Genomic DNA, 288,358 nt, shown 5'->3' on the forward strand with positions numbered 1-288,358 from the left:
GATTTAACTGAATGCGTGCTTAAAGGCTACAGCGTACTTACCTTTTTCTTTTCAGAATCACTTGCTTGGGTTTGATTCAATCACTTTCGGCCAAACGAAAAGAAATACCGGTTACTGTCCCGACCTGTATCTGATACTTTCCGAATGAGGTAAAAATGTGAGCAAAATCCTTGCCCATTCCTTTCATTGGAAGTATTTGTTGATTTGACATTATGAGAGTAAGAACTGGTTAAAGCTGCATTTTGTTGTAGAACTATACCGCCAGCACTTTCAACATTTTAAATCCACTAGCTTCGTGAGAATATGAAGGTATGTTGTCCTGACAAATGAGAAGTACATAAGATAACCTTGAATAGGTAGAGGTAGCTTTCTAAATAAAATCCTGCATGTTTTGTTTTTTGTCATGAACGGTGTTTTAAGGAAAAGACCAATACAGCCCTGATGAGAGTCCGGTGATTTTGAACCAGAACTCGAAACGCGTCGGCAACGGCATTCATTCCATGAATAATCAGATAATAGGATTCATATTCCAAAAATTCCTTGATGAATTAGAGACAATTAACAGGTTTCTTATAACAAGGTTATGAATAGGAATTTCCAGTTTCCAGAAAGTTGTGGTTATTAGGCAACTGTTTAGGAAAGATTTCATACTTTCTAAAACACATGTCCATAAGAAATGTTCGTGACATTTTGTTTGTTTTCTAAATGTATTTAACACTTGTATGATTTATGTATAGGATTGTTAATGCACAATTTACTGTTGTTGTTTGTAAATAAGTTGTAATAATGTGGTATCCTGTGGAAAGGATGATGTGTCTTTCTTGATGAATTTAAAAATTCACAAGTACAAATAAATATCAAAATAAAAGGCATAAATAATTGCCAAGATAAACGTATAAAGTTTGTTTATCTTTTTGTATAGGAAAAGACTGTTTAAGTAAGTTTGAGGGTTAGGTACTTTTTCGAATGTATAATTATTTGGCCCAACCTACCCTCTAATCCTTAGGGCCTAACCCCCCCTTTTGCATGATCTTCCAAAAATGGCACCTGTGCGTGTCAATATGGGGAATAGGACACAGCACACCTATTTGCCGCAGGTCGGAGCCGGATTTCTCTTGCCAGATAGGGAAATGTTAAAATATCGAGTGGTTTTATAAATAAGGAACAATATAAACAATTTTAAAAGTGTATGTCACCTGCACCCTGCAACATGCAGCAGTGCAGGAGAACACAATCACAAAATTAGCAGTAAGTACAATCAAAGCCTAACAAGGCTAACGTTACCCATGGTAACCCCCGGGAGTCCAATAAATGGGGACAGTGTCCTATTTGGGCTTTCTCTGGTCATGTTTGCTGTGCCGGTTTCACCACACATCTTCAATCACTCCTTTCATAATCTCACCTCAACATACTGTTGTGGCAAATGACTCTGCTCAATTAGTATGGACGGATTGTAACTATTATGAGTGATATGCATTGTCCATTGTGGGTTAAAATACTTGTGCAAAGAGTTGCATACATTGCCACTGCATACTGACAGAATGCTAGAATAGATTTTAAAGCTAAGGGAACACCTATATCTGCCAAATATCCAAACACTGGAAAGTTGTACCAATTGAACTTTGCTTTAATGAATGCATGTTGGGCCATTGCTCATGTGAAGCACAAAATCATTTTTAGATGAAAATTCAGATTTTTCCAGATTCTCTGGTAACTACTGATTATTTACTCTCTCTAAATTGTGGCTATGAACTGCCTACAGTACCAGCTCTATCATCAGAATTGGTTGAGCAGACCAAGATCCCTGTAGTTAAACAGCAGTCCTTTACAGTCAAACCTGAGCATTTCCATCATGACGGATTTGCCAGTTTGTGCAGTACCACAAAATCATGCTAAAAAATATTAAGGCAAAAATAATGACTGAAAATATAGTATCTCTACATAAGTATTGGTTTACTAGAGTTAACTCCGTATCTATGTACCATGACAATACATATACCTGTAGACTAGAGTATATAGATGTGGAGTTAAGAATAGTAAATCTATATTTATCTGTAAATAGTTACTATAACAATTTTTTTACTACGTTATTTGCGTACCACAATATTTATGCCGATGATATTCCCAAGTACTACAGTAGTGTACTCATTTCAGCCAGGCTTCTTTCTAGGTCCAAATTTCCTCAGAATTTTACAATAAAATGATCCATGCCAAGAAGCCACAAGGAGGTGTAACGTACTAACTCCAACCATGTTTTTTCAAGGTCCAAGTTTCCTCCAAATTCTACACTAAAATAAACCATACAAACCATGCACCGCCTTTAGCAACCTCCTTGCAAACTTCATCACTTCCTTCATCATCAGTTCCAGCCACGTCTTACTGCTCAGTCCAACGGACCTCAACTCCATCACCCTTCTTGAGAGTCTCAACAACATCGGACCCACCCAGCTCAACCAATGCCTGAATCACAATGCAAAACACTCCCTCAGGTGTCAGGTGACAGCTGGACACTAGCAGGAAAGACTTTTAGTTTTAGGTAGGAAAGTAAAAGCTTTCTAAAAGTGTCCTTTCCAAAATAGTAATATAAATCCAAATTGGTCAAGTTGGAATTTAAGTTACTACTACAATGAGTCTTTGAAATATTTTTCTCGCTATTCCCACACTGAATTTAGCACTTAATAAATGTAATAGTGTAAACCAGTGTTAACCTATGGGATAGCAGCCTTGCTTCAGTGAAAAACAACATTGGTGTTTTTCTACTGCCAGGAAATGTAAAACATTACATATGTATGCTGTACTTCTAAATACCATGCACCCTGCCCTATGGACCTGCAATGTCTAAATTGGGAGTGACTTATAAGTGTTAAAAAAGAATGTATAGGTCTGGAAAAAGGTTGTCTTTGGCAGGTCGAAATGGCAGTTCAAAACATCACACCCAGATTGCATTGACCTACTGTAGTAGATGGCACAATGAGTGCTGCAGCCCACTAGTAGCATTTAATTTACAGGCCCTGGGTGCTGGTGGTACCATGTGCTAGGGACTTATAAGTAAAATGTGTTATTTACCCATTAAAGTAGCACTGTAAAACATGTCTCAGGCCTGCCACTACAACTGCCATTTCTACCTTGCAAAGTAAACCTTTTGTCAGGTCTAAGCTTCCTCTTAAAGCCATTTAAAAAGTAAATAAATTAAAAACAAGTTGAACACACTACACTAACTACAATCCTGCAAACACTAGGAAAAATACATACATTCGCATTACTAGTACCCTGGTACAGGGAATGTTAATTTCGCACGGACAAAGTTAATGCCAGGGAGTACACAATTTACAAGAACTACAGGTTTAACCTTGGGATCCAAATTCTACACTAATTCCTAATTTTCCCCGCAGTTTCCCCAGATGTTACAGCTCTTTCCAGAAAACTATGAAGGGAAAATACCAGGTCTTTGGTCTTTCTGTGCACTTTGTAATTCCTCTGGAGCAGTTAACTCTGCTACTAGCATCATCTGGAATTCTGAGACACTTCTAACAAGCCCTTAGCAGCGGTGTATCTCTTCATCAAGTAATCCTGCATAATAGAGATAAAGACACTAATTATATTAGAGTTATTTACAAGACTCGTCCTGCTAGAGAGAATGAGCAACTAGCTAACCTATAGAACAAAAGGACAAAGCAGATATGTTTTGAAAGTCCAGCAGATCAGACATAGTTTGTAGGTGTTCTGTAATATTTATCACTGGATTTAGGTGCTCCTTACTCGTGTCAGAATCTTTTATGTTGTACGTATAGAACATCAGACAAAAAAAATCAGAGTAGGTTTGGAACTTGGTCAAATTTGCTGGAACTGTACAATGGCAAATGAGAATATATGAAATGTTATGGGACTATGATTTTGTGAGTCATATTTAGGAAATCTTATATGAAATATGTCTAATTGCTTCAAATGCAGATACACAAATCTGATAATTAGATATTGAAAAACATAGCTCTTCTAAAATGATCACATTACCTAAAAAAAGAAATTTGGGGTTGAGAAGTAAGACAAACCCTTTGTAAATTAACATTATTTAGGACTGAATATACTGAAATAGACAAAGAACAATTGAAAGAATTGCTTTAACAGTTCAAGATGCTATTGACAGAGCTGATGAAATCTGGTGATGATTTTTGGACGTATGCTGCATTTAATGGATAACATTAGATTAGAGCAAAAGACCCTGGTAATATGTTTTTTTGTGGAAGGAGTCACATAGAAATGTAGATAATTTCAACTTTGTCTGTTCAACATTAAATTTGATTTAAAAAATAACAATTGATCTAAGCCAAGGAACTATTCACAGTATGTTACTGAGATATAACAAAACAAAGGATTCTACAATATGCATCTACACAAAGGTAGCTGGCAGCTCTGAGAACAACGTTCAAACTCTTTTATCCGATTAGATACTTTAATTTGTGCCTATTTTACATGAAATAGTTTTACATATTGAGATCAAATGAGCGTATTCACAAAGATATGGCTGCTCATTTCTGAGAAGCAAGTTGTCCCTTGCACAAGGTGGGTTGTACATTTTGAAACCAGAGATTCAAAATCACTATTAGGATCTGGAGATGTTGGCCAGGCTCTGAGCATAGCTCTTTTGCTTGCATTTCTTGGTGTACCATCCTTATAAACTATAGCAGCATACATTACTTCTGTCCTAGTGTGAGTTGGCCCCTAAGAACATCTTTGACAAAAACAGGACTTAATGTAACGTTAATGTGCAACTTATATTGAACTGACACAACATTACAATGTGTAAAAACGCAGTATGCAGTCATACCTATTAGTAAGAGGCCTCAGAAATGTCTAAGCATGCTGTATTTTACAAGCAACTAAACCAACTGTGCTGAGATGTGCTCTAAATGCTAAAAAGTTGACCTTACCCTGACATGCCTTTAAGGAAAGTTTCAAGTAGTACTGCAGAATGTTCCTGATTAGCAATAAGGTTGTGATATGTTTTACTAAAAACACTTCATCATTAAATAAAATTATTTTTTATTTCACACACTAACTACAGTGCATGAATAGAAAATGTTGATAGTTTAACACTGTTTTCTAATTTTACAGAAAAGAAATGTCATGCTGAATAATATTTGTTGCAACGTATGTTTCTATTTCACATTGCAGATTGTTAGCTTAATAAGGTTTAGAATGTGCTCATGCCCATGTGAAAGGATTTCTAAGAATCCAAAGACCTGATGCATAGAAATAGGTTTAAAAATGTTTTATACTTTATAATATTTCTTTGAAAGTTCTTTGTATGGAATTGTGAGAGAGGAAAAGAAGAGTTTGTTCTCGGACGAACACCGAAATCTGATTGGATGAGAGTAGATGAAGATACAAGTGAAACATTTCTTTTTTAATGTTTATATAAGTGTGTGTTCCTAGAGTAGGTTAATGTTTTTCCCTTTGGGCTCTTACCATATGTCATATCCATTCTGAATTTGAAAGCTAATGGCTTTATGCTGAAGGCTGAACATTAATATTCAATCCCTTTTCCGACCTGATTGCTGGCTGCAGTTGCAACTGCTACTGCATTTGTTCTGCTCTATTGCTGAGACTCTACTGAGTTTAGTGAGCCTCTCTTTATGGGAAATTCGGTGTCATTGACTGATTGAATCTTGATTTTTATGCTCACTGAAACTTGGGCTCTTTAAGAGTTCTTGATAACACCAGTTTCGCCCCATTCTTCAGAAAAAGGAATTCTTTCCTTTATGGAACACGCTTGGTGCATTATTTATAACAATTTGTTTTAACCATTCTTTTATTAGCAACTCTATAATTTGACTGAAACTTTATAAAAAGAAAATGTACTAAATAGTTTAATGAACATAAAACCCTTAAAAGTAATCAAAACTCTAATTACTGACCGAACTTAGAAGTAGTATTGCAATATGATTTTTATAATGTTTAGCTTCTGATCTTCTCATAAACGATGACAAAGGTGTCTTGCAGAGTAGTGACTACCAATAATGAGAGCAGGGATCAACCCTGTTTGTGTGAGATGTTAAACCATTTTATTTTAATTAATTCCCACTCCAGCATACTTTAGCAGTGGTATACATGGTGCTTGCAAAGCTGTTAGGGACCTTGTTTCCAATGGCAGCATTGGTCACTCCAGCACACGGACCCTTTGTCTAATCCCGAACATTATAGGAGAATTAGGTGAACAAAGATGTGGATGACATCCATTTCTGCGTGCGGCAAGAATGCAGAAGATGAGCGCCTGCCTGATACCTGGTATAATGCCTAGTCACACCTCCAAAGCACGAATTTTGTTTTGGGCACTTGGGGGAAGATGCACATTCAAGATATGCAGCACATTTTGAACATGCTGATTTGCTTGTGAATCTGTGCATGCACAAAATGTGCTTCCCACCACATGTGTGCTAGGACATTTAGGGATACATTCTTTGTGACTCTCATCCACTCAGTTGCTGATGATTTTTCATTCTCCTGCGTTAATGATGTAATGATCCAAGTTGGACTTAAACAGCAGTATAATAGAAACATGTGAACAAATATGTAGTAGTAGTTTTAATTTTTATTTTTTGTTTATTTAACATTTACTATTTGACAATAATAATTGTTTTATTGTTTCTTGTTTATTGCATGCACATATTGTTTATTCATTGTTTTTATCATTTCCTGTGTGTCTTTATCATGTTAGGAACAGTATAAGGAAGGACTGACAAAGCCTATAGGTCCCTGCTCTAAAAGAGCAACTGATTTTGCCAAGTTTTTATGTGTCGCCTACACAGAGAATGCGCTGTGCTGTGACACGTATTGTTTATCAGTAGGCTTGAAACCCGTCTACAGCATATCATTAGTTGTTTTATTGTCACTCTCATCTGTAATCTTTTGATTGCTTGGCTCCCATAATCTTCCCTTCCTTTCTTGTGTTAAGGTATCCCTTGAGCATAGACCAAGTGCACATGTTCTACCGCATCTTTTGGAAATGCACTATTTTCTTAATTTTATAAGCATTTCCCTATTAGTCCTGGATTTTTAATGTGCTTTTTTACTTTTAACACAGGCATACAGTTGTTTTTACCCTATCTGCCAATTTATTAATGTTTTAGTTACTTATACCCACAACAAACATACTTTATGCCACTCTACCCTATGCTGCTCCACTGTAAGCCACTCCACTCCACTCTACATCACTCTACACCACTCCAGTCTAAAGCCACTCCACTCTACTCTACGTCACTCTATGCCACCCCATTCTATACCACTCTACCCTACATCACCCCACTCTACACCACTCTACTCTGCGCCTCTCCACTCTACTCTGTGTCACTCCACTCTATGCCACTCCACTCTGCACCATTACACCCTGTGCTACTTTACTCTACACCACTTTACTCTACTGTTCACCACTCTACTCTATAAAACTCCACCATACCCTATGCCACTCCACATTTCTCTATGCCACTCAAATCTATTCAACTCTATGCCACTCCATTCTACATCACTTTACTCCATGGCACTCTGGTCCATGCCACTCTACTCTAGGCCACTCTATTCTACTCTACCCCGCACCACTCCACTCTGTTCTAAGCCAATCCACACAATGCCATTCTACAGTACTCTAAGCCTCACCACTCCATGGCACTCTACTTCTTAGCTCTCTTTGCCACTCTACTCTACGTCACTCTACTCTACTCCAATCCTCTCAATGTTTGTCTACTCTACGCCACTCCATGCTACTCTTTGCTGGTGCACTCTACACCACTCTGCAGTGCTCCACTCTATGCCATTCTACTCAACTCAGCTCCATGACATCCCATCTATGCCACTCAACACTACACCCCTCTATTGTTTGCCACTCTACTCTATGCCACTTTACGGCACTCCACTATATGCACCTCCACACCACTCCACCCCATGCAACTCTACTCACCACTCTACTCCACTGTACATCAATCTACACCAGGTTATGCCCCTGTAAGCCACTCTACTTCACTCAAATCTACACCACACAATGCCACTCTATGCCGCTCTAGGTCACTCCGATCTATGCCACTCTACTCTAGGCCTAACTATGCCACTCTGCTCCACACCCCTCTACTCAATAGCACTCCACTCTATTCTTTGCCACTCTATGCCACTCCACTCTACTGTACACCACTCTACTCTATGCTGCTCACTCCACACTACGTCACTGCTGTCTGCGCCACTCCATGTAGGCCACTCCACTCTATGCCACTCTACTCTATATCACTCAATTTGACGCCACTGCCACTCTATAGCACTCTATGCCATGCCACTCTGTGCTACTCTACAACACTCTATGGGACTTCACTCTATGCCACGCCACTCTATGCCATTCTTCTCTGCTCTACCCTACTCTACTCTATGCCTCTCCACTCTACTCCACGCAACACTACTCCACTTCACCCCACTCTATGCCACTCTACTTTACACCAATTAACACTACTCTACTCTATTCTATGCCACTTCAATCTATGCTCTCACTCTAAAGAATTTTCTGATACTCTCCGTTCTCTTAATTTCAACTCCTATGTTCACTCTCCCACTCATAATCTGGGTCACACTCTTGACCAGATCTGGTCTCTTAACTGCCCTATAGCGTCTCTTTCTACTTCCCCTTGTTCCTGGTCTGATCACTTTCTGATTTCTTTTTCTTTACCTCTTGACCCAATGTCTAAGCCCCCTCTTCCCAAAAATATCTGGGCACGTTCTTGGGGTCGGATTGATGCATCCTTAGTGGCTTCCACACTCCTCCCTCTCTACCCCGACCTATCAGGACTATCGCTCTCAATTCAAACTGATGCCATTAACACCTGGCTTCAGTCAGGCTGTGACTCGATCGCTCCTTTCCGACGAGTCTCCTCCAGACGTCCCAATGACTCCAATCGCTGGTTCAGTGAGGAACTTAAGATGCTGAAACTTTCTGTTCAACACGCCCAACGCGCTTGGAGACACCACTACTGCCCCAACCTAAAAACCCAGTACACCTCACTCCTGTCGCAGTATAAGAAAACCATTATATCTACTAAAACAGACTACTTCTCTTCTAAAATCTTAGCAGCTGAGAACCAGTCTAAAGAAATCTTTTCCATAGTTCACAATCTTGCCTATGCTGATAGAACCACCCTTAAACCCCCCCCTTCTCAGTCTCTTTGTGACTCTTTGAATTCCTACTTCCTTGAGAAAATTGATAAAATCAAAACCAATATCCCCCCCCTCCTCTTCCTTTTGTTGCCCCCCCAGTCCCTCTGCACAGGTCCGCTTTGACTCATTTCCTCCTTTAACGGAAGAATCTTTTCTTGCTCTACTTCCCTTGGTCAAATCAGGTTCCCCGCTGGACCTGTGCCCCGCTCACATCCTTAGACTTATCTTCACTACCTGTTGGTCACCCCCACTTTCCTTTCTTAACTGTTCCTTATCTCAGGGCATTGTTCCTCCTTTATTGAAAGCAGCTAATATTCTTCCTATATTAAAAAAACCTGGTGCTGACCCCTCTGCTCCTATCAACTTTCGTCCCATTTCTTTACTCCCCTTCTTAGGGAAGGTACTTGAACGGCATGTGACCCGAGCTCTCACCATCTTCGTGGAAGATAACCAGGTCTTGGCCCCTCGTCAAGCCGGATTCCGCCCCGCTCATTCCACTGAGTCTGTGGCGCTATCCGTTCTTGACAACCTTAGAGAAGGTATGGACACCAACCTTCCCCAGGCCCTGGTCCTCCTCGACCTGTCCGCCGCCTTCGAAACGGTGGACCACTCCATCCTACTTTCCCGTGTCGGGGCGGCTGGGGTCGGCGGGGTAGCCCTGGTATGGTTATCCTCCTTCCTGAGGGACCGCACTCAAGCGGTCCGGTTGGGCGATTTCTCGGCTGAGCCCTGCAAAGTGCCTTGTGGAGTCCCCCAGGGTTCTTCTCTTTCCCCATTACTTTTTAATCTTTACATTGCCCCTCTTATCTTTGCCCTCCAACAAATGGAGGTCTCCGTATTTAATTATGCGGATGACCTCCAGCTGATTTTCAACCTTTCTTCATCCCCCGACTCTATTTCCAATTTTCACACTATTATGACATTCACCCGGGACTGGATGAGCCACATCCACCTGAAACTAAACCCGGATAAAACCGAGTTGGTCTTGACAGGTGGCTCTTCCAGTCCCTGGTCCTCTCTCTTTTGGCCCCCTTCCTTAGGCCCCTCTCCCTCCCTGTCTCCCTCTGTCAAAGCGCTTGGTTTCAAGATTAATGATCAACTCACTCTGCACTCCCAGGTGGGTTCCGTGGTGTCCTCTTCTTTCCTCTCCCTCCGTACTATTCGTAAGGTTTCCCGCTTCTTCTCTTTCCCTGCTCTAAAACTTATTGCACTGGCTATGGTTGTCTCCAGATTAGATTACGGCAACGCCTTATATTGTGGTATGCCAGCCTATAATGTTCGACGGCTGCAGCTGGTGCAGAACCAGGCCGCTCGTCTAGTCTATAAACTGTCCAAGTCACATCACGTCACCCCGCTTCTAAAATCCCTTCACTGGCTCCCTATTCGTGAGCGCTCACTGTTCAAGATGGGCTGTATTACCTTTCAGGCCCAGGCAGGATCCGCTCCCTCCTTCATATCTTCCGAAATTAAAGCGTATACACCTGCGAGGGAATTGAGATCGTCTTCCCAATATCTGCTGATTGTCCCCCGATTTCGTCGAAAAAAATGGGGAGGCTCCAAATTCTCCACCATTGCCCCTAGCTTTTGGAATTTACTCCCGCTCCACCTTAGGTCTCTCACCGAATATTCTCAGTTTCGAAAAGCGTTAAAAACCTTTCTCTTTTCTCAGGCCTTTTCCCTTTAATCTTCATCTGTTCCCGATCCACCCCCCGCTAATTGAGGCTCAGTGTACCACAGCGCCATGAAACCGCAAGGTGAACGTGCGCTCTATAAGTGATTTAAACTTAAACTTAAACTTAAACTTATGCCACTCCACACTATGCCACTCACTCCACTCTACGCTACTCTATGCCACTCCACTCTGCACCATTTTACTCTGGATCACTCCCGTCTATGCCACTCAGGAGAGTACTCCTCTACCCCATTGTCTGCCCGTCTACTCCATGCCACTCTACTCCACTCCATGCCACTCTATGCCACTCTATTCTACGCAATGCTACTCCATGCGATTCCACTCTATTCCACTCTATGTCACTTTACACCACCCAACTTTGTGCCACTCAACTCTTCACCAATCCACTCTACACACCTCTGCTCTATGACACTCTACTCTACGTCACTCCTCTCTATGCCACTCCACATCACTCCACCCTATCCTACGCTGCTACACTCCACACCACACAATGCAACTATATGATCCACTACTCCACTCCACTCTACGCCACTCTACTCTATGCCACTTTATGCCACTCCACTGTAGGCCTGTGCAGAGTGACAAAAAAAAACTCTGCTCACTCCACAAGTGGTGGAGTGCAGCGTGAACTCCTGTATGCGCTGATCTTCCTGCCACTTGAGTAGAAATTCTACCCTTGCGGCATCTCGCTCTCGCCAACTTACCTATTAGCGAGCGCGGGCGAGGAAAATCTCCGCTGCACTACATGGAGCAGAGTTTTTTGCACTCTGTGAGCCTTGCTGAGTGCAGAATGCAGAAAACTCTGCAAACTATGAGAATGAAGTGGAGTTCACTGCCCAGGCTTCCTCCGCAGTACGCCTCTCTACTTTATGTCACTGTACTCTATACCACTCTATGCCACTCCACTCCACACAATGCCACTTTACACCACTCTCTGCCACTCTACTCTACTCCACTCTACTTTACGCCACTCTACTCTGTGCTCCACTAAGCCACTCCAGTCTACACTGCTGTACTCTACCCCACTACACTCTACCCCACTCCATTCTAATCCATGCACTCTACTCCAACTGACTCTACTTCACTCCACTCCACTCTATGTCACTCTACTTTTTATCACCCTACGCCATTCTACTCTTCACCACTTTAATCTATGCAACTCTACTCTACATTAATCTAATCAATGCCACTCCATTTTACACCACTCTATGCCACTACTCTCCACACCACTCCATTTCAGTTTATGCCACTCTATGGAACTCCACACCACTCCAATCCACTCCACACAGTGAAACTCTACATCTCTCTACTTCCCACTTGACTCGAAGTCAGTCTACTGTACACCACTCTACTCTACGCCACTCTATACCTCTCCACTCTACACCACTCTACTCTATGCCTGTCTACTCTATGCCACTCTACTCTACACCCCTCTATTCTTGTCGCTGTACTGTACACCACTTTACGGCACACCACTCCACTCTACTCTACGCACTCAACTTTACACTACTCCACTCTATGCCACTCCACTCTACATCACTCCAATCTGTGAAACTCTACTCAAACTAAAACTATTCCACTCTATGCCACTCCACAGCTCTCTACTCCACCCCACTCTACTCCACTTCACTCCACGACCCTCTACTCTATGCCACTCTGCTCTACCCCACTACATGCCACCCTCCACCACTCAACTCTCTTCCACTCTACTCTACACCACTCCACTCTACTCCACTCTATCCCACTCCCCTCTTTTCTACACCACTCTATTCCACAACACTCACTACACCATGCACCACTCTACACCACTCCACTCTGTGCCACTTAACTCTGCACCACTACACTCTAGTCTAAGCCACTGTACTCTATTCCACTGTTTTCTATGCCTCTTTACACTATGCCGCTCTACTCTAAACCACTCCACTCTACTCTATGCCACTCTATCCCACTCCACCCAATTCTACACTGCTCTACTCTACAACACTCTCTCCACCCTGCGCCACTCTACAACACTCCACTCTGTGCAACTTAACTCTGCATCACTACACTCTACATCACTACACTCCATGCAACTCTATTCTACGCCAATCCACTCTTTGCCACTCCACACCACACAATTCTACTCTGCACCACTCCACACAATTTCACTATACAGCACTCTATGCCACTTCACTATATGTCACTCTATGCCACTCCACTCTGTGCCACTTAACTCTGCACCACTCCACTCTACATCACTCCACTCTATGCAACTCTGCTCTACACCAATCCACTCTTTGCCACTACACACCACTCCACTCTTCTCTATTCCACTCTACTCTACACCGCTCCACACTAGTCCAAGCCACTGCTTTCTCGGCCACTGTACCCTATGTTTCTTTACTCTATGTCGCTCTACTCTACACCACTCCACTCTACTCTATCACACTCTGTCCCACGCCATTCTTTTCTACACCACTCTACTCTACAACACTCACTACACTGTGCACCACTCTGCAACACTCCAGTCTGTGTCACTTACCTCTGCACCACTACACTATGCAGCACCCCACTCTGTGCAAGTCTACTCTACGCCACTGTACTCAATTCCCTTGTACTCTATGCCTCTTTACTCTATGCTGCTCTACTCTATGCCACGCTATCCCACTCCACTCAATTCTACACCACTCTACTGTACAACACTCACTCCACCCTGCGCCACTCTACACCACTCCACTCTGCATCACTCAACTTTGCACCACTATACTATGCAGCACCCCACTCTATGCAAGTCTACTCTACGCCAATTCACTCTATGCCACTCCACACCACTCCTTTCTTCTCTGCACCACTCCACACAATTCCACTATACAGCACTCTATGCCACTCCACTGTATGTCACTCTATGCCACTCCACTGTATGCTTCTCTAATTCACGCCAGTCTATGCCACTCTACTCTACACCAATCTATGCCACCCAATTCTGCACAATGCCACTCTACACCATTCTACATCACTCTACTCAATGCCGTTCTACTCTAAGCCACTCTACCCTGCACTGCTGTAGGCCACTCCACTCCACTCTACTCTACACTACTCCACTCTACCTCACTCCATTCCACTTTATGCCACTCTACTCCACCCTACACTACTTTTCTCCACTACACCCCACTCTATGGCACTCTATTATGTCATTAAACACCATTTTACTCTGCGTCACTTTACTCTATGCCACTCTACTCTATATGAATCTAATCTATGCCACTCTGCTCAGTGCCACTCTATGCCACTCCACTCATGTCTACGCCACTCTGTGGCACTCCATTCCATTCCTCACAGTGCCACTCTATGGCATTGTATGCCACTCCACTCTAAGCCACACTACAGTACACCCCTCTACTGTAAACCCCTCTACTATTCGCCACTCCACTCTACTCTATGCCACTCAACGCCACTCAACAGAATGACAGTTTACTCTATAGCTATCCATCCCACACTACAGCACTCAGTGCCACTCTACACTACGTCACTGTACTCTACGCAACTTTAGCCTATGCCACTCTGCTCTACGCCAGTCTACTCTATGCTACTCTACTCCATGTCACTCTCTTCTATGCCACTGCACTGTACACCACTTTATTATACACCAGTCCACTCTATGCACTCCACTCTACACCACTCCACTCTCCCCCACTCCACTCTATGACTTTCCACTCTATGCCACTCTACTCAATGCTGTTTACGCCACTCCACTCTGCAGCACTCTACTCTATACCACTCTTCTCCAATATCCTCTACTCCATGCTACTTACTTTAAGCCATGCTAAACAGCAGCCATGTTGCTGTACACCATGGCTAAAAGACGTTGGCTAAAACAATAGCTCTCAAAGAAGTGAGACTGATTGGCTTTGCCAATGCTTGTTTACATTGCCAATAGCCTTTGAATGCATACATCATGATGGACATGCATGCATGGCCAGAAATCTTGCTGAGGGTTGTCAATTTAAGAATGTGTTTCACAAAATAGCTGTTTATATGTGCATGCTACACAACGCACACATGCCCCTGCATCACAACACATGCACAAGAGTACCTTATGACTTAAAAGTAGACATAAAGTGAATTACAGCACCTAAAAATCAAGCAAGCATCCCTATAGCAGTTTGCCACTAGCAGGGATTATTAAAATAAATATTTAAAACAGGTAGCAGGACGGGGGTATGTGGGAGTGAGGTAGAGAAAGGAGAGTACAAAGAGAGCATGCAGGGGCAAAGGAACAAGCAGGGAACAAGCAAGCACAAGAGGTGCTAAAATGATAAAGAAAAAATTAGTCCCCTGAAGTTACCAGTGGAAGGGTGCACCTCATCCACTCTGAACCCTGTAATACTGAAATGCTGGTGTCCTGAGTGGCACAAAATCAAGAAGAGGGAGGAAAGCCATTGACTCAAGTCCTGAAATAGATGAGAAAGTAATGTAATCATGGGGACAGGGCAGACACAACGTCCACTCTAAGTATATGTTTTGCACCAGAAACAGCAGGTCTTGCGGGGCTTTAGGTAGGTCATGTGCAGCCAGGTCTCAGACCCAGCGGTACTTAAAACCAACTCCGAAAATTGTCCCTGCCACGCTCTATATTCATGTCTTTAACTATACTGTCAAAACACTGATCAATAATTCTAGTTCTCAGCAATGACTGCAAAAGCCCTTGAGGTATTCCTTGCCAGTGATTCAAAAATCCCTTTTCACATTTCGCACGCATTCTCCAAGACTATTTGCTTTTTTTCAAGGTGATGTATTTTCTGTAGCTTTTTCATGCAAAATGTGACTCCTGTATAGTGCATACTAAGAAATGAAGTGCTTAGGGTGCCTGGATAAGTTATGGTTGCGGGTGGATATTCATAACCGGGCACAGTTGAGATATTTGATGCTGAGGTTGAAGGCAGTGTGTTTCTCACACTGGTTGGCAGTGGCTCATAAAGGTGTGCAGACAGCATGCACATCCACTTCTTGGCCTCTACGTAGCGCGGTGAGTTCAACGGCTGCATTTTTGCTCTTTGGAATTTTGGGAAAGTGTGTAACAGAGGTGCACAGATGTCAGCGAAACATGTTAGGACTGCCGGAAAAGTGAGAGGATCCAAAATAAAGACACAAAGTCTCTGCTGTTGGTGTGCGGCTTACTTTCTTTCGTTGAGGAAGATGTCGGGGTAAGATGTCAAAATATGGACAGAGCCAAAGGAAATGACAAGGCCCCGCTTTCAGGTGAGAGAGTGAGTTGTTAGCATGGGTGATAAATGGTGATGTGCAAGAGATGAAATAATGTATAAGCACTTGCAAAGCCAATAGGTCTAGGTTGTTTTAAGTATATGTGTCTATTCTGCTATATGTCGGGATGAATGGGTCAAGTGGCACGCTATGAGAAGCACAGGATAAAGTATACATGCTTTGATCGACACCCACCCTTAAATATATGGGCTATGCCTCCTTGAAATATTTCATGGGGATGTTTCTATGACCACGTCCTTTTTAGAGACCCCACGCCTTTGTCATCCCACTTAAAGCACTAAAGTCTCGCTACATATAGATTTAGCTCTCTCTCGAGATCTAAAAAAAAGATGGCTCCACATTCAGCTAAATACATTTGGCGCACTGTTCGTTAGATCAAAATACGTTTTTTGAGCAAAAATGTAAACAAAAATGTAATATTTTTCATGTCTTTTTGCTTCCAATAGTACAGCAGAACTACCTTTCTGCCCATGTCTACATTTTCTCGTTTTGCTTCACGTTTTGTATGCTTTAAGCATTTTCAGTTCCTCGTCGGTCCCATCTACCCTCCACTTCCCTCGCTGTAATTCTTATACTTATAATACGAAATCTCCCCATCTCAACAAAAAACAAACTGGTGGTCAAGTAAATCGTTCCAATACCTTCTAGTCCAGTTCGCGCTGAATAAAACTGCAAAAAAAAAGAGAAAACAGAAAGCGACGTCTTAGCCCAGGGCAGAAGGACCGTCGGGCGCACATTCTTGCAGAACACAGCTCGTTCCACTCAAATGTAATATCCGCCCAGTAGGTGGCGATGAATTAGTGTAAGTGGCTTACATTATTGCTAGACTGCAAAAAAAGATGAAAAAAGTACCGAATGAAGTTTCTGGGGAGGTCCTTTGAGGGAGGGAGCGCGCAGAGAGGCCGCATGGGGTGGAATGAAGAGGGAATGAGGAAGCAGAGAGAGAGTGTGAGAGAGAGAACGAGAGAGACGGGGGTAATTTGACAGCTCCCTCTGAAAGGGGAGGAGACGAGACTCCGAGACACTCGACGGGCAGGCTCTGCCGCTCGTTGCCGCCCCCTTCTGAGCGAGGACATAGAGAGCGAGGCTTCCCCTGAGTGGGTTCATGTCAGTCAGCAGACAGCGAGGGAAGCTGCTATGTCAGGCTGAGGGGATGCGCCGGCGGGCGGCCGAGTGACAAGCACAGTCAGACGGACTTACGACAAGAGCCGAACTCTTTGCATCGGGCCTGACACTTCGAAGGTCAGTGAACGGAAGGAGTCCAAAGTTTGCCTAGCTCGCTGCCTTATTTTATGATGTATAAGCTTTGCACAGGCTCAGAAAATCAAATTAATCCTTATGTGGCGAGGAACCCTACCTACTCATACTATGTTATCCATATGCGTATGTCCCATCATACATGCCACTCATTGGCTGCGCTCCCGACAGTATTGATCTGTATAGTTGGCAGCCGTGCGCGAGACTGTGCCCTTTGAACCATGACACCAGCGGCGGCAGTGCTTGACTTATGCCTACCTCGGTGTTTACCTGGGTATTTTGTCATCCCGGTCATTGAGGAGGTATTTACTGCGTTACCTATTCATTCTGGAGCTGTCCCAGTTTACGGTGTCGTAACTTTAAATTCATGTTTGCCGGTTTTAAAGTGAGTTCCTGGCGGACTTAGATTTTTCTTGATTTTAATAATCTCCTAATGAAAAACCCATCCCTGTTATTTCTTGACGTTATGATAACTGCTATTCACAAATGCATTAATGTTTCCTACAAATAATGTGCTTGTTTGCAAAATTCCTTTAATGTATGTGCGTTCCTGCCCTAAAAGTACCTGTGAGGTAGGCATCTACTGTGCTGGATTCTAGAAGGTCTGTGACATCCTCGTCATGCTGCCTTCTGCATAGAACTGGGCTGAATTGACTAAATCATGGTTATGTTTCCAAGTAATGGTGGGTTTTCAGGGAAGGCCCGCTTAGTCTTTGATCAGCAGGTGCGCATGCTGAAAGGCTCCGTCAGGCATGGGCCTTGACAACTGATTGAATAGATGCAAAGTGATGAAATTGTCTTCAGTGCGAAGTGCTTTCATTTCTATGGTTGTTGGACCGTACTTTATTCATTTGGGGAAATGAGAACCATTTTGAGCAGCAGTCAGACATTGACCCAGTGTGAGAGACAGAAATACAGAATAAGGAGCAAAAAGGAGGAAGATAAGCCCAGGAAGGGATACAAAAGAACCTGCAAGTGGGCTATAAGGAGACAGGAAGTGTCAAGTGCTGGAAAAAGAGGCAAACATGTGAATGAAGGCTAGCTATCATTGGTTTCGATAACCCAGTCATTTGGTAGCCCGGGTGGTTAGCTCTTTAGAATGTCTGTGGGTCCCTGCACTTATTTTGGTACAAGTTAAGCACTATCACTTTCGCTTGCCCTCATGTCACTTTCTACAGAGGGTTTATGCGGCTTCCAGTATCACCTGTGACATCAATGGTACATAGTTTATGTGTTTTTACTACGACATTATACATACATTATTGTTTATTGACTACCTGAGCACAGTCATGCAGTGTCCTACACAGGTGGCTGCTCCATCACAGAGGTTGAAGTGTAACAAAAAACATATTGGCACTCTGAGGGTGGTACACAGGTGGTGCCTGAGAGGATGATGGGAGGGAGTGCTGTTTAATTGAAACAGATCACAGTTTATAGCGCGTCAAAAGCACATGTAAAATAATTAGCATCATCAGCGGCGTAGCATCAGTGGGGAGTGTTTGGGGTGTTACACTCCGCTAATTAATGTACTTTCAGGTAGGTAGTTGGGTACAGGTGCTTTCAGTAGAGTATAGTGAGGTGTCTTTCGGACTTCACAAGGACTTTTTACAATAATCTAGACAAAAAGGCACAAACACTCTCTCTCTCTTTGCTTAGAAAGTGTTAAAAAATGTTGGTTATTTCGCAAAATATTGTGTTTTCTCTCGCTTTCAATCCACATTCGTCTCACTTTCCACTGCCCCTTTATCCTCTCTCAGGTGCCCTGCTTGTCCTATTATGTATTTTGACATTATATGCCGGCGTGATTGTCGGAAAATCTGAAGCTCAGGCATTGTAAGTTTTCCTGTTTCTACACATTGGCGAGAAACAATGGCAAACAGAGCTTTGTTCAGACACATTTTGCAATAGGGTTCCTTTAAGATTGATTTTAGAATTCCTTATGTTGCCTGCAGAAAGTCAGGGTTCATAAAATGCATACATTAAGAAAAAATATACCTCAATAATAGCAAGTGACAAGCTCTGTAATGGCATCATTATAAATTAAGGACTTTTGATTGTGAAGATTGCAAAATTTAGGATGGGAGATTCCTTCTCTTGGGGCTTAGAGATCAATATCATATCTTAGAGATTCATAGGGCTATGCACTGGATATTACCGACCTAAAATGACCATTGACATGACACAACTTCAGTCACTAAATACAAAAGTGGCATTTCGTTTTTTTTAATAACTGTGGAAGTTTGGGGAAGTTTTCCCAATTTGAAATCAGATATGTCCCCATAGTTAGACAGACTATTACATTGTATTCTTAGATTTTAAAAAATAGACATAGTTTTAAGAGATTTTTTTTATTTAGTTTTCAAAAATTAATTTTCCAAACATAACCATGCATTTTAAACTGTCGGGAGACGGGTGGCTCAGTGTCTCGACACATGGCTGAAGCCCTTGTGTCACTGGTTGTAGTGCAGTCTGTTTTGGTGATAATGAAATGTACTGCGTCTACAGCGCGCACCTAATACCTTTAATTAATAAGGTGGGGGCAGCAGTCCAATCTGTCTAATTCACTAACATTTACCACAGTAGTAATCTTTTGTAGCCTCACTGTAGAGACAGAAGATTGAATGATATGGAATTTGAGCTCCAATAGGTAGATTTTCACTCCCTGAGGAGTCCATTCCATTGGACAGTTAAGATACCTTGCCTGAGCAGCATAAAGAGGTTTGCACGATAATACTATCACTCTGTGTGGATATATGCAGAACATATCTTCCAGGTGCTGTCTGTCTGTTATGAATTCCGTTCAGTTTTAGAATAAAGTATTAACTTGAAAATTATCTATCAGTTTTTCAATGGACTTAAACTTTGGAAGAAAGATCTGCAAAAGAAAATACCTGTCTAGCCAAGTGATTGAAAAGGAGATGGCAACTTATTTGGCATGTTACTTGAAAATAACTCATTTCACCCTTCTCCTTTGCTAAGCACAATGCTCCCCTATGAAAAAAGCGACCTACTACACATGTTACTTACATGTTGACATTTAACTCAGTACAATGGTATCTTGAATTCAGAAGTTCACACCACTGATTTCTTGATTCATGGTAAGGCTCATTAGAGAATCCACATGTTCAGGAAGTGGAGGGGGCTTTGACACTATTCTGCTTTCATAGGTTTCCTTTTACATGGCTATGGACGTATAAAAAACTCATATCAAGGAAATATCTAAGGTACAAGAATACCACGAGGAAGATTGCTATACCTTTCACTGTCACTCACGTGGGCATCGAGTTGCACTCAAGGAAGTGTGTTAAATTCAACGTGTGGCAAAAAGGAGGGCTATTTCCTGAAGAAAAGGACTAAATGACTGATTTTGAAGTTTGTTAGCGGTGATTGAAGTTAATCGTGAGTGGCCAAGACATGTAGTGAAATATCTTTATATAAATATAGAAAGGGTTAATCTCTAAGGGCACTTTGACCAATAATATAGCACAGTAAACTGTAATATAGAATGGTAAACTGATTATGTTAGCATTGTAGTACCTTATGCACATTCTTCAACATTGTCAGCACACATGTATTTATTTATTTATTTATTTGCTTATTACGTTTATATATGTAGCCCTCATGCTACTTTATAGCATCTACCAAGCATTAGAGTGAAGGGGTAAAAAGGAGGAGATGGTGGTTGCAAACCATTGTCAGTCTTTTTTCTAAGATGGATCATTGCCATGAGCAGAGTTGAAATGATGAATGTCTGTTCTTTGTCAGAATCTTCCACAGTCTTCTTCCAGCCTGCAATGAAAGAGAAGGAATATTCCAGAAAAATTGAGCCTCCCCGCCTCACCGCTTGTATATGCCTGGATGAAATGTCAAAAGATAGTGGAGGTCAGCCTTAGATTTGTGGAAGCGCCTCACTAATTTAGGGGCCCCATTAGGAAGGCGGGCGGATCGTCCCGCCGGGCCGGCGGTAGTCACCGCTGGCCGGGGGGGGCGACCCGCCGGCCATCCCTTCAGAAATGATCCCCCGCCATATTACAATGGCTGGGGGGTCCGCGATGGACGGAAAGACCGTCCACAGCCTTTCCCCCCGGTCGACATGTCGACCGGGCGGAAAAGGGTTCAATATGTTGACGCGTCTGAAAGACACCACCAGCCATATTAGAATGTGGCCCTGGAAATGCCTTCCGTGGCGGCATTGCCGCCACAGAAAGGCATGCGGAGTCTGCTTGGGGGGCCCGTTGCGGGCTCTCAGGTACTCCGGGGGTGTAGGGTTGCACATGGGGGGTACCCTTTCAATGAGCAACGTTGCAGTCACCACTCGGTGCCTGTCACGTTGTGCATTGAAACGCACAACCTGCCTCTGTGGCATTACGGCGGGCGGTGCTGTCTGCACCGCCCGCTGCAATGTTGCAGATGATCTATGCGCCCGCCAGTGTGGCGGGCGCAATGTAATCGAGAGTGCAGGACCCCCGCACCCTCAGCGGGCAATCCCGGTTTCCAAGGGTATGGCGGGCAGACAAAGTTCGCCCGCCATACAAATGGGGTCCTTAGTGTGAATTCCGACGGTACAGGTCTTTCTGAATAATACAGCTAGCCTTAAAACTGGATCTAAGAATTTGCTGGCCACATAGAGCCGGGCATTTTTAGAGGTTAACTGGGGACTTTGCTTGTAGCCTTGTTTACAGCTTTCTTTAGAATTGGTGACTACCGCACATTTGAGCTATTTGGACATGATTCAACTGGCAAAGTAAGAACATTTGAAGATGGTGATGAGAGGAGATACAGGAGGCTCTTCTTGAGGAATTTTCAATGATCACAGCTGGAGAAGTGGTTAGTAGAAAATTAAGGATGAGTTCTGGAACATCCAGCTCAATAATGGGGTGTAACTACCAGCCAGCAGCAGGAAAATGGAATTCTTGTTGGGTATGGTGTAGCTGTTTCTAGTATGGTTTGTCTAATCAGTGAAATTACTCTCATAATTTGGGGTGGGTGATGGTGTGCACCCTGAATATCGAACCCAGAATATCAATGAAACAGAATATCAAGGACAAAATATTGAAAAAAATATCGGCAAGTAAGTCTAGATTTTTATACCTATCTCCACATAGTGTTACATATGTCTACAAGTTGCGTACATGGGGAGGTAGGAATTCTATATGTATACTTTGCGATACACACTTACCTTTCACAATTTTGCCCTAGATATTCTGTCATAGATATTCTTATACCACAATATTCTGGGGGGCAATATTCAGTAATACAATTGTCAGTGGCAATGTGAAGCAACCACCTCTAATACTGTTGGCATCTGTGGGAGCTTGAAAAGGTGAAGCATGAACTAGATTACATAAACTGCCCTGGTGATTCTAATTTGTACATAGATACTATTTAGACCCATTCTACAAAATACAGAAAAGTGTTACTTAATTTCTATTGGTTAATACTGTTTGCGGAAAACTCAATATATTCACTACAGCTAAACAAAATGTGAACATTTATTTTTGCTGCCTCAGTCAAGCAGTGGCTATTGCAAAAGGAAATGGAGCAAAATATTACACAATTTCAATATGCATTATGTTGTAAGATAATACTTCACTGCAAATTAGAAACATACATTACGTTTATGTAATCAAGAGCATGTCCGCTTTGCCTTAGTTCTCCTTTTAAGTGCCCTAGTTCTCCTTTTAAGTGCCCTAGTGCAGGGGTTATTAATTCCACACAGTGGCGTAGCTAGCCCTTTGGCTGTCCGTGGTGGTCCCTGTGTTTACCGCTCTGCGGCAGCCACATTGAAGAGTGGGAGAGTAGGATGGGAGGGTGCTGGTGACATTGGGGGGGGTGCTAGTAATTGCTGGGGAGGGAGGCCGCCACCCTCCCCCCTTGCTACGCCAGTGATTCCACAACTCCTGAGTTAATGATACTGTGGGCCCATTAACTACAGGGGGGCAGCAGTAATGGGGAATATGGCTCGAACCATAAGAAGCCCATGAAAAATGCGGAATAACATTATTCTTGGTCTGATTCCCCAAGCAATTCCTCATTCTCTCCCATAGTTCTCTTGAGATTTTGGCTGCTGAAAACAGATCCATTTTCCGATGTTATTTTGACAGGTCAGGTGTGTTTCCACAGATCTTACATTTCTCAATATGGCCGGTTATAAATGGATGTTGCAAGGCACTTCTTATGAGACTCCTAGCAAGGTGGAATTAGAGTTCGTAGAGGCTGGCACTGAAAATATGCCGGATTCAGGGATAAAGCACAGTGGAACACGGTCTCAGACTCCAAATAACCCTAAGAGCAGCAGCTACGGTTATCTGCATACTATAAAGAACAGTGCTTCAAACTGGTTTGCTATGAGGCCCTGTGATCTCGAGTTAGTAGGTATTTTTCCCGGCTTGCATTCATGACAATTCCTCTCTCATAACCCTGTCCCAAAGCAAATAGATCTAACAGGACATATACTGTCCATTATGTTTGGAGTTAGCCAAGAACTCTTGACTTCACTAGAACTAATTGCATAGTGTACTTACTTATTAGGGGGCATATTACCAACAAGTAGCGATAATTATCGCTAAATAGGCTTAGCGATGATTTTTTTATCGCTGCCTATCGCTGGATATGTTAGCGGAGAAAACATGCAATTAGCAACGTTTTTCTCCATTGTGCTAAAATATCCAGCGATAGCGGCGAAATGCGTGAATATCGCTGAGAATACAGCAATATTCACGCATTAGCGACGAAATGCTCTTAGCCATGTTATCCATCTCCCATTGGATAACATAGCTAAGAACTGGTCTGGGCAGGTGTTAGTATTTGGAGATATTCGCGCTTAGCGCAAATATTTCCATCGCTACACCTGCCTTGCTAATAGGCGATAGCGATGTTAGCGACTGCTTTCAGTCGCTAACTGGTTGGGTATGCCCACTTTGCATGTCACTAGCGATAAACATCGCTGACATGCAAAGCGGGCCTCAAATCACTCGCTATCACCTAAAAGCTGTCGCTAACATCAGTTAGCGACAGCTTGCTAATAGGGCGATAGAATTATCACCGCTTAGCGTCCGAAAACAGCCACTAAAGCGACGATAATTGCCTATCGCCCTGCTTGATAATATGCCCCACAGTCTTTCAGCCAGCCCTCTCAATCCATTGGTCTGTTCTTGTAACATTTTTCTCGAATACAGCATATCGCTTGGAGCAGTGTGTCAGCCCACTTGTGCCATGGACTAACTTCAAAGTGAGAGCCAGCATCTTGTCATTTCACAAGTATCACATCAACACAAATAGTATTTCCTTCAGGCGCAAGGAACATTACTGTTACAACAATGTGTGCTTTTTGTGACCAGAAATATTTTTGCTCATAGCCAAAGCTTTTTTTTAGATTGAAGAGAGCCTAACGGGTTCCCAAACAATAAAGTTGTGCAAAATATCATGACAAAACAAAACAGACACTGGCAAAGCCAAAAGCCTGGCAGCCAACTCCAGACCTCTTGGCTTTACCAATGCATGCGTTTTCAGTTGAAATCGATTTACTGAATGTTCGGTTATGTCATTAACTGTTCCTCTATCTGCTTCAGTAAAGGACGTCTGTATTACAGAGCTCTGCAGACAATGCATTACCAAGAGGAAGGAAGCAAGGTTAAATATTTGTCTATATATCACAAAGTGCACAGTTGTCAGTGAAGAAAGGTGCTGTTGTGAACATAGATCTGTGGGGTGAATGATACCTGTGATAGAATAAAGCTGCACCTATGGTCACTTGTAATGAACTAATTGTGGCAACAGAAAGCTCCGACTCATAGGGAATGGTTCATATGGAATAGATGTACTTCTGTTTAAGAACCACAGGGCATATTACCAACAACTAGCGATAATTATCGCTATATTGGCATAGCGGCAATAATTTTATCGCCGTGTTGCAGCGATTTATATCGCTTAGGAGCCTTGATATTATCAAGGTTTATCTCCTAAGCGATAAAAATCGGCCGAAATGCATGAATATCGCTGTAAAGTCAGCGATATTCATGCATTACCGAGCTAATGCTCTTAGCCATGTTATCCACCTCCCATTGGATAACATGGCTAAGAACTGCTCAGGGCAGGTGTTAGCTTTTGGAGATTTACACGCTGAGCGTGAATATCTCCAAAAGTTGGTAATAGGAGATAGCAATGTAAGCGACTGTTTCCAGTCGCTAACATCTTGGCACGCCCACTTTGCATGTCATTAGAGATAAATATCTCTGACATGCAAAGCGGGGCCCAAGATGGTCGCTATCTCCTACTAGCTGTCGCTAACTGGTGTTAACGACAGCTAGGTAATAGGGAGATAATTTTATCTCCGCTTTCTTGTCTTTTAAAGCCAAAAAAGCGGAGATAAATCCCTTGATAATATGCCCCCACATGCTCTATAGAGTGGTACTACAGACAAAGTGAATGTACCCGTTATTTAAACACACATACCTACAAAATACGAGGTAGCTCATCCTTAACCACTTGCATGCTAATGACAAGGTGAACTCGTCATGAGGCACACTGGATCTGTGCTCATGACAAGGTCAACTCGTCATGTATAATGGGAAACATAAATCTCCAGCACAGGAGGGGAAAACCCCTTAGCAGCCAAGTGGTTAAGATAACATGCCACTATGATGCATACATGTTCATCTGTAACACATTAAGAAACACATACACAAAGTGAGATAAGGAAACTTGCCTTGGTGTGAAACCCATGACAGAGAAGAGACACATACTAAAGATTCAACAGACAAGAATGTATTTCATTTTTTTTGCTAGCCTCACAGGATAGATGTACATTGTGGTCACATGATACACATACTTGAGACTCTCTTTGACCCTGCTGGCTTATATTCATTGCGAGTGGGGTGAGTGCTAATCATGAGGGTGTTCTCTGTGGACAATCACACTTTGCATTCATCATTTGCCATTAGCTATATTTGACTATTTGGCCCCACCTCAAAGCTGATTAAAGAATGTAATTGATACTTATATCAACTTTACATCCAAATTATGGGTACACCACTGAAACCTGGAATTACAGTTGTGGGATGGCCTTGCTTTTGTATCTTGAGAAGTTCTTTATACTGCAATTACATTTAATCCCATTAAACATCTTCATTCTATTCTTTTACTGATGTATTCTTCCATCGTTATTGAGGTATTTGTGTTGAGAAAGTAATGCACAACCTTATTCTCTTTGTCCAAAAGTTTCTAAAAAAATTACATTTAGTTCTGTAGATTTACTCCTAAATTTGGAGAAAATCTGGGCTTCCTATCGACACTCCGAGACATTAAGGAGTAGGAGTCCTGGGAAGCTAAGACAGTCAGAGGTTACCAAGAATATTTTGTGGAAGTTGTTTGCAAATTTTAACGTACTCCTCTTTAAATTAATTTCGTCCTCATCAATAATGTAAAGGGTGTTTATTTATGCACATTCATACATTCTTTGCAATAGTGTATCTTTGTTTTAAATTTCATGTTTCTTTCTGCTTGGAACTATTGTTCCCACCGAGCAATCCTTATTTTCCAGCATACTCTATTTCGGAGTTGTCACTCCCATTCCCACCTTAGATACAGATAAATACCTTCCCTTGTCAGGAGTTTGCATCTGACTACATCCATAGTGGAAAAGTGCATTGCAAATATTTGTGGTTATAAACACTTGTAACTTTGTAGATGCACATCTTCTTAGACAACCATCCCTACTACTGAATATCCACTCATCGACCCAGAGGGCAGATATACTCACACACAATTTTACATCACAGTGGTGCAATATTATAGATGTGAATAAACCACTTTGTGAGTATAAATCTATACATTTTTGTTTTATTAAAGTATGAATTTACACTCATAAACAAAAAGTTTGTCCACCCAAGGCCCATTTAGGCGAGAATACTGCTCTAGGAATTGAATAATAGTGGCATATCCTTATGGAAATTCCAAATGACAGCTTATAAAACAAAATCATGTAGGAAAAGTAAACTTTTTTTCCACTCATTGCATGTTTCTTTCACATTCCATTCAGAAGGATCTGCAAAGTTATTTGCCCCTTCTTATAAAATAATTTTATGTGAGAGACTTTGTATAGATATACATTTAGTAAAGATCACCATAGTTATTTATTGCGATGTGTCACTACTGCTTTAACTAGACAGGGACCTACCTTTCTAACAGCATTCTTTTCAGAATTTGGAAAAGGGCAGAATACCTTAAGCAGCATCTAACAGATGATAGCAATTGCCCGATTAAAGCAAAGCAAGGCACATGAATTTTTGGATCAATATCCTCAACGGGCAATGCAAGCAAATGACAGCTAGATAGTTATGTAGATGATAGTATAAATCCTTCACTGCTGGAGTACCTTTTCAGTCCTTAGGGAAACACCACATTTTAAATAGTTTGAGCTAAAGGTGTACAAACTTGGATGGGGTGCTTCTGTTCGCATACTTTTGTTAACTTCCCACAAAACTCCAACCCCCCGGCTGCGCACAACCTTTTGCCGTGAGCAGCAAAGGTTGGCTACAGTGCCTGGTCTCTGGCCAGGCCCTGCGTCCAACTTGATTGCAGGTCACCAGCCCCTCCTTAGAAGCGTCCAACCCTGCAGAAGATTGGCTGGAAGGCTTGGTATCTGGAAAGGCCCTGTGCCCAACCCCCCTGCATACAGCGTACCCCCTGCTGTGTGCACAGCCTACAGCTATGCGCACAGCCTACAGCTATGCGCAGTGGTGGGTTGGCCACAAAGCCTTGCCTCTGCCCTTGGTCATGGTCCTTGGTGCTAGCGAAACAAGATGGCTGCCATTTCCATAGGTGTGATGAATCTGTATAATGTCCAGTCCCAAAAAATGTGCCAATGCTATGTTGTCTGGTAGTCACCAAAGAATAGAAGACATATATGCGGCTAATCCGCCGCAGTCCAGTGGCGTAACAAAACTTGAGGGGGCCCTCCTGCAAAGTACATGGAGGGGGCCCCCTCCTACCACCCTCAGTAGCTCCCAGGCCAGGGTACTGTGCTGAGAGGATCGCCTGGAGCTCAGACCTCCGACCGCGCCGCTGGGGTGTTTGTTACGCCACTGCTGCAGTCACCAAAAGGGGAGTGAAGGTGCACTTATACCATGTTGAACGTGGTGGCTTTGCACTGAGCACATACTCATGTATCACAATAGCAAACTCTCACTTATCAAAGGATGATTGTGCACTGACATTTTGCAGGCACATTGACTCCGTGTATATTGCTTGTTAATCGGACCAAAAAATCTGTTTCTATTGCTGCTTAAATGAGCCTTGAAGACAAATATTTGGACAAGCAGATCTAAACGTTCTGTAGCAGAGCAATGATCCGTACAATATCACATGCTCATTGTGAATACGAAAACATGGAGAAAAAAACCTAAGAAATACAGTGAATTTGGTGTTATTTCTAGTAGTAATTCATCTCCGATATCCTGCTTGACTCAATCTTCGGGCCAGGCTGGTTTGTTGGTTCTTGCCTTAGGCCATCACCACCCACACACAAAAGAGACTTGTTATATAGTAATCCAGAAAAAATATTCTATAAACCTATGTATACCGACTTTGCAGGTGACGCATTGTGATTCTAACACAGGTAGCTCATTTTTGTATGAATTTACACGTGGGCATTGGAGGTGCAAACTTTGCACCCAAAACCTAACATAGGTACCATGCACTTTTCACAATAATGTGTAATGTGCACTATTTTTTTCATCTACGGCTCATCAATTTTGAAAATCAGCAGTTGGCTATTGATTCGCAATTCCCTTTTGAGGCACAAAAATATCTTTTTCTGAAAAAGTTAGAAGATGCCCCTCGGCATTTCAGAATTACATAAGCTTTCATATCATGTTCATAAAAATGTATAGAAGCAATCCTATCCCCTACTCTAGATATGTTTCAAAGGTCTATCAGATCCCTCCCTCCCTGGCAGTAGCGGCTGGTGGTGGGGCAGAAGGTGGTTTGGGGTTAGAAAAAAATCACTTATCTGGTTACTGCCGCCACCTCTCCTCCATCCTCTTCTCTCCCTCCTGCTTCCCAAGAGCAGGAAGCGCCCAGGCTTCCCTAAGCCAATCATGACGCTGCTGTCACAAGCATGACAGCAGCGTCATGATTGGTCTGAGTGGCCTGTTGGGCCGCTCAGGCAGTGCCTGGGAGCCTTGGGAAAGTTCTCCACCCTGCTGTGCAACACAGAGAAATAGAAGAGAAATGCAAAGGGTGCATGACGGCTGATCAAACCATCATGCGCACTTAGTAGTGACCTTAACACTCATCCTCCTGTGCACCAGCCCAGCCCTGCCCCAACCTGGCTCAGTGAAGACAAATACAACTATAATAACAATATGTTAATATAATTTTTTTCCCTTGGTGCACTGCTTTGAGAGTAGTGAGGAGATGCTTTAACAGAGGAGCTGCTGCTGTGTAAAAGAAGCTAAGAAGCTTTGCATAGGCCCTGAGGAAAATACAGAACAGAAGCAAATGTTATATATATAAATGTATATATATATAACCATTTTTGCACTGCCTCCCTTTGAGGGCCTAGTGCGAATTTCACTTGCTAACACTTTACACCTGCAGTTAGCTGGTGCGGACTGCTAGCACTGATTGAAATAATGTGGAACGAATATTAACAAATAAGGCAGAAAAATCTTTGGTACATGTAATTCCCCATTTTTTCACAGAGGTGTACGCTGCAGTACTTCCTGTACATTCGCTGCAATGTAATTCGAGGTGGTGAGTTTTTAGGGTCTGATTTCGTGATTGACTCTAAATTGTCTTTTAAAAGCGAAGTTAACTGGCAAAGCGATTGCAGAATCGAACTGAGCAGTCCGAGTCCTCTTTTGGTGAAGATGTGTTCTAATGCAGGCAAGTCAATTAAAAAAAGAAAAAATGCAATGACTGAATGCTTGAATTAATCTCTAGCCGGGTCTGGTGGTTCAGTGGACTAATGCGTCCATTGCAGGGGCCTGTGTTCAACCTCATGGTCACAGGTTCAAATCCCGGCGGGTCCACTCAGCCTTTCATCCATCTGAGGTCGATAAAATGAGTACCATTGAGTTATGTAACAATAAACATCTGTTATTCAGCGCCAAGACACCTACGGGTAATCATGCGCTTTACAAATACACCTGTTATGTTATGTTACTAGTGCTGCATTCTAGTCCATCTGTTGTTGTCCATCAATCCACTGCAGATGGAGACCAGCCATATGCAAGTGAGGCTTGGTCTTGTGCCCATAAGAACTGCGAGGTCAGCTACTCCACATGGGGATGGAAGCATCCCCAGAACGGTTTCAGCCTTTAGGGGTCTCATGAATGAGGTGCACCCGAGCCCCACAGTGAGCATAGAACCCATTTCTTGGCATACCCATCACACATAGCGTCTCACGTTGAAAATCAAAAGTGAAGAAAGACTGCTAGAATTACTCTCAGACACTGGTCCTTTTTCACTCAAGGATACATTTCACTTCCTCCCTCTGCTGACTATGTCATTCCAGGAAAAGACTAACTACATGAAAATCAGACACGATACTGCTCCAATAGGAACAGATGAGCCTGAACTGCTAGGACATGCCCTCCAGAAACACAACACAAGCAACCTCAGAACAGAGGGGGGCGATTCACAGAACTGATCAGAGATAACATCCTAAACTTCCTAATTTTGGTATTCACAGAAGGCATTTAGTAGTAGTAAATTTAGGACACCTAACTTTACTATGACTAAACTGAGATAAAATCCTAAATTAACTACTTTTAGTATTCACAGAAGGCATTTAGTAGTAGTAAAGTTAAGAGTCCTAACTTTACTACTACTAAATGCCTTCTGTAAATACCAAAAGTAGTACGTTTAGCATTTTATCTCAGATCAGTTCTGTGAATCAGCTCCTTTCAGACTAACTGCGAAGGTGGGTGGAGGGTGGCACATTAGTATTGAAATATGCATTAAAAAATTATACATTTTAATTTGGTTAACCTTTATTCAAGAGGTAACTTGGTATTTTGCTTTGTTCCCACTGAAAAGCGCACCAAAGTGGAATCAACCTTTAGAGTGAAAATAATACATATATTAAAATAGGCAATGTTCACTGCTGACATGTCATTTAAACTGTCCACATTTGAAAGAGGGTCCCTTCTTTCTGTCCATTAATATGTTTTAGGTCTTCAGAGTGTGAGGACAATTCTACCGTGTCTCTCAAGCCGGTCAGCAATTAGAGGCTCTCTAAATGTTGTTTCCCTAACAGGCAGGTGTTGGGGGAATGTAACAGAATTCGGAACCTGCAGGACAAGGGCTGGTTGAGCCTGTTCTTCGTGACACTATGTCATCTGGTAACCATTAATTATCAAAGACAAGCCACCTCTGAAAGTACAGTTTGCGGTGGAAATACAACATACCTGTATTCCATTGTTGAAGAAAGCCTTTAAAAGGCCCCCGAGCTAACATTAACATTCACAAATCTGGATGGCTTGAAACGTATTGATCACAGTGCAGAAGGGGACAGAATCCTAAGTCTGCTTCATGGATAAGCTGGGAAAACGTGTCTGTTTCGCACATCAAAACCTTAGGTCAGTGATTTAAAAAAATTAAGACATCTATGCAAGTCATAGGTTTACATTAAGCCTGGGCAGAATTTTAATTATGCTGGAGTAATTAGAGTAATTCTTATAACTCTGCACTACTCTTCGATGCGGAATTACCAATAACTATACAAGACACCTCTTCGCGTAATTAAGATAAATTTGAGAGAACAAATCCTTACATGAGGGCACATTTAACCCCTTCCCTGCAGGGGTAATTCCCCCACGGTGCGGGGGGGCTCGGGGTGAGCGCAGCGCTGCAGTGCTTATGACGTGACCAGCTCGTCATGAGTCACGATGGAGCTGTGCTCATAATGAGCTGGTCTCGTCATGACACCGCCCACTGAATACTTTGCCCGCACAGGTGGGAAATCAATCGCACGTGGGCGGCGCGGAGCCGTTATGACGAGACCAGCTCGTCATGAGCACAGCTCCATTGTGACTCATGACGAGCTGGTCTCGTCATGAGCACCGGAGAGGTTAATGAGAGACTGTTGTTGCCTCCTATTTTTGCTATGGTGCATTTAGTACTGTTTCTTAGCGCAAAAAGCATCTTTGAGGACATTTTTGACACAAAGATGCATTTTGCGCAAAGAAAATAGTGCTAAATGGCGGTAGTAAGTTGGGGTCGGTAGTAAGTTGGGTAAAAAGTCACATCACAAGAGCCCATTTAGTGAGCACGAGCGGCTACTTGCACTCGCTGTTCGCGGTTTGTAACATTTAGCATTATTTCTTAACTCAAAATACATCCTCACATACATTTTGGCCTTGAGGGGGCATTTTTGCGATATGAAATGAATTTTAGGTAATTACACATGATTACACTGCACTCCATTAGGAGAGCTACACGCACTCATAGTCTACATCTAAGCAAGGAGTACTTGCCACATCTTTCACTGATCAACCCCAAAGATCCTTATTTGTCACACTTTCAGCATCAAAGGGGTGGTTACTTTGAAGCCTCCTGGAACCATCACAGTGCACATTTTGTAGGTAAAACATGTGCTGTTCTGAAGTTAAATGGTCTACTATCACCAAATTATTTCTCATATCTCAGTTCACTTAACTTTTTTGCTAGTCTTTGATCCTCATTATGGGTGGCCCAGAGTTATCTGGCACTAATGCTGAACCCAGTGTTAGTGATATAACTAAGGGCTTCATTACGATGTTGGTCTTAAAACCTCCGACCGATAGCCGGATTCCCCTAGACTGTGTTGGAACCCATCCACTTGACACTGTCGGAAACAATTCCGAACAACTGATTACAATGTTGGATTCTGACATCCTCTCTGACTCAGGCTGTCCGACACGAAAAAGCTATCGGAAACTGACTTTGGGGTCCTCCTAGTAGGACCCCCTTCATCCTGAGTCCTCCAGTTTGTGGTTTTGGGGGTACCCAAGAGACCCCCTGTAAAACCACGCACAGTGTGGCAGGCAACCTGGGGTACCTGCCACAGGGTGCAAGGTTTTCCACAGACACCCATTTTCCCCATAGGAGCCTGCGTTGTCTGTCGGAACATAGGCTCCCATAGAAGTCAATGGAAGTTCTTCTGAAAGCTGTTCGGAAGTATCACAATCTGTCGGGCGGAACCGCTGATCACGAGTCAGTCGGAACCGAATCCGACAAGGAGTCGGGAGGTTTGGTTTCCGACAGACATTGTAATGAGGCCCCATATGTGTCCGGTTATTACTTTAGGATGGGTAGTTGATCTCCCATATCCTCTTTTGGAATGGGGAATAACATGTGAGAATCAGTGTATCCACATGGATGTGTCCACATAAATCTGTACTTCCAGTCAGTTTTTTAACAAAGATAATTTGATCATTAGATAATGGTGATGTGCTACTATGTATGCTGCAGAACGCAGCACACATAGAAGTAGCAAACCATCATTATTGATTGTTTATGTGCAGGAAGGGACACCTTCCTAATCTCCGGCATACGGCCAAACGGAGGTAAGTACATAAATATATAAATAAAACGAATTACATTGCGCACGCTGCACCACACTACCCCCCGCCCAGCAGCACTCCCTCCAGGAGCCGCTACTGATGCTATTGTGTATCATGTCGCCACATGACTCGTATTCTTGCCCATAAAGCAATCACACATTGCACTACAGCTTAACCCCTTGGCTGCAGCGGCAATTCGGCCGCAGCGCTAGGGGGGGAGGAGGGAGCGTGCGGCGCTCGCATGCTCGTGATGGAACCGCTCCGTCACGAGCCTCGGGTGAGCTGTGCTTGTGACGGAACCGCTCCGTCACCAGCACAGCCCACCCGAGGCTCGTGACGGAGCGGTTCCGTCACAAGCATGGGAGGGGTTAAAGATAGATGTACGTGTTATACTTTGAATTTCAAATTGTTTCGCCCTAGGGTTTAATTAACGTTGCAATGAACAAAATACATGTACCCCAGCGCAAGTCGTCACTGGTTCCGTTGGTGCTGAAGTGTGTTCCCTGGATTGCGAGCACTGTTGTGTGAAAAGGCTTATCCGTTTGTAGCCAAAGGTGTCAGATAACAGGCAACTGCTGTGACGTAGAAGGCTGTGATCCTGCAGACATGTGTTTGCCCTAACACAGACCTCAGCTGCTGTAAACTGTTCTAATGCTGCGTGGGAGGGCAGTACAAAACTTGTAGGAACAGAATCCCGTGTATATTAATCCTCTGTTCTTAGAATGAATAAGTCCGTTAGTTCTCGAACTGCTGGAACAATTGATGTGAAACCCGAGACCTGCGCACAACATGGTGCCTTTTCACTATTCAAAAGGCCTCACTATCAAGAGCGTGCGTGTTTTCTGCAATAATCCATCGTGCGTTCATTGAACAGACTTCTTAGAGGCTACAGGCAACGGGGTTTCCGATTTCTTTTTTTGGAAGCGAGTTTTATCCTGATGGATGTTAAATGTGCATGTAAAAACTTCATACATATTTCCTGCTTTGCTTCTAGAAGACCACAGATTGGAGACTTCAATTATAATCTGTCGCTCTAAAAAGCAGAACAGGCTGAGGGAAATTAACATGTGCACGTTTTTTAAAGACATAAATACATTTTCCCCACTCCTGAGCTTCACATGATTAGTGGCTATATATTGGACACTTCCTGGATCAAAATAGCGGCGCCTTGCTGGTCACTCGATACAAAGCTACTGCCTTGATGAAGCCCAGGGTTTGGAAGGTTTCTAAATTGGCAATGTACCATTAGGGCTTCTCCCTCAAACGTTCACATCCATTTCCCATATCCCCTGAGGTGTACGTAGAGAGTGTCTATGGGTATGCAAGACCCACCAGTATCTACAACGCCTCATGGCCTTCCATGCCCAACCAGAGTGAACAAGTGTCTTAAACACAGTATGAATCACATTTTAATTAATAAAAAGGGCAGGATGAGAAATTTCTGCCACTTGGATTATGCTTAATTTTGGAGTAGATTTTTGATGTAATCAATAAGAAGCTGGAACTTCCATGTAGATTAAGCAAGTTACTTTATTTAAGTTAAGATGTTAAGTAATAAGTTATAACGATAACCCCATCAGGAGCAGCTGTCCTGCTGCTCAGCCCTCACCCAACTGACATTCACAAACCTCCAACATTCCATTCATCCAACATTCCACATCACATGCATTCTAGCTGAGCAGCAGGAAGACATAAAATACAACAATTTTCAAATTTTATGGGATTCTCAAAGAATGCTATGAGTACTTCTGGAAATGCTTGACATTATGAGATGCTCATACCTTAATCATGCAGATTGTCAAGTAAATGAAACATCGGCATTAAATAAAATCATGAAAAATGTCACATTTGCAGTATTTTCTTTTTAAACATTGTTCTCCACACTTACATCAAGCAAATTCCCAAGCTAAAGAATGTATTGAGTAAACAAAACATTTTTGGGAATATCATTGACATCCATATTGTTTCATCTACCAGATCAGCAAACTTGCTTATTAACTTTAAACTATGTGCAGTCACATGCGGTGAAGAATACCCAAGCACACCAGCTTTTAACTGCATGTACTTTGGAAACTTACGCCCTCCGCTTGATCACTGCAGCAGGAGACAGGGAGATCAAGAGTGGTACTGAGCTACTGGTTGCTGCTTCTACTTCTGAACCAGGGTCTGAATGATGGTGCATGTGGGCACTTTCTACTATTTGGGACGGTAATGCTTATGGTTTTAGGATAAGTTCTTCGGTTGATCCCTACAGGGTGGTGTGGGGGGAGGAGGGACAGGGGAAGATTTTGAGGGAAATAATTCACCAACGGAAAGTTACGCTGTTGTCCCGTCTCTGCAGGATACCTCCGCTCCCCGTGGGATGGGGTACTGTCTTTTGTAGGTGGAAGTTCTGTGTTGTTCCTTTCCAGTGCTGGAGCAGCAGTATCAGTCATATACCGAAGACTTGCTAAGAGGGTATGCAACATGGTTATATCCTGCTCCGGTGATGCACTTTAGCTGTTCTAAAAACTCAATAAAGATATCTTGCCAAATAGAAGGGAAATCAAGCCATCTATACTGCCTGTACATTTTCACAAGTGGGTCCTGCACCAGTCCAGTTATAGCTGGAAGGGCCCAATGATCTGACAGACATTTTGAGCAAGGGCAGTCTAGGACTCTGCTAAGGGGTTCTTCATTCAGTAGGTCATATAATTCCACATGCAACGCACACGACCATATTCATGACAATTGACAATCAATGGCTACTTGTAGAAGCTGGAATAAACAGCAAAGCCCAAAGCATATTTTGCAATATGATTTATCCCAACCAGCCACCGTGCCTTATGAAGATAGTCTGTCTAGACATTCAGACACAAAGCACGTTTTAGATACAAGTGGAAATAAATGTTCTTTCCTCACAGACAAAATTAGCATGCGACTGGTATGGAGTAATGTCCATACAATACAGGGCTTAGTATCTTTTATCGATATTTTTAAAGCTTTTAGGAGCCAGCAGGCTTGTTTCACAATTGAAGCAGAATGGAGGAGCCCCTTCAAAGGGAGAATGAACATTTATTTCATAGACTTAGGGCCATATGTATCAAGCAAATTAGCATTCGCAAAGGCAGAAATTCGCAGAATTTCGGCCTTTGCGAATGCTAATTTGCTAAATGGTATGTATGAAACATTTTTGCAGCAAAATAAGGAATTGCAAAATTTGCCATTCCTTATTTTGCGATTGCACTTTAGGAATCGCAAATTTTGCGATTCCTTAAATGCAATGTATCAAAGAAAAATGAATGCAAAAATGCCCATAAGGATTCGCAAATTACCACCAACTTCTAGTTGGTGGTAAGTTGCGAATTCTGTTAAAAAAGCAATTTATTTAAAATCCAAAGGTGCCATATGAAGCTCATACATGCCCTTAGGGCATGTATGTGCGCCATATGCCCACACATGTCATTTTCAGGGGTGCAGCAGGGTGTTCTTGTGACACCCCTGCACCCTTGAAAATATTCCTAAATTGCGATTAGCAAATTGCTAATCACAAATTTCCCCTTCATTCCTATGGGCCTCCTGGCCCATAGAAATGAATGGGAAATTTGCGATTAGCAATTTGCTAATCGCAATTTAGGAATGTTAAGGAATCGCTAAAAAGTAGCGATTTCCTACATACATACCATTTTGCGATTTCTAAATAATGATTCCTTAAAAATCGCTATTTAGAAATCGCAAATGGTGATGATGATACATATGGCCCTTAAACCCAAACTCCCAGTCCATAAGCCCTGTGCAAAACAGATGCAGTCAGGTGTTGCACAAGCAAGTTAATAGGTGGGGTATGGTGCCAGTTGGTTGAGGAGTAACTCTTGAAGTGTAGAGGGGTAGCTGTTGCACATGTGAGATGGTCCTGTACTATCACTCCCACCAACTGGGTGACCGCAGTACAGCTCCTGTCACATATGTTTTTTATTTAATTTGGAGTAGGCATTGTCTGTTGAACGTTGAGAGACGATGCATGGAGATTATTGGTTAGATTAGAGTGCCAACAGAATAACAATCTAGGTATAAAATTAAAACACATGCATATATTGTTTGCAAGGGTATAAATGATTTACCTTCTACTGTATTGCTTTTGGCAAAATTGTTACTAGAATCACACTGTTCTTGGATTTAATCGGAAGCAGGGCCTTGGATTCATTTTATGAGTTAAGGATTCGGGTGTCTAAAATTCACATAGCTTTCTTTCTCTTAAGCATGCAAAAGATTAGGAAAAGGACTCCAAATTAAGCAAAATTCGAATCTATCATTAGCAGTAGATTTTTAGTACAAAATGCATTCTCAAGTCAATTTCTGATGCAAAGACACATATTACGCTAAAAAATAGTGTGGAAAACACTATTGCGGTGAACAGCAGCTGCTTACATTCTGGTTGCTCCCGAGGTTGTTGTGCTCCCATGCTATAATTTTGCCACTAGCGGCAGCATAATGACATGTTATGGAATAATGGCGTACATTTTGGATGACATTTAGCATAACTAGAATAACGCAAAATTATGTGAACTACGCTGGCGTATTTCAAATTTCACTCGGACTTTGTAAGAATATGATCTTGATGTTTTTCTCCCTTCTATCCTAGCCAGTATGGACTTTAAGGATAGGTGACTAGGTATGGTCTTTGTTAGAAATGGGGGTCTCTAGTTGGCAATGGTTTGCACATTTGTCCAAATAGGGACCCTTGCTTCTAGTCAGGATAAGAGGGGCACACTCCTAGATAACCACTGCTCACCCCCTTGGTAGCCTGGCACAAGCAGACAGACTTAACTCAGAGGCAGTGTGTAAAGCATTTGTGAACACATACAGTAATACAGTGAAAACACTGCAAATGGACACCACACCAGTTTAGAAAAATAATCTTTACTAGCCTTAACACAAGACCAAACGACAAAAATCCACAATACAGTAATCGAAAATAAGACTTTAAAATGGAAGAAATAGCTTAGTTCAATGTAGATGGTAAATGCAACACTTTACTTTCAAAGTACCTTGGATGCGTCATGCAATATAAACAAAAGGGTCGCAGGGAAGGTGATGCATCTGTTCCTTGCTTCGGGTGAGGTGATGCGTCGATTCCTTACTGCAGCGCAGGGGAGGTGATGCGTCGGTTCCTTACTGTGATCCGGTGCAATGCGACAAGTTGATGCCTTGATGATATGCGACGATCCTGTGCGATGCAACAAAATGGCGTATTTGATGCGATGCGGCAATGTGAATGCGATGCGTGCACGCCCGACGGCCGTGCGGCAAAATCAATGAACTTTGGAGCCACGACAAGCCCTGCGACATGCTTCTCCAGTGATGCGATGGCGACCTTTGCGGCGGCATGCTTCTCCAGTGATGCGGCATGCTTCGTCTGTGATGCGATGGCGAACTGCTGCGGCGGCGGCACGCTTCTTCGGTGATGCGACAGCAACTGCTGCGGCGGCAACACGCTTCTCATTGCATTACGCTTCCAGCTCCTAGTGACACGCAGTCTCTCAGAGTGCCCAAAGAACAGCAGGCACCTCACTGCAAGTAGAATTCCCAACAAGGGGTGAAGTCTTTGTGTCCCTGAGACTTCAGAACAGGAGGCAAGCTTAGCTTCAAACCCTTGGAGATCTTCCTCAAGATGATTAAAGTACACACAAAGTTCCTTTTCTCCTTTCCTTGGCAAAAAGTAACCACTGCAGGCCAACCCCAAATAGCAAACAGCACAGGGGCAGTCTCCTCCTCCAGATTCCTGGGTTTCTTGCCTTGGCAAAGGGTTCATCTTGATTCCCAGAAATGATCTAAAGTTCTGGGGTCTGGACCCCAATATGTATACTGCAAAATCCTTTGATCTCTGAAAGCAGAGTGTCTGTGTCTAGTAAAAACAATTCTGTCCTCCTGGGTGCAGCTTCCTGGCAGGAGGTGGAGACAGCCTTGTTTGAGAGCAGACCTGGCCCAGGTAGCTGGAAGGAAATCTCCTCCCCCTACTCTTTATTCTATGAGGGCTCAGGCCAATGAAAGGAAATCGACGCCCCTTACTCTCTATTCTATGAGGGCTCAGGGCAGTGAAAGGAAATCTCCTCCCCCTACTCTTTATTCAATGCTGGTCCTATTCAGCCCAGCCCTGACCCATCAGACTGCTGGAGCCAAGGCCCTGTTCAGCCTCCTGTCACTCACAAACCAGATATGGAATACACAAACCCGGCAGAGACAACTGGATGGTTAGGCAAGAAAATACCTCCTTTCTAAAAGTGGTATTTTCAAACACAGAATGTAAAAATCACCCTCACTAAAAGATGTATTTTAACATTCTGAGTTCAGGCATTCTAAACTCAAACGTCTATCTAGTTCCCTGGGTTGGTTAGGATTATAAGATGTTATAATCAAACTGCCTATCCTGGCCTATGGGAACAGGTAGCCTTGCTATAGTGAAAAACACAATTGGCTGTAATTCACTATCAGGACATGCCACACACACCAGGGCATGTCCTACCTTTTACATACAATGCACCCTGCCCATGGGGGTACTTTGGGCCTACCTTAGAGGTGGCTAGCATGTAGAAAAGAGAAGGTTTAGGGACTGGCAAGTGGGTGCACTTGCCAAGTCGACAAGGCAGTCCCAGACTGCACACATGCTCTGCAATGGCAATGGCAGGCCTGAGACATATTTTTTAAGCTGCTTCTGTGGGTGGCACAACGAGTGCTGCAAACCCACCAGCACCCCACCAGCAGCATTTGATTTACAGGCCCTGGGCACACATGGTGCACTGTACTAGGGACTGACAAGGAAATCAAATAGCCAATCATGGAGTCACTAATTCCTTACAACAATTTACAACAGAGATCATATGCACTTTAGCACTGATCAGCAGTGGTAAAGTACCCAGAGTCATTAAACAACCAACATCAGGTCAGAATAAAATACAGGAGGAAGGCAAAAAGTTCAGTCTTTAATATTTTGTCGAAAATTTAGCAGTTCTGATCTTAAAGGCCATGTGGTGGTATAAGTCTAGTTTAAGAAGAAAAGAAACAAAATTATTACCAATGAGCTAATCTGGAAAATGTTGTTACCTTTAGGTGCCACCCCAGAAGGTGATATGGCATATACAAATGACTCTTTATATGAGGGTTAAGGCTCCTTTGAGAATCAAGCGTGCAAGTGCACGTCTGAAGACTTTTTGGTTTGGATTGAACGAGCTTACCATATCCCATCTCATTTTCAGTCTACAATTATTTCCTTGTGAAGCACACACATGGAGGCCTCATCCACTTCACCAGTTGCGGAATCAGTCCCGCAATCCACTTACAAGAGAGCAAAATCTCAATGTGATAAAATGTAGAATTTCAGCCAATCTGCATTTTTACAACTGCATTTGTTAACTTTGAATCTATCCATGAAAATTCCTAGCTCTATACTGAGCATGGTGTTGACTTTAAATGTTATGTTACATTTTTCATTGACAGTGTATTTGAGACAGTTCCACAGAGGGCAATTGTTCTAATAATAGACACTTGAAATGACACCAAGCGCACTACAGTGCTAAATGCATTTGCTTTCTGTTCTGTTGAGGTGTGAACCATTCGTGTACATTCTCTGAACACAGAATCTCATGTTTGGGACTAACTAAAAACTACACGGCTATTTCCGAAGTTTGGACACTGAAAGCATTAGAAGCTGCTGAAAGTGCTAAAGACACACCTTTTCAAAGAACACTACATTATGACACACTAAATGGCCCTTTGACCGAAAAGGACATTGAACTGGCTATTAAGGGTTTGCGCTCCTCCGGAGCAATGGGTCCGGATGAACTTCCGATCTCAGTTATAAAACAAAATAGTGAGATGTGGAGTAAAATCCTTTTCCAGTTTTTAATTTCTGTTTTTCTCGAAAAACTGTTCTTCCCTTGTGGAGGGGGAGCATATTGATTCCCTTATATAAGAAGGGAGTCCGCGATGCTCTACATAATTATCGTCAAATTGCCCTTTTGGATGCCATAGGCAAAGTTTTTACAAAATGTCTTCTTAAGTCAATTAATGACTGGGTGTTTGAAGAAAAATCTTGCCTCTTGAGCAGACTGGTTTTAGGCAAAAGCAAGGCACCATGGACAATTTGACGGCATTGCAAATCATAACAGAAAAATATATCAAGCTCCGAGGAGGGAGAGTCTATGGGGCTTTCATAGACTTCTCCACAGCATTTGATAAAGTAGACCGATCTTTGCTGTGGAGGAAATTATCAAATGTAGGCATGCCATCTACTCTCTTGGAGTTGATCCGAGCATTGCATACTAATACCTGGTGTAGAGTTTTGTTAGGTGGGGAAAGGGGACTCTCACGAATAATACCTACAGCCAATGAGTTAAAACAAGGCTGTTTATTGGCCCCTATATTATTTTCCCTCTATATAGCTGATCTCCCTCATGCTTTGTCCCTAAGTGAAGGAATTGCTCCTGTCTTGGGGGGTAAACCGATTGTCTGTTTGATGTATGCAGACGATATATTAATTCTGGATCTAACACCTAAAGGATTAAATAACCGTCTGCAGGCACTTCATGACTATGCGGAGGAACATTACTTGAAGATAAATATCTCAAAAAGTAAAGTTATGTGCATGATGGGAAGGAAAAAGTCGAAATTTGCCAGCTTCAGCTGGACTGTAGGTGGTCAGAGATTGGAAGTAGTAAAATCCTATGTCTTCCTTGGGAAAATTATAGATGGTAATTTAAGTGAAAAGGCCCATATGGCAAACAATACCCAGAAAGCAATCGTCCAGGGTAAAAGTCTCTTCTCTCTTTACAAAGCTACAGGTAGAAGACATTTTGCTATTTTACTAGAGGTTTTTCGTGCCAAAATCCCAACTTCATTGCTCTATGGCATTGAACTACTCGATATAAAAAATTGGGGCTTTTTAGACTCTACGGAAGGCAACATTTTGCGCTGTCTAACCACGGTTAATACAGCATGTTCAACAGCCGCTATTAGGCTGGAATTTGGCCTGCGTAGTAGTTGGGTTCAGGGCCTAGCTGGGATTGTGCGTTGGGTCTCTAGACTTGCTAGGGGGGAACCGGGTACATTAAGACACCTTATTCAAATTGAATTGTTAGGAACTTTTAAAGAACACTCGCTAATTGTAAAAAAAATTAGAACTGCGGTTGATCTTTTGCAACTTGATGAATCGACCCTCTTTTCCCTATCTGCATATCAGCTGAAGTCCATCTTGAAGGTGGCTTCTTGGAATCTAAGCTTTATAACGGATAGGAAAGCTTGTATTCTGAAGAAGGGTGCCTCTCCGATCATTGATGCTTGCCTAATGAAAAAAGCTCAAGCATATGTATCCTGGAATCTCCCTCATGGTGTACGGCGATTTCAGTTTTTATTGAGGCAGGATCTACTCCCCTTAAATAATCTATTGTCTAGATGGTATGGCTCCCCAGCGATGTGCAATCTCTGTAATAGTCCAATTCAGGATGTTACCCATGTGTTGTTTGTGTGCCCGGCCCTTCTTTCACATAGGCGTAAGTGGCTGAGACCAATCTGTTTTCAATTAAGTATCCTCTCCGCCACTTCTTTTCGAGAGGCTATTTACAACCCTCCTAATGAAATATTTTGTTATAAACTGTTTAACTTTTTTTAAAGTTTCTTAGCAATATATTAGTCGGTCTGATATGTATATCTTTTTTGTATTTTATCGATGATTGTATGTAAATATATTTGTTTCGTTAATCTTTTATGTGGATCTCGTCAGAGTTCCAAAATCATAAATAAATAAACTTGAAAACTTGACACACTAAATAGTCTACCTCCCTTCTCAAAACCGAGGAATCCTTTATAGATTCATTCTCTTTTTGTATCTCTGTCTCAGTCAACGCAAACAACTTGTTAGTCTTTCAGCTAGGTTCAATCTATACAAACACAGCATACATACATATATGTAGCTATATTTCTTCTTTCCTGCCCAGCTTGCTTACATCTGTTGCACCCTATTGCTACAGCGATAGTCACAGTTATTAAAGTATATAAAAAGGGACACATTTCCCGTTCCCTGATTGTATTCCCCATATTGCTGAGAGATTTGGGAGAAATTTGCTTTGACACATTTGAAGTCTGATGTGGTTTCTTTCAAAGACCATACTGATATAAATAAAATCCCTTCACCTTGCACTATATTGCATCATAAAACATTTAACAGATCCTCTTGCAGACCATGACGCAATGTGACATTTAGTCACAATCAAAAAATATACTAGAAGTGGGAAGTGAATGCTGCTAATATTGCGGTAGTAGAAAACAGAAAGACAAAAATAGTTTTAGCAATGATCCTTTCTCTCGTCATGAAACAATTACTTTTACTTGTCTTCTGTACCTTGAAAAACGGTACCTCAAACAGCAGCCGCAAAACCTCCTTCCACAAAGTAAATGAGACTTTTATTTCATCAACGGCATAGATTTTTTTCGCACCTATGGCAACGGTGTCTAAAAAATACAACCCATGTTTTCGTTAGCAGACTGGCATCGTGTTTGTGTTTCCAGCATATGGGTTCTGTAAAAAGGGCCTGTTAGGACTGCAATTTCCAAGATCTGTGGGCATCTCTCATTCAGGGGCGTAACACAGGCCCCCGCAGCCCCCGCAGTGCGGGGAAGCCCCCGAGCTCAGGTGGCCCCCTCAGCACCGTACTCAAGCCTGAGAGCTCCATATTAAATATGGAGTGGGGGCCCCTTCACGTACCATGAAGGGGGGCCCCCTCAACTTTCGTTACGGGAGTGCTCTCATTGTGACATCACCAGTGGCGGCTCGCCGAGATAGTGCTGCGGAGCAGTGGGGCGGGCGAGGGGCAGGAAGGGGGGGTTGTGGACTCGGACATACAATGGCATGGCGTAAAGTAAGTAAATAAATAAATAAAACTATTTACCTTGCGTTCACTGCATCACCGAGTTGGCAATACAGTGAGCGCAAGGGAAATACTTTTATTTATTTATTTACTTACCTTACTCCATGCCGTCCTATGTCCGAGTCCACTACCCCAACACCCTGCCTCTCCCCCGCCCCGCCTCACTGCCCGCAGCACTCCCTCGGCGAGCCACCACTGGACTTCACATGCCAAACTAACATGGAGTCGTAAAGATTGCGAAATGAACGAAAGGCCTACCTGTTCTTCTCTGTTTTCGACCAGGTGAAGAGTTCACCCAAAGTACACAGCCCCATTAAAAACGTTAGTGTATGCAACTCATCGAGACTGGATCCTTGCTCAACACTCTCCCTTTCTGGGTAATCACATGCCTAAGAGCGTGTAAAATCTCTAGAGACATGCATCAACTTCACTGGCAATCAAAATGTTCACACATGTTTGCATGCAGCGCTCACAGGTCATGAACATCTTGGGTGTTTGTACCAGTACAAGAGCTTTATCCACTTCCTCTTCAAGCAGCGTGTAGGGACTAAGCAGCAATATGCAGCACGTAATGAAAACCTACTTATGATACCGAGGCAACAATGCTGAGTAAAAAAGGCTACATGCAGTATAAGACATCAGAGGTGTGCCGATTAGGTCCAAGTTGTGCCTTGGAGTGCAGCCATAGGGCATTATTTATGAGGCCTTACGCCACCGTTACGTCACTTTTTTGTGATGTTGCAGCGGCGTAAAAAATGCGTCACACTGCGCCCTTTTTACAAAGTGATGCTTCTAGGTAGATACGTCACTTTGTAAACCCTCCGCTACATTATACCGGTGTCAGGTCTAATGTATGCTGGGTGGGCGTTCCCACGCAAAAAAAGGCACGCAGAAGTGGCGCAGTGAAATTATGAGATTTCACTGCGCCACTTCTATGACTTTACTGCCTCAAATCCTTATGCCTGATACACAGCAGGCGTGAGGAGTGATGCAGGCCTTTTACATGTGACTCGCCCATGTGTAATGACACATTGCTGTAGTTGCTTCTGTTTTGTGACACACTCCAGCAACGTGTCATTACTGTGCCAACGGATATGTCAGGATTCTTGACGTATCTGTTTAATCCTTGTGACATGGAGTATCGTAGTTTAAATAAGGCGCATCCATGGTGTCGCATGGAGGGCACACTGAAATGTGTTGCATTGCTGTTTTTGTCCAGCGATGTGACACTTTTCATAAATGAGGCCCTCAGTCTTGGCCATGTTTAGTGGCTTTGTTGACGTTAATGGAGTTTCAATCACTCAAAAACATATTTTATGTAAAAAAAATAAAAAATTCTCCAAGTGCTACAATCTCTTTGGCATGGACTCTTGTAATCGGAGGTCTGTCTGTTGGCAAATGGATTTGATGACGTCAGTTTTAAACTGTATAATTCAATGTTATACAAACACAGAGTCCAAGCTTATCTGTCAGCTTGAAGAAGGGAGTTGTCCACACATTAGCAAACATTACCTTGCCCATTCTGCATAGATTTCCTGCATTCAGGGCGCCGCCACGCACATGCGTGGGAGATATCCACATGTAAACACAACGTCCAGTTGGACAAGCAGCAGAAATATAAACAGAGTGTTTGTGTGTGTAATTTATTAGCTTGGAGTGTTTGAAAGCAGGATAAATATCTGAAAGTGGATATGCATAAAATTCTGACTTTCCATATAATGTGTGTTAGTCATACATGTGTGATAGAGTGGCGATGTGCAACCAACGTTATCGGTGGCCACCAAACAATCTAATCAGTCCAAACAGATTCTGTGATGCAAGGGTAGTCTCCGATAATAGAGGGGACGCACAGTGCACAAGCAACTAAATGCATGTTTTTTTTTAAATGGGTCTAGAGGTTGTAAGCTGGCAGTCACTACTAAGATGGTATCCTGCACTCTAGTCACTGGCGAGGGCCTATAATGAGGGAGAGGGCCTTTAGCAACCAGTATAGCCAGAGGCAGAAGGGCTATAAGGGTGTTAAAACATTCCACCCAATAAGGATAGAATGTTCTAAAATTAAAAGGGGAGAAACATGAAGACAAACATTGGAATGCTGGAGCTCTAGGTTTATACCAGCCATGCTAAGCCTGGAGCTACTCCATTGTCTTAAATGGAGCTCTCAACATTCCTGTGTTCTAATTCTGCAGTATTCCCAATGACAAATTCCAACAGGTTTTGGCTGCCAAAATGTGTCTGATGAAAAACACAGTATTATTGCACTGCTTGGTATCCTATTGGGGCAGAAACTCTCATTTGTACCCAAATCCAGATTACAGGGGCATTTTTAGTGAGGCCAAAGAGCAGTATGAAAATATAACCTTCGTCTAATCCAGCTCTCCCTGATGCAGAATTCTGTCAGCAGCTAACACCATACTACTGATCATACTTTACTTGGAATCGAAGACTCAGGGGCTTATTTTCAAGCCCCTTGCGTTGGAGGTGCATCACTTTTAATATGGGAAAAAGTGATATACCGGTGGCGCAAGAGGCTTGTAAATAAACCCATCAGTGCCTGATTCTCAAAGGTAAACTTACATTCTGCACATAAAAAGATAAGACAGACCTATTTTTTAAGTGCAAAGAATCTGCAGGTGTAAAGATACTACTAGTGCAATAAGTTTGTGAATAGCAAATAATCTTACACTTACACAAGTGTACGTCTACCTTTGTGAATCAGGCCCTCAGTGTAAAGCCTGCGCATTGTCACAGGCAGGATTTGAGTATGCTAATCTGAATACTCTTCAGCTCCTGGTATTGCTGTCTGGACTTTCACTTCCTGTCCCTTGTGCATTTACTTTAATAGTAGTAGATCATGATCCAGTTCGTGCTTAAATTCACAGCATTATTCTAACTTGTATAGTACATCTAGCTTTGATAAAACTCACTTCAAACTGATGACCCATTAAAGTTTCTTGCCTGACCTTAAGTGACGAAAATCATAACTGTAAATTTAAAATGGTTTGTGTCTCTTCCTCAAACGTTTCAACTTTAAATGGTGAATTTGCATTTGACTCAGCAATTAACTTTTTGTTTTCTGAAAAAGGGCTGATATTCATATAATAAAGGCTTTATAAAACGAGGACTCAACTTAGATGTCCATGTGATATTCTTGCCATGCGATATTGCATATTTATTTTAGTCGTGGAACTTTGCACCGAGCGAACTAGTAGCAGTTGTGGACATTTTGTATGTGTACTTCTGTGGGCAAGGGGACAGATAATTTAAGCATGGATAGGCATGTTTATTAAACCACTGCACATAATAGGATGTACTCTTAACTAATGTAATGATGCTAATTGTACCAACCTTGAAGGGATGGGTGGCTGAGTTGGCTTTGCAAGGATTCAAACTCAAGATCAGTGGTTCACAGGATAACAATGCCTATTGAACAAAATATCTCACTCAATTTTATTGGACTAGTACCTTTTAGGTTTGGCTTAAAAAAGGGAGATATCTTTTTGACTGTGATCGTGTAATGAATACAAAAAAGATAATGCAGAGGTCTGGAATGTAGATCAATACCATTCAAAGTTTTCTCATACCCTTTCTTATGTTACCCGATAATTAACTTGAATTAACATATTTTTGTGAAGCGTTGGTATTTTCTGCCTTATTTGTGTTGTGTATAAAATATGAACATGGCATCAAAGGTGCAAAGAGCCACAGGGATCTGACAGTGACTGTGCTCTGGGCTCAGTGCTAAAAAAAATGCCAGCACTGCCCTTTGCCTTATGGTCTATTTCTATGTTGAAAATTGTAAAGAATTCAGATTCCAGCTCAGCAGCACGCGCTATATGTTAGTATTTGGTTTGAACGAAACAAGGTAATGATCTTTTAAAATGTAGTAATGATTACTAATGATCACTCTTCTTGCACTTCCCTAAACACCCCTGTGAAACGTAATCATTCACATGTTCGATGGTTTCCTGATTTTGCTCTTTGTGCCACCCCAGCAGTGTGGGATCTTGCATCACTGACTTGAGCTCTCTTGATGACGTATTGCTGTGGTGGAGAGGGCCATGTGCCTTAGTGATTAATATGGAGGAAAGGTTATCAAATGGTTTGCTAATACTCCCGGGGATCATTGCTATTAAGCTTCCGCTTGCATCAGAGTTCTTGTGGGCATCACAACACTTCCTGGTTCTATTTATACAAAGGAGTGGGTAAGTGAGAAAGGGCCAGGGCTCATATGTTGTGAATGTATTTCCTAGTTCAGCCACTTGACACTATGCATGACATAATTCTCACAACTGTGAAGCATCATTATCAACTTTGGAACTGCTCTTCTTGTCCATTACTTTGTTATTAAAACATTTACCTTTAATATAAACGCATTCCGCGCAGTATCCAGGATCTATGAGTTAGCTAATGTTTGTCTGTTATTTCTTTTTATCTTTAAAAGGATGTGGCCATTATTGGGGCGAACGACTGAAATTCAGCCTTGCACAATTCATTGTGTTATGTTAGGTTCACAATGTTATGCTAAAAAACTATAAAATGCGTCTGTTAGCCCATTGCCTACGTTGACCAAGAAAGCAACCTACTCTGATTTCAATGAGCATGCATAAAATATTTATAAATAAAGAGGATAGTTTTGCGTTTCACTCTAAAATGTGGATAAAAAAATATGCTTCCATGGGGTTCTTCAGCAAGGAAACATGCTATGGAAAATGTCGTGCTACTTTCCCACTTTTGGTGCAATTTCCACCTCAAAGTCAAACATTGTAATTAAAGTTTAAAAAAAGTTTATCATCTGTTATAGAAATCCTGTATAACTTTTATATCTTAAACCGCTATTTTAGTGTATTTAATAGAAATAACTTGCACATCTTCTTACCAACCAACCCAACGAAAAATTCAAGTTTGCATTGATGCCTTTAGAAATATTTGGCGTGGCTCTTTAAAGATACACACACCATTTGTATCTCAAACAAGCATAATTTCCTTTAAAGTTGAAAGTGTTTTAGAAAAAATAATAAATTTCAAACCCAAAATCTCATTTGCTACAGTTACATCAAAAAGTAAACATTTTCTTTTTTTAACTTTGAGCCTAGGGATTTCCCCAGGACCCCTTTTATATACCATACATGGTATTACATTATTAAACAAAATATAAATGTTTTTCTACAGTAAATATACTTGTTTTACCAATTACATCCACTGTGTATAATAAGGTTTTATGGGTCTGGTGGAATTCGATAGAGAGTGAGATCTTGACTCTAATATTTGCTAGTCACTCCTACACTTCTCACATATCTATGCAGTTTCCCTTTATTTTCCGGAGCCCATAATCCCTTCCACTAGCGTTACTATCTCTAATGCAGTAAATGTTGCCATCTCCTCTATCCAGGTTTCAGGTTTAAATTACCTGTTTGAGTTCCAGTTTCTTAGCACTGTAAGCCTAGCAACAGTCCAGCATTTGTTATTCCACAGTTCTGTTGATAAAAACCAATGGGGTTGCAAAGAGAGTTGATTTAATGTAATGGCCTGATGTTTTTCTTGAGTGTAAATATTATGTTAAGCAGATAAGATCAGGAATTACATATTTGTAGCAATTTTCTTGTGTATAAAGCTGATAGTTAAAAATACCTATTCACATAAAGTCCCATTGTCTTCCAGGCTATGCGTCTGAAATTAGTTTTAGGAAAGATACATTAACTATTAATTGTTCAATAGAGTAACAGAAAAGAAAGGAAACCTATTATACATTTTAATTGTATTCCATTTATTAAATAACATAGTAGCCAGAGCAAAGTACGAAAATTAAAAGAAACATCTCCATCAAGAAACATTTCATGTGTAAAACTAAGCAAACAATATAAACTGGAAAGAAACAGACATACCTAAACACAAGAGTTTGCTTGTATCTCAGAACCAAGTCAGACAACCAATAGGAGGGGATATCAAGAAATGTTTTATAATCTTGAACTTGAGTTTATTTGACCTCCATTTTGGAAAATACTTCATAAAAATATTATTAAAGTAGTACCAAATCTCACAATGTCAGTACCTAAACTCCACCAGAGAGCCTACATCTTGGTGAAATTTAGGGGGCCTTTCCTACAAAACCTATCGTGCTGTAGAACAAATGTGCTTTAAAATTAAACATTTGCCCTTTGTTTCTCCAAAGTTTTAATGGGGTGAGCTTCCCACACAGTATCTTGGAGGCTATCATGTTCACTGTCCATGTTCAGTTATAGCAGTGGTACTGGTTGTGATTATTTTTTACTAGTTATAACTTGGGCAGTAGTAGATCAAGCTTCCCAAACTCAAGGAAATCCTATGGAATGGGTGGCAGCTGCGTAAGCTTCATCGCAGACAGTTCTACAGCAGAGACATCTTTTCTGTGTGTGAGAGAATAGCAATGATTGCTGTTAGCCATGTACTACCTCTTCTAAATATTAATTCAATTTGCAAACATCATTTCAGCACAGAAAAAGAAAACGATTGCCATTGCAGAGTCTTGTTGGGAATTCCAACTTTCAGCTATATCAACATAACTGTTTATGTGAAAGGGATCCCTGTCAGTAGATTGCACACAAGTCAGCTGTCCGTATACATTCAGAATGATGTGAAGTATTAAAAAATACTGAAAACCACATGTTGTGGAACCATCTCTTTGGGAGGCCAATCTTTTACTTAAGTTCAAAAACATCTTGAAGTAATGTTTACACATTTTAAGAACAATGCTGTGGCATGACGGTGGTATAGACAGAGCCACTGGAGTTTTGTGGCTGGGTTGACGAAATTAAGCAGAAAAAAAGGCAATTAAATGGTATGATGCAGAAAGCACATTTTGTGATAGTATTACTTTATTATTTTGATATTTTTACACAAGGCACTACTGCCTGGGAAAATATTGCATCTTATTAGTACAAGTTTAGCACCCAAATATAGCAATAAGCAATTGAAAGATGACCAGTCAACCGTTGCAAAGGGTCCACCACAAAGCAGGAACATGTTGCCACATGTTTAGTAACTTTTGATCGGTTTGAACCAGAAACAATATTTTTTGCAGATAATGGATTCTGTGTGAAATGCAGCAAATTCATAATTATGTGCACAATGCTGTGGCCACAGAATCATATAATTCCAGTGTCCCTGAGTGTAGGTACACAATAAAGCATGACAATATATGTTATCCGAATTTTTAGCTAAGATTGTTTTCTTTGACTATTGCTTGCACATTTTATATTCCTGGTTTATCAACATAATATAACACATACAGATTAATCAATGTAAAATGTTTTTGTTAGAAATGGGGGTCTTTAGTTGTCAGTGGCTTGCATTCTGTCCAATTAGGGACCCTTATTCTAGTCATGGTAAGGGAGTTACACACCCAAGATAACCCCATTGGTAGCTTGACACGAGCAGTCCGGCTTATCTCAGAGGCAATGTGTAAAGCATTCATACATAAACACACAATAACACAGTTAAAACACTACAAATGGATCCCACACCAGTTCAGAAAAAAATAACCAATCTCTATCTGAACAAAACAAGACCAAAACAACAAAAATCCAGCTTACACAAGCAAAGATATCACTTTTAAAAGGTTCAAAATAGTTCAGCTTCTAGAAAACTACAGATTTGTTACTTTTATCACAAAGTACTTGGGATGCGTTAAAAGCAGAGCAGAAAATCTGGCGTTGGGGGGGGTGAGGCGCTGCAAACCAAAAGCAATGTGTCAATTCCTTATTCCCAGTGAAACAGAGGCGTCAGTTCCATCTGCCTGGCAGGAGAAGTGTAGCGTCAATTCCTTACTGCAGGGGTGGTAAAGCATCAATTTCCAGACACACAACCTTGGGTCCGTACTGTGAGGAAACATCTAGGGAGAACTTGGCATACAGGTGTGATGCATTGAAAATCCGGACGCACTGGGTCAATGCCGTAGTGGTGAGATAGGCACTGCGTCAATTTTCCAGTTGTGTGGCATGTGAAGCGTCTATTTCTTCAGCCCCACGGCAGGGCCTGCATAGGAGTCGGAGAAGTTGCAGACACAGTGCTCAGGACTCGGACTGCAGTGTTCTTTCAGCTGCATGGCAAGCGCAGCGTGGATTCTTCTGCTTCACCGCGGTGATGTGTTGGTTTTTCAACCGCACAACAAAGCTGAGGTGGGAAAAACAGGCGCTGAAGGTCGTTGAATGGACTTTCGAGCTTCTTTGCAGCAAAATCACCTCCAAGGGCCCAGGCCTGAAATTGGCACCACTTGGTAGATCAAAACTCCCAGCAGAGGAGTTCAGGGAGTGCAGGTGAAGTCTTTGATGCTGCTGAGACTTCTTAACAGAAGGCAATCACACTCAAGCGGGCAAGCAGGATATAGAAAGCAATGTCCTGTCCTTTCACTGTTTAAAACAGAAGCAGCAAGCAGGAGGCCAGAACAACAAAGCAACAAGCAGAGTGGCAATACCCCTCCTACAGCTTCTCTGGTTCTTCATGGAACAAACGTCTCTTACTCCAGAAGTGTTCTGAAGTTATGGTGTCACAGCTCCAGTACTTATACCAGTTTCTCCCTTTGAAGTAGGCAAACTTCAAAGGAAAGTCTTTGTAGTGCACAATACGCTGACCTTGCTCTAGACACACCACGCGGGGTGGAGATGGCTTTGTGTGAGGACAGGCACAGCCCTATTCAGGTGTCAGTGACAACTCCTCCCAGGTTTACATGTAGCCTGCCAAGTGAGTGCTCTTGCCAGGTTGACATGGCAGTTTAAAACGGCACTCACAGACACTGCAGTGGCATGCCTGAGACATGTTTGCAGGGCTACTCATGTCGGTGGCACAATCAATGCTACAGGCACACTAGCATCATTTGATTTACAGGCCCTCGGCCCACATTGTGCTCTTTACTAGAGACCTACCACTAAATAACATTTGCCAATCATGTATAACCAATCATAATCACATTTACACAGGGAGCACTTGCACTTTAGCACTGATCAGCAGTGAATAAGGGCACACAGTTCTAAAACCAACAAAAAAAGGAAATGTAACACAGAAACAGTAGGTCTGAAGCAAAAAAAGAAAGGGAAAACACGCCAAAGATGCCAGTTATAACAGGTTTACAATCTTTTTCCCCTTTTTATAGGAAAGCCCTCCATACTCTATAATTGTTTACTAAAATGAATTAAGATAATGAACTTAGATTTTCATATATTCTTTGACAGATAGTGGCCCACAAAAACCGTTTAAGCAGTTTAATAAAACAGTATTGTGAAAAAAAAGTCTTTCAACCTCATGCGCACAACCTTAACTGAAACAGTGGATGTGCGCCAAAAATCAGTATATATGGTCCTGCTGATGGGCAGTCTAGCAGTCTGGTCCTGCTGATGGGCCAGCTTGAAAGGGTCAGTGTTTGAGCGTTTCTTTCTCTGCGGTCCTGTGAACCATGGCAGGACCAAAAAACAGTCCACACACTAGCCATTTTAAGTTAGCACATATGGCAGTGCCAGACTGTCCGACAGGCCAGTTCTCCACTGCAGCAAGTGCTGAACTCTCAGAGGTGGAGCTATCTCCTGGGTGTGCCTCAGTGTTCAAAACATAGATAAGTGCTCTACAAAATTAACACCCAATAACCTCCTTAAAAGAATGTATATTAATATGTGTCTCTCCATGCCATAACGTCCTCATCACACGGTCGCAGCGGCACAAATATAAAGGAGATAAGAAGAGCTAAAATTGTGCAAAACAAAATGTACAAAACTCACAATATGTGTGTGTGTCTGTGTTTGTGTGTATGTATGTGTATATGTATGATTTTTGTATATTTTGTGCACCCTTATGTGAATTGTGCAGAGATTTAGTAATGATGAACATAAATGAATGCATTACATATTCCCAAAGGGAGAATAACAGGCAAGTATGATGTTAATTTGTATTTAGCTGCATAGGTCCACGCATAATGTTTTCATGCAACTTAAACATGCCTAAACTACAATGAATAGAGTAAGTGTATTGTGTGCAATGTTTGCTTTCCCTACAAATAGTACTAACAAAAATGGGCTGAGCCTATTAAACAGTCTAACAAAGAAGTATGCCAATACTGATATATTCATTTAGCACTAGCACACCTCATGGCAACCAAAGAAGAAAAGAAATTAAAAAATGGGAATTGCTATTTAATAGCTGTTTATTCTTAATTGATTTAAGGGATTCCAAAAGTGACACTTAATACATATTACATTGGAGAATTGCAAGCGCAAAATTGAAGAATAGGACACAAGAAAGGGGGTAAAGTCTCATTCACCACTTCAAATATCATACATATCACAGTCATCCCACTCACATTCACATTCAAACATTTCAGACACAGCACAATTTCCACAATAAAGGTGGAACAATGAACACAAATGGATGAAAAATAAGCAGTCTGCTCAGGTTATAGAATTTACACAAATGATTTCAATCAATAACCAACTGAAATGTTTTTTTTTTAAAATGGTCAGTTGTATTCAAAACACAATTTCAGATCAAAAAGTGGTATACAGAAAATTCAAGTGCAAAATACATTAGCACAAGAACAAAGCAAAGCAGACTGAAGGGAAAAAGGCCTACGCGTTTCGAATCCCTACAACTCAATAAGGGATTCTCCTCAGGGCCAGGGAGCTTTCCTCAGTAGAGAATACAATGCTGAAGGTTCCTCAGAGCAAATGCAGTGGCACCAGCTGGAAAGGTGTAGTCTGATAGTCGACGAGTAATCGGATATTCTTAAAGTGGAGGCATGGCCACAACCAGGGCTAGGGAGTATGCTACGATCAAAACCGGCATACACAGTTCACTCGGTATCCTATGTCCACTCGGAGTTTAGTTTTATTCGTCCGATGAGTGCAAACGGCGTTCTCAGGGCACTAGTCTCTGGCGCATGCACGGTCACAGTGAAACAATCGGGCGAATGAGTTACTGCTTTAAGCTCACTGCTTGGTCATGGGACTTCCCGCGGAGGGGGCAACAAACAGAAAAATGATTTTGTGTAACAGGCACCGTTCAACGTAGCATACGGGATTCGAAACGCGTAGGGATTCGAAACGCGTAGGCCTTTAAAAAAACCTTTAAAGCCTTTAAAAAAACATTTCAGTTGGTTATTGATTGAAATCATTTGTGTAAATTCTATAACCTGAGCAGACTGCTTATTTTTCATCCATTTGTGTTCATTGTTCCACCTTTATTGTGGAAATTGTGCTGTGTCTGAAATGTTTGAATGTGAATGTGAGTGGGATGACTGTGATATGTATGATATTTGAAGTGGTGAATGAGATTTTACCCCCTTTCTTGTGTGCTATTCTTCAATTTTGCGCTTGCAATTCTCCAATGTAATATGTATTAAGTGTCACTTTTGGAATCCCTTAAATCAATTAAGAATAAACAGCTATTAAATAGCGATTCCCATTTTTGAATTTCTTTTCTTCTTTGGTTGCCATGAGGTGTGCTAAATGAATATATCAGTATTGGCATACTTCTTTGTTAGACTGTTCCCTACAAATAAGCTGATTGCAAAATGTATCCTGCTGGATTCCTTGTTCGAGCAGAAAATGTCTTCAGGAAACTGCAAAACTAGCTGCACGTTGTGGGTGCATGTGCTGCTTTAACTGTGTTTAATTCACAACTTTAGAACTGTATTATCAATACAGTGAGCTTGTATCTTGCATGGTTTCTGTGGGAGGAGTGTGGCTCAATGGTTAGAGCGGCAGACCCTGATGCAGAGTTCTAGCAAGGAACCAGGGTTCGATTCCCGCCTCGGTGGGGTCTCGGGCTCAATTTCCTCGGACCTGTTAATTCTCGCCTCGGTACCTATTCTAATCACGGGCCCCACGCTGCAACTCTGGGCAATAACTTGCTTAGCCTCCACACCGGCCCCAACAGCGCTAAGGATGCCTGGCTTCACCCTGGGGGTGCCCAGGAGTGGACACTTCACAGGGAAAGCCAGGAGGGGTTCCACAGCAGTATGAGTATCAGCGCCAGGAACCCGAATAGGTGACACCGCAAGGTGAGCGTCTGGTGACAGTGCGCTCTATAAGTACCAAGACATTTACATTTTATTTACATTTGTATGCTGGAACATAAATTACAGACAATTTTCAAACGAGTGACTTCCCAGGTGTGAAATATATAATTCTCCAAAGAATGGCATGCATTAAGCGTTGGAAAACGTGCACAATTTCCACCACCCTCTAGCAGTGAAGGGGATTTTTCACCAAAAACCACCTCGTTTGCTTTTTGGTGAAATAAAATTGATCAGCCCTACTTAGAAGCAATCAATCGGCCCTGCTTTTTAATGATTAAGATGGTATTTGTGTCTGGGAGACGAGTATAAAATACAATGGGCACACAGAGAAATAACTCCATTTATCATTCAGAATTGACTTCATTCATGTGAACGGATTTAATGATGTTGAGAGGTTAAACAAGTGAAGTTCAACATCAAGAAGCACAAAGTGCTTGATAAAATATCAAGAGCGGGTGCCAGAGGTGGTTAGGAGAATTGACAGCAGTCCCATTTAGACCCTTTCTTCCTCCTCCGCCTTTCCTTTTTCATGCTTTGAAGCATCTTTCTCTTGACTTTCTTAGCACCTTAAAAGTGAACAATAAGTAAATAAATAAATCATACAGGTACAAATCAATAAAGCACAATCAAGATCATTCCCGTGGTTGGTGTGTGTTTACACGCAACGCTCAGCCCAACCTTTTGTCAATACGGTCTTCAACAACTGGCACGGCAGCTCCCCGCCACACACCCAATCAGAACATACTGAGGGCACGGCTGATAACCAGGGCTTGACGCCTTCTTTGAGCTGGAGATTGATATGTTTGGAGTATGCAGATATGAATACATACTGCTTTACATTTGAAGGTTTCTTCCAGCGTCAGGGTTGTGGTAGTATCTGGCAACCCTAAAAATACACATTGCCTTCTTGGACTCCAACTGAATAATATGTTACCTAAGATTGTTATGGGAATACAGCTCCTGCCTGCAGGCCCTATCTGTAAATAATCTGTATAAATATGGTCATGCCTAGGGTAATCAAGCATTTCTTCACACAGGTGCAGAACTTGTTAGAGTTTGCTGAAAGTGCTGCCCATGGTCCATTACTGGCCATCAAGAGTAGAGTAGCATAATGTTCAGAGTAGACACCAAATTGACAAAGTTGAATTTACAACAAACACCCCTTTAGAGCTTATTGGCCTCTATTAAATGTTCAATACCAGACTGATGGGCATTACTGACCATTATATAAAAGATATGAGTTGGAACTGTAACACACCGATGCTCAGGCAAGGACCCACTGACATTATCGAGGGAGCGAGGGCAAATAATCAGGAGAACAATGAGACAAAGCGGCAAAGAAACATTGACTTTAGTCCAGGGGCAAGCTGCCAAAGCCACACACTCACTGATACAGGGACAAGAAGAAACACACATCTGTACTGGGACAAGGATACAAAGACATACACAGCAGACATGTACATGGATACTGCAACACAAGCATACAAGAGTATTTAGAGATGGACATCGATACTGGGACAGATGATCATGCACAGAGGCAGTGAGACACATGAATACCCATTCAGGGACAAACCAACCTGCAAACTAATAAAACACAGAGTCCTCATCACCAGGGGACTATGACATTGGCAAAGTCCAACTTTACTAAAACACTTAATATAAAATAACATAGCATGATATACTGCATTACACAGTATTTATAGGTTTGGGAAATTCCTATTCTTTACATTATGCATGTGTTTCTGTTTGACGGGAGCAACATGCCTTCGCTATTTTGTTGTGCGCATGTGCTCTTGATGGACACTAGTAATTATTCGTATCATGGCAAAGTATCCTGCTTTATCAATGATCCTTCCCAGAAAGCTGTCAGACTAGACTGTAATTACTGTACTGCCATGTTGATGTCGTAAGAGTGTCTGGTTGTTATACAGTCCATGATTTGTGTACTGTCTACTCCATTTCCTAAATCATTTAGAGTTTCCACACCCTGTCGTTATTTTGCAACTTCAATTACTGTAGGAGGGAAGGCCTGGTTAACTGTAAAGGAGGGACTTTCTCCTGCAGACGTCGTTTCTTGAAGCTTCTCTGGCTTGAGCAACTCTCTCCAGCTGTCAGCCCATGTTGCTTCAACTAGACTTCTCCTGGTCAGCAGGAAGGGCTTCTGTTTTCAAAAAGGATGGTCAGCGTCAACCTGGACATTGCACATGGGAATCCTGGAGGCTGTGAAGTATGTTTTCAGTGACCATCAATGCTGATTTTCTAGGCATTGTCTCACATCTTTTACTCTGGTATTCGCTATAATTTGACTGTTAAATAAAAGAAATGATAATTACGCACTTGTATAGCGCACGACTACCCGGAGGCATCTCGGCGCTTGTACGAATACTGATGAGGAACCCTTCCTGGCTTTTCCCTGTGAGGTGCCCACTCCTGGGCACCCCCAAGGTCAAGTCAAGTCAAAAGGTATGTTTATTATGACCTTAGTCATTTAAACAAGTGCAAGCGAGTATCAAAAAGTTAAAACAATGAGCTCAAATCATTTAAAACATTGTCCCAATAAAATCCATCACATATTAGTTAAAACTCTTACACACGCTTCATCCTTTATCGACGCCCTTAAAATTGCATTTTAGTTAACATTCCACAGTTGTGAATAAAAGAGAGAAAGAAAAAAAATAAAATAAAAAACCCATGCTACTTCCTTCAGCTAGGCTAGTTTCATTGATTTAAAGTGCTTTAGAATGTACCTGTTATTCCCGATTCCTTAGCTCACTTAATGCTGCTTTTATATATTTCCCAAGAGCAATCGCAATGTCGATAGTGGGTATTTCAGTTAACAGGTTGGCTGCCTGCGCTCTAGAGCTTATATCATATTTTAGGAACACGGGACGTAACCACAGTTTCCGCTGTTCCAGTAAAAACAGACAATCAAGTAGGATGTGTACCAGGTCTCCTTTGCACCCCAGATTACATTTACAGCATCCATTTTTGTCTAACAATTTATTTTTCAGATCTTTATTTGTTAACAATGGGTTTAGACCAACCCTCAGCCTTAAGATCTCCTGCCTAAGTCCGCGGTTGGGTAGGATGTCTAGGTAGGGGAACCAGTTTTCATTTAGCCATGCGCCCATCATATATGTTATTGATTTCTTTTTCGCTAGATATTCCATATCGGACAATCCCGATATTTCCTTCCCCTTTGATTTCAACTCACTCCTAGTACAAAGGAGTTGATGAGTTTCCTGGTTTACCTCTACCTTTAGTTTTTTACAGATTTGCGTAACTCTTTCCCTGCACATTTTTGCCCATTTTAGGTTACTCGTTTGGATTTCCTTCTTGCACCATTGTGCTACTTTTTGTCCCTCGGGGTCTTCCAGACGTTTCCAAAGTCTAAGTATTGCCATTTGAGTTAATGTCTCCCAGGACTTTGTGCCTATTTCCCTTCTTATGGCTTGCACCATCGCAGATTGTGGGAGAGAGAGGAGACCTTTGAGGCATTTACCCTCCACCAAGTCCCAGGCTCCTTTACCGCTCAAATAAAGGATTTCTGCCCCATACAGCACCTGGGGAGGTATCATTGCCTCAAAGGCCCTTAGCATTGGTCTGTGCGACATCTCACCGTAATCCCTGTTGAACATTTTTAGACCACATATCGATGTGTGTGCTTTGGCTTTTTGTGTATCCCAATGCATATCCCATTTTAGGCTTTTGTCGAACCAAATACCTAGGTAGCGATACTCATTCACCGTCTCCAGTTTGAGCTCCCCTAGGTACCAATTGAATCTGGTTAATTTTTTCCCAAAGCAAAGTACTTTAGTTTTATCCAGGTTGACAATAAGAAATTTATTAGCACAGTATGCGTTGAAGGCATTGAGCTTACGCTGGAGGCCTATTTCTGTCTGATCTACAATAACAAGGTCGTCTGCATACAGTAGGCAGGCCACCTTGTTTCCGTTCATTCTGGGACTTGCACTACCTTCGACCTCTAGATGGGCTGGGAGGTCTGACAGGAATAAGGAGAATAACTGCGGCGCTAACACACACCCCTGTCTTAGGCCGTTTCTGATGGGTATTTTTTGCGTTAAGGAGCCCTCCGTATCCTTGATGACTTGCGCCCAGTTCTCATTATGTAGTTCCTTTATTATTGTCAGGAGGTCACTCGGGATGTTTACTTTAAGTAATGCTTCCCATAGGCACGCGCGATCAACCGAGTCAAATGCGGCTCGGAAGTCGACGAAACAACAGCACAACTTGCCATTTTGTTCCGTTGACTTCTTCGCCAATGCCCACAGTGCAAACCCATGGTCTATAGTCGAGTGCCCTTCCCTGAAACCTCCTTGCTCTGTAGGGACAATCTGGCGCTCTTTTACCCATATGTTGAGTTGCTTCAATACAATTTTAGAGAAAACTTTCTCTCCTATATCAAGGAGGTTAATCAGGCGGTAGTTTTGAGGTGCCTCCATGCTACCTTTTTTATGGATGGGCCTAATTATAGCCCCCTTCCAGTTGGCTGGCATTTTGCCTTCTGTTAGTATTGTACCAAACATCTGAGCAAAGAATCTTGCCCACCAGTTTATGTCTGACTTTAAAATTATTGCTGGGAGGTTGTCCGGACCTGCTGCTCTGGATAAATTCAGCTCTCTTATTGTATCTTCTACTTGTTTTACGCTAAATTTAGCTTTTAGGTCTGCTGATATTTCCTGCCATTTATTTGTCACTACCTGGTTTGTGGTGGGTCTTGCCCCATACAATTCCCTAATATACTTTTCCCAATCGGCCTCACTAACTACACATTTTAGTTCCCCTTCTGGGGGGCTAAATGCTGCCTTTACCAATTTCCAAAATTGTCTTAGGTTTTTATCCTCAATCGCTTCCAGCAGGTTTGACCAGCATTTCTCTTTAAATGCCCTTTTAGCGTCATTTACCATCTTTTTATACTCTCTTTTTAAACGGGTTACCTGATCTTGTCTCTCCTGGCTAAAGTTCTTTTTTTGTTTTCTTTGTGCTGCCCGGATCTCTCGTTTTTTGGCTTGACACTCTACTGAAAACCATTTTACTCTACCGGGTGGTTTACGACTTGTATTATTGACCCTTTTCAATTCAATTCTTAAACAACAGACAACTTCCTCTAGTTTACCTATGAACCAGTTCATGGTTTTGTTCTCAAGATTTTCCGGCTTTATTTTAATTTGCATAGCTAGCAGTTTTGCCTGATATTCCTCCGTGAGTCGTGTCGTCACACGTCTAGGGTACTCCACCTCCTGGGTGATCACTTTATCTCTGGGTGGGCTTCTTCCCCCTTGTATTTTTAGATATAGAAGGATGTGGTCGCTAATCTCTTTTTGTTCCAACCTAAATTCCTGTACTTGGGGGAAGTTCCAGGCATGTAAAAACATATAATCAATTGGGCAGTTCTGGGAGCCTACTTTAAAAGTTTTCCCTGCTGGGCAGTCGTTCTTCATTCTTCCATTCAGGCATTGGAAACCCCTGCCTCCTAGGAAGTATACCAGAGCTGCTTCATGTTTTGATATCTCCCCTACTGGGAACCTTGCTGGGTTTATACCAAACACCTCTAGCATTTCTCTGTTCCAGATATCCGCCTTTTTTGGGTTAAGTTTATGATTGAAATCCCCCATTATTATCACGGTATCCAATACATATTTTTCTGCAACAGAATCTACATCTTCTTTAAACAGCTTCATCTCCTTCTCATACTCTGCCCCATTCTCCCACTGCATGTATACATTCATTATAGTCAGCATTTTATACTTCTTGTCCACTGACAATAATTCTATTCTGCTAGTCTGAACCCATTTACATTTCATTTTTATCAGTTTTACTTCTCTGAGCACTTTCGTTGAAATCAAAGTCATTAAACCACCCGACGGACGACCAAAGTTCTTTTTCTTGGCCGGGCAGTTTAGTTGTAGGTATCCTTCATTAAACGGGGTTTCGTCACATGACCAGGTCTCTTGTAAGCAGGCAATGTCCACTTTATTTACTATCTCCTCTATAGTTTCTCTCTTTTTCTCATTGCCTAGCCCGTTTACATTCCATGACAGGAGACCTAGACTTTGCGACACCCCCTCATCCTAATCTATCTCACTCATACCTCCCTCATCTCCCTCGGCCTCCGTATGACTCCTGTTAAGATCGAACCTTGGGCTGCTGCAGTGTGACCAATTACCCCATGGGACTTCGTTTCCTGTATTGTCTATTTCTATATTCAGACAGCTTTGGTTCCCTTCCTCGTCTTTATATAATCTCACCTGTCTTCTCCCTAAACCTGCATGATGTTTTAGGAAGGTATTGTCATTGGGGGCTTTTACTTCCCTCTCCGGGATTATTCTTATTCCCAGGTGGTTTATCTCGCTAGTTGCTTTGAGAATTGCCATTTTTACCATGACTGAATGTAATGATACTTTTGTTATTTCTTTACCATTTCTGGTCTCTACAAAGCCAACTTGCCGGAGATCGCTTGTACTGATCCCACTAAGGCTACTACATTCTGCAAAGACTTTCAGGATCTGTGCTCTGTTCAGGGGGTTCCTTTTCCTGTTCGTACTCCCATTCGTACTACCCCTTTCCCCCGACTGTATATGGTCCAAATACACCCATTTACTTTTATCTTTCTCTTGAACTTTTTTAGGGGTGTCATATTGGGGCTGTCTTGCCTTTGGACCCTCTGATCGCCGCCCGATATTTCCCGTTCTTGGAATTACCTGGACTAGAGGGCTTATAGCTCTATTACCCCTATTAGGATGTCCTAAGGCTACTCTTACTTTCTGTTTCGTAACACAGGGTGTTAATGGCTTCTCTTTTATGACCTTTGTTCTCCCATTTTTTCTTGGGTTTATCGGGGTCGTTCTTGGGTTATACTCCTTTTGCCTTGGTCTATTTGGTGCATCTATCTGGGCTGTTGATTTTAGGTCTGCCTGTGCCTGTGCTTCCCTCCCTGCTGTCCTCCCATTTTTCTTTACTTTTAAGGCTTGTTCTCTCTTCTTTCTACCCCTACACTTATGGGGGGCCCCTGTAAACACCCCGCGCCTTTTTATCAACATTGGGCGTCTGGAGATGTATACATTTTCAGATGCTTCCATAGAGTCGTTTGATGTCTTTTGGTTTGTTGGATGTGGGGATCCTACTGGACTTCCCGCGGATACCTCCACCAGTTCCATCTCTACCCTTTCATCAATCGAATGTTCAGTGACAGAAGTGCTTTGCATCCTCGGCATTTGGTTCTTTATCCCCACTAGTTCCACTTCGATCCTTTTTAGGTTCGATTTCTGGGCTTTCAATACTCCATTATTTGATAGGGTTACTTCAAGGATTCCTTGTAACGTCTTTTGTAGTATCAATATCAGGTCCACCAATGAAGGAGTGGATGTTGCGGAACACTCCGGGTCCTGTGAGTGGTCTCTACCTGGGTTTGTATGATGTCCTGTTCTTGTAGATTCTTGTTGTTGGATTAAATTTTTGGTACCATATTGTTGAGGGGAATGGGCTGGCTCCCCGCCCCAGATTAGGCTCTGGCTCTGTGTTCCATTACCCCTTGGTTCCTCGTTTCCCAGTGACTGTAATGAAAAAAGTTTTGGTGACGATGAGAGCCGGGGAGCTGGGATGTGGGTATTTTGGCTCTGGAGCGTCAGGTTTATTAATACGGAATCCTCCGTTCCTACTTCCATCTCGGGATTCCCCACTCCTGCTTCTAACCTTCCTACTCCTTCCGCACCAAGTTCTTCCGTATCTTCCTCAGGGTCCGGTCTTATTACTGGCTCTAAAGGTTTGTAGTGTTTCCCTACAAAATCCTTTATAGCTTTGGAGGTTAGCGTATTGTCTTTCTGTTTAGAATTTGTTTGGTCCCCATCCTTTTTAGCCTGTTTGGCGTTTTTATTTACCCTTTTGACTTTCCTTTTCTTGCGCCGCCCTTTATTATTCTCTATATGTGAGGCCTGGCTTTCTTGGCTCTCTTCCACAGATAATGAGGCCTCTGTTATTTTGCTCTTCTCTGGGCTATCTTCTTTGCGCATGGTTTGCCCTTTTTTCGGTCTCATTTCTCGATTAGGTTGCCTAATATGTAATGCAGCTATTTCTCGTTTCGTGCGGTCGTTTCTCAGATTTAAAAGTTTAAAAAAAGGAGTAGCTGTAACTTTACACTTACCTCTGTTGTGCCTTATGCCCACCGGTTAGCCTGCCTGCCGCCTCTGTTATCCTCTCTTGCGGTGTCTTTTAGCTTTTTCCTCGCCTGGTTCTCCACTCACGTTTTAATTTTCAAAGTTCACAGTTTTTACGTTTCCTCTGATGCTCCCTCTCTTCTTCCCCCCTTACAGCAGTATCTCTGGTGGTTTCTGGGCCTCCTATTCACCAGACTGTCCGCTTGTGGTTCCGTGGGGTTTGGAAGCTGCCTAATACCAGATAGGTGCTCACGGGTGCCTGGTATTGTACTTTCCAATGCAGCCAGGGGTGACTAGGGTGCTCTCCCAAACTGCGCCCCACGCTGCCCCTGCACTGCCCCGCACTCCGCTCCGGTTGTCCGGGGTGCAGGATGCTAATGTTCTCGCCCCCTTGAGGCTCCCAGTTCGCTCCTGGGTGGCTACACGTCGTTTGCTGCGACGCACCGTCGGTCCCCAGGCAATCCCCAGACCTACTCCGCCCCCTCACTATACTACGCGTATGTCACGCGCTGCGTGTCCGGGGGGGCTAGAGTGGCTTGAGGGGAATCCGGGCTCACCGGTGTATTTCTGATAGGCGTCCTCCTCCAAACGGACCGGCGCTCTCCTCCTCCGCTGGGTCCGTGGTGTGTGAGGCTGCTCGGCGCTCCGCGATCGGCTGGTCGGGTCTGTCAGGCAAGGCAAGGCTAGGCAGGGCTAGACGACAACAGAGATCAAAAACCCCCAAGGTGAAACCAGGCATCCTAGCGTTGTTGGGGCCATTGTGGAGATTAAGCAAGCTATTGTTCAGAGTTGCAGAGTGGGACTCATGATTAGAATAGGCACGAGGCGAGAATTATCCGGTCCAAGGAAATTGAGCCGAGACCCGCCGAGGCGGGAATTGAACCCTGGTCCCGGGCCAGACTTCTGCATCAGGGTTTGCCACTCTAACCATTGACCCACACTTCTCCACTGTGGCTTTGTCTCGACTGTGGTGCATTGGTGGAATGAGGGACGGGGAGAGGTAATGAGGAGGCATAACAGGAGCTTTCCACCACATTAGTGGTCTTATCCCACTCCATCGCACTGGCACCAAGATGAAAAAGTCAGCCAATGTGCAATCTGTAACCGAGAACAGTTGACTGAGTCTGGGGACCGAAAGCAGGAAAGGAGTGTTAAACACATCATCCTCTAGCTTGTGGGGAAGAAGGCCCACTCAGCAAGCCTCCCCACACAGTGTCCTTTCATAATGTCAGTGTCAACTGTCCTAAAAGAAACCAAACATCAAAGCGGGGGTGCTCATGTGGAGATTGAGCCTCGCAATACAAATGTGCAAGGAATGAAATGTGAAATATTTAATGTGCCTATAAACACTTTCACTTCATAGGACTATAATTAATATCACATTTACTTCATAGGGCTGTAACTACCTGCCTGCCGAATTCTAAGGTATATTATTCACTGTGGGTCCAGGACTGAACTACGATGAAAATAATATGTTTATTTGACACTTCCTCCCTTGATGCACTCCAATGTTCTGTAAATGATGCTTTTTTATCTAACTCAAATGGTACCAATTATATCAGCACTTGGAGATAAAAGGTCAAGTCTGTGAGGCACTGGTTTGACAATGATTTATTCAGCAAATGCACTAATCCAGTTGATATGTTGCCCAATGAAGGGCCTCCACTTCTGTTCCTTCATATGTTGACAGCAATGGAGGTTCTACTTCTTGTAATGAGTGAGTGAGCAAGGGAGTGAGTGAGTATGTTTATGTGAGTGAGCAGGTGTGTGTGGAAATGTATACAGTTAATAAATCAATGAGTGAGTGACTGTATGAATAAGGAGTCAGTGAGCAACTAAATGTGTTACTAAGTAGTGTACGTGTCAATGTGTAAGTGAGTTAGCAAGTTCAGTAAGTAAATATCTTGTTGAGCACAATATTCTTTAGCACGACTTTAAAGACACTTGCAAGATGTTAACCGATATCACTTAGTAGAACACACTAGCCCTGATATATAACCGGAGATGGGAACTAGAGGCAGCCAGTCTCCAACACGAAATGTTAAGCACAAATGGGGCTGCTCCTAGTGAGGTGATCTACAGGTGCTTAGAGATGCGTGATTGGTGGGGGCATCTTACAAAAAGTGAAGGACTGGCCTCACACATCACCTAGTGTCATGCTTCATCATAGGCCGTCCTCATTCTCTAAAAACTCAGTTTGATAGAGGGCGGGCATACACCTGATGACAGGGATGCACTTCTAAACTAAGTGGGGACCCGTGGGTAGTGCAGCCGTCTTGGAAGGGCTTATTATGGGTGGTAATTGCCCATGTAAAATGTTAAAAAACAGACATAAAACATGCTTGGGTACCATTTGCATGTGTTTCCCTCAATTGTTTTACCCTTGTGAATCAGCACAAAGACACCCAATACCAGATACAAATGCAAGCCTCGGTGCGTTACACTGTGTCATGAGTGCTGTCACAAAGTACTTTAAAATCTTTCACAAAATTCAGGTCGCATCTGAATAATACAGATACCTGCCCTAAACATGTGAGGTATGGCTACTTTTATTTTTACTGTAAAATGATAGCACTTTCCGCACATACTAAGGGGCTTTGCCTTAAAAAATTCACATCAATATATGAATACATCTAACACATAAATTTTGTATTAGCATATTTCATCTTCAATCTTTTAGTAACAGTGGTGATTAGATACTGGTCTGATGCCTTATTTACTTTTGGGTAGTAATGGAAGATTCACCGATTTCTGCTGGAAGTACTCATTCTGGAGTAAAATCCACCGGCAGAATTTCGCCCTTCCATCACTACCTACTGTGGAGGAAATTCCACTGGACTGTCCTACTCTGGGTTTTGTTTTTCCTCTGGAATTGAGAGGGATTTTCATTATTCCCGATATCAAATCTGCCTTCCCTATCTTCTAACAAAGTTTTACCTTGGCAGTTTTGTGATCAGAGAACCGAAAGCGGGGCTGGGAAAGTGAATAATGAGACACAATGCTAGACTAGTAATATTAAGTAACACAAATATGTTTCATTTAGACAATGTGGAGCCCAATTAGAGCACTTAGATTCATTGGGACCGATTATGATGTCGGGTGAACCGCCAACGTCAGGCCGAAGGTATCGGTCCGTTCGACAACTAGGGCTGGGGTCCGACCGCTGCATTATGATACGGTCGGTAGGAGGCAGCAGGCGGAGGGACTGACCGGCCTTCGACAGGCTCAAGGAGTCCATTGGAGCATCAGTCGGAGCGTAATACCCTAATTGGGGGTGGTGCCTAAGGAGGCACTGCCGTAGGGATTACGATGTCCCTTTTCCCTCTGCCTTTACATGGCGGTCGGACAGCTATGTAAAGGCAGACAGAATGGGACTTTGGGGGCCTGTAGCAGGGTCCCCACCACCCGTGAGCCTCCGCAATGGGCCCAGGGTGGCACATGTGTGCCCCCACAAACATCCAAGCACCGTGTGCCAGGCACAACATGGTGCCTGCCACACGGTGCATAGATGTTTGAAAACATACCCTTTACTATTGCAGCTTGTGCTGCAGCCCGCTAACAGCCAGCAGCACAAGCGGCAATAGTAAAGACTATGTTTCCGACCGCCATGCTGGCAGTCGCATTGTAATTCAGTGGGTAGCACATCCGATTCCTTGTTGGGCAGTCCCATTCCCATTTTGGTCGGACGACATCGTAATGAGGGCCATTGTGTTTTTCTTGCGTTTTAGGTCTCGCCCCAACATCTAAGCTATGGAAAATGTTAATTCAACATTGTACTGTTGAGGGTTTGTGTGGGAATATATGCTCTATCAAGCTTGAAACATCAGAAAGTGCTAAGAAAAGGGTTCATGACCTTTATATTCATATTTCGAGCATGTCAAACTTGAGTTTAAAAATATTAAATGTACTTTGCTGTTGTCTCTTTTTGTTCTGCTCCCAGGATGGCGTTTATGTAAACGTTCTTGGAAATAACCCAACAATCTCTTGAAGATGACAAATGAAGTCTTCGAGAGGTTACATGCTTTTATATGATTCAAACTCCAATGTGGAAATCCCCTTAATCACCAGTAGTGTAGAGTATATTAATGCCTTAGCTATCATACACGGGGTTATAAGGCCTGTGCCACTCTGAACGGCAAACAAGCCTCTGAAATATTTCAACATAAGAATTATACAACAGGCAGGGCCAAAAACGGTGCATTAAAACCCAGAAAAACTATTGCAGCGTTTTCTCTTTTAGTAAAATATCACAGACCTGTGCACCATCCAGCTTGAAGAAGAATGTACAATATTAAAATCGTGTTTTCATTAGTCAGGGGTACTTTCAGAAATAAAAGATTGACATCTGTCCCCTGCTTTTTCGCTTCTAAAATAATGTACAGTTTTCTGTCCCTCTCTCCTTCAGTCTGTTACGGCACATCTGTGACCCAACTTCTACGCCATCTCCAATATTACAGTTTCCATTAGATAACACGGTTATATTATCCCACAGTTTGTTAGAAATATTCCCCAGAGGGAGGGCAGGCCAGCATCAGCATTAGGCATTCATAAAAGAATCCTTTTTAAAATTATTTTAATCACTTATAGAGCAATGCTTAAAGCAGGACCAAAGTATCTCTCAGCACGGTTCTCCCCCTATATCACTACTAGGACGCTTAGGGGCCACATGCATCATACTGTTTTGCATTCGCAAACGGTGCGAATCGCAAAATTCGGCCGTTTGCGAATGCAAAAACCTTTTTGGGGATGCATCATTTTTTTTCATTTTTCGCAATTTAAGAAATCGCAATTTTTTGCGATTTCTCAAATTGCGATAGCATTCAAGAAATCGCAAATTTTGTGATTTCTTAAATGCTATGCATGATTTTTTTAATTTGCGAATTCGCAATTTGGAAGGGTAAAATTACCATGAAGTAAACCTTCATGGTAATTTGCGAAAAGTTTCAAAAATGCAAAAAAATGCATTTTTGAAACTTATATTTTACACACACACATGCCCTTGGGACATGTGTGTGAGTAAAATGTACTTACGTGACATTTCAGGGGTGCAGGGGGGGTCCTTTGGACCCCCCCTGCACCCTTGAAATTGCATTCTCATTTTGCGATTCCTTAATTGCGAATTTGCAAAATGAGAATGCCTTCCCATTGATTCCTATGGGCCTCTAGGCCCATAGGAATCAATGTAAAGCGATTCCTTATTTGTGATTCGCAATTAAGGAATCGCAAATAAGGAAAATTAAGAAATCGCAAAAACTTTTGTGAATTCTTAATGCATAGGAATTTGCGATTCCTAAATTGCGATTCCTTAATGTTCGCAATTTAGGAATCGCAAATTCCTACAATGATGCATGTGGCTGTTAGATCCTCTACAGCCAATCTTCTCAAACCGCCCACTTTTAAACGGATAACAAAAGGAGGAAAAACTGTCGCCTTTTTAGGGACTAAAGCCTGGAATGCACTCCCAATCGATTTAAGACTACCGAAAACTGAAATGCAATTTAGGAAGGCCCTGAAGACATGGATATATAACATCTCCAATGCCTGCTGTCTTGCGCTGATCTAACAGGGTACGAGCTAGTATGTATAGGACCCCTCTCCTCGCCAACTCCTTCAGCGCCAGGATACTCCTTACGGAGTGACAGCTTGCCCTTTATAAATGCCAATTTACATTACATATAAGGGACTATACTCTGAAGGCCCATCCCACAAACCTTTCGCCCGTGAGTATATGTCGGTTACCCCATGAAATTCACTCGTAAGTCAAGAGCAAGTCACATCTATTCACAAAAATAATAAAATGTGAGCAAAATGCAATTTTCCCAAAAATGTGTATAATGCTGCACATTGTGCTGCTTGGCTTTTTACTATGACCTGCTCGAGGGCAGGGAAGGAGTGCCTAGCCCAATGCTGTGGGGCCTGACTGTTTGGTTGGCCCTCTGGAACTGACCAAACCAGCCATGCGCACTCTCAATTTTCTCCCTGTAGGCTGTATGCAGCCTACAGGGAGAACATGGCCTCCCCTTAGATGCCTGTGCGGTCGGCGTCCCTGCCAATCACAACACTGCCATTGCAGAGTTGTAATTGGTTTAGTGGAGGGAAGGGAAGCAGCCTGCTTCCTGTTGCAGAGGACAAAGCGGGACCGACGACACTGGACCGGGCCGGTAAAGGTACAGTTTTTATTTTAAATTAAACCCTCCCCCCGCACGACCCCCTCCCCGCGCTACCCCTGCACCTCCACCGGCGAATCATGCTGGCCGCGACTGCAACTGCTTCGCTGTAGCCCTCCATCTCTTGGGTAGATCTTCATGTGTGACATTTGGCTCGATGTCCCCAAATGTGAATTTAAAAAAAAAAAATCATATTTACAATTCTCAGGACAGATGGGAATGTTCATTGCTTGTGGGTCTATTCTATTGAAGCTGTTTTTTTTAACAATAATGTAAGTCTTTATGAGGAAGGCTTCATCGGTGATGTACAAACTTTAGGACAGATGGGAAGGTTCATTGCATGTGGGTCTATAGTATGGAACAACAATTAGCTCTCAATAATGGCTCTCAACACTGAATCAAGGGTCTTGCTGCTGAAGTGTCTGGTGCAAGTAGGCTAGAGGTGATGATGATGATCTTGGACAGAGTATCCATAGTAGTTGTGATGTGATCAACAACCAGATCTCTTCATAAAAAATGTTTTATGCACTGCAGCAGAGCAAACCAACCTGTGGAAGAGGTGTGGCGCAGCGGCCAGGGTGCCATACTCCAGACCACGGGGTTCACGGTTCGATCCCCGCGCCGGCGGCAGGTCAGCCAAGCACCATGGGACTCTAGGCAATAGCTCGCTTAATCTTCCCGAGGGCCCCCAGCGCTGGGAATCCACTTCGGAGGCAGCTGTGTGCTTTACAAATTAAAGGTTATTATTATTATGGGCTAGTTTGAGGGTGAGCATGCCTGTTTCAAGCAACAGGAAGACTTACCAACCTTGTCTCTTACTGCGATCATTGTATTGATTTTGATTTAAACTGGAGTCATCCCAGAAGTGAACAAATACACAGTCCACGCCTCTGGTCATCTCTTTACCATTTGGGAAAGGGATGTGCTTAAGGAGGAACCAAGTGTGTATAGGGATTCCTGAAAGACTTAACTGTACTGGAAGGCAGGCTCTGAACTAGAGGGCACAATTAACCCCTTCCCTGCTTATGATGGAACCAGGCCGTCATGAGCCACTTGCGGCGTGCTCTCATGACGGATTGGTTCTGTCATGCTGCAGCTGCTCCACACACGCGACACTGATTCCCCACCTGTGCAGGCGAATTAGTGAGTGGGCGGAGTGTTGACGGAACCACGCCGTCATGAGCACAGCTCGCCCGCGACTTATGACGGCGTAGTTCCATCACAAGCATGGCAGCGCCGCGCTCACCCCCCACGCCTCCAGCGCCGCGGCGGAAATGCCGCCGCGGCCAAGGAGTTAAAAGACTCCAAGCAAGGCAAGGGTCATGTGAGAGTTAATAAAGTTAGGAGGGATGTTCTTTGAGACCCAAAACCCAATAAAGTGACCAATGCACACCCAGGCCTTTTCACAGATATGTCATATAATACAAACATAAGTCACATCTATAAAATCTTCAACTGTTCTCAAAAGAAAACTGGACTTGAGGACTGTACCACACCAACGTCATGACTACTCTTGAAAAAATGAAGCACTGTCAGGAACATAGGGGCCCATTAGGATGTCGGGCGGATTGCCCCCGCCAGGCTGGCGGTAGCCCCCGCCAGCCTGCCGGGGGCAATCCGCCCGACATCCTCACTCATTTCCCCCCACCCGCCATATTAGTATGGCGGGGGGGACCTCGGCGGACGGAAAGACGGTCCTCTGCTTTTCCGCCCCGGTCACCTTGCGGCCGGGGCGGAAAAGGAATAATATGGTGGCGGTGTCTATCAGACACCGCCAGCCATATTACAATGGGCATTTTACAATGCCTTTCCGTGGCGGCAATGCCGCCACTGAAAGGCATGCGGTCTTCACTCTGGGGGCCCCCTGCGGGCCCCCAGAGTGAAGCAAGGGTGGGAGCTGCACACGGGGGGTTACCTGTAGTACCCCCCAACATTTGCATAAACAAAGCGGCAGGCACCACGCGGTGCCTGCCGCTTTGTTTATGCAAATGCTGAAATGCATTTCAAGCATTGTGGCGGGCGGTGCTGAGAGCACCGCCCGCCACAATGCTACAAATGCAGGATGTGCCCGCCACTGTGTCGGGCACATCCTAATACCCCCCTCGGGACCCCGCCCAATCCCCGTCAGGATGGCGGGCGGGCAAAGTCCGCCTGCCATCCTAATGACCCCCATAGTTAGTCCTAATTTTTTTACGACAAATAGGGGATATGGGCTTTGGTTTCCTCCAGCCCCAAGAGTATTCCACAAATGTGGTGTCTACAATATTTGCACATCCCTTGTTGATAAATGTAAAACTGTCAAAATATGCAAGTTAGAAGGGGTCATCTGGAAAATGATGTCACAATAGAACTCAAAACCAAAGCTGACATTAACAAGCAAAGCAACATTCTAGAATGTCTAATATTGGGATTGGTAGCAATACAATGCTGGGCTAAAAGAACTGGCCCCTGTACGGAAGTTATTAATTACAACAACAAGTTTGTAATACTCATATTCAAACGCACCTGCCACATAACATATGTGAGTAGCAGCACATAACAGAGCTGAAGATTAGAATATAAAAACATGCCAGAGCAATACACAGTGGTGATATTAGATATCCCACACCTGCCCATCATAGGAAATAGCATAAAACAGAGAGGAACCTGGAGATTAAATTCTAAGGGATACACCACATCAGGAGTGACATTGAGGGGGAGAAGCTAGGCTGATGCTCAGACAATCTGAGCTAAATAGATTCGCTGTTTAAGGGTCATGGGGACAGTGTTTGCATAGCTAGTTTATCACACTGGTGGTGGTTAATCCAATAAATATTATACCAGGAATGTGAAATCCACAAAAAGAAAGACTGCTATTATGGAAAAGTGATATTTTCTGTTAATAAACATACAGAACATTGGTCCATGATGTGAAAGAAAGAAAAATGCATATATCCTGTACAAGACTGGAGTATAGAAAGAAAATTATAAACAAATAACTTGATACATAAATTGTATATTAAGAGGGTAAACAATCAGTTTTCCTCTAGCAAGGTTGTAACTATTGTTTTAATATTAGTTATATTGTACAATAAAGACTACTATTGCTCTATCTTGTAAAAATGTAAGAAGGGAAGTTAATATATCTGACTATGTATTAGGCCTGGTTGGAGTTTACAAAGCTCCGTTACATGGAACTCCATCAAGTGACAAAAAAACACCACCACTCTGCGCGCAGTTCCGCAAGCGGTGGAGTGCATTACCTTGTGCCATTCGCGCTGATTTTTTGCGACGGGTGTTTGTCCAGTGCTGTAAAATCAGCACAAACAGCATTGGCTGCAGTAGAAGTTCTCCTCAAGCGGCAGCTTCCTCAACATGAACAAAAGGTTTCTCAACGCGAGCGGAAGCGACAACCCGCAACTGCCCGCAATGAGAAATCTCGCTGGGAAATGGTCTAGCATTGGATTTTCCTCGCTCACACTCGTTAATTTAAGTCCGCCCAGTCCAACTATTTATCTATCATAAAATGAACCTTTAAAGAGATGATGTCATGTTTGGGTTACATATGGTAATACTCATTATGCCTCTTCCTGGTTTCATTTATTATAAAGAATGACATCTCACTTCATAGACGGATCTTTGAAGCCCTTGGCTTAGGACACTAAAGTCTTTTTTCTATCTTTTTGCATCCTTTGTCTGGTGTGACTGTGTAAACCCCCATACAAATAACATGTCATCGTTATTATATAATTATTATTTTTATTGTCATCATCACCATCTTCATTCTTGATTTTGTAAACTAACGTGGTTCAGTAACCTTTTCACTATAAACACGGGCCACAGTGACATTGGTGGAGAGTTGGTGTCTATTTATGGATATTTTGAAAACAAATTGTAGTAAACCTATCTTTCTGAAAGAGGGAGACCTAAATGGATAGATTTTAGAAAATCAAAGCTTCACTAGAATTACATTGACTAAGGCCAAACCCCAAATTTGCTAGGAACCAACAGAGAAATGCATTCTCTAGAAACCACCTAGAATACATCAGTGTTCACTATTTGCTTTTGCAGCTTGTAGCAGGAAATGCTAGTGCTGTGGAGTAGCATGCAGCAGCATGAACTCTTACATTACAGCGTGATATTTGAATATGAGCTTGGGATGAAACAGCTGCTAGGGTTCTTCTTCCCGACCAGCAAACTCTCCATGAGGCAACAGGTCAACACAGGCTTTTCTGCCTGTTTCCAGACCCTCCACCTGCTCTGAAGAACCTTCAAATGGCTCCCCACAATCACCAGAAAAACAGTCATACAAGGCCTAATCACCAGCCGTCTGGATTACAGCAACGCACTGAACGCAGGAACTGTTGCCGAACTCATGAGGTGGCTCCAGGCAATATAGAATTCAGCTGCTAGTTTGATCCTGAACCTGCCCAAACAGACCTACATCCCCCAGCACATGAGGAACGTCCACTGGCTCCCTGTCCAGAAAACATGTCACTTTGAACTACTAACACATGCCTACAAAGCCCTCGACAACCAAGGACCAGCATACATAAACCACCGTCTGAACTTCCAAAAACCATCCAGACACCTTCGCTCAGCCTCCTTCACCCTCGCACAGACACTGCACATCTGCCTTAGCTAAAGTGGAGGCTGCTCCTTCTCTCACCTGGGAGGTGCGAACCCGTGCACAGGTAAAATACCCTAAAACATTTTTTAACTTACCTAACATGACATCGTCGCTCCGGACCTCTTCTTCATCCAGAAACTATAACCGGATGCTTGAACTCTCTTGCCCAGTCCTTGGTCTGCTCACATGCAGCATATGAGCAGTGCCCTGATTGGAGGGAACGGCCACACTCAGCACTCCACAGCGCACTGGAGGCCTGCACTGACTCTCAACCCAGCTGTTTTAATACAGCTGGGTTGAGAGTTTAATGTTCACTTGTGTGACTGACCATCACTAGACGGCCGGCGAAAAAGACATGCGCACATTAACCAGTGCATTAGGCAGCCCTCCCTCCCTGCTGCTGTCAGTCAGCAATGGCCCACCCCCATTCTGATGCTCGACTCGGGACAGAGGATGAAAAATAAAATTTCATTTTTCACCTCCGGAGGTGCTAATTTTAAGTTGGGCGGCTCTCCTCCACTCCAACGGAGGAACCGCCCCTGGAAGAGACTCAAAACCTGTTTTTCCAATAAGCCCAGCAACCCAGCGCCTGGATACACTCACGGGAGACAAGTCTCGCTCTACAAGTGCTGATGTATTGATTCTTTAACTAGTGTAATTTTCAGGGGTGGGCATAACTCGCATAATTCCATGTAGCAAAATTACCCAAAAATGCCATGTGAAATATGCAAGAAGAGTAATTCAATAATTATTTATAGAATTTATTTTCGTACCTCAAAAATGCTTCTCTCATCCAAAATGGATGCAAGGACGCATTTTGCGTTAAGAAATAGTGCTAAATGCAACAGACCATGAATAACAGACCAAGCAGCCCCTCTCGCTTGCTAAATGTGCTCTTGAGGTAGGATTGTCCCCCAACTTACTCTCGACATTTAGCACTAGTTTCTGAATTACTGAAAATACTCCAAAGACTCTGCCATAATTAAAATTATCCCTAAGCCTAGATTTTTTGTACTTTTATTCTGCTTTTACCTTACCGGGCAGTGGTAGCTAGAAATAGGTGTCAAGTTCTTTGTACAGTAGTTCATTGGCATGCCATGTGTTTTAAACATGCTCTACTAACACCGGGGCTACTAACTCTTGTAGACACTGTGTTGTGTTTGTAAAGCATGAGGTCGCCTGAGTAAGTCTCTGCCAATGCTGTTTGCCTCCAGTATTCTTGAGGACATAGCTTACTCTTATTATTGGTGGGGTGGGCTGCTGTAAGGTCTAAGGGCCAGATGTAGGTCGCCAAATACCGGTCAGTAACGGCCGATTTCGGCCGTTACCGACCGGTATTTGGGATTTGACATGTAGGTGGCCTTAATGTTACAGAATCGGTATATTTACTGATTCGGTAAATTTACAGAATCGGTAAAATACCGAATCGGTAAATTTACCGATTCTGTAAATCAATATGTAGGTGGCACTGTAATCAGTGCCACAGGCCCTTACCGAATCGTTATTTACCATGGAATACTATTCCATGGTAAATAACGAATTCCAGTGTACATGCACATCTGTGCATGTACACCTGTGCCATGTGGCACACAGACATGCCCTAAGGGCATGTATGTGTGTCACATGGCACACAAGCCAGAAACAGGGGTGCAACAGGGTGTCAAAGTGACACCCTGTCCCCCTTGTAAAATCGGTAATTTTACCGATTCGGTAATTACCGAATCGGTATTTGCTATTGAATCCTATGGGCTTCAAGGCCCATAGGAATTAATGGCAAATACTGATTCGGTAATTACCGATTCGGTAATTACCGAATCATACCGATTCGGTATTTTTACCGAATTTTTTACCTACATAGCAATTACCGAATAGTAAATACCGAATCAGTAAAATTCGGTATTTACCATTCGGTAATTTGCTATTACCTACATCTAGGCCTAAGTACCTTGATCGTGTAAATGTGCTACACATGAAACTTGATAATAAACTATGCCTTCTGTGGCTTCTGCTGTGAGTTTCTCTTTACTGTCAATTGGGCATCGTAACCAAAGGGCAGGCCGTAGGGGAGGTAATCAGTATGTGGTCAGATACCATCCTAGGAGTGAGTCCAAGTCTGTTTACATTGTACAAATATGCTCCCTTGTATTTTAGTTAATATTTAACTCTTCGTTGGTCTGAAGCAGCTATTTGTAACAACACTGTTCTTAGGCCCTTATTCTAAGTGTGCCAAAAGGAAGGTGCTGAGGTATTTACTTCATATGGTAAATATCGGGAGCGGTTGCTACCACTTATTCTGAGTTTCCCTATGCAGTGGAGGAAGCCCATGCGGAATCATCTGCATTTATTTACCCAGAACACTTCAGCTGGTTTGAACTGCAGAAATTCACTACAGTAAATTACAGGAGTTAGTACATGCATCAGAATGTAGTGGTCGACTTGGAATCAGGGCCTGACTAGTCAATCTAAAACTGAGCGCCATGTCACTCTTGTACTGTAACTTGTAATATGTGAATAACTGCATGTTAGAGTGGGGTTTTAGAGTGGAGTAGTGACATTTTCAAACAAGCAAGGGTTATTTTTCTGAAGCATGATACTTTATGGGTTCCGGAGTATCGTGCTACTAGCCAAAAAAGCGCTTCAACAGCCCATCAGGGGTAGCAAGCGCTATATAAATGCAACCCTTTTTTCCCTCTTATATCCCTCCACTGTCTTTCTCAATACAAATAAGTGACACCATTCAAATTACTTTCAATATTACATTGGACTAAGTCACCACTAATCCTTTATGGGTTCCGGAGTAGCATGCTACTTGCCAAAAATGTGCTGTGACGCCTCGTCAGGGGTAGTAAGCGCTAAATAAATGCAATTGCAATAAAATTACAATACTTATTGACTAAAGGTTTTAAAAAAGATTAAACAAAATGAGCTTTCTTAATATTCAATTGCAGGGCTTTAAGTGGTGTTCAAGTGTAAGTGTTAATCATAAAAAGGATGTGGGGGCACCAACATAATAACTTGGTATATAGTTCTTCAAACCACCTTCCCAAGCAGGGCCGCACTGGGAACAGAAACCGGCTCTGTCAAACTGCTCAGCTTGCACCCCCTGGGTAGAGGGGGAGTGCAGCTGAGCAGTTTGCGAAGGTAGGTTTTGGCCGATTTTGTTACAGGGGGGCAATATTGTTGAACCCCAGTAACAAAAATGGCCCTCCAGGGGCCCAAAACAGGCGCCCACCCTAGCCGCCTACCAGGGAAACGCCTGGTGCCTGCTATGGCCAGTCCGGCCCTGTTCCCTAGTTTTTAGGCACTGTACATAACAAGTACTATTAGTACTCCAATTAATGATTCTCAATTTATCTGTGACTGAAATCTGAGTTGGAAATGTGGTGATTCAAACTCACGACTCAGATACCAAAGCAGATATTGATGGTGAACTTTTACTCTCAGATCCTTCTTCCCAGTGTCTTTGGCTGTATTTGGTCAGTCATTGTCTCCAAGTATTAAAAAGAGTTTGAAAATATGGATTCTAAGCTAGTGTCTGTTCTGAGGAGGTGGGGTAGGTAGGTTCAAATGACGCTAACAGGTGGCTAAGACAGGTCACTTTTTGAAGTTAATTGTCTGAGCTTGAGGGAGCTTTTTTTAACACAGGGGACCCTATTTAAATATGAAGAAGTTGAAATGATTGTTCAAAGAAGATGGGTAGAAATAGGTGGTAAAACATTACAATATTCCCACGCCAGACTGGATTTTATTTGCAAACGAAAAAACTGATTGAGTGCTTGGGGTGAAAGAGAAACTTATGCACACCTGCTATACATGTACTGGGGTGACAGAGCCCAAGCCAAGGCCTGTGGATGGAAAAACATAAAACATGGTGGGAGGGGGGGACGGGAAACATCCTTTACAACGACACTTTTACAACGCAGTGCTATTACAACGCAGGTTTTACAACAAAAACCATTACAACGCATTGCACTGGGGGGCGCTCTAGGATAGGGAATAGATTTAATTTACTATCCAACACCTTCCCTACTATCCACGGGGACTGGAGTTGGAATAGTAAATTAAACTATTCACTATCCAGCACCCCAAAGCGCTAGGCGTTGTAACAGCATGCGTTGTAAAAACTGCGTTGTAACAGCATGCGTGGTAAAAGCATGGGTTGTAGTGTCATACATCCGGGGGGGACTGTAAACAGTAACGAGAGCTCTTTCCTGTATGTAGTGATCATTGCTTGACAGGGGAACAGGCGTAGGGAATCCTAAGCTAATGTGGGTTGCACATGGATGTGAGCCCTAGTGTATGTTAATTGCGCCACAAGCTGTTATATTAATGAGAAAAACGATTGGGAGTGTCCCAGATCTGGCCAGTGTTAGATCAGTTACTCCCTAGCTCCTTGCGATGCCACAGCTGTATTGAGGAGACAGATGTGTCACGAGGATCCCTGTCACCCAATGGCTTATGTGTGTGGGGGATGAAAGGTTTTTCAAGGTACATCACATTTAACAGGCATGACCGAGGGCAAGGTGATGGCAGGAAAGAATGTTTAGAATATGCCTTCAAAGTGGCTTCAGTGTGGAAGGTATACTGAGCATAGGCCACAAGCAGATAATGGGCAGATAAACCCTTCCGTTAGAGGAGCACAGCTCAGGCACTACATGGACCATGATATCTGGCTCAAGCAGGTGGCTTAAGACCAAGTGCAGTCCTTCGCTGTAGTTGCGATTATGTTCAAATGTATGATTTATATAGTGCTGCATAAATTATGCAAAAAAGAAGCTCTGGGCAGTTTCCAAGTTAGGTGGAGAGCAGCTCCTCTATAGAGCACCCTACGACACCAGTGACACTCTGAAATTGCTCACCTCAAAAATCTGTTATTCTATCAAAGTTGTTAAGCATAGGATTAGCACATTGTCATCCACACCAAGATATAAAGAGACACAGGGCATATGTAAGAAGCCGCTTGAGATACGCAAATGCCGGAATTCGCAGAATTGCGGCGTTTGCGAATCGCAAACGGCGTTTTGGTATGTATGGGCCACATAGCAAAATAAGGAATCGCAAAAATTGTGATTCCTTATTTTGCTCAAGCATTCAGGGAATCGCAATTTTACGATTCCTTATCGCAAAATACCGCCTACTCCAAGTAGATGGTATTTTGCGATTTCCTGTTAAAATGCATTTTAAAAAAAATTAAAAGTGCCATGTGGCGCACAGACATGCACTTAGGGCACGTATGTGCGCCACATGTACTTACATGCACATTCCAGTGGTGCAACAGTTGTCCTATGGACACCCTGGCACACTTGGAATTGCGATTCTCAAATTGCGATTTTCTCATAGAAAATCGCAATTTGAGAATGTATCCCCATTCATTCCTATGGGCCTCTTGGCCATAGGAATGAATGGGACACTCATTCCTTAATTGCGATTCGCAATTTGCTAATCGCAATTAAGGAATTTTAGAGATTCGCAAAAAAATCGCGATTTATTACATACATTCCATTTTACAATTCTCAAATAGCGATTCCTTAAAAATCGCTATTTGAGATTTGCAAAATATAAATTACATACATATGCCCCACAGTCTTTTGCCATTTCTACAGCAAAGTGTTTAAGCATAGGATTAGCACAGTGCCATCCATTTCGAGCTATAAAATCGCAAAAGCCTTTTGTAATTCCAGGCACAGTATTACAGCTTTGAACTGGTAAAATACCATCCAAACCAACCTGGAATGAATAAAAGCAACCCTGATGTGTTTTGCTATCATTATAGCTTCAGAGAGGTTTAGCTTTGTCCAGAAACAAGGGAACACCCAGTATAAATCAAAACAATCCCTTTCAGTAATAGAGTGCCACATAAATTATGCAAAAAAGAATGTTGCTTGTGTTTTAGGGTGCCATATTCAGGAGCTGCTCTCCACCTAAACTTGGGAACTTCCCAGAGTTCTTTGCTTCCTTTTCGCATATCTATATATATAAAAACTCAAGGTATGTTGATGTGGATTTAAGAATAGTAAATCTATACTTATCTGTATGCACTTACTGTCTCGACATGCAGGTCCTAGATATTATGCGCATTATTCATGGTAACACATTATTTTTGAAACAATTGTTTCAAATACAACTGTCAATGCAGAAAGGCAGTCAGTATTGAGTGGGTTTCTAATGTGATGATGGCAACACTCAGTGATTTGAGGTTCAGCTGGGCCGTCGGAGTTAGTGAGAGGCCTTCAGACTTAGTAGAGGATGGGGACAGGATGAAACTCATTAGAAGCAGAGGCAGCAGAAAGGGCCATATGATGGCCTTGTTTCAAGTTGACATGTCAATCAATCAATCAATCAATCAATCAGAGCATTTGTATAGCGCACCACTCACCCGGAGGGTCTCAAGGCACTGGGGGGGGGGGGGGGGGGTTCGCTACTGCTCGAATAGCCAGGTCTTGAGCTGCTTCCTGAAGGCGAGGTGGTCCTGGGTCAGGCGGAGGTGGGTCGGAAGGGAGTTCCAAGTCTTGGCGGCCAGGTAGGAGAAGGACCTTCCTCCTGTGGTGGCTCTTCGGATGCGGGGGACGGCGGCGAGGGCGTGGCTGGTCGATCGAAGCTGGCGCGTGGGAGCGTAGAAGTTGAGGCGGCTGTTGAGGTATCCTGGTCCTTGGTTGTGTAAGGCTTTGTGTGCGTGGGTGAGGAGCCGGAAGGTGATTCTCTTGTTGACCGGGAGCCAGTGCAGGTCTCTCAGGTGTCCGGAGATGTGGCTGCGGCGGGGGATGTCCAGGATGAGTCGTGCTGAGGTGTTCTGGATCCGCTGGAGTCTCTTCTGGAGTTTGGCGGTGGTTCCGGCGTAGAGGGAGTTGCCGTAGTCCAGACGGCTGGTGACGAGGGCCTGGGTGACCGTCTTCCTGGTCTCGGTGGGGATCCATCGGAAGATCTTGCGTAGCATTCGCAGGATGTGGAAGCACGACGAGGAGACGGCGTTGACTTGTCTGGTCATGGAGAGGGAGGAGTCCAGGATGAAGCCCAGGTTGCGTGCGTGGTCAGTTGGTTTGGGTGCGCTGCCCAGGGCGGGGGGCCACCAGGAGTCGTCCCAGGCGGAGGGTGAGGATCCCAGGATGAGGACTTCCGTCTTGTCTGAGTTCAGTTTCAGGCGGCTGAGTGGATTGCTAAGTCCTCTGGCAGGATTGGTGATCTGTCAGGAGTACGTTCTCAACATGCCTTCCTAGGAGTATTTAAGCTAGAAAGGGTGGCTCCGTTGCACTCGTGTTATATCCAGTTGTTTAAACAAATTTGTATTGACGACAGTGAGTCCTAATTGTTGTTGACAATTTATTCAAGGTTTGGGCCTACAGGTTATTCGCCTCCTGTCCTTGGACGAAATTTGTGAAAACGACTAACTTTGTTGCCCTTCCCTCGGAAAAGGGTCTACCCCGTAGACCAGAGCTTTCCAAACTGTGTGTCGCGACACAGTACTGTGTCGTCTGCCATGTGTGGGTGTGTTGCATGAAAATGAATGGACACAGTCTATTCACTGGTTTTGCAGGACGGTACTGCTCATGTCAGTGACACAGTACAACTAATCCGTAGCTCCTCTGACAACTCCAAAAGCAGGGACTGCGCTTTTCCAGGTGGGTGAATGAAATGGCCTGCCTTCCTTCCTCTTGTTGTTTCCTGCCTGGGGAGTGTGCAGGGTGGGGGCGGTAAAGGGTCCTGGTGACTGACAAAGGGTTCTGCATTGTTTGCTGCGTTGGACATTTCCTCCTCTGGTTGTTAGAGGGCACCCCTGCGGCACCTGAGCACCAGGGTAGAGCAGGGATACGGACAGGGTCAGCAACAGGTATGAGAGAAATAAACCCCAAACCTGTCATACTTCATTTACGAAAGAGTGCAAGGCACGTCCATTAGGCTTGAGAGGGCACAGCCACCCAATGTCATACACGGGCACAAGAGAAGGTCAGAGATGGCCGCTTTCAGACCACAGGCATGAGAGCGTGCAAAGTTCAGCTACTGCCAGACACCGGACACAGCCTTTGTCAGACTTCGGGCACGAGAGTGTGCAGGGTTCAGCTACTGCCACACACTAGACATGACCTCTGTCAGACTGGGGGCACAAGAGCATACAGGGCACAGCTACTGTCAGACACCGGACATGACCTCTGTAAGACTCGCCCACTGTTAGACAACAGGCATGACGGGAAGGAGGGTGTGCAGAGGGGTACAACTCCGTGGCCCAGAGAGCGCGCACACCATGACAAGTAGTCCTGAGATGGTGCGGGTCACACATGAGCACAAGAGAGCTCGATGGTCAGCCGGTGTCAGACACCGGGTACAAGAGAGCACGGGGTTCTGCCACTGTTATACACTGGGGATGAGAGAGCATGGAGCACAGACACTGTCAGACGCTAGGCACAAGAGCGTACAGAGCTCATCAGCTGGCAGACACCAGCATGAGACAGCATGGGCACATCACCTGAAAGAAAGCAGGTGCGAGAAGCCAGGGGCATGATCACTGTCAGACACTGCGCACCAGAGCATGGGACTCAATTTTCCAAGGACACAAGAAAAAGCTAGACTTGGAGACTGCCAGACATCAGCAGAAGTCTACAAGATACAGCCTATGTCAGACATCGAGCAGGACATAGCAGGGCGCAAGGCCACTGTCAGACACCGGGCACGTCTCACGAGCTAGAACTGTGCACACCCACCATCAGGCACAGTGCACAGTTAGGAATGACACTCAATCAGGGTCAAACACCAGGCACACAAACCCTGTCACTCATCAAGCATCTGAGAGAACTAGGGACAGCTCTATGCGACACCTTTCACAAGGAAACAGGGATGCAGGTTCTATCAGACATGAATTTGCAATTCCAAAATTACACCACACCGCACTGTGTACTATTCGAGCCCACTTGCATGTCAATAATTGTCCACTCTACAGACCCAGGTGTCAGCAAAGGCTGGTTCACTTTTAATGGGACTGCAACAGAACTTCTCAATAGGACTACATACTTTTAATGGTGCAGGCAGCACATTCAAAGCAGGCGGGCTATTTTAATCTTAAAGCACCCGCACAATCATTTCTCAGCAAGGCTGGTTCACTTTAATGTGAGAGTGACAGAACGTCCGCATTTAGCACTATATGTTGTTGAGACATTCACAAGAGATCGTGGCCAGGATTCTGTACTTTCAATAGCAGAGTACAGCACTTTTCAAGCAAGTGGGTCTGCATTTAATGTGCTACCACAGCCATTTCCCATCAAGGCTAGTTCACTTTTAAGGGAGGGTGGTAGAACTTCTAAGATGAGCGTGTATACTCTTTACTGGAGAATTCCCAGAAGCTAGCAGCAGTTTGGAAATATATGTGTGCTATCTTACAAATCAGATTAAAAAATAATAAAGGTTTTCGTGAGATATATTGTGTCCCCTTATATTTTGTTATTTACAATTTCTATGACAAATGTATTGGTCCTTATCTCTAATATACAGTTAATGTAACCTTTAGTTTGCTAGTAAAACTGAATTACTGTGTTGCAAAATGATGCACGTCTAAAAATGCAGTTAATTTGACCTCTGGTTTGCTAGTAAAACTGCATTACTGTGTCGCGAAAGGATGCATGTCTAGAAAGTGTGTCACAAACATGAAAAGTATGGAAAGCTCTGCCGTAGACTCTCTCAAGCGATGGATACACTGTGTTTCAAAAAATTATTTTTATTTCATTGATAAAGATGTATCTTTTTCAAATAAAGTTCTCAATGACTCTTTCATTGATTCTTCAATATTTCAAACATATACTGCATTTGTTCAATTCAACGTCGTATTTCTCACAGGGTGGTGACAAATAACCCTGTGAGAAATACGACATTAAATTAAACAAATGCAGTATATGTTTGAAATATTACATATGAATTACTTGTGAAACATTGAAGAATCAATGGAAGAGACATTGAGAACTTTATTTGAAAAAGATACATCTTTATCAATGAAAAAAAAAAATTTTTTTGAAACACACTGTGCAAAAGCGTATCCATCGCTTGAGAGAGTCTACGGGGTAGACCCTTTCCCCAGGGAAGGGCAACAACGTTCCTAGTAGTATTAACCATGACAGTTCACTTCAAAATATGCCTGGTTGCTCTTCCTCTGATTGATAATGATCTGATTCACTACAAAGAAGAAAACCTTGTCACAGGATGGAAACTCCAACTGATTAAGCCATTACATGTCTTTGCAGGTTCAAAAGCTAATAAGTGCGTAAAGAACCTAACAGAAAGCTACACCCAACATGTGGTTACTTTGCTTCTTTAGCTAGAATTGCAAATTATGTTTTTCTTTATGGGGGTTATTTTTGGCATCAATGGCTGTCATGGCTTTACTTCCCATTCCAGTTAAATGTATGCATGTTTCTGATTTATACTACTGCAGAAGTGTGACCTGGAGCAATAAAGGTCGACCAGATCAAGGACATTTCCGGGAGGCATGTTTGCCTGTTTATCATTCTTGGATTTTGCTCAAATTAAATAATTTTAAAAAAATACTTTATTTCTAAAATATGAATTCTATCAGAAATATTGCACATCCAAGTGTTCAACATCCAGAAACTGCAGCTGTAATTTTGTGGATGGGGGATTCTTGCAAAAAGTGCAAACTCTGAAGTACATCTAATAAGAAATTAACTCGGACCCCAGTGCTTAATTTGTAAGAAACAACAAAATAAGTGCAAGGACCAAATGTTTTTTTCAGAAGCCCCCATTTGGGCTGTCACATGCTGGGATTGCCGAATTCCAAGACCAACTAGTCGTGACTCCACCTCATGCCTCTTTCTTCCTCCACCCTACACTTTCTGCCTTTTTCTCTCCCTCTTACGGGGTTTCCCCTATTCCATCTCCTTTTGCCACTGTTTTTCTATGTTTCTCTTCCTCCTGCTTCCTCTCTATTGTGACTTTTTCTGTCTTGCTCTGGGCCAAATTCAAATGATTACAAAGAAGTCCTGGTCCTCAAAAAGCTTTGCCTGTTCTTAATCCTTACGAAAACCTTGACAAATCGTGTGGCCCTGTCAAGTCATGTGGCCCCTCCATCTCTCACCAGGTTATCGCTCTTTCTGACAGCTTTGTCTCACTTTAAAGCAGCTTCAATTTGAAGCTACAGTGCATGACACAGAAAACCTCAGACAGGAAGCTGGAGGTTAATATTTGAAAGACAGTGTAAACTCCTGACCTTGATAGGAAGCAGCAGACAGCACTACCTAGTCTTATGAATCTTGTGGTACACCAGACCCGCTCCATGTGCAAACTGCTGCACAAGAAGAAATCACACTCGCTTTGAGTCAATTTCCTTTTGCCTTCTGTCACGACTTCCTCTCCAACTATCTCAATTTGTACCAACAACATTTATATTTTGTTATGTGTAAGCGCCGGAGAAGCCTCAGGGTTATTAGCACTATAAATGTTCAAAAGAACACGGCAAATGTGGATGCGTGATGAGCTGCGAAATTCGGACCTCAATTTGTTCATTTGGTTGCAAGTCGTGGGCACCTTCGCCCGGCTTTTGTAGACCAGCACTTCCTTTTCTTCATCAGATGTTTTAATTCAGAACAACACAGAGAAAGGCAAGCATGGTCCGAAAAAAAGGATAAAGAGAAAGATAGGAATACAGTGACAAAGGGAGGAACCAGAGATGAAGAGAACCTGTAAGATGGAGATAAAGAGACAAGAAGTGGATTGTGGTTGGAGAAAGTGTAATGCAGCGGAATTAAGAATAGGCAGACCTATTCTTAATTTCACTGCATGTCACTTTCTCCAACCACATTTCACTTCTTGTCTCTTCATCTCAATCATTCAGGTGTTTTCAAATTAAGCACTGAAACTCCTATAATACCACCTCTGCAGTAACTATAAAAACAGGCAGAGGGGTTACTTCATAAAAATACTGTGCTGTGCTTGGGCATAATACAAGGGAAACTATTCAGAAAAGGCTCATTTTTTAAAAGATCAAACTAAATGAATGCAGGATTCTGCTACTGAAATGGAGATGGGAATGAGAGTGTGATGGACAATAAAACCCAACCCGCTGTACACTATTGAGGGCTTTATTAGTTGTTGTTTACATTTCACATGTTCAACTTAATCATTCACCAAAATACCACTAGGTTGTACACTATAGGGATCAGAAAATGTAGTGTCTGTGTTTATACCATGCCATGCCTTAATTCCATAGTTCAACCACTTTTCTTTTAGAAACCCCTCACTTTTTTAATCCCACTGAAAGCCCTAATAATATGTATAAGGTGTTTTTATATCTTCCATGATGTTGCAATTTTGCAGTGCTGTACATAACCAGTGTTCTATCACCCAATTTAATTGTACTGAATTTATCGATCACAATCAGATGAAAGGCAGAGTCATCCCTTCAAGTATTTTTACTTGAAAGCTGCAGTGAAACAAAGAAGTTAGCCGAGAGCCCATAAAATACTGAGCTGTCTACCCAGGGTAAGGAATGATGATAGTGCTATTAAAGGTAAGGGTGAACAAAGTTGTTTCTAGGGATCAGGAATTTATTGTACAAACTCTCAAAATACACACAGCCAAATGGCATCAAGGTCATTACAAGCTGGGCCTTCAGGTTCAAATCACGACTTTTGTGGTAATTTGAAAGTAAGCACATTTTATGTTGAATCATTTGCGAAAAAGCTAATCAAAATCCTCGTAAATTGCGGCATGGTATGGTTTGAAAATCCTCATGAGGAGAAGCTGAGTAAGTATGTACTCACATACAAATTCCTTAAAAGTTACCACGACCATTTCACACTCATTATAAAGAACAACGCAAGCTCCTAGGGATGGGAGAAGTGTGAAACTCCACAACCCAGTGGTTAGCTATTAATCTAAAACTCTGTGAGACAACACTTGTATAATCAAAACACTATTCCTATAGTGGCCCAGACTGAGTCCTATACCAGGCCATGGCAGCACATTTTCACTCAATTCTTAAACTTCTGTGATCCACTGAATCCTACTTTGGTTCTTCTGTGCCTATCCAGACCAGCATGTTACAGATGTAGATCAATCTTTTCAGTGGGCCATTCAGAAAGACGAAAACCCTGAGTTAGGAGGCAACAAGTCATAGACTTCCAACTGTTGTATGATTTTTTAAATGATGAGTTTCTGATTTGGAATTTCTGAAGTGTTTTTAAACTGCAATACATCAAATTTTGCCAAATAATGAATGCTGCTGCCCACAGCCTGCAGCCAGTGCCACACATGTAGCATTGCTGTGTCCCTCCCTCCACTACCTGAACCAAATCTGAGCACATAAAATTCCCATTGGCTGCTTAGCCTCCCATTTTGCTTTCAGAATTAAAAATATAGATCCAGAAGATTGTGCCTGACACCTCATCTTTACTACTGACTTCCTTTAGTTATGAAAAATTTGACCTCCCACAAAACCGATAAGGGTGAGCTGAGGAGTGAGGCAGGGATGTATTCTGGCTCCTTTTTTGATTTTATTCTTTATTATTCTTTATTAACTACCTTGATACTTTTTAGGGACTTGTAGAAAAGGCATCCCGAGAACCGGCTAACATCTTGTCCCGGCTCTTTTATATTCAGATGACGCCGTTCTCCTGGGGCTAACTGCAAATGGTCTACAAAGCTCATTAAAGGGTTTTAATCAGAGCCGGACTGGCTACTGGGCGTTTTGGAACGCTGCTGAGCTGGGGGCTGATTTCGTTGATGGGGACCTGCATCTACCGAACGTAATTCGTTTTGCATTAGTTATTTCGAAGTACACGCAGGTCTCCATGAACAAAATCAGCCCCCACCGCAGTGAAATCAGCCCCCAGGTCAGCAGCATTCCAAAACACCCGGTAGCCAGTCCGGCCCTGGTTTTAGTGATTGAATGAATAGCCTAAATCTTAAGGTAAATAACCAGATACCTTTTATAATTATGTGGTCCCAAAAGTACGACGACTAAACATTTTACCATAGGATGGACCCCAGTAGAAAAGGTATCTACTTTTAATTACTTAATTGATACCAATGGGTCCTTGGAAAGTCTAAAGGTGAAGTGATCCTGAGGTTTGCTAAAAGATTGTGACACAAACCGATTAGGGAGATGATTCAACTATACCAAAGTAAATGTCTATTTCTTGGTATGTGACAGGAGTGTGGGGTTATACAGTCCCAAGAAAGCTACAGATAGCAGAACATAGGTTTGTATGCAGACTTTTAGCATTACCTAAATCCACCCCAATTTTTATCACACATACATAATTAGGAATGGGACTCCTGGAAGATCTTACTGGCGTAGCCCCTTTATTATTATGGATAAAACTATGGAGCACCGACTGGGACAGTTTCTGTAGGGAAGTTTTGAGGGACTGTTTAAATCTAGATAACATGATTGCTATTCCATGGATGAGATACGTAAAAAAGGTTTTTTACACTTTAGGTCTGAGAGTCCTCTTTGACTCCCCAGAAGGCATAGGCCCTAAAACAAAAGGAAGGGTTAAAGAGAATTGTGTGTCTTTCAGAGAAGAAAATAGAATTGAAAAGTCTCTCACCTCAAGTGCTGTTATTAATGTTATGCACATTTTTAATGTCCCCGGAATTGATTCTTATTTAACTTGAATAGGAGACCTCCAGCACAGATTTTAATTGACAAGGTTAAGACTAAATCTCATTATTTAGTTGGCTTTCCTTTGACCGGTTCTTTGATAGTCCTGGGTCCGAAGTGTCCGTGTGATGCTGTTTCCTCCCAGTCCACTGCGCACTTTATGTTGTTTTGCACATTGTCCGGCTCGATAAGACCTCGGTCTTTATGCCCCCAGCACTTATGCACTGCCATTTCACCTCAGAAAAAGAGGGTTTAAGATTCTTAAAATCCTTGGCCTCCCCAGAAATCTACCATGCAGCACTTAGCTTAATAATTGCTGATATAAAACCCAGCAAATCCTATACAATGTACACTTTTCTGTTTCAATTGTAACACTCCTGTTGTGATTTTAAAATATTAATGATTGTATTTGTTAAAATTGATCATGAACTTTGTATTTATCCTATGGCTTTTATGACCAGTTTATGGTCGAATAAAGATCTTTTGACTGGCTGACCGCCCACATTTTTAGACGTCAGACTATTGAGACTTTCCAAAAAGTTGAATGAATGCCAAGATTTTAGGAATGGAATTTTAGGGAGCCCTTTTTAAAAAACAAAAAAAAACAGTTAAAGTTCTGCTTTTACTGACCGTGTCTATGAATTCCTCTGCCCTCTCTGCTGAGACTGGCACTGTGAAACAGCTGCTAGGCTCCGTGAAAATGAATTTGAAGCATCAGAAATTAAACATTTGGCCCTGAAAAAAAATGAATTTTGAAATTGTATCTTAATGACAAATATTGAACCTACGTAGCCATAGTGTTGGCATATTTTTTCCTTTTTTTAATAGCCTCTCTAATGCCCTGGAAGCATCCCAGTGTGGGAGTCTATTGGGAGATGCATGTGCCACTCAGCAGACTTGATTAACTAATTGGGTAGAAGTCCCTTGACAAATGCTATCCTCTAAGTCAAAACAGGGAGTGCCAGGCCATTGAGTTCTTTCTATGGAAATGGGCACGTTGCACTTTTAGCATTTGTTGAGTAACTTGGACATATGAGCATATTTCAATTAAAATATGGGTGCAGCAGTGTCGTGCTTTCATGCCAGCAGCCTTGAACAGCTGTCTGATAGGAGCAGGAAAAGACCGGTCACTTGAAAGTCATTCCAGTTCAGGAATGCTGGCTTGTAAGTGCTTGTTTGTTTATTTGTACTTGTACAGGCCAGAGGCTGCCAAGTATTCTTCAAGGTGCTCCCTGAGGAGTGCATCATCAGAGGCCTATAGTTCCTGCAGGGGCAGATAATCCTGTTACTGGCCTCATTGGGCATTATCAAATGACCACAGACCGGTCCTGTTTTCCCAGATCTTCCTACAAAAATCCTACAGCAGGAGCACAGGAACAATGACCTTAGTGAACGCAAGCAGCTGCAGTAATTCATGTTCTGTTGCATATAGTGCTATAGTCATAGCACAAAATGCACCCTCAAGTCAATTTGTGGTGCAAGAGTGCATTTTGCTCAAAGAATATATAGCTAAATGCTGGGTTAAGCTCCTCACATACTTTTTGTAAACTTATGTCATTTTGCTGTCATTATGCTACAGAAATGTATGCAAATTATGCAAATTACCCACACTACCAGTTAGTACTGGCAGAAACTAACCTGGAATTACCAACTCTTTTGTAATTCTCCAGCGATATCATAAAATGAAATGATGGACACCACAAGCTCCAATATCCTTCCATTGGTGAAGACATAACTTTCCAGCTCCTGACTATTGTATTACAGTTCGTAATCAGCCTCTTGCTTCTGCTTTTCATCTTGCGTGATTCTCCTGTCAGCAGATGCTGCTAATCAGGTTTCCCTTTCCTCCTTGTGCTCCCCAATATGATCACCCTTGCCACACATCCTAACTTTGTGATATAATTAAGGTCACTTGATGTTTACTTAGCCCTGTCCTCCCATTTTAAACACTCATCTGCGTGCACATTCCATCCAACAAATCTCACAGACCAAATATTCTAGGATGAAAGGATAAATCAATATTTTTTAGAATGGTGTTCTGTGTATTACTAGTATGATTTATGTATTGTTTTGTAAGGAGGGTATCTCTCCAAGACTTAGGGCTCGATTCCCATCTAACTAGTAAAGCCCTCCGTACGACTTGGATCCGTAGGGCTTTACGAGCGAATCATGCACCTGGTGTCCGAATGAGTGAGTACGATGCATCCGCATGCTTACATACTTGGTTCCCTTAGACCCCCATTGAACTCTATGAGGGCCTGTATACTGGACGCGTACACAGGCTCCCATAGCAAAAATGGGTGGGTGGGGAAAAGCGTATACCCTGTGGTGGGCACCCGATGGTGCCCGCCACCCTGTGCATGTTTGGATTGGGGGACCTTTGGGCACCCCTGTGACAGATTCGGAGGGCCCAGGGTGTAGGGGGACCTGATACGGCTCCCCCAAAGTACGATTCCGAAAGCTGTTTTGTCTCTCTGAGACCGAGCCGATGCAGCAGTCCGAATCGTGCATCGTACTTACTCCCTCGGAATCCGACTCCATTGCGTGGCACGACTCGGCTACGAACGAGTAGTACAGCCAGGATCGGGTTGGGAAACGATTCAGTCAAAGCGTAAGCGATCTTCGAATCGTACTTGGTCGTTCAGACCTGTGTACTCTTCAGTTGGAAAAAAGGGGTATAAATCGGATCCGGAAAAGCCAAATTCGATTCGGAGGCCTTCATGACAAGATCGGAATCGGGCCCAAAATGACCATCACTTTTTTTTAATAACTACAATGGTAATATTGAAGCATATTACAGAGTCTGGTTTGTCGCAGTAAAGTAGTGTAATACACGTAGCACATGATATGTCCCTTTCAATCCAATGCATATTTATAGATATGTCTTTAGCATGTATTTTAATTTCGAGCTGTCTTTTCTGACTGCTCCAGTGTGGCTATGATCGGTGTTACAGGTGAACCTAAACAATCTAGGAGATGTTAAAGTTTTCTGAAAGTTTGATACCATCAGGTAACTGCTTCAATGATACTGTTATGGATGGGTGCCATTTTTTCTTGCATGAGGGAACCACCATTTCAGCTTCCTGAAAACATTTTAATCTTGCACACTCCCTTCGTGGGAAACAAATCATCAGGACCTCCACAAATGACAAGCAAATGTCTTCCCAATCATTCTATACAGTTGGCAGCTGTAACCATATTCAACAATGCAAACATTGAAGTTATGTTCAGTCTCCACTAATATATGTTTGCCAATATGTTATGGGCAGTCTGGTCTCTCTAAAGTGGATAGGTATCCACAGCGTGATCCTTTATCAGAAGTGGGGTGAGGGATTTTGAAGGTTATTTGGACCCCCCCCCCCTTGATAACTTTCATCAGCCAGGACTCACGTGACAAAGCACAATAACAACATCCCTTTACAGAGTGTCTCACTGCCATTCTGTTTTTTCACTAAAAACACACTACTGTTTTCAGGATGATGATTCTCTTGGCCAGTGGTTGGCGTCCCCCCTGAGGTCAATTCAACACACCCCCTCGCCCCCCCCAGCTGGAAGAGCTCTGTTTTAGGAAGAACCCATTACTCTTCTTCACTTTGCATGTGCCTTGGATTACTGTTAAGCTATATATGCTTATCGGCTTTTCTATATCGAACACAGTGGGTCCATACCCACAAGTAGAGAAATGAAAGAAGTAAACAGCAAGGAAATAGCAAAGCAAAAAAGACTGAGTGTGAGTCGATCTTTCTCCAGAAATGCTTCATGAATAATCTATGCAACAAAGCAATGTCCCTTTATTGACTTATTGCATGTAGTTGCACGCTTGTAACCTTCAAAGATCAGGATTACAGGGCTCTGGTAGTATGATGTTTTCTAGGTTTAGTAATCTGATAGAAGTAATGTGCTTCCACTGATGAGATAATGTCCTGTCTATCATCTGAAATCTGAGTGCTCATCCTCAACACTCGGTGGACATGACCGTCTCTACTTTCAAACACAGCAAGCCTTTCTGGTCTCTTGATGGACTTCTGCATTCCTGGGTTCAATGCAAATGATTGCCTCCACTAGCGTCCAACAATTGTTTTAATTCCTCAACATTGCGCTTTCGGTGAACTCGTTTTCAACTCACTCTAAGAGAACGACCATTTTTTTCAAGCACGCTCTGGTTATGCTTTAACCTGGCATGACCTTTTGGAAAATATGTTTTTCTTTTTTTCAGAGCCTCGTCACAAAATATAGATGTTTAATTAATAGATTTATTTGTGTAACGTTCTGAAATCTTATTCCCATGCAATAAATAGCATTGCAAGAGTAGTGAACCTCAAAATGTGTTCTTTTTTATTTCCCCTTAACGCATGTAACTAAAGTAAAACAGATGTTCCCTTCTTATATTGAATTTCTGTTCTTTATGATATTTCCAATAAACAACACAAAATATTTTATTCTGCCAATTTATAATATTTGCAAGGATCATTGTATACCAATTAATGCAGAGAGAAGTTTTAATTCATGGGCAAAGTGAGCAATTGCCTAGGGTCCCCACCTTCCAAGGGGCCCCTGAGAAAGTAAACTTTCTATGAAACTACTACACACTCTATCTATTTCTATATCTCAACCTCTCTGCTCTCTGCCTACCTCTACTTCTCAGTATGTCTTTCTTTGCCCAGTGGCATCTTAAGGATTTTTTGGGGCCCTGAAAAGACATATTTCAACTGTTTCGGTGTAAACCCTGTTTTTGAAAGTTTATTTAGCATCATGAGGGATTCAAGTAGCAGACAATTGGTAAGGGGCCCCGAAATATGTCTTCCTCAGGGCCCCAAAAATCCTTAAAACGACACCGTTAGTGTATGGGCAGCGCTAACTGCAAAATTAACTCATCATTATGTATTTATTCATAATCAACCTGTTTCCTTCGGCACTGAACATAAGTACTGTCTTTCTGAATTTGGGATTCCTCCAGGTCTCACTGAAAAACCCCTTTTAGAGTATAATCTGCTAGGAGTCGCTGCTTCTGGGGCAGTTTGAGATAATTTATGGTTACATTTGTGGAACCACAAGGGTGCAGAAAGCAGCTCTTTGCTAGATAGGTGTAGTGCAGAGAGTGGCTGTATAACTTAATTTTGTTGCTGCCTGTAATTATTCTTTTGGGATGGTTCCTTTATTATTGCCCTATATTCAACACATGAATTATCAAAGATTTTATCTGAGTTATCCAACAAAAGAGAGAATCCTTAAATTCCACTGGACAAAATGGTTGCCGAAAGAGTATATCAAAACCTGGAAGAACTACATTTTTTTGAGTGGTGACAGTTAACTGCTAAATGTTCAACTCCATTTTGATAATAAAAACGTATTTGATTTAAATAAAAATATTAAAAAGAGAGGATCCCAAACTGAATTGAATATGAAAGTGCTCCTACTGTGAATACTTTGCCACAGTGTAACATAGATAACATCAGATTTTTGGGTTACCTATGAACACACATGGACAGTGTGAAGGGAGTGCATTCATTAAAGAACCACAGAAAAACGTTTTGAACAATAAAGCATCGGTGTTCACATCTTTTTACAAACATCAGTCTTTCGTAGCCTGAAAAATCAAATACAATATAGCATTTCAACTTGTGTCATGTCACTTTCACTGCAGTTGTAGTTGAAGGAACGTCACAGGGAGTGATATTACACAACCTTTGATCCATATAATAGGCCATTATAAGCATTCTTAAAATGGATCAGGAACATAAACATACATCTTGTTAATTAAACCATCATTAATAACAGCCTTCTTTATCTAATAATATCACCCTGCCCGTCTGTCTATGCTTGAGGCATAGTTAATGTATTCATACTTTAAAACGATCCAGCGGAAGTAGCAGTAATTGTCTCAAAGGGAGTGGTCCAACCTCAAAGTACTGCATCTCTCTGAATCCTAAGGTTATTGGCCAAGGTCAGCGAACCCCAGAAGGATGATGAGCTCAATTTTCTATAAGGAGGGAATATATGTTTGCGAAGCAACACGTGCAATGATTTGCTGGTTTGATTTTTGCATTGTAGATACTGTTCTGCAGGTAACCGTTCACATCACATGCATTTTCTGAATTATATAATTACATTTTCTGAAACAGATTATCCAGGGTACTGACATCTTCAGAAATATTTGCAATTGTCTTCACATTCCCACACACAGCTTTTCAGGAATATTTTTGGTGGGGCTGCTGCTTTTCCAATTACAGGCCCGCTCCCGCCCCTCCACTATACAGCCTGCCACAGACACACTGTGTAATACTGTGCAAAGGCCTGTGTTGGCTAGAGTGTTTGTTGCAGCACGGTATGTTTCTGTAAAAGACATTTAGTGGCCAAAGCAAAAGACAAGGATATGATAATGCACTGATAGACAAAACACTTGCTTGTCTACTGCTGAAGCATTTTCAGATAAGTGATGCACAGATGTGTGTATATTTTGAGGGGAGTTAATATCGACTTCAGCATAAAGATTATGCTTCAAGTCTATATGCAGTTTACTATTTCAGAAGGTGCCACCAGTTTTTTCCTCTCACTAGTTTGCAAAAATCAAAATTATTTTTGTGGATGTACTTATCTTTTAACTTGAAAAGTATTCAGACTGACTCTATGTGAAGGAACAAACTATCTTGCTCTCAAAGTTTGTTTCTATATGAGATGATATACTCATAATATGTCACACTGAGACCCTGATTATGAGTCACAAGCGATTTTGCTTTTCTGTGCAGTAAAATCAGGCCTGTGGCATGCAAGTATGAGTAAAACCCCATGGAATGAGGGATTCCAGTGCGGGATGATTTTCTGCCCATAAAAACACACTGTCCCCTTTTCTAAGCAGCTTTAGCACATGCTCCAAGAGTTGGTATAAGTATGCCAGGGCTAGAGCATGAGGTGGGTGGTGAGGGAGGGTGAATGGGGAGTAAGGGAGGGAAGGGGACGTTGTATTTGAGTTTACAGCATTGCATGTTTAGCCATTATATAACAAAAAAAATGGTATGTGACTTGAATGCTGCTGCAGTCAAAGTTAGCAGTTGTTTTTTTCTCTACATAAACCTGGTAAATCTGGGTGTGGAAAAACTCAACCACTAGTTCACGTGTAATCAGGCCTTGAGTGTTGTTTGCAGCAGAATCAACACAGTTCGTCCCATAAACCCATCATCTAGGCAATATCATGCACATAGTGTCAATATAGACAAAAACATCCACTTTAGCAGCACTTTGTCTTGATGACACCATATTGGATGAAGGTTGTTTAGCACTGATAACCAAGGACACACTATCCACAATACAATCCAACTGTTATTCTCTTCATAGTGATATATACACCTATGTCACCAGCTAATCACCATCTGCCAGAAACAAAATGTCATATTTATGTCAAACAAAAATGACTATAGGTCTGAGTGAGTCCATTTGTATAGATTTCTTAAGTACGTCGATCAAAATATCTATCCAGGTATATACCCAGTGTGCTTCTAAATGCAGAGTTATGTACACCAACTATCCAAGTCTTAGTAATGGAAAGATCAATACTGTTATGGGTTATGTTTTTATGAATGTCCCACATATACCTTTTCAACTTTGGAATTTATTAAATAATTTCCCTCTCTCACCTGAACTAGTTTAAAGCCGAGGGTCCATTACGCTAAAAGATTGCTACAACTTAGTGGGTTTAGTACTATGCCATATTCCAATTCACCTGGTGGCAAATACATTTAATAAAGAGTATTTCGATTTGTGGGTGCAAAACATAATGCAAACAGTAGTTCTAATTAAAACATTTAAAATACATTTGCTGTAATCAATTTCTGCCAAGTTGTGTACAGACATTATTCTGCATATTGACATAAGAAAAATATTCACAATGTTATGTTTATATCAGTATCGTCTGGTAAAAGCAGAATATCGAAGGATCATAATATTGTAACCAGAATATCTAGGGACAAAGAAGTTTTATAGAGGCAAGTGAACAGAGGGAGGTATTCATTTACTATTCTTAACTCTACAGCTACATAACTTGAAGATATATATATATATCAACAAGTAAGGTATAAAAAATTCCTAAAAGTCTTTCTTTAAATATTTGTCTCTCGACATTCTGGGTATGGTCATAATCTGTCTTCGATATTTCCGATCCACACCACTACTCTCTACTCGTTAGAACTGTTTGTTGCAAGAGTATTGAACAAAGGAAATGTAAATATGTTGGAAGGCACCAAATGTTGACATATAATCCATTTTCAGATACTTTCAAATACCTTTCGCGTTATTATCTGTCCATCTGTTTGTTTATTGAGGCATGTTTTTTAACAAATTCTTTTTATTGCATACAATATAAGAGTAGCATTGTGACGGTTTAGGACCAATGTTGACATTGTGCGGGCTTATTGAGGCATGTTTAATGCCATTTCTTTAAATGTTGTTTTTAAAAACAAGAATACAATAAATATTTAGGGACAAATGGGAGACTAGAACACTGCTGTAACGTTTGGAACATTTGGGCTAATGTATGACTAGCATTTCTACATGAATTACATCTACTGTACCAGCATTATAAATCTGATTAACAAAATGAATGCTATGTGAATACGTTGAAGTAAACAGCGATATGGGATCTGTACAAAGAACACAGTATGTTTCTTTTTGTATATATCGACGTATTTTGCATCTATTATAAATAAACATAATAAAATAAGTTATTTTCAATAATTGGTTCCGAACTTGTAAAACACTGGCATAGGCAAATATAATGGTGATTAGCACAAGTTCAGCAGCCAAACACTTTTATTTTCATTCCCATCTGAAATTCTTCTCATTTGAGTCTACTTTCCTATCTGTGTTCTTTATTGTATTTTATATTCAAAAAATGTACAACACTCAAATATTTATTTTTTTATAAATTCCTAAACAGATAGATGTAGTAATGTACTGTAATGTAGCTTTTTGAAACAGAGCCAACTTTTGTACTAAATGTAATGTATTTGGGCTCACAATGCCATAAGTATCTTTGTGATGCCGCCCAGGCTTGGAGCAATAAGGACCCAATAAAAAGTAGTGAACTTAATAATTTGTCTAGCTCAGGCAATGCAAGGATATAGTCAGAATGCTTCGGATCGGGTTTGTTGCCACGAAGGGAGGACAGTTGTTATTCAGTAATCACTACAACGTCTTTGGACAGGTTGGATGCTTTTAAGAATGTACTTGTTCACGAAGGAGGTGGAAACAATGCTTATTTTCTTCAGAGAGGAGTGCGGAAGTACTGCAAAAACAATTACTGACAATTATAAGTTAAATTGATTCTCAAATGTGTATTCCTGTATTGAAAAATAATGTTGGCCCTGATTATAAGTACGGTGGGGAAACATCCTTTACAACGCAACTTTTACCACGCAGTGCCTTTACGACGCAACTTTTACAATGCAAACCATTACAACGCATTGCGCTGGGGGCGCTCTAGGATAGGGAATAAGTTTAATTTACAGTCCAACACCTTCCTTAGTGTCCACGGGGACTGGAGTTGGAATAGTAAATCAAACTATTCACTATCCAGCACCCCAAAGCACTATGCGTTGTAAAGGTATGCGATGTAAAAACCGTGCTGTAAAGGCATGCGATGTAAAAGTATGCGTTGTAACGTCATACATCCGTACGGTGTTAAATTCCAAATCCTGTCCAACCAAAAGTTTACAAGTTGTGCCATATTTACCACACACTGGCAGTTTGCTCCAGATAGATTGTAGCAGGTCAAACTTTCCCAAATATATCAAGGGAAAGGGCCTGGAAAAAAGCAACACGTTTGGAACTCAGTGTGTTGATGCAGCATTGTGTCTTATTTCCTGTTTGAAAACACCAAGGCCTAGTCACGATGTCTGTCAGAGTTGCCTCCAACCGACATCGCTGCAGATGAGGAACCGACCGACCCGAGGTCAGGGGTATCTGACACCGCAATTAGGATGCTACTACACATGGTGCGGTCGAAATCTTCAATTTTTCAATGGGAGCTTGTGTGAGGGCTGAAACCGCCCATAGCACAAGCTCCCATTGACAAAATTGAAGTTTTTAAACATTCCTGCGCCGTGTAGCAGGCACCCCCCCCCCCCCCCAGGGACACATTGGAGGGCCAGGGGTACGGGGGCCCTGCCAGGGGCCGCTAAAGACACTTTCCGACAGCAGTTCCTCGTTGGAAATGCCAATATGGAACTGCTGTTGGAAACTGCCATCATAATCCTGATGGCGGAAATGCGTCCTTACGGGATTGTGAGGCCTTTCTTACTGGCCAACGTGCTTCTTGAGCCCATCGGAGCCCAGTCGGATTCCCTGGCCGGTTTAAACTCCTACTGCCTTCATTATAATACGGCAGTCGGAGTTTAAACCTACATTGACGGTTGGAAAGCCCCCGACCAGCGGTCGGAGGTTTCCCGACTGACATTGTAATTAGGCCCATAATAGGGGGCACTTACCACACCATGTAAGTACCTCACCAAAGGGTGATGGTATTAACAAGAGGTGATAAACTTGTAACCAGGGCTTTAGGCTGCTGCACAGGAAATGAACAAAATGTAATGACTGTCAAATCCATCTCAATAACTCACACCGGGCTTTGTCTTCCTGTGTAAGGCAGTGGCCTTGTGCCACTGCATCTTCACTGAACACCTTGGTGCATTGCTCTATTATTATGTAGGGTTTGAAAGGCATTTTTTCCATTTAGTAATACAGATCACCCTACAGACTTGAAGAAAATCTTGCTCCAATATTGCTCCACCATTGGCTTTAGACCTCACTTCCCAGATGCTCCCCCCGTAGCTGAATGGACAATGACCAAAGTGCTCACGGTTTGTAATAAATATTCTCTGCTCTCCATCTCACTCACATGATGATTTTTGTTAGCACCTGTAGACAAGTATTAATTTTGTACAGTTTGTGTATCCTACTCCGCAAATCTATTCCTGGTAGAAATTCAGTAAATCAATTACACAAATTGTGCCAGCTTTCTCCAGTTGTTGGCAAATGGTTTTTGAGACATTTCCTGAACTTTTCTAGAGAAAATTCCAGATGAACCTTGGAACTAGTTATTGGTATGTATTCTTACTTGTTGGTTTCAATTGGAATTTTTTTATTTAATCATAACAATTCCCCTTGTTTTTTGCCTAGCTGGATGTACTTAGTCTAATGTCCAAAAATGCATACTCCATAACTGTGTCAAGAAGAAACCATTTATAACTGAGCACCAAAATTTACTCTGTGGCTGTGTCGACGTTTTTGGGCGAAGTACTTAAGAAATCAATGCATACAAACACCTTTTGCTATGTTTGTTAGAAACAAATATGACATTTAACAGATGGTGTTTCTAAAATAAGACTCTCTGTTACTTCCTAAAGAACTATTGGTGCTTTTTAAGAGCGAGACTTCCTAACAAAGTGTACGACTTACTCTTAGGCGTTCGTTACATTGCAGAGATTTTCACCCATTATTTCCCCCACACACCTCCAACCACAAATTACCAATACCTGCGGCATCCAGGGCTCACCATTGCCCAGAGTGTCTCCAGGAAGAAACCAAAATAAGTTACTCTGTCTGCCCTCTTTCATACAGTGCTCTTATTCTCATCTCCTACGCCATCTTGCCTAAATCAATCTTAGCTGAGGTCCTGCCACGGTGCCTAACCCGAGGTGACGAAACTGGAGTGGAATGATGGTGGGATGGGAGAATGAGGAGAACCTCTGTAAATTGTAGAAAATTACAAAAAAATCCACATTCTACACAAAAAGATGCTCTTGTAGAAGTTATAAAAGATGACAACGCATTGTAGGGCAAAGTGTCACAACAAAAGCATATTATTTTAATGACAAACTGTAGATGAATCTGTTGCCTTCAAGAGCTATGAATGTGTAAGTTTTCTTCTTAACACATCCAATTGTATTCCTTTAATCACGCACTATTAGGGTAACAATACACTGGCCTTAAAGTAGATACCCTTGCGTCAGACACAGCAGAATGCCTGGCTTGGATTTGTTTGCACCCTTTTGTCTTCCAATTAACTGTTTTGTGATGCAAGCCAGCACGCTTTTGGTCCCTCCCAAACACTAGGTAAAGTGATTTAAAACAAGCAATGGCATAGCCATTAGGTCTCGCTTTTGGGACCTTATAAGTGTTTAGCCATGTAGTATATTACCCTGGATGCTACGCTATAAGGGATTGAAGAGCTATACATTATTAAATCTTTGTCATCACAAAGCTGAGAGTGATTCGACCAATTAAAGTCAGTACAGGCTCTTCCTTTACATGTGCAGATTACCCTAAATATTTGCAGATATACTCGTTGCGCACATTTGTATTTCTTTCAGGCTGCGATGTAGCAAAACCCAGGGTTTTCAAAAACGGAAGTGAAAATGGTAACTGTTTACGTAAATTATTTGCTTACTCTGCTGTGTTCTGCAAAACCCGATGAAAATGCAACTGTGGTTGTGTTTTATACTGTTTTGTGACGAACGTAATGGGAAATCAGTGTAGGGTATACAAGGTAAGAGCGGGAGAAACATTAACTAGATATCTAGCTGTCACGAGACTCACCTCGTTGTTTCCTTCCACATATATCATCTACCTGTATGCCACATTAGGAGCATGAATTGTGAGCATAGGAGACAGTATGTGAAGCTCCTTAAGGCTCAAGCAACCAACCTCTTTTTGATAAAATACCTACATATTTTCTGACTGTTAGCAACAAGGTAATCAAGTAGTCCTTCATCATGAGAACATCTCAAACACACATCACTCTCCCCACTGTAATAAAAAAGCCCAATACCCATTGATGCACTGGATTCCTCAGTACACTTTACAAACATCAACACATGGTTTGTTCGCACTAGAAATAACAACCACCTGTCACTAGATTGTCAGAACCTGCAGCAACGTCAGGCTAGGATGAAGTACACTACAAAACTGACATTAATAAATGCAATAACAGCTCCCCTCGCCACCCTCACCATTTCCCGCGGACTGTGTTAGTCGCCCGGGCCCTAGCCCGCTTCACCTTTAACATGTCACTTCTGTTGGAAATCAGAGATCATGATAATTGGACATGTCCATCAAAGCCTCAACTTGCATCTCTCCTCATGCATGAGGTTTATTTCTAAACATCTGATAGTGATGCAAACATATCCCCAGTATTGAAACCAATTTCCCAGGACACAGTCCCTCTCACCTGTCCATAAGCCTCCCACTTGCTCCTCCTTGCTGCCTCCCAATGCCCTTCTGATGGGGCGGGGGTCCTGGGGATGTGCATTGAGGCTTCATATTCCCGGCGTTTGCATCCTATCACTGGCAGCTACTCTGAGATAGTTAGTGAAGGAAGGGGAAAAAGGTTTACTGGCACAGCTAGGAAAATAGCGGGTAAAACCCCAGAGGTTGCACTGCGACAAGAACCACTGAAATGGACAGCGACATTGTCACAGAAGAGAAAGTGGTACAGAAAGAGAGTGCTATGCAAACTGGGGGAGAGGCGACACTGGGGCACCTTTGCCATAAGTAGAAGCCAGGCTCTCAGAGCCTGATGGTAGTTGTAGTCATTCCTGGAGGACAGCTCCACCAATTCGTGAGCAGCGTTGTGGGTGTGTCACGCTTTGAATGCTGGGAAGACTGGTCCGTGATGAATGGTTATGCTACGAATTCCTATTTTTTAGTCCTCGCACAACGGCTGATGTTAGCTGTAAACAGACCACACTGGGACCTGTTACCCTGCATATGTATTCTGTATTTCTAGTTGTGGTTCTTCCTTCGATGTTATACATCTCTCAGCTAAAAGCTAAAATGCCAGATTTTGAAAAACAAATACAGAGTGAGAACGGGCATAGAAGTAGGACTACATGTAGACAATTAATTTAAGGTTTTACGTGTGCTTAACTATAATCAGAGCTTCATATTGGATGATAAAAGTAGAGGCAGGAACAGGGGATCTCTAAATGTAATTAAGGTTGTGGCTTAAATACGTGAATGCATGCTTAATCTTTCAGTGCCTAAAAAGCTCTGAGTAATGCGAAATGACACATTTTCATCAGTCCACAGGCTAAACAAACTGCATTAAGAAAACTGCAGTACTCTGCAGCATCTCCCATTAGGTGAACGTGTTGCAGAGAGATGCAAAAAAAATGTTACTGGCTAGGACCCACCAGTCACTCAAAACACAAGCGCTGGTGTTCAGGCCAGACAAAGACTTTTGCATGAAGTGCAGAGCTATCAGAGAAAAGTCTGTGTCTGCTGAAGCAGCTGCCGCCGTGCGCGCCGCTGCTCACTCCCGCGGCAATACTCCATGGGAGTTAACTTGTGACAAATGTGGGGCATGAACCAACCATTAGCCATTTGGAGGCTACGATTTTTGAATGACACAATTAAAAGCTAACCCAAAGAGGTGGGAGGAGTCAAACCCCACAGAGTCCATACAACAGGTCATCCTGCAGCGCAAGCGCTGTAAGCTCAACCTAAAAATGTTGAGGGAAGCAAGAATAAACAGATTAGGAATCAGGTGGTGACCAAGGTCATTAGTGCCCTGCAGAAACAGAGATTACATTTTCTTTGGAGCCAGGTCGGAAGGAGATTGCTACATGGCCTGAATATAGACAGGTCTATTCACCTCATCGTAGGGTTGCCACATTTTCTAGAATAAATTACTAGCCAGCCATTCAAGTTACTACAAAGGTCTGGATCTGATTCCTAATTAGAACTTGATATGAAATCGACCGTTTTCATCTTTAACACGTCCTTTCTGTCTTTCTTTACTTTAATTAGAAATAAGGGGTCATTAAGGCAGCAGTAGAACCCATTTTAAAGTGTTTTCTTCTAACATTTACTATTTAAAGTATATACTGACAAGGGGAAGAATGCAGGTTTTATGTGATTTTTCTAATTTTTGCACACAAGGCTATTAAAATATCAATCTGGCCGAAATAAAACAGGCCAGGTGACAACCCTAACCTCCCTGAATGTCTGCATCCAAGACATTGGCCCTAATTGCCCATGCCAAAAGCTGCCCCTGACAGCATCAGTCACTGGGTCAGCACAGTGGCTTGTAATACTGCTGATTGTGGGATTGTGACACTGACTGGTGAGAATGGAGAATGGTAATACTCCATCCTCCAGTCCGAAAAAGGTCGGGTGCTCCTGTTACCAGTCCCATCAGAATTACCATAACACTCAGAAAGAGGGTTCTACGGCCTGTGACTTGACCTCAGAAAGTCTGCTCCCACTTATAAATGCTGCCATTAGCCACATTTCATGCAGTCCCTGGTCAATAGTGTGGTTTTAGACTACATCCCCACACAAGAGCCCCTGTCTTTGGGAAATATACAATAAAATGAAGCACTTGCTGATGTTTACGACATGCGCAAGGCACATAAACAGGAAGTGGTGTAACAGCTATAAAGGAAGCTTAATCAATGTCATTTGCCTGTGGGAGTCAGTGCAGCCGAAAGCGGCCGAGGCCATGGCCAGGACGCTCCTGCGTTTAGCAGACAGCTTTATCCTCCCGGAATACGCACTGCTTTGGCTCAGATCCTGGAGAAGACACTCAAAATGTGCTTCCTGTCGCTGGGAGGGAGTTCTGCTCTGCACCATCCTGCTTCCCATTACAGAAAACAGGCACACTTCTCTGTACAGAACTGATGATGATATGGCATGGCGCCATTTTCTAATTTATTATATAGTCACAACTTTTATGCATAGCAGTCCGCGTGCATCTTTTTGTTACTGGGTAAATGAAAAAAATAATTGGTGATGAAACAAACTTGCCATTTTTAACAGAAGACATATAAACACTTATTATTAAATGATGAAATTGTGTAGTACCAGTGCCTTCACAAGCTTTGGTGGGGCCCTGGGCATAACATTTTGGTGGGGCCACGAAGATAAAATGTTGAGTGGACTTGTTAGGATTCAATTCTGAGATTTATAGGCTGCACACAGATACATGCTGCAACAAATACCAGTTGAACGCACGAAGGAATGTTGTGCTTAGAAACATGTGTAATTATCTTCTTCTTTAAATTTTTGCATCTTGAAAGTGGCCAGTGGCAATTGTCTAGCACGTTACAAATAAACAACGGAAGATATTTACAAGGAAATGACGGAATGTGGTGCTGTGGCAAATTTTGCAGTGCCACGGTCCACCATTTCCAAAACGCAGTGATGCACCGTATTTACAACACTACGGTGCATCCCTGTGTTTTCCCTAGAGCTGGCGCTAAAAAAAGCTGCCTAGCTCCAAACCAGATACCCTTGTGCCATAGTGGAAGGATGCCTTTGTTGCAGGCAATGATTGTTTAGTTGCAGGAAGGTGTCCCTTCGTGCACATAAACAATCAATAATGGCATTTTGATCTTTCTATGTGTGATTTAGAATGCAGCACACAAGGAAAAAGCAAAAACAAAGATAAATAAAATTATTTCTCCTGTTTGCGCCATTCTAACACCTGCTATTGCATTGTGTTAGTTTTTGGTGCTGCCTCCGATGTACACCGCCTTGTAAATCTGGGGCAACATAAAAAAGCAATGGGTGTTGCAGTGGAATGCCCACAGCAACACCCATTGCGCGGCCCTTTCACGCAGAGACCTGCGTGAAAGGGTACCATAGTAACAAAATGGTATAAGGCCATACAAAGTGGCTTAACGTCACTTTGTAAATATGATGCAGGGCAATGCGCTATCGAAATGTAAAAAGAAGTGACGTTCTAGGAGCAATCCCCTTCTACATATGCCCCAATGTGTGGTGCAGTGGCATTGACCTGTTCCTCCCGTAAAAGCTCTGCCTCCTACCTGTCCTGTCTTTACCAATTACACACCCACTTAATTTGTGCCAGTGTCTGTGGAGTGCTAACACTGAAATATATTTTGCAACACAAAACGATTGGCTTAGTTAATATTTATTGAAGTGGAGGATGAAAACTCATATTCTAGTAGAGCTCATAACCAAGTGTGCACAAACTGTACTGCTCATGACATCCTCCATTACCTTACAAATAAGACTGTCCTGTGTCCTGCAAAGAACCTCTATTCTAGTGGCTGATATGACAAAGTCATGTTTAGACCTTGTTATCTTCATTTTAGTATGAACTATTGAGGCTGATTACGAATCTGGCAGTCTTTAACCACCAGACTTGCGTTGCGCAGTGGTGGTTGGTGGTCCTGCACCCGCCGTATTCTGATGTGGCCATTTGGACTATCGACCACTGCGCTGGCTGCTCCAGGGAAACGCTGTTCAATATTCAAGGCGGGACTGCTGCAGTTCGCCAATCATATTTCAAGTTTCCCCACCGACAGCCTTTTTATGGCGGGGAGCCCACCAGGAAAAGGCTGGCACGTGTGGTTAGGGTATTTCAGGTGTGAACTAACTGCAGATTTTAATGGTATTTTAAAAGACCCTCCGGTCTCTCTTCAGTAAATGCTGATTAGGCATTTTTCAACAGAATAGTCACAGTTATGCGAAAATTATGCAAAATTAGGTAAATGCTATAAATGTAGTTCGCCAGTAACCTGTGTGAAATTTTCACATGAGGGCATATCTCATATTAAAAATAATAATGTAACAAATCTAGGGGTGTAGCTTGGGCAGTAAAATTAAGCGGGTGTAAGCTTCAGATTTCCCAGCAATCACGCTGGCATAAAATGTTGAAAATACATTATATGAGAAGTAGGACACAAGGGGTGCTTAAGAGGCAGTGGAAAGACAAAGGAATGCAAATTGCTAGGGTTACTTAAAACACAGTCATTTGCAAACTACCAAGTTTAAAGCAGAGAAGGGAGAGACCGAGAGAGAGTTTTTGTCAGCGTGAGCATGTAAAAATCCAGGGAGAAATCTGACAGACACCTCCCCATACCCGACTGAAAGCACCTGTACCCAACTATTTACTAAAGAATACATTTTTAGGGTGGTGGGTATAACACCCCAAACATGCCCCCTGGAGCTACGCCCCTGAACATTTCACCAAGACTAGTTGAATCAGAAAATGTCTCTTGGTCAAACGTTTTAAGCTCAAACTAGTTTCCCGCATAAAAATAATGATGCAGAAATATATAAAGCAAGGTTTTGAAATGTTTATGAGTTTGCTGATCCAAGATTGTACAATTGCACAAATTAACAAATAAAAGCCTAGCGTTGTTGAGATATAGAGGTAAAAAAGTAGCAGATGAGGGGAGTAAAGGGAAAAGCAGCACATGAAGGGCAGAGGGAAGACATACAAGAAGAAGAGAACACCACAGAGCACTCGAGTGAGAGAGAGCAACATAGAGTGGAAGAGAAGACCACAAGCAAAACAGCAAGAAAACATATAAACTCTCACAGAGTGCCTAAGCAGAATGGCAAAAAGTAGTTCCCTAAATGTGAAGAGTGTAAGGGCACAAGTAAAGAGAGTTATGCTCCTGGCTAGGAACAAATGCAAGATGGACTAGGCAAGTCATTGAATAAGAAGCTAGCCAATGAGAGCGACAATAAAACAAACCAATAGTAATTCAAAGGACGGGCTTCAAGCCTACTGCAAGACATTAGTAGGGTAGCAATCGTTTTTGGGAACGAGATAGCTTGTCTGGTAGTCTCGACCTAAAAAGGATTTCACTAATGTGACAAAAGCCGTGTGAGTACTAGATTAAGATAATTTGATTTTTGGCTACGTCTCATCAATGATGACGTCAGATCTAAACAGATGTAATAAGCATAGCTTTTCTCGTCTACGTATAGTTTGAGCAGGTAATTCAAAACTGCACAGTTTTTAATTGTATAAAAAATAAATTAATGTTCGATTTGGCTTCCTTTCAAAGTGATTATACAGAACACCAAATCTGAAGCCATATGATTCCTTACTCTGCAGTCAGAACAGTGAAAAATGAGTTCAGTTTTTTACTGCTCAAACATCAGAGCAGAGAAAAGACGTTTTTAACTTGGTGCTTGGAACGCCAACGATCTAATGCCTCCCCTTGGTGTCCAGAAACCCAAAGGATTAGCACATCATGGTTGCCTCTCTCCTTGACCTCTCTTGAGTCTCCTCAAACCACAAGGAGTTGGAGATGGGGGGGATTTTTCAGTCTGCCAACCACTGTCTCCATTGCCTGCCATAGACTTGTGCAGATCTACAGCAGAAAGGGCATTGGCAGGAAAACATATCACTAATGTGAGGAATCAGGACTGAGGTTACACTTTAAGATAATGTACAAGGTATGGATGTGACAAGGGTTTCTAAAGACAAAAGGTGAATTTGGGGAGAGGTTCTTGTAATAGGTAGATGCACCACTAACTAGACCTGGCTACAAGCATCTAAAGCATGCTCAATAATGTTGAAGAACATTCTTGAGAAAATGTCTCATTACTACATGCTTTAAGAAACAGAGAAGAAAGGCATAGAAAATATAGTATGGCTTTTAAAGTTTTAATGAATGGGCACACTAAATAGTTAAAAAAAACAAGCGAATTAGGCTAAATCATAGACAACCAAGGACAGTTAGAGATGGGTTACGGGCACAGTGTGGTCCAGTAATCATAGGTGCTTTATATGAGCCTTATTAACGCATAGAGGGAGGGGCTTTTAAGCACTGTGTGTGTGGAGAAAAGGTAGTGAGAGATGATTTTGGGTACAGGTGTCAGCTGGGCGTTTTGCATTAATTCGGGTAAATAGTTGTTTTTAGAATATGGATCACTGAGAGGTGTTTCGTACATAGCCCACGACTGCCTAATTCTTTAGTGTTTATTCTTTGGACACTTAAAAAGAAAGAATATTAACTTTTGCACATCAGGGGCCGTGTTACGCATTGGCATTGTTTGTGCCTAGCACACCTTTCAAAAGGTGCGCGGGGCGCAAACAATGGCAATGTACCCTATTACGAAATATGCGCTGCCCCCAGGGCAGCCGTGAACTCACGCTGCCCCCAGGGCAGTGCATTCATGGGAAAACACGGAGCCGCCGCTCTGTGTTTTCACAGTGTAGGCGGCACCCGCCTGCACTTTCAAAGGGGGTTAGAGGTCCCCTTGCAGCGGAGATGTCTGGGGTGTCCATGGGACCCCGTTTACCATCTGCAGAGGGCTGCTGTCAGGAGGCGCACTAACAGTGCGCCACCTTTTAAGTAGTACACTGTCAGTGCACCTCCTGAGGCCTTCTTTGACTCTGTGCCCGTGTCTGTAATATGGCGGGGATGCAGAGTCAAAGGAATCCCCTCATTTGCATAGGGCACGCCCATATGCAAATGAGGGAACACCCTTTGAAGGTAGCGCTGGCGAATGCCTTATAGAAGGGGGCGCACAAGCGCCTGTGCTCCCTTCTATAATGCCAAGGGGCCCCGGGGGCGTGCAAAGCAGAGCGCGATCGCCCATTGCGCCCCTGGGGCACCTTCTGTAATACAGCCTCAGATGTGTCCAGGCTCATAGGCCAGCAAAAGCAGCTTTGGAATTGATTTAAAATTAGACATGCTTTTCCATTTAAACCATGTTACCCATTATACCCTTGCCTTAAAAATAACAGATGAGTACAAGAAAGTAAGAAATATAACCGTTTTAATATTTGATTTTTTTGTTTTTTGGATGAATTCTCAATGTTTTAATTGCCAAAACAAACATTCATTTTCAAATACATTCAATCAAGCACATTGCTTTTCTTACTTCTGCCTTAAAGTTGTTCATCTAGGGCCAACCCATAAAGCCTTTGCTTGTGTGGATCTCGAATTCATGAGTTGATCTGCAAGACTTTAGGCCAGCCAATTAAGTAAAATACTTCACAAAAAATTGACATCTTTGTTGTTAACAACTTAACGCTTTCTGTGTCAAAGGTCCTGCGTTGGCAATTACCCACTAACCCTTTTCATCCCCTCTCACATAAAATTTAATAGTAAATATAGTAATTATTGTTAAGAAGTTGGCACAAAAATTGGTTCATTGGTTCCTTCCTTTAAAAATTGGCATCCACAGGAGCGGGCTGGGTGAGAGTTCATGAACAGGACACACAAGGCCGTTCACTGCGGAAGTCCTTGACCTCCAGTGTGGAATGTTTTTGCCATCTGATGAATGAGAGCATATTTTTACATGGGTAATTCACTGGTATCCTATTAGACCACGTCTCTGACAAGAGCAGTCCAGCTCCCACATTAGGAGTTGGCAGCCCTGGTGGTGTCTCTGTTCCAAGCAGGACAAGGGTCACAAGCAAGCAGTCCCTGATCACATAGCTGACCATGATTCATTCCCAGAAGAGATTTTGGGCTAAACATAGACACCACTACTGCGGCAACAAAAAAGTATTTTATTGTAAGAATATAAGGGCCAGAATTAGAGTTTGGCGGATGGGTTACTCCGTCACAAAAGTAATGGAAATCCCATCCGCTGTTCCATCGGGTATAATGGAATTATAATATGGTGGACGGGAAATCCATCACATTTGTGATGGAGAACCTTGTTCACCAAACTGTAAATCAGGCCCAAAGTTATCCTTTATCTCAGCTATCTCAGGAGTTTTGGTTTGTCAAACACATTGCTCCTGTTCACTTCATCATATCGATTTCCTAATTAAAAGGATCCCGGTCTTTCCAGAGAGTACTTGCTCACTCAGTTTGTACTTTCCAAGTCAGCGACACTGCACTTTTCACATTAAACTTTTTGTATTACAGACCTGTGGCATTTGTTTGTATGTGAATCAAAAGTAGGATGGCAAGTGACCCTTGATTATAGTTTTTCATTTGTATCTGTTGCATAGTACCAACACAAGAGTTTATAAAAGCTTCCATGCCATCCACCTAAAAAAGGGGAAAATACTGCAATGGAAGCAGTGATGAGAAGAAGCAGGCAGCATAAATTTGTTATAAAAGTATGCCTAGCAGAAGTGAAGAAAAGACGTTGGAAGCTCAAATTAAAAAAAAAGAAAATTGGCCCCAATGTCAATCAGGAAATACTGGTGGTAGCTGAAATAACATACAAACTGTCTTTGTTATTTCTACGTGACTCCAAGATGGACACTTTGAGCTGAAAAAGGGTGGCATTCTGGGGTCAAGTTTGCACAGGAGTCCTGACACAGAAAAAACTGTGACAATATAAAAGTATTGATTTATCGAAAATATTAAATAAATCAGTTGTCTCTATCTATATAATCCATTTAAAATATAAATAATTGATTGTGTAAAGACTGAGTGTACTTTTTACAAGCACTTCATTGTAAGAGATGGGGTTGCTGGTTGAAAGGAGTGAAACCCTTCTCAAGCAGCAACCACAATTCTCAGGGTGAAGTCACAAGCAAACCCTAAATTAACCTGGGCTCAATTCTCGGGTAGTTTTGAACAAAGCAGTCAGGCTTAACTCAGAGGTAATGTGTAAAGTAGTTGTGCAACACTTCAAACAGTAACACAGGGAAAAAAACACCACATAAGCATCCCATACCAGATTAGAAATATAGAGTAATTTTTTATAAATAAAACAAATCAGTAGAACCGGAGATAGTAAGTTTTAAATGTTTTATTAAAAGTAGCGCCGAAAAGCGCAGTGCCAACTGTGGATATCTGGTCGTGCCGGACCAGGACAAAATCAATTCAGACCAACCACAACGAAATGAGGGCTAGCTACATGTACCTAGTTAGGTCTGCTGAACAGAGTACCTTAAATCCTGGTTTGTGATGCATTTGTTCCAAGATGTGGTGAGACTGCGATGTAAGGTCCTGCGTCGTCTTCGAGGATCCCTTTAACAAGGGCTTGCGATGCAGTCTGGCCTCGAAAATTCGTTGCACAGTTGAGGCGATGCGATGGTTCTGAGGAGCTGCGAGGTTGCGATGCAGGTCTGACTGCTGTTGACGAGGGATGGAAGGGTCTGAGCCGAGGATACATCACACAGCAGCGGTTCTGATGGAGCAACGGGCTTTGCAATGGTTTTGATCCATGCAGCAGCGGTGATGCATTGGTTATGCTTGGGGTTGCGCCATGCAGCAGAGTAATTCTACTGGATCCACAGAAGCTGGAAGAAAACCTTAGGCCCATTTCCAAGGCTCCAGACCTAAGGAGGCACCACTTGGCAAGGTAGACTCACAGAGGGCAGAGTCTAGTTGCTGGGTTCAAGGTTGTTAGAGCCTTCTATCCTTGAGGCTCAAGGCAGGATGTCCCAAAGCCAGCCAACTAGCACTTGGTGTCACTTTGGGGTCCTTTGTTCAGCAGATGCAGGTCCGGACCTTCTGACCCAGACAAGAAGGCAGCAGGCAGGAGGTCAGTAAACCAGAGCAACACTCCTTCAGAAGCAGTCAGCAGAGTAGCAATCCTTGCAGCAGCACAGCAGTCATTCTTCCTGGTAGAGTATTCACAGGTCCAGAAGTGTACTGACGAGTTGGTGTCTGAGGTCTACTATTTCCTCTGGACAGTGGGAGGAGCTTCTAGTGGTTTCCCTTTGAAGTCCCCAGGCATACTGCCTTCCCTGCCATGGCCCCAGACTAACTACGAGGGGTATGTAGCTCTTTGTGTAGAGGCAGGACACAGGCCTATTCAAGGGTAAGGGGGCTGTGGCCAGCTCCGCCCTCCCATCGTGCCAGCAATGGCCCATCCAAGCACACCTAGGCCCTCTACTGTGTGTGTCTGTCTAGGAGTAATACACAAAGCCCAAGTGTCAGCTACACACAGTCATGTGACCCAGAGACAGGCTAGAGGTTCTAAATGGCTAAGGCATGGAAACTGTAATTTAAAATCCAACTTCATCATAAGTTACATTTTTCATTACTATTCCAAAGACACCAAACATGAAAGAGTTACCTGTTCCCATCTAAAGTGTACAGCTTATTAAATGTAGTAATGGTAACTCCAATGTTATCCTATGTGAGAAGTAGGCTTTGCATTAGTAAAAAACGAATATTGAGTTTTTCACTACCAAGATATATTAAGTTTACAAGTATATGTTCTACTTTTTAAATACACTGCAACCTGCACTCTGGGCTGTCATGAGACTACCGTAGGGGTGACTTATATGTATTAAAAAGGAAGGTTTGGGCCTGGCAAGGTTTATTTTGCCAAGCTGAAATGACAGTTTAAAAACTGCACACACAGGCAGAAATGGCAGGCCTGAGGAATGCTTAAGGTCTACTTAGGTGGGTGGCACAACCGGTGCTGCAGGGCCACTAGTAGCATTTTATTTACAGACCTTTGATACATGTAGTGCCACTTTACTAGGGACTTATAAGTAAAAAAAAATGCCAACTGGGGATATACCAATTCCATCATGTATTAATGTGTGAGCACATGCACTTTAGCACTGGTTAGCAGAGTTAAAATGTGCAGAGTCCTAAGGCCATCAGAAACGAGATCAGCAAATATGAAAGAGGAAGGCAAATATTTTTGGGGAAGACCACCCTAAGGCTGATAGGTCTAACATTCATGCAATGCATTGAAAGATAGAAGGATACATCAAAACAGGCTATAGCATTAGGTGAGTGAGAAATATAGAATTATACATCTGTAGTGGATCGAAAGCTTGCTCCTTGTAAATATTTTAAGTGCTGGTAGCAATTGGTCTTACAGGCAGTTCTGCTATTAAGCCAGACCTAAAAATGTATATTGAATCATGTTTACATATATTTGTGTGTATCAGCTTGGATATCCGCAATTTCCCTAGCAGAGTCTTTCTCATTTTTACCTGCCTCTGAATTGCATTTTGTCATATTGTCTTTGCTCTCTCCCTCAATCATTTGAGATGGATGTAAGCAACCTAGTGGAAAGGCTTCACTTGCAAACCGGGAACATGGTCCTAGATTGCACATTGGTGTACAAAAATACAATGTGCCACATGCAAACCAGTTTATTGTGCTGCTTTGACAATAAAAAAATCTAGTGTGGCAACACTGTCAACATTTGCACATGTGCAGATAAGTGTCCGGCAGATAGGCATGGGAAACCACAGAGGTTTCCCAAATTCTAATTTCCCAGTGTGCGGCTGCAAGGGGTTCTCAATTGTGTACTTCCATAGGGCCCTGACACCCAATTAAAAGGGTGATACTAGAGTGTATGTAAAGAGATGTGCCTGAGTTACTAAAGGGCACTATGTTCCACCTTATGTGCTGTTTTCTATTCATCTCTGGGGCTTTGGGGGGCACTTAAGTGGGGCAACTCTCCTTCCCTCCAATAGAGGAGCCGCCACTCATATGACATGACAGTTTTTGGAATGTCTGTTGATAAGCAACTGGAAGCACTCTTTAGTACTCCATTTACAAGATGTACAGATGAGATATGCAATGTTTTTGCTTACCATAGACTTGAAATAATGTGGCTATCATTATATGAAATACAGGAAGTCGAATCATGGACATTTAAGTCATATTTCACTTGCATTAAAAAAAATGGGCATGCCTAAGTGTTCCACCTGTCAGTTTCGTTTAAAATTTGGTGCTAGAGAGACATCCTCAGGTTTTCATGGAAATGCTAAATCCAATAGTGACTTCAGTAGGGGAATTTCCCTCACCATAGTTACAGTATAGGGGAGGGAATTCTCCCAGTGAATTTTCACCAGTACTTCCTTCTGAAATACGAGGAGTATCCGTTTTCACTTATCTCTAAATCTGGCCGTATGTCAGGTATTGTTTTACATACTTTCTTCAGATCCATAGCTAAGCATGCTTTGGAAACATTAGCCTTTCTCGTGCGCTATTTTAAGTGTTTAGTGTCAACTTTTGTGTTTTTCAGTTCGGTAATTGTTCCTATAACATAAATTCTCCCTTTTATCACTGACACTCCTCAGTCCCCCAGGAGGTGCCTTATGGAGGACGTCTGTGCCAAAGTGTAAGTCAAAGCTTTGACTAGACACAAGAAGCCATGAAAACTATTAGCATTATCACTTTCAAACATGCTAATTCTAAAGCAAAAGATAATGTCATACTATAAATGTAATTTCCATCTTTGGCAGTTTCATTTAATGTTATACTAGAATTTGGCAGCCATCTCACAAAGAGGTTCAACAATCATAAACACGATTAACGCTGCATTGGGCTAGCAAGGGGAATTGTTCGTTTTCTCCGGCTATTTCACATCATTTTCACCTGCAGGAACCTTGTGCGACCAGAAATTATCTCACTGGTATTTAAAAATGTCTGATTGCCTCTGCACCAGGAGTTATGCTAGAAATATTCACTGCATGGCTTTATGAAATGTGTGGAAAATATCAGGAACAGCGGCTACCAGATTGGGATGATGAGGCGGGTGAAAATGAAGGACTTACCTGGAACGGTTGGCTGCCCCCTCTCTTCCGTCCTCTTCCATCTTCTTTCTTCCTGTCTCCAGGCCCGGCCGGCAGTAGGAGGCACCCGGGTACACATCTTCCCCCTGAGCCAATCACAATGCTGCAATGGAGCATTGTGATTGGTCTGAGCGGCGACGGACAGGGAGCCTTTGCATATTCCTCACCAAGAGGGCCGTCCAAACAGTCATACGCACTTAGAGAGTGCAAATCACTCCTCCCCCTCCTCTGGCCAGCCCCGCCACTGATTGCAATAGGAATAATATAATGATAACAACATGTTATTGTCATTATATTTTTAATTTTGCACAGTGGGCAACACTCCTCCACCTTAGCGGAGGAGACGCCACTGGAAAATATATTGACCAGGGCTCTTTCATGACTTTTATAGGACATACCTCACACCCAGTTTTCAAACAAATGACTATCCAAACCTATTTCACTTATTTTGTAGATTTTTTTGTGAAATATACACGTGGGAAATTTTTTAATTTTGCCTATTCCTATGAACTATCTCAAGTAAATGAGTCTTTAACAAACCTGTTTTTCAAAGGATGCAGGACATTTAGCCAGTAAGAAATTTCTGACAATGATACATAATCTTTCACCCTGCCATCTTTGGTGGCGATTAAAGGTGTCCTTACAAAGTCAGCTTCTCAGGAGTGACAGTATTAATTCAGCTCTGAAAAATAAGTCTGAGAATTATTTTTGGTCCATTCATGAACTCACAACGCAACAGAGGACAAGCCATGGTTCCCTCTGATGCTAATCCCAGACCAGTTGCCTGTACTTACCACCTCGCCTAAAATTTACACAGACCCTATGTTCTCGGTGCAAACCTTTGCTATTCCTGGAGATTCATCTCACAAATCATGTTGAGGTGTTTTTATTCCAAAGGATTCAAATGAACGGATGTACATCACCTTGAATGCAATCGGGTTAGGCTAATGTCAAGGACTGGTACTAGGTCACAGATTTACTATAGTTTTGTATGGGTGCTCAGACCACACAATATGACAGTATGTAATGCTAAGGCACTCAGACCATAACAGGTGCAAATAATCTTTTGTGTCGGAAGTGGATGCTATATATGGCGGCCGTGTATATATATATATATATATATATATATATATATATATATATATATATATAAGCTCTCCTGTCTCGCAACTGAGTTGCTGCAGGAATTGAATCTACGTGTGTTATGGGAGAAATTAAATGATGGGCGCTGATTTGCCAGGCGCACCTCCCCTTGAGACACACGCATAACTTAATTATACAAGCATCGATTATTCTTGGGTTTGTCTTTGTGTGATTAGAAATTGTCAGGTGGGACGCTCAGTTATTTACTTGTCCTGAAGATGACTTTGTACTAATGACAAAGGTCGAAACGTCGTCGACGCAAGTGTAGCCGTAATTTTTGGAGGACACATTGTTTTGTTTGTTGTAGTTCCAGGATTGTTGTGGAACTCCTTCTTTCATGTAACCTCGTTTTGTATGCCACTGGTCTGGTCGTGTATGTTCACCAATTGTTATATGTACCAGCATATATGTCTGAGCCTCACGATATTTTTATATTGAATACATTTTGTAGGTTTTTCTAGATATCTTTGTATAGGGGCCAAATTTTCATTTTTGTGTGCTTTGCTGTTTGATTTAATTATTTACTGTGGAAATATGTCTCTGTTATGTTTTGTTTTTCAAAAAATGTTTTGATGTATACTGTGAACCGTTGTTAGGATAAAATATGTAGCAATAAGGGGCACCTCATCATGTAGTATAAACCAGGTAATGCATACAATGCAGGCATAATGAGTCAGCAACAGTGTAAAGACCCCAAGTGCTGCACACAAAGCCAGATCAGTTAATGTCACACCACTTGGCTTTGCATGGAATACAACCGCCAATGAAGGCACGCTACTGGGTGATACTTCCATGCAAAATGCAAGTAATGTTTGGACTTAACGCCACTTGTATGTCTTTGCCCAGTGCTAAACCCCATTTAGTGTCACACACAGCGGACCTGATTCACAAATGGCTGCTGCACCCATGGCGGAGGCCCGCAGTAGTGGGGGAGTCTCCTTGTTCGGGGTGGAATCTCCGCCCTGACTGCACAGATTCCCCCAAGACTGTGCGAAGGTCCTTTGTGAATCAGGCCCAGTATATTTAAGTGGCTAATGAGATCCTATACATGTGGGACATTGTAAAAACCATGCATCTTAAATGTTGGTAGTTCATGATATGTAGGGTTGGATTGGCCTAACAGGCAACTAGGCAGTGCCCGACAAGTTGGTCTGACAGGTCGGTGTGTTGGGTGGCTTTTTGGCTGTTTGTTGGCTTGATTTATGGCCTGCCATTTTCACTGTTAATTTCTCAAATAATAAAACAACATTGCCTGCAGCAAGCTCAAACCCATGCACACTTCCATACCTCGCCAATCCCTTAAACAGCGTGTCTTTACGAGTTAAAAACTGGCACAATTGCAAGCATGGGCCACTTTTTACCTATCTATTCACTAGTGGGGGGGTCTCTTTTATTTTGTTGTCCGTTCCTATTTTTTGTGTCCCAGCCCGCCACTATTAATTGCTTTGCACGCTTCTTAAAATTGCTGCAATGTTTTTTTAATTAAATTGACTGTTTTTGTAACCCTAATTTGCACAGCCTGAATTACCATGTGGTTTGGACATAACTGCTTGATATAATTGTACTTAAGCAATGGCCAGCTCTTCAGTTTTGTGTTTTGTTTCGCCTCAGGACAAAAAATGGTGGACATGGAGATGCCATTTTGGCCTACAAACTACGGAGTCAGCTCGGTGGACCTGGCGGCCATGAACGACCTCTCCCAGGGCTATGACATTAAGCCCTTCAACACGGTGGACTTCACCAGCATTTCGGGTGGACACTTTGAAGAGATTCCCTTATCGAGAATCGAGCAGGAAGAGTTTGACTTTAAATATGACTTGAAAATGCAAGAATGTCAAAGTATGTACATGTTTTTATCTCTCTATATCCATCCGCTATAGATAACCTGCTCCAGCACTGACCAATTCATTATTCAGTTTAGTGTGTAAGAGAAAACGCCCTGCTGGCAAATAAGCAGGTGCATTTTTTTGTTCTCAGAGTTAAATAACATGTATTTACTTACAGAGATTCTGGTCACTAAGCGTATGTGTGTTCCTCTATATCCAATCAGATTACTGCATGGGATTCTGAAGGAACGCATAAAGCTTTTCTGCACTAACCTGCAGTGGCGGCTGGCATGTTAGGAGCGTGGTGGGCGGTGGAGTTAAAAATAAAAGTTAAAAAAGTAAGAAAGAAAAAATATTTCAACTTACCTTCTTGGTGCGACGTCCTCCTCCTTCTCGCTTGGTTCTTGTCCAGGCAGGCTACAGGAAACTGCAGTAACCAATCCTGGTGCTGCTCTCATTCTGCATGAGAGCAGAGCCAGGATTGGAGGGAGCAGACTCTCTCACCTCTCTCGAGGGCATTGGAACCCTATGCTTCTCGCATGTCTAGCTGGCGGTAGCAAGACGGCCAGCCAAAAAGATATGTCCACCAAAATGCCCTTCCTATCACTGCTTCCTGATGCTGCCTGACTAGCGGCAGCAGAAATCAGAAAGCCCCCCCCCCCCCATCCTGACGCTCGGCTCCGCACTAGGTTTTGAAGACTAAAATGGTAATGAATTGACTTTATTACCATTTTATTTTTTCTATCTCTGGGGGCTTATTTTAGTGGGCAGATGCTCATCCGCCTTAGCCCTTTCGCTGCGGGGGGGAGGGGCCGCACGCATCGCCCCCATGCTGGTGACGAGCTGAGCTCGTCATGAGGCAAAGCGGAGCTGCCCTCATGTCGAGCTGGGCTCGTCACTGCCGCACCCGTTTTTAGAACGTTCAGCACAGCGGGGAAATTAGCCCCGCATGCAAACGTTCCAACGGCTGTGACGAGCTCAGCTCGTCATGAGTGGAGCTCAACTGTACTCCTTGACGAGCTGAGCTCATCACCAGCATGGATGAGGTTCACGACGGAGCCGCCACTGTTAACCTAAACAGTTGACAGGAAAAAGTAGAAAGTAATTGGAGGCATTATGGCAACACCGAGATTAAATGAATCCATTCCATCTCTATCGAGAAAATAAAGCATCATACACGAGCTATAAGGCCAGTGAGCTCTCATAATGCATCTGAAACATAAAAACAGAGCACTGAAGACCATCTCATCACTGTTCAGAGCCCTTTCCTCTGGCCTACCGTTCTGTCAGTGCTCAAGGAGCAGGGACCTGGCAGCACTCTGGCAAAACTTTAAAGCCCCATTGGATCAGACCTATGTGTACTTCAGTTTCTAAGCAACGTGTTGGAGCTCAGCTCAATACCTTCATCAGTATTTAACAGCACACAAATTCCATTTGCTTTTTTCTGTGCTGAACTCTGTGCCTGGTGCCTGCAGTTGTTGCATCTCACGTAACGAAGACTCAAAAACTGTAGTATAATCAACAGTTAGATCAGGTTTTATTAATCATTTTTGTGATATGTTCGATTCCATTTCTTTAGTATTACCCTCATCCATTTGATCAAGGTCACTACTATAATGTAACATTTTAATATTCAATAAAACGAATTCTTCTGACATCGTCCACGTTTATAACAAGTAGACATGCACATCTGTTCACATTGACAGGCTAGCTTGACAGCAATTCGAAGTGTGTCAGTTAATAATGACTGCACCAAATGATACCCCGGCCTGCATCCTTGTTCCCGCCCTACCAGCAGAGCTCCAGCTCCGAATGCATTGACTGACACCAAAACCTAGGAGAACATATACTGAAAGTCATTGCCTTTTGTTAGTAATTGGGCCTGCAAAGCACCACATCTGCCACCACAACATATGGGCAGCGGTGGCCGGCTCAGGTAAGCGCGGTGGGGCGGTTGGACAGGGCAGGGGAGGGGAAGTCAAAGGCCATGGAATAGATATTATTTATTTAATTATACCTATTCCGTTTTCTGTCAACTTCACCCCTCTCCCACCCTGCCCCGGCTCACCGCACTAACCTGTACCGGCCGCCACTGCAATATGAGACAGATACATATGGTAAAGTACTCTCATCGTGGTTTCTCCATGAGATACCTATGAATAGTGGTTGCATGGGCAGGGATACAGATGTTGGTGCCTGGGTAGTATTTATCTTCTTTCAGATGTTTTGAAAGCAAATTAATAAAAATGGAAGCAGTTTCAGCAGTCGTTTTTGACAGCACGACACTGTTCCCCCATCTGAAGGTGCTGCAGGTAGACTGTTCCTGATCTGCAGCGGTACCCCATCAGAGCTCCACCCCTGGAAAGTCCTTTGTCATACTCCTGCCATATTGACTATCAACCTCCCAACCAAGTTTCTCCTGGGCCAGCCCATGTTCCAATCCCCAATGGTAAGGTCAGGGGATCCAGACCACACCCAAGCCCCAGCCCTGGCCCCTGCCTGCCAAGTGACATTCCTTGGAGGTTGCCACTGTTTTTCAGTCACAGGCGGTCATCTCCTTCAGGAACAAAACATTCTGCAGTTGGAATACATCCCAGTTGTGTCAGCGGACTATCTTTTTGGTAACAAAGCCGGGCAAGGTTGGAAAACTTTGAATAGCTTCGCTGTTCTAAAGTTCTCAAATTTGTCAGATTTAATGGATGAAAGTAGAACTTTTGCCTTTCATTTAATTAACTACTTGTAGTGAAGATGTTCAGGTTTCTGGATTTTGGCATCGAAACACTTTAAGTAAAATAAATATTTTCTTATACAAAGTATTTTAAGCAAGCAATCTATGTTTTTTTGTAATTATATTTACAAAAGCCAATAAATCTATGCTCTGTTTCCTCTGTGTTATATTTCACAATGAAATAAATCTAACTATCCTGCAGCAGTAGGGATAGTCCACCACAGGACTTTTCTCACAACTAAATGTATGTCACCTGCAAAAAAAAACATATGTAAGATATACACCATAGTTAGGAGAAAGGTCTAGAAATGTAAATTTAAGGTTTAGGGAAATTGAATCGCCATTCCTGACAACTTCACAGCACAAAATTGCTTTTCTCCAGTGGTCCTGCCTGCATATTATATATATGCAGATATGCTGAGTGTAATATTATGTTTTTTTGCCATTTCTGAGTGTGTAGAGGGGCTTAACTCATAAGTGATAGCCTTGAGTGAAGTGATAGCCTTGAGTGGATCATAATTCCCCGCTGCTTTGATTCCCTAAAAAATCGTAATGAAGGGCATCATTACGATGTCGGTCGGAAAGCATTACGACCAACTCCTTGTTGGAATCGGTTCCTACCGACTCTGGTTCGGCAAGTCCGACCGACCGATCACGATGTTGCAAAACACTGTTAGGTCACGCTCCCATTTACTTCAATGGGAGCCTGTGTTCCAACTGACAACACAGGCTCCCATCGAAAAAACAGGTGGTTGCAGAAAACCTTGCACCCTGTCGCAGGCACCCCGTGGTGTAAGCTTTTAAAGAGGGATCCCATGGGTACCCCCACGGACTCCAGCCGGAGGCCTCTGGGTGAAGTGGGGCCTGCTGGAGGCCCCCAAAGTGACTTTCTGGCTGCCGTTCCATGGCGGACACACCTATTCGACAAGGCTGTCCGAATCCGACATCGTAATACGTCGGTCGGAAACGCGGTCCGTAGAGCTGTATGATTCAGCCACAACTGACTCATAGTTTCCGAATGACAGTCGGAACTGAGTCGGAAAGACCGAATGGTTACCTTCCATCATAATCGGTCAGTCAGAAATGTTTCTGAGTCGGTCATGGGTTCCGACTCAGGTTAGGAAAATATGAATACCGTTCGGAGCCTTTCCAACTGGCATTGTAATGAGACACAAATTGCGTCTTTCACTCTCAGAAGATCTGTGTGTATGGTTTAAACAATGCTGTCTTTTAAATTTCGAACTTATTAACAAAAATATTTAATCATAGCCAAAGCACAAGAGGTTAAAGTATCCCAGGGAAACAACATGTCTTCAACTGTGAGTGTGAGCCTAGTTGGTTTCTTCTATGACAAGTATTTGCAACATTGATCTGTGAAGCAAGAAATAGTAATTTTTAAAATACTTAGGCTATAAAAGGATATGGTGTGTAAATATATATACATATTTTACACAGTAGTGGTCATCACTGTGTAGTGATAGCGTTTCCATTGGAAATAGTTTTTATTTGCTAAAAACTTTAGCGCTGCTTGACGAATTTGCACGAAACGTTCCTAAACAAAGTACACACATCCAGCTCCTTCCTGTAAAGCTTCAGGGTGATCCATCGAGGAAAGGGGACAAGCAAAGGAGGATCCTAGAATGCTGATTTCCAATGTTTATTCCGAAAGCAAACTTCTATAACAGATACAGTAAAAAAGCTGAACACCAAATTGGGCAAAAGGTTAGAACACTACTCAGAAAATGTGCTTTTTGTGACTTGGTGTAAATCTGTTCAGCAGTTTTTTCGAAATTTATGTTTAAAGAAGTACTCAGGATTGGTCATGATTGGTTTAAAAAATACTTATATCAAGACTGCTGGTGTCCAGATATGCTCTGATTGGCCACTTTATAGGGAGTAAGTCAAAACTGTGTTTTCCTTGTATGGATCTGTTTTTCTAAAGTAACAGTAATCAACAGAAAGGAGATGCTTATTTTTTCCATGCTACACATCATTACATGAAATGTAGAATTTCTGCATGTTTCTACACATTCTGAGCTGCAGCATTTTTTATCTGGCTCATATTAAACTGATACTAATGTCTATGTGCCACAAATTACTTAAAAGTGTTTTTGTTGTGTGTTTAAGATTTTCCACTACACATTCTAATTTTATTTTTCATGTCTACAAATGTTCTATCTCTTTCATATGAAAGAGCAAGACACCAATGATGTAGTTGTTTGTAGGAAGGGTCATGGTGTGACCATGTTTTATAAGAAATAATAAACTCCTGTAATATCTTAAGAGAATCTTGCAAGTCATCAGAGTTGTGTCACTCTATAAAGAGACGTTGCCTTCCTGTCAATGGTCACAGATCTCAGTGACTTTAAATATCCTTATGTGTTGCAGTGGGTACTTTGGTCATGAAGTCAAGATATAATATATATTCATAGGTTTTATATATATATATATATATATATATATATATATATATATATATATATATATATATATATATATATATATATTTTAGAATCCTGAAAGGACTAGCGTATACGCCCTAATCGCGCATTAACCAGAAAGCAGGACACGGACCCAAATTCCTTCTTTACATTGTTTATTCGCCCAAAGTCAGAGACGCGTTTCGCGGCTCCCGCCGCTTGTTCATAAATATACATGTATATTGGATTAAACCTATGAAAACAATAGCAGATATTTAAGATATTTATGCATCATCAGACAATTCTATAGTCTTCCTAGCTAACATGTTTAACACATGAATACTGTGACAAGGAGATGCACCATTCTCACATTCTAATCTCTTTTTCAATAAACAGATTCAATCAAATTGGAACCCCCATCTCCTCCTTACTATTCGGAACAAAATCATTCTTACAGTAAACTTCCTGAAGATGCCTCCAACTCCCTTATGGCGATAGAGTGCAGAGTGTGTGGAGACAAGGCGTCGGGGTTCCATTATGGAGTGCACGCATGTGAAGGATGTAAGGTAAGCAACATATAGAGATATTGTTTGCTTGAAGTTGGATTAATTAGCATTCACAAAGATTTTAATGAGGCTATGTCCCAAACACGGAATAATTGTTTCAGGATTTGGGACAATGTACAGAAGAGTCAGTGCCCTTCCTGGTACTTAAAGACCTCCCTCATTATGGAATATTTTTCCTCCAGGGTAGAAATGTCCTGGCAGAAAGTTATGATTTGAAATTACACAGAAAACCTTCCTAGTCAAGCGGATAGTATAAAATTCTGAGCGAACCAATTTCCCAACCAACTCTCATATGCCACTTTGTATTAGTGTTGGCCAGAAATCTCTTACCTAGACAGAGGGGAATGTATGGTGATACCCGAATCGGGGAGTCACTGTGTGTCCCTGTCTGACACTGGATGATGTTCTATGAAATGCCACACATGCTGATGGGTGTCAGCAGACCATTTTGTGAACCCCCCCATACCCAACCACATTTATACCAGGAATAGACAGGTTGTATGTTAGTGGGGGGGGATGTTACTTATGTCTTGTTCTCATCTGTGTCTCCCTGTTACAGTGCGTTTGGCTCTGGCTCTCAATGTCTGTGTCTTACTGCCCTAGACTATGAGATAGACTTACCAATGGTTTTTGTTGTTATTTATGTAAGACAACGTTACTCAGAACATGGCAGTGATTTGCAATCTATCATAAAAGGCTAGAAGCCAGCATAGATGTTCACTACATTGGATTTGTATCTCTGCAAACCTTAGTATATATACATAATGGCCAAACTGTGAACTGTAAGTAGCCATGCAAAAAGGATTACACCACCCCCACTCCCTTCCTCCTCGCTTTCTGTATTGCTCTTTTCGTACATCAATTCATTTTCAATTTTTCTCTCTCTCTCTTCTCCCTCTGCCTGCCCTCTGTCCGTCCTTGCTTTTTCCTCTTCCGCTCTCTTTCCACTTTCTCTCTTTTTCTTTCTCTCTCTCTGTGCTTATGCCCCTGCAGAGCTGAATAGAGTGGAAGAGATGCCAAAGGCAGCCCTAAGCCTTGAAAAACTGGCTTCTAATGGCGTACCCTCCGCGAAAGAGTCTGATGAGATAAATGGCTAGTTCAGCCCTGGTAATATATCCCTAAGTGTCTTTCTGTACTGTTGCCTGTATCCCACATTTACTGTGTTTGTGTCTCCTTGCATCAGCATTCATGTTTTCCTGTCCCAGTCTTCATGTCACTATATCCTTTTGCTAGTGTCTCCCCACGTGGAGTGGTGTGGCTCACTGGTTAGAGGCGGCAGACCCGGGAGCAGAGGACGGTCCGGGACCAGGGTTCAATTCCCGACGCGGCAGGGTCTTGGACCAGGGTCAACGGACTCGATAATTCTCGCCTCGGTGCCTACTCTAACTAGGGATCACACTCGGCAACTCTGGGCATTAGCTTGCCTCATCTCCACAGCGGCCCCCCACATACGCTGGGGATGCCTGGTTTCACCTTGGAGATACCCAGTAGGGACCATCTCACAGGGAAAGCCAGGACGGGTTCCCCAGCGGTCTACAGCGCAGAGATACTCCTTCGGAAGTCGATTCTAGCGCTTTAGAAACCCACAATCAATCAAACAATCAATCTTCCTCTGTCATTGTCTCCTTCTCAGATGAAGATGGCATGTCAAGGTAACTAAGTCTTGTATTCATGGTTTTCTGTCATCATTTCCATCTCTCCTTGTCAAAGTGACTCAATTTCTCTAGCCTGGTAACAGGCCACCCTGTTGTCAATTTCCACTGTCCCAAACTCCGGTTCCCCTTGTGCCAGTATCTGTGTATATCTGCTCCAGTTTCCATCACCTTGTCGCACTGCTCTTGCATAGCAGTCACAGAGTGACCATGTCTCTTCATCCCAGGGTCCATTTTAAATACCTGAGTAGCCATGCCTTTTTTGTTCCAATACCCAGATCTCCACCATCAAGAGTCTGGGTCTTCCTGTTCCAGTATCCTTGTCTTCCTTTCCCAATGTCTGTGTCTCTGTGTCCAAGTCTTTGTCCAGGTTCATAGCTCCTTATCCCAGTGACGGTGTCTCCATGTCCAGGAAATAACAGAAGGGGGGAGAGAGAGTCTTACGAGTGGATTCGTACTCCCTTAGTAGGCATTTATAAACAAAAGGAATCCACCTGGGGTGGCTGGAAGTGTTCTCTATTGTGATAGGGAGCACTTAGTGTTTTTAAAATACCCCTCACACACCAAAAGGACCCTTGGTGTCATGCTTCATCATTGGGGTCTTCGCACCCCTCTACGGGATGCGGCGTGCTGCGACCTACGACTACGCGGGAACACTTTAATCAATGACTATGTGTGGTGCATGTGAGGGTTTTACTGAGTGAGTGGTGGGGTGAGTGAGATTAAAAAAGTGCCTGTCACCGGTGAAGGTAACGCGACTCTGGTATGCCCATGCACAGCGCTCCGTACACTAATTCTAGGCGCATTCGTGTAATTGATGGTGGGTTAAATATACGCGCTGAAGCACCAGACATTTGTTAGCGCTTTTGTTCATGGCACATCGTATGTGGAAAAATATCCCGTAATGTGGAGGGCTACTTGCGGAGATCTTGTCATTGCCGTGCAGTGAACTACTGGCGCATGCGCCTCCATCGTATCGTGTGCTGCGCATGTGCAGCACTCTGTCCTCTATCGCGCGCATGAGCGTGTTTTGAGGCGGATTGATTATACGCAGATGCATGTGATACCAATTGATGTTACAGGCGCTTATGGCTAAGATATATCTACATAGTGTGGTATGCTAATAACAACCACCCAATTCAAACCAACTGCCAGGAACTGCTTACTACGGTTTGACAGTTTTCATCCCAGACACCTAAGGGAAAACCTCCCTTACGGCCATTTTTTGCGCCTAAGGCGCAACTGCACAGACGTGGCACAGTACAAAACGCAGGCAAATGAACTAAAAACAAAACTCCAATTAAGAGAATAACCTAACAGAATAATTGACTCTGCCATGAAAAGGGCCAGAAACAACAACAGGGACCGTCTCTTGGAAGATAAGGTACCACCTGAATCTGAAAAAAGACAACAGATATGTGTCACAACGTACAACACGCACTCAAATGATGTCTCAAAGATAATCAACAGATATTGGAGAACACTCACAAGTGGCACACTGGACTTTGAGAAACCCATGTTTGCACACAAACGGGGCAGGAACCTGAAGGACATACTTGTCCACACACGCCCCCAACCTTCTAAGCAATCTCCGGCATCCCAACATGGAATACAGGGCCACTTCCCATGTGGCAATTGTAGCAGTTGCCACCTGACGAAAAAGAGTAAGAAACTCACATTTAGCAACGGAACCAGTTGGGAAAAAGAAGATTGACAAACTGCAATAGCAGAAATGTAATATACATGATTACATGTCCATGTGGCCTGGAGTATATAGGCATGACAACGAGGGCAGTAAAAACCCGCATGAATGAACATAAAAGCAACGTGAGGTGCAAAAAAGCACAACCAAGATGGCAACTCACTACCTATATTATAATATATTATATTATATTATATTATTATAAGCACAACCTGCATGACGTTTTTTCTTGGTGATTGCACCTGCTAGAATGTCGCCGAGGGCATTATTGATGTTCTTCCGCTTTTTGTCTTTCTTTTTTTCTTGCTTTTTCCTTAGGTAAAGCAAATAGCCAATTACTAATATTATCGCTGTAGGCACATTGTAGCCTATTAATATTTTTCACTTTTTTGTAAATATCTACACAAATTTTATACAGTGAAACGTGAGTAAGGTGGGGAATTTGTGCATCCCGTCCTGAAGAAGGAGTTGATCTCCGAAACATGTCGACGCACACAAGAGGTGATGTACATTAACACAACATCAACACCTCGCACTTCACCATTTTAATAGTACCAGCCCGGGGGCCTAATAAAAGTTTTTTAGTTTCACCCCACGAGCCAGGCACTTTTTTAATCTCACTCACCCCACCACTCACTCAGTAAAACCCTCAGATGCACCACACATAGTCATTGATTAAAGTGCTCCCGCGTAGTCGTAGGTCGCAGCACGCCGCATCCCGTAGAGGGGTTCGAAGACCCCAATGATGAAGCATGACACCAAGGGTCCTTTTGGTGTGTGAGGGGTATTTTAAAAACACTAAGTGCTCCATGTCCAGGAGCCATAACTGTCCTGGTGTCAATGACCCACTGTTTTGATCTTGACCTATTCTAGTGTCTGTGTCTCTCTTTCCCAGTGTCTCTGTCTTCCACTCATGGTGCCCATGACTTTAAGAGGCAGCGTCTAAGCCCCCATCCCAAAAACAATGCCGCTTTGGCTTTAGGATGTCGTAGACCTTGAAGAAGGCTGCATGCAGAGCGAAAACCACACGACCAAGAGAGCCTAGATTATTACATTTTATTTGAGCTATTGGCATGTGAAACAATGTAGTCTCAGCAAGGCCAATCAAGGCATCCCTAATGCCTCGTCACAATAATCACTGGATTTATTTTATCTTACAGTCACATACCTGCTAAAGGATTCAACATATTTGTTTAGTCAAAGATATGATCATGTTACTTCTCTGTGTGCCAGTATCAATCCAGGTCATTGACTGGTTACCACTCTCATCATCGAACAAGCTGCACAATACTTGAAGTGAGCGCAGTTCTGGTGCATAAGACCGTGAGCCCCTTTTTTCCCTATTTTGTTACTTGCTCACAGTACACAGTCTAATATCACTAGCACTGTCATAGATGGTGTCATCAAAAATGTCAAGAGTGAAGTCAATGATTGAATTAACATGTCATAATTAATGTGATATGTAAGGTCGTAGGCAGTACATAATAAGGGTGCATATTATGATTAGTTTATCTAATCAAAACTAGTCAATCTCAGTGTTTTTTAGGTGTTGTTTTGTCACTATAATTGATTTAGTGAATGTATCTGTATATGTGTGCATGCGTGCATGTGTGTGTGTAACATACAAAAAGAAAGCTTAGCTATGCATTTAGAATGGGTGTTGCCGTTTAAGTACACACCAAACGTCAAAATGTTTGGTTTTAGTCATTCTTGTATTTTTACTACTAATATGTTAGGTAAACTACAGATGGTATAGAGAATATTTGACAGACCATGGCATTTCATGCTGCCTGGAGCTTGTTTAGCAACAATTTAGAAATGCCAGAGGCTGTGATTTAGCATAGTTCGCCCTGGAGTTGAATACCGCCTCAAAATCTTTCGCTTTCAATGCAGGCAGTGTATGTTTTTGTTGTATCCAGTCTACTGTGTTTTCATGGTCCACTGCACTGTGCTATATGTGCCTATCTAGATGAACACCTAGGCCGGAATTTACAAAGATTTGACACAACGCAGTGCAACACAGCGAGTGCAGTTTCTGATCTGTGTTGCGTGAAAGGAAGAGTGCAAAAATGTATCACTTTTTCAAAGCACTGGCAAAATTCTGCTCTTTCGCTTCACTCGAACACTTAGGGCTGCCTAACACCCATACATGCATCCTTGCCATAGTGCAAGAATGCCTGAATTATGGTCAGGATAGTATTTTTTGCTGGAAAGGACACATTCCTGCAAAAAAATATATATATCTTTGATTGGCTTTTTACACTTTGGATGTGTACTGCAGAAAGCAGCACTAATGCAACGAGGAAATTATGATGGAAAATAAAGAAATATCTCCTCCTTATGCCTTCATTAGTCAGGTGCACCATTTTGATGCAAAACCATGCCTACAACTCTTTGTAAATATGGATGGGTTTGTGTTAAATTCCATGGATGAACGCAAGGCAACACCCATGTACCACCCCTGGGATGCCTACCTACCACAAAGTAACCCTATGTGCTGTGATGCGTTTGATTCTACTTTTTTATATAGCTACTCATATTGACATTTGCATAGCTTTGTAAACACCAAAATGGATTTTGTGTTGGGTCTGCATCAAAAAAGTGCTGCAATACCGATGCAAAACCTCTGTAAATCTGAGCTCTAGATTATTATTGATTTTTATGAGCCGGGGGCATGAGTCCTTCAGACATCAATCCTTTAACTTAGCTTTGGTCTCCAAAGAACATGTCCCATTCAGTAGATATTTGTTAGCAGCACAAGCCAGTAACTGAATTCCACTTCATCCCATAATGTGGAGTAGAGGTTGCATACAGACATAACTCAGTATGAAGAGAGTTGAGAAGAGAGTAGCCTTCCAGCTACTCACTCACGCCTACAAATCACTCCACAACACCAAACCCCAATACCTCAACAAAAGGTTCTCCTTCCATGCACCCCAAAGAAACCTCCGCTCCGCCGACCTCACCCTCTCCGAAACCCCAAGCATATGCAGAGTCAGAACTGATGGAAGAGCCTACGCTTACATCGCAGCAAAGACCTGGAACAAACTCCCGCTCAATATCAGACGTTCCCCCACTCTTCCCTAAAACAAATTATTCTAAACATCTTTCATGCAGAGCTGGAATCTTTACCTCTGTATAACCCCAAAATGTCCCTTTACTTCCAACGACTGGAAACTTTTTGTGTTTAAGTGAAATTATTTCATCCTTTGGCCCTTTACATGCTTAATAATTCCCATACTCACTCACTGTTCCCCATTTCCGGTAAGGGGCTGCAATAAAAGAAAACACATAAATAACGACCACTTCCTTTTTGTACAACAGAACATTTGGACATACCGTGCCATGTCCAAGGGCTGTAAAGAAAAGATGATACTATTATAAAATGTTATGATATTCACTTCGGCAACATGCCAGGCTGGATCTTCACTTCCCGGTTTCGAACGTGTAGCCTTCAGATCCCAGCAGGTGTCAGTAGTGAGTGTTAAATCAGACCACCATTTTGCTTGTATACTGTACCACCTTTCAAGCTAAAAGACCATACTTTCATTTAACACCAAGAAGCTCCTCCTTGTTCCCATGAAAGGGCACTAGCTGCACATTATTGTTTAAAAACTCATGATACCAAGAACAGATGCATCAAATAGGGGCATTTAGGAAAAGATTCTACTAAAGAACATCGACCCCCAGAATATTATGATTCAAAAAATATTGAGGACAGAATATCGAGGGACAAAATATCAAGAGGTAGGTGCATATAAAGAAGCGTAGACTTACTATTTCTAACTCCACCTCTACGTACCTTGAATGTATATGTATGGTGTAGGTACATATATATGTGGAGTTAGATACAGAATTTCTAGACTTATTTGTTAATATTTCTTTTTCCAATATTTTGTCTGCGATGTTGTGTCCCATCCATATTCTGAGTTTGATAATCGGGGTGTAATTACCAAAAATATGTCACTTGTTGCAACTCCATGCAACTTAAACTAAATTAACTAGGGTGACTAACAAGCAAAAGTGGCTTAGCTTTTGCTAGTTTGGTTAGTTTAGTAGGTGTTGGTTTGTGCTTATCTGGAGTCACTGTGGAACAGCACATTTTCTATATATATTATATATATTTGGCTAAAGGTTAAGTTCTAGTATACACTGGTCGCCGCTCTGTGTTGCATGACTTCTTTGTAAATTTGGAGGGCTTGGGGTACTACCTTCGAAGATTTATATATTGTGGCTTATCACCTGTGAGGATATCCGGGGACTGTCCATGGGCACGGGAAGATTACGTGATTTTCCCAAAATCACAGGATGTTGACCCGATGCTGAGACTCAAACCTGAATCCCCAGCTCCCGAGTTGGCAGCTCTGACACCTGCACCACATCTGCTCCCAGAGCTACAGTGACACCTATGATTTGTTGCAATGGGCTGGAACTTGTTCATGAAAAACTCCATTAAATAAAATAAAAAAGTACAAACCTCTCCCGTTCCTGCGCACACCACTGCTGTGCAGGTTTGAACAACAGAAACAACCCAGTTTCTTGTTTTGAGTTTTCAATCCAACACCGAGTGCAGTTTATTGGTCTCAAGGCATGGGAAAAGTTTCCCACCTACTCCTTCTCAAGTCTGAAAACCTTAAGGGGACTCAGTAAAACAATTAAATATTGAAATAATGTCCTTTCTTTCTGATTGATTTTCTGAATTTCTTTTTTTATCTTTTACTCAAGAGATGGTGCGCCATTTCAAGGTCAGCTTTAGGTTTGAGAACACTGTCCAATTTCTGTCTGATATTTCCTGTTACTCTTTATTGTTCTATTTTATAAGGTGATGTTAAAAACCCACACATTGATATCGCATTGTGAAATGTACCTCACTCCATAAAAACTATAGAAAACCTCTGATCAAAGAAATAAGATGCAGAAAATGATGAATTGTTTCCAGAAACAACGCAAGTTCAAACAGGAACACTGTTAATGATCCAGGAACAGGATTGCAATGAAAGAAAGATTAAGCGTTTTTACTTAAAAACTACCTTTAAAAAAGATATCAACCAAGAGAAGTGTAATCACATATCCTGTGACTTGGACCTCTGCGTTATTTATATCCTATAAACTTGATAAAAGTTAGATGTGAAAGTATGTTTTCAATGTTCACTTTTGAATTGCAGTGTAGGCCCACATTTCTTAACACTTGTATTGTTGTAATGGGATTTACTTGGAAAGTAGCCCTAAAGTAACACAAAGTGTTTGCTACTTTGTATTAATGGGCTTTCCATTGGTGGTACGCACATTCTTATGCAGCCATCCAGGCATTTGACACAAATCTCAATTTACTAATATTGATAGGGATTTGCACAAAAAAAGCATGCCTCCTCAAGGCAGGCTTAAGGTTGGCAAAATGTTCTCTTTTCTCCAAATGTTTCCCGAGTTGCATGTTTACTGTACTGTTAGACACACATACAAACATCCAACTGTGACTAGGAATAGTATTTTGCACTGCATGGTAAAAAACCTATGCTAGACATCACGCACACACCCTTGCAAGGATGTGTCTGGAAGCAAGGTAGCCAAAACTGTGGCAGTACAGGAGGAAAGAGGAACAGTGTCAGACCTACTAGATAAGCAGCTGTACTGCTCCCTCCCTATGATGAAATGCAAAGCATTGGTGCTTCAGTGTGTTATGTGACTTATTTGTAAATTTGCCTCTTAGGGTCAAATTCAAATTCAAATTTCAAATGCTTTATTCGGTATATAAGATATAACCATATAGCATACAAAAAAGAATATACAGATAAAAAGATCGATTACCATACTAAAACAAGGGCAGGAACTAGGTCTCCACAAAATTAGATAAATGAAATAATTTTTGGAGGACAAAGTTGCGGTGTTTAGCTTGAGACATTTTGCAAACAGTTAATTGAGTTATTACATTATTTCCTTTAAGTAAAGTGACAAAGTGTGTTAATCCCAAAAAATGTATAACATCGGATTAGGATAGCTCATATTTCATTTAGAGATATGGTTTCTGATTAAATTCATGCTAAAATTATTAATAATATATGATAATTTCATCTAAATAAATAATCAATTGAATTAAAATACAATGATAAAACCAATACAGACAACAATATACAGACTGTTAGAATTACAAGGATCATGTAAATCCAAATCATGGGATGATCGATTTTCTACTGGAAACACATTTTAAAATGTAGGTGGCTACATGGAAACATATTATGGCAGTTTGAGGACTGCCAGACTCATGGTGGCACAGCGGTGGCAGATCCAGCCACTGCTGCACCTGCAGTCCAACCGCCACATTAGGAGTTGGGCAGTCGGACTACCAGGGACCGCTGGCTTCACCATGGCACTGCCATTCCCTGACATTGGAGCGGCAGTCAGAGGCCACAAAATGCTTGGTGGGACTACCGTGATCCCGTCAAGCATACTATGAGTTTCCTCTCCTCCAGGGTTTAGATGGAGGTCTCCCTCCATGTAAACCTTGGAGGAGAGGAAGCCCCCTGTGCCACAACCCCATGTGGATGCACACAGGGGAGCATAACATGTGACTCCCCAAGTCCATGCACATATGTTCCTGCACATTCATGCCGTGCAGGAACCTTGTAGTGTAGTCCATTGTGGTGTCACCATTAAATGAGGCTCCACCTCGGGACCGCCATGCTGCCCGCGAGCCAGACCACTGAAAAGTTGTGACCGGGCAGGTGGGAGGAGGTGACCTTTGGCGGAGCAGTGGCACTGCGGTTTGCACTGCCATGCCACCACTCCACCAAAAGTGGCAATTTTTTAACCTTTCATGGTTCCTAGAGTAGGCACCTGCCTCTTACTTCCTGGTCTGGCAGATACCCCCCTCTAAACTCGCTAATATCAAAAGACCATCCTTCCGTTGCCTTTGGTCAGTGCAAAGTGCTTACTGGCAGTGGTTGGGCCTGACGCTGTCAGGGTGATCATGTTTTGTAGACTGGTTTGCTCTCTAACTCTGGCTGGACCTTATTACTTTTAGTTATTCAGGTTTTTCTCCCAACCCATTACCCCTTGTCCTCCTCCCCCGGTGTGGCTGCAACAGCCATTACTGACTTTATCACCATTTATTTGTAATACTTCGCTTATGAATGGATTAGTAACCTGTTTAACGCCTTAAACGCGCCGGACATTTCGCCGCGGTGTGGGCGTTCCATTGATTGGGCGGGGCTGCGCCAGCCAACGGACGTGCGCAGCACTACGGAGGCAGTGCTCGCGACGGCCGTTGGCCGACAGAAGCAGCGAAGGGGTTAATAAATTGTTACATCTTTTTGCCGATATGAGTGGTCTAACTAATAAAAAAACTAAAACGTGCACTCTGATTTACTGCAGCTTGCTCGAGGACATGGTGCAACATGGAAATAGATTAATAATGACGCCTAGAAGTAGTAGTCTATGTGCTTTGCACTTCCTGTTTGTTTTGTTTTTCAAATTTACCTTTGTCTTTTAGGGCTTCTTCCGGCGAACAATTAGATTAAAGCTCATTTACGACCGGTGCGATCTGAACTGCAGAATACACAAGAAAAGCAGAAACAAATGTCAGTACTGCCGGTTCCAGAAGTGCCTCTCTGTTGGCATGTCACATAATGGTGAGTACCCAGGGAGACCCGCAACCTGTGACAGGGGAATCATCCACAGAATGGGGCCTTCCTTCTACTGTTTTTTATTCACCACTAAAATCACACTCTGGCCAGGGTCAGACGGGACAAAAAACATAGGCCCAGGCAACAAAATAAAAGTGGCTCCCTATGGCGAAGCAGATAGTTAAAAAAAAAGTGGTAATATCAAGGAAATAAACATTTGGCTGTAAAGCCGGCCCACAACTGCTGAATAAACAGCCCATACACTGATCTGTCAGACCAGCCCATCCGGCATTACCTGATTGCCTATAGACCAGCCCAACTCTGGCTACGAGTTTGGCATGTCGGCGCAGTGGTTATTTTTTAAAAATATATTTTGATGCAATCATGTGTCGCAAGTGTAAAAAAAAAAAACAGAAAAATATAAATCATGGCTTCCTACATTTTGGAGCCATATGCCTGCAATACTAGTTCTCAATTACAGACAAAAAATTGGCTATCATTTTAATATAACAGCCCAGGGGTTTCTCAGAAGGCAGGGGTATCTAGAATAGGTATAGAAACCGTTTTTGGTTTCAATACATATCATAGGAAAACATGATGCTTTTTGGAGTAAAGAAAAAATACTATTGGCTTTGATTTACTGTAAGCTGAAAACCGTTTAGACACACAAAGATGAATAAAACATATCAAAAAGGTCAACAAAGAAAAAACCGCTGATAAAGTATTGGCACACCATCCCTGGCACTGAACTGCACTTCTTTTTATGTGACTATGCGCATGTGAACAGGCAAAATGCAGTAACTAATAGTGCAAGACAACCAATAGCTAAAGTGTGCTGACCCATTACCCCATGATGTATGCTGTGTTTGGAGGAAGAACACCACAAATGTACAGACCACACCTAGCGACAACAACCTCAATCATGAAAAATTCCTACATATTTGAGTTTCTCACTCTATTAGTGATTTTAACAGTTAGCATTTTAGAATGAATTTTCAACAGCACACATAATATCAATTTTACTCATTGTTACATGTTTTATGGAATTATTATATGTAAGGCTATTGTGATGGTTTTTATTAACTTAGAACAATAAACACTGATTGATTAAATGAGTTTCTAGAATACTGAAGTGCAGAACTATAGGTCTGCAAAACAGGACAGCATCTCTTTGAGTGACAACATTCTAACCCCATATATATTGTTATTGACAATTCCCGAAAAGAACAACTCCCCCTTCATCTGATATCTGTTAGTACGCTGTACAGGTACTTCCGGCCTAAAACACACCTCAATGGTATCCAGAAGGATAAGGACAATATTTTGGTGGGACACCCCCATTACACAGATAGCTTTACATCAACTCTCCTAACGTTACCAAATAGTTCCATGAGTTTGGGAGCACATTGCAGGCCTTGGTTTTCCTTTTTCAAATCACGGTTAACAGGTGTTTTAGTCCAATTAGCTTTCTTGAAGTGAACTAATGATACATCTCCCAGAATGTAATAGATGTGTTAAATAAAAGACCACACATGGAAAATGGTGTCCTTGAGGAGATGGAATAATCTGGTAATCTTAACTGACATCTATTTGGACGTGAACCCCAGTAGCGGCTCATACAGGAAAGAGTGGTGAGGCGATGCAGGAGTGGTGCGGGGTCAGCAATGCGGCAAACACAAAGTCAGTAGTTTTATTTATTTATTTATTATTACTTATCCCGTCGTCTGTCGAATTTCACCACCCTTCACCCTGCCCGCCCGCCACCCCACCCAGCCTCACCGCCCTGCCGCTCTTACCTGTGAGAGCCGCCACTGAAGACCCCTAAATCAGGTGTGGCCATTGGTCAACTTGCCGTTACCTCAACGTACATAAATTACTCCAACTGGAGGTATAATAATAAATACGCTCAGTTCAAGCAAAGGCAAGTGGAGGTAATGACTAAACAAAATATAAAGGGAGGTAGAGGGAAAGAGGGGCTAAGGCTCTCCCTCCAAAAATCAATTAATCACAAATGGTCTCTGTTGCTAGAGATCAGGAGCCTAGCCGATACCTATATTCCTATTCACAACATTCACTGGAATCGGAATAGTGTATATAGTAACAGAAAAGGAGAATTGCTCCTTTTCTTGGTGTCCCCTCACTCACCAGGGTTGCCCCCTGGTGACATGCTTCATCAAAGGGGCCATCCCAGTCCTCTACGGGCTGGGGCGTGCTGCGACTTGCGAAGTTACGTAGGAGCACTAACAAAAAGACTATGTGTGGTGCAAGAGTTGTGATGTGATGGAGTGGGGTATATGTGAATGGTTAAAAATACCTGCCTAGTGAGTTTCAAATACTTTATTATTGCTCCTAGGTGGTAAAATTAAAACCGGTGTAGAGGTGGTAGGGTGCCTAAATGACAATGGGTTTAGGTGTACCTAACAACTTCTGTCTGCCAACATGTTTCGTGCGTCCCCCAAGCACTTCCTCAGGACTACACAGGGACCAGCCCTGTGTTCGCCACTCCTAACAAAAGCCCAAACAAGCTAATAAATGGAAAAATATTCATAAATGCTGCAAAATAATAAGGCATGCATCCGGTACCTACGCAACATAAATAATCACGTGGTTCGTGAAATGAGGCCTAACTGTGCCCCATTGGCTTGGAGGGGTTTATTATCCAGGCAGAATTTGCTCGTAGGATACCGCACTCAGTCTCACCTATGCTTCTCCCTCCTGTCCTCCTGTCTTCGGACAGGAGGACAGGACGTGATTATTTATGTTGCGTATGTACCGGATGCATGCTGTATTATTTTGCAGCATTTATGAATATTTTTCCATTTATTAGCTTATTTGGGCTTTTGTTAGGAGTGGCGAACACAGGGCTGGTCCCTGTGTAGTCCTGAGGAAGTGCTTGGGGGACGCACGAAACATGTTGGCAGACAGAAGTTGTTAGGTACACCTAAACCCATTGTCATTTAGGCACCCTACCACCTCTACCCCGGTTTTAATTCTACCACCTAGGAGCAATAATAAAGTATTTGAAACTCACTAGGCAGGTATTTTTAACCATTCACATATACCCCACTCCATCACATCACAACTCTTTCACCACACATAGTCTTTTTGTTAGTGCTCCTACGTAACTTCGCAAGTCGCAGCACGCCCCAGCCCGTAGAGGACTGGGATGGCCCCTATGATGAAGCATGTCACCATGGGGCAACCCTGGTGAGTGAGGGGACAACAAGAAAAGGAGCAATTCTCTTTTTCTGTTACTATATACACTATTCCGACTCCAGTGAATGTTGTGAATAGGAATATAGGTATCGGCTAGGCTCCTGATCTCTGGCAACAGAGACCATTTGTGATTAAGTGAAGGTAATGGCCACTTCTCCAAAGGCGATTAAGGCTGTTACATCAACAATTTTTGGAGAAATGGGAAAATATTGCATATGAAATTTGTGTCTTTTGCTTCGCAAACACTGCTGAAAGTGCTCAGTCAATAATTCGTTTGCAAGGCTACTTGCACATGCTCGGAGCGAAGAAGGTTAATAAATATGCAAAATCCCTTGGCACAGGGCCCACCCTCTGCACGCATCTTTCCATCTTTGCCAGGGTCACTCTGGGAGCAGTCTGTTCTGCCAAGGCACTGCTTTCCTCGCATGCAGTCAGCTCATATTGCAATATAACACTCCCCGAGGTTCTTTTACGGGGCTATTCATTCACTGATTTGATGGCATGCCCCTGCTTGCAAACACCTTTACAACTCTAGTGTCGATGGCACAATAAAAGAGGCACATTCATGTTATATACGGTATCAAGCTATAAAGCTAACAGCTTGCTTCCTCTAAATAAATTGCCCTGTTTACAAGCTGCAAACGTAAAGATATCACCGCATCCTTTTCTTCATATGCATAATGCCTAGTGGTTTAGGATTTTATTTTTCCCTGCAAAGTTCCTGATTTTCATCCATTGAGAAGGCTGCAAATTTTCAGTTTAAATTTTCCAAGTGTATTCCCCTGCAATTAAATATAATTTTCAACGCATATCGAATTTTTTTTTCACTCAAACTGAGCCTAGGAATGCTGGAAAATGTAGGCGAAGTATTACTCTGAAAGTTTACCTTATGCAGAGCCTTTCATTGCACAATGTTGCTGCACTGGAAAATCGCACTGATACCGATCCCAGCTGTCCCAGTGATCCGGTTTGACCTTGAGCCCGTTTTTGTCTGAAGCAGGATTATAACCATCCCTGTATTTCCAGGCACATTTGCACCTGCAAAAGGCAGGTGGAAATATGCCAGGAAATCCATCCTGAATCTGGGAAAGACATACTAAAATGGTGCAATAACACCTTTTTCCATTTGTTATTCCCCATTCTAGCTGTTAGAACTTGGAATTCCCCAGTAGAGGTTTGGTAATACCACACCTTATCAGCAATACCATGTGCAGTTTTACCATGCCTCATCACTACCCTGTCTATGAACAGCCTCTAACAACTGTCTTTGTCTACGGAGAACCATTTGTGTGGTGATAAATAAGGTTAAGTGTTATTTTTAATTTTAGTATAGTGCTTACCACCCCTGTTGAGGCCTTGTAGCACTTTGTAGATGGGTAGCACGCTAATCCGCTGAGCTCAGAGTTAGGCTGCAATGTTAGTTGTAAGGGAATTATCTGGTAACCCTAGACGAGAGATGGCACAGGAAAAGAGAATAGGAAACAATACTGTCAATATTTTTTTTCTTAGGGAATTTTATATAGCGTAAACTCGACCGGAAGGTATCAGAGCGCTTTACATTACATTACACTGCACTACACTGCATAAGAAAGAACACATTCACTTTGTTAGGCGCGGTCAGATTTATTTATTTATTTTTATTTATTTAATGAGTTTGACCCGTAGATACCAGAGCGCTTTACATTAGGTTACACCACAGCGAGTTGAAAGTTACAAGTTTAAATAAGTTACATAATGAATACATGGAAACGACAAGAGTACAGTCAAGGTACGGATGTATGACGTTATAACGCATACTTTAACAATGCATACCTTTACAACGCTATTTTTACAACGAAGGAACCATTACAACGAATTACCATTACAACGCATTTTTTTACAACGCAATACTTTTACAACGCAATACCTTTACAACGTAAGTATTGGTAAGTATATAATATTTTTTAAAATGTAATTAATTAAATTTAATATAATTTATTTTAATTTAATATTATTTGTATTTTATTTTTACCCTGTATCCTTGTATTGGTAATTATATAATATTTTGTTAAAATGTAATTAATTAAAATTAATATAATTTATTTTAATTTAATATTATTTTTAATTTATTTCTACCCTGTATCCATGTACCCCAAAACCCAAACCTGGCACTGAACCCTAAAAATACCCCTTTACCCAAAAACCCAAACTTAGCCCTGAACCCTAAAAATACCCCTTTACCCAAAAACCCAAACTTTGCCCTGAACCCTAAAAATACCCCGTTACCCAAAAACCCAAACCTAGCCCTGAACCCTAAAAATACCCCTTTACCCAAAAACCCAAACCTGGCCCTGAACCCTAAAAATACCCCTTTACCCAAAAAACCAAACCTGGCCCTGAACCCTAAAAATACCCCTTTACCCAAAAACCCAAACCTTGCCCTGAACCCTAAAAATACCCCTTTACCCAAAAACCCAAACCTAGCCCTGAACCCTAAAAATACCCTTTTACCCAAAAACCCAAACCTTGCCCTGAACCCTAAAAATACCCCTTTACCCAAAAACCCAAACCTAGCCCTGAACCCTAAAAATACCATTTTACCCAAAAACCCAAACCTAGCCCTGAACCCTAAAAATACCCCTTTACCCAAAAACCCAAACCTGGCCCTGAACCCTAAAAATACCCTTTTACCCAAAAACCCAAACCTAGCCATGAACCCTAAAAATACCCCTTTACCCAAAAACCCAAACCTAGCCCTGAACCCTAAAAATACCCCTTTACCCAAAAACCCAAACCTAGCCCTGAACCCTAAAAATACCCCTTTACCCAAAAACCCAAACCTTGCCCTGAACCCTAAAAATACCCCTTTACCTAAAAACCCAAACTTAGCCCTGAACCCTAAAAATACCCCTTTACCCAAAAACCCAAACCTTGCCCTGAACCATAAAAATACCCCTTTACCCAAAAAACCAAACCTGGCCCTGAACCCTAAAAATACCCCTTTACCCAAAAACCCAAACCTTGCCCTGAACCCTAAAAATACCCCTTTACCCAAAAACCCAAACTTAGCCCTGAACCCTAAAAATACCCTTTTACTCAAAAACCCAAACCTTGCCCTGAACCCTAAAAATACCCCTTTAGCCAAAAACCCAAACCTAGCCCTGAACCCTAAAAATACCCTTTTACCCAAAAACCCAAACCTAGCCCTGAACCCTAAAAATACCCCTTTACCCAAAAACCCAAACCTGGCCCTGAACCCTAAAAATACCCTTTTACCCAAAAACCCAAACCTAGCCCTGAACCCTAAAAATACCCCTTTACCCAAAAACCCAAACCTAGCCCTGAACCCTAAAAATACCCCTTTACCCAAAAACCCAAACCTAGCCCTGAACCCTAAAAATACCCCTTTACCCAAAAACCCAAACCTTGCCCTGAACCCTAAAAATACCCCTTTACCCAAAAACCCAAACTTAGCCCTGAACCCTAAAAATACCCCTTTACCCAAAAACCCAAACCTGGCCCTGAACCCTAAAAATACCCCTTTACCCAAAAACCCAAACTTATAACATTTTTACTATAATAATATACTTACCAATACTTACGTTGTAAAGGTATTGCGTTGTAAAAGTATTGCGTTGTAAAAAAATGCGTTGTAATGGTAGTTCGTTGTAATGGTTCCTGCGTTGTAAAAGTTGCGTTGTAAAAGTAGTCCGTTGTAAAAGTTTCGTTGTAACGGTGGTTTACCTCAAGGTACAGTAAAATAAAAGACAGTTGCACGGAAATTAACAGGGGAAGTGGGAAAACCAAAAGGGGGGAGGGAAGGTAGAGGGGAACAAAAGTAATGTTAAGAAGAGGGGGTGCGGGGATGCGAGGGGATGGAGAAAAGGTAAATCAGAAAGTTAGAAACGTTTGAGAATAGTCAAGGGGGGAACAAGGGAAAAGGGTAAAGCACAAAGGACAAAGGTTCAACATGATGGCGGGTCTGGGCCCGGAGGAATCGGAAGAGAACAGCAACACAATGGCGGGGAGGGCAAAAGATAAAAAGTCAAAAAGTCCATGTAAGTGACCCAGGGAGCGTGAATTAAAGTGCAAAAAAAGAAGTCAAGGGGAGTACATAGTTTCAAAGATAAAAGCGGGGAGGAAGGGAGAGCAGGCGTGCAGGCTCGGGTCCACTGGGGCATCGGTGTAGACAATCTGCCGGTCGCGGCTCCCGCGCCCCCATACCTGGAATTAAAAGATAAAGGCCCAGATGCAACAAGCTTAAATCCGCTCGCAAAGGGGCAGATTCTCAGAATTTGCCCCTTTGCGACCGGTATTGTTGCATTTGGGATGCATCATCCCAAATGCAAAAATCGCAATATAAGAAATCGCAAAATTGCGATTTCTTAAATTGCTATTGCATTTAAGGAATCTCAAATTGAGATTCCTTAAATGCAATGCATCAAAGTTAAAAAATTACCGATTTCGCTAATAGGGGGCGCAAATTACCATGAAGTTGAACTTCATGGTAATTTGCAAAAACTTTGAAAAATGCACTAAAGTGCCTTTTTCAAAGTTTCATGTTGCGCACACACATGCCCTAAGGGCATGTGTTTGCACAATATATGTGCACCAAACAATTTCAGGGGTGCAACAGGGTGTCCTTTGGGCACCCGTGCACCCTTGAAATCGCATTCTCAATTTGCGATTCGCCAATTGAGAATTTCTTCCCATTCATTCCTATGGGCCACTAAGTCCATAGGAATGAATGGGGAGATATTTCTTAATTGCGACTCGCAATTTGCAAGTCGCAATTAAGGAATTTTAAGAAATCGCTATTTTTAAAGTGACTTCTTCATGCATTGCATTTTGCAATTCCTTATTAGCGAATCGTTATTTTTCGCTAATAAGGAATCGCAAAATGGATGCTTGATGCATCTGGGGGTAAGTGATTTGCCCAGAATTACAGGATGTTGAGCGTCCCAGACTCCCAGCCGAGACTCTAACCCGTTCTCGGGCCTCGAGGTCGCCTGTATGTAGATCCCCACTCCCAGCGGAATTTAGCCTGATCCACTGCTCTACGCATCAATAAAAAGGTCAAAGCCAAAATAACAGTTGCTTTGAGAAGTAGCAATGCGAGTTGCTGGGGAATTAATGTATTTAACTTGATGCTGACTGCATCAAGGTGGATGCACTGACCGGAGCCCGGCAAGGATGTTTACGTGCCGCACGCACCTGAAGGTTTTTCCGGGCATTCTAGCTGGCCATCCGGTGCCACACAGAAGCTCCCCTAAAGAAAAAGTTGTTTTGAAAAGCACTGTCAGAAGCTGGCTAGTGCAATTAACGTAATGTAATTACCATTAAGTTAATGCCACGGCCCGCGCCCTTGCAGTGCCGCATCGCACAAGACTTCATCGTCCTGTGCTTGAAAAGAGAAAGCTGCAGCTGGGGTTCCTGCAGCAACCGGAATCCAGGACAACCATTGCAGTGCAATAGTCAACTGCACTCCCTAACAGTGCTTTGAGTGAAAACAACAGTTCGGCAACGTTGGTGGTATGGTGCTCCCTTCAAGGCCAGCCTGCCTATCCTCCAGAAAGTGAAAGCACAGGTAGAAGGAAGTGGAGGAGCTCTTGATGTGGGATTATGGCCAATGGATGCCAGCCGACCCTACAGGGCAGCCCACACAGAGGCATGTGTTAACTAAGGGTAAACTGTCGGCCTCCCAGCTGGAAACGGTGCAGTGGCATCCTCTTCGTGAAGTTCCAGGGAGGATCAGTGCTCCTGAGCACCCTCTACAGTTCTTTATCTGTAGCAGAGACAGAACCCCAGCCCTATACGGAAGAAGTGCATAGCCACTTTATTTTCAATGCACAGGACGGAGAAAAATCATGACTGCAAGACTCCAAATACCTTTCTGTCTCCAGGATAACTGACAGCAGTTAGACTTGAACTGGCCTGTCATGTAATAGGATAGTTCAGAAGGGCTATTCCAAAAGGCCAATCAGGCTGTTTTATGTGCTTCTAAGTGCTGAGTTTGTCTTTGAGGCTTGTTTCTTAAAGGTTAGTGCATTCATGGTGTAAGAGCTGAATCAATTGACAAGCAGAGCCATTGCTGTGACTGCAGTTCTAGGGAGCAGGCTGGGGAGAAGTCAGTCATAAAATGCCCCTTGCCCTATTACCTTAGAGCAGTCATCTTCAAATGTCTTAATGCTGCGCCCCATGTAAAAAAATTCCTTTGGCCCCATAGCCCAGTATTGTCCTTTCCCTAAATCAGCACATAGAGCACTGGAATATTTCAAGTGTCCCTTTTCAATGCATTAGTTATTTTAGCTAATTTATTCCAAAATTGTCCTTTAAATGCACTTTTGATTTAATCTTTTTCAAAATGTTCACAGGGCAGGGGAACCTCTTATCAAAACCTTACTATGAGGAAGGCTTCCTTGTTGACATTCAGATCGGGTATTACATCTGACTTTTAGCAATGCCGGTTGAGAATGTGGGTGGAGCCAATAGAGTAAGTGGGTGGAGCCAGTGGAGGACATGAGTGGAGCCGGTGAAAAGAGGTGTGGCCTCCGACAAACATTTGAGCACCTGGACTTCATATTTTACAAATTAAGCACTGTGTGAATAGTATGTAACATTATAAAATTTGTGCAAAAAAAGTTCTTAACTGAACATACAGACATTACTAAGTGAACAAAATTAGGTTTATAAGTTTTCCGGAGGTATTTATGAAAGCTTTAAAAAAAATTACTACTTCCCATACTCCTTGTCATCAGTGTGATTATTCGCTATAGCAAACCGCGGGGCGGGTTTAGGGGGTGACCATGGGCACATGCTCCCACTGCTCGGGAGTAACTTGTATAATGTTTGCTTAAAGTGCAGAAATGCTTTGATGAGCAACATCCGACCACAAAGCAAAAATATTTTAATATCAACAAACTCAGCAAAAGCATGCATTCATGAAAAGGTAATTTTTCTTCGATATTATCATCTTAAATTTAGTTTTGTTTTATAATGTTTTCAACACTAGGCTCTCATCGTTCCACAGTAAAGATCGTTTGTTGTCTACAAATATGTGTTCCTACAAGAGCTATCACAATTGGAAATTATTAGTTCTAATTCCTGAAGCATGTTTTTACTTTCGGTATCTCTTTCCAAACGTAGGGTGGAGCTGCTCAGACCCTATATGCAGTGCTTTAAATGGAAATGTAAAAGTGAAGCTACTCACAATTTAGAGTGCCTGTTTGCTCCTGAGAAGTGCCAATACCCTCCCATTATATACATGACAGCCGTGGTGAGAAGTGCAAATACTCTCCATTTCAAACTAAAGAAGTGCAGGTACTCAGTACCGGACAGTACCTGCCCATTTAAAGCGCTGCCTACATACAATCAGGGACCAGTGGTTTCTTTAGAGAGCAAGCATAATATTTTGCTTGACAAATCTATTAAATATAGTTTTTCTTATTGAGAACAAATCCGAAGGCAGAATGTAGCACAAAAGCAGGTAATGTAAAGGCTTAACTTAATCTCATCCACTGAGAATTCCATTCCATTGTTTTAGATCATCGCCAAGCAACCAGATGCATCTGCGACACATCCACATCTGACCTCATGTGTCCAGGGCCGGACTGGCTACCGGGCAGTTGTGTGTGCTGCCGAGCTGGGGGCTGATTTCGTTGATAGGGACCTGCGTGTGAAAAACTAAATCCGTTTTGCTTTTTTTATTTCAATGCGCACGCAGGTCCCCATCAATGAAATAAGCCCCCACCACTGAGAAATTAGCCCCCAGCTCAGCAGCACACACAACTGCCCGGTAGCCAGTCCGGCCCTGCATGTCCCGGTAGCCAGTCCGGCCCTGCATGTGTCATACAGAGTGTTGCAGCTAACCACCAATCTTCACACTGATTGCGTTTCCAATACATAAATCACTTATACGTTCAGGGCTAACGCCTGGAGGATGCTGTATGCTACCATCTGGTGATGGTGCCAAATTACTACATAAGGCACTAAAATGGCTTCTATTCAGCTTCCGCGAATGTGGAGCGATCCAGCAAATACAGTGCTCTTTTGCCTTCAGAGTTGAAAATTCTAACACTGTTGGTCAACATGCGACAGTTAGACAGCTTTTGTGAAGGCGCTTGCTGATTATTTCCGACCTTGATCCTGGCAGAGAGACCCTCACACCTCTCTCATGAGCACAGCCACAATTTACTCTTACTGAAACCCACCTTAGCAGGAGGGGAGAGCATATAGCCCAACATCAGGACCAGGAATGTCACCTCGAAGAATGGACTTGAGGCCCTTTTCCAGAGTAGTATCTTTTATTTAAATATTTTAGGGTTCTTTTTACAGCATCTGGAGCTGCCGGTTGAAGACCGAACACAGTGGCGGCTGGCACCTATTGGGGGAGTGCACACGTGTATAAAATAATATAAAAAAGTCAAATAAAACTTACCGAACTCAGCAACATCGTCACTCTGGACCTCTTCTTTTGCCAGCATAGGAACCGGATGCTGTAACTCCCTTGGCCAATCCTGGCGCTGCTCTCACCAGCATCAGTGCAGCGCTAGGATTGGTGGGAGCGAATTCACTCGGCACTCCACAGCACTCTGGAGGCTTTGGCTTGCGCTAACTCAGTTTAGAGAGTTTAAAGTGCACATGTGTGGCTGGCCGTCGAAAGACAGCCGGCCAAAAAGACATGCGCACTTTAAACAGTGCAATTACTGTCCACCCTCCTCCATGCTGCTGGCACTTAGCATCAGCCCAGACCCTGTCCTGACGCTCAGCTTGGGACGTGCGATGAAAAATATAATGGTAATTAATTGGCAGTTTATTTTTCATCTCTGGGGCTTTGTGGGATTTTTAAGCGGGGCGACGCTCCTCCGCTCAAATGGAGGAGCCATGCCCCTGACCCTACATTGCTGAATTAAGTGGGAAAGCTTAACTGCTCCTGCTGTACCTCTTCCGTGAATACAGAGGTGCTCTGCACCCACTCCTGCTCTTTTCACATGTGCCACTGAGGCACTCACACACGTGCAGTAGTACACAGTTTAGCAGCAGCATTTCCATTGCAGGCAAAAAGGCTCAGTGAATTCAATGCATGCTGCTGACAACTGCTATGATCTGCTGCTCATGCACTTAAATCCTGGCAAGGCTGAATCAGCCTCCAAGTAGTTTGGGAAAATATGGGGACCCCTACATTAACAATAAATACTTGCTAGGCAGTAGGGAATATATATCAAAGGGGAAAGATAAGCTAAAGACAAGCGTGAATATATAAAATTATGTCAGGACATTGTACAATAGATCAAACGACATAGTGCTTTGATCAAAAGCTATAATTTTTATTTTATTTTATATATTATTTCATCATTTTTTTCTTTCTTTTGGATATCAAAAATACATAATTCTGTATATGTTGTAATGGCAGTGTATTAAGAACATATAATCACAGTGCATCAACAACACATAAGACATAATCACATACATTTAAAACAAACATGACACTGATAATAAATAATACAATAGTGTTTTCTTTTATATTTCAAATAAGGTCCAATTCAACATGGACAGAAAGGAGGGTCGGCTGTAGATAGTCCTATCTACCGCCGGCCTATATGTTGTTGATGCACTGCCATTACAAAATATGCAGAATTATGTATTTTTAAGATCCAAAAGAAAAAAAAAAGATGTGATAATATATAAAATAAAATAAAAATTAGAACTTTTGATCAAACCACTATGTCGTTTGATCTATTGTACAATGTCCTGATATATTTTTATATATTCACGCTTGCCTTTATCTTATCCTTCTCCTTTGAATCAGCCTCCAATCCTTCCGAGATCCGTAATTGCTACCACTGAGTTACAGTATCACCTTCTAGTTAATGTGCCTAGAAGCAGTTGTAGTGCGGTACTATGGGGTAGATTACGATGACGGACGGACCGTCCGTCCGCCACCCCGAGGTGGAGGGACCGTCCGCAGGGGCAGCGGCGTTCCCTCCATTGGAATTAGGATGTGACTGCCAACCTGGCGGTCACATCCCGTATATTTAACATTGCGGCGGGTGCTGCTTTAAGCAGCACCTGCCGCAAAGTTAAAAATACATGCTGTGCATTGGCATGCACAAAGCGGCAGGCACAGCGCGGTGCCTGGCGCATTGTGCATGCAACTGCAGGGGGGTACCATAGGTACCCCCCATGTGCACCCCCCACCACCCCCTTCACCCTGGGGGCCCGCAACGGGCCCCCAATGCAAGGACAGTATGCCTTTTCGTGGCGGCTTTGCCGCCTCGGAAAGGCATAGCCCCCAGCACATCCTAACATGGCTGGCAGTGTCTGATAGACATCGTCACCATATTAGAGCTTTTCCGCCGCTGTCGCAAGGCGACCGCGGCGAAACTGCTGCGGACGGTCTTCTCGTCCGCCACGGTCCCCCCCGCCATTGTAATATGGCGGGGGGGAAATAGGTGGCGGACGGGCAAGGATGGCGGACGAATCGCCACCGCCTGCATGGCGGTGGCGATCCGTCCGCCATCCTAATTGACCCCTAAGTGCTATAGAAAGATAATAGTGTTCATTGAATTGAAAGCAACAGACCTGCTTTTGGAAGGGAATTTTCCACGTCAAATTTGAAGTGCATAGCAGCAGTAATCTTTCAAGCAGCCAAATGCAAACAGAAGATGACTTGCTCATGTTTACCCTCGTATAAGGCAATCATAATTTTTGGTTTAGAGTTTTAGCATTTTTCATGATATATGGGAGAAAAAACCAGTGCACGGCAGCACAAAGTGTCCTGGGATACCTATGTATATAAGTATAAAACAATTTATAGGCCAATTTAGAAGTGCCATGATAAAATTCTGAAAGATGTTGATGAGAGTTTATGAATTTATAGAGCACATACCACTCCCAGGGAATCCCAGGACATTACACATCATTTCAAACAAATGTGCAATTTATTTTTATATTCTTTTTTAGTCAAAGAATGGCAGCACGTGCCAGATGTGGTTAGTTTTCTGAATTATATTTTAAAGGAGAATCCTCAAACCACTTAGTTTGAAAACACATTGACACTCATTTTCTGCTGCAGCGCTGTCAAATATTTGGTCTACTTTAAAAAAAGGTTAAAATTTACTTGTGGCACTGGCCCTAAAAGTATAAACCACCAGCTCTACCCAATGGTTACATGACTTTTGTTCCAATGTAACCGGGGGCGCAATATAAAAAAAGATACGTGCCTTGCTGTTGGGTCCCATGTCTCTGCTCCTGCTCCCCTCGCCTTGGAACAGGAAGCACAGTCAGGCCCCACTGACCAATCACAATGCTGCAATGCAGCATTGTGATTGTTAAGCACCCAGGTTCCCCTGACCAATTACAATGCTGCAATGCCGCATTGTGATTGGTCTGAGCGCCGTGACAAGGTGCTCAGTCAGGGGCTAAAGGGGTGGGCATATTCTCCAAGCAGGCTGTAATGCAGCCTGCATGGAGAACTAGGGAAAGTGCGCATGACTGGTTTAGGCGGTCAGAGAGGGCCAACCAAACAGTTATTGCGCACTTAGGAGTGGACAAACCACTCCTCCCTGCCCTGCTCTGAGAGTAGAGCACCCCCGCCCACACGCTCGGCCACCCGCAAAGCAGCATAAGGCATGAAATGATAAAAACTTAAAGTTAATATAATTTTATGCTTCATACTTTGCACTGCTTAAAAGGAGATGCACCTTCGCCATAGCCACGAGCCGCGACTGAGACATACCCATAGCCTTTGCCAAAAAATAATGTATTCAATGTCTATTCTGCCCACGGCATTTATCAGTGGTTATGTTGTAAAATAGTAAGTGCCGGTGGCCAAAGCTTTGCTTAGAACCCAGCAGCTGGCGCTATTAAATGTCAGAGCCAGGATACCAAGGCTGTGTCATCTTAAATCCACCTCCTGCATCTTTAATTCACTGACAGGCATTCCCTGACCCTATATCTCACTCTTGCAGGTTCCTGCTTTCTCCCTTTGTGGCAGGTTTTACATCTTTCTCTTCCCACCTTCTTTCCTGTTTGTTTGTTTTTCCACCTTTATGTCTCCTCTTACTTTTTTCTTAAACATTTTTGGGAAAAAATGTGTTGCTCTTGTTCCCTTCTACTGCACTCTGCAAGCTCCTCTTTTGAACCTTCATGGATGGAAGAAGCTTGTGGGTACTTGTCTCATGTTCAGGGTGTATGAACTTGCAAAGTCCAGAGATTCGCAAATTAGTAGATTTTCATAAATCTCATAGTCTTTGCCAAATGCGAAGCTCGCAAGGATCTTTTTAATTTAAGGAGGACATTTTTCAGTGGTCCTTTGCACCAGTGGGAATCTAGTCCCACTGCTGCAAAGAGTGCAGGACAGAGGGTGGACTTTCACCACGTTCCAGCTACCTGTTCTGAGACCCTCTTTTCTCTGTCCTATCTACCAAAAGGAGTCGGCTCGCTTACCTGGCCCTGAGATTCAGGTGCTGGAGCGACTCTCATATAAGTACCCTCCCCATACCGATTACGTCCAGACGCCATGATCCTTCCCCACCATTACCTGCAGCTCCCTCCAACACCTTTAGATTGTGACCACGGGAGACCAACAGGTTTCCGGGATGTCTTGCTTCAAGATGTCCCACCCCTACAAAACCATATACAACAAAATCATCAGATTGCGATGAGCTGGGATTTCCCCCAAACATAGCAACAAACCAGGTGAAGTCTGAAAACATCGGCCACCTCCATAAAGGCTGAAATTTCCCAACTCTACTCAAGCCTAAAACAAATTTAGCCCACCCCCTACTTATAATTTGGGGCATAAGACTAAGGATGTTGGTGCATTCACTTTACATTTACACTGTGCCTGGCAACCTGGCCCATTTGAGTCAATTCGGAATGAAATCACATCATTGGTCTGCAGCAGCGGTTCCTCCATAGGAGTGGAGGAGCACCCACCATCCCAACACAAACACACACTGCTGTGCAGAAAGCTGGAAAAAGATGGTAATAAAATTACCATTTCATTTTTACAGCTTACTGACGAACAGAGAGGGCAGGATGGGGCCAGTGCATCATTGCTTCAGTATGAATGGTGCATGCCGGTCTGGCCGGCTACCTTGCTCCAGCTAAACCAACATGGGCAGTTCAAACTCTTCAACCCAGCCATCTCAGTCAGCTGGGTTGGAGAACTGGCACATGTCTCCAGTGCCTTTCAGAGTGCTGAGGCAGCCTGCTCCAGCCAATTCAGACACTTCACTCATGTGGCTTCATAGCATGAGATCAGCGTCTGCATTGGATAAGATAGTTAGCTGTGTAACGTCACCTTGCTCTCGGAGGAGTCTGGAGCCAGGGACTGGAGAGCATCGAGGACGTGCTGCAGGATAAGGAAAGTAACTTTTATTTTTTGTTTCTTGGATGTTTATTTTAATGTGTTTTAATGTAGTTCTTTAATGTATGTGTGTGTGTTTTAATGTATGTAGCGAAAGCGCCTCACCGTATGTTTGTGTCAACAACCGCCACTGTTGGTCTGAGTTGCACTCAAGCGTAGCTGAGGAAGGTGTAAGTGGTGCTACCTGAAAAACACCATTCCAACTCTTGCTAAGTCTGTTACTGAGCAGAATGTGCCGAACTGTCATACTAGGAGGTTGATGACTGATGGAGTCATGGGTTATCAGATTTCAACTGACTGATGAGAACAGCAAGACAGAGTTGTGTCACGCAATCCAGACCAAACCGTACCTACTGAAGCAGTCAGCACTTTAGTTGTTGTATCCGTATCTAGTGTGGCTGTCATTACAGAAACAGGAAAGTGAATTCCCTACTCCAGAACTATTGAAGAAGGATCTCCAAGGCAAAATGTGTGATCTTGGGATATAAACTGTTTGGGAAAATAAGAATGTTTAATCTGGGAATTGGATCCCTTAGGGGCAGCAGAACAATTTAAATAGATGCATTTTCTGTGTTAAAGGGGACAACTAACAACATAAAAAACATATGCTGTGCAGCACTTTATAATGGATTATCTTGTCAAGTTTCACTTTATTTTGAGTTTTGTGCAAAATGCAGTTTGAATTTTCCTCCACAGTTATGAAACTTATAGGGCCTCAGTAGAGTACACTGGAATTCTTGATGGGGCTGGCAACGGGGTTATCAGCCTTATCGGGAATTACAAAGTGCATAGAAACACCACAAACATCTCATGTTTTCCCTGCATATTTCAGCTGCTTTTCAACTGGGACAATGAGGAACGATCCGCAACGCAGACCCAGAATTACTGATTCCCATGGTAATTCCTCATTTCTCGATCGATTATCAGGGCACGATCTGTAATCCTAAATTCCACGCCCCTTAGTGTCAGCAGTGCATTGATCATTCTGTGGGCCTGATTCTGCTGATGACATCATATTTGGACACACCTCCACATTGATCTGTCAATCAACCGCCTGCGGTTGCTGATTGGCAGTGAAGAAAGGGATAGGTATCTTCAGTGATGATGCCATCAACAAAAAACAGTCGCGCACACTGACATACAAGGGGATAACAAAAATACAAATGAAATAACTTTCCAGTAAGCAAAATAGGTCTCATAAATTATTGTGTGTCTGGTTTGTTTGCCTCCTTTAAACTAGTTTAAAAATGTATCGGTAGGGCTGTTTCCTTTTCAGTAGCTACAGTGGCAACGTCGAGGCTCAAAAGTCAAGGCTACCCATGAGAAACTCTTGCAGGAGCCAGCACAATTATAAAGGTGGAGACAGAATGCCCTGGGAATCAGCGAATAGCGAAGTTTCCTTCTTCACTTTCCTCTAGATTATTGGCAAAATGTCCTACAAACAATAATCAAGCATTATAAAAGATGAGAACTAATGTAATTATCATATTTCGTAATTCCAAGCTGTGTGGAGAAAATATGTCACCAAAGGTTGGCTGATTTCCAACTACTTAGTATGTTCAACACTTATGTTTTAATTTACATTGTGGGGCATATAACTTTTCCAATGTACTGCTCAAAACCTCAGCCTTGGTGTCACTGATGACATCACAAAGAACGTCATCAATGACTTCACTAGCAACATCAGAGACACCATCAGCTTTGTCATCACCAATTACATCACCACTTTAAATGTAGTTTCAAGTGTGCTACTGTGAGCAAGTATGTGCCGTTGGAATAAAATATGTAGAGAAAAAGGCTCCATCAGTTACACTCATAAGCGCTGCCCACCCTCATATTTATTCATTATTTCTTTATTTGTTTATTTGATGAGTTTTATATAGCGCTGGCTAGACCCGGAGGTATCGGAGCGCTTTACAGAGTATCAGCAAGAAGCAAGTTACATAAGTTACAAAGCATTATAAAGTGCTACACAATAATAAACAAGCGTTAAGAACATGAGAATATTAGTTGGAAGACTGTGGTACCAAGTTCAACAAACGGAAAACTTTGTAGTGCATACACACAAAAACAAAGCTCTTTTGTCACAAAAAACACCAGAAAAGCGGAAAAGAGCAATTGTTTGTGATGCCAACGAGGATATTGAGAACGCGAAGGGCCATTTGATAGTTCTAAATTCCCTTTACCATATCCCTTTCATACTCGTCGACCGTTGTCAACCTTTAAGATCAAAGACTAGGCTTAGTGGCACCAATAAAGTCATCCCAGCCTTGACTCTTTACCTCATGCATTTTGTCCAGTTTTACTCTCTTTGCTGGCAATCATGAGATTAAAATAGGCACCACTAAACAAAACAGCGAACTGTCATGAATAACAAATATATTGGCCTCAATTTGTAGGGATGTTAGAAGAAAGAGTAGAAAATGAGAAATTACCTTCAAGGTACTTAACGAAGTAATCCAAAGAGGAGAAAATTCCCTTCAAGGTACTTAACGAAGTAATCTAAAGAGGAGAAAATTCTCAGAACTACGGAGGGACTTGCAGACTAAACCCATCCATAATCAACCTTGAAAAATCTTCGCTGTGCCAGAGGTCCAATAGGAAATATATTGCAAATAAGTAAGAAATGCCATTTAAGGAAAGAAATCTTTTACTCTATTTTGTATGCTTGACAGATGCAAAGGAAAGAAATAGTTTATAAGTACAGGTCCTCTCCTAGGCCATGGTACCAAGGGAAGAGCCAAATACTTTACTAAGTGCCAGTATGATAAGTGCCAACCGTGGTTCACGAATAGATAAGTCTGCTTTCTTCCTGCTGCTTTTACTGCTCTCTTTATAGCCCAGCATCTGATTGGCTCTCATCAATGTATTTTTATTGAGGAAACCTTGAAATCCAATTCCGGAATGCCTGCCATTTTTGATGGAGGGTAGCTTCAGGGTCCTTAAATTTCAGAATTCTCCTTTTGACTATGTTTTAAAAAAACAATACAAAATAAAGCTGGCCACAGGCAGGTAGTGTTATATTAGAGGGAGCTCAAAACTTAGTTGCATATTTACTCAAAGTTCACACAACGCAGGGCAGTGAGCAAATTTGCTGCACTGCTTTGCATCAAAGGAACAGTGCTGTATTTACCAAGCGTTGGTGCTCTTCAGCGCTATACCGGTGTGGGCGCACTGGAGGCTGCTCAGAGCCAACGGCGGAACCCTTGCACCATGCTGCAAGGATACTTGCATTACAGGAAGGATCGTTTTTGTGCAGGAAGACACAAGTAATGCAAAGAATCAATTTTCTCTTTATATGTATGATGCAGAATGCATCAAGCACATAAGAGGACGTAACGAGGAGAAGCACCCTCTGTGATAGGATCGCCATTTTGGCACAACTCAAGGATTACTATCTGAAGTAAATCCGGGATTGCATCAGATTCCATGGGTGAATGCATGGGAATACCCATCGTCTTCCCATGGAAAGCCTACCACAAGGAAATGTAAAGCAACCCAGCACAAGCCACTGTGTTTCATTGCATTTATATACAAAGTCATGCAGACAGTGCACATTGCCCTCTGTGTGGCTTTGTGATCCCATTTAAGGACTTGTGTTGCTGTGCGATGGCTTCAGGAAAACAAGGACAACGGAATTCCTTAACGCCTTAGCTGCGGCCGTTATTTTGGCGCAGAGTGGGCAGGGCCGCATCGGCCGTTGAACGTTCGCAGCACCAGCCAGGTAGTACTCCAAACGTTCAGCGGCTGACGGCAGCAGCTATGAGGTTAATTAATGTGGGCCTTCGTTTTAAGTCCCACCAAACAGGCCTGCCTCACTGAGCGGCAGGCTTCACTCAGCTTCTCCCTTACCCATCATCACTTCTGGGAAGGGCTTGTTGAACTGCTCTTTACATTTAATATCCAAATTCACACTAGTCACATGTGAAATCTCATTATCTAAATGATGGTCAGAGGGATGTAGATGAGTATCAAACCTTTTTCAAAAAGGCACATCAAATTGTTTACACAATTTGAAATAGATTTACACCAGAATGAGGCGGAACGTCTGCACTAGGAGTTAATACGACACTGAATGAAGCAGCCTAACAGAAGAGAAGTGGTTGCAAGAGCCAAAACTATCTTTGAGAAGCTCTTCTCTTATATAACAGGGTCTAAGATGCTATGCTCTATGCCATATGCCATATTTGTAGGCTCGAAAGCCTTTCCCCACTGGTTATATGAATTTATTGTGAAAGACCTGAATCAGAAAACTACAACTAAGCATTCAAATGCTCATTGGAAGCATGTCCATAAAAGATCAAACAATAAGGCGTCTATGAATTCCTATTTGATTGATACCATATGCCCTAAAAACTATACCACATTTGCCTGGATGTAAGTGCAACGTAGTGAAAGAGTTGTGTTGGGTCGGGGAAACTACTATGCATATTTGGTGGCAGTGTCCCACTCTTGACCTTTTTTGGAGAGAGGTGGCTGAAGAATTAAATTATATTTCCTAGGTACCATATTGCATTCAGTAATGTTCGATAATGCTCCCATTTGGAAGGGTTTAAGTTATATACTGTTTGGACACCAACATTCTTGTTTTGTGACAAGGTTAGATATCCGAGATGTGCTTGAAAATAAAGAGAACGCTTACCCTGCCTTAATAGCAGCCTGAGACCTCAGAAATAAGATCACATCACCCCATCCTGATAGAACTTCATTGTCTTCCCTTGCCAGGCCGCACTAGCTGCATCACTTACAAAGTCATCATGACCAGGACCTGTGCGTATCTTGTAGAAAAGCTCACCATCTCTGGTGGTTCTCTGCAAACCTGCATTCATGACACTATCAAACTGCAGACTAAGAAGTATAGAAAAATAGGAAAGAATTAAAAAATACGTGGTCATGGCACAATGACTTGGGCCTAGATGTAGGTAATTTCATTTTACCACTTCTTAAATACCGAATTTTACCGAATCGGTATTTAAGAAGTGGTAAAATAGAGGGGAGGGATGTAGTTATTACAGAATCGGTAAATACCGAATCGTTAAGATTCGGTATTTATCGATTCTGTAAATTCCGATTCGGTAATGTCCATTGATTCCTATTGGCATTGAAGCCCATAGGAATCAATGGGCATTACCGAATCGGTATTTACCGATTCGTTAAATACCGATTCCAGCAAGGGTGCAGGGGGTGTCACTTTGACACCCTGTAGCACCCCAAATACAGGCATGTGTGCCATGTGGCACACAGACATGCCCTAAGGGCATGTCTGTCTGTCACATGGCATAGGTGTGCATGCACACATGTTCATGCACACCTGGATTCGGTATTTTACCACCCAATTGGATTGGGTGGTAAAATACAGAATCTGAAAGGCCTTTGGGACTCAGAAGAGTCCCACCTACATCTAGAAGTTACCGAATCGGTAAAAATATCGATTCGGTAAATTTACCGATTCGGTAAAAATACCGATTCGGTAAATTTACCGATTCGGTAAAATTGGCCCCCTACATCCCAATAACCCATTTACCGGTCGGTAACGGCCGAAATCGGCCGTTACCGGCCGGTAAATGGCCACCTACATCTGGACCTTGGTTGTCAATTTCAGAGTAGTGATTACTAAATCTCATTGCATATGGGTCTCTTAGGGGGTGTGTGGATCATACATTTCAGTTTGTCTATTGCACAAACATCCAATTCATTCTTAAGTCAGCATAAGTTAATTCTTTAGTACAATGTACACAGCTCACATAACTGTTTCAAGTCACTTGAGTTCATTATGTGTGCAGGCATAAGCTACACCAAATGGTGCATGCTGGACCTGGTCTTCCCTGCAGCGTCATCCCTATACTTATTGACATAACCCTTCTGTTTTTGCTAACTTCATTTATGTTGGCTTTTAGGGCTCAATGCACTTTACCACTGCTAACCGGTGCTAAAGTGCTTATACTCTCTCCCTTAATTTGGTGAAATTGTCTTCCACCCAATTGGCACATTAATTTACTTGTAAGTCCCTAGTAAAGTGGCACTACATGTACCCAGGGCATGTAAATTAAATGCCACTAGTGGGCCTGCAGCACTTATTTTGCCACAAACTTAAGTAGCCCTGTAAACATGTCTTAGGTCTGCCATTCTAGCTTGTGTGTGCAGTTTAAACTGCCAGTTTGGCATGGCAAGATACATCTTTTTAATACATATAAGTCACCCCTAGGGTAGGCCCTGGACAGCACATATGGCAAGGTGCATTTTATTTAAAAAGTTGGACATGTACTTTTAACTTTTACGTTTCCTGGTAGGGAAAAACTCCTACATTTGGTTTTTTTTTACTGAAAGGCCTGCCTCTCCCATGGGATAACATTGAGTTGCTGTGTTATATTTAATAAGTGATAACTTTCAATTGGGACCTAGTAGGAAAGTCAAGTTTGGTCTCTATATAATTGTAATTTAAAACCCTCTTTAATTAAAAAGTTGGATTTTAAGTCACAATCCTAAAATTGTCCCTTTTAGAAAGATGAAATGTTCTCGTCCTAATCATTTGGTGCCTGCAGCCTGTAACCTGGATCACATTACTAGGTGTATCTGGCAGTTGGTCTTTGTGTATTACCCCCAGACTTTAAGACAAAAGGGGAATAGGTATTGCAGGATAGGCCATTTTTTACCTGATAGAGGGTGGAGCTGCCACCTACAACACTTACACATCACAAAGACTCTGCATCAGCACGCTCACAAACAATTTAACACTAGTCGTTTTATGTCCCAGACAAGCTGGAGCCAGGGCAGGGAGTCTAGACATTTGAGACACCTCTGTAGATGAGGACTCCAGAAGCATCTCCTACTTCAAAGTGAGCACTCAGTATGCATATTGGATGCTCAGCTACATCTCTTCGGTACACCTCTGAACCTTTGGAAGACTCAGAAGAGGAACTGCTGTTCTGCAGCCTGTGTGAGAAGGACTGGACCTGCATCTTGAGCCCAGGACCACCAGAGTGACTCCTACTGATCAGAGCTTCAGGGACAGAAAATGTTCCAGCCACCTTGAACACCACACCTGGACTCTGTCTGTTATGATTTCTGCCCCCAATTGGTGCCACCCCAGGCCTGGACCCATGGAAGTGGGCCTGAAGGTGCTCTGCCAGCCCAGCTGTGGTCCTAGCAGATCCAACGCAGTGCAACACATTGCCTCACAGCTTGTCCGAACCACTGCTGTGCTTCACATCCCTGATGCAGGAACACGCAGCTCCTTGGAACCATCTCCACGCAATGCATCCTCAATGCAAGACCTCGTGTCACAGCCTCACAGCTCCTTGGAACTGCAGTTGCGCTGCACATCCTTGAGTCAATATCTCGAAAACCCCAGCAGCCCCTCGGAATCGCTACTACATGACACATTCTCAACGCAAGACCTCACAATGCAGCATAACCAGGATTTAAAATACTTTGTTCAGTGGGCCTAACTTGGCTCCTGTATGTGGCCTGCAATTCATCGCAGTCCAGTGCGAACAGATAATCACAGTTAGCTCTGCGTGCTCTTAAGCACTAGTTTTACCTAAATCTTTAAAATTGCATATTTCCAGTTCTACTATTTGAACTTTAGCCGTTTTGTGTCAAATCATTTGTTAAATTTTACTCTATTTTATTTTTTATTTGTGCAGATCTTTACTTGTGTGTGTTATTACGGTTCTTGTGCTGCATAAATACTTTACACATTGCCTCTAAGCTAAGTCTGACTGCGCTTGTGCCAAGCTACCTGAGGGTTAAGCTCAGATTAGTTTGGGGTTTATTTGTGTTTCACCCTGACAGGGATTGTGGTTGCTGCTTGAGTAGGATTTCAACCCCCTCAACAGTAACCCAATTTCCTAAAGTGCAGAATTCAGACCACTTGATATAAACGTTTTCTCAGACAATTTTGTTTTAATGTCAAATTAATTTTAAGAGTACCACTATTGGCTAGGGTGGTGTGCATTTTAGAAGTAGAATAGCAGATGCCTGTTAAGGAAGTCATGTTGATATTACATTTTGCACCACATGAGAAAGGTGTCCTACGAGATCAGTTAGTCGAACGTTCAGATATCAGCATTTTTGAGTGCATCTTTGCCATCGGTCTCCTATTGCTCGTGAGTGTAATGCTTACCATGCTCAAAATGAGCATTATTTGTCAGTCACTGGCATAGAAGGTCACACAGTCCAATCTCTACACAACCAAAGTTACTTCAGTTCAGTGATGTTCACAAACTTCCACTGGGGTGGGTTATCCTCGTCACGGTGTATGCCACCGTTCTTTTTGTCTCCTGATAGGGTGACCAGGTGTCCCTAATTTGCCAGGATAGTCCCCGTTTTTCACTAGCTGTCCAGGCAGATTTCGAGAAATTTAGCTCATGTCCCGGTTTTTGGAGAGGGTAGACTAAAAACTGGGGAGATTTTTTTTTATGTTACACAAAGCGGGGATAGTTAGCAGTTCCAAGATAGCAATTTAATTCACTGACAAGCTACTGGGTTTAAAAATGGCATCTTATGTATGTTCTTACTGTCTGGTTTGTAATTCTCTGCTGAGGAGCGCTGTCATTCTGGGCGCTCGCTTGACGTAAAATTATAGTCCTTCTTCTATTTTTGTGAAATGTCCCGTTTTTTTAGGTCGAGCCTATCCCATTCCACAGGAATGGATAGGGGAGAATTTTAGTGGCCAAAATAGGTTCTCAAACCAACGGCCGGATTTCCAACAGTTCACGTGAAGACAAGCACGCGCATTTCCCCACATCAAAGCAATCAGCCTCCCTCCCACATATTCTAAAAGTGGATGCCTGGCGCAGGAGACTTCTTAAAGACCAAAGCTTGCATCCTTTCATCTTGAGCCGTAAAGGATGGTAAAGTATCTTCCCGGGCTTAATTAGCTCTCCGAGTCCGCCTGTTTTCCTGCTGCTCCCTCTCATCAGAGCTTCTGCTTGACACTCTCCAGATCTTCGTCTTGGGCGTATCAGCCCAGGCTCAGCAGGGCACCCCAGGAGGCAGACCATCAAAGGCTTTCATTTCGCGGGCGCGTTTATTTAGTTTCATTTCGGGGCCGCGTTTTTTCTGCTTGTTTAAGTGGCTGGGGTCTATTTTATGCCAGGCAGCGCGTTTATAGTGAGACAGACGTAATAGAAACGTTTTTACCACGCAGTGCACTTAAGTTATACCAAAGGGGTAGAAATGTATGTGTGCATAGATACATAGGAGAGCTCCTTACTGTGTGCAGTGATATAGGGAACAGAGGCCAGTAGCAGTCTCTGAAGAATAAGATGCCCTTTACTGCTAGCAGTGATGCGGGGCTATGGCTGGCAGAAGCGCCTGGCAACGAACAGGCCCCGGATGTCTTTCCTCGGTGCAGAGTGATGCATTGATGAAGGGGGCGGAAGTACAATATTCTAAAAGTGAATGCCTGACGCAGGAGACTTCTTAAAGACCAAAGCTTGCATCCTTTCATCTTGAGCCGCAAAGGATGGTAAAGTATCGTCCCGGACTTAATTAGCTCTCCGAGTCCGCCTGTTTTCCTGCTGCCCCCTCTCATCAGAGCTTCTGCTGTGCCACTCTCCCGATCTTCGTCTTGGGCGTATCAGCCCAGGCTCAGCAGGGTACCCCAGGAGGCAGACCAGCTGGCATTCATTCCCACTGCTCCTGGGCGCAGGACTTCTGGAAAAAGTTACCATTTGTTTATTTGTTTATCTTCATCTGAACGCCCCATACCCACCCCACTACCAAAATGAACCATCTGTTGGCCCTGACTCAAGCCCTGCTAATGGATGCATCCCCCTCATTATCCTTCCCTGATGCTACAGTCCCACTCACCTCTCAGTAAACCCTGACATGTCCGCCCCATCCCCAGCCCCCAAGCTCAAAATAAGGCATCCCTAACCCCCTCCTCACCAACAGCTCCGAGCAACTCCGGACTGCTCTGCCATCTGCCGTGGATGGACGTGTCAGCACGTCTATTCACGCGGGCCAGGCGCGCACACTTCCTCTATACAAACCAGACTTTCCTCAGCGCCCAACACTAGTGCTAAACCATATCTACCTCAGCGCCTAACACTGGTGCTAAACCATATCTACCTCAGCGCCTAACACTGGTGCTAAACCATATCTACCTCAGCGCCTAACACTGGTACTAAACCATATCTACCTCAGCGCCTAACACTGGTGCTAAACCATATCTACCTCAGCGCCTAACACTGGTACTAAACCATATCTACCTCAGCGGCTTACACTGGTGCTAAACCATATCTACCTCAGCGCCTAACACTGGTACTAAACCATATCTACCTCAGGGCCTAACACTGGTACTAAACCATATCTACCTCAGCGCCTAACATTGGTACTTAACCATAGCTACCTCAGTGCCTGAAATTGGCACTGGAGTCCGTCGTAAAAACACAGGGGAATATTTATCATAGGTTTTACGTCTCCCTCCACCATTATGCAGCACACACACTCTCCCGTCTCTCACCATTCTCCCCTCCCTCTCTCACCTCCCTCTCACTTCAATCTCCCCTCTCCTCACTATCCTCACTATCCCCACTCTCTCCTCTCACACCACTCTCTCCTCTCTCACCACTCTCTCCTCTCTTACCACTCTCCCCTCTCCTCACTCTCCACTCCCTCTCTCACCTCCCTCTCCTCACTCTCCCCTCTCACAACTCTCTCCACTCTCCCCTCCCTCTCTCCCCTCTCCTCACTCTCCTCTTTCTCCCCTCTTCTCTACCTCTCCCCTCTCCTCACTATCATCACTCCCCCTCTCTCTCCTCTCTCACCACTCTATCCTCTCTCATCACTCTCCCCCTCACCACTTTCACCACTCTCCTCTCTCTCCTCACTATTCTCCTCTCTACCTCCCCCCTCTCTCCCCACTCTCCCCTCTCTCCTCTCTCTCCTCTACCCTCTCCCCTCTTCCCTCTCTCCTTTCTCACCCCTCTCCCCTCACTCTCCCCTCCCCATCTCTCCTCACTCCCCCTCTCCCCTCCCTCTATCCAGTCCCTCTATTCTCACGCTCCCCTCTCCTCACTCTCCCCTCTTTTCACTCTCCCCTCTCCTCACTCTCCCTTCTCCTCACTCTCCCCACTCTCCAATCCCTCTCTCCCCTCCCTCTCTTTCCCCTCTCTCCTCACTCCCCTCTCTCCTCACTTCCCTCTACCCCCTCTCCCCACTCTATCTATCTATTGCCCTCCCTCTATCTATCACCCTCACTCCATCGCATCACCACAGCATCACTCAGTGGCACCAAAACATCACTATGCGCCACCACAGCATCACTGAATGCCACAGCATCACTCGTCGCAACCACAACATCACTCAGCGCCACCACATCATCAATCTGTGCAACAATTCAACAATAACTGGTTCAAATATGTTCTCTCAATGTTTCAAGCTTTATTACAAATGTCACAAAAAGATGTTAATATTTCACTTCTATTCTTGGATTTTTGTCACAATAAAATACACTGGACATAATCTTCATAAGTTATTTACAAAAGTTTAAGCTATTGCCATTATAAATTACAATAACTTTTATTTAAGTATTAATTAATAAAAATAAATAAAAGCCATTGTTATTTGTAATATCAATACATGTAAGTCACATAAATACAACACATATTGCATTACAAATGCTAAAGGTGTCACATTTTCAAAAATTATAACTATTGGCATTGTAAATGACAAAGCTATTAATTTCGCTATTTTTAAAACCAACACATAAATAAAAAAATGTGTCATTTACAATACCAATAGCTCAAACGTTCCTAATGCTAGACCTATTGCATTGCAAATGCTTGTTGCTTTAAAATTCTGGTCACCCTATCTCCTGAGGAACACTGCGTCACATCAGGAAACGTCACACTACTTCTGAGGATCACGTGGTGGACACCAAGCTCCTAGACATCTGAACGATCTCGATAGTGCTCTGTTGACAGATGAACCCTAAAGAGAAAGCAGTTATGTACGGAAGCCTAGCGGCAGTTTTGAAGAGCACGTATCAGCCAGCAGAATTACTGGCCCGACGCCATTCCAGCAACCCCTTACTAAACAGGGGAAGAAAAAACAGGTTAATCACGCTGCCTGGGTGTGGGAAGGGTTCAGAATGCACGGCCTTATCAGATCTCGTGCGTGCAAACTGTCTATCTGAACTCACTTTCCCTTTGGTAGGTCACTGACGGGTTCTTTTTTCCTATTATCAATTTTGTGGCCTAGAGAGAGAAGTTTTACTCTCTGAGTCACGAGGCTGTTCGCCTGCTGGTTTTCGCTGAGATTTGTTGACTAGCTGAGACTACATTTGAGAGCCGATGACTGGCACAATTCAGCAAAAAAAAAAAAAAACATATACAGAGCAAAAGTAGTATACGACAGGGGAGTTGCTTGCTGGACACATCAGTGGTTTTTCGTGTCACTTCCCCAACTCTCAATTTCGTTGTGATGGTTTGGGCAGGCTAGTTGGATCTGGTGGCTGTTATTAGCTTTTGATCGGTGTACTGAAATAGTGGCTTCTACCCCAAATGGCACTTTTAACATCCTGGTGCAGGACATGTTTTATCTGCATGCTTTGCCTGTTTCTCTTCACTGGCACGAAGTGCCGTCAGGCCTTTCAGATGAGACCAGGAGAGCTGTGGGCAAGGTGCCAACAGCTGCACCACATCTTGCAAGGTTGGCATGGCATTTATTCATGTAAGCATGATAGCCTAGTTCAGCTCCTGGAAACGTTATACTTTCAAAATAAATAAAACAACCAAAGGCATAGTTTCATGTTCAAGTATTTATCTGCAAGCAGGGGTTAGGTGCCCTACAATGCATAGGCGTGTTCTGAAATAGGTTTCACTGAATTACGGAATATGCTACTATGTTGTGCTTGTTTGAAAGGGTGTGATAGAAGAGATCCTATCTCAAACATTCCTACAGGGAAAACATCAGAGACAACAAGGACATCATGTCTGCTGGATGTAAGCTTTACCTCTACGCGGCAGAGTAGGGGAGCAGAGTTTTTAGGGGAGTCAGTACTGCGTAACTGACTAAGGCAGCAGAGAGATGAATGCACATCCCCACTCAGCTCTAAAGAACCAGAACCACCACCGATGACCACAGTGCACCTTGGTTTGGCCTCCTATAGCACCAGCGTGGGGAAAAGCCATATCCAGACACAAGCGTGCAGTCAGAAGCTGCAGAACCCATGGCCCGCTCACTCTTGCCAATAGTGGTGGGGAGCCCTGTCAGCCACCTGCAGCCTCCCCTCCTCCACATCCCAGAGGACTAGGAAAGTGCCTTTGCTCTCCTGTGGTTATAATGAGGTAAGGATTTCTGAAGGGTCTAGTGGCATGGAGATGTGTAAGAGTGACATGGCACTAATAGTGGAGATTAGAAGGAGTTTCCTTATGCTAATAGTAGGGGTCTTGGGGCCAATGGAGTTTAGAGAGAGAAAGTACCAAGCAGGCTGATGTCTAAGACTGGGACAGGAGAAACAATTATACCATAGTCAGAACTAAGGCCAAGTCAGACACATGATGTCATAGGGCTGGTTGGGGATGGAAGAGACAGAGACAGCAGAGGCAATGTAGTTGTGAAGAATGTAATACACAGGAGAGAGAATGAGTGATTGAGGAAGGGATAACAATTGAAATGTAGGGAAACAACATTGACTACCTTGTGTAAAAAAACGAATTACCTCTAAGGGACACAAATATAGCATATTGTATAAACATAAAAGAAGCCTCCATAGAACCATATCAGAGACCCTGGAAAGAGAAAAGCAATACTCCGGCTGAAGAAATAGCAAGACAAGGAAGAGGAAGCATTAAGGGAGTAGCCAACTGGAATAGACATTTATGGGCAAGCCAGGATATTCTTGAGGAGCCTAGCCAGTTTGGAATTTCCTTTCCATGCACATTAACACTTATTCCTGGAAGCTTCGTCTCCACTGTGAATCGGTGTCCCTTCGATGGTGATTCTCCAGGATTATCCTTTGTTAACATCTTTCATACCAGTAACGTTATGCAATTAAGGCAAAAGGGGAACAGCAATATGTTTGTCTACATTTCTTCATACGGATAATGTAAGTTTCAGCCATTGTGCTGCTTTGCTATTCCTTTTAGCTTTGTTTCTCCTCTGCTGGCTCACAATGCCAGCAGATTTTACTGCATGGTCAACAATTGGCCTCATGAGTCTACTGAGCACCATCTGTTTCATCTTCAGTCCTGAGTTAGTTCCCAAGAGCCAGAAAAGAGTCTTAAGAAATGTGCCAAAGTCCAGTTGGGGCTGGCATGGGTTGCCACATCCACACGCAGGAGACCATGTTGGCAACCCGGCTAATAAGGAGCAGGCACTTTGCAAGGGCTGTGTTTTCCAGGGTGGGTATTGCAAAATGAACCCAGAGACCGAATGACACATTAATCACAAGGCGTTACTCGTTTCCAACATTGTACATTTGTTCGGGCTGATAACCAGAATTAGTGGGCGGGAGTGTGGGTTTGGAGGAGAGAAGCAAAATGTGGAGGGAATAAGGAGGGATGGCTGAAAAGTAGACAGGAGACAAAGAAAATGGAGGGATCGGAGATAGGGCAAGCGAGAAAAAAGAGGAGTCGTGTGTCAAGGAGTGAAAGAAAAGGAAAAATTAGATGACTTTGTGTAGAAATGTGTGAAGTTTTTCTCTGGCAAAAAGTCAGACTTTACGTGCCCTTGTATGTTGCTTTATGAAAAATATAGGCAACATATACCTAGTTGCAAAGTTTTAAGGAAAATTATTTCAAAGTTAACCCAAGCTAAAACTGCACATCCTTTGTCAGAGCCAAATACTACTTGTGAGGAAATAATGCCAGTTCGCAAGAAAAACCCCTGAAAAGACATACAAGCAATAAAAGCTGAACATTCTTCAAACTATAGCATAGACAATATACTAGATCAATCGAAGAGATTTGCTTACGTAATGACAATTTTACACATGACTAGGTTTGCGGAGAACGACATGAGACAGACAGAATATTTCTGGTAAAAAAAAATAAAAAACACGAAGGAACACAGCAGATGAACCCTACTTGTTTCATACAGAGCAGAAAGAAAACATGTCTCACAATCAGACACACATAACACTCCAAATGTGCAAGTGTTTCAAGAGTATCAGTCCTCAACGTGGTACCAAAATATTGTTGACACTTTATCATCGGATCTAAATATAATGGGAGAAATACAGTCTACTAGAATATTGCCCCATTGCAGTTCATTAAATAAATTCTACACCCAACGGAGCAATATATTTGTAAACAATATTTAGGACATAATATTTATGCATTATTCTGATATGCACCTATCAGTGCTGCTGCCCATTTATTCACGCCTAACTTACCACAGCATTGCTTCAAAACTTCTTTGTCAGACCATTTTCAAAATTTGTGGCTTTCTGCTGCTATAACCCTGTCTGACAATCGCATGCAGGCTGGCTGCCGGACTAGCATCTGTGGTTATAGACACAGGCTAGGAAGTTGCTCTGTGTTTCTTTTCCGTTTTTTTAAAAATAAATGCTGACTTTCTATGGTAACTTATACCAACCTCTTTCCTCTTACGCTGAGCTATACTTTCGAACGATTTCTCTTTCGAAGGTACAGTAACTTTTTAGAGAACTTCAAAGCAACACTTGCGTAATAGTATGTCTGGCTGCTTTGTTCCTTGAAAAACAATCTGATCAAGGGATGTCATAGGGGAGAAGGAAATGTTTTCATTTTAACCCTTAATGCCCCCAATTTGCTGGCTCTGTGGTCTTTTACCCTAGGTCATTTTTCTTCCCAAGATCAGTCAGGCCATCAGCAGTATATTGGTGTCGTGAGTTTTACCTGATTCTTTTGTTACATATTATCAGTCCCCAATAGTTGCAGGAAGTGCCAACGTTGTTTTCCTGGTAGCCCACTGCCAGCGTTGCTCAATGCTGCGGTTGTTGAAGCTGAGGCTGTCTATTCTTGATTCCTTTTCACATATTTTTCTTTCACCACCATACACTTGCTGACTCTTGGGAACAAATTTTCAAACATTTTACCCTGTGTTTGCATCACAAAATTGACGCATACCAGACCAAGTGTATTAATGTTTGATTTACTTTCCAGCCCTGGAAAGTTGTCCTTTTTTGTTACTTAGCGTTAAGGCAACGTTACATGGGTGGTACATAGGCGTTCCCTTGCAGCCACCCATGCCTTTTTACACAAAACCCTATTTACAAAAAATTTGAGACAGGGTTTGCATCACTAATTAATTCCACTTAAAAGCAGGCATTAAAACACAAAATATTTTCATTTCTTCTTTCTTTTCTGACTTTGCACATGTGTGATGCGCTATACAGCACACGTACAATATAGGAAACGTTTTAAAAGTTGTCTAGGCATAGTATTTTGTACTGGAAGGGAATCTGTAAGTTTTTACTGTATGCACAGAGAAACACCACTTAATTCAGACCTTTTTCGAATATTCTGTAGCACAGTAGCAAACTCCAGTATTTAGTGAAGTTGATGTTTTTGTTCGTCACTGAAAAAATTACAAAAACTGCGATTGCTCATACCAGACACACATGTAAGCTCTCTTTTGTTTGTGAGTTGAGCTGAACCTGCCGCGTGGTGCAGCTGAGCGGTGGGCGGAAGTGCCAGACTTGAGGTTTCCGCTTCTCAGCTTTTGAGATTTACTCTCCAAACCAGCACACTTGCTGAGGTCAAGTGCCTCATAATGAAGCCAGAGACTCTCAAGAGGTGTTTTGGGGTGAGGGGACTTTTAGAATGTGCAGGCCGGTGTGTCCTTTGGAGTGCAAGATTAACCTGAGGTTTTCTTTTCCTCTTCTGCAGCCATCAGGTTTGGACGCATGCCACAAGCCGAAAAGGAGAAACTCCTCGCAGAGATCTCAAGCGACGTAGACCACCTGAACCCTGAGTCCGCGGACCTGCGAGTCCTCGCCAAGCACTTGTTCGACTCGTACCAAAAGTCCTTCCCTCTGACAAAAGCCAAGGCGCGAGCCATCTTGACGGGGAGGACGACAGACAAATCAGTTAGTTCTCTCTGCATCTATTTTTCATAAAATTCTATGTAAAGTATAATGTCTTCCCTTGATAAAAAAACCACCCCTACCTCTTCTTTTGAAGTTGTCGGATCCAACAACATGTTTTAGGGTATCTCCAAAAGTAACTTTGCCTACACTCAATCTTACTAGAATGTACATGCATAGTCAGTGGTAATCCTAAATGCTTGGCTTGGATCTGGCCCTCCTGAGCCACTGTTGGAGACCCCTGCTGTATGGTGTTAGAGCCAGAGATATTAAGAACCCAGACAGTCACACTGTGTATAGTGAAAGTAAGGTCTTTAAACAGGTCTTCTTGAATAATCTAGAATAGCCCAATAAAAATCCAAAACATTTTTCATTTTTCATTTTCATAAATATAGAAGACAAACAAGCATTGCCCAGGTCAGTTATATAAACCTAAGTTCCAGAGAGTCTGACTATCTGATATGTTATGTAGAGGCTTGTTGTAAGTAGGCCGATGGCTCCAGTTCTGTTATCAGCAGTATGAGGCTGCTCAGTAAGAGATAATATCACACTCGGCACATATTGGTAGTCTCAGTAGTGAGGCCAAGGATTAGTGGATGATTGACTGGATCCTCTTCCATTCCAAAGCATATTGGTTAAAACCTCACACTGGTGCACAGGATTTCACTTTAGAGTGCTGCCAGTGCTAAATTTGTAAAAGAATAGGTTTTGGGACCTACGTTTTGCACAAGCGCCTGCCTCCAGCGCTATTACAGGTTAGAGTGCTGAATATCAAGGTTGTGTAGTCCTGAATTTACCCCATGACTCTTTAAACTACCATCCGACACTTTCTGCATCTTTATCCCACCCATGCAGGTTCTTTTCCATCTTTGCGTTCTCCTTTTTCTGACACGTTGTCCGTCTTTCTCTTCCTCCTGCTTTCCCTTTTTTGGGTTTTTTCTCTCTCTTGCTCTGGATCAAAGTCTGTTAAGAAAAAAATAAGTGGTTGTCCTCGGAACTGAGTACCGTGGGCCCCAACTGCAACCACCAGCTCAAATTAAGCACTGTGTGTTGCTTATTTTGCACGACTGACAAGCTCTAAATTTACAATCACATACATCTGTGCTATCCATCCATGTTTTTTAAACTTCCATTATTTATTCATTTAGTTATTTATTAATTTATTTATTTGCAGTTTTATGTAGAGTGGACATAGCCCGAAGGCATCAGAGCGCTTCACAACACACAGGATGCCAGTGGCGGCTCCTCCGCTATGGCGGGGGAGAGTCACCCACGGCTTTAAGCAGTGTGACAAGAGGAAACATAACATAATAACTTTCAGTTGTTATCATGTTATGTTTCCTTTGCCGGCGGGCGGGTGTGTGCAGCTGCTCTGCTCATGGAGCAGGGCAGGGGCGGAGAGGTTACCGACTCAAGTGCGCAATGACTGTTTGGTGGGCCCTCTCGGGCAGCCCAAAGCAGTCTTGCGCACTTCCCTTTTCTCCATGCAGGCTGTATTACAGCCTGCATGGAGAACATGCCCACACCTACAGCCCCTGGCTGAGCGCCATCTCACAGGGCTCAGACCAATCACAACACTCCATTGGAGCGTTGATTGGCTTAGGGGAGGGAGCCTGGCTGCCTGCTTCCTGGAAGCGGACTCAGGAGAGCAGGAGCACAGAAGATGCGGTACCCAGCCTCGAGGTAAGTTTTTTCAAAATTTCGAACCCCCACTCCCTTCGCGTGACACCTCCTGCAACTTCCTGTGACACCCCTCGTGACACCAACACCCCACCCACGAGTTATGCCGGCCGATCCTGCAGGATACAGGGTTACAGCGGGTTACAGTAATAGTAGTTAAACTCTGAAGTTTTCATCAGTGGATGCGTACAAAAGTTACCCCAAGAGACAGTTACAACAGTTGGGCAGAGGACATACAAAGTTCCGTGAACTCAGATCAGGGCTCAATTGAGAAAGTACTTAAGTATGGCATCAGAGGAGCTATTGCAAATGTTAAGAGGCACTTTGATTGTGGCATGCAGTTCGGTTGTGACTTTCAGGGTAAAATTTCGCTTCTTTGCAACATCCTGTTTTATTCAAAATAGAGTTTGCACTATTGCGAAAATAGCGTGATTTCTTTTAAATAACTTGTTTTCAATAGAGGTGCATTGAGTAAATAAGCCCGACTTGTTCCGAAAACATACTTTTTATTTTAGGAGTGCTTACATAACAGGTTTACATTTTTCCTACGATTTTTTGCAGGTGCTAAAGGTTACTTGTATATATAAAAACAATTTTTTTAATTTGGAACGTGATAAACAATATTTACACTAAACTACATTGCTAAGGAATAATGGGCACTCGTTGGAATTAGGAAAGCTGCACCTTTGTCTTAGAGTTAGATTTTTGTCAGAAACAATCGACAGAACATATTTTTCCGCCAAATAGTTTCCCCCAAATTTGTTGGAGAAACTGTGGCTCTTGTATAATTTCGAGTCGGTTTTTCCTCAGCTGTGGAAACTTGAACAAGGCGAGCTTTTGATGCTGGCTAGGTTTTTTCTCCATTAGTTTGCCCTTGTGTGGAGGCTTTGCCCAGAATGTCTCTGCCTACATTCATCTGACTGAGGACAATACAACCTATTGCCTTTATAGAAGCTGGTCGACCTGGCATAGTTCTAGAATAAAAATTGTCAAGCTTTTGGACACTTACTAAACAGAAGGCTTTGTTTCCAAATGCCTGGGGTTGTCAATTATATCTGAGCCTTAAAGGGGTAGTACCACAGTTCAGGGCAGGACTGGGAACAGAAACCGGCCCTGGCAAACTGCTCAGCCCGCCCCCCCCCCCCCCCCCACACCTCCTGGGATGAGGGGGAGTGCAGCTGAGCAGTTTGAGGGCCAGTTTCGGCCGATTTTATTACAGGGAGCCGATATTGCTGCCCCCACTAACAAAATCGTTCCACCAGGGGCCCAAAACCGGCCCTCACCCTAGTGGCCTATCGGGGAAACGCCCGGTGCCCGCTATGGCCAGTCCGGCCCTGCCACAGTTAGACTGAAACAGAAAACAGGCCAGGGCACCAAAAATAATGTGGACTCGATTAATGAATAAGCTAGCTAAAAATGGACCATTTTTGGAAATTGGGGAAGCTTTGAATTTATAAAAACACACTTTATAAGTGGTTTACAAGAGGTATGTAAGACTGCATGGATTTGACCTTGGTGCAGGCAATGTTTGTATTAATATCAGAGAAATCAACAGTAAAACCCGGCCCAGCAGACCATAAAACAACCCCACATGCAGCCAAAAAGTCTGGTTCACACAATGACCTGTCAGACCCGATAGTTGGGCACTGCCTGATTGCCCTGTTGGCCAGTTCAACACATTAGTAGGACAGACAGGCCACCACAGAGTAGGCTTGAATCGTTTAAAAACATATATGGTTTGAACGGTTTAGGAAGGAACACATTGTATTTTTTAATGTGTGCAATACATATTCTAAATGAATTTCCTAATGCGCCGAGGAGAGTAATTTATGTCTCACAGGACATATGGAGCACAGAGGCCAAGCTGGGGCCTAGGTTTACTGGCGCTCAGCAACACTGTGAAATGCATAGTGGCACAGACGGCAGTGTGTCTCACCTTCAAGGTACAAAATAGATTTTGGGCTGTAAAGTTGATGGAGTCACACACAACGCAGAGCGCCAACTCCCATTGATTGAGGGCATAATGGGGTGGGATACACATAAACTCTCATAGATTTTTGCGCAAAGCCAAATCTACTAAAATAGCTTGACCTTGCTTTTTGTGTAGGTGCACACAAGAGGTAAGCAGAATATTGCATGGTATGCCTATAATTCAGATGTGTAATTGACGTGAGACAATGTATGCTGCTTACACTTTGCTGGTTGTACCTCAAGGGTGTGACACTATACCCTGTGCAGTGTTGTAAAGTTTGCTCAACACTGCACCGCATACTTTGGCGCAGCACTGCACTGCACGAATGTTAGTAAATGTCAACCTTTTATATATGTTAAGATGTGTAGCCGAGTACATTGTCTTTGGTAGCAGCACACTGACAAGTAAAGCAGCAGTGGCCATGTGGCTCTAAACTTATAAGTAGTCACTCTGCTGCTGTTTAGCATATAATTCGTTAGGTGAATCAATACAAGGACAAAGGCATGCAGTCTTATTAAGTTATGTTCCACAGGACTGGCAAGCCTTGCCACTTTGTGGCGTTTCGACCTGTGCCGCCGCACCATGCGCCACGCTCTGAAAAGAAGGGTGACAGAATAGACCTGTCAGGCGTGACAGCAGAAACAAGAGCAGCCTGTAGAGACATCTCTGTTAGCTTAGCTAGTTTGAAGATATATTAATAACGGCAAGACAACTCTGGTGTTTAATTTTAGGGGTGGGCGGAATTTGCGTAGTCGTGCTACGCAAAGCTCCGCGAAACGGTAAAAAATCTCCGCGAATACGCAAAAGTTCAGTAAACACGCGAAATTGCTTGTTGCGCCCGTTTGCAATGCTTTTTTCCTGTTCGCAAACACTGTTTGGGTGCTCAGTGAGGTATATCTTGCGAACACGCATTTTGAAAGCGCGAACAAGCAAAAAATCCACGAAGCCGCGGATAGCGGAATTTTTGGCAATTTCCCGTTCTCCGTGGAACGCAAAATTACACAAATTCCACAAATTCAGCGGTCGAACGGAATTTACCGCCCAGGCCTAGTTAATTTACTTGCTAGAGAGATTTACGTTTTGTCCATTCAAAGTTTTGACTCATCATAAAGTAGCACAAAGGGTTAATGTGCCTACTGTAAAGCACAACCGGTTACAGCTTTTCTCACAGGGGACCTTTTGTTATTTCCAGTTCATAAGTCATAATCATTCTAATATAGCACAGTGAGCTATAAAGTAGCTTCAAAGAGCTCCATGCAAACTGCAAGGCATAATTGTAGAACCTTAGTGGGTTTTTCTCAATCATTCATTATTATAAAGTTGCCAAAAAAGGTTCCTCTGGGTAGTAATAAATTAGTGTTACTGTAGACAACTACAAACACTGTGTCACATTGTAAATCCTAGGTAGTGGTTCTCCAGACCAAGCAATCTTAGTACATAATGCCAGCATGCCCCCTGAATATTGAACCCACAATTTCAGTTGAACAGAATATCAAGGACAAAATATCGAAAAAAATATCCTCAGGTAAATAAGTCTGGATTTTCTAGACCTAACTCCACATATATATGTGCATATGCATCATACATATCTGCATGGTAAGTAGATATGTAGTTAGGAATAGTAAATCTATATGTCCCTATATGCCCTTACCGTTTGATATTTTGTCCCTCGAGATTCTGTCCTCGATATTCCTATACCATGAAATTGTTGGTGTCGTTGTTCATTAAGTAAAATCTATAATGCCTACCAGCATGAATGGTGTGACTCCTACACCTTGTAACTGCTCATTGCCTTTTTTAACATTTCCAAAACATTGATGTACACACTTATATGATTCATTGTGTCCGAGTAATATGTGTGCGTGTGTGAGAGTGATGTCAATCGCTCTGACACCCTACATTGTGATGAGTAGCCCTAATAAAGAAATTAAATATATGTAAAAGATGGGCTATTGAGAGTTCAAGGTATCCAATGGAGGGTGATAGTATGGAATATGTGGAGAAGAAGGCAATTGGTGGGGTACACCAGCAAAGATTGTTGCACTGGGCACAACCAATGCTGAAACTGACCCTGGTAGTAAGCGAGTGACTGTTGCATGTTGTCAGACAGGGCCAGACTGGCCGTAGCAGGCACCAGGCATTTCCCCAGTGGGCTGCCAGGGTGGGGTGACGGTTTTAGACCCCTGGAAGTCCGTCTTTGTTACCGTGGGCGATTTTGCAGCATTTTTGTTACCTGGGGACAGTCGAGCTCTTTGCCAGAGCCGGTTTAGGGTCCCAGTCCGGCCCTGTTGTCTGAGAGTATGCAGATCCAACTATGGTCTTATGCCCTTGTATATTGTTCAAGAGCATCATGTGATTGAAAGCACCAGGCAAGATTCAAACTGGAAACACGTGACATCAGTAGTGAGAAAGTCCAGCTTAGGGTGTTCTCTTTTGCACAATAGAAGTGCAGTGTTAGTGAGATTTCTATCTGTCCCCTGCACAAAGTGAGCAACAGATTTGTGAATGCTGGTGTTATCACTGTATGAAGTGATGCAGTGAAGGGAGGGGGCCTGTGTCTGACTTGTCCGGAGTATGTGGTTCTGGGATGCAATGCTCATATGTTTTTCTTCTCCATGTGGGTGCCTTGGATCTCACTGATACAGCCTGCTTTATCCACCTGGTGCCATAAAAATGCTGCCCTTACTTACTAATGAAAGAATGAAGAACACACAGTTTCCAGAGTACCACATCTATAATAGGGAAATACAAATAACATTGAATGAAGTATGCCCTGAGTTAGAATAACTTATATAAGATCCTATATCACAAGTCTGAAAGGGGATGGGGAGCAACTTGTGGCTATTGGATAGTGGTATGTTGAGGATACAAATGGGAACAGTATGAGTATTTTCAGTGCAACAGACAACAGATAATTTTGCCATCTGGAGCGCTCCCCATACACTGAAAAAAGCCTTTTGACGAGGGGGTATTTTTCAGTTAGTATGGGGCTTCCAAAAAAATGGTGACCTAGGATTTCTGCTTTATCTCTCCTAATGGAAGTGCTGACCCTGGTCATAAATGACGTCACAAGAATGGAAGTTTGACTTTTAGGATTCACATTTACAGGGGACCCATGAACTTCTGGTGGGGTTTGATCAATGTGGTTTCTATGAAACCGTACATTTTTGCTGCCTTAAAGAATATTATGTGAACAATCATGGTACCAAACATCAGAACAGAGACCACACCTGTACACACGTAGTTTACACGCAGGCAAGCACTGTGAGTAAAAAGTGTTACTGTTACCCAATTTCCCGACCTCTGAAGGATGGCCTTCTTGCGATCCAAACCCAAGCCCCGCAAACGGCTGCCAGTGCTTTCAGCCAGCCATCTTGCCTGGACCGTGCTGTTTATGTTTGCTGTGCATAAACCACTTCCTGAGTACATGCATTCCCCAAACCAGCCTTCTGAGCTGACCAACTATCTGGGGAGAGGGGACAGAAGGCATGACATCCAGATAAAGAATGGCATTTTTTAAAATAGATTGTGGGAATGTTGCTAATTTCCCCCAAGAGGTAGATCATGATCGTCATTAAATCCTACAGTGTGATAAAAATGTAACATCGTCCAGCACGTCTTGAACCTCGAGTAATGGCAGATTTCTTTAAACACCAGAGATGTGCCATAACATGTTAATGATCAATCCTAGGTTAGTCCTTTCCAATTTTAAACAGCGTGTGAATTTGTTAATGAGCGAGCAGACATCTTGGCCTTCGCTTAAGTTGTGTGCATGTTTGCACGCCAGCGGACTTTGCACCGCAGTATATTGTGTCTTTTACAATGGGCAAATTTATAGACTTCCCACATTTTAACCATAGACCTTGTATCACATACTGTGTGATTGTTGCAATAAATGTGCATTGCTCAAAGATCTCCTCTGTACATTAACTGTGCCCGTTTTGACCTGTACCCAGTGCTTAATTTGAGCCTGTGGTTCCGGTGCTCGGCATCGACACTTACTTGTTGGCACCAGCAGTAAGTTGTCGACACCAGCACTTATGACATCTGCCACATGGTGGCGCTGTTTGTATAATTTAGAGAAGAGCCGAAGAGCAATTGTTTATCAATTCCGTATGCATTCAAAAATAACTAATATCTGATGCCCAAGCTATTTTTATTGCTTTGAGGGCCTGTAATAGGCTGAATTGTCACACTTGTAACAGTGTGCTGGTTAGTAGTTGTGTAGGTACTGTCATTGGCAGCGCTTGTAGTGGCAATGGGTTGTGCAAGATGCAGAGGCCTCCAGATTGACGCCCTGGCACTTATTTTTTTTTTTTTTTACAAATTAAGCACTGCCTGTACCAACCAGGCCTTCTTCATCAGTCTACTGAGGACAGGTAACAAGACTTCTTTTCGACTCCTCCTTGAGTCCTGTGGCGTAACACAGGACCCCTCATCCCCCATGGTGCAAGGGGGGCCGAGCTCCAGGGAGTTCCCTCAGCGCAGTACTCTGGCCGTAGAGCTCCTGATTGAGTCTGGAGAGGAGCCCTCCAAGCACCTTGCAGGGGGGCCCCCTCAGGTTTCATTACGCCACTGCTTGAGTCACGATGTTGGAATTTAGAAACGATTGAGAGTAATACAGGTCATGGTCTGTGCATGTGTAAAGCACATCTTCACCCCAAAGGGCATCTTAGTGTTGAACAACAGATGCTAATTCTTCTCCAACTCTGTGACTTTCTAAGACTGAAACGTTGATTGGAATCACCATCAAACCTGTGACCAGGTGGTAAAGGACAGATCTCTGCAGTGGATGCATTAGTCCACTGAGCCACCAGACCGTGGAAGTAGCAATCCTTTCTTTATTCAGACAACCTTCTTTACCAACGCACAGCTTCTTTTGAGATTTTATGGGGCAGCACACTTTATATAGGACTCAGCTCATTCATAAGAGTGCCTGCCAAAGTGTAGAATATAGTGGCCCTGTTCAACACTAAGCATGGGTCTTCCATCATGAGTCCCTAGGATCTCACCGGCTTCAAGTGACGAAGAGGGCAACTTTAGAGCAGGTGAGCAGATTCCAAAAGGGTAACCATGTCTCTGTGTCACACCAGATGCAGGACTTAATAGCATTTGCTTAGTTGTCGAACACTCAAGTTAACTCCAGTGGGAGAGGGTGTAGTGACTAGTATCTAATAACTTGAGGTGCGCTACACTCTGGAGTTATGCCTACTGAAAGCAGGGTTATCCATGAGAAACTTAAGCCACTTGTATGTTTTAGATGCCAAGCAAACCTACAGTGGAACCCAGCACAGCATCTGGTATTCCATTAAAAGTACAAGTAGGAAATGGAATGCACCCATCCCAACAGCAGCTCTAAATTTAGTAGCTAAGGGACTACATGTGCATTACAGGGATTCCATAATTGGTTTTAAAACGTGCCTCTCTGGGCCCCTTCTTTCATTATGGTAGTTCACCAGGTCAGGGTGTAATAATCTGAATGCACACCTGAGTATCATTAGCATATGCTTCTCTGTCGATCACACACTCTGTTTTCTAAAACAAGTGAATGCATACTCATGTGTGTGGTATAAAAATCCGTATTTCACTGGAACCCAGGAAATATTTTCCATATGTCACAAAAAAATGTAATGCCATCCTTTGCAGACGTTTCTCATTGCTTATTATTTAATTTGTAAAGAAAAACTTTAAATATCTGACCTCGTCTGTTAATTTGTGAAATCCATGCAAAACCGTAACATGCTGAATGCAATCAAGGCATATTGTTAGCGCTGCCTTGTGGGCTTAAGCCTCAATGTCTACACAGAAACATTGCCTCTTTTTCAATCAGGGCAAATCAAAACCAAAGGGGATGATGGATGGAGTGTTGAACATTGCAAGCACTCACCACCAGTCAACTGATCTGGGTTTAATCCATAATCATTCTTTAGCTCACTCTGCCCCCCCAGTTCAGACATGGCCATATGCAAATCAGTCTGACCTTGTGCCTCATGGGAACAGTCCAGCCCGAACTGCCAAGCCATGTCTTCCCTGGACCGGAAGCAAGCATCCTGGGACATGTTTCTGGCTAATCAGCCGTCGTTAGCCAGGCTAGCTTGAATCCAGTGGCAAAGTGAGCAAGGGATCCACGTCTGGGTATACCCCGCCAATTTAGGGCAAACAAAGCAAATCAAGTCAATCAGACAATGAAAGCTAAACGTTCTAATTCCAATCAAGATCAATTTTTAGGTCTGGTTACTAAATTAACTCTGATTTTATTTGTGTTATTTTTAAGGAAGCAAAGACTATGTTATCTGTTTTATCAGATACTCTGTATTATTAATTAGTTACATATTTAAATATTACTCTCTTCCTTTTTTACAGACAACCAATATAGTCCAGTATTTCACTTAGTGTTTTAATAAACCTTTCAGTATTTAAATAAAGTACTGTTTTCATGCTAATTGCACCTGAATAAAAATGGGATTTTAAAAATACATAACAGCCAATTTTTTGTAAAATGTCCATATATTGCCTTCTTGGTGTCTGGTGATATTTACAAATCACTATGCCTTCAGTCTCATGTTTTGATTTATGATGTCACCTAACACCCTCATTGCCAATATAGGACTGTCTTATACAGCTTCCTGTTTGGTGTTCATTTAGTTTCATATTAAATGATTGTTCAGTTCTATTTAAAAAGAAAAAGTTATTTTGGAGATGACAACAGCCTGCCTACCTGCATATCTGCAATTGCTCTATAATATATACTTTTATTGAAAATGCTGTGCTATCAAAAAAACATAATTCACAGCAAACAGAGAAATATGGAAAATATTAAACGGTACCATGTGAAGTACGGGTTTCATCATCATAATGACACACCCTGGATCACTTGGCAGGCTGTACAATTGTCATGGTCTCTAGGATTACATGGCAAGATTGTTTAAATTATGTGGCAGGGTTATCTAAAAGTAAACATTCCAACTCCAGTAGGTGCCCAATGTGCATCATCAAATTAACTATCCCAAATTAACTTGTAATATAAAAAATACATAACAAGAATAAATTATGCTATGTTACGTTATTTTAAATTATTACGGGCTAGAATCACCCCCGGAGGAATATCTCGGCGAGAGACCAGGGCAATATGGACAGGCTGAATGTGACCCTAAAATAGGTGTGTCTTAAGCGCCTTCCTGAAAAGGGGATATGGTCCCATGCTGCCTTATTGGTGCTCTGGTGACATTTCTGATATCACCGAAATCCTTCGCTTGCACAATTGGACCTTTTACATCAATTGCCTTTAATGTATTTTTCATGTTACCTTTGTTTTAGGGAATTTAGCTTGAATAAGCTGTTATCTTTTCTGTGTCGCTAACAATGCACACTGATTGTAATTTGACTTTTAACGTTTTGTTCACCTTTTATCTTTCATGAATACATTTTTGATAAAGCAATGGGCAGTGGTGAAAGCCAGTGGATTTTCTGTGATTTCTGTGGCTACTGTGTTTATTGAATAATTATTAATTCACACTATTTGCTAAATAATTAGATTTCACAATATATGTTGTTTCTAGTTCAAAATAGATACAAATAATGATGCATCATTTAGATTAGCTTGCTGCATAAAATGATGCATAGTTTAGATTAGCTTGCTGCATTATTCAGTTACTCTTATTGCATAAGCCTAGTAGCGTTGACAGTGGTAAAGTTCAAAACAGTCAATTGGGGGCTGTCATTATGATGATGATTAGCATCGGATGATGCTCAATGTGTAAGGAGTTTTGAAAGACAGAAACAATGTTATCTTAACAGAGGATATCCTGAAAAACTGATTGACCTGCAAATGGAAAGGGTGAAAACAATTCCTAGGACGGAATTGTTACAAAAAAAGCCTAAAGAATTAAAAAAGAGGATGGTATTCGTTTCGAAGTACTCGACGGCAACACGAGAAATCAAAAGGACGATACTCAAGAGATGGGACATGGGACATGGGATGGGACATCTTGCAAATGGAAAGTGATTTTGGACATCTCAATGAACAGAAACCATTATTTGCATATTCAAGGTCGAGAAACATAAAAGAATTATTGAGTAGACCAGATGATATGACATTGGAAACATCTAGTCCTAGAGGCACAACTAAGTGCTATAACTGCAAGAACTGTAATAATGTAATTACGGGTAGCAAACTATCTCATCCTAAAACAGGCGAACAAATATGTCTTAGACATTCAGCAAATTGTAATGCGGAACATGTAGTTTACTCTATAAAATGCCCATGCGGACTATTGTATGTCGGCAAAACCGACAGGAAGATGAAAACACGTTTAGCCGAGCATAAGAGTAGAATCCGTAATAAAAACATGACCTCACCACTGGCCAGACACTGGATTGAGAAAAACCACACCATTCGTTTTCAAATCATTGAACAGATTCCACAGCGTCTAGGTTTAGACAATGCCAAAATTTTGCTTAGGAGAGAAATATACTGGATTCGGAAATTACAGACTGTAGTCCCTGACGGGCTCAATGATAAAATGGACATGATATGCTTCCTTTAATTTTTGGCCATAATTTAGTAGCTGATTCCTCGAGGGATATTACTAACACTGTTGTACTTGGAATTAGTGACACTACACATGGAATATCTATTAGAATCTAGATACTATTTATTGACTTACAGTGATAATCTTGTTGTTGATATAAAAATGCAAAGTGCACAAAATTGCTTGATATTTATATGTTCTTTCTTTGCTCTTTTCCTTTTTTCTGTCACTTGTAATCTAAAAATATGAATTTGTTTATAGTTTTAAATTAGTTGACTATGAGTCGTATTATCTTATGCATTATAAAATCGCTCTAAATATCCCGCATAAATTTGGTTACTTCAGATTCGTAGTTATAAACAACCCCGTTTAAATATGGCGCCCACACGCTTGAGTTTAAGTCCGTCATTGATATTGAGACCGGAACTGTTGCGGTAGCATAAACAAAGGACTAGAGGCTCCCAAGCACACAGCGAGGGAAGACGCCGGTACAACGCCACCTCTTTCGCGTTTCTGGTAAGCGTGAGAGTTAGAGAGATAATTTAATGTGAGGAGAATCGGTTTTTTGGTAACCGAATACTAAACGCGGTTTTCGTTTCATTCATTTATTTTACTTAGAACGGGAGAATGCTGAAATTTAGCGAGACCCTGGGAACCTGGTAAAAGGCTCGCAGGTAAACATAAGCTTACCTTTATAATTCGAATGAAGACATTATTTGAACGTTATAAAACAAAAGATAGGCCCTTCATGGTCTTCACTCTTTTATCTTGTTAGATCCCCTCTACATTACAGTTAAGCGCAATTGATTCTCAGGTGAGCGTTTAACAACTTATATGGCATGCAGACCTTCGTGGTTTGTAAAAGACAGATTTAGTAGTGACAGCTTGTTATATGTTTTCCTATTTTCTTTATTATCCACAGATAGTTTTTTCAACTACTGAAAACTAAGGTAACGCTGCATAAGTCTAATATCAAATACTGTGCTTACTGTAAGCCTCAGTATATGTACTTACGTAATCATGATTTTTCCAGATTCTACAGGAACTATGTAGTACACATAATTTATACTCCAACCAACAAGTTAGTTAGGTAAGAGAATTCAACACCTATTGGTTTAATATAAATTAGTTTACTTTTTTCAAAAGCATCGAAATTAATTAGGTTTCCTTTTTCTTTCTTCTTCTATAGGCCCCTGACGAAGGGGTACAAACCCCGAAATGCATTGGGTTGTATATATAACTGTGTTGTGTATCAATTGATCAGTGAAAAATGTATGACAAAAGGCACTAATTGTGTATTGTTCATGTATATATTATAATGAATCATACTTTTTTTGTTTGAATTTGTGATGAAATAAGTTACAAAACATTTCGAATTAAAATTATGTCAATTGTAAAAATTTGAAAGATTTATCTTTTAGTTAGTGCGCACTCGAGTCCTTGTGATCTAGAGATCCCTGGCTATATACATTATGATGATGAAACCTGTCTTTCACTGAGAACCTTGCAGTTATACAGTGCATTTTGTGCAAAAAAGCACCCAAACATGATATGCTGACAGTACTCATGTTTACATTCAGATGAATGATCCCAGCTGATACAACGTTGAATGAGCACCAGTTGGTTACAACTAGTTCTTGGTGTAAAATTCCATTTAGGATCTGCCTTTTGTTAAAAAACAAATCTTGGTAATGATAATAATCACAACAGGAAATCAGATCTCCTTTTTTCCATAGCAGACTGATGGTGGCAGGCATGAAAAATGTGTAATATTTCTACTTTTAATGTCTGTAATGGGGAGAAGGCAAGACTGAGAGAAGCCATACTGACCTCTGATCTCATTAACAAAATTCAGTCTCCCTGCTGAGTGCTGTTTATGTGTGAGGAGTCAGACTGTGCAAATACTTAAGAGCTGGACATTAGAATATTGTTTCTGCTATATCTGTTTATCTCTCCCCAGAACTAACTTCGGTGTCCGTGACTACTAGATCTGCGGGGCTGGTGTGCGTTAGACAGGCTTTTTTTTATCTCCTTGTTAGTTTGGCCTTTGAAGTCAAGGCCTCCCCAGTTCATGGACCTGGTTTGCAGGTTGCTCAAAAAGCTCTGAACAATTGGATAGGATTTAAGAGAGGCCCTGGTTAGTGAAATCTAGTTTGTTCCTTGTACAGGGCAGCATGGTGCATCCGTTTTTCAGCTACTTTGGGCCCCCTCTGTGAAGATAAATAGTAAAATTGCATACGGAGATTCACAACTCTTCCTGAGATTACTTTTATGTGTGTTTTCTGTATACAGATATTCCTAGGAGTTCGCCTGGAATTATTCGACTGGAAGAGATTTCCAAGCGTACTTCTGAGACTATGGGCCATATGTATCATGCAAATTCGCATTCGCAAAGGCCGAAATTCGCAGAATTTCGGCCTTTGCGAATGCGAATTTGCTAAATGGAATGTAGCAAGCAAAACTGGTGTAAAATAAGGAATCGCAAAATTTGCGATTCCTTATTTTGTAATTGCATTTAAGGAATCGCAAATTTTGCGATTCCTTAAATGCAATGTATGTAGCAAAAAAAATTAGCAAAATGCCCTTAAGGAATCGCAAATTACCACCAACTTCTAGTTGGTGGTAAGTTGAGAATTCCTTGAAAAATGCTAATTTTAGCATTTTTTAAAGTGCCATGTGACGCACATACATGGGCATGTATGTGTGCCACATGTGCACCATGCATATTTCAGGGGTGAAATTATTCTCAAATTGCGATTAGCAGATTGCGAATCGCAAATTGAGAATAACTTCCCATTGATTCCTATGGGCCTCCTGGCCCATAGAAATTAATGGGAAAGTATTCCTTAATTAAGAAATCGCAAAAAAAATTGATTTTGTACATACATACCCAATTGCGATTCTCAAATAGCGATTTCTTAAAAATCGCTATTTGGGAATCGCAAATGGGTATCTTGATACATATGGCCCTATAACCTGTGGAGCCATAGTCCCCCTTTGCAGAATTCTGTAGAAAAAAGCATTTTTCCTCATGGAGAAAGCCTTTACCCAACACCCCACCAAATATGTGTGTGATCTATTCCTCCACCCGTCCTGGCTGGGGTAAATCTCTATCCATTTCCAAGGCTGGAAAGGGTCGGATCAGAGTTTGAGAAAGCACATAAACATACCTTTACGGTGTTACCATACTTCTAAGAAAAAGCACACCTTCCAAAGCCCGCGTCCCACCTCTTGAATGAGATGTCTCTGTATTTATTTTTTTGATTTCAAAATACTTCATTGATTTTCACAAGGTATACAGAAAGCATATAGCAGGGTAAGCATAAGGTATCCAAGGCAAAGTTTTACATATGTATTCATAGAGTGAGGGTAATGCGCCTTTATGGATAACATGAGACTAACCCAAGCAATCAATGTTAGAAGAAAAAAGCCAAAAGAAGAGAAAAAGGAAAGAAAAGAGAAGGGAAGGAAGAGCAACAGCTAGACGAGCTGTAACATCGCTTTTGCATTTCTATGCGTATATTGGCACAAGGGTACCCGATATTGGCAGGCCTTAAATAGTATAAAAGCCTAGTACACGTAACAATGAACATTACACTTAAATACAATTATTCAGGTGGAACGTCAGTAAGGTCACAGGATATGAGTCCGTGGTAAACACTTTGTTAATTCGAGGTTCATAAGAGTCTAGAAACGCATCTAAAGAGTTCCACGGCGTCCTGGATGACGGTTTCCATGGAGTTTTGTAATGCTATGTTGTCTGTCCCTCTGAGATGGAAGATCCAGTTTGTCCAGCTTTTATACGATGTCTTACTCATGTCCTTCCAGTTGGCACGGACCATTTTCACCGCAGAGGTTAGTAACAGGTCAAGTAGATCTTTGAATTCACATTACTAAAGCATTTACGCCTACCATTAATTCTTTTATGAGTACTTTTATAGACACCTTTGTGAATAGGGTTGTCTATTTTTTCCCCTAGAAGTTATCATAGTCCTACTCTCAGTTAAATTCTGATCTATATTTTTACCTTTACCATGTGCCTAAAAAGAAATTTGATTTAAGTGCATACCATTTATGTTCTCCATGTGTGAATGCATAAAAGACAAGCTTCTGTGTTAGTCTAGTACAGTGGTTTCTAACCTTTAACGTACTGAGAGCTGCTGCTGGTATTGGAAAGCATCATAAGCTACCACCTAATATGTGGGTGTTAAATAAAGGTACATAAAATCCATGTAACCTAAACACAACCTCTCGAGTATCCCAGTCCGGCGCCTGTGAGCATACAGCATTAATGCCACATAAACTATATAGCAACTGTTAAATTGTGGGGTCCCTATGGATCAATGTTGTCCTTTGTTTTATGAATCATGAATTCTGCAGTTCCAAATGCCCCTCAAGAACTGGCTGTTCGAATAATCCTCCATGACCTGCAAGCCCTTGGATACCCTATTGGGTGATTAGCCGCACTTTACTAATCGTGATTGATTATTGATTGAAACACAATGAGAGGTGAGAGTCTAAGTTAGACTTGTGGCCTTGTTTCGTTATCATCCAATAAATAAGATGACAATGTTCATTTTGAGAGTTAGGGTACGAAGACCATTATCAATAATTCATTTTGTGAGGCCCATGCTGACTTCATAGCTATCTACAAATAAGCATATCTCTGCAGTGACCAGCACACTGTACAGCAGTCAGACAATAATGATGCAAAAATTAAAATATAAAGAGATTCTGCTAAGAAGCTCAGCACTAGTCTGTTTCAGTTGCTAGGAAATCTGTTTTGAGTGATCTTTTTGTTGCCGGCCTTGAGTAACTGCATGTGACATCATCGCAGAATGCTATGGAATTGTACATTTACTGCACAAAATTGTAATTGAAATTGCATTTATCTAGCGCTTACTACCACTGACGAGGCATTGAAGAGCTTTTTGGTGAGTAGCGTGCTACTCCTGAACCCATAAAGGATTAGTGGTGAATTAGTATAGTGAAAATATGAAAGTCATTTCAGCAGTGGATATGAATGATTTCAGAACACGGTTAAAACACAAATCTGACCTCTATTACTGAAGATTTTCAAACATTAGTCTCATAGATCAGCAGAATTAAAAAAGAACGATGGAAAGAAAAAACTACAAAAGACTTAAAGAAGGATGCAAAGAAGGAAGGTAAAAAAAATTAAGTATTTCAGAATTACCTCAGAGGGAGCAATTTCCAGAAATATAGTCGGATTCGCTTGCTTCATCCACTCGCTTAGCACTGCTAGGGACAGGGTTCGAAGTGGAGGTACTTTATTTTTCTAGCTACACCCTTGCTTGAAATAATAGTACTATCACTTATTTTTAGGACTGTTATATTACTAATGGAAAATTCCAGCACTTAGAGGGGCTGTATATTTTTTGTATGTTCGTATCAGCACTTCACACAAGCAATTATTACTCTTTTTTCATATAGCGATTTAAACAACAGTTCTGCTGTTTGTACGCACTGTAGATAGTAGGCATTACTATAACCAAATTTACTCATCCTCGGTTTATCAACCTCAGAGTATGGGAAGCTGAGCTCACAATTGGGACACTTAAACTCGTGAAATACAGATCTCCACACATCAGCAGTGAGTTTTTAACTCTCTGTAACATCCAGGCAGCTATGAAGGTCTCCTCTAGCAGTAAAATACAGTGCCAGAACTTGTCAAATGGGCTGCCATATATTTTAATATGACAACATCATATTTTCTCCAAGCCTGCCATACTAATGGAGTAGTATTTGCACTCCCTATCATGTTTGCTACAGTGTCAATGCAACTCTACCAGCACCATTGTTAGGTCTTCTGCATCTTCCATTGGTAACTCATGTTTTATCACTTCTTTGTAGAAAGCCCTCGTCAAATCATGATCACTAGAATGTATGTGTGTGTGTGTGTGTATCATGCTTCTGCGCTTCTGCCCATTTATTTTGTTCTATCATCGGCTCTCTTACCAACTAGTGCCTTTTAACCATGGTAAATACAACATCACCCCTTCTACGAATAATTTACTACATGTAAAAGGTACTTTCTACTTTCTACAGCTACATGTATCTACAAGCTATTCGAGGGGCAAAAAAGGCAAAAATTCTATCCTCTTATGATACAATTCAGAGCTAAATTCCATTTGAAATAGCAAATACGCGCCTTGCTCTAGGTTAGAAGTGTTGTTCATTCTTGTTTAGCAATTCCCTGGTTTTCTGCAATTGAACTAATTCATTCATTATCCACGTGACCTTCTTCTGGCCAAAAAACTGCAGCATTCAAACACGCCATACAAGTAAACATTGGCAAAAAGCCCGGACCAGTGTGTGTGCCACCAGCAAACGTTGACCAGCTATACAATGAATATAACCCCGCACGCCACAAACATTAGAAACAAGTTTGTCTTTATGTTGTGCTATGGGATATTATTCTATTACTATATGCAGGCACCAGACCGCCCATAGAAGTACTTATACTCACCAATAAGTGATCAGTAAAGAATAATTATGGTCATAAGACTCAAATGGAATTGGGTGATGTTGAACCCCAAAATGAGTGGGCTAATTCAATAAATTGAGATAGTACATCCTTTGTGTGTGTGGGAGGGGTGTCTTTTGTGTATGTCATGCAGAGCTGTCATTGCATACCATAATGGAGATGTTTCATACTGCATGGATCTGGGTTGACCGGTGATAGGTAAGCCATCCATATTGCATGGATTTCACAGTGATTGAGGATGTCACATGTCTATTACATTGGCTACATAATATAGAAGGATCAAGTAGAAGGTAAACATGCACAGACGAAGGGCACCCAAAGGAACAAAAGAGGTAAAGCTACCACCAAAAACCCTGATAACATTCTAGAATTCGTCTATACATCACATGCGAAACATGCAGCCTTCTTCAAGGCTCTTCGGTTTCTTTGGAATTGATATTGATTATTGTCCTGCCATAGGTGCTTTGTCACAAATTCAACTATAACAAAAGTTGCATAGCCTCAGCTTGCTTCGTTTTTTAAAACCTATGACCTGCCAACCAGTCCAAGACAGCGCTGTCATATTTAGGGCAAGGTGACCATCACTACATTTTCCTACCCAAGACTTCCTGGCAATCCCAGGACCTGTGCCAAGTCGTGGTCACAGAAATTGCATAAAGACCCCCATGTGCAGGGAGAAAACTCCTGGCAAGTTGGGGGAGTCATTGATTTTCTGTTTTTTAAGAAAACCTCCCACTTTAGGGCTTTATTCTAGGAAAACCAAAAACGTTTTCCAAGTGGAACCATTAGTTATGGCAATTGTTCAGAAAGACTTCACTGCCTTCAATGAAGCCCCCACGATGTTGACTCCACTGAAGTTAGAGAGAGCCCCGTCTGCACAGCTCGGATATCTAAGTGTGGCAAGCGGCTTTTAGTCTCAGAGGCACTGACCTCTGCCAGGTTGGTGGCCTCAAGGACCCCTGCCTGCCTTACTATAAATGACCCACACAGTCTCCTAAATCAGGCCATGACTTTAGTGCCACTGAAAACATTACAAAAGCACAGCCTTAAAGTACTTTTTAAAATAAAACTGATTTAAAAAATCCAGATCATGACCGTCACATTGGTTCAGTCATACTCAACACCAGCTTCTTATGTGCTCCTACATTACCATCCTGCTTTTTTTCTGGTTCAATTTACAATTTACAAAGAATTGTACTCTGTCATAGAGCCTCTTCAGAACAAGAATCCACTGAACACATGCCAAAAAAGAATCCTCTTTGCAGTGGTGAATCTATTAGATGCTACAATATTCTAAACAAGCTAGTGTAACAGCCCTCACAATTACACTCATGGCACAAAAGAAACATGATAGGTTTTTTTCACCACTTTAGTTATGATTGCATAATCTTTTTATACTAATGGGCCTTCAAGACAAAACATGTAAAGCCTCAGAACAAAAGCCCTAAAAATTGCAAATAAAGCAAGTTGCATGTGAAGGTAATACAATCAGCCTGGTACCAATGGTTTCTAGTTTTTGACAAACTAAAATGTTTAATTGACATTTGAGTCACTTTTCTAAAATGGCTGATATTAATACATTACGGTTTTTATTTTATTTTTCAGCCCTTTGTCATTTATGACATGAATTCCTTAATGATGGGAGAAGATCAGATCAAGTCCCAACATCTAAGCCCTTTCCCGGAACAAAATAAAGAAGTGGCTATCCGCATCTTCCAGCGATGTCAGTTCCGCTCAGTGGAGTCAGTCCGGGAGATCACTGAATTTGCCAAAAACATTCCAGGATTTGTGAGCCTTGACCTCAATGACCAAGTGACTCTCCTAAAGTATGGAGTCCATGAGATCATATTTACAATGCTGGCCTCGTTAATGAACAAAGATGGTCTTCTCATAGCCGACGGGCAAGGATTTATGACCAGGGAATTTTTGAAGAGCCTGAGAAAGCCTTTTTGTGACTTTATGGAGCCCAAATTTGAGTTTGCTGTGAAGTTCAATGCACTGGAACTGGATGACAGTGATCTAGCCATATTTGCATCTGTAATTATTCTTAGTGGAGGTAAGGCTAACATCTGCTAATTCTTTGAATATTCTAATCTTACTTTTGGGTTGGTTTATGGCTTACCCTGGCTATGTGTACCACAACATAAGTGGAAGTAGCTGGTACCACTGTTGCCTGGGTTTCTTTTATGCATGTATAAGCCTCAATGCTTATACATAATATGTGCAACACCCGTACGCGCAGCGGACGGGCGCAGCGGGCGCGCCGTCAGCGCGCCGAAGGCGCGCCAAAGGCAAGCCCGTCTGGGCCCGTCTGGGCCCAGACGGACCCAGGCCCAGAAATGCTGCCGGAAACCCCACTCGCGCGCATGGTATACACTGGAGACATGCTCCGCGCACTTCAACCGAGAACAATCTTGGCCTGTCACCATACGCATACCGAAGGTAAACCTTTCTACTACTGTATGCGCTGCGCTCCACCCCCTACCGCATCTACAAAACCCGGACTTAAGATTGGCCTTCTTAACTGCCGTTCCCTCCCCAAACATGCAATTGAAACAAACTTGCTAATTCTAGACCATGACTTTGATTTGCTCTTTCTTACGGAAACGTGGCTATCAGACAGCACCGACTCGGACATCGTCGTGGCCCTGCCTCCAGGGTACTTCTGTCAAGCACTTCATAGACCCAAAGGGAGGGGAGGGGGGGTAGCCATAATTTTTAAGGATCATCTCACCTGTAGAACCACTGATGCTCAAATCGAGGACTGCGAAAGCTGCCAATTCTCCATTCAATTCTCCCCAGCCCACTCCCTGTCGGGCTTACTGATCTACCGCCCCCCGGGCCCCCCGGGAAAATTCCTTAACGCCCTTATTGAATCAGTCGCACAACTAGCATCCTCTGTCAGCAATGTTCTCATTTTAGGCGATCTTAACTTACATTTGAAAGACCCTACAGATCGGATAGCCGTTGACCTTCTCCAAGACCTGTCGTCACTCAATATCCGACTGGTAAACAATGAACCCACCCATGAGAAGGGACACTTATTGGATCCCGTCCTCACCAATGCCACAGCCATCACTACTAAGCCTCCCCTGATCCTCCCTTGGACAGACCACTTTCTTGTCCCAATCTCTTGGGAAACACCCCTCACCAACCCTCAAACCCCTAAAATTCAGACCACTGACAGACGGTGGCACAAACTTGCACCTGAGGAATGGGCCGCCGTTCTAGCAGAGTCCACTCCCGAGCTCTCCAGCGATCCAGCTATGGCTGACGAGCAGGTCACTGAATGGATCACCTCCTCTCTTGATGCACTCATCCCTAAAACCTCCTCTCTCAAACACCCCAAAAGAGTAGCCTCGGCTCCATGGTACACACCAGAGCTTAAAGCCCTGCGTCAAGAGTGTAAGAGAACGGAACGATCCTGGAGGAAAGTCAAATCAGAAACAAATAAAGAGATCTATTCTGCTTCTCTCCTTAATTACAAAACCACCATCCGTAAAACCAAAATCGTGTTTTTTCAGGAGCGAATAGAGAAAGCAGTATGCTCCAGCAAGGAATCCTATGCTATCCTAAAAGACCTTCTGAAAACCCCAGCACCCGGACCTAAACATCCCACTGACCCTACAACTGACCAGACCAAATGCCAACAATTGGCGGATTTCTTTCACGGGAAAATCCTAAAAATCCTCGAGGCTATTCCCTCCGCAATTCTGGGTGAGGAACACGATCCCCCGCAACCGTCAACACCCTGCCGTCTTTCTTCATGGGGCCAAGTCACGACTGAAGAAGTAGAAGACACGTTAACATCCATAAAAAGCGGCTCTCCTAAGGATCCCGCCCCACTCCGAATTCTCAAAAAGGTAGCCTCCACGATCATCCCCCCCGTGACTCACCTGATTAACACCTCACTCCAAAAGGGAGTCGTACCCCCAAGCTGGAAGGCGGCGGTCGTGAAAGCTTTGTTAAAAAAACCCTCCCTCGACCCCGAAAACCTGGCAAACTATAGGCCCATCTCCCTACTCCCAGGAATCAGCAAGATTGCTGAAAAACTGGTGAATAGAAAACTTTCCCAGTTCCTGGAGGGCAATAACATACTAAAAAGCTCCCAGACGGGCTTTCGCCCAGGGCAGGGCACAGACATCGCCCTCCTAGCAGCGGTTGAAGAGGCCAGAACGCTATTGGACGGAGGAGGATCAGTGGCAGTGATCCTCCTCGACCTAAGCGCGGCCTTCGACACCGTCGACCACCGACTCCTTATCAAAAGACTCAAGGGAGCCGGTGTAGAGGGCTCCGCCTTAGCCTGGCTTACATCTTTCCTGGCTCAAAGGACCTACCAAATCTGGGAGAACAACGCCCGCTCCTCCGAAATTCCCCTCCAATGTGGCGTGCCTCAGGGCTCCTCCCTGAGCCCCACTTTATTTAATATCTATATGTCCACATTGGAGGAGGTCATCATTCCATTCGGAGTGAGTGTCGTCAGTTATGCTGACGACACACAACTGGTTGTGTCACTATCCCACCCCAAACAACAACCAGCAGATCTATTTAATTGCCTTGTGGAGGTCCATCACTGGATGAACACCTCTGCCCTAAAATTAAATGGGTCAAAAACGGAGGTTCTGCTCCTGGGCCCAAAAGGACTCACACTGTCCCCAAACATCTGGCCAGCCTGTCTGGGCCCTCCTCCAGAACCCAGAGAGGAAGTAAAGAGCCTGGGAGTGTGGCTTGACACCGACCTCTCGTTCAACGTGCAGGCAAAGAAAGTGGCCGGGACCTGCTTTGGTCTTTTGAAGTCATTGAGGAAAGTCCTGCCCATCCTGCCCCCCAACTCCCAAAAGTTGCTTATTCAAGGCCTAATAATCTCGAGGCTTGACTATAGCAACGTGATATACCTGGGCGCCCCAGAGATGACCCTGAATAAACTTCAAAGAATTCAGAATACCGCGGCCCGTATCCTCACGAATACCCCTGCCAGAGCGTCGGCCAAACCGGCCTTAAAACTCCTCCACTGGCTCCCCATAAGAGAGCGGGTCAAATTCAAGGCCCTGTGTCTGGCCCACAAACTACGACGAAATCAAGGCCCCCCTGCTCTCAAGAAATTCATCGCCCCTTACAAATCCTCAAGACCTCTCCGTTCTGACACCGAAAACCTCATTGTTGCCCCCAAATTCAAGAGAGCTCGATCGGGAGGAAGGCGTTTCTCAGTCCAGACTGCACGACTTTGGAACGCTCTCCCCCGAGCCCTGCGTCTCGAACCTCAATACCTCCGGTTTAGGAAACAGCTCAAAACCCACCTCTTCCCACAGTGAATCACTCCTGGCCCTTATCTTGTTCCTTGTTCCGCCCTCCCCGTCCTCTTCCTTGTCCCTCCTTCCCTCTCCCCCTCCCTTGGTCCACTGTACTCAGGAGATAAGATTTTTTAGCGCTGGGATACCTCCGGGTGACTACGCGCTCTACAAAATAAATAAATAAAAATAAATAAATGCAGTGAAAACTACAGATATCGTGTCTAATATTCTTCATCCGTAAAGTAGTGAACAGTTTGCCCAGCGGTGCACTTCTTAAAAGTTTGCACTTTCATCAAAATCTGCTCCTTCGAATCTATTCATGCCAACCAATCTTGTTCCTCCTGAGTTAGTTACAGAACCCATTTATTTGAATAAGGAATGGAGGCAAGGATTTTCTGCAATCTGGGCAATTCAGCATTTTAGATTTGGAACCCGCCCCCAATTAAAAAAAGAAAATTTTTCCAGGCTTTTCTAGCAGTTTGAAACTAACTACTGGCGCAGTCCTAAGGTTGTTGGCTAATTTCTCTTTACGGAAGCACTCACCCTGCTGCCAATCTATCCTTCTAATGTCCGTTCTACTTCTCCCACTCTTCTTCCTTCTTTACCTATTCATCCTCCTACTCCTTTTTCTCTTCCTTAAATGACTTTACGTCTTCTCACCGTACACCTGATTTTGCCACGACCCCACCCGCACTAAATCTTCACATTTCCCCGCTCTCACCTGATCATTTCTCTTCTCCCCACTCCTCTAATACACATTGGTCTCTGATCCCCTTTCCGCACCCTCATTCTTCCTCTTGTTCACTCCCCTTTCTTACTTCTCCCCACCCCCTCACAATCATTTATCCCAACCGAGTGTGCTGTCCCCATATCTTTCTGGCGTTCTCTCCACAATTTATGTGAATTTGCTCTTTCTACGCTCATAATTGTTCAGTGCAGCAGTAACCTTTACTTCAGCATTTTGATCATACCTTGAAAACAAGGACACCTTTGCATTGCTGGTTGCCAGTCTTCATTGTGATTGCCTACTTTTGTTTCAAGCTGAGGGCATGCATCCGAAAACTAGCAATTCATCTTTCCAAAAGTGCAAAACAGCCGCCAGTACCTTAGATAGCCATTAGAACTAGAGCTAAAATGGTTTGCAGTTGGCAACAGAGAAGTGAAGGGCTACCAATGCCTCTTCCAACCGCCACTAGTCCGAAGAAATCAATTTTTGGGAGTTACATAGTTGATCTTCGTAGGTTTGAACGTCCTGGTTATAACATGATGTACAGAAAATTGACTTAGTTGACAGAATGGAGAAGTGGTTCTATTTAGTGAACTGGCGGTCTTGTTTGGGCAATAACGTCAGAATTGAATGTATGTATGTATGTATGAATGAAGGATGATTTTATAATGAAAAAGTAGTTATAGAGAAGTAACATGCTTTATAGAGATGTATGTACAAACAGTTATTACAGAGTAATTTTTAATCTTTAGTACAGGGAGAAGGTTGCAAAAAGAAATGGAAAAGGTGAAGCGGGAGTGGTACATGCATCTGAGAGAGCGTAGGTTGTATGTAAGCCATAGAGTAACAGATGACGTAGGAGTTGAACTACTTACTACTGAGACATATTTTGAACAAGTGTTTCAAGAATGTGGGTGGCTCTAATGAAACGGCTAAAAATTCCTGATTTATTAACTTGAGGGAAATATCCTGGTATTAGGATAGGAGTCCCTGGCGCCCTTTGAGAATAAAAGGGAATGGGAAAGTAATTTGGGTGTTGAGTTAGAAAGGGCTATAGGTTGCCTAACGAGGAGAGAAGCTTATTCATGAGAATAAGGCAGGCTACAACTCAATTGATTGTCAACTCTTTCTGAAGTTAAAAATTGTTTATTATGTTTCATAATACGTTTCCACTACTTCCCTTATCCTATTCTTTAGAAGGATGCAATAAGTGCAAAATAGCACTGATCCTCCCACACTTTTCCTTCTAAAGTGTATTGTAGAATCATGCTTAGGCATGTTTACCCCAGTGTCCCCACGGTTTCTCTTCTTCACACTGCCCAGGCACAGTTAGTTTCACAGCTTTCCAAAGTGCAGCTTTAACTGTAGCCAGAGTACTCATTCTTACCTCAGTTTTTGCTACTTCTAAATGTGGCAAATAATAGATATTATTTTACACAATAAATACAGGTGTTACTGTTACACAATGTATCCACCTGATAAGGATGTAAACTTCTGGAGTTCTAAAAGGAATTCTGGCTTGTGACCCATAAATCACATCAGATGTCTACAGAGAGAATTTAACTATTTGAGCTCTCTTACCAGATAAATGCATTGCCAAATTTCGGCCCAGTTTTTCAGAAAAAGATGAAATAGAAAGTGTGGTGGTGTAAAATTGTAAATAGTGTAAGGCTTGAGATGTAATAACAAGTTTTAGTAATAAAGGGACATGTTACCTTCACAAAGAACGTTGTGGGAGGAGCTAGAGATTTATTAAGAGGAAATGTAAGGGTGGAAAATAAAGGCCGTGTGACGCCCGCGAGAATGACAAAATAAAAATAACATAATACATTTCAAAGATTGGAAGGAGGTAATAAAACATATATACTCACAAAAAAGTGAAGCTAAATTGGGCGCATTTCTGATCTTGAATACCCGTAAGTAAGTGGACTTGATGGAAAGGGATTCATGGTAGAATAAAGCATAACCAGAGTGTGTTGATGTTGTTCACTCATTAGGTATTCTAAAGCAACTTAAACTTAGCATTACTATGTCCAATAGCTTTTTAGCATCCAGTGTTGCGTAGCGAAGCCGCAACTATGCACCACAAACATATGATCTAATAAACCAGCCAAGTCTACTTCAATCAAACACAGTACCTCCAAAAAGACAGAATGTGAGCAAGGAGACCCCAGGGATTTTCAAAACATCGAAGGAGAACATGATATCCGGACTCCTATTGTTTGATTTGTAAAATTTGTGGCTGTTTGAGAGTTCTGTCCAGAACTGATCCCTTTGGGCTAATATACAATATCCAGATGGAAGTCTTTTTTTAGAGAGCAAATTGACCTGTTTGTTTATGGTAAATGTGTATTGAATTAGAGAACCCAGGATGTGGACCAACATCGCATGCATCCATCAGGACCGCTCCTGCGCTAATCCAATATAGAAAATACTAGTTGTAGACGCAACTTAAAGGGGACTCGGTTACAATACATTAACCGTCCCCAAACCGTATTCCTGTCCTAACACTCCCCTACTTTATGCTTATTTTGGACACTGTACAGTGCTCCGCTGCCTGTTGGCTAGGTTTGCACTATAAAAAATAACGTATACATATATACATGCATAGATATATACAGTTCTTCTTAACATACATTAACATTGGTATTTGTATTGTAAATTGCAAGCTGGGGAAGGAATCCGGCGAAGAGGATGGTTAGAGAAATGCTCCAATTTAAAACACAAAGAGGCCCTCTTCTACTGGGACTGACAATCCACCTATCACTTCACTATGTCAGAGTGGAGTCCCACTCTCAGAATGGTGCTCAGGCTCAGATTCAATAAGTGCTCGTGCAACAGGGCACATCAATAACATTTGACTCAAGAGCTCACTTGCCCCAGGGGATAAACTGGCACATTTAAGATCCTCTTGGTTTTCTATAAGACTTTTTCATGTAACTGTTTTTTCAAATGACTAGCAATATCTGGGCTGTTTCTCACTATTGGTACCAACACAAGGCAAGCAGAACCTTTTCTATACTGGTCCCAACGTTGTGCAATAAACCTACTGACTCCCTACGCAGTATAATGAATTGACTGCATTTCTGAAAGTCTCTGAAGATTTTATTTTTCTGCCTCATCTTATTTAGGAGTTCTTTGGAGCTGTCTCCAACAAACAACATGGATCCGTAGGGTGAACAAGAGCCCCATGCACCATAGATAGATAGATAGATAGATATATAGATAGATAGATAGATAGATAGATAGATAGATAGATAGATAGATAGATAGATAGATAGATAGATAGATATGCAACCTTTCTGTAACATTTTACTTTTACTGCACCTCCAATCTGACTGACATAATTTTAAACATAAACAGAATGACACTCAATTAGACCCATTTATTACATTTTGTATGTTTCTTGGATAAGATGGTATACACTGAACGAAATAGTTTACCCCACCCTGCCTGGCAGATTTCCTATTGCAATCGCTGTTGCATCATCCCCATTCGTCTAAAAACTCTTGTCTCGCCATGATCATGCTTGCCACATTAAGATGTAATTATGAACAGTTAGGAAAGCCTGTTTCACTGACAACATAATGCATGCTGCATGTTATAGCGCTATATTACGACTTAGTCCATAAAGGTGTGTAAGAACTATTTTCCTGTCACATATGCTAGGATTTTTTACTCCTGCATCCTTCAGATTAGAAGCAGAAATCTGTAACTGGAGAGTTAACTGAACACTGAGCTATCTTACCATGAAGTGTTTGATTTTGATTAACTAGAGAAGTGTCCTTCATTTCTGCTGCCTCATGCAATGTATGTACTGTGTTCTTTTCACAGGCATGGGCTGTGGAGGGTGTAATAGGCAGTAGTAAGTCTTTCCCCACAGATTTGGTGATGAATAGCACTAGTCTTCATTTTCATGGCAGACAGTATGGCTCTCTCTTTGTGCCAAGCAACATTTTTTCCAATAAGGACCCAAAACTGAATGAGGATGTGAAAGTGGTTTCTCCTTCCTTATCAGTTCTACAGATGCAGGGTAGAGAAACAGCCTTTTTATACCTCAGTAGCCTTGCCTAAGATAATCAAAAATGAACAAAAAGATTACAAATGATAAAACATTTAATTGAAAAGCATGAAAACATAAAGTAACATAATACAACACTAAACTGTTAAAAAGATACATGAAAAAGAATACCTAACTAACCGTGATAAGAAAAGTCCAAATGAACAGAAACAATACACAAAAAACTCTACTTATATGGTTGCTATGTTCAACATTTCATGTACGTTTGTATGCACTATTCTAAAGCACAATTCTGTCCAAAAAGGCAGTGGATCACTGTATAGAGTGAAAGAACAGCATGAAGTCAACCAGTGATAGGAGAGGTACCCATTTTGTGGACAGTTAATGCATTCTGATGTAATGTTCATTACAAGATAACATATTCAACTCTTTCCTAGATTGGAGTAGGGTTGGGGTGGTCCTGATGGGGATGTTGCTTCAGATCATAGGTGGAAAAGTCCTGTTTCCTTGTTTTTCCTTTTTTACATTTCTTAGTCTCCTATCTGATAGTATCATGACTGCAGCTGTTCTCAAAAACCACCATAGACTGTGCGCTTGGCTGTAAGATAAGTAGGGGTTCTTGTCATTTAGTAAATGATGCAGATGGTTTAAAAGATGGTGTGGGCAAGCAGGAGTAATTAATTGAGCTCCCAAAGGATGGGAGTTAATGGTGATATTTCGTCAGGCCATAGCAGAGACATGCTGTGGATTATAGGACTTCCCCAAAGCGGTGTCAATCTGGAGTCTGGGAGGCTATGGGCCAGGACATTACCTCCAGATGCAAGAGTGTAAGGGCTTTAACAGTTGTTCTGTAGTCATTTTCTGGAAGAAATGGTTTCACTTTCTTTAGAAAAGAGAGCTGTTACTAGACAGTTTGTTTATTATAGCCATTGTGTTCTTTGAGGGTGAGGTTGATGTCCAGGATGAATCCAAGTGACTTGGCATTCAGTGAATGTTGGGGTTTGATGCTGTCAAGGTTCATGTCACTGAGCCAGGCATGTACTGTTTCTTGTTTGTTGTTCTTGGCAAATAACAGGACTTCCCTTTTGGTAGGATCGAGCATCAGGTAAGCACTGGACGTCTACTCTGCATGATGTGCAGACAGTGTTTCAAGCTTTGAATGTCTGAAGCAGAGAACACTTTCTTGGAATGGGTGGTATCATTGGTATTCAAGAAACAGGGTTATAATTAATTGGTATTACCTTCTACTCATAGTGTTAACAGAGGGTTATTCCCTATGCAGAGGATGTTAATCACTTTTTTCCGCCTGCCTTGCAATCACAGGCCCAAACTGTGGGAATGATGAAGGAAAGGGGAGTTTCCATCTGTTAAATGCTGGACAAATATGTCAACTTCTCCTGTCTGATTAATGTGTTAACCAGTGAAATTTAGAATATATTCAAGTAACTGTAGTCAGGTGAGCATTCTAATTGGCTGCGTCAATCTAAGCATTTCCTAGAGGTTGCTAAATGGTCGTGCTTCTTTATGCATTCAGGGGAAATCAAAAGTGCATGTCAGAGGATTTTCAGCTCCAAATCCCTATCAAATCCTTTCAATGTTGTGATGCTTGATGGAAAGTAGTAAGAGGACAACGTGAAGGCTCTAAGCTATGAAAACGTTAACATTCTGAGTTGAACTCCTAAATCTCTATTTTATTATCAATTCAGAAGTGCAAAGGGTGACACTATAAATTCGAGACAGAGGCAACTTTTCATAACTGTGTTGTGCCAACCAGCATCCTTTAGGTATATAGATAGCCATTAGAGTGTATTGACATTTTGGCCGAAATGTATTTGTCTTATAGGCTCAAATACATATGTTTGATTAATCACAAGGAGAAAAACATGTATGTGGCTTATGAAAATAGAGTTGTTTAATCGTCAAAATGGAAAGGGAAATTAAGAAATTAGAATGTGCTCATGTTTCCTTAATCAGTCCAGATACAGATCAGAAATTGAAAACGCCCTAATATGGATGTACACAAATTCTGACTGTAAGCCTTAGACAGGAAACAGAAACTACCAATTCAGAGAGATGCAAAGAAATTGCTGCCAGCAAATGTAAAAATCAGAGAGATTATTAAAGGCAGCCTTTGAAAGGTAACATTACCATGTAAAATATGTTTGCACCTCAGGCCACCGTAAAGGCACCCTACGGTTCACCGTGGCATACAATTGTAGATCCTGGCACAGGACAAATGGTTAGACATCTCAACAGGTATGAGCACTGTTCTGGGCATATGCCAACAACTTATGTAAGGAAACATTTATCTATGACAGGACTGGATGGGCGTCAGTCGGATGCCTTTTACTCTCACACCCACTTACTAGCCCTGTTCAAATAGCAGCTCCTGCTTTTCTCCATTGCATCCGCAGGAAGGTGTGCAGCGAAGTGTGACAAATGAATTCCTGAATTGCACAAGAGCAGTATTACAAAATATGTTTGATCAATGAGTAACCGTGCACAGAGCACAATTAAAAGCAGACTGACATGCTCTGGTGGAGCCAACGTCATCCATCTTTTGAAAGACGGCACCAATGTGCCGGAAACCTGCAGAGGTTGCAGAAGACAGCATCACATGAAATGAAGTGGACCTGTATTGCACAGGGAAAAATTAAGATGAATTACTTCAGCAAGAGGTTTCGCAATCACAATGTGTTAATGAAGAAATCAAAGTGAACTAGGTCTCATTTCTTGACGTGTAAAACCTAGAACCCTATTGAACCCTGTGATGGACTTCATCGACATCTGGTCCTGCACAAATTAGGTGTAGAGATAAGAATAAATGCTCAATTTCCTTCCATTTAGGGAAAATGTCTGGCTTAGGCTTCCCATGTAATTCCATGTCAATTAAATGAGTGTATTTGTTCCATTTGAAACGCCAACTATCGCATTGTATAGTTTTACTGTGTGACACCTCAGGACGCGAAACATAGTTGTCTGTGTACAGAGTGGGCAACTAACCGCAGTTCAGATCACAATGCAAAATTCATCGAAACAAACAGACCCCCTCAAGGAAGAAGTGTAGAGCTGTTCAATTTATGCTACTTAGGAGTTGCCTCTGACCGACACCGTTGCTGAATATAAACCGACCGACCTTGTGTTACGGCCAACAACCGGCTGTAACACAAGCTCCCTTATGGGAATGGTAGATTGTGTTAATCCCTGCACCCCGTGGCAGGCATCTAGAGGTGCCTGCCACAAAGTGCAGGGGTCAAACCTGTGGCCTCCAATGGAGGCTGCAAAAAGAAGGGGACCCTGCTAGGGGCCCTCAAATACGCTTTCTGATAGGCTTTCCATGTCAGAAAGCCCGGGATGGAAAGCCTGTTGTAAACCACGCATCATAATCCATACAGCGTAAAACGCTCTACATATGGATCACAGGCCAGCTTCTGACAGGCCGACGGGCTCAACGGAAATCAGGCCGAATGACCGGCTGGTTTCAATGCCGACTGGCTGTATTGGAATCAGCTGATTGAAACTGACAATGTCAGTCAGAAAGCTTCCGAGCTGTGGTCGGAGGCTTTCTGACTGACATCTTAATCGGCCCCTTGATCTCTACACGATTCCTTTAACTCCCCATTTACAGTCTTGCAGTTCCAGTCCTTTTCTGTACGCTGACTTTCAATTTCTACATGCATTTGTCTTTCTGCCTGTACTGATGAAATGCGATCTACCTTGTCCTTCTCAAATATTCCGTTCACAAATTACAGTTGGTCCAGAATTATGCATCAAAACTAGCATTAGGTTTAGGCAAATTACGCCATATTATTCCAGCCTTCATTTCAGTATGTTAGCTGCGCATCCTATTCAAGTCCATGTGTCTAATCCACAAGTCCACGTTTAACTCTCCGCAGTCCATCTTAGGCTTCATTTTTCTTCACAAAGACCAAGGTCTAAGGACAAATTCCTATACAAGATACTCAAGGCTAAAGTTTATTGGTGGACAAGCGTTCTCAGTGCTTCCAACCACACGGTAGAATGATTTCCACTTCATCTTCACTAACATGTCAATTTGGACACATTTTGAAACTTTGTTAAAAGCATGGCAGTTTACACCTATATAGTACTCTCTGATAGTCTTGTTTCTTTTTCTTTTTTTTGCAGCAGTTTTTCTTATAATAGTTAGGTATTTTGTGTATTTTTAGCACCAAGATATCCCCCATGGGTGAATCCTAGTGAAAAATCCAATAAATAAATATAAATGAAACCTGCAAATGCAGCCATATCACTGCAGAAAATTGCAAATTACATTCTCTATTAAAAGAAAATGCATTCTTATACAGTACATTGTTTTTTCAAGATAATCCATTGTCTCACAGTCCGACATTGTAAAGTCAAGTAGTGCATGGTAATTATTGCTTGGTCCCATGCAATGGCAGATGAAGCCAATGCTCACAGGGAAGGACCAATTATTTAAAATGTTGTTTCGTTACCATTAGGCATTTGTCCGGTCTGATTCAGCCAGTAATAACATTCCCAGAAATCATCATACAAAGTTTGTGTATAATCATACATGGTTAAGGAGTAATAAAAAGAATATAGTCAACTTCACACCAATGGCCAGTTTACCATCAATTTCTATGCCTCCCACTTCAAGGGCCTGTTCAATTAGTGTTCAAAATGCCAACACTAGCGGTATCTTGACCCTTTGATAATTATTGTTGATTCATCTCAAGAGCAAATTCACTGTAAGTCTCATACACTGTAGAGTCCTTTCCTATTCAAAACATAAATCCCACTTATTTAAAGAAAAGACACTGCTTGAGACCAAGATTGAACACATTTCAACCCCCCCCCCCCCAGCCCCCAGCGCCTTGAGACACTCATGGGTGAGTAGCGCGCTTCACAAATCCCTGTTTCATTGATTGATTGATTGATCAATGCCTGGTCTGCCATATGTGGGCATTAAAAGGAAGAAGGAGATTGATTTTGAAAAGGAGATTATAGAAAGTGTGATTAATTGAAAAATAAATATAGGTTTCTAAATTTCCGGCCAGGGAGAGCCCAGTTCAGCTGGCACCATTCACTATACTTGTGGGTTCCTTTGTTGCCGAAGACTGGTAATTCTATTTTGTCTGTACTGATTTCTAAAAAATTATGATGCATTAAGGAGACTACGAAGATAAGGCAGCATTTGAAGTTGGTACAGTTGTTAAAACTGTGATCATCAAGTCGGAGCACAATTTGAGTGTTGTCAGCGTATGATATTAAAAGGAGACCAAAAGATCAAATTAGTTTGGCGAGAGGAGAGACCTAAAGATATAAGAGGGTGAGGCGGAGACATAAACCATGGGGAACACCATAGAGTAATTGTCCTTAAAATGGAATGGAAAGAGGGTGAGAGCGCGACACAGAGACTTTGAGACAGCTGAGTCATATCTGGCAGCAAACCAGAATCGGAGCCTTGAGACAAATTTAAAAATCTCCTTGGTGGAGCAGGATGCTTTTGTAATTTTGTCTGAGAACTATTGGGCGAGATAAATAGATTTCCTATAAGAGCGGAGTGCGGTTCTGTACTTGTTGCACGTTTTAAGAGATTAGGTAAGAAGCCATATTTTCCTTCCTTCTTGCAGACCAATTTCTGGTTCTGAGATTATGGGAGCTGGGAGTAGGTGACAGTAGCATTAAGTAAATGTCAGAGGAAAATACTCATCAATCATTGAAGTATCCACACATTGGAAAATACAGGTCCCCTTATTTTATTTTCAAATGAGGGAGGAACTCAACCTCATGCCAGAGCTGTGACAGACAATTTCTTCTATCCTCTTTATTTTTACCCACTTAAGAGAATGCTAAGTGTCCTATCTGCAGTGTAATCTTGAGCCCTTGCTGTTTTATTATCTATTGAGAGTGTGGGGAGTTTTCAGCCCTACAACTGAGCTGTAGCTTTAGAAGTAGCCGGGACAACAGAGTGAGACCTAAGTAAGACACACTTGGTAAAATAACAGCGAGATTGAGTCCACACTTTCCACTGATCAGTGAAGAACAGCAGTACATAACACAAAAAAAATGTGCAACATCACCCGACAATACTTCACATTACCCCCTGTGCTTTTAGCAATTTTATGCCAGCAGGGGACACTCTGTGCACTTTTGAGTAGTTTAGATGTATTCCTAGAGGTAGGAACCCTAGTGGCCCTGATTATGAGTCAGACGGAGCAAAATTACTCCACATTTTCATGCGTTCATTTTGCTCTATCGATGACAAGGTTTTCGAATGTGACTTTTTCACATAAGATTATACCGCAGTAAAATTGTATGTAAAAAAATTACATATGATAAAACTGCAGGCTGTTTTACTGCATTCAGTTGGCTTGGGGAGGCTGTTCTGCATTTCATATTGGATCCAGTGGGGGCTACTACTTAACGGCATGGAGGAATGACATTTTTTTTTTTTAAAACACTACCTGCAAGCTGGGCTCTGCCTCTTGGTCCTCTTCAGTCGACTCCAGAAGCAGTAAGCATACAGGCTCCCAGACTCCCAAAGCCAATCACAACGCTGCTGTCACCAGATTGGTCTGAGATGCCTGGTTTGGAGCTCAGACAGGAAGTGTGAGCCTGTGCATGTTCTCCACCCAGGCTGTGCAATAAAGCCGGGTGGAGAACATGCTAAGAGCCCATGATGGTTTGGCCTGCCAAGCCGTTGTGCGCACTTAAGAGAGTGCACACCACTCCTGCCCCTGCTCCTGTGACAGCCCAACCCCATCCACACCTAAAATGTAAACCAGCTGAGCCAGAATAGAAAAATAAAATGATAATAACATTGCATTGTTATCATTTTATTTTTCCTTTTTGAACTGCTCACAGAGCAGTGGGGGGATTCTCCACCCCCTTAGCGTAGGAGCCGCGTCTGATTGGATTATATTGATGTGCCTAATTCAGTGTCCCTCATCATAACACAAAACATGAATATTTACTTTGTGTTAACTCACAAACATCTGCTGTTGTAATAACATGCTCACAATTACCATAGAGTTGTTTTAAAGGAAAATGCTGACATGCTTGAGCAGGCTCAACATTTTATAAACTTCGAGAAATATTGCAGTAGACTCCAGTGGCGGTTGGGGGCGGCATTGAAAAATCCCCTTCCCCATGCTAATTTCTACCAGTCCATGCTCCATCCCAAATGATGATTACAGAGGAAGGGTGGACACCTTGACACCAGAAGACCAGCACTAGACCTGGCATGTGGAGGACCAGTAAGATTTTGCACATGCCTGATTGAAGGCCAATTTGTTTTTGCAGTTTTCTGCTGTGGGATCCCAGTCTGGTGGAGGTTGTTGAAGTTTACCTATGGGGTCTCAGGGTTTCGTTACAGACACTGTAATTCTGATGTGATCTGTAAAATACGCTAAATCAGAGGCAAAATGGGCTTTGGGCCCACTGGCCCGGTACTCGAGGATATCACATGCCTCCTATCTACATGGTTACTATGAAGGGTAGAAACTTATACACATTAACTACATTGACGAACAGCAGTTCAAAGTTTAAAACAGGTCTGAACTTCAAGTGAAAAAACAGTAATGCTGCCAATTCACAAAGGCCTGTTCGAATGCGCAACAGAGTACTGCAATAGGACTCATATATACTTTTGCATGACTGTAGTATGCTTATATGCCTTCGTGAATTGGCCCAAAGTAATTAAAATGGGGGGAAAATGGGAACATTCCGGTAATATATTGACATACCATTAGAACCAATAGAAAGGATAGTGCCTTGTTTGCACTTTTGCTGGCAGGGAGGTAGACATTTTGGGGCCAGAGTACGTAAGAGTACTCCTGTGGTACTCTTTTGTGTACTCATCAACATCTTTGTGATTGCCCAATTGTATTTAATAAACTGTTCCTTTGTTTACCACATTTTGAAGTAAAGTTGGTATTGGATTGGGGAGTATGACTGGTTGGAAGTTTCAGGAAGTGCAATATTTATTTCATTGCAAAAACTTGATATTCAGCCTTTTGACCTTCAAAGCACCAACCATGACACATAATTGAGAGACGTATATGCTCATCAAACGTTGATTTGTTTTACCCAATCAACATTGTTTGCAAATTGATGAACAACTATTACTCAAGCTACAGGTATGCAAAGTGATCATACACTCTGAAGCTCACTGAAGCAGTGGGTTAGATGAATTTGCTGTTAATAGGTTTTGATTCAGGTTAATTTTTAGACCTCTAGTTTACAGTGCAGAAGTGTTGAAATTAGCTTACTGCACAGGCTTGTAAGATCAGGGTCAGTTACTAAACCCTTTCAAACAGCATGTGAACGCCAGTTAATCCCAAAAGCAAACAATAACATTAACTAGACGATGAAGGATTAGATACCCTCTTCTATACCTATTGCCTAACAAGTGTTTGAAGGCTGGTCGCCCAGAACATAGCATTACAGAATACCATGTTCAAAGTGTTGTTCTACCAAAAATATGGTTGCCAAATTTAGAAAACCACTATCTTGAAGCTAAGCAAATATAGTTACATAAAGATTTACTGTTCTTAACACCACATCGACACACCTTGAAAATGTATATATCGTCAAGGTACATAGACTTGCGAGGAAAGCAGTCAGATCTGGAGCAAGGAATTCAGTTGGATGAAAAACCATTGCATTCAGGAGCATGGGGTGACACAAAGTTCACCCTAAATCTATATTGGATGCAATATTTCTCTTAGCCAATAGAAAGCTAAATCTAAAGCTGCATGTAGGTGATAACTAAAAATAGAGAGCAAGTCATGCAAGCCCACCATACCACTCATGGCCGCAGCAATGCTTGCATTGAAAATGCAAGGAAACTACATAACCTTCAGTGGCCTCATCAGTCAATCGTAAATGACCACACCCACAAACCTGTCATTCCATCAGATCCCAGTTCCCTAGCCGAGGTCCGTGCCGGTAACAGTGGTGGAGCAGTGGGGCCGGGTGGGGGGGGGGATTTCGAGGGACAATGCAGACGGAAAATTAAATAAATAATTAATTTTCCCTTGTTATCGTCCGTTGGAATCCCCCCAAATCCGGTCCCACGTCTGTTACCTGCACGGACCGCGGCTGCAGTTCCCTTTGCCATACTTCTGCCCTTCCCCACTATAGTTATATCATGTTGTCCCTGCTATCTGTCATTAATTACTTCTGTTCTCCTCTGTACTATCTACATCCTAGAGCTTCTGGCTATTAAAAAGCTTGAGAAGCAGCTCACCCAGTTAAAGACAAACAATTTTTCAATGTATTCCCATACAGTTACTGTTACGAGCATTTGTATCCATTTCTGAAACTGTTTTGCTGGGACGGCTCGTGCAGGTTAGAGTGCTGGGGTGGGGTGGGGGGACCCGACAGACGACGACAAGGGAAAATAAATTATTTATTTAATATTCTCTCATCGTCGTCTATCGAGTTCCCCCCCAACCTGCCCCACTGCTCTTACCTGAACGAGCCGCTCCTGCTGTTTTGTAACACTTTTGCACAATCACACATATTTCAGTACCTTCACAAGGTCCAAACGATTCTTTTTTTGGCAAATTAGGTTTTTTGACCATTGTGTTCTTCTCCTAAATGGTTTAAAACTGTATATGGATATGCTACTATAATAAGTAGTAAACAGTAATAACTGCTTAAACTGCCTTATTTTATTTTCTTACTACATGCAAGTTCCCATATTAAAACTTGCCTGTACTAAGAAAATTAGAATGTAAAGTTTTTTCAAGTGACCAGTAATGTCATCAGGCCCCCCGTTAATCCTTGCTGCAGTTGGGCTTCAGTGCTTCGCTTCTCCTTCGATGATTTCACCTGCAGTCTCTCTTCCATCTCTATAGATCACCACACTTCCTCTGATCTGCAATTTTCTGAAGCTTTTTTCCATCCGCAGAAGCCACGTAAGGAGTTGGACCTGAGCCCACCTGGGTGGCAAACACCGGAAAAGCCTTCCGACTGCCCTGTAGCTTCATCTCAATCTTCAGTCCTCTCTATTCCCTTCTTCTCCCTGATATCCCACAGGTTTTCCTCTAGCCAACTGTAATCTTTACTTTCCGGCACAATGACCCTTCATAACAAACAATATGTCCTATAAATTAATTCACATTCATTGAAGTCTGAAACCCTGTCATGAACAAGTTGCATTTACAGTTTCAGCATGTCTAGCAACATGCTGCCGCCAATGGCCTCTGCCACTCTGATTGCCTTTTCTGAGAACATAGTATACCCCAAGCAGCACGCCATGTGGATGTAGGCATTGAACAGGCTGCATAGCATTTCCAAGTTGAATTGAGGGCTGGGACATATTTCCTTTTTTCAAAAAGCCTTCACTCTGCCTACAGCTGCAAGCTTTGACCCCACAACAGCACAAAGGACCACCACAAACATCTATCCACTTTTTTAGACATTTTATTTCTAAAGCACACAATCACTGAAAATGTTACAGCAGAAAACACCCAGACATCAAATTCATTTAAAAAACTTTCAAAACATTTAATAAAAAACATATAGTTCTCAATCTCAATTCATCTGATGTCCTGAGGGAGTTTGTTCTACAGTTTGGGGCCAAATATCAAAACGAAAGGCTGGGCCTCTTCATCCACGATACAAATCAAAAGCCTGACTGCAAAATTCCAGTGTACCTGTTCGACTGCAGAAAAGTATAAAGTTGCAATCTTACTTGACCATAAACATCCCACCTGCTATACAAAGACATTTAAATTCTTAGCTGATGGAGCATATAGGAGCAAGCGCTACCCACTGTGCTCACCTCTGTTTTCAAAGACACTTTTTGGTCAAGAAGACCCCCAAAGACTTCGATTCTGGCGCTGGTGTAGGAGACAGCCCACCATTCATGGGGGCCAAATGCACCATCTATCCAGCATTCCTGAGGTCTTCAAATGCCCTGTGTTGAAGATTACTCCCAATCAATGCACACCAACCAAGAGGACGGTCCAGGGACTTTTTCAACCACTCAAACTAGTGCCTGTCTGCCCTACCTTCAACTAAATTGAGGTTGATGCATCTTTGACTCCCACCTCTGGAGCCAGGTGGGCTAGTGGCACCTTACATTAGTTTCATATGGTAATTCTTGAAGCAACTGTCTTTTTTCTTGACTAAATTACATTATCGCTACATGAATACTCCTTCACATAATTGGAGAGTTGTCATTAGATGTGTGTGACTATCATGGTCTTTAATAGAGATGGAATTAATTTGCAGCTTTTATATTAATGGAACTATCCTGAAAGAGCCAAAATGAATAGTTTTGGTCTGTGAGAATAATTTACATTCATCTCTGCAATGCTTCTATTTTAATCTTGGCTGCAGCAGTATGATTCCTATTATAATGCCATGAAAAGTTGATTATCTCCCTCAGGATAGATCAAGAAGATAACAATCACTAATAACAAAACACACAGTGCTGTTTTATATTCACTGTGAGGCCCTTCCTGTTGTGTGCTGTCAACTTGGAACCTCAAAGTTTACATATATTTCTCTCTTCCTTGGAACCCAAACTCTTCTGCCCTTGCAAAATGTATTTTTTATTCCATCCGTCTGTTCAAATGACTGTCTTGTGGTCCGTCCTTCCCTCCGTCCATCCATCCATCCGTCCGTCCGTCCATCCATCCATCCATCCGTCCGTCCATCCATCCATCTATCCATCCATCCTAACTATCTTGTAATCTTTCTATTTATGTAATCGTTTTCTTTTTCACCACTATGGCAAGTATTTGGACACAAGCAGTGAGCATTGAAACATCAGTTGAGATGTAATTGGTGAACCTTTACTTTATATATAAAAAATGCATAATAATAACTTTAGACACCCCAGAAAAAACGAGTTAAGTCAAATGAATGTGGAGAAGATTACTTTTTTGAACAGTTTTCTGAAAGAGAGGAGAATGTGCAGACTTCTACTTTAGAAGGGCAAAGCAGGGGCGTAACACAGGCCCCTGCAGCCCCCGCGGTGCGGGGGGGGGCCCTCACCCTCCAGGGGGCCCCGTCAGCAACGCACTTCTGCTTCCAGGGGGCCCCGTCAGCACCGCACTTCTGCTGGGGAGCTCTAGATTGAGTCCGGGCCCCCTCAAGGTTCGTTACGCCACTGGGGCAAAGAGTTCCATAGGCATGTTGTAGCACATGTAAACATCTGACTTAGCATTTGGGACACTTTGAATCCCTGTAATTTCATTTAGAAAAAGTTCTTATTTTAAAGATCATGTTGTCTACCAGTGATGGAAAATTAGCTAGACAAGAGTGATTACTTTCGTTACAAAGCTTTCTTAAAGGCAGCAGAGTTTTTCTTTGAACTTTCCATCATTGGGTAACTATGTAAGTCTCTGAGGATTGAGGAAATATAATTAAATATTCTTATAAGGAGATGTGTTATGCTGTAAAATGGAGGACACAAAACCAAACCACAGGAGAGTTCTTGTAAACCCAGTTGAGAACTGAGTGATTAGTATATAGGAAACAACGTCTCAACAGGTAATGCTGAAAGATAATTTTAGAAGGCATGCACGTTAATTGCAAAAGTAGGAGACAGGGAGACAATAATGGTTGTAGCAACAAATGCAAACAGTAGCCTGCATTTAAATACACAAAGTAGAGAAAAATAATGACGGCACTCTATGTAACCTGTACAGACTTGTGCACATTTGTGCTCAAGAAAAACAAGGTGAACATATGGACAGCCACAATCAGGACAAAAGAGGTTTGAAGGATATCAGATTGCCAAAGTCTAAACAAGAGATGGCTAATATGTGTGCTGATGTTCTCAGTGGAGCTAGATATGGCAGTTTGTATCAGTGATCCATCCATCTATCCATCCATCCATCCATCCATCCATCCATCCATCCATCTATCTACCTACCTACCTATCCATCCGTTTTTTCGTCTGCAGGACTGCCTATGGGAATGCCTTTTGTACTGGGAGAATGGTTCAGTGAATAGAACACACACCACTGACAATGGCGTGATCTGAAAGTCACAAGTTTAAATCCCAGCATGGCAGATTAAGGCTTCCATCCTTCAGAGATCAGTAAATTGAGCACCATAAATTGAGTAATATTAACATCTGTTGTTTACACAGCTTAGAAACAACACAAGAGCGGTGTGAAGCGCAGCTGTGTACAATAAACAAGCTATTACTATGATGAAGAAGCCCACTGTGGAACAACTAAAACTACAAACTCAAGCGACATGCCCCACTGGGTATTCATATGAGATCAGTTTTGAGCTAAAGACCTTATATATGCCTTTGTCAAAATAAAGTAGCCTGTCATCCCTCTGCATCATCTGTTTTGAATCACTCAAAGCGCATGGCAATAATAAAGACAGAGAAGTGAGGAGAGCGAGCACAGTCACAGGGGAGAAGTGTACATTGCAGGGACAAACGATGGGGACAACGCAGCGGCACCGGCAGTGAAGCTATTGGAAATCAGGTGGAACAGAGATGCACAGTGACATTAGGAGCTCAATTAATGAAAAGTGAGAGGACAGACACATTGACTCAAGGCACAAGGCCAATGAATAATAATAGGCAGGGGAAGCTCATTGATTCAGGGAGCATGGACAATGAAAAGAGGTGCTGGGGCAAGCAACACAGTGAGTGAAGCCAATGGCCAGCAGGTGGAACAAGTTTGTACAATGGCACACTTGCTCCTTGGCTGAACCTTTACTGAAAGCCTTACGTTGGCTACCCATTAAGAAAAGGACATTTGTTAAATGTGTTGCCTTACGCATAATTCACTAACAGAAAACAGACCTAGTTACTTACCTACGTCATAAACTGAATTACAACTGTCAATTGCATGGTGGACCCAGGAAGGGAACCTATGCATCTGGAGGTCTCCTTTAAATAGAGAAAGACTGGGGATGACTCTGTGACAGATGAGTTGCCACTTGTAAAGCCAGAGGAGTCTACAAAGGCAGTCAATTAGTCATTGCCCATTTCTCAATGATCCAGAGAGTCTTGAGCAGTGCTTAATTTGTAAAAAAAAAAAACAGGGCCCTTGTCAGGAGGTCACCACAGTTTGCCACTGTACTTACAAAACTACTAACCATCACACTGCTACAAGTTGACAATTCAGACTGTACGAGTTCGCCAAATCTGTAAGAATGGCTTGGGTGGCAGGTATTAGTTGTTTTTAATGTATATTGAATCAACAAACAACTGTTTTTCTGCTCATCTTTATATTGCACAAGCAGTGCCACCATGTGGCAGCTGTCATAAGTGCAGTTTCAGGCAATTAAGTGCCGGTGCTGGCAATCAATGCCAGTGCCGAGCACCTGAAACCACCGGTTCAAAATAAGCACTGGTGTCAATCTTAGCAAGCAAGGGAACTGTGGAAGAAAAATCAATTTACAGAAGTTCTCTTGTGCTACTATGGCCTACATGACTCCCCCAAGTCATTTTTCTTATCCATCATGATACATAGTCCCTCGTATGGACTGTGATGTCAGCAACAACTAGGTAGCTTTCCCAATAGTATTACAAGTAACCGGTGAATGAAAAAAAGTTATATAAAAACACTTTTGAACAGGTTTAGGGCACCGCTTTAGCACCATCAATGGTTTTAAACATAGTTGCCAAGTGGCCCCATGTCAGGTGCAACCTCTTCATCAAGAGATGGCTTTTGATCCAGAAGCATGTTCCATTCGGTGACTTGTAGTTTAGGGGCAGAGTAATCACAGCATGAGAAGTGCTGTTGGCTAAAAGGGACAGACTGAAAGTGTCACACAAAATATGCGGCCACTTGATAGTCATGATACAGCATTAAGAGGCATGGGTTGGAGTTATGTACTGGCCTGGTTACAAAATATTGCTTTAAGAAAAACAAAAATATGTTAAGGCTAATAGATTTGTTACATTCACATATATATTTCTGGTTGCAAAGGTCTCTCAAGGAATAATTTTCTTATTTCTTAATATACGCGAAGTAATAGCTTTATTGCCCATTATTAATTGCCCATTCACTTATTATGTGTCCTTGCCTTTGGATCAGACCATCAGTAGTCTTAATATCATCTCCAGTGGTGATAACTGCTGTTAATGCTCTGAGCCGAAGACGAGAATGCTTACATAATGAGAATCCTCCTCTGGTGAGGTAAAGTTATTGTCACTGCTAAACTGTTTTATTTTTCTGGAAACAGACATAATAGGCTCTGTTGCCATGCCAAACAGGTGTGGGCGTATCTACCTTTCTATTCATGAGAATTTAACACAGAAAAACTTGATTTTCCGGGTACTAACTTTCCTTGGTTAAATTTGTGAACATGGTGGAACAAATGAAAAAAACAAATTGTATGCCCAAGTGCAGCTGTTATGAATTCCACAGTTAAAGATTTTGGCTTTGAAGATAGCATGTAGAAATGACAGGGGCTCGAAAAATGTTTCAGGGCGTTTTACACTCAATGTAATATTGCACAAAAATGAGGTCTCCTTGCTCCAATAACTAGTGTGGGCAAATATGTGTGCTCACTATGTACTCTTGCCTCAGAGGAGAAAATATCAGCCCATCTGGTAAAACTGAGGTTTATGTTGGTAGCACCAGCTGCAGCTCCTCCGCTAAGGCAGAGAAGCATCGCCCCACTGCTTTTAAGCAGTGTAACTAAAGCAAAAATCAAATGATAATAACTCAATGTTATAATCATTTTATTTGTTCCTGCTGCTTTGCAGCCGGGTGGGCTTGGCAGCTCTTCTCTCTGAGCAGGACAGGGGAGGAGTGGTTTGCCCACTCCAAGTGCGCATGAATGTTTGGCCAGCACTTTTGGTCGGCAAACAGTCTTGCACAGTTTTCATGTTCTCTACTCAGGCTGCATTACAAGCTGGGTGGAGAACATGCCCAGGCCTCCAGTCCCCATCTGAGCACCGAACCACGGTGCTCAGAGCAATCACAATGCTGCATTTCAGCGTTGTGATTAGTCAGGGGAGCCTGGGTCTTTACTGGGTGCTTCCTGTAGCCAGAGTTCGATGCGGAGGGGAGACGGCGAGACGAGGCGATAAGGTACTTTTTTTAATTCTTTTTTTTTTATTCTGACACCTCCAATTCCTCCCAGCCCCCCACCGCGCCTCCCCGATGCGTGCCGGCCACCACTGGGTTGTAAATGCCTTATGGCCAGAAATAATTGCATTACAATAGATAATCCCAATTGCTAGTGAACAACTTAAGTCAGTGAGTAGGCCAGTAGCCCCGGCGCATGTGGTCTATGACGGCAAGGCGCTTCCTTCGGCCCTGTATGGGGCCGAATTATGGGGCTTCGAGAACATTAGTGAGCTTGCCAGATCCGAAAATCAGTTCTTGAGAGACCTTACTTCCCTTCCTTTATCTACCCCGCTGAAACCCTTATTCTATGATATGAGAAAACGTTCCAATCAGGACATTGCTCGTTTGCGCCCTCTGCTATTTTGGGCGCGCATAAGAAGGACTCCTGAGTTGTCCAACTATGCGAACGCCCTTGATGAATTGGTACTTGCTGACTCGTGGAATAGAATTAAATGGCTAGTCGATCTCCGCCAGCTCTTATCCAACATAGGATTTAAAGAGGCCTGGGCTACCCAGGTCTCTCCCTCAAAGCAAGACTTGAAAAGAGCTTACTGGGACTGGGTGCAGACACAAGAGCTTTTAAACCCCAAACTAGGGAAATTGACAGAGGGGTTCTTTGATCACAAAATCACTAGTAGTCTGGAAGTCAGCAAAAGTCATGCAAATTTATATTCAAACTGTGGCTGACAAAACAGGTTTTAAAGCAGGATACATGAGCTAAGTCATTGGAGCCACTAAAACCTTCTTGTGAGTGGAGACTAGATCACAGCAAATGTGCATCATTTCTCTGCATGCAGAAAGCGTATTTTTCATGAGAACTGTCGGAAAAAAATTAAGAATTAAGGATTGTATTGGAACATTGTTAGACCTGGCTTTTCCAGCGGATTTATCCCCAAACCTTTTGCTTGTGGGCCTCCTGTTTTTGACCCTGTTTTTGTTGGTTTTAGGGGTAAACATCCTTTACAACGAAACTTTTTCCATGCAGTACCTTTACAATGCAGGAATTACAACGCAAGTCGTTACAACGACTTGCGCTGGAGGGCGCTGTAGGATAGGGAATAGTTTAATTTACTATCCAAAACCTTCCCTACTATCCATGGGTACTGGAGTTGGAATAGTAAATTAAACTATTCACTATCCAGCGCCCCCCAACGCAAGTCGTTGTAATGACTTGCGTTGCAAAACCTGCGTTGTAAAGGCATGCGTGGAAAAAGCATGCGTTTTAATGACATACATCCGTTTTAGGACTCTGGGCACTTTACCACTGCTGATCAGTGCTAGAGTGCACATGCTCTCTGTGTAAATTGTTAATATGGGTTGGTGTTTCCATGATTGGCTTGTTCAACTTACTACTAAGTCCCTAGTACAGTGCACTGTGTGTGCCCAGGGTATGTAAGTCAAATGCTGCTAGTCAGCCCGCAGCACTGATTGTGCCACCCACACAAACAGCCTTTCAAAAGGTTCTCAGACCTACCACTGCAGTGTCTGTGCGAAGTTTGGAACTGCCATGTCGACTTGGCAAGCACACCCACTTGCCAGACCGTAACCTTCCATTTCCTTGTGAGTCACCCCTAAGGTAGGCCCAAGGTACCCCTGTGAGCAGGGTGAAGTGTATGTGAAAGGTAGAACATGTCCTGATGTGTGTAACATGTCCTGATAGTGAACTACAGTGAATTTAATTTTCACTATTGTAAGGCTATCTGTCTTATACGATAGAATGGGAATTTATTTATAACATTTTATAAACATAAATTATCATTGAGACAAGATAGGAAGATAAAGTTTAGTATGCCTGAACTCAGAATATAAAAGCAGATTATTTTAGTAAAGATGATTTTTATATTGTGTGTTTGAAAATACCACTTTTAGAAAGTGGGTATTTTCTTGGCTAGCCAACCTGTGTGCCTCTGCTGGTTTGTGGACTGACGGTCTGGCTTTGGAGGGACAGGGGCTAGGGATGTGCATTCACTGTAGCCAGTCACTGGGGGGTTAAGGTGTGTCCTGCCTTTCCTGGATGAGTCAGAGTTGGGCTGAATAGACCTGGGCTGCATTTAGAGTTGGGGGAGGAGATTTCCTTTCACCTGAATGGGAGTGGTCTGTCTTACACAATGCTGTCTCTACCTCCTGCTGGGAAGCTGGACCAGAGAGGACAGAACTGGTTTTGACTGAGCAAAGAGCCTCTCTGACACCAGAGAACAAATGGAAATACTGTATCAATATTGGGACCCATACCCCAGAACTTTAGAATTTTTCTGGACCCGAGAGGAACCTCTGCCAAGGAGAAAAGCTGTGAAAGCTGAAGGAGAAGTACTGACCGTTTGCTGTGTACTGTCTGGGGTCAGCCACCAGTGGCTGTTTCTACCAAGGAGAGGCTAAAGACTTTGCTGTGTATCCTGCTTGAAGAAGATCTCAAAGGGATTGAAGTAGAGTTTGCCTTCTGTTCTGAGGTCTCAGGGGCACAACGACTTCACCACTAGCTCCCCTGAACTTCCTTGCTTGGAGTTCTGACCTGCCAAAAGGTGCATGTTGCTGTGTTGTGCCTTTGGGGGTTGTTCCTGCTGTTGGGAGCTGGAAAAGAAATCACACTAAGAGAAGCGCGAAGCATCCGCACCTGTTTCTGATGCATCGCTGAAAAAAACGATGCAGCGTCTGCCCGCAGATGGAGAAATCGATGCATGTCAAATTCTGTGCACGATCCCCAAAGTCCAAGATCACCACACCGATTCCGACACAGGCCCACCTGTGCGACTGCAAGAACCAATGCATCATGGGACAGCGGCTGGAGCGACCAACCCAGCGCCTTGCCACTGCTGCCACATCCAGAACTGATGCGTCCTCGATTCCCACGCATCGCACCAGGGCGCCAAGTCTCAAGGACACTGGGGCTATAGTAACAATCAACGCATCACCTCCCTGCACAGTAAGAAACCGACGCATCACCTCCCCTTCAGTAAGAAACCAATGCATCACCTCCTCTCTGAGGCAGTAAGGAACAGCCACATCACGTCCCCTGGAGTAAGGAACCGAGGTTTCACCTTCCCTGGGCATAAAGAACCGACACATCATCTTCCCTACGGCTGATTTTATTTATGATTGTGACTAGGGGTGGGCGGAATTTGCGTAATCGCGTTACGCAAATCTCCAAGAAACAGTAAAAAATCTCTGCGAACATGCAAAAATTCCGCGAACACGTGGAAATGCTTGCTCGTGATGCTTTTTTACTTTTCGCAATCGCTGTTTGCGTGCTCGGGGGGAAATATCATGCGAACACGCATTTGAGAACGCAAACAAGCAAAACATTTTGTGAAGTCGCAGAATGCAGACTTTTGTGCAATTTTGCGTTCTCCGCGGAACGCAAAATTACCCAAATTCCACAAATTCTGTGAGCGGAACGGAATTTACCGCCCAGGCCTAATTGTGACGCATCCAAGGTACTTTGTGTTGAAAGTTTCGCACCTATGGTTTGTTATAGAAAGAACTGTTTTTACCTTCTAAGGATTACATTTTGATTACTGTATTGTAGATTTTTGTAGTTTTGGTCTTGTTTGGTTTAGATAAAGATTACGTATTTTTCTGAACAAGTGTGGTGTCCATTTGTAGTGTTTTCACTGTATTACTGTATGTGTGCACAAATACTTTACACACTGCCTCTGAGATAAGCCTGTCTGCTCGTGCCAAGCTACCACAGGGGTGAGCAGGGGTTATTTTAGAAGTGTATCCCCCTTAGCCTGACTATGAAGCAGAGTCCCTACTTGGACAAAGATGCAAACCATTGACAACCAGAGACCCCCATTTATAACAAACATCAACACTTTAACAATGATTTGTATTGTCTGGGCTTCATGTTATGAATCATCATGAGAATGTAATGATCTTACTTGGCTTTTGTTTGAGAGTGGTTACTCTCTAGGCAGTCGAGAATGCACTGGTGGTCTAAATTCTTGGGAGTTATTGGAAAAACATGGTTTGGGAGCACTTACAAAAACAGTTAAGCAAAGTATGCATTGGTGTCAAAATGCTCACGCGTTACCGATGCAACATGGTATCAGAGTACTCAAAAGATGAGAAAGGTATGTGCTTGCCTAGAAAATACCTGCAAATTACCAATGCTAAATAACACCCTGAAGAGTACCTATGGCAGGGAATTCAGGAAATTCTGGGAGCTACAGGTGCAACAATAATTATAAACTCCTTGATTTTATGATCAAATACCTTCCTAGCCTTGGCTCCAGACTAACTACAGGGGGTTTGCAGCCCTTTGTGTGGAGACAGAACACAGCCAATTTAAGGGTAAGTGCTGCTGCACCCAGCTCCTCCCTCTCTCTCATGCTGCCAGTGATGGCCCATTTAGTCACACAAAGCTCAACTGTCAACTACTCCCAGTCATCTGACCCAGAGAGAGGCAGAAGGCAACAAATGGCTAATGCAGGGAAATGTCAACTTTCTAAATGTGGCATTTCAAAATCTTTATTTAAAATTCAACTCCATCATAAATTGGGATTTCCCATAACAATTTTAAAGACACCAAACATGATCTAGTTACCTGTTCCTATTTGGAAATTACACTTATAACATGTAGTAAGGTAGATTCAATGCTATCCTATGGGAGAGGTAGGCCTTGCAGTAGTGAAAAACAAATGTGAGAGTTTTTCACTACCAGGACATTTAAAATTTAAAAGTGCATGTCCTAATTTTTTTAATACACTGGTTAGGTGGAGGGTTTAGATTTAGGACAGGAAGAAATGGCGCTCAAACAAGTACGCAATGGAGTTTAAGATGAGAACAATGAATACGGTGCTGCCAGGTCAGGGGAAACAAACCCAAACAAAACAACTCCTGCGAGTGTGCAGGTCAGGACCCACACTGTAAATTAGAACCAAGTCCTGTGGTTTTTACACTAAAACCAATACTCTGAACGTGTGCACAGGACTTGGTTCTACTTTTTGAATACCTTGTACACTGTGTCACATATATATATATACCAAAGGAAAAGGTTTGGGCCTTGCAAAAGGTTTGTTTTGCCAGGCCGAAATGGCAGTTTATACTGCACACATACAGGCTGCAATTGCAGGCCTGAGGCATGTTTAAAGTGCTACTTAAGTGGGTGGCACAATCAGTGGTGCAGGCCCACTAGTAGCATTTAATTTACATGCACATGTAGTGTCACTTTACTAGGAAATAGTATGTGAATTAAATATGCCAATTGGGTATAAGCCAATCTAATATGTTTTAAGGAGTGAGCACATGCACGTTTGCACTGGTTAGCAGTGGTAAAGTGTGCAGAGTCCTAAAAGCCAACAAAAACAGGACGGTGAAGGCAAAAAGCTTAGGGCTGACCTTGCAGAAAGAACCAAGTCCAGCGTTGATCAGTGGCGGCTGCTAACAAGCTTAAGTGGTAAGGCAAATATTTTGACCCACTGACAGGCACTTCTAAAAACCAGCAGTGCCCATAGACTCAATGCCAAAGCTCTCAATTGTGGTCCATTTTAAACAGTGTTTATAACGGGCCATGACTGAGAGCTCTGAAGTTAAGACTGAAGGCAGTGCAAGTTTCTCACAGTGCCTGTCAGAGAATCAAAACTAAATTTATTAAAAAAATATAAAAGTAATCTTCTGTATCAGTGCTCTTCTCCATCTTAATCTGTGGCTTCAGCACAGGCTACCAGAACATCAGCCAACTCCCTTCTACCAATCAAAATGCTGCTCTAATGCTGTTGATAATGTTACGCAGCCTGAGAGAAGAGCTTCGATTGGCTGGAGTGGGGAGGCTTGATGCTCCTTTAGGCACTGGGTGCCTGTTCCTGCTCTCCACCCAGCTCTCTAAGACAGCTTTGGTTGGAGAGGAGTACAGCATGCATGTCAGGCTGGCCGTCTCAAGACAGCCAGCAAAATTGACATGCGCACTTTAAACTAAAGTACACACAACTCCTTCCTTGCTGCCAATCAGCAGCAATGGTCCCACCTGAGACTCGCCTGCCAGCATGAAAAATAAACTGGTAATAAATACATTTTATTTTTCATGTATGCTGCATTCGTAGTAGAGGTCGAGGGGTGATGCTCCTCTGCCCTAGTGGAGGAGCCGCCGCTGCAGTTGATACAACATAGGGCACCAAGCAAAGTTACAGTTCTGCGTTACATAAACTGGAGAAGGCAAAAAAGTGTCATGTCTACAAATAAGAGGCACATTTCTATTCTCCCTTCGCTGGTGCACTTTCAGCACCATTACACTGAGGCAGTAACCCTTTCAACATTATGCAAGGATGTTTGTGCTGTGTTCAACATATTTTTTGAGTGGGAAGTAATCATTTCTTACACAAAAACTGTACTTTAAGGCAATTTCCTTGTTGTATGTGCGCCGCATTCTGCATCATGCATTCAAAGAGGAAAAACAAGGAGAAATAAAAATATTTCTCCTTGTTACACCAGCCTACGAGAGGCGCATGACTTTTGTGCAAATCCATGTCTACAATTATTTGTAGATATGAAATTGCATCAAAATCCATGGGTGGATGCACGGGAACACTCATGCCTCACCAATGGAATGCCTGTTAACCCACAGTTCATTGCCCTGCATTGCATTACTTTAGGTTACAAATCAATGGAAATCGCAATGTTCGTTGGTTTGTAAATTTCAACCGGGGTTTTGCATCGGGCCTGTGATGAAAAAGCAGTGCTTAATTTGAGCCAAAGGTTTACGATGCTCAGCATCGGCACTTAATTGCAGGCATCAGCAGTTAATTGACGACACATGCCCTTATGACAGCTGCCACATGGTGGTGCTGTCTGTATAAATTAGAGACAAGCAGAACAGCAATTGTTTATTAATTCAGTAGGAATTAAACCCTTGACCGCGGCCAAGTTCTGACGCGGTGCTGGGGAATTAATGAGTGGCCATGGTTCGAACGGTCCTTGGCCGTCCTTCGCACACGCCCACAGTGACGTCGGATGGCCGGGGGCCGTCCGACGCACGCAACTGATTAAAACTAGCTAATGCCTGACGTCTAAGCAATTTTTATTGCTTTGGGGGCCTGGAATAGGCTGAATTGTCACACTTGTAGTGTGCAGGCTCGTAGTGGCTGTGTAGGTACTGTCATTGGCAATGAGGGCAGTGGCAATGGGTGGTGATAGCTGCAGAGTCCTCCTGACTAGAGCCCTGGCACTTATTTTGTTTGCACATTAGGTACTGTGAAAAAGTAACCCAAACCCGATGAAAAATCTTTGTAAATCTGGGCCTCACAGACTCTTTCTTTCCCAGCGCAGTGCAGAAAAGAGCACCTGGAGCAAACTATGTAATCTGGTTCACTGCTCGCAGCTGGGAAATTTAAAACAAAACTGTTGTAGGTTTGACCAGTATTTTTTTCCTTATAACAAAAAACATCTGCTTAGCTCCTGGCTCAAAGTGCTGAGTCATGTTGTCTGAAGGCAGAGGGGAAGCACTTCTGTTCTGAAAGGGCTCACTCAGCCCCACTTCTGCCACGCGCTTCTTCAAATCCCAGCATTCTCATGAGCAGCTCACCCCCAGCTGACCCTGAGCGAGAACTGCTGATGTAGTCAAAACCCACCTTCAGTAAATCTCGGAAAAGCCCGCCAAGGACGGGCATGGCTGCGTCACGAGACTGATAAGGGAAGCACCAGGCATCTTGAAGAATAACTCGAGCAGCAACGGGAGGAATGTTTTAGAAAATTCATTGATTTAGGTGCATTGATGAGAGTACCAGGGCCTTGGACTTCAGCACTGGGATGGGCGAGGCTGCATGGTTGTGGTCAGGGACTGAAACCAGAGGCCTGCTCCTGACACTGGAGGTGACTGGTACGTTCCAGTCACTGTTAGTCCAGGGCATGTAATCTAATCTTACAGCTTTGCAAAGCAGAATTAAATCCCTCTCACAATGTCTTGGAGATCTGAACTGTACAAAATGTGCTTGAATTGCCACCACCTGCTGCAAATCAAACAACAAACTTTATTGTATGAGAGGCGCGTGTAAAGTGAGTACTTTCTGAATTTATGGAACATGATGAGGAGAACTAATGAATGAACTGGGGACCCATTACGAGTCTCGCTGAAAATTTCAAAGGCGCCAGTGAATAAATTTACCAGTTTATACCAGCATTCTGAGAAACACTAGAACACCGCAAAATCGATCTCCGGCTGTGTTTATATCATATTTCCAAATGTTTAACCAGAATGCCACGTTTTCTAGTTGTAAACAATTAAATCTTGCGTCAGTATGTCTCACGTAAATTTTAGTACACCATTCCATTGTCTTAGTGTCTTTCCCTGAACTGTTTTGGATAGAATTCATTTTCTCACTCTACCGCTTTTTTTTTTACCACATTTTAGGTTATTTCAATTCTTTCTTCATTTGTTTACCTCTTCCGTGTTTTTAATTTATTGGTTCTCCTTTCTTACTTTCATCAAAGTTGCCAATCACTTCTTTATACATCTGCTTGCACTGGCTTTGATCAGATAGTATGCCATTTCTGTGTGACGCTTATTTAGTGCAAGTTCACTCATAGTATTTGCCTCAAAGCAACTTCTTTGGAGAAATAGTTTGCACCTTCATTGGGTGATGATCTTTTTGCAACAATCTCTTCCAAGGTTTGCCATCAAAACATATCTCCTATCTTAATGAACTGTATATCCTTTTAGAAAAAGAGTCCCAGGAAGCAGAGATGGGAGCATATATTCTTCCATGGTATCTCTACTTCACAGGCTCTCTGTCCTCTTGAGGATGCGGTTCAGTTCCTCGTTAATGGGGTTAAACCTGGGCCTGATTAACAGTGTTCATTAAATGCTGTGTGTTTTACTAGTAGGATCCATGCCAGAGTTTTGGGATATCCATTGACTATATAAAGGAGTTCAATTTGGATGTGTGTATGTAAATTTGCATTATGTAGATATCAATATTTGGCTTGGTTCTGGTCCACTTACATCTATGTTAAATATCCTTGAGTTTCCTCCACATCCTATAAAAATACCCCTTCCCAACATTGCCTATAAACACTAAGGTCACAATTATGGTTTGCATGGTTAATTGGTGTAGGCGTGGTAACACCTATTATTGCATATACCACTTTTATAAGTTGTGTAATCAGCACTGCACTCCCCACAAACTTTTCAGCAGGAAAAATATGCCATAATTTGCCAGAGAAAAAATGCTCCATAAATATTTGGAAATGTTAATTTTGGTGAAGTGAGCACCAAAATCTGCGTTTTAAGCCCATTGCAAGGGCAGTAATCATATTTATCACATCTGATCAGTTTCGATCCCTGCAGAGTCAGCATATACCAGATGCAATTAATATTACATGCTTTTCGCTTCCAAAAAATGATTGGGTCTTATTTTTTGGAGGTATTTTCTGTATTTTATCATACATTTCATTATCTTTGAAAGGCCACGCCTTTTCAGCTTCTGCTTGTTTTAAGAAAGTTGGAAAAGAAAACAAGATTACTTTTAAGGGGATTTATGAGTTTTCATAATATTTATAACTTGGGTGCAGTTTTTTTGTTGAAAGAGCAATGGCCTTGCCTGATCTTTACACTAATCCCAAATGGCCCAGATGCTGGAGTTTGAACTGCCTGATTTTGGAGGCTGAATCATGAGCCTGTTTTGGGGACACCTACTCTATGTCAACCATGTTGCCCTTGCCAGGAAGGTAGAAACAAAGCCAGTTTGTCATCTTTGGACTGAATCATGGTCTTGAAAATTGTTAAAAATGGAAAATGGGAATATTGACATCAAAACTGCCTTTGAGGAATATTAGCCCCGAGGAGATTTTCAGGGCTTTCTTATTACTATCCAAGAGGCAGTGTTGAGCGCATGAATAGTAGTTCTATTTTAGTAGGTCTATTTTGAAGTTGCTTTTCAGGCACAAATTGCATTGCAAACTAGATTATTGCAATGGCCTATATACCAACACCCAAACTACACTTCTTAAAAAATTGCAAACAGTGCAAAATGCTGCCGCCAGACTAGGCTTAGACATACCTAAATATCAGTTGGTTAGAACAGGGATTCAGGACTTACATTGGCTGGCAGTTGCCCAAAGGGTAAAATTTAAAGCCTTGTGCATAGCCTTTAAAGCCCTCCATAAAGAAGGCCCAACATTTTTATGGGAACTTTTTAATTGGGATACTCCAAACAGATCCTTGAGATCTGCAAACACCCATTTGATGCCTATGGCCAGAATAAGAAAGATGAACTGGGGAGGGAGGAGTTTCAGCTATAATACTTCTAAGGAGTGGAACTCTCTCCCTCGACGGCTGAGGGAAATTCCAACACTCCTTGAGTTTAGAAAGCAACTGAAGACATGGCTCGTCCAGTACTATTGGTCTGAAACACAGTATGGAGTTCCAGAAGTGCCAAGACACGTACGGGTATACGTGCGCTATATAAATTGATAATAACATAACATAACATAACAAATATTTTATGTTTTGCATTGCTAAAGTTGTACCTCCACCCGCCGATAGGGCGGTAGGTACTGTGGTACTAACACACCAATACAAAATAATAACAGAAAACACAAAGCTAAGTTAGGCTGAAAGTGGCTCATAGTCAAGAAAAGAGCCAGGTCTTCAGTTCCTTCCTGAATTATACAAGGATTAATTCCATCCTAATTTAACACTCAACATTTTTGGTGGAGTGGAAAAAGCGAAGCGCCTTCCAAAGAGCTTGGTAATGTGATTTCAATAACCAAGAAGGATGGTGCCAATTAAATAAGCCTTATAAGAAGGAACCACTGTATATGTACATTGCCTGTCCATCAAACACAGCTATTTAAAAAGAATCAGTCCCTTCATACGGAGCCAGTGAAGGGACACCACCATATAGGAAACATGATCTCTGGTAGAGTGATAGTTGTCAGTGGTCAGTGTTTCATGGAATTTTCTCAAACTGTCATGTTAATGTTTTTAGTCACATATTTACATAGTTTAGTGGGCTAACGGCAAACGGGCAGATTCTCAGAATCGACCCATTTGCGAATTGGAAAAAGCCTTTTGGGATTTATCATCCCAAAAGGCCATCGCAAAATAGAGAATTGTAAAAGGTGTAATTCTCTATTTTGTGAATGCAATTAAGGAATTGTAAATTGCGATTCCTTAAATGCAATTCTGGAAGCACCAGAAATTTGCTATTTGGCCTTAAGGAATTGCAAATTATCACCAACTTCAAGTTGGTGGTAATTTGCAATTTCCTTTAAAAAAACACTTTTTTGATTTTTTTAAAAGTGCCATGTGTCACACATACATACCCATAGGGCATGTATGTGTGCAAAATGTGCACACATGCATATTTCAGGGGTGCAACAGGGTGTCCTTTTGGCACCCTTGCAACCTTGAAATTGCATTCTCAATTTGCGATTCTCTGATTGGTAATCGTAAATTGAAAATGTCTTACTATTCATTCCTATGGGCCTCCTCGCCCATAGGAATGAATGGGAAGGTATTCCTTATTTGCGAATCTCAATTTGCAATTCGTAAATAAGGAATCTGTAGGATTCGGGGGAAAAAAATTGCAAATCCTACATATAGTGCATTTTGCAATTCTCTAATTGCGATTCGCTAAAAATCGCAATTTGAGAATCGCAAAACTCTTTTTTGATACATATGGCCCTTAATCTAGTGAGATAAAATTGGATTGGGCATATTCAGAATTATCCTGCTTTTGTTGTGATAAATCCTACTTCCTTTATCAGGCGTTAAGCAAGATGGAGTGAGAGCACTATAACAGGAAGATGAGTATGTAGGAGACTTCAGTCTCAAAATCGAGGACCGTCGAAACAAAATGAAATCAGCTGCTAGGAAACTTTGCGTGCCTATGCTTCACTTTACTGTGACAAGAAGGGGGATGGGAGCACACTCTTTCACCTCCCAGCACAGTACACCCCTAAACATCCTGTTAAATGCAGTTCAGTTTAAATGCTTACTTGAATTTTTGTTGAAGTATTTCACCAAAGTTGGTGCAGGTTGGTACTGTGAATCTTTAGACACATGTGTTTCTGGATATTATCCTTCATCAGAAGAGATAAACAAACAAAATGTATCTGGGGTTGCTGAGAAAGATGCCACAATCCTCTCAGGTCTCTGTACCTCTCCCTGGCAAACAGGTGAATCTCCAAGAGCTTGTCAGCTCAGTGGCTCAAGGGAGCCTTTTTAAACAGAAGGGGGAAGGAAGCACACTGCTTCACCCCCCAGCACAGTGCGCCCCTCAGCATCCTGATAAATGCAGTTCAGTTTAAATGCTTACTTTAATTTTTGTTGCATGCTAAGGGGCGAACTGTGCTGGTAGGTGAGGCAGTGTGCTCCTATCCCCCTTGTGTTAAGTGCAGTGTGGCAATGAGCCCTCCATCCCTTGACAGTTTCTACACTATGCATCAGATTTTAGTGCCACAAAATGCCCTATGATGCGTTTGTATGTGTTTGTGTAAGCCTGTAACATTGTTTATGTCATTTGTAATTGCATCTGTCACATGAAGAGTGAGGTCATGAGCACTTCTTTGCTGTGCAAGTTATGGTCTGCTTGGCATTAAAAAATGATTCAAACTTGAGATACCAACGGGTGTTTATTCAGCATACTTTTGAGGTAGTTGAAACTAGCATTCTAAGAGTGTTGCAAAACAATGCGGAAGTAGTAGAAGATCCTTTGAGAAGTTGGACCACATTGCTGTTGCTTTCAAATGCAGTCGTCTAGTCTGCTTTACAGGGACTCGTGCTATGCACTTCCTTCATGCTCTCGGTCACATTTTCATGATATGAATTGAAGTTTCAAATGTAGCTTTTTGTGGGGATGTAAGCAGCCCCCAAAATCCTCGCAGGAAACATGGCCCTAGTTTCTTGCCAGCTCTTTTTCATGTTGCACAGATTAGGACTGTGATGGAGAGTCTTGCTTTTTTATTATGAAAAGAGAAGACATGCAATTTCTGATGCACACTTTATGTGAAATACAGCATTAAGTTGTTCATTTTCTAAAAGCGCTATACACTGGTGTTTAGACTTATGTCTAAAATTAAACCCAGTAATGAAAACCGTATTGGTATGGAAATCATGTCATTTAAAAACGAGGGACATTGGCATCTATTTTTTTTTTATGTAGTTTTAATAAGTTGTTTAAATCCTTTGCAGTCAGTGATGCAAGCAGGGTCTCTTTTTGTGTTTGTCTTCATCCGAAAGGACTAAGAAATCTAGGACTCGTCTCTGAAGAAAGAATTAGGGGAGTCTATGTTGACTTTAAAAGTATCACCTCTTTGACTTGGAACCCAAGCTATGAGACTCATAATAAAATCATGATTGGACACATCAAAGAACTGTATTGTTGTAAGCATATGTTAGCTAGTACACACGTTGCCCTGAGCTCTTTCCACAAGGTTATGCACCAAGGATGTGAATCATATAGCTGTTCAGTTCCACTGTGGCTGTGGCCAGATTCAGGTACAAAATATTAATTGTTATGTCATCAAATCTGATTTTCTAATACCCAAAACCAATGTGTGCGTAATTTTTATGGTAATCGGATGTGAGTATCATTTAGGTATTCCATTGACAAGATGGCTCACACCCCTCTCTCCGATGCTTGTTCCGAGCTTCTGATTTGCTCTTTAATGTTTTGATTGATTTAGAGCTCGAATTCAGCCTTTGTTAATAGTTAGCATTGCTGAACTGTGCCTGTCTGTGTGTTGTGACAGCGTTTTCAAAAGACTTCTACAGTATGGGCCACATCTATCATTGTATTGTGTTGCGTCACACATGATGCTGCGGGGCAACACAATACGTACGTCAGATTTACTAAGCAGCGCAAGGCCATCTTGTGTAGCCCTGTGTGGGTTGGGAAATCTGGAGTTTTGCAAGGCAGCGCAAGTCACTGCCTTGCGCTACTCTGCCCTGGGAAGGCGTTCCATGTGCAGAGCATGGGTTTTCTTATGCATCCCCCATGGATTTGGGTGTATTCCCAGATTTAACAAAACAGGTAAACCTGGGAATGCATCAAAATGCTACTCCTTCCCAGGGGAGGCGCAGCAAGGAGAAATATATTTATTTCTCCACTTTGTTTCCTCTTTCTAAGTGTGCTGCATTCTACAACACACTTAGAAAGTGGAGAACACCTCAAAGAATTGTTTTTATGCAGGAAAGTGTCCCTTCCTGCACAGAAACAGTTCTGCCTGCAACGCAGGCACCTTGCACCATGGTGTAAGCAGTGCTTAGTTTGTAAAAAAAAAATAGGTGCCAGGGCCCTTCTTGGAAGGCCACTGCAGCTTGCACCACCCATTGCCCCTGCCAGTGTTACCAGTAACAGTACCAACATAACAAATAATCATCACACTCCTACAAGTGTGACAGTTCAGACTATTCCAGGCACTCAACACTACAAGGATGGCTGGGTGGCAGCTATTACTCCTGTTTCATGTATATTGAATCAATAAAAAACAATATTGCTCAATTTTAAATTATCCAGACAGTGCCGCCATGTGACAGACTGTCATCAGTGTGGGTGTCGACAATTAAGAGCTGGTGCCAAGCGCTGGAGTCCACCAGCTCAAATGAAGCACTGGTGCAAGAGTACCTGCTGTGGCGCTAGGCAGCGTATATATAGCGTGTCAGTGCAAGGAGAGCTTGGGAATGCGTCATATATTAGTAAATATGGTGCATTCCTGCCCTCTTCCTTTCACGCACAGCAGTGCCACAAGTTGTCTTGCCATATTGCATGGAAGATTTATAAATTTGGCCCTATGTGTATGGTTTGAATTATTCACCAGTGTCACATGTTTGTACGTTTGTATTTTGCTAAATACTTTATGGTTTCATGTTTATTCAAAATTGGAGGTCTTTTCCGAATTATAAGTGTGAGTAGTTCACTTACTTACAGGGCCGGACTGGAACCAAAACCAGCCATGGTAAAGTGCTCGGCTGGCCCCCCGGGGGGTTGGGGGTGCGGCCAATCTGTTTGCCACAGCTGGTTTTGGCCGATTTCATCACAGCTGCCGATATTGCAGCTGTGCTGCAAAAACCGCCCTGTAATAAAATCAGCCCATAGGGGCCCAAAACCGGCCCCCAATCCTGGCGTCCCACTGGGTAAATGCCTGGTGCCCGCTACGGCCAGTCCAGCCCGACTTACTTACAGGTGCAGAGATCTTAAAGCACCTCTGAAGAACAATCTGACTAAATATGTCCTAAGATCCTTACAACCTATGTAAGGGTAGTGTGAATATTGTTGTGAGAGGAAACATCTCACAGGAAAGGCAATAGATGTTTTCCTTTTAAAGGGAAAAGCTATTGTGTTACACACCTCACTAAGGGCCCGATGTAGGTAATTCTTATTTACCTACTCTTAAATACCGAATCATACCGATTCGGTATTTAAGAGTAGGTAAATAGGAAGGGGGCAGATGTAGGTAATTCTTATTTTAGAATTACCGAACCTGTAAGAGTCGGTATTTACCGATTCGGTAAATAACGAATCAGTATTTCCTATTGATTCCTATGGGCCTTGAAGCCCATAGGAATCAATGGGAAATACAGAATACCTGCAAGGATGAACGGGGTGTCACTTTGACACCCTGTAGCACCCCAATTCCAGGCTTGTGTGCCATGTGGCACACATACATGCCCTAAGGGCATGTCTGTGTGTCACATGGCACAGGTGTACATGCACAGATGTGCATGTACACCTGAATTTGGTATTTTAGCACCCAATTGTATTGGATGATAAAATACCGAATTCTGAAGGCCTGTAGCACTGTAAACAGTGCTACCTACATCTGGATAAATTTACCGATTCGGTAAATTTACAGATTCGGTAAAATAATGGCCCCTACATCTCAATCACCGTCCGTTACCGTTACCGACCGGTATTTGGTGACCTACATCTGGCCCTAAGTGTTTTTCTATTTGTAAAATGCTGCCATTTTCTAATTGTGATTACCGGTTAGCCATTTCTGTGTTTCGGAGACTGATGTTTGCACACTGCAAATTCGGCATCTCAGTAATTTAGATTGAATTATTAAACCTGAAGTAAAATGCCAAACCAGTCCTTATACGTTCGTGCTCCTTAAACCCTGATAATGGACATGACATCAAATTTGATGTACAATGTCAAGGGTTATCTACTTCAAAATAATCCTTGGGTCTCATTTACTTTAATATGCTCTGGGAGGATGATGGCTAGAGTAGAATCCAGCAATAGTGTATATTAAAATGGCCTTCTTCACCATCAAATGACCCAGGGCCCAGGACGTCAGCCCCAAATACCTAGTAGTAAGGAAATATCTGATCAAATCAATGTTGTGATTGCACTACATATATTTATGACCACATTACTGAATGCGACTGTAACTTTCTTTTCTGTAGCTATTTGTGTCCAGCAGGGGCAGTCTTACAGTCAGCATGTACTTAAGCTTTCTATCTTTTCACCCTTGGTCACATGAGGGGCAGACTTGTCAACACTTTGCGCCAGTGTAAAGTCATCAAAGTGATGTATTTCAACTAAAAGTGTTGATTTGCTTGCCTGAAAGTTGCCTAAAAGTAAAGCAATGTAGCAGTGTGCGCTTCTTTGCATTACTTTGTATCAACGAAGCGTCCCATGGGTGATACATGGCTTTCCCATGCTTACACCCATGGTTTTGGATGCAAAGACCTATCTACCAACATTTGTATTCAGGGTATTGCACCAAAAACACCGCCTCCTTGAGACAAGCATTAACTTGAAGAAAAGGCTGTATTTCTCCTAAACTTTGCATGTGTGATGCACTGTACAGCACACATAAAGTGTTTGAGAAGTTTTAGAGTATGTCTAAGCATAGTTTTTCTGTACTACAGGTGTGCCCTTCCAGTATAAAAACTTTGCAGTGCAAAACCTATGCTAGCTGTCATGTGCACACATTTGCACTACCGTGCAAAGGTGTGTGTACTACACTATGCAGCCTGTTTGAGAGCTAGTGCAGAAGATCACAGTAGCATTGCAATATCTTTGTAGTTTGGGCTCTGTGCTGTGTTTTCCCCCACTGTGCAATGGAGCACTTTGGTTCCTGCACAACATTATGCACCTTTTTGAAGGTGCAAAACAGTGGAGTTTGCACTGCAGGTGCAGGTGCAATATTAACTCATGGGGTAGTATGGACCTGTTCAGAGAAAACTGGAAGTGGAGGGCAGACTGGGAGTGAGCAATGGGAGGACCATGTTGGGTAGGCCTTTGGTGGAATATGGATGAGAGGTGCAATATTGATGGGAGAGGGAATATTGGCTGAAGAGTGAGCATTAAAGCGATGTGGCATATATATATATATATATATATATATATCTATATATCCACCATTAACATCGGTGAAGAAAGCTCTGATGGCCACTGACAGCGGCGGGCCAGGACGGGATCGCCACTCCCCAGTATTTCAAACGACAGCCGTTCCCAGTTTCACAAGAACGATATCCAGGCCACAAATGCTGTTGAAAAGTGTCTTTATTCACACACGCACTCGACGCGTTTCGGGAAACAAGATCCCTTGTTCACCTACTTTGCATCCACAAAGCATCTACCGCCTAATATATATATATATATATATATATATATATATATATATATATATATATATATATATATATATATATATATATATATATATATATATATATATATACATATATATACATAGTTATGTGTGCTGTAGATGTGTTATGGATGCAAAGTAGGTGGACTATAATCTGAAAGTGCAGTATGGCTAGAGGTTCAGTATGACCTGGAGGCGAAGAATGAAATTGCTCTGCAGTATGGAATAGAGTTGCCAAATGGTTGCAGCTGCAGTATGCACTTAAAGTTGAGTATAGAAGAGGGGTGTAGTGTGGACAGGGGGCAGGGTATGAATTGTAGGTAAAATACATAAAAAATCTATTTTAAAGGCTAAAGCGGCATACTTCTCATCCAAAATTTCGTCAGCAACTATTCGCTCAAAGGAGATCTTTCACATTGTGAATGATCTCTCTAATCCCGATAGAGGTTTTTTTTTTTAACGCAATAATTTATTTTCATAATCAATAAAATACAGTAACATGCCTACAACCCTGGGGCCGGCCATATCCGTCACTATTCCACCAATGCAAGGATTACACAGCTATTCAGCCGACAACCACCGGTCCGGCAGCATCTCTACCAATGTACATGACAATTTTATTCATTACTGTTATATGCACAATAAGTGTCATCTTGCTTTTGTATTTTGTAATAACAGAACTCAAGTTGACTCAAGCACCAAGTGAATGACCTCATCTGCTTTCCACCAACTGCCTCACATCACGGCATTTACATTTCTCTACGCAGGTAGCCCACACACACCCCACCCCACTCCACCCGCGCAACCAACCTGATTCATGTCCTAACATTCCCCCGCCCATCTCAATCATCCTCAATTTATAGTAACCCCCAGGCCCTCAATTGTCCTCCATCTCGTCCTCAGAACTTTCAATATCTTCTTCCTCCAGCGAGTCACAGAGATCGCCCCTGTATGTGTTCCACGGCAGCCATACTTTGTTCCATTTGCGGGGATTCGCTCTCAGTTTATATACTGCCCGCTCTGTCAACATAATAGCATCCATATTTCTACACCACTGCGACAAGGTTGGTAGATCTGCCGCCCCCCACTTCTGTGCTATGTCTCTTTTGGCTGTCATCATGCCCACCGTGACCCATAGTCTACCATGATACGTTAGGTCATTCGGGCCCCACATATTCAGCAGGCATACACGGGGGTCGGGTGCCAGGGATATTTCCAGCGTTTGCGAAATAGTACGCATCACCTGTCGCCAGAACCCTACCAGAGCCGGGCACTCCCAGAGTGTGTGTATGAATGTACCCTTCAGCCCACAGCCCCTGAGGCAGAGCGGGTGTGTTGCTCTGTGCAGTTTGAACAATGTAGTCCTGGTGTAGTATATTCTATGTAAAATTTTGAGCTGTATCAGGCGGAACCTAGCTGAGATTCCCGCCTCGCGCGGAGACGCTAGTGCCGCATTTCAATCTGAGTCGGTCACATCCCCCACTTCTACAACCCATTTTTCCCTTAACTGCACTAGTGGGTCTGGCAAGTTATTCAGCAGTTTGCGATAAGTAAGGGATGTGGCACCCTCCTGCATAAAGTCAGTGAGCAGGCGGTCCTCAAGTGGTGAGGCTTCCGGGACTACAGTGTCTGCAGGGATAGCCGCCATTAGTGCATGCCTAATTTGCACATACCTGTATGTTTCTGTGGGACCCAGGTTGTATTGTTGCTGAAGGTGTGAGAATGGGACCACCCCCTCCTTTGTCCACATATCTCCTACCGTTGAGATCCCTATATTGTCCCATTGGGTGAACCCTTTGGTGTGGCGTAGGTGCCCCAGAGCCTTGGTATCCCATAGCGGTGTCAACTTTGTGATGACTCCCCCCACTTCAGTCTCGCCTGTGCCCTATGCCACAATGTTACCATGTGCCTGGTGGGTCCTATCAATTTTGTCACTATCCCGATAGAGTTTTGTGTAAACCTCCCCCCTCACAAACCTTCTGCAATGCACTGAATCTCTTTTTTATTGATAAAATTCACTAAATCAAATCCAGTATTCCGGTTTGTCAAACCCCGGACCTTAGTCTTCATCCCACTTCCAACCTTAGCACTTTCTCGCACTATCCTGCTATATGTGAGCACACTTTCAGAAATCTTCTTTCTAAAGTCAAATCGGGGTCTCCCACCGATTGTTGCCCCCTTGTATTTTGAAGGAAATATTCACTATCTTTCCTAGTGCTGCTCTGAATCTTCTAAATGAGTCTCTGTCTCAGGGTACCGTTCCGGCAACCTTCAAAGAGGCAATTGTTATCCCCCTCCTAAAGAAGGTGGGATCTGATCCACTTACTCTAACTAATTATGACCCCATCTCCCTTCTCCCCTATCTTTCAAAGATTTTGGAAGCTTATGTCACAGGCTGTCTCGCACACTTCTTGGAGGAATCGGAATTTCTTGATCCCCATCAGGCGGGCTACCGCCCGGCACATTCCACTGAGGCAGTCATCCTCACAGTTCTTGACACCTTGCACAGTGAGGTTGATAGAGGCTCCCCACAGGCCCTTGTTTTGCTCGACCTCTCCACCGCCTTCAACACGGTCGACCATTCCCTTTTGGTCGGCCGTGTGAGGGAAGCAGGAATCAATGGCCTTGCCTTAAGTTGGATTAGTTCCTTTCTGGAAAACCGCTCTCAAGCAGTTTGTACCGCCCAGTTTACTGCTCCTAGAGTTAAAATTCCATGTGGAGTCCCCCAGACTCCTCTCTCTCCCCTGTTGTTCAATCTTTACCTCCTCCCTCTTGTCCGAGCTTTGAAGGAAAGCAAAGTCTGCACTTTTAATTATGCAGACGATTTCCAACTTATTTTTTTCATCAGTGACTCCCCGGAATCAGCTCATACTTTTCAATCCACCATGCTGTTCATCAGTGAATGGATGAACAAGAATCATCTAAAACTTAATCCGGACAAGACGGAGCTGGTTTTAACTGGTGGAATTAAGAGGAGCCCATGTGGACCTAACTTTTGGCCAGGGAGTTGGGCCAGCCCCCTGTCCCTTCTAGTTCGGCCAAAAGCCTCGGAGTGGTTATCAATCAGGACCTCACTCTGAAGTCTCAGATCAACTCGGTGATCTCCACCTGTTTTTTTCAACTATGTAAAATAAAAAAGCTTTGTAGATTCCTCACTCATGATGCCCGTCTTCAGGTAATCATGGCCATGGTTATGTCCCATGTTGACTATGCCAACTCCTTATAATTTGGCATCCCTCTCTATCTTTCCAAACAACTACAAATAATACAAAATCAGGCTGCTCGCCTGATTGCTCATCTTCCCAGGTGTCAGCATATCACCCCTCTTCTGAAGAACCTACACTGGCTGCCGGTTGCCCAGCGGTGTGCTTTTAAGATGGGATGCATTATTTTTAAGGCACTCAACGGCAGGAGCCCGAAGTTTGTTAACAACTTGCTAATTAAATATGTTCCAACGCGGGATCTTCGCTCTGCCCACAAGAATCTACTACTTACCCCCCGTTTCAGATTAAAGCGTACTGGTGGTGCCAGGTTTTCAATCCTGGCCCCCACTTTTTGGAATTCTCTTCCCTCTGAAATCTGTTCCTGCACTAACCTTCTTGGCTTTGGAAGTCTTTTAAAGACTTGGCTCTTCCGACAGGCTTTCTGAATCTTTCTCTAGAGCTTGGATTTCGACCAGATTAGCGCCATGAAACCTCTCCGGTGTACGTGCGCTCTATAAATTCCATTTTAACATAACATAACATAACAATATATATAGAAGGCGGACTGACTGAGATCTAAACATGGACTATGAATAGGGCGTGGATTATGAAATATGGACTGGAGTTATGCTGAGGGCAAACGATGGTCTCTTGACTGGAGAGGAGTATGGAAAGGAGGTACACCATGATTTAGAAGTTGAGTACAAACTAGTTGGCTAAGCAGATATGGACAGGAATTTGTACACTTTGAGTAACAGAACCAGTCAAGCAGAGAGATGGACCTTGCCTTGCCAGACAGTGTAAAGTGTGTATAATTCAGAGGTTTGCAAACACATGCTTTACTTTAATAGTTATAGGTCACTAGCCGTTCAAATCAAGTTATTGGACATTCGAAAGCAGCAGTTAAATATAAATGGAAAACTACACTTCTGATGTAATGGGTAAACTATTCTCTAAATCAGCATCATCACAGTCTGGGTAGCTATTGCCTTAAATCTCTGGATGTTTTATTAATGCCTTTGATAATTTCACATATCAATATGTTTGGCTTTCATGAATCTGAACCCACTGTTTCAGTATGTCCCCTGAATAATCGAGGGAAAATGAGAATCATGCTAATGTTGTCTACAGCCACAAAGTGAAGTACTCAAACTTAAGATTCCATAACCCCAATTCTTAATGTCATTAATGAGTAGGCCCTCCCGAGGTCAGCCTCACACACCTGCTACAGAGCCAGGATACCCTCAGGGATGATAGTGCACACAAAAAATGCAGGTAACATAACATAACAATGACAGTGGCATAATGTGTTTTCCTTTTGTAAACAATATATCGATGACATTCAACTCAAGTAGTTAGGAGAATTGCCTCCTGCATTAACCTTTCTGTCATTAGTTGCCTTTTTGTCTTTTGGATGATTTTTGTGGGTGAAAAGTTGAAGGATAAAGGGACTTTTGGGAACGTGAAAGGCATCATTCTAAAACACCCTTCCTGTGAAGGTTTATCCTGTGAGTTACTGGTGACCTACATTATGCTCTTTAAAGCTGTTTGTAGCCATCTTCATAGAGGTCTCCTACATCAAATGTGCCCAGCACAGCCCTAGATCCATGTCAGATTTTCAGGATTTCCACAAATGATAAATTCACACACAATGAATCTAAATAAATGTCATTTAGAGAGAAGATGTAATCCTGAAAAATTGGCATGCATCTGGCACTACGGGGCCCGAGTTGGACAATGTGGTCCTAACTGATCCTTCCCTTGGGGATGGAAGGCATCTTTCTTCTAGGAATTATTGTTCAGACTGGTTTCTGTGTATGGAGACAAAGGGTAGTGAGGCAGTCATTTTAGCCTTTGCTATGCTCCTTGGTACCCTCTGATCTCCATCAGTGTGCTGTCTTTTACTGGCATGAACTTGAATCACAATTAAGGCTATCCTTATGTGATTCATTCATATATTAAACCACACTGCAAAAATTGATTGTTTTAGTCTAGTAAGTTATGTTCCCTAATGTTTCTTGATCTTCTTTCCTTGCAGATCGTCCTGGTTTATTGAATGTGAAGCCCATCGAGGAAATCCAAGATAACCTGCTGCAGGCCTTGGAGCTACAGCTGAAACTCAACCACCCTGAGTCCTCCCAGCTCTTTGCCAAACTGCTGCAGAAAATGACAGACCTCCGACAGATAGTGACGGAGCACGTGCAGCTCCTGCAGATGGTCAAGAAGACGGAGGCCGAAATGAACCTCCACCCACTCCTGCAAGAAATCTACAAGGACTTGTACTAAGAAGAAAAACACATTCTCTTCCTCTGACATCATGTACATTCCTCAAATTGCACTATTTTTATGAGGGAAGACATTGCATACCTGCGATATTACTGTGAACTATTTTTTAAAGATGGAGCTTCAGCACCATAGGTCTATTTTATGCATATTGTTCAAAAAGACACATTTTCAATTTACTTTTAATATTAAAAGGCCCATATCACAAATGTGTTGTCAGTGTATTCAGAATCTGTTATTTAAGCAGTTGCTTTAGTTAACATACTCAGCATTCGTATTTAAGACTCACCAAAATGTATATCGTTGTGCGGTTAAATTTTTGTTCGTCAAATTGAAAAAAGATCCCAAAAGTCATTTTCCGAGGAGAACAAGGCAACACTAATGATACAATAAATGTATGGAGCTGTCTTGTGCCTAGATACAAATTCCATTAAAGGTGATATTTTAAAAAGGTCTAGTTCAGTAAACTGTAGGTGTAAATGTGTTCCTACACCTAGCTTTGACTCTGCTCAGTAGCAATGTCTTCAAGAATCATGCTGCTATTAACTAGGTAGTATCAGCACACGTTTACTAGTGGGGTATGGAGTACCCAACCCATTTCAAATGACGTCTGATTACTCATCAGAAAGAAGATGTAAGAAATGTTATTGAAAGGACCATCCAGTGTTGAGAAAGACCATTCTCTTTCTCCTGCCCTGCCCTGCTTTGCTATTACTACCAAAGGCATACTAGGCTCTTGCTTTCTCTCATGGATGATGTAAGCTTCTTTTTGAGATGTTTTGTGACGTCATTATAAGATGATGCTCATACACTGGGGCGTATTAATAGCTTTTAGGACCCCAATACATTTTCAATATTTTCTGGAAAACTATATGTACAATCCTTTAAGCATGTTGCAGTTTACCTAACCTATCTACATATTGCCGAGATATAAGATACATGCCCCTTATTTTGGCTTTAAACCCACTATTGCCCACAGTGTTAAGATCACTTCCATTTTGTAAGTCTTGATTCAACTCAAGAAACCAGATTTTTGAGTAGGAATATTTAACTCCCTTCCTTTAAGAGCAGGAAGTATGTTTTTTGAGGTGATTGCTTGTATATTTTGATTATCAAAGAAGTGTATACAGATAGTACCCTTGTATTATTGTTATCACTTGTGAAAATATGTGCTCCTCTTCATGCAGGCAACACACTTGGGTTCCGCAAAGTAAGCAGCACACACTTGGTAACATCAAGGATACAGAAGATATCAGTTGTTTTTCAGGGAAAAGTTTCTTTTAAGGTCTAGTGAAAATAGCATTAAGATAGATTCAATAAGCTTACACCATTAACCTAGTGGGCATGCCCTTCACACCAGTGGGCATGACCAGCACACCAATATCAACTCCCCCAGACTTTTGAGTATGTGCTTCTTGTGCTGTTAGCCCAGTGGGCAATTGAAGAAACAAAGAATAAAACAAACAATTGGTAATTGACTCACACTGAAATCAGACTTAAAATCCAAATAGATTTTGTATGGCATGTTGGAAGGAGTCCCTACAGTGGTTCCTTCCTAACGTCTAGTTTTCATTCTTCAATTATTTAGAAATAATATTTTGAAAGGATGACTGGGGAGATGCGCGCATTGGTGATTCCTGTAGTCAAGATGGTTAGATTGTACACAACAGATTCACGGTCTATTCTATAGATTGGTCCTGTCTAAGAGTGCAGCAGGAGTTTCTCTTTAATGCAGGAATTTTTTAGAATGGACGGTACACTGTAAATACCAGTCTGTTGAAGTACAATACAAATGAACACATGGATTTTCATCCAGGATAATATCCAGAGGGTACGTGGTGTCCACCCATTTTATGTGCGGGGAGGTATTGCTGCTGCATTCAGGATCCGTGTCAATGAAACGGTGATGAACTTGCTTCATTGGGTTGCTTGATTTCAGGAGTCAGAAGAACTTTGTTCTCTTGGTCTCTGATGGTCAAGGAAGCGCACACATCAGTGATAGCTCTGTGCTGCTCCTTTTAAGCTGATGTGTGTGCACTGCTCTGTAGTGGCCTGATGGCAACGAATGCCTCCTACCATCAAGATCAAATCTACACCAATGCAAAACACGTACGGTCATAGCGCTCAAATGGAAAGATGGCCCGAATCCATTCATGCTTAAGGTCATACATGTGCTGATGTTCATACATGTGAGTAAATACTTTGAGCCAAGTCTACACTTGGAGCCATGTCTTACACTTGGCTGTTCGATGTTTAAACTGCTCATGTTGGTCCTAGTGCATGTGATTGAATACTGTCCTTGTAGTCCTGCCAACATGGCCACACGAGGAAAGTACCAAATTATGAAAGGGAGAACTCCCCTGAAGGATGGGTTCAGTTAATGATAGGTGCAAGAAAAGGCAAACGATGAATGAATATATAGACAAGCAAGCAAGGAAAGAGGCAAACAGTTGTACGGGCGGGAGAGATGGATGCCTGAAGGCTGGTTGGATGGGTTGATGGGCAGATGGATGGATGAACGTTATTTTATGTGTATTTGTTAGCGCACTATTATCTATGAAGATAGATAGATAGATAGATAGATAGATAGATAGATAGATAGATAGATAGATAGATAGATAGATAGATAGATAGATAGATAGATAGATAGATAGATCAACTTACAAATGGATGGATGGATGAACACTATTTTATGGTTATTTCTAAGCACATTATCATCTATGAGGATAGATAGATAGATAGATAGATAGATAGATAGATAGATAGATAGATAGATAGATAGATAGATAGATAGATAGATAGATAGATAGATAGATAGATAAATATATAGATAGATAGATGTACAAATCGATGTATGGATGGATTTATCGCCTTGTTTATTTATGCAAAGGATGCGTATCAGAGATGGAACCACGCAAAAACATTTAGCACCAAAAGATATATTGCCTGACATAGTTACATGTAGCAAGTGTGCTATATGCAAAACATGTCAGGCTGCCATGTGGGTGACTACACATAAGTATGTGTACTTGTGGGTTCTCCCTGAGTAGAAATCCTACACGAGACACTGCTGTCTCACCTATACACCATAACGCAAGGATGAGCATCATGCAGAGCAGCCTTTTAGCGTGCAAGCCCAAGGAGTCATTGGCCAGTGATTCTTGTGAAATCTGATGCCACACACACTACATTTTGTCTGCACAACACAGCACTGCATTTTGTATGCAGCACTTTGGCGCATGAGGGTTAGTAAATATGGGCCTTGGTGTCTACCTGGATCCTTGTAAAAGCACAGCAGGACCACATGAAACAAGGTAGATCTTACTGAATGTGTAGTAGAACAATGATATATTTACATACTCCTTATACTCTGACCTTGAATGACACTCCAGTACAACCTACAGTGATGACTGCAGCAATATGATCTCTTCTGTTTAGTTTCCAGAGGAAGGGCACTCCCAATGCTTTGTTGCAGCAAATATACGTCTGTGCACTCGATGATCTTGCAGTAGAAGGAGGGGGATGTAACAATGGCAAACCACGGCCCCTCCTGGAGACTAGCCCTGGCAATGAGGTTTCCCAGAAAAACAAGCATTTGCAATGCAATCAGTCTAGCCTTTGAGGCCTTATATGTATTTAGCTATGCAGCACATTAGCCTGGGAGCTGAAACATCTACTGTTCTTTAACATGAGGGAAAGTAAGCACCAAACTCCAAGCTCTGTTTTTGATATAAAATCAGAGACTTCAATGGTCATATCACTGAAAATACAAGATTTGAAAAACATATTATTGTCTATGGTTGCTTGTGGAAGAAAATGTCTATGGACTGGATTCTAAAGAATGCTAAAGTTATTCTGATAATTTACTGACCTCTGCTGATCGTTTTCTATCAAGAAAGTTAAATAGAGGCAATTGCCAGAAAAATGTAAAAAATAAAGTCCCTCTGCAGAAAGTAATTCAGGTGTTTTACTGACCTCTGCTGGTCGTTTTCTATCAAGACAGTTACATAGAGGCAGTTGAACAGAAAAAAAGTCCCTAAGCTGAAGCAGACAAGTCCTAGGGCTGATCTCCAGAGCCCACAAAGTACATACACATACAAGTCAGCCTTTGAGTGGACTACTACTGCAAATGATATTTCGGAGTGTGAGCTTTCTTCTGTGCTCCGACTTCAGCATAGTGCTGTTTACATCTCTCTCTATCTATATATATATATATATATATATATATATATATATATATATATATATATATATCTATATCTATATCTATATCTATATCTATATATATATATATATACTTGCTCATCAAGCACAACAATGTGTCTGAGTGCACTCCTTCCAAGATAACACCAAATCCGAATTGAAGTTGAAAAAGGATTTATTCAATCTCACATTAGAGCCAGGAAAAAACACCCTACACGTTTCGGCGTGAATCGCCTTGCTCACGGGTTACAGGTATAAATATATGCACAGATATATAAATACACAACACTGCCTGTCTCTCAAAGAATCCATATGGAACAGGGGCAGAGACGGATCACCCTAAAATTCGCCAAGAAGGAGCTGAGGTGAATTCACTTTTTTGGGGCAAATTTTCTGAAGATTCATCAATCTAGGGCCAAAGTTAATAGCAAACCCCCAAAAATCTATATATGACAAGCGCTGCAATGCTACGCGAGACCTAAAAAAACAGTGTGGAGGGTGCCTGGTGATTACTGCAACCTAAGCGATTGTTTAAAGGTACAGTGAAAATGGATGCCATAGTTAATCAAAGTATACACAGTTCTACTGTGCACTTACAACCTAGCCCAATGGGCCACCACTCTCTGCCTAGAAAGGATGGAATGCTTGAGACCCTGGTAACCCCAGTGATGCAGAACCACAGAGCATAGGTTGTGAGGCATCTCAGTGCAAACAAGAGCTAAGGTTTAGCTTGTACCATGGGCCTACAGGCAGGCCAGTGCTGATGAAAGGTAAACTCAGACAAGAATAAGAAAAGGGCTCATGTAAGTGCTTCAGTTTTACTGCCTGAGTCCTTTAAACCAGTACTCTGAATTCCTGCTGAGCCTGATGAAGTCCATTTGTAAGAACCCAGTGAGGGAGCCTGTGAGATTAACTTGAGCTGTGAAGGACAGAAATGATGACGTGTCACATTGCAAACCTGCATGCAGGGACACAATATGTTTGATATTTCTTCAATTTATAGCTGATTCCATCAAAACCCCCATTTTTGTTGTAATTTTTGTGGTGTAGGAAGAGGTACATGGTTCTATGTCACATTTTCAAGGTAACCACTGAAAATGAAAAGCAGATTCATTTACATTAATTGCGTGTACATCATTCCAATGGTAATATGCAGAAAGAGGAGTTCTTTCTTCTTCGTACTCCTGTCTCAAAAAATGTGGTGACAAATGCCATCTACTTTATAAACCTCTTTTCCCTACATCAATTTTTTACTTGGGGCCTGGGGTTCAATAAAGGGCTCGCGTATTTTTTTCACTTTTTCATCAGGTCGACATTTTGTCAATTTCACATTTCATGAAGCTGGCTTTTGACCCCATGGTTGTTTTCCAAATCAACAATGTTTGGTCTCTAGTATAACATAACAGGTATTTTTGTGGAAAGCATATTCACTCACAAAGGGACCCGTGCCTTTTTGACAGACACTAATTTACTCGATAATACTCGTTTTATCGACCCCGAAGAACGAGGGTCTGTCTAAACATGCCACGATTCGAGTCTGTGATCATGGGGTCGAACACAGAGCCCTGCTTGCGATGTATTAGTCTAATCGTAAATAAATTGACTTGGCACTGGACATTTTTTACATAATTTTCCTCTCTAATGTTGCTAAGTCCAAAACAGGAATGTATATTGATTAGTTTTAACCGATGTTTTTATTTTTTTTGTAATGGTTTTTATTAACTATACAATAAAGTTTCTTACTTACTTAGTCTAATCGACCATCAGACCTAGCTACACACACTGCACTGTGGATACTGATTCTGCTACCACATTCGCATCCTTTTTTAATATCACTCCATCTGTCCCAACTGCCTTTTCTACAAACTTTTTATAGTACCCCGCCTATCATCTCTGCCTCTGTTGCATCTCATTGTTTTCTATATTAAAAATGTATACAATATTTTGTTCGATAGACGGCTTTCTCCTTGACAATGGTGACATAATTTTCTGTTACCCATTAACACGTCCAGTGTCACATTCCTACCACTAAAAGGCCTCCTTTTGAGAAATGTCATGAAATGTTCACCTGAAGATTTTTCCACACCAACAATGAGACAAGTAGTTCTCACTGCAATTCCTAGACTAGAAAAGAATGTGATATTTAAAATATTTCTAAGCATAACAGGTAAACACTGCTCGGACTGAATGCACTGATTAGTTATCACACCTTGGTTGGATTTTGAGGCATTTTGTTGCGGGCACAAGCCTTCCCTCTCTTGGTATCTTTGCGACATCATGGCAGCTTTGTCATTGAAAAAAATCTCATTGCTAAAAGGTAGAAAGGCCCAGTGGCGGCTGGTGAACTTGGAAAGTGGTGAGGCAAAAGTGTGTGTCTTAGATCCAATTTAGCAAGCGAGGTGAACAAACCCCATGTCCTTGAAAGGGATTCATATGGGTCTAGAAACTTTGAAAACAGCCTGGGCCTGGAAATATTTTTGAATTGGTAAAACACTTTTTACACTAGCTGTGCAGCCATAGGCTAACTTTTTGAGTTGGTAAACCAAGCTTCGCACTAGCAGTGCATCCCGGGGATGATGTTTCGAGTTGTTAAAATTCTCTGTCCCAGAAGTGTAGCCCTAGGGGGCCTTTTAGAACAACTGAAGCACACACAATTTTTTCTAGGGTATTTCAATAGTGAAAGGAAGTTTTTGAAAGGTTTCCTTTGTAATGACTTTTTTTTCTTTTAAGTGGACACTATAGTTCTTTAGTGCATAAGCTGGGTCTGGTAGCTTGATGGACTATGCACAAACAAGACAAATCTGTTGATTCTGCTTTATCGACTCAGCTTTTCATCTTTTAAAGGATTATCCTTGAAGGAGGTAACAAAAAAACATGTTACCATTCGATAGGCTGAGAGGCCCAAGTGGTGCACCATTATGACCTACAAACACTTATGTTATAACAACTCGTTCTACCAAGTAATAACACCTGGGCATTTTCCCTTGTTTATATTTGTAGTAATAACTTTGTTACCATTTTTATAGTGCGGAATTTGTCACTGGCAAGGCATCACTGCCCTTTCCTGTATGTGATTTGGAACAAGTATTCTAAAAATATGTAACTCTGGGGCCAATAAGTCAGATATGTACACAAATCTCAATGGAAGTCTATTTTTGAACATCTTATCCCAGCCTGAATGTTGCTTTTTAATATTACTTTTTAGTGTTATTTAATTTAGGGGTTTTGGAAGAGCGTCTAAACACCAAGGGTTTCAAGGCACTGACAAATTTGTGACTACACTGCACTGAAAAATGAAAAGTGTTTTCTGTTTCTTGCTGAAAGAGAGGTGAGAGGGATGGTGCAGCGGTGGCAGGAGGAATAGGGAAGCGCCACTAAAGTGAAGACAAGTCTGCTTGGAAAGGCACATCATTTTGGATTTTGTAAACATCGAAAAAAACACTCCACAATGTTTTTTTATTAAACTGTACTCATGTTTCTTGTCAGTGCAAAATAAATGCCTCTCCGTGTTCATTAGCAGACATGGACCTTGAAGCAGAGCATTTGCCTGGTATAACACAATTTAGGCAAGTGGAGTGCAGGAATTAAAATTGGTGACTTCCGATGTGAAAGCTGGCGAATGTTCCACAAGTAGTTTATTGGTGAATGGTAACAATGGAAACATGATTTGAGTGGGAGAATGCTGTGAGTCAGGATACTTGGACAGGGTGCATACCTCTGCCACCTAGAGACCCAATTTCTAACATTTCCCATGTGTAAGGCATTTTTCGACATACTATATAACTATCTCCATCACACAGTTGGTCACGCAAGCAACATCCTGGATTTCATTTGCGTAACGTTCACAAGCATAATCAGACATATCCCAGAGCACATAAACAGGTCTGATCATGCTACCATCTCCATCAAGCTTGTCTATTATGCACCAAAGCACCACAGTTCACAAAAAGCAGTCCAGTTGATAAGCAGATTCTTCAACAACTTCACCCAAGATGCCTTCCGGTTCGAACTCTTTTATAGCCTCTCATATAAAAAGTGGGGAAATATTATGCAAAATTTCTCACTCAGGAAATTCACACATTTATTGCAAAATTCATGTAATACGAAATTTGCAAGTTTCACAAATTTCTCGAACCTTGTTAAGATTTGTATGAAGAATACACCATATCTTGTATGTAGGGGCTCTTCAGGTTGCATTAACTAAGAGTTCTCTAACTTAATATATGATGTTAGTAAATCAGAAAACTAACAAAGCATGTCTTTTCATAAACTTATGAGTCAGTGGAAGAGTTAGTAGAGGGAAAGTGGATCATTTAGACTCTGTAGAAGAGATATTGACCCAACAGGACACTTATTGTGTAATTGATGTAACCGTGGACCAGTTACATGTGACATAGCTCACTATGCACTTATGATACAGTGGATGTTCCAAATGTCACATTGGTAAGTTGGCATTTTACACAAACAAGTGAGCATGTGAGCCAAAATCACTAGTCACATCAAAATTAATGACTATGTTTTGGAGTCTACATATATCCCAATTGTGTTTTGCATCAGATATACTGTTTCATACATGTTAAAAACTACGGGTTTGCATGATTTCTTACTCCTTCACAAATGTGTATGTAAGCCAGTGTGCTTTTGTACAAGTACTTGTGCTAGGCACACAATATTTGTAGAAACACAGACTGGAATGTGTACACAATCGTGACAGAGAAACTCATACCTTAAACCATTTTTCAGTATCCTTTATTATGTCCAGATGAGAACTCGGTGAGGCAGAAAAATGGGATACTTTAATGGATTTTGGCAGATTGCATGTTCCATCACGTATATGTTAGAGTATCCCATCTTGAAGACTCAAAATGAGGCCCAGCTCATCACTAATATGGAACATGGTGAAATGCATCAAGGTGTGATCTGTTTCATATTGTGAATTGCATTTGGTTCTTTGTTGTCTGTATCATGTGAATCTGTGTATGTCATATTTACTATGGTGTGGTTCTACTTTTTGCCTAAGGTGAAAGCCACCATGTATTGTACAACAATTTTACAAAGGTGGGACAACCTTGAAATAATTTGAGATATTTTGTACTCCAACGTGAATAAATAGTTGCTTAGTTCTAAACTGGATTAGAAATATATCAAGCCCTACTTGTGCTATTGGAGTCATTTGTCAATCCACAATAACAATATGTCTAAATTTCATAGGTAAATACATAGAGTGTGATGTATTGATAAGCTACTTCAGTACTGACACCATATAATATGTGGTACATTTGTACTCTACTTAAGCTACTTGAGGTAAGTGTTACCATTGTGAAATAGTCAAACAAAGAAGATATGCTTTCAGTTTCTACAAATATTGGTACAACATTACAGTATTTGTTGACACACATTGATTTATATTGAACTTTTAGCGTTTGTCACTAATGCAGTTTTTTTTTACCTTGTACACACAGTGTCCAAAGGTTTTTTGGGTGTATATCCCTATTGGTGGCATAAGTTCACTATTCTGGAAAAACTGCTCATTTAGAGAAATTTCTGCCTTAGAAAATCGCTTCCAATGGAGACTGAGGCTACACTCGGAGATTTGTTTCCTAGCTGCCAGGGCTCCAGAGGGGCCTAGCTCTACAAGACTGATAACTTTTGTCCTTGTTTGTTCTCTTTTGACTGCTTGTATCCTTCTTGATGTATAAACTGTAAAGCGCTCTGATACCCTCGGTGGTAATGTTCGCGCTATAGAAAACTTTCTAAATAAACTGTAATAAACTTTTCTTACAGTGTGAGTTGAAAAATATTTAAATAGCTTTCTGTCACATATGATAAGGTGGCTATAGTATAATAATATCTCAAGTCAACTGGGAGGTTTCAGACCATAGAGACAAGCCTTGAGACCTTTATAAAGTCACACAAATCCACAGTGACTTGTAATATCCTTATAAACTACAGTGCAAACTACTTTATTCCTTGTGATACATGGTCAGTCTATTCACCCCAACCCCCTACCCCAGGCCCTCTTTTAAATCCTTGATTTTGTATTATTTCTGATGAAAAAGATGCAATAGTTGTAGATATGGGACGGACATCTGTGCTGTGAAGATAGGCAGCCTATATGCAGTTTTTGATTGAATGGAAATATATTTTAAGCAGTTTCATGTAAGTCACTTTTAAAAAATTGGCTGTTGTTCAGAATGGCTATCAAGATACCAATAGAGTTTGAATTTCCTGTACTGAATTCCAGCAAGGCAATAAACAAACATAGTCCATATTTATTACTTTGTTATATATGGCTCTCATAGTTTGCTTCCGTTTATTTCAGTTTCTAAGAGTCATAACTCACTGCTGTGTAACAACAGTTGATACCAAAACTGGTTACTCACTGTTGTGATGTAAGAAAGGCCCTCCAGGGCAGGCTAACAGGCCTCCCTGGGAGCCTGTCAGTGCAGCACTTCTTGTCTACTTTGACTGAAAGCAGACAGCACAGCTGCATGAGGGGAAAGGATGACAGGGAAGGTGGTCGGTATTGGTCAAGGACGGCAGGTAGGTTTTTCTTTTAAAAATTGGAACAGGGTTACATAACAGAGCCATGTTATGTATGCCTCCCCAACTGCATAGCAGTTAAATACAGGGGAAGATGATTTGGGGCCATACAAAACATAAAAGTATAGATGGGTAGAAAGGGAACTATACAGGTTGTTTTTCGCCTCGGGGTTCTAATTGACATCATAGACAACTCCAGTTTCACTCTGGTTGTCTATTTGATGTCACTCAAAACTCCTGTAATTCACTGTTACCTATCTAGAATTCTATGTATTAGCTAACAGTGGAAGTTTAAACAGACCTTCAACCCAGATGAAACAGAGTTGTTGGGCTACTTTTTCGTATTTAAGTAGCAGTTGCAAGTCAGCTCTCTGACCTTCCTTTCACACTGTTTGCTGGCTTGGACAGAGACATTGTGATTTCAAAAAGCAATTGTAATAAATTATTACAAAAAAGTAGAAATGTCATTTTTTCATTACCTGTCGCTAATGGGGTTTCAACTACGCTATAATGTGAACAGTCAGAAACTGTTTTTTGCACAGTTATATATTAATCTGTACCTTGCACTATATATTTATGCCGGTAACGCAAATGTCCTCCTCAGTGGTAAGTGGGAGAATCCAGGTGCTATGGCAGCACTCTCCATATCTCTTGAAGACACCATTGGATTGATGAGTTCTTTTTCAAACTTAACCCTTTCTGAAAAGGAAATTATGCTCATTGATCATCACCTTAATGTATGGGGTTCACAGGATGCTCTGAAAATATGCCCCCAGCTAGTCATGTTGTAAGAAATCTTGGCATCTTAACATACACCCAGTTTCTCATGCTGCATCAGATTTTTTGCAATTGTTTTTACATCGCAAACTTGGCCCAGGGGATTAGACATCTATTTCAACAGAACCAGACTAGTTCCTCATGTTTTTATCATTTTAGTCACAGGGAAATAAGAGTGATTTATTGAGAACCATAGGAGGGTGAGCAGAGGCTGGGATTAGACCCTGATTCTCCAAGTTCCAAAGACATTAGGCCACATCGCCCCCCAAGCAGTTACAATGCCTTCAAAGACTTGGGTGCTCTGACATGGCATTCTATTCTTCAAGTGAATCAGAATGAAGCTTCCCTTATAAAAATTCAGAGAGTCAATAACATGACTTCTCACAACTCACTTCCCAAATAAAGTCACTTTAGTCATCCAGATGTTGTTTGTAACTATTAATCCGTTACGCCAAGAGACCCTATGTGGGATGGACATTGTGCTTAACTAATAAAGTAATAAAAATAAATATATTAATTAATAAATCTGATATATTGCCGCCTGAACTTGATTGTTTGAGGAAAACATAGGCGAATGGAAAGTGTACATCAATTATTCATTTGTTATTGAAGAAGCCAGTACACAACAGTTAGTTACAAATTGAAAAAACTTCCCAGTACAAATTTGCTAAGTAACAAACTAATGAAAAGAGAAAAGAACCAGACATATCGCAAAATACAGATATAAATGGTTATTTAGGCATTTCATAATAAGTGAGCCTATTCCTTAAGAAAGCTGGTACCCCTGTCAAGATATCTCTCCACTGGTCCCCCTTAGTGATGTTGCCACTCAAACAATTTAGAAATGTAATTGCCTCTGACAATAAAGAAAAGGATATCTGATAAATCTAGATTATCTTCAAACCAACACCAGTACAGTTGCCTCGGAGTATAAAAAAAAGGTATTTTCATAAACCTGTATCAGACTGTTGGCACTATCAGATAACTATAGTGTCTCTCAATACAAAGAAAGGATTTTTGATAAATCTGAATCAGCTTGCCATTGATATCAGAAAAGTACCAGTATTTATGTCTCGGAGTATAAAGAGAAGGATATTTGATAAATCCAAATCAGCTTGCCGTCGATATCAGACCGGTACCAATATACATGTCTTGGAGAATAAAGAAAATTATATTTAATAGGGGAACAGCGTTTACAACGCAACTTTTACAACGAAGTACCTTTACAACGCAACCATTACAACGCAACTTTTACAACGACTTGCGCTGGGGGGCGCTCTAGGATAGGGAACAGTTTTAATTTACTATCCAACACCTTCCCTACTATCCACCGGGACTAGAGTTGGAATTGTAAATTAAACTATTCACTATCCAGCACCCCCAACGCAAGTCGTTGTAACGACTTGCTTTGTAAAACTTGTGTCGTAAAGGCATGCGTTGTAAAAGCATGCGTTGTAACGACGTACATCCTATTTAATAAATCTGAATGAGCTTACCGTCGATATCAGACCAGCACCAGTACATATGTTGTGGAGTATAAAGAGAAGGATATTTGATAAGTCTGAATCAGCCAGCTGCCGACATCAGACCAGTATTATTATAGTTTTCATGAAGAATAAAAAAAGGATACTTGATACATCTGATCAGCTTGCTGCCAATATCAGACCAGCACCAGTATACTTGTCTATAAATTATAAGCAATATCAGACCCTTATATTTGTCCGGCAGTATAAAGAAAATAATATTTGATCAATGTGAATCAGCTTGCTGTCACTATCAGACTGGTGCCAGTATATATGTCTTGGAGTACAAAGAAAAAGATTTTTGATAAATCTGAATCAGCTTGCTTTCGATATCAGATGGGTACCAGGTTATATGTCTTGGAGTATAAAGAAAATGATACCTGATAAATTTGAATCAGCTACCATGAAAAAGATTTTGATACATTTGAGACAGCTTGTTAGCAATATCAGACTAGTATAGTTGTCCAACAGTATAAGGAAAATGATATCTGCTACGTAGATCAGCTGGTTGCTGATATCAGACCAGAATCAGTGTAGATGTCTCAGAGGATAAAGAAAAGGATATTTGATAAATCTGAATCAGATTTTTGCCGATATCAGACCAGTATCAGAATAGTTGTCTCCGAGGATAAATAAAAGGATATTTAATAAATCTGAAACAGCTTGCTGCCGATATCAGACCAGCACCAGTATACTTGTCTATAAATTATAAGCAGTATCAGATTAGTATATTTGTCCGGCAGTATAAAGAAAAGAATATTTGATCATGTAAATCAGCTTGCTGTCACTATCAGACTGACTGGTACCAGTATATATGTCTTGGAGTATAAAGAAAATGATTTTTGATAAATCTGAATCAGCTTGCTTTCGATATCAGACGGGTACCAGTATATATGTCTTGGAGTATAAAGAAAAGGATGTCTGATACATTTGAATCAGCTACCATGAAAAATATATTTGATACATTTGAGACAGCTTGTTTGCAATATCATACTAGTATAGTTGTCCAACAGTATAAGGAAAAGGATATCTGCTAAATGTAAATCATCTGATTGCCGATATCAGACCAGAATCAGTATAGTTGTCTCTGAGGATAAATAAAAGGATATTTGATAAATCTGAAACACCTTGCTGGCAATATCAGATGAGTACCAGCATATAATGGAAATTGTGGCAAGAATGTGATGTAACTGCATCCTTTTATGAACATTTGACCATCTAAGACAATGTTTAAAGACATCAAATGACTAGCTCCTGGCAATGTATACACTCCTATATTCTGTATGCGTAAAGGTTTTTCAGCCCTAGGTTAGGGCGATAGTACCAGTGGCATTAAAGCAAAAAATATGTCTAGACCCTCCACCAGAATATGTTTTCTCGCAAAGAGGGCATCGTTTTGTAGTAGAGTGCCAATCCTCAATTGACTTACATGTAAAGGTCTCATTTATAATCAAGAAGTTTAAGTATTGGTTTTAAAGTAGATTATGATGCAGACACTAGTCTCCAGAATGTATTACAAGATTAAACTTTATTTGCCCAATTTTCAGGAAACTTTGTTTTGATGGATAATAGAAGGTGGGAGGTTCACTGTTAGACCTGCTATCCTTGGTATGGTTTCCCCTACCTTTTTGCCTTCAGACCTCCTGTTTTGTCTGGCCTTAGGATTCTGCACCCATTACCAGTTCTGACTAGTGCTAAAGTGTTTGTGCTTTCTCCCTAAAGCGTGGTAACTTTGGCTTATCCATAAGTGGCATATTGAATTTACCTATACGTCCCTTGTAATATGCACTATCTGTGCCCAGGGTCTGTAATTTAAACAGTGGTTGTGCCATCCACTTAAGTAGCCTTTTAAACATGGCTCAGGTCTGCCATTGCAGAACCTGTGTGTGCAGTTTTAAACTGCCATGTCGACCTGGCAAGTTAAACCTCTTGCCATGCCCAAACCTTCCTTTGTAAAACATATGTCACCCCTATCATAGGCCCTGGACATCCCAGAAGGCAGTGTTCAATGTATTTAAAAAGCAGGACATGTACTTTCAAGTTTTACATGTTCTAGCAGTGAAACACTCTCAAATCTGTTTCTCACTACTGCAAGGTCTATCTTTCCCATGGGATAGCAATGGGATTGCCTTTTTACATTTTATAAGTGTAATTTCCAAATGGGAATATATTTGTGGTTCACGTTTGGTGAATCTGGAATCCTAATTTAAAATCCTAACCTATGGTGAAGTTGGATTTTAAATTACAATTGTGAAAATAGCACTTTTAGGAACTTCACATTTTAGTGCCTTAGCCATTTGGTGTCTGCAGCCTTTCTCTGGTCACATGATTGGGTGTAGTTGGCAGTTGGTCCTTTGTGTATTCCACCTAGACAGCAACACACAATTGGGGCATAGGTGAGAATGAAAAGCTATCCTGACAGGGTGGGAGGGAGTAGCTGGACCCAGCCTCACCTACACCTGAATAGGGTGTGTAATGTTCCTCCACAAAGGGCTGCTACCCCCTGTAGTTAGTCTGGAGCCAGGGCTGGCAGGAAAGGGTATTGTTGCGCTTCAAAGTCTTGTCTCTAGAAGTTTCTCCCTACTTCAAAGGAACAACTGTGCATAAAAGAAGGAACTCAGACACTACCACTTCAGTACACTTCTGGGCCTATGGATACTCTGCTAAAAGGACTGCCACTCTGTTGGACTGCTACTCTACTGGTCTCCTGCTTTGCTGTGCTGACCTATTGCTTGCTGTCCTCTTGCCTGGGTGAGAAGGACTGGACCTCCTGCATCTCTTGAACCCAGAACCCAGAGCGACTTTAAAGGATAGTTTGCTGGCCACCTGATCCAAATCATCAGGGACATAACAGGCTTCCAACAACTTTGCATCTGCACCTGGATCTGCCATCTGTGAGTATTCCCTGCCAAATGGTGCCACCCCAGTCCTGGACCCTTGGAAGTGGGACTATCACATCTTTTTAGCTTAGCGTCACATCATTGAGCCGAACCGACACAACTCCTTGGTGCATCCTCAATCAGAACTGATGCATCACCGCTATTGAATGGTTTGCACCTGGCGCATAAGGTTGACATCACCCTCGCATTTTTGGACATGACGCATCACTGACAGCACACCACATCTCCAATTCAGGTCCTCGCATCCCTCATTGATAGCAGCTCAATAACGACGACGGCCTCTGCATCCCAGCATCCTCAGAACTGATTGATTGTCCACTGTGCGCTGCATCCTTGATACCTAGACTTTGCATTGCAAACCTCGTCTACAGGAATTTTGATGTTGACGCAACAGGACCTCACACGGCAGCTTCTCCTCATCTTGGAACCACATTAATCAATGTGGGCTTCAGACGAGCTATTTTCCACGAGAGTATCTTTAGTGTAGAATATGTCTCATTGGCCCTGGGTGCTTAATTTGCTAGGGCTTGCCTCCTCACAGTTCTAATCTCAGCTGAGTTGATATGTGACCCGTAGGGTCGGAGAGACAACACCTAGGAGTTTCTACCACCAAACCTAGTCCCGGATTAGGGAGTGGCAATGCTTCGCCCTGTCAGGCTGACCTCTAGGTTATGTTCTGGCACTGGTCAAACTTTAATGGCCCCCTTGTCCCGTTTGCTGCTAAGGACTCAGGCTTTGTTGTAGGTGACACTATGCCTTCAGCTTCTTTCTAGTAAGTTGAATTTAAATTGGATCTTCGACCCATTAGGAGGTAAAGTGCTCTGATCCAAGTTCACCAGGCCAATCCACTAACTGCCATTAGCTAATTCAAGTGTTATATAGCTGTATTCATCATTATAACAGGAGTGTCTCACAGAGAAGATGTCAGATCTAATAATGGAACGGAGTGTCAAGTATACCTAGTCCAATGTATAACTTTATTGGTCAAGGCCTCATTATTTTCTCATAAACCACTCAGTACTTTAGGAACATTAACCATGAATAATTTGCTACCCATCTAAACAGGTATTTTCACACTGATGCCTTGGCCTGCCCACGTTGTCAACAAGTAGACGCAGATCTCTTGCACATGTTATGGTCTTGCACTTATCTCCATACATATTGACAGGCAGTAATAACTATACTCACCAAATATACGAAGACACCACTGGCAAACATATGGGAGGCCTGTATTATGAACTTATACCCCAGATCAAAGAAAACCACAGGTTCACAGATTTAGGTTTGGCAGCGGCAAAACGACTCATACCTAAAAGATAGAAACACAATGATCCCCTAGTGGTTGATAGCTTGTTGGCATATCTCACAATATGGGCACAAACTGAGAGCACATCATTACACAGAGAAGAAACAGCAGGATTGTTCAAGTACCCAATTGCAGAAGACTGCGACATCATCCTTAAAGTACTTAATAGAGGGGAGGATGAAGACCAGGTCACACCTTCCCAAGCAGGAAATTATGGCGATGGGCTTATTGACATGTAGATACATCATGTATTCCATATAAGCAAACTCACGAGTTAAAATGACACCATGAGCTGAATTAACCCATAAATACCTTGTTTGACAGGACAGATACTACATGCCATGATCTAGTTTCTTATTGAAAGCACCAATGATAACATCACCCTGATCTACATTGCACCGGTTGTGTACAGACCAAGCATATTACAATCCAAAATACAGTCTATTTTTGAAGGCAGTTAAAATTTACTTTTTATCTTTCTTCCAGTTCTATTTGTTTCCCTTTCAGAACAGACAAGACAATTAAGCAAATATCTTTTATATTGACATTATTAATGGAATTCTTAAACCAAATTCAGTTATGTTTATATGTCAGCATAAGGGGCAATTGTAAGGCAATATCGTTTGTAATTCGAAAAAGCAACGAAACTCATGCATAGCGTAGAGTATACTTGCTCAAAATATTGAAAAGAAAATAGGAAAATACTGTGTATTATATCTTCTTTTCCTTAATCATTTATCACACATGTATATTCTTCCCCTTGCTGATGTATATTCACAGCTGTCAATATGTACTCTTATCGAATAATTGTATGTCTGCAAAATTTGAAAATACAATAAAGAAAAGAAAAAAATGAATAATTTGCTACCTATGTACTCCTGTGAGTTCTTAGACCTGGGGCAAGGAGCGTATCTTGTGTTCCCAATGTCCCCCACACGTAATCTCCTCCTACCGGGATAAGCCTTTGTTCCAATATATCTCATATGTTAGATGAATATGATGTTAAACATTCCTTCTCATGGAAGATCCTCGTAATGGGAATTGTGGTTTGACTACATAGTTATTGGCTTTGACGACCTTGTGGGGAAAACTTGGATGAGCACTGCTATTCCCTCGCCATGGATTCTTATGTGAGGGCATCTGATCAAAGCGGTTTTCTGAGACTGACCCTTGCTGGGCCAATTGCAAGTATGTGGGCCTACTTTGGTCCAAACCACTTGCACCGGGTCTACTTACAGCTTGTTCGTTTCCCATTCTCTTATAGCTGGTTATCTTGTCTCCACTGACTGATTATTGTGGTGTACCCAGTTTATCTACTAAGGATCCTACTTGTGCCTTCAATTGGACACGATGTTCCCTCAATTGAGTAATGGTAACCTTTAATTCCCATAATTCATTGTGACAATTACACTGTGTAGACACAAGCGTGGTTGACTTAGGCTGAGTCCTTTGTATAACTGGACTACCTACAGTACTATTCTCATTATCCAGTGTAGTGGGCTAAACTAATTTCTGCAATCAAAAAACGGGGGTAGGTTGAGGTTAAGATTAGCTCCACCCTCCTTACTGAATGCAACTCCACAACATCCGGAATACCGGAATTAGGAACCTAACCATAGGAAGAACAGGGATTCCACTGAACATGTGTGACAAACCCTCTTTTCAGAAAGAAAAATTATTTTCTAGTGTCCCCTCACCCACCAGGTTTACCCCTTGGTGGCATGCTTCATCATTGGGGTCCTCTCAATACGCTGTGGATTGAGGCATGTTGCGACTTGTGAACTATGTAGGAGCACTTAGATTTTGGAAAATATATGTGGTGCAGTGATGTGGAGAGGGAACAAAATAGGTTACAAATATCTAGCTAGTGAGCTAGTATTTTATTCCTGCTCCTAGTCGGTATGTTTTAAAATCAGAAATGTAATACTAGGGAAAGACCTAACTGTAATGAGTATGGTGTCCCCAGTACTGGGTCGACAAGTTTCAAGCTTTCCCCTAAAGCTCTTCTTCCGGACCACACAAGGGCCAGCCCCATGCATACCACTCCTAAAGAATCCTGTGAATAGGAAACAATGGGGTGCACACCTAATGTGTGTTCACCTGATATTTCATACATATAGTTGTACACTGAAACACTGTAGGATATAAAGCAAAGGAAAATTTAAAAAGCTTGCCTACCAGCAAGCTGGCAGGCCCTTTATATATGCTGCATCGTATCTCGATCAATGTACTCCTCTATAGTGGGTGTACTTAACAGCTATTTTGTGCGATCATCTATGGTGGAAGAAATCAATAACACACAATGTCTTTGTGAAGAAAAGTGGTTATGTACAAATTGCAGATTAAAAGCACTTGTGAAAAAGACACTACGTGACATACAATATATAACAAAATAGTAGTAGTATTGTTATATTTTGTATTTCATGTGGTGTCTTTTTCACGAGTGCTTTTAAACTGCAATTTGTACATGACCACTTTTCTTCACGACATTGTGTGTGACAGATTTCTTCCACCGCAGATGATAGCACAAAATAGCTGTTAAGTACACCCACTATAGAGAAGTACATTGTTCGAGATACAACGCCGCATAAATAAAGGCCTGCCAGCTTGGCTGGTAGGCAGGCTTTTTTAATTTTCCTTTGCTTTATATTCTATGGATACAGCGTGTCAGTGCACCACCATATGTATTAAATATCCGGTGAATCTACATTAGGTGAGCACCCCATTGTTTCAGATTAACAGAATTCTTTAAGAGTGGTGCGCACGGGCTGGACCTCGTGTGGTCCTGAAGAAGAGCTTTAGGGGAAAGCTCAAAACATGTTGACCTAGTACTAGGGACACCATACTCATTACAGTTAGGTCTTTTCCTAGTGTTAACCCCTCCTTTTAAAACATACCGACTAAGAGTAGGAATAAAATATTAGCTCACTAGCTAAGTATTTTTAACCTCTTTGTTTCCCACTCCAAATCACTGCACCACACATATGTTCCCAAAACGAAGTGCTCCTATGTAGTTCGCATGTCGTAGCACGCCTCAATCCACAGCGGATTGAGAGAACCTCAATTATGAAGCATGCCACCTAGGGGTGACCCTGGTGGGTGAGAGGACTCTAGAAAATAATTTTTATTTCTGGAAAGAGGGTTTTTCACACATGGTCAGTCGGATCCCTGTTCTTCCTATGGTTAGGTTTCTAATTCCGGTATTCCGGATGTTGTGGAATAAACTAATTTCTGCACACAATCTCAGGGACAGTAGTTAATTTTGGTAAATTCCCACCTACAATTGAATTGTGCACTTGCAGACCCATGTTTTGTGGGTTAGGCCCACAGTCAGTGTCCTTTATTTGAAGAGTTTCAGTCACACCTGGTTGTGTCTCTGAAGGTACTAATAACTGTTTCTTCATGCCGGTAGATGTAGTAGTTTTTTTTCTTAAAGATGTAATGTATTGTAATGTAAATTGTCTTTTGTATAGCGCATAAATCACCCGAAGGTCTCAGAGCGCTTGCATTGAACACAACAACATACAGACGTGAAAGCGGAGATATAAATTAAGGAAGAGGAAGGCACTAGAACAGCCATGTCTTTAGATTTTTTCGGAAGCTGAAGTGGTTGGATTGCACCCTAATAGATAAGGGCAGAGCGTTCCAGAAGTCAGGCGCTAATTTACTAAAGGACCTGTCACCGTATCTCACAGTGCGCACTTTAGGGACCTTTAGGCGCTGCTTACCAGCGAACCTGAGGGTTCTAGTAGGTAGGTGGGGTTTGAGCTTGCTTTCCAGGTAGGCTGGGCCTTGTCCATGAATCGTCTTGTAGACTAGATGTCAGCTACCTTGGGGTCAGACTCTGCATGATTTGGTGTATTTCTCTTATTTAATAGTGATTCTACCTCTTCAATTAGATGATCATTGTCATCAATAGTACAATTCTTTGCTGTATGCTGGGCTGCTTTTTTGCAGTCTTTTCCACCACCTGAGGACTGCCTCTCACCGTCCGTTTGCCCATTGTGATTGTACAAAAATGGCTGAAAAGATCTTACTGTGATTGGGTGAGAATAGTCCTTCACAGTTCGCATGGATCTGTGGAACAGTCGATGTTAATTCCTGCCTCTCTCAGTCTCAGACGGGCTAAGACAGGCCCTTCTTCACACAGGCATGTCCAGTGCACACCCCGTTTCTGTGTCCTTCTATAGGCTGGGGGATGTAGTCACACCCCAGCAGCAGGGCTCTATAGAAAGTTTGTGGATCTTGGTGCGTGCAGAGAAAACTGCCTTCTATTGTGTCCTGCACTTTGGAAAGAGTACAGCACTTTAATAGCGCTTCATCATGCAGCAATCCATCCTGTGCCCCTGTGGAGTCTTGTGGACGTAGTCCAACTACAGCAGCAGGGCTCTGTACAAAAGTTTTGCAGAGAGGCGTAAGGGCAGGGAAAGCCACCTTCTAATGTGTTCCGCGCTGTGGGAAGAGTCCAGCACTTTATTAGCGTCTCATCGGGTATAGTCTCCCATGTGCCGCTGCGGAGGCTGGAGAAAGTTTGTCGAGCGAAGTGCGGGCAGGGAAAGCTGCCTTTAACATGTGCTGTGCCGTGTTAAGAGTCGAAAGCTTTAATAACTTTTCATTTGGACTCTTTAGAAAGTTTATGGAGCGGGGTGCGGGCAGGAAAAAACACCTTCTAACGTGTCCATATCAACATATTTAAAGTATAAAAAATTAATATAGTGTAAAATAAATCGTTGTATAAAATATATGTATATATATATATATATATATATATATATATATATTCATAGTAACACATTTAAAATATAAAAAAAGTAAAATAGATAGGTTTAATGATCATGTTACACAATATGCATATATGTATATATTTGTATAAATATAAACACATATATGTGTTTGTGTGTTCATAGAAGTATATATTTATAGATAGTATTAAATATTAGTGAAATATATTTAATTTACACTATATTAAAATATTTAACATTTACTACTTTCAATTTTATTTATATTTAAAAATCAACATTTCTGTCTATTTTTGGACGAAAATAGTGTGATTGATATTTTTTTCTCCAATATTTTTATACTTACCATTTTAAGTATAGGATCATGATATTGTGGTTAGAAAAATCTTTATCATGCTGTCAAAGATACTGTGACAGTGATCCCATGATACAGCCTTGCAAACCACAGGTGGGGAGGAACATGGCGGCGGCAGGCTGACGGCTGCTGTGGAGCTCGGCACCCTGAAGAACGCCACAGCATAGTATAGCGGTGTTTCCCATGTCAAATCGACCTAGCCAGCAGACGAGAATTATGCGGTGAGCAGCGAGAACGTTTCTTTAGTTTGGTTTTCCCACCATATACTTTATCGCCGTTTTGGTGTTTTTTTTTCCATTTCGAAACCCGACGAGCACTAGGACCTGCGCGGTATGCCCGAGTCACTCTGCCGTCCAGTCAGGAAGCGCGAGGTGGAAGAGCCGCTCAACGGACTGAGAAGGGCAGCTGCGGGATTTTCGGAGCCCGAGGTGGGCAGGCAGAGAACAGGAGACAGCCGGAGAAGTCTTTGGTGCCGCTCCAGGGGCGCTCTCATTCTCCGCGCTAGAGGACCGGTATGTTGGAGCCTCTTACAGAGCAAGTCGGTGAAGACTGGCGGTAAGGAGGTATTGACGGGGAGGTCCTGTATGGAGGCAGCAGTCTCGACGGCAGTGCTAACTGAGTCAGATCAGTCCCCCCCCAGCCCTGACAGCGCTGTCCTTGAGGAGGTTGCCACAAGAGTAAAACCAAGTGAGGAGGTCATATTTAGTACAGTGGGGTTTCACTGTGTCTCCAAAAACACAGAGCCTCCGACCTGGAATAGATATCAGCTCAGGTCTAGGCAGGCGGTCTGGAACCCAATAGAGCTTCCCGAGAAAGGAGGTCCAACACCCCGGTCCCCTTTTAAACAGAAGAGAAAGGGAGATACAAGGAAGGTGGTAGTCACAAAGGCTGTGAGGCAGTCCCAGGCTCATAAGGGCACCCCCTCGCTCAAAAGTTATTTTAAAATAATGGAGCAGGCTGTAAAAGTTAAAGAGAAAAAAATTAAAGAGACTGCGGGGGCTAAATTGGGAGCGCTAGACGTAGAGGTTACTAGCACAGCGGATACGAGAATAGGAGGAGAGGTACTAGCTGAAGTTGATGCTGAAGTGGAAGGGGATGTGGGGGTAGGGGCTCACTCCTCCGAAGATAATGTGATCTCTTCTCCATCGGTACCTTTGAGTAACAGGTACACAGTACTTGAGCTTTCTAACGGGGGGGAGTCAGAGGCTCCAACTCATCTAATACATCCTAATACAGTATATAGCCCTACCCCCGGTCCCGATTTCTGTTCCAGCCTTTCACTACCTTTAACAGCTCAGAGTTCCCCTATTCTGACTACTGCTACTGCCACTGCCACTGCTTCTGCTACAGCTATGGAGAGCTTAACTTCTGAGATACCCTTAGCTCGAGTTCTGTCTGGGACAGAGTCGCACAGTATCCTTCTCTGCTCACAGACAGGTAACACTGCCTTCCAGTCGCAAACCCTCTCCCTTCCAACCTCCGATAAACAAGTCACTGTGCAGCAGACTGGTAGTTCGTCAGTTGAACCAGCTGAGGCAGAGATCGAAGTCGATAGATTGGGTCTTTTATTCCAGACTTTAAGAGGAGACCTGCTTGGGAAATTTGAAATCTCAGAGAGCAATCAGAAAGGGTTGCATGATAGATTTGACGCTCTGGAGGCCAAACTGGAGGGGCTGGCAACTCGAACATGTGTGTTGGAGAGTAAAGTTAACTCACTGTCAGAAGCATCATCAGGGAATTCCAGAGACATTGACGCTATCAAAGCTCAAAATCGAACCCTCACTATGGACTTGGAGAGATTGGAAATTGCGAGTCGTCGGAACAATCTAAGAATTCTTAAGATACCAGAAGGTGAAGAGGTAGAAGATATCAAGGGATTTGTATGCAGATTATTGCGAGAGGACATACTGAAGGACCGGTTAGATATCGATCTAGAGGCTGAGATCCAGCGTGTACACAGAGATCCCTTTAGACTGCATGCAGATCGTAAAGCTCCAAGGAAAATCTTAGTCTACTTCCAGACATATAGTGTTAAGGAGTTAATCCTGACTAGATGTCTTGCACGTTCTTCCCTCCATTATCGTGCAAACCCTTACCAAATTAGATCTGATATAGGGGGGAAGGCAGCCCACAGGCAGTGGGAGTTGGGTTCAAGGATGCCAGAGCTTCGAGCATTAGGTGCCCAGGTCCAAATGAAGTTTCCCGCCTTACTTAAGATTATGTGGAACAATAAGATGTTCAATTGTAATCATCCAGAGGAGGTAGATGAACTGCTTCAAAAAATGAGAAAATAGAGATAATAGTAAATTCCAGTCCTTTGGTATGAGGGTAAATGAGAAAGATTCATATTCCTTATAACCCTTTTTGGCTCATATGATTTAATTTAATTTGGGAAGACTTAATAAGAAGTCAAATGTAAGTTAATATCCATACGTAGGCCATATACTCACTTTACTTTCTAGGCTTGATTCTGTAAGGAACACTCAAGAGGTAAATTTTATTCTTTTTTTTGTGTTTATATAATAGGATGCAACTGACTTTGCGTAAAAAAAAAAAAAAAAATGTGATAAAATGAAAAAAAAAAAAAAAACATTTATATATATACAAAGAATAAAAATAAATTACACATAGACAAGGGTCAGATGTAGCACCGAGTAAATGGGAAAAATTATTTATTTTTCAGATACTGATGGTGTTTCAAGGGTGTAGAGCTCCTTAAGGCGTGATTACGCCAGGTATAAGGGGAGGGTTCCTCGGGGGGGAGGGTCAGGGGGGGGTCAGGGGAGAGGGGAAAAAATCATATAAAAATGTCCTCATATGCCATAAATTGCTATTTTGCAACATAGAGCTTAAACAGAAATTTCTATTAGCTGCAGGTCTGGTCATAGTCTCTGATGATTCCTAATACAGTCTCCAACAATAAGTTCCTTTCCTGGAATTTGAATGGTATAAGAAGTTTGAGGAAACAACAAAGAATATGTGAGTTTCTAAAAAATACCGAGGCGTATATATACCTTTTGCAAGAAACTCATCTTGAGGCGGAGATTTGTGCTCAAATATTTGGAAAACTTAGTTGGGTACAGGAAGTTCTCTGCTCTAAACAGAGGGGTTCTACTAGAGGAGTAGCTTTAGTTGTGCGTGCGAACAGGGGGATTAAGGTTCAGAACTGGGAAACCGATCGATCGGGTCGATGGCTGGTGGCAGTCCTCTCTATCGGAAGTTTCACTTTTCAGTGTGCTGTGTACTATGGTCCAAATGAGGACAGCCCAGATTATCTTCAGAAGTTAGAGGAACATATTATTCTACATTCAGCTCCAGTCATCTTAGGAGGGGACTTTAATCTTCTATTAGACACACAGCTGGACCGTACTTCAAACGCTAAATATAATCCCCCAAATAAATCCCTCCTAGCTCTTAAAAATATCATGAAAGATTTCTCGTTAATTGATGTATGGAGAGTAAAACATGGCAACCTCAGAGAGTACTCCTTCTACAGTAAGAAGTATAAACAGTACTCCAGAATAGATTTCTTTCTCCTAGATCGTGTTTTTGTGCCTGACATTACTTCAGTCTCACACATTCCCACAGGATTGTCCGATCACTTTGCTGTGGAGTTAAATATCAACTTCAAGCTTAGCTCCTCGGAGTTCAGGTGGACCCTGGATAGAACTATTCTTCTCGATGACGAGATTAAAACCAAAATCAGAGCTAGTCTTTTAGAATTTAGTTCAGTTAGCGTTGGGACTGCCTCAGAGCAAATAGTCTGGGACACTTTGAAATCCTATCTTAGGGGTATCCTTGGTTCACATATGGCATTAAAAAGAAAACTGGAGAAAATAGAGAATACTAAGGTCCTCGACTTAATCAAAAAGAAGGAATTACAGTTGCAGTTAGCCGTCTTGGAAGAAAGAGGCAGGATTCCCATACTTGAAAAAGAGCTGTTACAGCTACAGATAGATTTTAAGGCTAGAGCTGATAAGGTAAACAAAGATAAGTGGGAAGTTAGCAAGCTTCACAATTTTGAATATGGAGAAAAGTGTGGCTCACTCCTGGCCTGGAAGGCGAGGACCGAGAGAAGTAGGAATAACATAAGCTTGCTTATTCAGAAAGACTCTGGGATGCTCTTAACAAAGGATGTAGAAATCAGGATAGAGGCAAGAAGATTCATGGAGGAGCTCTACCACGAAGAAAATAACTGTGGACTAGAGGAGCTTGAAAAGTGGTGGGATCAGAGAGAGCTACCCCAGCTGAGTGAAAGTGACATAGCTTTCCTAGGTACAGGGATTACTGAAGGAGAAATACGGGCCCAGATAAAAAAGATGTTTAGGAATAAGGCCTCTGGTCCGGATGGTCTGCCATCCGAGGTGTATAAAGATAATGTGGAGGAAGTCTTAACACCCTTATTAACTCTGTTTAATAAAATCTTCCTGCAGGGAGATCAAGCACCACCATCCTGGTCTGAGGCTACGATTACCTTGATAGTGAAACCTAATAAAGATCCCAAAAAAATAGAATCGTACAGGCCAATTTCCTTGCTTAACTGTGACCAGAAAATATATTCCGGAATACTCGCATCTAGGTTGGCAAAAATAATTAAATCTATTATCAATTCGGATCAGAGGGGGTTCATACCTGGCCGTCAACTTAATGAACTCACGTTCCAAGTTCTAGGAGCAATAGATATAGCAACAGACAGGGGGCTGCCACTTGCTATCGTTGCGATCGATGCAGCAAAAGCCTTCGATCAGGTGAACTGGTCATTTTTGTGGAAAACCATGGCGAAGTTTGGGTTCCCGAATGTATTTATCGAGGGCATTATAACATTATATAGGAATCCCCGGGCCAAAATCTTGGTCAACGGTTGCCTTACAGACTGGTTTAACATCTCAAGAGGAACAAGACAGGGTTGTCCCCTGTCTCCCCTCCTTTTTGATATATATATTGAGCCCTTTGTGTGTTCCTTAAGATCAGATCCAGTAATTCTACCTTTTAAAATAGGGGATTTGACGCTTAAGACAGCATTATATGCTGACGATCTCCTCCTATATACGTCCAATCCGGTTGAGGCTATCCCTAGGCTGTTTGAGTTAGCGGAGGATTTTGGCGCTGTGTCTGGATATAAAATAAATAAAGACAAAACAGACATTATGAGCTGGAACAATACAGTACAGATACCCGAAGCTAAACAAAAAATCAGGTACCTAGGAATTTATGTTACCCATAATTTGGATAATGTCACGAAAGTAAGTTGGGAGACTGTAGTAAAGGAAGTGAGGAAACTATTGACCAGATGGAATACCTTGCCGCTTAATATCTATGGTAGAGTCAATCTGGTCAAAATGATCATCTTGCCGAAAATCACCTTCCTATTTAATTCCATCCCCCTCAATTTCAAAAAAACAGATATTGCTAATCTCCAAGGAAGAATTGGTTCCTTCATCTGGGCAACTAAATCTCCAAGGATCGCCTGGAGGAAATTGAGAAGAGGGTTGAAGTTGGGTGGGCTGGCTCTTCCTGATTTGCTTCTTTATTGTTATGCTTTTCAGTTTAAGAACTTCAGACTTTTAGCAAATAAACTTGATTCTTCATCTCAGGGTAAACTCTTTCAGGCTATGCTTTCTGATCTCCCACACGCCCTAGACTTTTTTCTTTACAAATTCGGGGATCACAAGTTTTTTAAAAAGGTTCGACTGAAGCTCCTAAAAACTGCACTCAACAACTGGCAAACATTACGTCGAATGTTTAATATACCTTATTACCATTCCCTAGCCCCAATTTGGGACTCCCCAGGCACACCAGAATGCCTTTTGGACCGATTAGCGCTACCTTTGAAGGCGGCAGGTATCACAAACTGGGGGGACCTGTGTATCAATTCGGCTTTATTAAGTTGGGAATCCCTCTCGAACCTAACGGAGGGTACTATTACTAGGTTCAAATTTTATCAATTGTCCTCGTGGTGGGCGAGGCAGTGTTGGGCCTATAATAAGGAAATACTCTCATTGGAATTAATTAATAGGGACAGGGGATGGAAAGGTGAGGTTGCGCATTGGTATAATAAATTTGTGGGGGTTAAAGAAAATCTAGAATCTGAAATTATTAAGCTATGGAATGACCTTTTAGACCCTGATGCTGGGGAGGTCCTGAAGGTCTGGATAGATTCTTTTACACTCTCCCAAAAAATTATAAAACCTTCCAATCTTAGAAGAAACCACCTATTCACATTGCATAGGGTCTATTGGACTCCAGCAAAACTAGCTAAGCTGTCTGCAGAAGTATATTTTTGCCCAAGATGTAAGTTTCCAGTGGCGGATGATAGACATATGTTTTTCGATTGTCCGTCTATCAAGGGTTATTGGAGTGAGGTGTGTGAATTCATAGAAGAAGTGGTATCATCCCCAATTGTTCCCAGCCCCAGATTGATTGTGTTTGGTCTCCCTAATGATTATAATATTCGAAATTGTGTGTCGCAGTTTATTTTTTATGTTATTGTTATTGCCAGGAGAGAAATCTGTAGGGAGTGGAAGTCTATTAACCCTCCCAGATTTGTAGACTGCCTTAGAAACATCATGGCGGTCAGTCGTTTAGATATGTTGTGTGGTGGAGAAAGCGCCAATGAGATCTGGTGTGCTCTGAATGCATGGACTGAACGATAACATCCAATGAGTCCAATGATTATGCCAGAGGTTAGTGGTCCTATTCTCCCAAAGTGGCAAGCTACATCGTGAATGGGAGTTGGCTTAGGAAACAACCTACCTCTTGGTGACCTCCATCGGCTATCCATAGACCCCAGGGCCGGAACAGTTGGTTTATGCCTGTGGCCAGGAGAGCGCCTACCTAGAGTTGACATTATCTGGTGGCATGTATGAGGACAAAAAAAAAAAAAAAAAAAAAAAAAAAAAGCCTTGCAAACCAACTAACACACTGAAAAATTCAACACCTCAACCTAATATTTACAAAATTAACAACAAACCAGTGCAAACCACCCATACCTCAGAAGTGGACCGGCCACCTTTCCATCCTTATCCACTGCTCAATATTCGATTAACAAACAGTGGTCAACCCAAAACTGTCAGATACTTCACAGACGTCTGCATCAAAAATATAAGCTGAACTCATCTGCCTCCCGCCAGATTCAACATTTTTGTAAACAACTTCAACACTTTTCTTTGAAACCATGAGAACACCAAGGCTACAAATAAAACACTGTATGACAAAAATAACCTTCTCGATCCCAGTACTCAAATGACCTCGTCAGAAACACAGCTCATTGACAGACAGGAAAGAAATTGATTTTAAAAAATACAATGCCACCAGTGGCCTTAAGTTACTAAAGGACCTCGGTGCAATATTCCTGCAAATCATCACATTAGCCAAAGTGAAATACTATACCAAAACTGCCAATAGAAACAGAACAAACACACTTGAAGGCAATCAAGCACTGTGGAAACACCAGTGTGACTCTTCTCTCCCACACGCCACAGACAAGTGCAATGCTATCAAAACTTTGAAAAAAAACTGTGAAAAATACAGGTGAATTGAGAACAGCAGGCCTGCTCCCCTCTTAGACCCACCCCTTTTAGTAGCCCAATCTATTGTTGTTCTCACCAACATACTCAATTTCCTCAAAAGCACCTCCTAGGAAGATGGTTTTTTACCCTCTTCTTCATCAAGGCTCTATCTGGATGAGATCTCTTATCCATACTCTCCATTGTCAGCACTTCTCTCACTCAAGGCATCATCCCTGAAGCGCTCAAGACAGGCTAAATCCTCCCAGTCATTATTGAATAGACGCTGATGACCTCACCAACTACCAGATGGTCAGTCACTTACCGTTCATCAGCAATGCTGTCAAAAAAGCAGTCTACACTCAACTCCAAGATCACTTGTTTGCCCAACATCTCCTGCACAACTACCAATCTGGCTTCAGATCATGCTGCTTTAAGGAGATAGTTAACTTACACACCATAGAAAATTAGCTCCTGACTACAGATAAACATGTTCCCTGCCTACTGATATTGCTGGACCTCTCCGCTGCCTTTGACAACATCAACCATACCACAGTCTTCCAGACCATGAAGTCTCAAATGAGATTCATTCACATCCTTCTCTAATAGTTTGCCTCCTAATGTTCCAGCCGACGATTCCAGTTCATTCACATATGTATCTTCAGATCTTGAAAGCTCCTTATCACCTGTGGAGTCCACCAGGTTTCAATTCTGTCCCCTTTCATCTTCAACATTTACATAGAGCTCTACTCATCGATAACAGCATAAAAATTGACCAATGTGCTGACAATTTAATCGCAAGTTGAAGGTCTCCTCCCCTCCAGACATCCAAAGCCTTAAGCATTGCCAGCACTGCATCAAAATGTATAGGGTAAGGCATCCAGGTAAAAGGCAGAGTGATCAATTGAGTCTTCCTGAATTGTATCCCCTGTAACATCTGTCAGGCCCTTCCTTGTGAAACTCTGTGCAAGTGCCTCACCTTTACTTTTATCTATTATCATTAATTCCACAGATGAATAGATTGATGTCTATTCACTCCAAGCTCCCGTATTTCAACCACAAAAATTGGCAGCACTTTTAGTAGGCCTAGGTGGGCAATATAGAAGTTTCATTGAAGAGAATGTGCGTGTGGATTTTCCTGGATTACACCGTCACTGCTTCTGGATAGACCCCATAGACCACAGTTCTTCAAACTGTGGGGCGCGCCCCCCTGGGGGGGCGAGGATGGGTTCCCAGGGGGGCGCAAAGGCCTCTGCAAGCACATGTAAATGAAGACGCCTGGAAGTGCAGCGATGTTTATTTGCTGCATTTCCAGGATGTCTTCATTTACTCCGAAGCCCTCAAAGTGCCTTGGGGCCAGAGGTCATTGGGTGTGCTGCTGGGGCTGGGCAGTGTCTGGAGTCTCATTAAGACTCCAGCACAGCCGAGTATTTCACAGGTCTTTAAAGACCATTTGTATACCTTGGGAAACTGGTTAGAAGCTTAGTTTTTTTTTCTTTTTCCAGTACCCCTGGACCCGACTCTGCCTATTCCTTACATTTGTATTTTAAATGTACTGCTTTAGTGTGAAAATGCAGTTCATGAAAAGGAATAAATAAAAGCGTTGCCAATAGAAAAAAGGCCAGCCATGTATGTTTAAAGGGTCTTTAAAGACCTTTCTTTAACACTAAATAGGGGTCTTAAATAAAAAAAGTATGTATTCATTTGTAATGTGACTTTCTGTCTGTTCCTTTTATTTTCATGAATCATTCAGGCAACCCTAGAACTCATTTAAAAGTGCTTTATATTTGCTTTTTGAAGTACACACAGATAAGTGCTGAAAATAGAGCTTTAGGTGACTGTTTATTTTTGTACCATCTGCAACATCAAAATAATGAGCTGGCAACCCTAATCATAAGACTGGAAGTTTGTTGCAGGATCAGCACATTATTTATTTCACCCTCGATTCCCTGATTAATTCCATAATAGCAATAGTTTGACTTATATCTGAAACGGTACACAGACATAATATCGACTCCAAAATATCGTTTGGACATAATATCGACTCCAAAATATCGTTTGGAGAAAATATCGACAGGACAGAATATCGACAGCCAAAATATCGTTTTTAAGGTAAGTGAAGTAATATCGTTTTTAAGGTAAGTGAAGTAATATCGTTTTTATTTTTAGGGTTCAGGGTCAGTTTTGGGTTTTTGGGTAAAGGGGTATTTTTAGGGTTCAGGGTTAGTTTGGGGTTTTTGGGTAAAGGGGTATTTTTAGGGTTCAGGGTCAGTTTTGGGTTTTTGGGTAAAGGGGTATTTTTAGGGTTCAGGGTCAGTTTTCAGTTTTTGGGCAAAGGGGTATTTTTAGGGTTCAGGGTCAGTTTTCAGTTTTCGGGTAAAGGGGTATTTTTAGGGTTCAGGGTCAGTTTTCAGTTTTTGGGTAAAGGGGTATTTTTAGGGTTCAGGGTCAGTTTTCAGTTTTTGGGTATTATTTTATTATATTTTATTACTATATATATATGTTTAATAAATATGAAATAAAAAAATATTTATTTAACTTTCATTAATTATTTAATTATTATAAGTTAATTTAAGTAATTTTAAGTATATTTTAGTAATTAATTATTAATATTAATTTAATTTAACACTGTTTTTAGTAAATACGATATTTTTTACAACTATATTTTTGTAAACGATATTTTTAACTCGATATTTTTGTACTTACCTGTTTGTAGATAGAAACTCGATATTTTGACTGTCGATATTTTCTCAACTATATTTTTGATGGTCAATATTCTTTCAGTCGATATTCTTTCAGTGATCCATCTGAAACCCTACGCTCTGTCAATAACATGCTGATTAACTTCAAGTGCCTGGGAATTCACCCTGCACTCAGACAACTCACTCCTCATTCTCACCCTATACTTTCACGCTCACCCTTCGCTCACAGTGCATAGTTATGGTTTTTCCACATTTGCCACATAATCCATCATCTGTTGCATGATTTGTAGATTAGAAAATGCAGCAACACGTTACCTCACAGTGGAAGGCCCTTTCTGAAGGTTGACTGGTCACCTTTATGTTGCTTATTGCTGTAGGTGGGTGTTAATGTGGTACTTATGAAGGGCAATACAGGCCAGGACAATGTTAACAAGTGTAAAAATAGCAAAATAGTGCAGTAATGCTATCCCAAAAATATGCAGCATAATTGGCCTTTGCTTGCTGCAGAATTTAGTCAAGCATGCAGCATAATTTAGCCTTCTCCTGCTGCATAATTCCAATGGCCCTGTTTATAGTGCTATGAGGTTCCAGTCTGTGGTAGAAAGCACTGTGAATATGTAAGTCATTATTTTAAAACAATATTTACATACTCTGAAAAATGATGCAGTGATTGAGATAAAACAAGTTCTTACAAAATATACTTTTTAGTAATAGGTAATCAAACTGTATCTAATGCAGACATTTTTGTATGTGTCTCCACTATTCCAGATCCCAGCTGATAACTCATTTACATTACATCTTAAAAAGAAAAGATATTTGCCACCATAACGCTTTAAGCAGAACCACTGGAATTATTCAGCAGAAGAGGACAAAATTATGCGGCAGGTTTAACTAAATTATGCAGCAAGAAAAGGTAAATTATGCGTCAAAATGCACCACATTTTGTGGTTAGCATTACTTCATTATTTTGTCATTTTAACTCACGGTAACGCTGTCAGGGGAAATATTTCACCTCATTAGTACCAGTTTAATACCCAAATACAGCAGTAAGCAACTACAAGATTACCAGTCAATCTTTGCAAAGGGCCTTCCACTGCTCCAGAACACTTTGTCACGCTTTAAGTAACTTTTGTTCCGTTTGAGCTAGAATCAAGTTTTTTGTTGTTGAAATCTGCAGATTATGTAGCAAATGCAGTAAAATGATAATTATGTGAAAACCCTGCTGCTGCAGAAACTCATAATTTCTGTGGCCCTAGCTTTAAGTGTCTCAATCAATTAATGGCTGTTAAGAAGGCCGGTATCTTTTTTAACTTTCTGCACTACCACCACACACTTTGATTTCAGGCACAGGCATCTCAAAGTCAGTATTAACCATTCAGGGGAAGTTTTTTTGTGAAAGCTGAGTCCATGGGGTGGCAGGTAGAAAGCCAACAGGGTTGCATTCAGATGTAGAGCCCAATCCTCCCGATCCTTGGGACCTCACAGAAATGGTCTAGGAGACAGAGGAAAGGAGTGAGATTCATAGATATTGTCAAAGAGAAGGCCCAGAATAGGGAGCACTGTATGCTGACTCATTTTTAGGCTTACAAATGGCCAGAGACAGCTTCTTCAGAGAGATACCCTAACGAAGGGGACAATATAAGTGTTTTTGTCTTTTTAAAAGGGACATTCATTAGTGAAGCTGGTACTGCTGCCAAGTGTGTAAGTGGCCACTGCTGGTTATCATAAAGGAACAGGTGCAGCAGAACTGGGGCCCAGGAATTTTGGGGGGCCACTACATCACAATTATGACTGTCTACTTTTAAAAAAGGGGCATCTGAGTGTATTGTCATTTAAGCATTAGGACAGAGGTGATGATCCATCATGGTGGGGAAGAGGTAAAAGAGGCAGAGGAGATTGCCTGCTACTCAGGACTGCAGTTATCATTAGTGCAGCAGGTATTGTTGCATTGGGGGTCAAAGAGTGAGAGGGGCTCACAACACCCCAATAATGGGGAGCAGTTTGTTTGGGATATCTGTTTTTGTTTGATGTTTGGTGCGGTTCATAAGCTATAGAAAAAGTATTCCTGAAATCATCTCATAAGCCCAGTTCCCGCACGCAGCCATGTCCCTCCCGCTCCCCCAATCCTTACCATAAAGTTTTGGATGGGGGCCCTACCTCAAAACATTTTGCTTTGGGGGGGGCTCAGAGTAAGAACGTTTGAAGACCTCTGCCATAGACCCTTTACTGAAGGGGTTGTAAATATACATTTGGTTGCACTTTCAGTATTTCTAGGTGGTCCTTTTTGTAGGTCTTATCAAGGTTCTTCTGTGCTTCTTGGTAGCCCCCATAGACCTTGTTACTGAGGTTATTTTGAATTTCCCTCCATTACAACATATACTAGAACCATATCATGCTGTTTATCTTCTTTAGTGGGACCCCAGCACCACTCTAACCGAACAGGGCAGCACACCGTACAAGCTACTCTTCAGTAATCAGGTGTTTAGATCTCTCTTAACACTGCACGCATCAAAAAGTACCTTTAATGTATGCATATAAAATCAAATGCAAAAAAACCACATGAAAACAGGAGCATTAAAAAAAGGTCATAAATGTACTAAAGTAAAAAAATATATATTAATGACGGTATAGCATAGGTAAACAATACGGATTAAAACTGTGCACATTTTCATATTATTTACCGTCTGTCTATATTGCTATATTGCATACACCATTAAAACAATGCTAAAATCCTACTCATAATGTATCTAATGCATTCTTCTTGACTGATTTTGCTTTAATGTTTTTCTGTATTTACTCAATTGCCAGAATGATCAATTTCGTAAATTTGCTAATTATGCAATGACTACTACCAATGTGGTAGGGGCGACTGGAATGTCATTATTTCCACCCATCCTGATTACAAATAAACTGTAGAAACTTAAACCAAATGGAATACAGCCTTGGACAGACACAACAAATGTGTTTAATAGTTAAAGGCCAAGCAATAGGGAATTCCCATATGAAACCGATTTTTTTGTTTGTCCATGAGTGGGAGGGAGAGATTGGTAGACGTTTTTGTAAATTAGCTTGTGAGTGAGTACATATGGGGATACTGGTGTGAGTGAGTAAGTGAGTGAGTGACTGAGTGAGTGACATAGTGACTGAATAATTGGTCCATGAGTATCTAAAATAGTGTAAGTGGTGTAGTGTATGAGTGAGTCCGCCAGTGACTGACTGACTGAGTGGGTGACTAAATGACTGATTGGAGAGTGAGTGATTCTGTGATACAGTGGAGCACTGGGAAATGAAGACGGCGGCATAATGTTATGGCCAAGTACTTGGTATTTGCCATGTGAGATCACGGCCAGTGTGTTTGTGGGCAATTAAAACTACATATCACAAGTGAGGTACTCTTGTCAATGGGATCACTCCTCTTAGGATCCATAATAGAAACCTATCATTGGGCCTTTCTCCACTGAGTCACCCGCGCCTCCCTCGTCCCCTGTCCCCCGTCCCCCGTCCCCAGACCCGGTGTTGCTCCATTCCTTGGGTTTCTTCCCAAAAGTGTCATTGACATCTTCAGGATACAAAAGTGATCTCTATTTGGGATGTGCGTGTCATCTTTTATCGCCCCCTTTGTATGCCTCTAAGATCAGGTTCCTCATAAAGTAGAGTTTTCTCTCACATTCATTAATGTGTTCTGCTTGTCGAACCTTCTCTGTTCTTCCTCTGTAGTTTATTCTCAGTTTTCATTTCACTCTCAAAGCAAGCTGCGTTGTCACAATATCCATCTATCATGCACACTTTCCTACTCAGCACAATGTCATTTTGAAGGCTACTTGCATTTGTTCATTTCATTAAAACAATGAGTAACAGCAAAAATGCTGAGCTTAATATAGACTGACTCTGGGAAAACGCTGCTGAATCAGAATGCCCTGTATCCTGAAGCCTCTCTGAGGACACCTCATATGTGGGGGTACAAAAACACAAGAGAACATTTTAAAGGAAAACTCTGCCAAAATCTCGTAAAAGAAAAACATATGGCTGTCTCATAGTTTTAAATGAGGCTCGAGAAAATGTTAGCTTTGATTTATAACTCAACAATTATTTTTTTACAAAGCCCTGGAGAGGAGATGAGTATGGGACACTTTCGCATAATTGAACATCATTAGATTTATTGTTCATAAAGAACAAGACCCCATAAAAACTGAAATTTGAAACGAGATATAGATGGCTACCTAAAACGAGCCAAGTGCCACTGTGTGAGACCCTTACTTCTGCTCCCCACTGTTTTTGGCCTGAGGAGGAAACAAGAAGGTGGATGTTATTGGTTCACATTTTATGAGCCGATGACCAATAATCAGTAGAGAAAGCAAAAGAGACACAGATGATGGACGGAATGCAGAGAAAATCAAATATTCACCCCCAGTCAATAGATCTGGGTTAAATCCATTGTTCTTTTGCTCACCATGCCACACCAGTTTAGACCCAGCCATATGCAAAATAGTCTTGATCCTGTGCCTTATGGGAACAGTCCAGCCCAAACTGCCAAGCCAAATCCTCCATGGACCGGAATCAAGCATCCTGGTACCTGTTTCGGGGCATCACCCCTCATCAGCCAGGTTAGCTTGAATCCAGTGGCACAATGAGACCAGGACCCACGTCTGGGCATACCCGGCGCACTTAGGACATGAAATCAAAGACATACAAATGATGGACAGAATGCAGAACAAATCAAATGTTCTTTTTTGCAAAAATCAGTAGAGGCATATATTAATAATTTACGCAGCTGAGCTTTTTCTCCCATCTGCAATGTAGGAAGGAATTAATGCATGGTCTAATAGACTTATACAGCACACCACGACAGACGTAATTGCCTCAATGGAGCACCGTTCTCTTCGGCTGGAATTCAAATGTATTCCCTATGACAAAGACACAACTCATTGTGCAATGATAAGTGACAACCTTCGTCAAAGTAACGCATACATCGTTATGAGAAAACCATTAATAAGATCCACCAGATCACACATAATTGTTTGAGAAGCAGGATATAGGGCAGATAAACAGTTCATCGATTGTGTAGACAACACATCAGTATCTCGACCTTCCTCTACCGAGGAACATTTCAAAGGTTAATGGCAAGTGCCAGCAGGCCCCTTACCTTATCCATCGCCCTCACCATCCATCAAGGGTATACATTTATTAATAACTTCCAGGGCACCGCAGCGCGGTCCATCCCTGGCAGAGTTACCTACCACTAGGTAACTCCCCCAAAAGGTTCAATTTTTTCAGGCATCCCAGGGTAGAGCCGAAAGGTCCGGGACCACCAGCAGGTCAGTCCCTCCCCTCCTGCCAGCCCGGTGCTCCCATAATAAACCCCCTTCCAAGGGGAAAATTCCAGTAAATCAGTCCACATTAGGGGTAGCCCCCATTTCTGCTGCAAGAAATTACGCCACCTTCTGCCTTCTTGCCAGGGTGGGTGGGTGGTTGTGCGAAACTGGAGTAATGGATCCTGGAGCTCGTGGAGGGAAAAAGAGGCCGATCCCTTGCTTGCGGGGGACTTATATGCGCTGCCCCCTTTTGGCGCCCTCCGATGATGTCATGGTGGCGACCACCCCTCCATTGTGGCGACACAGAGGACGGACGCCTCTCCACCTTTCTGCTCCTGCCCGTGTTGCGGCTAAGGGCGCCCCTCTGCTATGCGCCGGATGCGCCTTCATTTCCTCTCCCATCCCCAATACCGCAGTCACGTTTTTTCCAGGATGAGGTGACTTTGTTTAATTTGATCACAAGTAAACGGGTAATAACCTGCAAGAATTCCACATTTACCCCATTTGTACCCTAAGATACAATTGGACATTTTCCCTGCTTTCTGGATGAAAAATTCGGGACTGCAGTTTTCCTGCTTTACTTGTAATTCAAAAGGCGCCTGCAACTCCTGTTGATGGTTTCATTGGGAATACGGGGCGCTCTCTCAAAATGAGATGCCGAGGTCTTTCTTGATAGAGGAGGTAACGGGGAAAAGGCTGAAAGATGTACATTTTTCGTTTCTTTGTGAACATGTGGTTTTCCTTTGTGCAGATTTCACTGCAAAGTGTGTTCCAGAATCTGAACTAGGAATCCTTTTCCACCACTGGAGTTGCAGTGTGCTCCCAGAATGTGCACTACATTGTGTTTGGGACCATCAAGACATACACTGCTGACTAACATCTTAAGAGTTTTGAACTGATGCATTCATAGCTGAGTTAGAGGTCTTGAAACTCAAAATATATTTTTGGTCTTGCTACAAATCTGTCTTTTACTTTTGGGTTATTTAACGTGGAAAATGTTTATTATCGCAAGCAGAAGTACAAAATGTAAGTGTAATTGAGACTTGAGTATATTGTTGTGCTTGTAAATGAAGTTTTGCCTTTTGAGAAATGCAGGAGTCAAACATCAGAGAAGAGGGAGGTAGTGATGTGGGGCTGCAATGACAAATCACATCTCAGCTCTGTCAGCAATAAAATGTGTAGGCTTCCAATAGTTGGGCCATCACAGACAATAGGCGTATATCTGCACTTGTCAGAAAATTCTGGAAAAATAGCTAATAATGGCGCTTTTCTTACTAAGTAAAGTAAAATAGCTCACAAACCACAAGTAAATCTAGAAAATACATTATACTGTCTCTAAGGAGTTCCCATCCTTATTTGATGGCCATGAGTCTTACTGAATTTGGATAGATAGATAGATAGATAGATAGATAGATAGATAGATAGATAGATAGATAGATAGATAGATAGATAGATAGATAGATAGATAGATAGATAGATAGATAGATAGATAGATAGATAGATAGATAGATAGATAAGTAGGTAGGTAGGTAGGTAGGTAGGTAGGTAGGTAGGTAGGTAGGTCGGTAGGTAGGTAGGTGGGTGGGTGGGTGGGTGGGTGGGTGGGTGGGTGGATGGACGGACAGATGAATAGACACACATACCCAATGTGCAATACACAACTTCCAAATTCTGAAAGGACAGCAGGAAGAGAAACACTGAAAATATCTTATTTGACCGAGTCAAATGGGCCATGCTGAAGGTGCCCCTTGTCAAGGCAGTTTTTAGAGTATGCTTTCGGGGATGGTTTGATGTGATCTTATGTCAGAATGTGAACAGAGTTAAGTCCCTAAGGATACAGATCCAATGACGTATGCAACAGCGTTGCTCCATATCCCTAGTGCTTTTGCCTCATATCTGAAACCTTTACTCTAGAAGACATGAGGCCATGCAGAGATTCGGGCATAATCCTCCATCAGAATACCTTCAAGGTATCAACCTTTTCTGAAGATATTCCCTTCTCCCTAATCATTCTGGCTAAATCCTTGATATCACTTCTACCTCTATTAGAGGAATAGCGATCATTAGGAAGGCTTCCAAATCAACCTGGGGAAGTTGATAGAGCTGGTTGTATCTGGGGGGAAGAAACTCCTTCTCCCACTGTAGTCCAAGACTTCCTTCCACACTTAAATCCCTAATGTATCGGGTGGAAAACCCTGACACTAGGTCTTTACTACTGCACAAAGTGCAACGTCAAACAACTCTTTTGGTCTCTGAAGGCACGCTTTACAGTGCATGCACGCACTCTTGTTGATAGGTAAGCTAGCTTCCTTTAAAATGGCAGCACTCCCCAAGTTCCTATATATGTTTCAGGCCCTTCCCGTCTCTCTCCAGAAGATAGAACTCTTACAATTTACAGATCTCTGTAAGACTTTCATTTGGGCAGGAATAAGACTTTGACTACACTCACAGACTAGCACTTTACACCTGAAACATGGTGGACTGTGGATCCCCAATATAAACTACTACTACCTTGCATCCTACACACAATATGTGTAAGAGTGACTCTAATGAGAAACTGACATACTCTGGTATTTCATTGATCACAATATGATGGTCAGACCTTTGGAGTAAGTCTTGTGGCACTTCAAGAAACAAAGATGTCATAATCTCTGTACTGTTGTTCACTAGGATCACTTTAAAGCTTGGGACTACTGTTCCCATTATAAGGGGATAACCACTTACCCCTCCCCTAGGACCCCGATACATAGCAACATAGACTTCTCCAAAAGGCCCAGAGAGATCCAGATTGTAGGTATGGATTGCGAACAGGTGTTACCACCCTAGAGATCTCTATCTCAAGGGGATAAATCTCTCCTTTAAGGACATTAAAAAATCTACTGTATCCCTGAGAGGGAGAGATTACACTATTTACAGATCAGACATTGCGTTCTCCACCCACATATTAGGGCAGAAGCCAAGGCCCCTTACCTACTTTGAGAAATTCTTCCAAGGTCTAACAACATTTAAACATTTGATCTCCCAGATCTACTCTACCCTCAAACTTAGCACTACACAACACTATACCAGAGAGGATGGAAGGAGGATTTGGGAGCATCATTAGACAATAAGTAATGGGTCAAAATTCGCACCCACATGACCAACTACGCAAGACATGCATAAGGGTGGGAACCACTTTACAAGATTGTATACAGATGATTTATACACCAGTGTAACTGCAAGACATGGACAATAGGCACCCAAAAGATTGTTGATGTTGCAGTGGAATGGGTATAATATACCATACATTGTGGTCCTGCCCGATTGGGATCTTTTTGGAAAGAGGGCTTGGGGATCATAGCCACCACTGAGGCCAGGTCAATAATAAATGACCCAGTACTGATGCTACTGTGAATTTCAGATTATCCCGTACACTCCCCAAAAAGGAAAAGCATCTCATGCTTCCTCTTGGCAGCAAAATGGACCGTACTGAGCCCCTGGGTTAAGGAGCTTGCTCTGAACACTATTATGTGGCTGCAAAGGATTTGGAGGCTTCTAGCATATGAGAAATGAGTATGCATATTGCAGAATGAATCTAACTTAATGTGGGACCCTATCCTGACATATCTCAACAATGGCAATAAAAATCTCACATCTCCTAATACGCAATGGGCCTTAGACCTCTTGTCCCAGCACACAGCCCTCTCAGGAAGTGATCTTTAAATGAATTTGGATTGGTGGCACCAACCTCTTGTGACCTTATGGGACATAACATTGTGTCATGGGATGGGTGGGGCGAATTGTTGGGAGAGAACGTTTTTTGTATTATGTTGCATTATACTTGTGGTTCTTTCAGGTGGGTATGCCCGTGTTTGTCAAGTATGCTAAACTGGAATAAAACCAATTAAAACTTAAAAAGATGTATGACCTCATGACCAGATGAAACAATAAAATCAGATGCAAGATCGAGCCAATGGTAACACAAACAGCTATGCTGTAATATTCAACACAGGACAACAGGAGACAGTCTAAAATTGATCCAACTGATGACCAGAAAATCAACAACTAAAGATCAAGAAGGAGAGGAAATTGAAGCCAAAACTGTGAAAAAGAAAAGCGTGAACATATCAGGACTGCTTTTCTACAATAATAATAGAGGTAATTCTATAGAGACTGCAGGAAAGCAAAGCCCTAAGCCCTTACATCATTACACATGATAGGTTTACTAATATTCCAGATAGATTTTGAAAGATAGCGACAAAATATCATCAAGCCAATATATATGAGGGAAGCCTTCACTTCCTACTGGCCCTTCGACCTAGTGGACCTCGGTCAGAGGAGCCTTTCTAGAATCTTTGAGATGTTGCCACAGAGTTTAATTAAAGAATTAATTTGTAAAAATATATTGCGCAGTGGATTCAGAGAATGCTTAAGAATCAGCAACCAAGTCTCTTTGTTCTTGGACGTATTTCGATTTAAACATCCTCTAATGTCATGTCTACATTTGCTGCCTGGCAGGGTCCTCTTGGACACCTCTGACTCTACAACTAATTGCTGGACTAGGAACGCACTGCAAGGACTACTAGATACAGTACAAAACCAGTGCTTGTAAAATAAGTCAAATGCACTCCAAAAATGTCCACCATCATACTTTGGGACATCACAAAAACAATATATACAATAAAGCCACCTTCTTGAATGGGATAACCCTCGAGGGACACCACATTATCATAACTTTTACTGTCACCACCTACAGAGGAAACTCATCTGTGATGGGCACATACAATGGATAATCGTCAAAGTGCAAACAGCATCTTCAGCAATCAGAGTATTTGTGAATGAGGAGACCAACGAGACCAACACACTCTTCTTAAGCCTAAGAGTCATGTAAGAAAAGTGATTGAATACTCGCTTATAGAGGAGGCACTGGGCCATTTACCACAGGTCGGATCATTGTATGCTGTAAAAATGTGAAACTATTAAATTATCCCGGTGCGTAGATTTGAAAAGGAAATCAGATATGCCTCGATTTTAAATAAAATACAATCTAGTTGATGCATAATGCACACAAACAGTTGATCAACAATGGTGCAAACCTAGTGAATAATGATTGGAAACAAAGGACAGCATGTTAAACAAGATGGAGCTTGCATATCAGGATCATGAAGGAACCATAAACACCGTGGGGCAGATTTACAAGAAACTGATGCATCTGTATAGATGCGTCAGTTTCCCTACATCTGTGTGAAAAACCCTTGCGCCACCATAGATGTGCCGTATTTACAATACGGGGCACTATGGCGCAAGGATTGATAGATGAGTCAGAAATTGGGATGCATTTGTTGGCGGAAAAGTCATGCATTGCTGGAGTCGTGTCAACAAGCACAATGCAACTCTAGCAATGCGTGGTGCAGCCTATTCCCAAAACACTGTGTTACTCCTTACGCAGTGGCGTCCTAAAAGTCACACAGTGAAATCTTGTAGATTTCACTGCGTCACTTTTACGAGGCTTTCCTGCGTGATAACACTTTCCCTGCACACATTCTACCTGATGCAGGTATAATGTCATGCAGGGCTTTACAATGTGACACATCTCCTTAGATGCGTCACGCTGTAAATCTGCTGCCTTTTTTTATGCTGCCGTTGCGTCACAAAAGTGACACAAAAGTGACGCAACTGCAGCACAAAAGTGTCACAAGGAGCTTGTAAATCTACCCCCAAATCTGGAAACCATCCTGACATTACATGGAGATTACAATCTATCATGAATAGGAGATAAATTGTACACCAGCGAACATGCTCAGCAAAGTATTATGTACTCCTCAATATCGCGTTGCAACCCTCAACCCAGAAAACAGGAGGACAGTTACAAAAGTCCCAAGCAACACTATAGTAACCGAGAAAACCAAGGAAAACTGGAAACAAACTGAAATGTCAGACTACAATTGTTACACGGATCAAAAAGAAAATCTTCACCACCTAAGATTTGACTTTGTCACTTACAATAGATTCAAGGCACAGAGTGTCAATAAGATGCTAAGGCAGAGGGTTGAAGTGCCAGAAGACACTGTAACACAGAGACTTAGAAAGAGCCACACAATGTATACTGATAAGGCATTTGCTATCGCAAATTGTAGTACATCTTGAAAAAGATCTTCATACCAATTAGGGCAAAACATGAATTAGCTGAATGAGCTGTATTTTATATCACTAATACCATTTGCACTTGATGTGTCTTTATTTTGTATCTAACATTGCTGAGACAATTCACACTGGCTGGCCATGACTTGCCTGGAATGTATGCAATATTATAAATGTTATAGTTTCTTGTATGTACCGAAGGGTATACAGGTTTAGTTCCAAATGAGTTGCTGAAACATAATGTGTCCAGAACCACTAAGTTCACTAGTGGTATTGCAATTATCCTTTTATAGAATTCAGAGGAACTCAATCATTGATGCTCAATCCTGGTCTCTGTTAAAATGAATACATAATTTATGAAATACGAAACAATAAAAATGTGTATTTGAAGCAAATATTAAACAGCGTGATCACATCATTGTTTCAGTGATTAAAAAAATTATGTCAGTGTTGCTCACTCGTATTCAGAATGTAAAGCAATGAGTGTTAATGGAACTAGCATCTTGTTTCATCATTAACTGTTGTAAACACATGCAACATTTTTAGAAAGAGTTTTAACAGTGTTGTATTGCATTGTAATTGCATTTGCATAGCGCTTACTACCCCTGACTAGGAGTTGAAGCGCTTTTTCAGGAGTAGCACGCTAACCCGGAACCCATACAGGATTAGTGTTGAATTAGTATAGTGAAATATGAAAGTGATTTAAGTGTAATGTAATGTAATGTAAATTTACTTATGCCCAAAGGCGTCTTGGTGCTGTAGTCTTCTAATCAAAAGGACAGCAGAGCTAAACACTTTAATAAACGGGAACGAAAAAGCTTTACCTATCCTGTGTGAAAAGCTATGTTTTTAGTATCTTCCTGAAACTGAGAAGAGAGGTGGCTGTTTTTAGAGAAAGTGGCAAGTCATTCCAAAGCATTGCTGTTGTCCTATAAATGCTTCTCCCCCCCCCCATGTGACCTTTTTAAATGGGGGGACCACCATGTTCCTGGCTGAACCTGAGCCTCAGCGCAATGTTCTTGCCGGTATATACCATTTAAATCTTTTTATAAACCGGTCAGGCCCTAGCCCATGCAACGGCTTAAACGCCAAGCAGAGGGCTGAAAACGTACACCGTTGTCTAACTGGCTACAAGTGTAAATCTTCTGATGGCTTTTCTTGCTGATTCTCTTGCTGATTCATATTTAGGTATTTTGAAAATGAAGCGAGCCGCTGCATTATGCAAAATCTGGAGTCTGTTCAGAAGGCCTGATGTCAAGGTGAGATAGAGACTATTACAGTAGTCTATTCGTGTGAGCACTAAAGCCATGGTCACTGTTTTTAAAGTGGATAGATTAGTCAATTATTTGGATTCAGAAGGATAGCTGAAAGATAGAAGGGGGAAAAATGGTTTGTATTTATACAGTTCTTAATACCCCTGATGGGGTGTTGAAGCGCTTTTTTTTTTGGTGAGTAGCATGCTACCCTGCAAACCCATAAAGGACTAGTGGTGAATTAGTAAAGTGAAATATGAAAGTAATTTGAGTGGTGGATATTTGTCAGTTATTTGGAGTGAGTAGGATAGCGGAGGGATAGAAAAGGGAAAAAAGGTTTGCATTTATATAGCTCATGTTAGCCTGATGGGTTGTTGAAGTGCTATTTTGGGGAGTAGCACGCTACTCAGATACCCATAAATGATTAGTGTTGAAAATTAGTATAGTGAAATATTAAAGTAATTTTAGTGGTGAATATGTTATTCAGTTATTTGGATAGAGAATAGTAGCGCCGGGATAGAAGAGGGAAAAGAGGTTTGCATTTATAACTTGCTACCCCTGATGGGGTACTGAAGCGCTTTTTTGGGCAAGTAGCATGCTACTCCGGAACCCATAAGGATTAGTGTTGAATTAGTATAGTGAAATATGAAAGTAATTTGAGTGGTGGATATGTTAGTCAATTATTTGGATTGAGAAGGGTTGGGGAGGTATAGAAAAGGGAAAAAAGGTTTGCATTTATATAGCGCTTTTTTACCCTGAAGGAGTGTTGAAGAGCTTTATTGGAGAGTAACATGCTACTCCGGAACCCATAAAGGATTAGTGTTGAAAATTTGCACAGTGAAACCTGAAAGTAATTCGAGTGGTGGATATTAGTCAGTTATTTGGATAGAGAAGGGTAGCGGTGGGATGGAAGAGGGAAAAGAGGTTTGCATTTATATAGCGTTTACTACCCCTGATGGACTTTTGAAGCGCTTTTTTGGTGAGTAGCACACTACTCTGGAACCCATAAGGATTAGTGTTGAATTAGTATAGTGAAATATGAAAGTAATTTGAGTGGTGGATATGTTAGTCAGTTATTTGGATTGAGAAGGGATGGGGAGGGATAGGAAAGGGAAAAAGGTTTGCATTTATATAGCGCTTGTTACCCCTGATAGGATGTTGAAGCGCTTTATTGGCGAGTAGCACGTTACTCTGGAACCCATAAAGGATTAGTGTTGAAAATTAGTATAGTGAAATATGAAAGTAATTTGAGTGGTGGATATATTTTCAGTTATTTGGATAGAGAAGGGTAGTGGAGAGATAGAAGACGGAAAAAAGGTTTGCATTTATATAGTGCTTGCTACCTCTAATGAGGTGTTGAAGCGCTTTTTTGGCGAGTAGCACGCTACTCTGGAACCCATAAAGGATTTGTGGTGAATTAGTATAGTGAAATATAAAATGCTGAGAAGTAAACATGTTAGTCGGTTGTTTTGATTGAAAAGGATAGTGAAGAGATAGAAGAGTGAAGGATTTAGAAATTTTTCCTTTTTTTTGGAGGTCATAGCAGTGGGATGAGGCTTTGGGAAGAGTTAAAAGGGGATGTGGAGGGGAAGAGTCAGAGAGAGGAGTTTAGAAAGGCTTGTTTTGGGGGATCCGTATAGTAAAAAAGGTGTCACTTGATGCAAGAAGGGGTATAGTATGGGAGAGTCTACAAAGGGTTATTTTGGGGATCATAGTAGTGGTATGGGGTTTGGGATAAATGTAGAGGATATATTGATAGAGGTATAGGGTGAGAAATAGGGTAGTCCATTGTAAAGAGTAGTAGAAAGAAGTTTGAGATGAGTCAGATAGTTGAGGTAGAAGATATATTGAGAGACGTATAGGGTGAGAAACAGGGTAGTGAATTGGATATGCTGAATTGGAAGAAAGTTATAAATATATAGATCGATAAGTACATGGAAAGTATATAGATGCATAAAGGAGGTAGGTATATGTAGATTAAAGATATTGATAGAGGTATAGGATGAGAAATAGGGTAGTGCATTAGATATGCTTTATTAGGAGAAATTTAATAAATATATAGATCCAAGTACATGGAAGGTATATAGATGCATAAAGGAAGTAAAAAGATGCATTAGATAAACTCAGGTTTTCGAGTGTTATTGTACTTTAAAAATGTATATATATATTTTTTTTTTTAACAACATAATTATTCTACATGTTTATACAAATCAATACACAAAGATAGGTACATATCTATAGACAAATAAATGCTTCTATACAAAGGCATATGCTGTAAATTTCTGTTTGTGTATGGTGTTTATGTGGGGTAGAGCCAATTCTTTAGTAGTTTTCTAAAGATAAGGTGGTTGTCTGTTGATCTTATGTTGGGGTAAAGAGTTCCATAGTTTGGCTGCTTGAACAGAGAACGATGTGCCACCCACGGTTTTATTCTTGTATCTTGGGATTTTGAGGTGAGGTGCCATTTTAGAGTGGAGGTTCCTTTGTTGAATGTGTTTGGTGATTTTAGTCCTGATGAAGAGCGGTCCCATTTCATGTATTGCTTTGTGGGTGATTCAAAGCAGCTTAAACGTGGATCTTCTGGCAACTGGTAACCAATGCAGGTCTTTCAAGGCAGGTGAGATGTGGTTTCGCAGTTTGATATGCAAGAGTAGTCTGCCAGCCGAGTTCTGAATCCATTGTAGTCTTTTCATGGTTGTTAAAGGTGATCCGTGGTAGAGGCTATTGACGTAATCGAGTTTGGACAGAACAAGGGAGATGGTAGCTTGAACCTTGTGTGGAAATCCCAAATGGGGGAAAATTTGTCCCACCATTTTTATAGTGACAAAGCTTGATCTTGCTAGTTTGTCCACTTGGGCATTCATCAATAGCTTGGAGTCCATGGTCATAACGAGGTTTCTTACTTCCTTTGGCGAGTTTCCAATGTCTTTGGAGCATTCCAGTTGACGGAGTATTTCTGTGTCATCTGCATAGTTATAGCACGTGGGGTGAAATTGATTGATCAATACCGGTAATGACTTCATGTAGATGTTGAAAAGCATGGGCGAGATGATAGAGCCTTGAGGAACCCTGTTTTTGTGGAGTATGGTTTGGACGAGAAAGGTGGGGTATGGATGACATAAGTTCTGTTCCAAGTTAGGACACGATCCAGTCTAGAGCACTCCACTTTATGCCGGCATCATAGAGTCTTTGTTTCAGAGTGTCCTGGTCAACCGTGTCAAAGGCAGCCGAGAGGTCCAAGAGGAGTAGCGCAGCAACCCCTTTGCGGTCTACTGTGTTCTTCAGGTCATCCCAGATGGTAAGTAGGGAAGATTCTGTGCCTCTTCCCGGATGGAATCCTGTTTGAAAGTCTGAAAGTATGGCATTCTCTTCAATGAATTGTGACATCTGGGCAAACGCTGCTCTTTCTATCAGTTTGCCTATGACTGTGTGTATTTTATTAGCGGGATTCAACTCAATAGGCGGTATTTAGCTCCTCGGTCTTCATATAGACATCTTCCACACAGCACACAACACATTGGGCAAATTATGTCACTGGGGAACTAGACAATAAAGGATGCACAGTCTCCATACAACACAAAATTCATGTTACTTCATGAGAAAAATATTATATAGATCCGCAGAACAGTTTTCCAAACTAATCCATTACACCCTTCTCCATCTGCCATATCTCCCATTTTGTCACACCTCCAAGACACATGTTGATGCCTATAAAAGCCTTGTCAGGAAGCCATACCTTTTTCCCTCACCCACCCATTGAAACAATAGGACTGGCAATACCATCTACATGGAAACCGATGACATAAGCAATCAAGTCATAGTCTTGCCAAGGACTACATTGTATAAATCATAGTCTTTAACCTAAGTCCACTAAACATGATTCCACTATGCTCAATCCCATCCCTGTACATTTAGTATTCACTGGTAGACATTTTTTTATCAATGTTTTCATACATGTAGCTGCGCTGCACGGAGTGCAGCAGAATGAAAGTGCTAAATGATATATTAATTGAATTTAAAAGTAGTAGTCTTCCATCAATAATTTTCTGATTCTGAAACCTAATGGAGAAAAGGAGAGAGAGGAAGTTGCACTGTAGGATCTCCCGAACTCTGAGTAACTGGATGAAATATTTCTTTAGAAATAAACAACTGCTGGTATTTAAGCAACATGTTTCAGCTGGTAAGGACAAGCTGTACCCTCCATGGCCTCAAACATTTGAACAATGTCCGGAGAATGGGCATCACGCGCCACATTACCTCCCAAAAGTTCCTGCACCACTGGAACACGTTTCCCATGGGTGATGATGTCTAGACTGAAAAATAATGCAACTCCACCCTGCAAGAACCCTGCTATCAGTGGGCTTTCAGCGCAACGAACTGAATAACCAGCTCAACAGCTGGTTTCCAGGGCATGTCAGTTAGCAAAGGATTGCAACACTTGGTTCACATTTTCCCAATTTCTTTCAGAATATTTAAACATTCTAAGAAATACATTTACTAGTGAGTAAACTAAAACTCGAAATCTTATTGTCCTATAGTGACACCTCTCTTTAGCTCTCTCCAGAAACTTAACTTAGTCTCAAATAGCATCTTGACATTTTGCTTTCTAAGTTCGGTTTGTGTAATTTGGAAAGGTGTCCCCTCAACTTTTCAATGACACAAAAAGTCAATACATCATGCTACAAAACTGGTACCATGCACTTGTATGACTAACATTCACAACACATATTATGTATTTTATTAAGTATGCACTCTGGGCCTTATTACAAAAGTTTTTATTTTCTGTGAATACCTCTGGTTTATTCCTGACTTAGATTAATTTACTCTGAAAAAACTTTGTCAAACAGAACCTATATCTCAAACTCCCCTTCTTTCTACTAGTGGTGCTAATCTTTCTTCCTCTTCTGGTTCAAACTATTAAACTTACAAGCCTTCTCACAATATTGGAAGTGTCAGCCACATTGTATACATGCTGCAGTCACTCAAATTGAGAAAACAGTGTTTTTCAAATCAGTTCTATGCATTTGCTTTGCGCATGGGCTAGATTTGTGTCTTACGAGGATTTTGGGCTCGATGATTGGCAGAGTTTCGGGATTTTCACGTGGCTGCCAAATTTACATACAATGATTGTCAATGGAAATCATGTACGTAATTAGTGGTTATCGTAAATGATCTGTCATGGATGCACCCTCCTGGACCAGTGCTGGGAACAGCAGTAGGCGGTTTTTGGGTAGGAGGTGATGGAGGACTGGAACCAAATTGGAAACCTCTTTTTAATTTCTGTCTGGTGCCTGGGCAAAAGGGATTTAACTGACCTTAAAAGATGTTTCCAGATGAATCAAAGAGTCGCGTTTGGTTTGAGAGTATACAAGTTAATATTATTTACCAATAATGTATTACCTCCCC

The 288,358-nt window shown here is 42.1% G+C and overlaps 1 protein-coding gene across 3 annotated transcripts; it reads left to right on the forward strand.

Moving 5' to 3' along the window:
* Positions 1-17,059: 17,059 nt before the first annotated feature.
* On the forward strand, positions 17,060-237,923 carry PPARG (peroxisome proliferator activated receptor gamma). Of its 3 annotated transcripts, XM_078661416.1 has the most exons (8): positions 17,079-17,383; positions 101,170-101,285; positions 119,417-119,644; positions 125,176-125,345; positions 136,186-136,324; positions 169,709-169,908; positions 190,202-190,652; positions 237,470-237,923. In XM_078661416.1, exons 2-8 carry the CDS (start codon positions 101,261-101,263, stop codon positions 237,715-237,717), a joined length of 1,461 nt encoding a protein of 486 aa, XP_078517542.1. In that variant the 5' UTR covers positions 17,079-17,383; positions 101,170-101,260; the 3' UTR covers positions 237,718-237,923. The 3 variants fall into 3 exon arrangements, 2 of the variants coding, with proteins under 2 accessions (XP_078517543.1, XP_078517542.1); XM_078661417.1 differs by lacking the exon at positions 101,170-101,285 and having other exon boundaries at positions 17,060-17,383; XR_013601120.1 differs by lacking the exons at positions 101,170-101,285; positions 237,470-237,923 and adding an exon at positions 194,088-194,740 and having other exon boundaries at positions 17,199-17,383; positions 190,202-190,802.
* Positions 237,924-288,358: the final 50,435 nt, after the last annotated feature.

The sequence above is a fragment of the Lissotriton helveticus genome, chromosome 9 (assembly GCF_964261635.1).
Source record: "Lissotriton helveticus chromosome 9, aLisHel1.1, whole genome shotgun sequence".
NCBI classification, from domain to species: Eukaryota; Metazoa; Chordata; class Amphibia; order Caudata; family Salamandridae; genus Lissotriton; species Lissotriton helveticus.

Bases quoted from the DNA above. Each gene is read 5' to 3' on its own strand.
- PPARG (XM_078661416.1), top strand. From the start codon at position 101,261: ATGGACAATGACCAAAGTGCTCACG. The intron at 136,325-169,708 runs GTGAGTACCCAG...CCTCTTCTGCAG, and splicing joins TGTTGGCATGTCACATAATG to CCATCAGGTTTGGACGCATG. The intron at 169,909-190,201 runs GTTAGTTCTCTC...TTTATTTTTCAG, and splicing joins GGAGGACGACAGACAAATCA to CCCTTTGTCATTTATGACAT.